Source organism: Struthio camelus, chromosome W, assembly GCF_040807025.1.
Source record: "Struthio camelus isolate bStrCam1 chromosome W, bStrCam1.hap1, whole genome shotgun sequence".
NCBI classification, from domain to species: Eukaryota; Metazoa; Chordata; class Aves; order Struthioniformes; family Struthionidae; genus Struthio; species Struthio camelus.
The window spans coordinates 24,806,399-25,094,756 of record NC_090981.1 but is presented as its reverse complement, the minus strand read 5'-3'; the positions used below and the strand labels follow the sequence as shown (position 1 = coordinate 25,094,756).

The 288,358-nt window shown below is 40.3% G+C and overlaps 1 protein-coding gene across 2 annotated transcripts; it reads left to right on the top strand.

Moving 5' to 3' along the window:
- Positions 1 to 71,915: 71,915 nt before the first annotated feature.
- Positions 71,916 to 280,480, top strand: LOC104150984 (small conductance calcium-activated potassium channel protein 2). 2 transcript variants are annotated; one of them, XM_068925582.1, is made up of 10 exons: positions 71,916 to 72,010; positions 204,488 to 204,683; positions 204,980 to 206,106; positions 206,339 to 206,434; positions 224,970 to 225,388; positions 255,848 to 255,989; positions 269,514 to 269,624; positions 272,487 to 272,614; positions 277,959 to 278,028; positions 279,846 to 280,480. In XM_068925582.1, the coding sequence occupies exons 2-10, from the start codon at positions 204,653 to 204,655 to the stop codon at positions 280,131 to 280,133; spliced, it is 2,412 nt and encodes an 803-aa protein (XP_068781683.1). In that variant the 5' UTR covers positions 71,916 to 72,010; positions 204,488 to 204,652; the 3' UTR covers positions 280,134 to 280,480. The 2 variants fall into 2 exon arrangements, with proteins under 2 accessions (XP_068781683.1, XP_068781684.1); XM_068925583.1 differs by lacking the exons at positions 71,916 to 72,010; positions 224,970 to 225,388; positions 255,848 to 255,989.
- Positions 280,481 to 288,358: the final 7,878 nt, after the last annotated feature.

Here is a 288,358-nt window from a genome sequence, read left to right as displayed (position 1 = left end):
TGACATAATTCAGAGCTCTGTTTAACAGTGACTTGATTTTTATTGGTCGTCTTTTAGTGATGTTTCATGGGGTTTAGCATGTCTGGAAAAAGGCCATAACTTTTTTTTTTTTTTTTTTTTTTTTACAATTTCCATAAATTTATACTTCATACTTTTGAAGATGGAATTCTTTGTTGGGACTGTTCATCTTTCCTTTCTAGTCTAGGATGACAGTGAATTTACTCTGTATTAATACATGTATGCATATTTGCAAGTGTCTAGAAATTGTAGTTTGAACCAAACTTTTCACAGGAGTCAACTTCAGAGATCAAAGCAAGATCAAGATTTGGATGTGCTTACAGTTTAGGGATGCATGAGGATTAGGATTTTTCGGAGCTGAAGCTTCATCTCTGGTTATAGTTGATTTGGAATTTCACTTGAGAAAAAAATGCAGAATGAAGGGATGTGTTAATTGAGTTTAAAAGCAGGCACAGTTTGAGTGTTCTTTGGAGAATCCACTGGGAAGAGAGCCAAGAGGAAGCAATGTGTTCTGTTTTAAAATACTGCATTTATTTGGTTTTTATGTAATAGAGATCTTGCCAAAAGGAGAATGACAACGGTACATTTTAAGGTCATCACCAAAGGACCTGCATTTGCTTCTGCGGTGTGCTGGAATAAAAGACTCGTGAAAAAGGGGAAAGAACTCAGTAAAGTATGAGTAAGCAATTGCAGGAAAGAGAACTTGTTCACCTATTTGTTTTGTCAGGGTCTAATAGCTGGCCATGGTCCCGTATACAAAATGCTTTAGAATATTCGTTTTTAAATGGTCTTACATTCTCAGTTCATAACATAGATGGCATGAGGTTGGATTTAACCCTTACCCTGAATGGCCCAACTCTCAGAAGACTGGGGCCTATGTGTAACAGAAGACAACCTAAAATGAAAGGAATGAATTATTTATACAAAATTTATTGCTGTGAGAATAATGTAATATGTACTAAAAGCTGTTGTCATGAAACAGTCATGGTGACCGCAAGATTGATGCTCTTCGGATGATGGGAACAATTATGAGCAGGTCAGAAGAGGGCAAAAAAGTCTGGAAATGGTTACTTCTGGAAGTTGGAAGGTGAATTCAGGAATAAGGCATTTTAGTGCACATGGGGTTGTGCTTCTTATAAAACGTAGAAGCTATACAACATTCTGTCTTCTCTTCCACTTGCTGCAGTGATGAAGATCTGCTGACTGTTCTTACCGTTAAATTGTAATTCTGTTTTATAGTGTGGACTTCTTATAACTGTAATAATAGAATACAAATTTTAGGAAGAGTGAAATTTGGATGCAGTCCGACTCCAGATGTGATCATACAGGCCTGTTTCTGGTAGCAAGGGAACTCTGATCCAAACCCAACTCCAGATGTGATCATACAGGCCTGTTTCTGGTAGTAAGGGAACTCTGATCCAAACCCAACTCCAGATGTGATCATACAGGCCTGTTTCTGGTAGTAAGGGAACTCTGATCCAAACCTCTCCATCATTCCAAAAAACCTGCTGAACTGATGTTTGGTTCTTTTCCACACACAGTAAGAAGCTCAGATTTCTCTTCTGGAAGCTTTCAAAACAGGGGACAGAATTCAGTTATAAATAGCATAGCACCTTAAAATGCTAACCCTTGTAACAACTTTCTGTCAGTCAGGACCTGAACTTCATTTAAAGTAAACTTAAACCTGGAAGGCTTTGCATGTTGTCACACTTCACAAGGCAGTCCTGCTTTCAGATGCAGTAGTGTACCGCAGTAAGAGTTTGAGTTCTTGATTTAGGGTAAGCTTTATGTCCAAATAATGACATTGTATATACTTTTTCATCAAAAGCAAGAAAAGACATTAATTTGCCTATGCTTGGAAGCATGAAATGTTCTTCAAGGTTAATTGTTTAGCCTATTAAAACCAACTTGCTTCCTGGTTTATATAGAAGTTATCCATTAGCGTGGTAAACGTTCTCACATATTCTGCTTTAAAGATTATCTACTGAGAAGGAAAAAAAATCATTATGATATATGAAGGTCACTTGATCTACTTTTTTCTTAGTTTGTCTTCTAGTTGATTTTAATGTTAGAACGTAAGGTCTTGTGTCCTTTTTTTTTTTTTTTTTAATTCCCCTTCTGTTGTATTTCCTTTTATTTTATTTGGAAGTGGAGAGAAAGCTATTAACCTTGGAGGGGATACAGTGTTTATTGCAGTGAAAGCAGGCAGTTGCCCAGGGTGGTAGATTGCCTGGAGTAGCCACGGGCCTGGTATCTGCTTTGTCAACGCTGGATGAGATGGGGAGGAGCAGTGTGTGCTGCCTGAAGAGGTGCCGGCAGAGATTTCTGCTCCTAAAGCTAGGGAAGGGGTTGATGAATACGTGTGCAACCCAAAGACACTGTCGTCCAGTTGGTGAATACCTGTGTGACCCAAGGCACTGTCATGCCTCTTTCTGTCCTGTTGCTGGCAGCAGAAGCCACTAGCTTTTAAATCAGGGCTGTCTCCAGGTTTTCTGACCTGGTCTGTTCTTTCCTGCTCCTGTTAGGAGGAGCCCTATTGTGGCCCAGGCTCTCTGCTGCTTTAGTGATGTACCATCACGCTAGGGAATGCAAGGAATAAGTAGTGTTTGTCCCAGAAATGAGAAGGCAGACATCTATTTATAGGAATATATAGGAAGAATGACTGTTGTTATGTGTGATTTCCACCTGAGTGACTTCTCAAATAGTCAGAAACTTCTTTAGAGTTCCTAAACATAATAGGGTGGTTTTTTTTTTTTTAAATTTGCTTAAACTTCTAGGTCAGATACAGGTCATTGTTAAATGCAGATGGTAAAATTACATAATAGGGGTGTGTGTGTGTGTGTTCTTTTTTTTTTTAAACGAGGCAAACAAATTAGCAGTTATTTCCATTTTGTGTTTGGAATGAAAGAAGAGATGTTTCCTTCACATGTGATGATCCTGATTGAAATGGAACTTTTGTTAGCTGTAACAAAAGAAAAGTGAGAAGATGTGTCTGCTAAAATTAGAGTTGTAAAATCCTAAGATAATTTAGGGTGGAAAGGTTCTCAGGAGGTTGTGTGGTCCAGCCCTCTGCTCAAAGCGGTACTCATGTGAAAGCTAGATTAGGTTGCTCAGGACCTGGGCCAGTGGAGTTTTGAAAATCTCCAAGGCTGAAGAATCCACAGGCTAAGTTCCAGTGCTTGTCATGGGGAAAGATTTTTTTTTTTTTTTTAATCTCCAATTGGAATTTCAGTTTTTGCAACTTGGGACTGTTGCTTCTTGTTTTTTTAGCGTGCCCCTCTGACTGGATTCTGGCTCTGTGTTCTCTGTGGCCCCATTTGGGTACCAGAAGACAGCAATTAACTTTCTCTTCTCCAGGCTAAAGAACTTCAGTTCCTTTAGCATCTCCTTGTATGCTGCATGCTTCAGCCCCCAAACAAATTAAATGTTTCCATATCAGCTGTTCTGGCCAATTTGGTTTCTCTGAAATTTCAGTAGATAAGGAGTTCTCTGAATCATTAATGTTGATAATCCCCTAACACTAGGGAGAGATTTCAGAGACTGTTTATAGAGTCTCTAGTTTTTTAAAAGAAGCAACAGCAATGACTAAAGAATTGCATGCAGGTTAGTCTGGTTATGCACTTGAAAAATATAATGGAACCACTTGTTTGGACCCTGTCAGAAAGATGTAGTGGCTTAAAATGTAACTGATGTCAGGGAGCTTGAATTCATAGCAGCTAACTTTTTTAAAAAACTTGATTATATAGGTCTGACTTTAAAAAAAAAAAAAAAAAAAAGGGCAGTTCTGTGTACATTGGAGTCATCAAAACCATTGATCTAATAGGAAAACATCCTGATTTTAAAATCTTTCAGTATTTGGAAACTAACACTTAATAGATTAGATGGATTAAAAACTGGCCAACTGATCAACCACAATATAATTGTTAATGGGTAGAGACAAATGAAATAGTTCATTTTTAGCAGAGTCCTCTAGGCATTAGGGGACTCGTAAGTCATTATTTTTATTGGACTGTTACTGTTGCTGGTAAAATATGCAGACAATATCAAGACTGATGGAACTGATGGGTAAACAGTTAGGGAGAGAGATCAAATATAGGTACTTGGGTAATCCAAGGTAGCTGGTTAATTAATTGCGGGCCAAGAAGATAAATTTTAATGCAAACAAGTACAAATCTGTGTGGATATGGAGAGTACAAGTTATATAAGTGAGGCAGAAGACATTTGGCCTAGAAAGTTCTAACTTAAGGCATATCTTAAAAAAGCTAAATTAAGCAGAAGTTGAGGAAGATTCTTGTCTTTAAGTACAACAACAGTGAGACGACTTTAAAAACACTTTGTCTGATTCTGGTGTCTGTACTTGCAGAAGAAGATAACAGTTATGCGAGGACTTCAGAAAAAAACACCAAAAATTCAGAGACTGGAAAAAAAAAATTGCAAGGTGAGGTTAACTCTTTGTCAAACTGTAGGTTTGTAGGCAGAAAGGTGAATTGTCCATTGCTTATAGTTCCTTTGTACGTTGCAGTATTTGATGACTGGCTTTTTCCGCCTTGCTGAGAATGGCCTAACAGTTTTGTCCGAACACTGGAAATTGAATTAGGAGTCGAGTTCAGCCTTCAGATAAGACGCAGCGAGAAAAGATGCAGCTGGAAGAACTCATCAATGGCTCATGGCAGCTTGGAGGCTTCTTAATCAGAGATGCTCTTAATCAGCCTCTTTAATTGGATGTGCTCTGGTTTGTGCATACGGGGCTGAGAAGGAAAGCAGCAGAGTGAAGAAAATGGTGATCCATGCTGGCTTTGGTATCTCTTGCTCTTAAATCAGTGAGTTCCATAGTCATTCCCTTACTGCAAGGTTTGCTAGAAGATCAGGATTGCATCCGTTGCTCCTGATAGCTTTTTCTTAGGACTGAAATCGAATCTCATGTTTCAGGATAGTTTCTGGAGTTCCTTTTTAACTCTCCCATGTGCAGCTGGGATAATGTGGTATAGTAAAGGTGGTAATGGTTACAAATAGGAATGCAAACACACTCTTGGAGACTGGACACCATCCAAGGTGAATGAATGCTCTGGAGCTGTAAGGTAAATCCTCTTTCAAGATGCTTAAGTGATGTGTCTTGCTACCAAGACAGGATCAAACTGAGCGATAGGAAGATCTGGGGTTGGGAAGTAATGTACCCTGTGACCGTGGGGGCAGAGAAAGGAGCAGGGAGTCGGTGGAAATGGCCTTCCTGCGTGGTGTTCGTGCAGAGAGTGAGTAGGCAATAGTGTGCTTTGTGGGAAACATCTGCTTCTTTAGGGCATGGCGTCTTGAGTGCTGTGGCTGGGACTGCGCATCCCCAGACCAGTCCTCAAGCAGGGCTGTGCCTACAAGGCATGATTCAGTCTAATCCGTGTTGAAACTCTGGTTTAGCTGGCAAGATTATTTTACTGAATATCTTTTTCCTTTCTTTTAGCTCTAAGGAACGTCTCTGCTGGTCCCAGAGCTGATTTAACTAAATGGTGGGCTGTGAATTGGCAGGAAAAGTTTGCTCTGAATTTATTCAGGATGGCAGAATGAGAAAGCACTGAAAAGTAAGTGATAGGTAAACAGGAGGTCATTTATACCTTTTGTGTATTCAAAGATGCATGTAAGTTTTTCTCACACATTTGTTTTAGAACAGTGCCTTCTTTAGAGTACGTTATTCATCCCTTCAGAGAGCCTCACTGGAGATAAAAGTTACGGTTATTACTTAGAGGCAGGGAAAATAATTTGCTCAAGACTGAAAGTGCTTTTCTGAAGTTTATTGTATTATATTTTGTTGTCTCACATTTTAAGGCTCAAGAAGCTTGGATCAATTCACGTTTTATAAGGTAAGATGTTTGTTAATATCTAGGTATTTCTGAATCTCAAAAGAGCATCATAGAGGCTTTTTTGTCGTTGAAATGCGCACTCGAAAAGGTTTGTTTACCACATGTTAGCCAATGCAGTAATGTGTGGAAGTGTTCTTAAAACTTCAGGTTTTAAGAAAGACTGCTCTATTATTTTTTCCCTTTTCTCTGATGCAGAGGATAGATGTTGCCCATAGCAGCAGAAGCCATGTCTTCTAATATTGATGGAGAGAAAAAATGTTCTGTGGGCAGTCCAACTTCTGACTCTCCTGTGAGGTTTCTTATCTTTATTTCTGGTTTTAAGGGTCAGATGAACTCAACTTTTTGTGTAACAATTTTAGGGCACCTGTTATCTAAAGAAAAAGGACTTTCTGTGTCAGCTACCTCCCTCTCTTCAGCTGCCAGCTTCAGGGCAGAACTGAGCTAGAGACAGAATGGTTCATTTCTCTTTCATGTCTATCCTTGGTAGGTGCCCACTGTTCAGGGACTGTCTGCTGTTTTTTCATCTGCATACAACGAATCTTAGAATAATTTAGGTTGGGAGGGACCCCTGGAGATCATCTAGTCCAACTCTCTGCTCAGAGCAGGTCTGATCAGATCAGGTTTCTCCAGGTCGCATCCAGTCAAGTCTTGAACGCCTCCAGGAATAGAGTCTCCGCAGCCTCTGTCAGACCCGATGCCAGCATTTCACCCTGACGGTGAAAAAGGTTTTCCTTCTATCTAATGAGAACTTCCCATGTCCCAGCTTGTGTCTGTTGCCTTACCTCTTACCGCTGCACACCTCTAAGAAGAGTTTGGCTCTGTCTTCTCTGTGCCCTCCAGGCAGGTAGCTATAAACAGCAATTAAGTCTCTGCCTTCTGTTCTCCAAGCTGAACAAACCCAGTTCCCTCAGGCTCTTCTTGTCAGCTGTGTGATCCAGCCCCCTGACCAGCTTTAGTGGCCCTTCACTGGACTCGCTCCACTATGTCCATGTCTTTCGTGTACTGGAGACCCCCAAAAGGAACACTGCACTCTGGATGCAGTCTTGCAAGTGCCAAACAGGGGGAGGACCGCTGTCCTGCACCTGTGGGCTGCACTTTTGCTAATACAGCCCAGGAGGAGGTTGACCACAAAGAATTGCTGCAAGGGTACACTGCTGGCTTATGTTCAAGTTCTTGTTCTCCTGGACTCCCAGATTTTTTTCCTGCACAGCTGCTTCCTAGCCAGTCAGCCTCCAGGCTGTCCTGTTGCATGAGGTTAGTCCATCCCAAGTGCAAGACTTGGCATGTGCTTTTTTTGAACTTCATGAGGTTCTTACCCACCCATTTCTCCACCCTGTCCAGGTTCCTCTGTGTATTGGCTGCTCCCCCCAATTTGGTGTTCTCCACACGTTTGCTGAGAGTGCAGTCTGTTCTGTCATCCAGGTTGTTAATGAAGACATTAAACAATATTGGTCCCAATTTTGATGCCACTAGTTAGTGGTCATCAGCTGGGCTTTGCGCTATTGATCTCAACTCTTTGAGCCTGGCAACACAGCCAGTTTTTCACCCACTTTGTCATCCACTTATCCAGCCTGTCTCGCTTATTTGGTGGTGAGGAGACTATGGGAGACTGTGGTGTAAAAGGCCTTGCTAAAGTAAAGATATACAACATACTAATTTCTCCTTCTTCCTTTCCGGCTTAGTGTTATTTAGCTGATTCCTACATACAACTCAAAGCAGATTCTTGAGGGAAAGAAAGACTACTTGCAATAGGGTTGAGTGTTATTGTGAGTTCTCCTGCAGGCATAACATGTCTGACTGCACACAAGTAGGTATTTTCAACCATTATTACTGTGCACAGCAATAGTAAGGGCATAAATAGTCTTAACTGAGAGATAGAAAACTTTATTTACAGATTAGATATAAGAAGATTACTTGAGTGAAATAATGCCTTCTCTTTCAATATACTTTCACTGCTGAGATATTGGAAGTCATAGGAAATACATTCTCAGACAGGGCCTTTTGGACTGAAAGTTCTAGCTGAAAACTAGGTCTTGAGGTGAAAAATATCCTCTTGTGCAATAGCAAAGTCCTTATTGCTGTGGTAGTTCCATAAGGGAAGAAATAGTTTTAAAAAAAAAAAAAAAAGAGAGAGAGAGGTTGCTAAGAAGCTATCCTAAAACGAGGAAGAGTAAATAGATAGTATGGAAGGAAGGAAAATATTTTTATATATTAAAAAAAAAAATTCCTGAATTTCCTGTCTCTAATGTAGAAATCTTACCTGAATTAATTTCTTTTCTTTTGATTTCCATGGTCTGCTTCCTTTTTTAGAACATTGATTTCTTTACTATGAAATAAATTTGCATTTTTCTTTACAGTGGTCTCTTTATTTAGGTTTGTATTGCACAGTGGCCTGTAATTGTTACGTTTAATCAATCAGGACAACACAGGTATAATTGCATGATAGAACGCAGGGTGTTATCAGTATTCAACAATAAGATCAAAGGGCCCAGTGAAAAATATGTTGTCAGGAAATAAAATTTACTTTTAATCTTTCCTTATCTATAGCAGAGCATTGGCATTTGACCCTGTCTTTCCTCAAGGTGAGTGCAACCTGCATTTATAAGATTCATGGTAATCAAAAATGTGAAATGGAAAGGCACTGTGAGATCTGATATGAAAGTTGGGCATGATAAGCCTGAAGTAACCTTAGAAAAAATAGTCTAACTTTGTATCAGGAATGCTAATTCCCCCATGCGAATGTTGGGGAGCATGTTAGCGTCTACTGCACGTGGACTGAATCTCATTCAGAAACATAATCCCACTGATTAGACTGCCATGTCCTAATTAGTTGTTTCTTGCCTGTTGGTTTCTAAATTTATATTTCTTGCTGCACTGAAAGAACATTATCGATGTTGCAAAGTCAGGTGCTCAAAGGTTAGGAAATAACTGGATCAAGGTTGCCTTTACGCTTTTTTTTCCTATGCCCTTTTTCTCATGGTCTTGAGTTATGAGGGTGTATTTAATTACAGGGTAGAATCCTGTCTTCCGTTTTTCTTCTTTTTCTCAGAGTTTTATTTGGTGAACAGGATACTCTCTTCATGAACAGCTATTCAGTATTTTTTCTCTCCTTTTTGCAGAGTGTGTAACTGTATGCTTTAATTACTGAACAATATTCAGATGCTGGATTGAAGACAGATGATGCACATCTTTGTAGTACTTGATTGCATCATAAACATTAATTAATCTTCTCAAAATCCCTAAAGATGAGAGGACGTTATCTTCCCCATTTACAGAGAGATGAGAGTTGGTCTTCAGTAACTGAGATACCCAGTATGCTTTTTAGAGTACTTAATGTTTTGTAACACTTAATATATGCAAAGTGCAATAAGTACTGCCTCAGTTGCAAGCTGCAGTACTTGGTGCTCCTTTAGATCAAGCCTCAAAGTAAAGACGCCTCTGCAAAATTAAAAGCTCACAATAAGTGATCAACTTTGCAATAAATGGCTTATGTACTTGCCTAACACCTTGTAAAAACCCCGTGACAGAGAGAGGAAGAGATTTTCTAATCTTCTGATTTCCTAATTAGAATCTCATTTTCTAATTTTAAATCTAATTTTCAAGGGTACTGTACTATTGTTCTTATGTTTTTCTTCCTGATACCATCTTTCTTGTTAATAGAATCATAGAAAAATGTAGGTAGGAAGAGACCTCTGGAAATCATGTAGTCCAGCCTCCAGCTCAGAGCAGGGCTAACATCAATCGTAGACCAGATTACTCAGGACCTTGTCCAGTTCGGTCTGGAAAATCTCCAAGAATGGAGATACCAGAACATCTCTGGACAATCTGTTGTAGTGCTTAGTCACTGTTATGGTGAAGAATTTTTCCTTATTTCTAGCTGGAATTTTATTTCTTGCAACTTGTCACCATTGCCTGTTTTTCTTTTACTGTGTCCCTATGAGAAGAATCTCTCTTTCTCTTTAACCCCAGTTTAGGTAGTGGAAGACAATAACTAGATCCTCCCTTAGCTATCTCTCCTCCAGGCTGGAGAAGCCCAGTTCTTCAGCCTCTCCTCACACATGATGTGCTCTAGCCCCCTGACCACCTAAGTGGCCCTCTGCTGTACTCTCTCATGTTTGCTGGATCTCTCTTGTGTACTGAGGGCTCCTAAACTGGGCACAGTACTCCAGATCTGGTCACGTGAGTGCCACAGAGAGAGGAATAATCTCTTCTGGCAACCTACTGGCCACACTCTTGTAACGCAGGGCTGCATGCAGTAGAACTTCACTGCTGCAAGGGCACACTACTGACACATTTAACTTCTTGTCTGCCAGGACTCCCAGCTTTTTCTCTGCAAAGTTTCACCCCAGACAGGGGTGCTGAGCCTGTAGCGATGCATGGAGCTCTGCATCTAAAGGCACAAGGTTTCCTATTTATCTTTGTTGAACTTTGTGGTATTCTTGTCGTGGCAACCTTGCCCTTCAGCTTATTAACTGCTGCCTCCCGTGTGGAGTGGTTCACACGCTTTGGGTGCCCCCTGTCCACTGTCCAGGTGGTATTGGCACCTTTATGAACTCCTGAGGAGCACTTCTTGTAGCTGTTGGACTTTAAGTTAGAGTAACGGTTATACTAATTGTTAAACAGGTAGACTTTGACCCTTTCACCCCAAGGTCCAGCCAGGGTTTCGCTTACTTTGTAGTCTGTCCATCCTTACTAGCTTTGGGGGCACAACAGGGGACCATGTCAAAAGCCTCAGTAAAGTCAGGACATCGCTTACATCCACAGTTCTCCCTTCATTGACAGAGCCAGTCATCTCATCGTAGGAGGTGCTGAGGTTGATCAGGCGTGATTTGCTCTTGGCAAATCCGGGATGGTTTATTCCCTGTAACCTTCTGGTCTTTCGTGGGCCTGGAAATGGCTCCATAAACCTACCAGGGAAGGTAATAATTCATAGTCTTTTGAGGGACTGAGACTAGGCTGACCAGCCATTAGCTCTCCCGATCCACCTTCCTGCCTCGCTGCTGCCTTCCCCTTCATGCTTTTTTTTTTTTCCCTCCATCTGAAGATGAGGGTGCTGTTTGCCTTTTTCCAGTCATTGGGGACCTCTTGCAACTGCCACAACCTTTCAGATGTGATGAAGAGCGGCCTTGTAATGACACCTGCAAGCTTGCTCCTCCCATGCTTTCCTGTGCAACTTCCAGTTTGTGTAAGAGAGAAAATGCGTTATAGACAGGAATCCCATCACCGTGCAACCCTGATTCATTTACACACAGCACTGGATCAGGGAGAGATTTAGTGCAGAAGTAAAATACTCATGCAACTAAGAAATTTTATGGTCTCTTTACAATTTTTCAGAGTATTTGGGGGAGAGAAGCATTAAGACAACCCAGATAAAGTGCAAATATAGATAGTATAACGCTTTTGTAAATCAGGCTGCAAGAACATACGCAGCGTGTTTGTAAGTTTAGAAAACTTGTAAATTGTTGCCAGTAGACAGCAGGGACAGCTTTGAAGAGCAGAAGGCAAAGTGGGGGTTATCTGAGAAGTTCGTGCTCTACATATAACCGTATTGCTGACACTGTGCCACAAACTGGATTGTGGGCACAAGGCCGAGTGATCAGTATACATCAGTGAATAACTGAATAATTGAGAGTTGCCTGGTTCATAATGCATGTGCACCAAGTGGACCATGAAAGCTCCTTGCTTATGATTGTAGGCAACTTGTGCAGAATTACACCTGAATGTCTAAAATACTATTTATGAAGAGCTGGTTATCTGTGACACATTAAACTATAAAAAGCTTTGTTAAAGCTAAGCACTCTGGTAGCCTTGCAGCATTCAGTTATCTACTCTGCACAGCTAACTGGCACTGTGGATACTGTGGTTGGGCTATTTTAGTTTTAAAAAGCAGTGAATGTGTGATACACTTCTTAAAATGCAAGTTAGCAACTTATTCCTGGATATATTGGGGCTAAATGCATTATATTTTCAAATGTTTGCATTTTGAAGGTGCAACTTGCTCGTTCCCTAAGCTTTCAAATTCACAGTATGCTCCTTTGCATGTAGGTCCAACCACTCAATATGCTTCAGATTTATGCTTTGAACATCTCTCTGTCCATATGTTCATGGCCTAAGTTGGTTGTAAAATCGGGTTAGCTGAATTTCAAAACTACCCCAAGCCTTCTGGATTCATCTCTGCTAGCTGGGTTTCTTTGTTTTATTTTGAAATTGCTTTAGATTTGCCAAATTCTCCTTTCTGGGGCTGCTACTCCCTCGCTGGGGCATAGCACAGACAAAGTAGTAGGATACAAATGAATGGTGAAAGAATCAAAAAGACAGTGAGTACCATGCAGAATTTGACTGCAATTTTAAACATCCAGAACCAATAAGTATGTCTATAAATAATACACAGTATTTATTTAGAGCAATATAAATATCAGTCCTCCTAGAATTGCTAGGAGGATAGCTGTACGACATTATGTTTGTTTTTATAGACGGAGAATCTTCTGCCCATGCTGTAGGATGCAAGGCAGAGCTGCCTTGACCACGGTTGTTCTGGAATCAAAAGTAGACCAGCAATGTTAGCCTAGAGCTGTCCCAAGTTAGTAAACCCTGTATCTCAGCCAAGCAAATTTACTTGGATGCAACTCCGTGCTCTCATAACTGTATTGCTTTCAGATTTCAGACTGCTAGTATCTCCGCCTGCCGCAGTGCCCGTTCATGTCAGACAGGCTTGAGAAAAATGAGTTCTCCCAGTGAGAGGTGCTCAGGCTGAGCACCAAGGAGTTCCCAACTCCTATCATTTTATTTGAACTCTGGCCCAGACCAAGCTGTTATCTTGAGCGGTTGTGCAGCTTTTTTAGGATGGACATGTTTTTTGCAGCATTTCAAAGTTTTTTTTTTTAAAGCTTTTTCTTTATTTTTTTCAAAACTTGAACAATGTAAATGATTTTTTCCTGCTCTTATTTTTTAATCCTCTCTAAACTGAATATTTAACCAGCGCTCAGGACTAATTCCTGTCTTTGGTATCCTGCTTATGTAACATAGCTGCAGACAGTTTATATCCTTGTACAAGAGGAGAAGTGTAAGACTTTGATCACCTGAGGAAATGTAGGTGAGTGGATTCCTGAATCTGTACATTGAATCTTGCAGAATTCAGTGAGCCAAGTTCCATGAGCGTATGGGTGTGCCTGGGTTTCGTCACTCGTGAAATCATTGTTTCTTCCTTTACTGTTTTCAGTGCTGTTTCTCCTTAATGAAGGCCTAGCTTTGATCATAAACACTAAGCTATTACTTGCCATTTGGGTCAAAAAAAAGCTGCTTGCTCACTACGCCTTAGTACTTGGCCTCAGCTTTACTCTTTTTCCTGTGAGAAAATTGCTTGCCTAAGCAAACTCCTGAAAGTGGAGATTTCCAAGAAATGAAAAGCACCTTGCCCCTTTTGAAAGTGTGTTCCTTTGTAGATCCCAGCCTTGACAATTCACCACCTCTCTTCTTCTAAATTTCTTTATTCAGAAACTAATTAATCCTGACTAATCATCTCACTTTTGTTAGTCAGATGTTTTGTTAGTAAGAACCAAAGCAAATACCCTGAAGCAAGCGTGAAGCTATTGGCCTTGTTTGAGTTGAAAAAATATGACACACCAAATATATTGTTGTATTATTGTTGTGGCTCTGATCTCATCTAATGTAAATAGGGAATAGTTCCACTGAGCTGGAAGTTGGAGATAAGAATCAGGCTTTATGTATTTATCCTGTCTGGAGTACTTGTTGCATCACAGTTAATGTATTTGAATCTTTACAAGTTTTTGTGAATAACAGTTGAATACTCCACCATAGTCTGATGGGCCTCTCTTAAACCTTTTGTAAAATGCGTTTCTGCACAAAATGATGCTGACCACTTGCTATTGTGCTTTGGTAATGTGTTGCCTCTCCCTATGTACGCCTGCTCCTGGGACAAAAGTACAGGGCACTGGAGAACCATCTCAGCGTTCATCTGTTTAGAAATTCCTCACTTTCTGTGGAGGATGCTCACTTTTATCTTATCGACTATTTCCTCTTGCGTTACTCAATTATTTAGGAAAATAAACCTTTTAGTGTGTAAATGGTAAGTACATAGTATCTGTTTATTCAACGATGCAGAAATTTTGGCAGTTGTGTTTTGTTTTCTGTCCGTGTTGCTGAGCTGTATATTTCTCTTTGCATTTGAGACATCCTTCTGCTGGTTCTGGACCTGCTTATCATTAATAAGAGACTTTTTCTTCAGACACGAAGAGTAAACTAAATAAAAACGTGCAGTAAAGTCCCTGTACTACAACTACTACCCTGACAAAACTCCTACTGAAATTAATGCAATTTTGAATTCAAGTGGTTGACTTGAGAACAAATGAGATCCTGCTATAGCTATTTAATCATTCTCTGACTTGTTTGAGGCGTTTATAATGGATCACCTAGTACCAAGAACTTTTCTTGATTTTGAGACTTGCATTGTGCTGCAGATGAGCAGATGCTACAAAACAGCTCTTTTTGAACAGCCCGACGTCTAAAGGTATTTTACCTTAGATGATAACTCATCCTGCAATTGAACCAGGACCATTCGTAAAATCAACTGGAATCATAGTGTTGATTCAGAATTTTGGGTTTAGTGTGGTGCTCTGACTCAGGCTGAGAAAGAGAAAAGCAGAAACAGAATGAAAAATTTAAGATGCAGTACTGACTGAAGTGTTTCATTTTTGTATGCTGAACAGCACATAAAACAAGGAGGCTTCTGCTAAAAGCGGAAACATGGAAGTGCTAAATGAGGAATGCACTTGATGTTAATTATATCGTGGATTAAGTGGTTCATTTACCTTAAACATACCATAATGACAAGTCCTTTAATTTTTAAGGCCCACAGCTGGAGATCTTGGCAGAGCATTATTGGGAGAGAAAGCCTGAATGAGACTGGAATACTTTTATCTACCAGTCTCAGGAAAAAAAAGGAAACTAAGGGCATCTTACCTTTAGGTAACTCTCAGTAGCTTTTCTTGATCCCAAAACATTCAGATAGCAACAAATGCTTAGGGCCTTATGTACACTGTAAAAATGAGAGGGCAGATTTGTAAGACTAATTGTTAGGGACCTGTTCTAGTGCAACAACTTAAGGCAACTGCTTTCCCCTTCATAGTATGTCTTACATAAGAAGACCGCTTTGTAGGCGGATAGAACCAGGCTACCTAAAAGCAGCTGCTTGGAGGATGCTGTCATGACGCCGAAGCCATGGTTCATGTCTCTCCACAGTGCCTGTGTTTACCCTGTGTTCTTGGGCAGTAAGAGAGGTTTTCCAGTGTGGGAAGTGTAACGGAAAAACTTGCCACCTCCTTGGTTGTTTACTGTCTGCTTTGGGCAAGCATAGTTCTGGCCATGTCTTTTCCCAGGTCTTTTATGCCTTTTCGACCCTTCCTGTTTGTTGGCATGCGACGGATGTTCCCGCAGGAAACCTTACAGGCCTGGGCCTGAGCGATCTCCTAGGAAAAATACAGTATACTAAGAAGTTGGATCACTACTTCAGAGAAATGGGAAGCGACGGAAATCTTTAAGTGCCTAAAAAGGGGTTGGAGCACGTTTCGTGTGTACGTAGACTGAGATTTTGATTTTGCTTCTACTGAGAGGAATCTAGTGTGTGTGCAACACAACTGCTTTCTGGTCTGAACTGGCGTGTGTTAAGTGGAGACAATGGGGGATTTGCTGTGAAACTGCACCCCTGCTCTGAACCAAAATACCAATGCAGATGCAGCCATAGTTCTTCAGGCTCTATGCCTTTGGGCAAGCAGTGGATGCTGAGAGAGGTAGGCCAGGTTTTATGTAGAACACCCCATTTCAAAGTCCAGTCTTGGAATGAATTGTATCATGTCTTAATTGTCCTGCCTTGGAATGAATTGTATCCTGTCTTAATTGCTCTCAGGGAAATTATATATCGATAGTTTGGGCAGATACTAGTTTTCATCGTGTCAATCCTGTCCTATTATAAGAGTTTATGCTTGTTAGATTGCAGCGTGGGTTAGCTACTCCCTGGGGGCCAGGGGCCGCTGGCGGTGGGGGCTGCCTACAGTGGCAGGGCCAGGCCCAGCAGCCTGGGCCCATCCCACCGCCCCATGAGGGAGCAGGGCGCTGGGGACAGCCAGGGCAGCCCCAGCGCCGGGCACCAGGCACTGCTGCAGGGATGGGCTGGGACTGGGCCGGGGTTGGCAGGGTCCATGGCCGGGCAGGGGAAGGGACAGAGAGTGATGGCTCCAGGCTGGGCTGAGATGGAGGCCTGGGGCTGGGCAAGGTGGGGAAGGCCTGGGGGGTGGGGACACTGAGTGGAACAGGAAGGCTTGTCGGTGGGTGCCCACTGGGGCCGAGACAATGCACTTCTCAACAGATCGTTTGGAATCAGATTTAACTGCAGGTTGGTCAAGTACTAGTCTTTGTTCCTTGTTTGTGGTATAGTAATGTTTGTGATCTGCTGCATGAAACCCCAGGAGAATTTCTCTCTGCACTGTGTAGCAGAATGATTAGGAAAGGAGCCAGTGCTACGTTTGATGTTACTGAGAAAAAGAAACGAGGACAATTTAACAAGCTTATATATTCAAGGTTAAAACTCTCCTGTTTTAAGAACAGTAGGAAACAAGACCATCACTGTGCTAGCATCATGTCCTGTAATATAGGATAGCATTTTTCCTTTCAGTTTACGTACTTTTTTTTAGGGACCTGTTCACCCTGTGGGTGCCAAAGCAAAATAGCTAACAGTCTTAATATGGGTCTGAAGGTGTGATTTTGCGCTTCTCTTCAGACTTGCATCAAACACTGCCTCCACTTAACCCAGTTGTAAAGGGATGCTGGCTTGCTTAGGCTGGAGTCTTGAAAGGGGTAAGATAGACTGTTAACTGTAGGTCGTCCTAGTGAACAGAGGAACTCTGAGGAGAGGAATGGAGGACTAGGGCCTGATGAGATGCATATTAATTGGTTACGCTAAAAAGTAGAGTACTTGTTTTTCGTATGGTTCTAAAGCAGTATTAAATTGTTGTATTTATTCTGCCCCATGCGGAGAGGTATAAATAGGCATGTCTGTAAAACCCTGTTGGGGGGTCACTGGGTCTCTGTGACTTTATAAAACTTTACGAGGTAAATTAGAGTACAAATTGTATACTAGTGTAATAAACTTTTGTTAAAATTAACTGGAGTCATTTTGTCACGTAGTAAAAATAAGAGTCTTTGTTGATTTCATGAGAACTGCTGCAGGAACACACTGGACATGCAGTTTTTGTGTACAGCAATGGTCACTAGCTTGTGGCGTCTCGTGCACTTGTTGCCTGAAAGACCCTCTGATACTGCTTGTGGTTGCAGGAAATTAAAAGTTGTAGCTGGGGTCAGCAGGGAAAGTAACCTACCTTATCATTTGTTCAGTGCAGTTGACCTGGAGCCAGCAAAACTTAGGTAGCTCTGAGCTCGTTTCTGAATAGATAAGGTACCAGTAGATGGCACTCAAGAATCTGTAACCTAGCACCTGACTTTTGTACAACCTATTGAACTTGTTTGTAGTGAAGACTTCTGCCTGCGCAGCACTTCAAATAATGGTAATTGGAATGATTCTGACAGTAGACAACATAAGTAAAGCCTGCTATGTGGAAAATATGTCAGACTAATTAACTCCCACCCATGTTTTTGTTATACAGTGTAATATCAGTAAGTAGGAATGAACTGATTAAATTTAAAACAAGGATGATTGGCTGGGGAAAGTGGGAATTAGATGACTTTTTGAATATGCTTTCATCCTTCCACCATTTTGGTATGTCAGTTGTTGTGAAATGTGTATATGAAAGTGTAAGATTTTTTTTTTAACACAAAGCACATGTGGTTACTCAGGTTGGTGGTAGTATCATGAAGACAGCTTTAGCATGTGGCCGCCAAGATGATGGAAACTGTCCTTAATTTCTGGATGGACTTACATACTTAAAGAAGAATGTTAGAAAAAGTGTGATTTTGCATACATCACTATCCCAGGGGCACTGTGCGGAAGATACGGGATTGCAGTCTCTTCAAATATGGAGAAGTTTGCTGTAGAGAGGAAGGGAATAATCTGTTCTCCTTGTGTGTGATGAGTAGGACAAAAACTGAGCTTAGAAGTTGTGCAAAGAGTTCAAGTTAGCCCTTAAGAAACGCTGTCTGACATTATGGATAATGGAGCACTACAGTAGATTTCTGTGAGGTTGGTGTTACGACCATCATCAGGAGCCTTTAAGAACTGCTTGAAAAAGCTCTGTCAGAAATGGCATATGGATAGCTAGCTGATCCTGCCTTGTTGCATGGTGAGGAGGAGACCCACAATTTCCTTTTTGGTCTTTTTTTCCCCTCTGTGGTTCTACAGCTGTGATCTCACTGTTGTGAGACACGCTAGGTGATAGTGTAAGCTTGGGGTATCACTGGAGCATCACAAGTCCCAATGTATTTCCTATGGCTCCGACAAAAAGAAACTGTATGCATCTTCCCCCTTGTTTTTCAAGAAGCTTTGAATGTATTTTTTAAATGTTGATGGATCTAAATATAAGCCAACACCTCCGATTTTTTCTGCTTGCATTTGCCTTATTCTTATGCTCAGTGAGAACTGTATTTCTGAATTGGATTTGTAAATATACATGTACCTTAGGTAAGTTTGGAGATACATTATTGTAGTAATCTAAGCATTTTCTTGTTCCTATAAAAGTAAGCTAGATGCAGAATGATACATACACCCATGTTGGTTGAGCGTTCTGTTGTTTTGGGGAATATTAGAACCTTGATGGAATTTTCTTTAGTTGGAGAACTGTTTGAGATAGGTCTATCCTGTGAGAATGCTAATGAACTGCTTGAGATTGTAATGCAGTGTTTTACATCATGTTTTCTCTGCGCCTCAATAACTTAGGGATGATAGGATCGTCAAGTTAATTCGTTTAAAAGCTACTTAACTTAAATATTCTGTGTCAATGTGGTGTGGAGGTATCGTGAGATCATACATCCAGAAAATCAGATATTAACCAAAATGACTAGACTGCTCTTCCTTCTGGGAAGGGGAGCTTTCAGCATATTTTTAAAGGAAAATGGATCCTTCCTGCAGGGTGGAATATTGACTTGCCTGACAGACCAGTGAGGTGGGCTGCTACTGAGGAGTTATAAACTGCAAATGCTGTAATGGGTTTGGGAAACCTGGACGGTACAGTATTGTTACTGATGTTATTTGGGATAGATATTGACCCCTGTGATCATTATGTAAAGTCATGTGCTACTCTGATTAAGGTGTTAAGACAGTCCTGATTGTAAATCAGCAAGGAACGTGAAGGGCAGATTGGGGTCAGCTTGTCTATCCTAGAAGAATTCTTTTCTTTCTAGAAGAAAAGCCCAGTCATCCTGTGTGCACACTTCTGTGTGTACAAGATCTTCACCTCCAGTAATACACTGATCAGGTTTGTCAGGATCACGTTTCTAAACCGTTCTGCTCAGGGCAGTTTGTTGTGGTATTGCTTCTCTTTTTGGTTATCATTAGGAGAACATCTTGTTTAAATAGAAAAATATTTGATTAAGTTAGGAACAGCTTCTGTCTCTTTTCTGTGGAAGCAAATGCCCTGTGCTACAGGCTGCTAATCGCAGGTGGAAGGATAAGGTTTTTGAGTGCTCCTTGTGAAAATAGTGGGAGGGAATTACTTGATTTGCTTACTTTAAAGTGAATCAGGCCACTTTTGCTTTCACTGTACAACATAGGCAAATCGGAAAGAACTGCTTCTCTTTTGATCAATACTTCTTTCTCTGTGACCTGCATGGAAGGTGTGCTGATTAGCCTTTGTGCTGCATTCGGTTCACAACAGAGAAAAAAGAAATATTGATTAAAAGAAAGATGATTAGTTCTGGTTTGCACTGTTACAAAGGTTGGGGCGAAGGTGTTTAATGTGGGATTAAGGGATTTACATTCTGTGGCACACTGTAAGAGAGTCCAAAGCACCAGTCGTTCTGGGGAAAAATCGTAACTGTCGTTAACAGTCTGTCCAGTATCAAATTGCAGTGAGTGTATAGTTATAAAACGTAGGCAAAAGCCACAAATTGGAATGATTTCGTGTAGAACTAGGTGACCTCTAGATGTCGGTTCCCAGCAACGTTTCCACGATGACTTTATACAGGGATTACTCGCAGTGAGCAGTTTTGAGACTGAGGCCTAAGGATAGGTGAGGCAAGGGTAAGAGAGAGGCAGCTGAGCACTCGGGCTGGCGTTGGGTTGTGAAGGGGCTCAGAAGTAACAGTGTGGAGTGATTCTTCAGTAGCGCAGAAGTAGAAATACAGTGTAAGGGCCTCAGAAATTAGGCTGGGTTCCCACCCAGTGGCTAGAAAGAGTCAGATATCTGAGTGTGTACAGGTACTCAGTATTTGTCTAATACTTACTGATTTGAAAGTGTATTTGGATAAGCTATCTTCCCTTTTGGTATACTCAGCACATCATTTAAAAAACATCTAAAATGCTCTTTTATGTGTTGTTACTGAGTTTGCTCCTAATCAAAATAGGGCTTGACAGAAATTATGTGTAAACAGAATGTCTAGATAAATATAAAGCCACCATTTTCTACTTTTTTTTTTTTTAAAAGAGGAAAGTCTTTGCAATAAATGCAGGGAATTTGTGATCATTATTTCTCAGTGCAGATCAGCTGTGCTAGCTAAAATGACAGATTCCTCTGTTCCTCCTAGATATTCTAGAATTTTTAGCTAAGAATTTTGCCTGTGCTCAGATCCCATTCTCCAAACTGCTAATTGTGATTAATCTGTATAAAAGAACAATGGAGGTTTTAGCTGGAAGGGACCTCTGGAGGTCACCTAGTCCTACCTCCTGTTTGAAGCAGGGCTGTTGCCAGCACTACGTGAAATCAGCCATGGCTTTGGCTAGCTGACTCCTGCTTTGCCGTACTGTGCTGAGCTGCTGCATAGCTATATTTGTTCATTCCTGTTGATGAGTTGGTTATTGTTTTTTCCTGTCATTTTGGAAATTGTATTGTAGCAATGAGGGGGGGGAAGAAAGACAAAACCCGATGGTACTGTCCAAAGTAGTGACAATCGATCAGTGGCTAATTTGTGCTGGTATTGCTGCCATTGCTGCTTGTGATGTGGGTGAATTAGAAGTGATTCCACTGTGAGAATTAGAAGTATTGCTGTGGACAGGACTTGCCTGATAATAGCTCAGATGTAATTTTTTTTTTCCCTAAATGAATTGCATGGTTGTGCAATGAACCTTTGCAACATGTCACTTGAAAGTGGGCTCTGTCAGGATAATCGCCACACTGGTAGGCTACTAACAAAGCTTTGCCAGGTCTGAAATGAAAGATAACTGTGTTCTATGTTGTTAAGGGAATCAGCCTGTTTCCAAGTACAAAATATAGTAGAAGGTGGCCAGTTGCACCTAGGGAATGGTTACAGGGGTGCAGAAACTGTAGAAAACAACAGTTAGGGAAAACCTTGTAAGGGCATGCTCCCAAGCCTTGGTATAAGAGGTAGGTGAGAAGCGAAGGCAGCAGATAAGATACTGCAGCCAGTATTTTGAATAATCAGTTGTTTTTCGAGGAGAAAGTGTAACTGAGTGGAAGAAACGTGCTCTGTGATTACTCTTATACCAGCAGCGTCTCCTAGGCTATTGTACATCTCTGTGTGTGCACTCTGCTGCAATGATTCCAATTTCTGCTATGTTTTCAGTGTAACATAACATATATAGCATCCTTTTATTTCAAGAATTTTCACTGATTTCCTCCACTGATTTCAGTGTTCAGCCTGTACTCTTTGCTTTCTATAGTTGTTCTTCAGGCATCCCCTTAGGAAGTGGATTTTTCACTGCAGTGTGGAAAATTATTTCTCAAAAGAATATCGTTCAGCTCTTCCACATGGCAAGAAGGGCCACTCATGTAAATATGGAGAAAGAAGGCAAAGGGATCCCCTTTCCCTTTATCCGACAATTGGGTAACTGGTCAAAAAAAATTCCCAGATAGTATGGTGAAAGAAGGGGCAAGCTGATGGATAAGGTAGCCTCAACCTGGTTTCCTCTGCTCCCTTTTCCTTGCCTTCTGTGAAGCAGTGCGCCTAGGAAGGAGCTGGCGGTTGCCCGACCTTGTGCTCTGAGGCAAATCTGGCAGATGAGTAGAGAGCTGATTTCTATTCTGCCAGGCAACAGCTAGGAGGAGGGTAGTCATTTTTAGCCCTGCAGTTAGAAGGTGAACAGGGAGCTGTTGGTGGTCGTGAATCAAAAAATGGTCTTCTAAAGGCCGCCCACTCCCACTATGCTTAGGTGTCCACAGACATAGGTTTTTACGGACCTCCAAGATAAAGCTCTGGAAATATCCACGGAACAGACTTTCCTTTTTCGGTTATTGTACTATGTCTGATGTTGGTTTGGTCATGGTATTTACTCTTCTTGAGATGTTTTATAATCGCTTCTTGATCATTGTCTGCTTGCTGCATTCTTGTCTACGCTGCCATTATTCTCAAACGTCTGTTTTGATAGCTCGCAAGTAGTGAGGTGTTATATTGCCGGGGTCGTCTTTCTCTATTTGAAGGCTAATGTGACAGCATAAAAAAAGTGTGCAAGTTTTGCAGAAGCATCCTCCTGCTGAAGCTGGACTCTTACAGCACTCTGTGTTGCTTTCAGGCCATATTGTCTCAGCGATATATTCCTAATGCAAAGGGTAATTATGACCACGCGTTAGAAAAGCCATGATGTCATTCAGCAAAGAGTTTTGTCTGTCTTGATGGAATTTTTTCTCTCTTGACTTCCTCTCCCAAGAGAGTCTGCTCACGGAATTCCTTGGAAATCAGTGTAATTTATTTTAGTATGTTTATGTCAGTATTGGTGACTTCTGTTAGCAGCATTGCCTGCGTTTTTGTAAATGAGTAACAGCATTTCATTTTTGAAGGTGGTGATTTCTTCCTAAACTGGTTGTGTACGTGAGTGATAATAGTGCGCGCACAGCTTGGCAGAGAGAAATAGTCTCAAGAGTAAGCTAATTGCTGTTTTGGTTGGTTCCATTTCATCAGTTCTTTCTCCACACCGGAACAGCTTAGGATTTATGAGTCATCATGTGCCTGAACTTCTAAATTACTTTGGTATAAATCAGGAATTACTCCACGGATGGTGGTGGTGGGTAAGTAGGGCTGTTGTGGTCATTGGATATGTTTTAGGCCCTTCTGTTGTATTCTTATGGGCCCTGTTTCCTACTTCTCATTTGGGATAGAATCAGGTAGTTTAATGATTTCTAGAATGGATTCTTGGGCAGCAACAGTCTATTTTGCAGCTGAGTCAGCATGACAGCCAACACACCTAACTTTGGTCTTTCCTGAGCCTATTGAAATGGACAGTGTCTTTCAAACAGAGATTAAAGAAGTATTACTTTTAATCCGAGGCGCCTACCATGAGGAGCAAGGGGTAAAATAGTATTCATATTTATTTCTCTTTACGTAGATTTTTATCTTTCATTTTATAAGTTCCTCTGAGTCGACTGTCAGGCAGAGGAGCTGCCTGTCTTGCTCACTACAGGCTTTCTCTGTGTTTTCTGGTTGTCAATCTGTACTGCAGATAACATGCCCTAGGTTGTACAGGCCAACATCTTTAAAATGTTGATATTCTTTTTGTTAATGGGTTTTCAAAGAGTGCACCTCATGGGTCTGAAGCTAGGCAATGGTTCTTCTTAAATTATTTCCAGAAGAGACCTGAAGATCCCATAACATCTTATCTATGCCATTATTTGGCTTGACATTGGTACCTATCTTACACCTTCCCCTGATTTAACTTTCTGACCTCAGTCACAGTAACGTTTTCTACAGACAATTTGAGAGGCATATGATATTTGTGAAAAAATATGAGTCTATGTTCTTCAGTCTGGAATATGTCAGATATTTCCAGTGTTTGAGCATCAGATGCCAAGTGGTTTGGGGGTAGCTTTAATTGGCTTAATCATCCTTTGTTTTAAAGGAGCGAACAGTTTGCTGGGATTTGATAGGGAGATACCAAGCAGGCAGACGCCCACCAACTTCTTCATAATTGTTCTGGCTTCTCTTGTACCACAGTATAGCAGCAATGTGTTACGCAGATATACAGGGAAGCAACACTGGAGCACCTTCAGGACTTTTCCTTCCCACAACAGAGATGATCAGGTGTCTATTACAGGGGAGAAGATTGTTTTAATGAATTAGTTAGTCTTCTAAGTATGTGGTAATTTTAAACACATGATTATTGGACACTTTAAAAAATATGATTTTCAGTTACCTGAGTTAATTCAGTTGTAGCTCCTGATTTGAGGAAATGTGATATGCATCGCAATATGCATTGTGTAGTCTTTTGGCATAATAAGACCTGAACTAAAAATATCAGGCCGTGATCTATCGTGCCAACACATGAATGTTTTCTTCTGTTCAGTAATTTGTGGTACAACAAAGTTTATCTTGCTGCCACCCACTCTGTACCCTTTGCTATATGCATGTAAAATGGCACCAGATGAGATTGCTGGCTTTACAGCCACACTGAGCAGTGATAAATGATTATATCTGCTACAAGGATTGAGGACCTCGGACCTAGATTTAAAAACCAAATAAAAAATCCAGGAAGATGTTAAGTCAGTTATGGCCTTGTTTTGCAGCTTAATTAGGGTTAAGATTCTGCGTATTAAAGCCAATAGCAAAACTCTCCTTGACTTCAGGAAGGCCGGGTTTTTACCCAGACTGCAGAGGGACTCGTGTCTTGTAGTAAAAGGTGTGCATTTCATTCAGTAATCCAGAACAAATGTTTGTATTTCTGTAGAGGTTCTTTCAAAGAAGGACATAGAGAAACAAAAATAGAAAGGCTTTCTATGATCTTTAAATACTGTTGACGCACTTTTGTTGTGGGGTGCTAACATATTCGAGCAGCAAGAAAAGGGCAGAGTAAACAGCAGGCTATGATGTGTAAGTGGAAAGTTAATACGCTGAAGAGATCCTGGAAGGTAGTCGTATGTAACAGTAGAGGGAATTTTAAATAAAACGATTTTAGAATGAATGCACTGTTTGAAAAGTAGCAGTTACATCCTTTCAGGATGAGCCATAATCCTATGAACTGAATTCTGAGAAAGTTGGTTAAAATTGAAACTCTGTGTTACTCCTTTTGGCTCTAACAGTTAGCTGGTGTCCAATCTGATAGCTTGTTGCTAGCTTATAGGAAATATTGGGAAGGGAGCTGAGTATTTTTGTGACCCAATATGAAGAGTATGCAAAAAATGCTGCTTCTCCAAGTGCTGTGGAACTTAACAACTGTTTAGTCATATTCTGGGGAATAGAGGTTTCCATTCTGGATATGTCAAACTTATTTTTCTCGGCTGTACTTTTTTAATTTTTTATCAGGGTCTTGCCACAAACGCTCTTGTCTTTCACTTTCTGCTGTTCTTGCACTGTTTCTCCCTTCTTTACTCATGTTTTCTGCCTGTGCATAAGCATACACGAGTGCATACAGATAGCCTGAGCTTATTGTGTCATTTCTGTGAGTTGATGCGCTGATCTGGGTGCGGAAGCCGCAAAGCTGCAGTAATGCATTGCCGGGCTTGAAGTACTTTGCCAGTCCCTCAGATGCTGAACATGGAGCTATTGGAAACAAAGTGACTGGGGAAAGGTTTTCTTCTTTGACTTTGTTAATCATAGCTGAATGCCCTTGTAAATCTACTTATGTCTCAGTTTTTTTGATCTTGTTAAATTGAAACGTTTTTTTTCAGTTCAGACAGAAAGTTCATTGCACCTAAAATTCATTTTATATTTTTGAAGGAATGCCCTTCTTTATTTTGTGTCATGTGGACTCGCATATGAATCTGTACATGGGACCCACAGGAATTCAATTATATATACAGCTGAGTATAACAGATTAGAATGGACAAATGGGGATGCTTTCCTGAACTAGGACGTGAGAGAACTCATCTTGGGACTCCTATGCAAGGAGTCTGGCAGATTCTCAGCAGGTTGGTTTATGGAGAAGAGTCTTCAGGTCCCTTTGCCTTTGGAAGGAGTTTGCATACAGCTAGAGCGCAAAGGTAGTTTCTTTACCTCTCCTTCTACTCTCTTGTCATACAGAGCTGCAGTGAGCATACCTCTCGGTACTTTTGTATGGAGGAGAGAGATTAATTAAATGGTATGTTGCAACTTCTGTTCTAATTACATTCTAGCACAAATTAGTGCTCTGAATAGCACATGGCTTTTTAACGTTTATGATTCCCTTCATATGCCACATACCAGAAGACTCTGTGATAGAACCTGAATATCTTAGACTCTGCCTCCCCCCCGCAATCAGTTAGACCGAAAGAAAAAGCGTAGCAGCTGGCCGAGAGCCTGTTGTTCCTGGTATTCTCTCAAGTTGTTAGAGGTCAGTATCTTATCTAATTTTTTGCTCTTTGGCAAACAATTGCAGGGCAAATGCTGTTTACGTGCCATATTTGAATTTTTGGAGAGGGAGTCTTGCACTGAATGATTTAGCTTGAAAAGAATGGAGTCTTTTTCCTCTAATCTGTGTCTGCAGCTTTAGAACATCATAACTGGTAAATGCTTATTTCCTTTCAGCAATGATTCTGAACAAAATTAGTGCATGATGCCAAGCTGAGAGGGGTTGCGAGGGCTTTGGACAGTAGCAGTAGAATTCGTAGTGCTCTTGGTTCATTGGAAAAATGTAAAATCAGTAAGATTAAATTAAGACCAGTGCAAAACATTATACCTAGGAGCGAAACATCGCATACGTGCAAACTGGGGAATATATTGTCAGACAGAATGGAGAAAAGCATCAGGATTTTTAGTAGACTATGCATGAAAATAAATTATGTCATGCAGTTCTGAAAAGAAACATACTGATTTGGGTAGTACTAACAGAAGAGTTGTCTGAAAACTGTGAGAGAAAATTCTTGGACTTTACTTGGTGCTTGTGAGGCTTCAGTTGAAGCTTTTTGTCCCATTTTGGGCACCACCCTTAGAAAGGAGACAGAGGAGTTACAGAATGCCCAGGAGAAGAGTCAAGAACCAAAACTGATAGCTTTAGAAAACCTGATGCAAAAGAAATGTTTCCATCCACAGAAGGGAAAACTGAGGGAGAACAGAAAAGGCTTCAAGGGTGTAGCAAGTTGTTATGGAGGATGACAGCAGTCAGCTGTTCTGGATATCAATTAGGAGCTGGACAGGAAGAAACTAATTGATTTGCTCTTTCAGAGTTTAAGGTTAGATATCAGGAAACGCTTTCTAACTGAACATAATCAAGTTCTGAATGTGGTTAGGTTATGAGATGATCATCATGCCAGGAAGTTTTTGAGAGAGGGTTAGCTAAACTCTACCAGCTTCATGAGATCATGCCTGAAATAAAAAGGTTGTTTCCTTGAGATCCCAGCCCACTCACTTTTCTCTAATTTCTCTGAATTTAGAAGAAGGAATGGTTTAAATACCATGCCCATACATGTGAGCTATGCGGAAGCTCCCTCTTCCCAGGTGTTTAAGTTTAGCATGAAACTTGGCACATTAGTTAGGAGTATTAGTTAATTAGTAAATTAGTTGATCTAAACAGAACATCACGATCCTTTCAACTTATCTTAGCACTTTGAGGCTGGAAAAGGTTCAGTGAGCTGTACTTGGCAAAGGCTTAATTTTCTGGCAAGATGATTGTTTGTCAAAATTCCACCTCCTAGTGCCAGTTGGGAACAGCAGTGCCAACCTGACTTTGGGTGGCCTCCTCTCATCAGAATTCTGCGTAAGTGAGGTATCCAGCTTTTGGAGTAGCTCATCTGAACTGCTACGTTTCTTTTGTTTTTAATGCCCTGAGCACATATCTAAATACATTAAGTTGAAGAGGGTTTTTTTTGTTTCATTTTTTTTAAAATGAGTATGTTTATATGACACTGGGTGATAAAGTCGTGCAAGGAGCTTCATGCAGAAGCTTCATACTTCCTCACTGAAATAAGAGGAGCTTAATGCAGAGGCAAAGGTCTAATTGTGCAGTGTTCATTGCTATATGGAGAGCTTAGATCGCAGCAATTTAAAAAGAAATTACTTAAGTACTTCAGATGCAAAAGTGTACTTTTGACCCTGCATGGACGTTCAGTCTAGGAGATGTTATATATGCTTCCTTTCGGGTTTTGTTTTTCCACTTTGCAACATGAAAGGAGAAGAAGGGCAAATAGACCTTGTGCACAACAGATGCCAACATTTATAAATACTTCCTTGAGACTATCATCAGTGGCACCTTGTTAGGATACGCTTGTTTTAATATTTTTTTTAACTGTGCAGAGCAGACAGCTTCTGCTTTTTTTGCCACTGATGTCAGTGTTCGTGACAGAAGTGCTCGCGCTGTCACTGTTGGAATGGCTACACGCTTTCTCATTCTCTCCACTTTGTCACAAGCAATTTCTGGTTTAGAATACATCGTTAATTGATATTGATGAATTTAGAAGAAGGGGAATGCAGAAGGGGAATTTGACTTCTTGACAAATTGTCTGTCCTTGTTTACAGAGCAAACTTCAAACTTCTCAGTCATAGCAAAATATATTACTACTCTGAAAGACCAATATACGGAGGTAAATAAAATGAATTTTGACTTCATTATTTGGCCTTTTGCCCCTTCCATCCTTGAAATGTTTTTGCAAACTGCTTTGCGAATATTAATTTAGAGCATGCACATGAAAGAGAAGGATTGGATAAGTATACGTACTATTGGTTATATAGTTGTCAGTCCTTTATGCCTGCCTGCCTGCCTGCCTGCCTGGATTTTTGCACTTACTGCATAAATTGATGTTAGTTATCGACATGTTGAGGAGGTATCGCTGAAACTTTTGGGTAATAAGTTTTTAGAAGGAATGATACAGACTTTTCTAACAGTTCTGGCTTGATTTGTGGAATGTCTCCAAAATTTGATAATCTCAAAATGGCCAATTAGGATTTTGATAATAAGAATTTGCTTATTAAAAGGGAGCATTGGCCAGGAAGTGGAGCTACTTACCACTTAGTATTATCAGGAAATTATAAGTGAAAGATATTATCCGTCAGAGAAGAAGGGCTTTTTGTCTGAGGGTCACCAATTATAAAACCTTTGAAATCAAAGTAGTAATGATAATTGTATTACTATTTTAAGAATTGAGTATTATTCCCAGGGCTAAAGAAAAGTTCAGTCATCAGCAGCCAATTAGCCACAGTACAGCTTCAGTATAGTACAGCTTCTTCACTTGCAAAAACTGCTTACTCCAGTTTCTCTTCCGAAGGGTTCCAAAAGGTGGATGTGGTAACAGGCCAAAGCCATTCAAAGCAAATATGTTATCCTATGAAAATGCAAATTATTCTTCATCTAGTTAACTCCCTGTCATGTTAATAAGGTCCTCTTATGTTTCTTCGGTGTAAATGGTGGGGAAAAAAAAATCTCTCTCTTCACTGAACACGGAGAGATGTTTGGGGCTGTTTCACACGCTGGCAAACGCAAATCCCTTCTCTTCCCTTTCTCCAGATGTAATAGCACAATATAGAAATGTGGGGAACTCCATCTCATTTTTTGCAGCACATACTTCATTAATGTGGTCATTGGACGTACTACATTTAAAAACCCTGATGATGCAAGTTTTTATTCCTGAATGAGTGGTTCCGTTTTTAAAAAAAACGCGATATTGTGGCCATCTATGCATGAGCAGGAAGGTTGCTGATTTCTAACGGCACTGAGCTATGGCTTGGGAGATGTGGGTTTGATTCTTAGCTGTGCTGCAGACTTCTTTGACCTGGCAAACGACTCTGCCCTGATTCCTGCCAGTTCTTGTGGAGGGGAAACTGCTGGTTTGAGCACGTCTCTCTGGGAACCTAGGAGATGGGCCACAGGGAAGAACTGGCGGGGGGGGAGTCTATGTCCTGCTGTACCTCACTTCACCATATGCAAAATGGAGATAATATTATTGCTTTTCTTGCTATATCCCATTTCTATCTTGGAACAGAACAAAATCTCTGGAGCAGCAGATGTATCATACTTCTTACTGTCTGGGACTTGCTCTGCAGAAGCAGAGTGCAAAGCAGCCATACCTGCTCTGGTGTTGGCCAGAATTGCTGAATGCTACTGTCATATAAACAATAACAATAATAATAAGAGGGGAAGGAACTAATAAGTTACGGACTTAGGGGTGAAAGAACACGCTAAAATTTAGAAGAACCAAACAAGAAAAAGCTGATTTGTCCATTTTTCTATAGAAATAGGTTCACCAATTAAATCCACGTGCAAGTGGAATACAAAGCACTCCTCTTTGGCAAATAGGAAATGAGAAGAAACATGACAGCTCTCCTGTGTCTTCCTGTTTTAATTTCCTTTATTTTTCAGTATGATCACATATGAGGGAACTGAACACTCATTTTGAAGTCCAGGGGAACAGTTAATTTTTGAGTAGTGTGTCAGCAGCAAATAGTTCCTATAAATAGTTGCTTATGATCTCTTTGATTTAATAGAGCCATTTCTTATTCAGACTTTCTGTCTAATTCTAAAGCTGACAAACAATCATTTGGCTGTCACGGTAATCTTTGTGCGAAGGTAATCTTGGTCTTGAAAGTAAAAAGAGCTGCCATAGTGCAGGTAGCAGAACTAGGACACTATTTCTAAGAGGAATCATTGGAGCATATTATTCAGTTCCTAGCCAGAAGGCTTAGCCTGCTGGTTCTGCTATCATTTACCACTGCATGATACCGCGTCTCTGGTAGTGGTTTTCAGCAAAGTTTAAAAAGAAAAGAACGTTTCCCCTCTTCTTCCCAGTTGTTGATTGCAATGTATGGGGGCACAAGTGAATCATCGTTATTTGTTCAGTTCCCTCGAACAGATGGATTATTTCCTGGTTAAGAAATAAACTATGAATTAACTTGGATTTTGTTGTTGTTTTTTAGTGAGAGGTGGTGAGATAGGAGCAGGATCCTTTATGCAAGAGATGTTCATTAAGAAAGGGGTTCAGTAAGAAGGTGCTCTAGGTTGAGGTTGTAGGGAACGTGGTAAGAGGTGAAGGATTTGTGGGAGAAAGATTTGGGCAGTAGAAAAATGGTGTCCTGACACCGAGGTTTTGAAAAGGACTTAGAGCCCATTAGCTAAATCTGGCTTGGGGCTTGTGGACACATTCCAGCTGATCGTGTTGGTCTCCTTGTAGGATAGCTCCATAAACCACAAGGAACTCGCTTTTGATTTACGTTTTTGTGGAAACATCAGAATCTAGTCCTCTGTGTTGCCTCCCTCAGGAAAGAGCACATCCTACGTGATCAAAATGTATGCTTGTTTAATCTTGTGGATGTTGGTGACATCTGACTGAATGTTGTTAGCTTTATATTGAACAGTTACTATTAATTAGAAGAGCTGTAGTCTCCGTTGCTACAGCTAAATGTAATGTAGCTGAAGACAGCTGTAGTTGGTGAAATAACTTTGCACCAAGACTTTAGTGCTGGAGCATTCCTCGAAGGTTAGAGATGACAAATGCTTCCAAGAAGCACTGGTATTTTTTAACTGGTACATTGCTTTGAAAACGTATCCAATGAGATGAATGAAAGCACCGCACTGTTCTTAAAATTAACTACATTTATTTTTCTGTTATTTCCTCTTGGCACTTTTCCTCTGCAGTCAGAATTATGGAGGATGAGAAGAGTTAAAAGCCACGGTGAAAGGAAACTGTGTAGTGGGAGATGAACAACTTCCTTTGGACCTCTTCAGTCATAGCTTTTATCAGAGACTCTCAGAGACTATGCTTGAGGTTAAGATAATCACAACGAGATTCCTGTAAGAGACTTTAATTCTCTGAGGCTGTGCACTGCTAGCGGTATATTTAGGGAGTCATAATGAAGAGTTTGGTAACTGCAGCAACCTCGTACAGGTCTAATACTTCCTGAGATGTGCTTTCTGATTGTAGATCACAGCCTTCAGCAAGGCAGTTGAAACAAAGCAATTCTCCTTTGTGTACCTTTGCGATCGCTATTTGTGTTGCAGCCATGAAACTGTGCTTCCAGTTGTCAAGGCAAACCTCTGGATCTCAGATTATTTGCTTCCTCGTGGGCAGAAGCAGTTAAATCCGTTCCTCTATACTTCTCAAGCCAACAAAGACACATGCAGATAATCTTATGAAAGTGGCTTTCTTTTTTCTTTTCTTTTTCTGGCTCTTGCTGAACGTGATTCTCCTTTCATCCTTTCTGGCAGGCCGCAGCACTCCACTCGGGGAAATTGATTTCTGAGCAGGTGTAAGAACATGTTTCTGAGGCTTGCTGCTGGAAAACTGCATTTTAAGGCAGAAAACTGAATAAAGTGGACCATTGTATATTAAGTAACTGAAAAAAGATCTGCCTTTTGCAGAGATACCAGTAACATAAGGATCATCTTTCTTCAAAGGAAGAATTTGAAGAATTTGGATTTGCTGTCATGGCAAAATTATTAGCCATTAAAAAGAGAATCAGTGAGGCTTAATGGCTTTTATTATGATTAACAGTGGTGTTAATTCACTCTTTTTCTACGTCCAGGAAAGATTAAAAGTGAACTTTCGTGTGACTTCCTGAGTTGTAGACTTTAAGAACCTACAAAGTTTTAAAATAGAAAACTACTATATTTTAGGCAGTTACTGAGCAATGTTTTTCCACAGCTAATTTTCTGGTAGCCACTATATGGTAGCTATTAAGCAGGCAAATGCGCGTTCATAGGAGAAGCTTTAAGGAGTTAAATGTTTTGATTTGAGCTGCATTACTGTTCTTATATGCCAGCTGTTTGCTCATAAATGTGTATCTCTATCTCTAGATTTGCACACACACCCTTATAGGTCAATCTGAGAAGCAGTTGTCAAGTTTCTTGGAAAAAGGTTATTATGTGACAAAAATATAAAGAGATGCTAATTTTGCCTGGATGTGTGAGGCATCTATCGGTTTCTTAAAAACTCTTCCACTGGGAAAAGGGATATACAGAAAGGATTGATTTGATCTTGTTTTCCTATAGCCTTAAGTATGGTGCTGAATATCATGGAAAAAGTCACTAGTGAGGCATCAGATGGTCTTTATCACTGAACTGAAGTGAATTTATCTAGTTGGAAAGTTAAATTCTTGTCCTTTTGAGAATTTAGCTGGTCAGTTTTGCAGTGCTCTTGAGTTAGTAAATAGCATGCTGCAAGTTATAGGGTACTTTTTCATATTCCTAGAGAAGCAAAAAGTCTCAAGGACTGGATCCTGGTCCTTTGGTTGGTTTTGTTTTTGAACAGGTGGAGGCTTGTTCCTGTGTGCTGTTCCAGTAATACACAGGGCCCGTGAGTCGATTGCTCTGGTTTCATGAGGATTTCTCAGTTTGGGAGGCTGGCCGACCTGTCAGGATAATTGTAGCAGCTTCAGCAATGCTTATCTTTCCAGCCCCTCGTACGTGTTTGTGATTTGATGTGCGTTAGCAAAGAGGGGGTCAGTGAGCTCTGGACAAGGATGTTTTTATGCTTGGGTGAACCCTGGCTGCTAAATTGGATCCTGAGAAGGCTCTTACGCTATTCAGTCTATTTCGCTGAGGAAAGCGGCTAGAGCCTTAAACCGCGTAAGCAGGGACCCTGTTGTATCCAGAACAACCTCTGATTGTGTTCTGTGCTGTTCTTCTAGTGTTCTTCTGCGTCGCTGTGGTACATGAATGTTCTCCACTGTGTTTGAGAAGGCAGCTCGGGATGTGACGCTGGGTTTTTGTGAGATGGATTCCCTCTAGACTTGAGCATCAGGCGCTGTAAGCGCTCTGTCGCTCTTTAAAGTGATACGGTTACAGATCTTGTACATAAGAGAAGTGTTTTCAAGCCAAAAAGAACAAACAGCTGAGAGAGCGATTGTAGTTGAGCTGTGCTGATTTTGCACGTGATGGAGCCTGACTAAGATATTTCAGGCTCAGTCCAGAGATGGCAGGCAGGTTGCTGTCACTAGTGTGTGTTTAAAGCAAGTTGGCCAACATGGTGAATTTAGCAGAAGTGATTTTTGGTCCTCTGAAGTGGTTTTGTTATTAGAGATAACCAAAATGTGCAACTTGGCTACGTTCCCAGCTGTTTTATATGATCTAGGAGAGCAGTGACCAGGAGGGATTTTAATTAAATTCATGGCTGGTAGACTTGCACCTTTTTTCTCTGTTGTATGTCTTGGTACCAAGGTGCCTTTGGCTCATCACAGTCAGGATATTGCTGGGGCTTGACAGAGGGCTAATGTTCTTGAATCTATTCCAATGAACTTGAATCTGTTAGGAAGTACCCATGAGGGCAGAGATGAGTTGCCTGTTACATGAGTGGACAATGGCCGTATCCGGCCATGATAAAGAGCCTCTCAGAAAAGGATAAATGTGAAGACATGCAAGTCAGTTTTCTATCAGAAAAACGAGTGAAGTCTACATGAGTTTTTTGTGACTTCACTGTTGTGCAGCTTGCTATGAATGCATAAAACTGTTATTTGTAGCCAAGTCTTTTGGCAGTTCTCAGGTCATTTTTGCTGCATGTTGAGGAATTACAAGCAGAGCCATATAAAATTATTTAATATGCTATTGATCTGCTATAAACAAACTGGTTGCATCTCAGGCTAGCGCATGACTGACTGGTCTTACTTGCACTACATAATTTATAGCCAACATAAATATTCGTCAAGAAGTCACATGTGTTTACTGAAAACTGAGAAGCTGTTACTTCTTTACACCTGAGTGACTTTGCGAAATCTGAGGTCCTTCCTGCTAGAAGGAGAAACTGGTGGCAAAATGTTTATTTTACGTGTAAGTGCAGCCTTATTTTTTTATGCAGTCTGTATATTTCCAGAGAATGTGGATGAAGCTTGTTGCTGTGATTACCTCAAAGGTGTTTCCTTCCTCATAACATCAGAGGTCCCTCAGCCTCTCACTAGACTTGAAACTCTTTCACTAGACATCTGTGTTTTGAAGGGCCTGTCTTTTCTGGCTGTGTTCTTCCCCTGTTGCACTTTTTCTTCTTCTTACATGCAAACCTCATTAATTTTAACTAATGCCACACTTTCTTTCTTCCCCTTCTCCTCCATTCTTGTCTTCCAGTTTAGACGACTAAAATTCCTGAGTCAGTCCGAAAGAAAGATGTCTGTAAACCGTAAGGTGGGCCAGTGCCCCAAGTCTGCATCTCTGCTTTTGCTCCTAAGAATCGTTCAAGAACAGTTGCCGTTAACGATATACATGTGATTCCGCAAGACTTCATCCAACCATTAACTGTATGTAATAAAAGATTGAGCTTAAATGTTCCACTGGAGCATGGTACAGAACACTTAAATGAACGAAACCCACCACCAACAGAAAAACGTTCTGGATCTAGTCCAGTCCCCTGCTTTTGAAGACAGCAGAGTCATGTGATCTTGCTCATAAAGTTATCAAATGCCTCTCAGAACCAGTTTGATCATTGGGTCCATTACTATTGGAAGGCTGATTAAGTCTTATTAAGGCTTTTCGTTCCTCTGATGGTCATATTAAGGCTTTTCGTTCCTCTGATGGTCATATTAAGGCTTTTCGTTCCTCTGATGGTCATAGAGGCTTTCTCTGTACCTGCTCAGGTAAGAGCACATTTCTTGAAGTATGAGGAAACCAGACTTCAGTGTTGTCTTTCAGTGCAATCTCAGTGTGGTTTATACAGAGATATTAATTCCTGTTTCATAAAGGAAATCCTTGGTTAATATGTTCTGGGACTGCATTTACTTTTTCCCTGCTCTATAACACCCGTGGTTCATAATCATCCTGTGGTTATACTGCTCTTTTTTCTCCCTCTGCAACTGCTGATAAACCCCTATCCTGTAACAGAAGTTTTTCTTCTAATTCTGCACAATGGGACAATTGCACATAATGTTCCACTATCCAGTGCTTCTTGTATGATATTGCATTGCAACTCTATTGAAGCTACATTACTGATTACTGTATTGAAAATGTCTCTCAGCTTTTTGACTGCAGCAAATTTCATTAGTACGCTCCTGCTATTTTGTGCTGAGACTGTTAATAAGAACACACAATTCTCATAATTCATCTGTCTCCAAACCACCTATTTTCTTTTGGGCTGTAGAGCTCCTTTCACAACGCAACATAACACAACAAAACACAGCACAGTGTCTTTTCTCCTGTAGTGAGTTCTTTACCTGCCTCATTTCTTTTACTGAGCTTCTCCAGGTAAATAGTTTGATTTCTGGTACTTTATGGGGGATTGTTTTATGAAATTCAGCTAGAGTAAATCTAGTTTGTCTTCCGGATTTTGTTTTCCTCTTTTAATCATTATTCCATGTTTGCTGTTCTCCAGTCAAGCAATCCTGTTGGCAAATGTGTGAAAGACCTTGGCAATTAGTTAGTTTGGTGCAGAGATGGGAATTACTTGGTTCCCCAGTTCTCCTTCATGACATGAAACTTCTCCAATTTTGCTTTCACCTAGCATGGGGTGAATCACCTTGCCTGAAAACTAGACCAAAATGTTTAGTTATCCTGACTACTTCATCTGCATTGTTGTCCCACTTTCTTGTTGTTTTTCTACTTTATATTGCCAAAGGATCTTTTATTGTTTGAGTTCTTACTAAGCCGCCTTGGCAATTTTCTTTTTCTCTGACCTCTAACATGTAGCTTTATGTGCTTATCGGTCCTTTATCCTCTGATTTGCAATCCCCAAAGTTTTTGTTTATCCAGGTTGATATGGATCTTCCTCCTACTTTTTCTGGTTAAAAAACGGAGGAAAAAAAAAAAAAAGACACCCTAAGCCGTTAAGAGAAAGGTGTTACCTGTACTTTGGACAGTTTATCACTACTTGGAACAAAGACGAGGTCATGAAATAAACAGAGGTGATTCTGAGTTCTATCTTTGGCTTTGTCTGTACAAATAAGTAGTTTTATATAACAATGTAGCAGTGGTAAGTTAACTGTACAATTTGACACTTATGGAGTTTTGATTTGCTGTTAGCATTTCCATTTGGCAATTACTACTCTCCATTTGGCAATTACTACTCAGCATAGCAATTCATTCACTTTATACTCTAATGACTAAGAATTCTATGTATTTGTATGAATTAAAAATTCAATAATGTTCCTACATCGTATCAGAGTGATGAATCCATCCTATTACTACCAGATTAATAATGCTTCCATTCTCTTTCTACAGTATGAAAACAAAATTGGTTAATTATTTTATTAGTAACTCATTCTGCAGTGGTCCCTGTTGAAGAACATCAAAAGAATTCTTCTCCATTTTGTGTTTAATAGCTGTAGGAAAATTATCTTGGGAATTATACTGATTATATTAAGACATTAAAAAGGCTAGTTATATTATTTTCAATTTGTGAAAAGGAGTTGCATACCAAAATGCCTTATCCTCTTTTTAAATCAAATTTCCTGAACCTTAACACTGGGATAGTAATACTCCTACCTCTGATGAGTGCTGTAGTTAGCTCAGTTTATAGTGTTTATAAATTTGATACATGCAGTTAAAATGGATTTGCAATAAAATGATCAATAAATATTAATTAGCTTAGATTATCATTAAGAATTTTCTTAATGATAGCTATTGATACCTTCTTTCCTGGATCGATACAAGAGAGACACTGACGAGATGATAGAGGAAACTTTTGATTTTTAAACGAACAAAAAGTTAAGATTTGAAGCACCGAGTCATTTCAGATGAACTTCAGAGAAGGTGGCTGTGATTGGGGGAGCGATGCAGACTTGTTCCATCTGCTGGAAATTAAATCCTGTAAATAGTCAAGTATTTTACACTGCCCTGAGGGAAATCCAGTCTGCTTTTGGTTAATTTATTTTTGTAGATAACTACTATGGCAAGTCTATGTCTGTGAAAAAATGTTTAAGTCCTCTTCAGTGTAACTGTGGGAGAGTCACAGACTTTAAGGCCAGACAGGACATGTGGCTCAGGTAGTCGGAGATGTACAGTCCACATCTGGCATGCAGGTCTGGTTTCTCCATTTGGTCCATTATCAAAGGAGAGCACTTAGGAAACTTGGATCTGATGAAGGTCTAGGTTTCAATACAGAGAGAATTCAGCTTTGTGTCTGATGAAAACAGAGCAGAACGGCGTAGTGAGCATCCATGGAAGGATAGGTGGTCAAGGAGGCCTTTGAAAATAATATGGAGAGGGTCGGTTCTTTGTGTCACACTATTTGTTGAATCTGTGCCATCTTAATCTATAATAACGGCCCAATTTGAATATGACAGGTAAGCACAAATGGAAATTAATGAGAAACAAATTTGGAACAGATGGGAGGAAACAGTTTTTCATGCAGAAAATGCTAAGCTTTTGTAATGACCTCAGAGGTGAGATTGTTGCTGAGGTGATTTAGAGGAAGGAATAATTGACTGTGTTACGACTTCAATGTGATAGTAATCTGAAATGACATTGTGTGGCCTTTTGTTAATATCTCAGGCCACGTTTTCTTCTTGGGTTGCTATCTTTGCATCTCTGAAGGCTCCTTTTATAGTGCTGTCCCTTATGGTTGAGGGTGGGAGCAGACTGCTTGTTGGAAGTTGGAAATGTATTTCAAATGCAGTTGAGACTTACTGATTGAGCCATACTGGAAGAGGGTGAGGTGTGATACACCTCAAGCAAGTTTCAGGCTCCACATAGCTATACCTTTAGACCATCCCAGACTATTGAATCACAGGTGAAACTGTGCAAAGTTTTTATAGAAACTGTGCCAGTTAATTTAAAATACTGCATTGTACATTACATTGCAGCAGTTTTCTAAAATATCTTTAGCTTAGTTCTTGGCACTACAGATAGACTGTATGGAAATATAGACTCACAGGATCTCATCATGGAGTCAGTTTCTTGTATTTCCAGGCAAATTATGAAATCAACTAGAAACCAAAAGGGAATCTGCAACACTGTAGATAAAGCAAACAGTAGCAGTAACATGTGGATTCTTTGCATTTCCAGTTTGCTCTTTCCACTAACACGTAATATATAAATTGGTGGAGAAGCAAAAACAATCCTGATAAATAACATAATTATAAACATAAACGGTTTATGAGGTAAAAGAACCACAGCTGCTATCTGCACTTATGGATAATATTTTTCTAGAAAATGCCGTTGTGATTTGACACAAAGGTGTTCCTGTGAACAAGACCCTATGCTTTCTTGCTTGTCTGCTTTTATATCTCTGTTGAAGCAAGGAATCGGAGACAGCAAATGGAGAAGATCCTTTTGTCATTGAAATGCACCCTCTAAGCAGGCAGCAATGTTAAGAATTAGATGTTCTGATTAGCAGCTGGGGACAGACAAAGAAACAGCTTGGCCAATCTGTTCCTGGGAACGTCCTGTTCACAAACTGGAATACAGCTGCTGGTTTGGGCACTGCATCATTAGTTACAGGTGAAAGTGTCATAACATCATTTCAATTATGAACTGGAAAAACTTCCATTTTTTTGTGACCATCGTTTGTAGTTGATTTCCTAAACGCTATCACTCCCATGCAGTGCTGCAACTCTGTAGAAGTATATAGCTCTCGGTTTGTTTAAAGTATTAGCAGAATTATTTATTTAGCCTAAAAGCCTGTTACATTGCATGCATCTATTTTTCACTTGCTTTCAAACTGTCATTTGTTAGGTATCTCTGTAGTTACAACATACGTTCCCATTTGGTCAGTGGCTTTCATAAGCAGTTGGGGTAAAATGGTAAGGATTTTTCGAGATTCACTGTGAAGCAGTTAACACTGTAGGAGCAGGGTTGGAAAAAAACGTTTTCCCCGTTTGAATTGAAGCTGGTTTTATTCCTGAGGGTCTAGATACTTGTGAAGTATAGTGGGCTGTCGTCTTCGGCTTCAGCAGGAGGGGAAGATGGTGGGTCTGGTTTTGGTGCAGGCCACCTCTTTTGACAAAGCAGTGTGCTGACTTGTTTTAAAGAAGCCGTTTTGTTCAGTGTTGCTCAACAAGGCGCATCGTCTGGCAATGACTCTTGTCATGGATCCCTGATTTTTGACAAAGATTATACAAGGATCATGGCAAAGTAATTACAACAATCCTTGGGGTTTTCAAAAATCCTCAATTTCTTGGCTGCATTTCAATTCATAGTATGATACTGAGATTGCCTCATGTTGCTGTCATTTTGGCAATACTCTCAGTTGTGCACCCATGCTGCTAATTTTAGATCTGTCGTCTACCTGTTGTGAACGCTGGCAGCTAGGTTAAATTGACCCTACAGCAGATCAGGACAGGAGTAGGGGCACTGTAGGAGGCTTAGAGGACATTGTGAGTATTTGGAGGGTAGTGTATGATGTGGTTGTTGAAGTGGTCTAGAGGGGAGGCATCAAGCAGGTGACACAGAGACCTGCTCTGCCAACCCTCCTGCTGACATCCCTCCAAAGGGTTTTGGAGCATTTTCCAGGAGGTAATGGGATTTTTTTTTTGTTATAGTACCTTTATTGTATTGATAGGGTCAGCTCTCAGAGATTACTTCACGCATACTGCTGATTGTTTTGACTAGGTGGCACATAAGATTATAATTTGAACGGTGGCAAACTGGCTGAAGCACAGCCCACGTAAGACAAAAGCAAATGCTTACTTATAGAGACCAATAGGAAGTAGTGGACTGAACATCAGCTCCCTCACTGCACAGCTGGTTGCCCTCTTTAGGCCTGCTTCCCTGAAAAAGGAAGGAATAAGTTCATCCACCCAGCTCTAATGTGATGAGGAGGGCTCTTTAGGTAAGGATGGAAGGCTGGCTGAAAAAGCCTGTATGTTGGCAAAAACAGGAGCTCCATGGACAAATACATAACAAGTAGAGAATTATGAGATATTGATAATTAGCTTTCTAGTGATATGGATGATGAAGCTTTGCAACATTTTGCAGAGCAGTGTGGAGTGTCTCTCACTGGATTTCTTTAAGAATAAGACAGACAAAACAGAACGAAACAGGCAGCTGCCTTGCGCTAGGAGAGCAGCTACACATCCTGCTGGGGGCTCTTTTGTGTGCTTGCTAGCATCCTAAATGACTGAGGAAGCGCCTTGGTTGCTACTGAATAGTTAGTCTTCCTGTTCTTCTGTACGATAGGTCACCTCAATTTCTGACAAATGCATTTTTTTCTGAGGTAGATTTTTGGTTATTACTATTTATAGAGTATTCAGGTATTAGTGAAGGTATACATGCACAAATTTTACAGCAAGCAAAGAGTAAGAAGGCTAATCGTTTACAGAGAGTCAGGTGTTTAGTAACTGATTATTATTATTTTTAAATAAATTTACAATTGTAACGTGTTTTGTAAAACTCAAAAGCAGAATTCTAAACAGACTGCTAGCTTCAACTATTAACAAAATTGAGAGAATTAAAAGAAACAGCAACAGCCACCATAAAAATTGGTAGTAAAGACATATTCCTTGTTTGCTGAAACTCACTGTATGTGTGAAATTGTCTGCCAGTTTGAAATCGGGATTAATGGTGTCCTGTATTGTCAAGCACGTCTGGGTGATAAAGATAAATTGTTGTAGATTAAGACCACACATTACAAACAAAAGAGTGGTTGTTTGCCATGTATACAGAAATGAGAAAACATCTTCACTGAAGATTTTCTTCCCTGCAGAAATTTGAAAATTTATCGAAGCATGAAACATGATTAATCTTTGCATGCTTGACAAATCAAGGACAGATCTATGAACCATTTTGAATAGAAGAAAGAAAATACTGGTTTTTGAAAATTGTTTCCATAAAGAAAATGCAGATGTTTTCATGCCACTATTAGTTATTCTTGTGAACTCTGAAAAACTAATTGGCAATTGTAGATTGATACAATGACCTAGATACCATATTCTAATAAGAATAGATTAAATATGGATGTTGATATTTGGTCAATACTGTCTCTGCATATTAAAGTCAAATAATTATTTTTAAATTGGCAGGCGACATCATTCTTCTTGCCTCAGGTTTAAGAATTCAGTTCGGAAAATGCTTATGTGCAAAAATGATTTAGCGTGCAGAAAAAACTATTCTTGTGAATAAAGTAATTGTATAAAGTAAAGTTTCAGGGAACGATAAATCATCTAGGAAAAGGTTGGTGTGACTTTTTGGAATATTAATAAAGGATATTTTTAGTGATTGTTAACCCCTTAAGTGCTGGGATAATAGAGTTTTTTTTCTAAGGAGTCAACAGAAAATTTAACATTACTGTCTTACTTGCCAGTGATAATTTCACCATTGATTTTAGCAGCATCAGAAATACACTGACACTGAATGCTTTAGCAAACTCTACTCTATTTACCTGCCTGTATCACTGAGTCATTTATTCTCTTTATTTTGATTTATTATTTTAGTGAAGCCTGGGAACTTATCGCTCTTTTACAGTCTGGTTGAATTAACCTCCATGTAAATTTGCCCAAACGTGATAAGAAAGCCCTTCAGTCTTTGCAATGGGAGCTGATACCTTGCTGGTAGAGCTGGCCTTCTAACGACTGTAGTAAATGCACTGTATTTAAATCCCCAGATTTGCTGCATTCTCGTTACTTGTTGTCCTGTGCAACACTGAGAAGCCAGTGCTGGATAAAGGGATTTTTACAGGTAAACTACGTAGCTTCTCTTCCTTGTTGCCAGCTAGCATTGCTGAAAACATCATTCACACCCATTGTTCAGGAGGTGGCATTGCCCCTTTTCCCTTGAATGTACCGGTATTAAATGACAGGAACTTGACTAGTGAAAAGATCTGTACTCACTACCAGTATTTCAACTGCAAAGGAAGATGCTGTTGTGTGCAGTACTGATGAAGTGACAGTTAACAGTGTAACCACAAGTTAAAGAAGGTTAATGCCAAGTTGCTGCAAAATTACGTGGTATCAAAGATGCAGTGAATTATTCTGTCTGTGCATAGTGCTTGTTATCTTGATCTTCCAAAACTGTTGTCACATGATTCAATTACCTGTCCATACAGTCATTTTTATTGTATTTCAAATTCAATCTCAAGTTTCATTTCAGTGTTGCTGTATGTGCACTTGAAATGTGCTCAGCATAATGCTTCTTTGAGGTGAAATTTCAAACGTATATTTTGAGAACATTTTCCCATAAAGTTTTTTTTTTTTTTAAAACTTTTAAAGCTGTTAAGGCCCATTTTCCATCGCACAGTGGGGCCTTGAACCTTCAAAGACCGGCCTGGCTTCTCAGAGCAACCTGCCTTCTGTGTCTTGCCTGTGTGTGACACCAGGCTTCAGCACTTGCTTCCAGGCTCAGGGCAGGCAAGGAAGGACAGGGAGCAGCAGTGGTGGTGAATTTGCAACTGTATTCTTGCTTTTCCTTCCTCTCCCTTCATGCCCTGCCTCAGGAGTATATGTCACAGGCAGGTCCGATATAGAAAGTAAGTGATCCTGCTTTCTGTGTGTCATTGCCAGAGTTGCCTGAAAAATCTGAAAAGGAGAGATGACCTGGGAAGGACAGCAGTCCTTTTATAGATTGCTGTTTAAGATCTTGTTCAGGGATCTTCTTTTTTCAAGCTGTCTGGCTCTGGGAGGGCAGTGCAAGCTGTATGTGATGCTCTAGCAACTGTTTCATTGTGCATGACAGTCTCCAAGACAGTCTGATAAAGCAGATGAGGAAAAAATCATTTCCAAATCCTTTTAATCTCCTTTTATTGGAGGCTGAATGCATTGCAGGACTTGAAAAGGGAAGTTCAATACTTTCCCAAGAAAAGCTGTTTAAGGTATGTTAAGGGCTCACTGGAAATAGCATAGACCTTGTGAGGAGGTGTGTAGGCCACAGCATTATTCTGAAGCAGCTAAACATTTTTAATCACAGAATCACAGAATCATATAGGTTGGATGGGACCTCTGGAGATCATCTAGTCCAACCTCCCTGTTCAAGCAGGGTCACCTAGAGCATATTGCCCAGGATCACATCCAGACGGCTTTTGAATATCTCCAGCGAAGGAGACTCCACCGCCTCTCTGGGCAACCTGTTGCAATGCTCTGTCACCCTCACAGTGAAGAAGTTGTTTCTCAGGTTCAGATGGAACTTCCTGTGGTTCAGTTTCTGCCCGTTGCCTCTTGTCCTGTTGCTGGGCACCACAGAGAAGAGGCTGGCCTCATCCTCTTGACACTCCCCCTTCAGATACTTGTACACGTTGATGAGATCCCCTCTCAATCTTCTCTTCTCCAGGCTGAACAGACCCAGCTCTTGCAGTCTTTCTTCCTAGGAGAGGTGCTCCAGCCCTCTAATCTTGGTAGCCCTCCGCTGGACTCTCTCCAGGAGTGCCACGTCTCTCTTGTCCTGGGGAGCCCAGAACTGGACACAGTACTCCAGGGGAGGCCTCACCAGGGCTGAGGAGAGGGGCAGGATCACCTCCCTCCACCTGCTGGCAACACTCTGCCTAATGCACCCCAGGAGACCATTGGCCTTCTTGGCCACAAGGGCACACTGCTGGCTCATGTTTAACTTGTTGTCCACCAGCACTCCCAGGTCCTTCTCTGCAGAGCTACTTTCCAGCAGGTCAACCCCCAGCCTCTGCTGGTGCATGGGATTATTCCTGCCTAGGTGCAGGACCTTGCACTTGCCTTTGTTGAACTTCATGAGGTTCCTCTCTGGCCACCTCTCCAGCCTGTCCAGGTCCCTCTGAATGGCAGCACAGTCTTCTGGTGTGTTAGCCTCTCCCCCCAGTTTAGTATCATCAGCGTATGTATAATCTTAATAATAATTTAGTATAATCTTACTGTCTGAGATTCATTCTTGTATGTAAAAGTGGACTAGGATTGTTTCTCATGATTAGTGGAACATGCCATGAAGATGTAAAACTAAGTGCAAAGTATACAAGCCTGGAGACAATGTGAAGAATTTATGCTGAAATTTCCTTTTTCTTTCTGAAAGTTATTATCTAAGAAAAATGAACAGTTTCTTCTCGGTAGATATGTAACCAAAGATATTTGTGAAACAGCTTTTATCTGCTTTGAGCTTTCTTTCACTTGAAGGAAGAATATTTATAAATCAATAGGGGTGAGGGAGATAAAGATGTGCATTAGGTATTTGCTGGCTCTTCTGGACCACATCTGTGGCATGTTTGTCTGTCACCATGGGGGACTCGACTCAAAGACCCTGCCAGTGTCTTCTGGGCCTATGTATGAGAGCAGATGTCCTTTTTGTTAATAAAATACTTAGCTGGAGCGATTGGATAGTATTGTGGCTATTCACATAAGGAGCTTCCTTTTCACATCTATGAAACAGAAGGAGAAACAACTTTCCTTTCCTGCCTTTTTTGTTCATTCTATTCATGAATCATCTATTCACCGTCTATTGTGTGATTTTTGGGGTGCATGCGCCGGTACAGGGACAAGTTTATGTTTGTCCCAATAACTTGCAAAAGGAGCCCTTGATTGGTCTTTTGATTCGCACATGGAAAATGGGAGTCAAGCATTTGGCATTCTAGTTTTGTCTGTGTCACATGCTGTCTGTATGATATTAAAAATAGCTTACAGTCCTTTTCCTGTCCCAGTTTCTTAAGAACTAAAAGGGGGTGAGCATCATAACTCTTATTGTTTAAAAAAGAACTGACCTTGATGAGAAAGGAACCGTTTTTGGTTAACGATACGACACACAGTGGGTTGGGAGAGCAATGTTTTCACCATTTGGGAAATGCTGACATTTCATCTCCCTTTCAAATTAGAATGGAAAGTCAGAATATCCAAATGCTTCAAGGGAATAAAAAATGTTTTGAACAAAGAATGTCTGAATGAGTAATTCAGACTTTTTTCCGAAAATATGCTGTATGAAAACAATTTGTTTAGAAACAGCTTTTTGAAATTGGAAGTTTTGTTTCCAAACAAAATTATTATTTTTTGCCATGGTTCTCTGGAGCTGGAGAAATCAGCAATTTTGTTAATATTGTCACCGTCCCTCGCCCCAAATACTGATTTTGGACAACGCAGTTTTCCAGGGAAGAAAGCTTTAAAGTGTAAAATTTCACCCAGCTGTTAGTGCTGAAAATTCTGGATGGGAACTGCAGTGTTGCCCTGAGCAGGTTTTTAGCTGAGATGCTGGCCTCAGGGGCCCCTTTGGTGACACAGAAGAATTGTAATCTGACAACTGGAGAATTCCTTGGTGAAGGAGAGCTCTTTCAGTAGCGTAACCATTTAAGGTTATGTGTTTTCAGTCCTTCTCTCCTGGCTTGGAGAGCACTGTCACAAATTCTTCCTATGTTGAAGTGTAGGTGGTGTTGAAGTTGCATAAAGTAATGCTTGGCCCTAGACTAGGGCCGCTGCGCTGTGGCCTGGAGAGCAAGGGAGCTGAAATGATCTCAAAGTGTTAACCTCTTGCAGGAGAGGTGCCGGAGAGTCTCCCCATGTAAGTTCTAGTTCCCATATTTGGTTGCTAAACCAGAAGGCTCTGAGTGGTGGCAGTACATATGAAGGTGTTTCCTAGCAGGCCTGAGTAATATGTTGTATTTTAAAGAGGTAATAGAGCCATATGTGCAGTCATAGGCATGAGGGCTGGAGTGACTCCAGAATTATGCTTCAGATATTATGCAGTGACCTTAATTTTGATTTCATTTGTCCTCTTGTAAATGGGGAGTAATTACCTTGGGCTCAGTAGAGCTTGTGTTTAGGTAGAGCTAGATTAGGAGAGGAGAATTAAGCTGATCAGGCTCTCGTGAGCTGATAGTTGTGCTCTCGTCTGCTCTTCATAAAGTATGTAATTGTTTCTAATTTGACTTTCTACCAGCTAGATGCTGCTTGTTTTACTCCTCATTCAAATAAGTCATAAACGGAGGCAGTGCTGCAATGTCTACTCTGTAACTTGCAGAACTTAATGGGTGCTGGCACCTCTTAGGGGTCTGCCGAGGCGTCGATAGGAAAGGAAGGTGGCACCTGGGCAACCAGACGTCCTAGAGCTCACATCGTTAGTTGCTGGGTGTGTAACTGAGGCCTCAGGAAGCAAGGTCAGGATTTCCGGCCACAATAACGACATCTGCCTTTCTTCCTGAGGCATTCTTGATGAGTTAGACCATAAGACAGACCATTGAAAGCTGGAGGTTCAGGAAGGGTACTTTGTCCACGATGTTGAAACTGCTAGTGTGCCAACAGCTGTAGAGTATAAAAATGTTTCTCAGCAGGTCAAATAGATTTTGGTTTAGAGAATGTAAGGGGTTTCTTAAAGATTGTCTGCATCAAAGATTCTCTGTGTTTAATGTTTTCAAAGGAAAAAATGGCATGAGGAAGAGTGGGAGGAAGGAAAAAAGAAAAAAAGCCTCTTTCTGAGCTCACTGATCTAAATTCATTCATGTCTGTAACCCTTTAGTGGAATCTGTATTCTGTTAATGCTATTGAGAGAGTTATCAAAGACTCCCATGAGGTCAGGATTGCACCTACAAGCCTTCTGTTAGAGAAGAGTGGAAATAATATGTCTGTTTCTGTTTTTGTTTAGGTTTGTCATGTAATTTTAAGTAAGCAGACCTCTGAACTTCTCAAAGCAATGAACCTACCTGGAGTATACAGCAGCATGTTGCTAGTCATTTTTGTCTTACCACATATTATGCTGATGCACCCACCTGGAGTGCTAAGTTGTAAATTGGATCACAAGTCCTTCAGGCCAGGAAGGTAGGTACGGAAGGATTGTGAAATCACTATATTAAGAAGCCACACTGGTTAGAAGATGATTGATCAAGCCGTCTTTCTTTGAACGTGAGGGTCTGTACTCAGTGCTTCATGTGTAGTTGGCTCCAAACAACCTCATTTGCAGCCTGAAGCAATTTAGCTGTTTTAAGGCAATGTTCCATTTGAGGCGGTTGATGCTAGGAGAGTGTCCTGGGCAGAGCACGGCAATGGCATGTTTTTTTCCTACTTCCAGAATCTCACGGTCTTAGCGTTTTGCTGCTGTGTGCTGCAGGGACGTACGGACTTGCACCTAATCTCTGCACCATGCTGCATTGCACAATGTAGACGCATCCTCAGCTATGAAAGAAGACTGAGAATAACCGGGTTATTTAGGGCAGCTTCTTTTAATGAGAGGAGGATTGTAATTCACTATATTTTCCCATTCTTTCCAGTTCAGACTAATTTGAAATAATTCAGATAAATGATGCTTTCATCATCTGAGAAACTCTCACAGATAGTAGACAGACTTTCATTTTTTTTTTCCAGAGAATATTTGAAGGAAAGCTGATAACCCAGCATGCTTTTAGCCAGTGATGAATTTGGTGGATATAGTGTAAGTTTCAATTTCTGTGTTTTTGGGAAAGATGATGAGAATTTCAGAGTTCCCCTTCACGTTAGAATGAGCAATAAGTTGTCTTTCCTTTTTGCATGAGTGTTGCACCTAGTGATGTATTCAGTCTTTTTTCTCTTATGGAAGGAACAGGTGTTGGTAGGTACCTTGGATAGCATACTTTGTTACTAAGATGAATGAGAACATAGTTCAGCAAAAACAATCTGCTTGCAGATTCATTAGCTACTACTTCAAGAAAGTGCAGATATCAAGAATTCAAAAGGATTCTATATCAGGCCTGAGGGTGGGAAAAATTTTCTTTTAAGGCAAACATCTTCAGTAAGTTACAATTAACGTTACAGCTGCTGGACTAATTTTCAAGTTTCTTTCCGTGTGGACATAGTCTGCCTATGTATTGGCAGTCATACTAGAACCAAAGTGACAAAATGAATCCAGATGAACTTAATGAGAATTGAGTCACCATTCAGATGTCTGTTAATTTTATCAGAGGTGAAAAGCAATGGCCAGTGCCTAAGCTATGTGGTAAATCATGCATTGTATAAGCAACATATTGCAACTTTCAGCATTGTTTTTTTTTTTTTTTTTTTTTGTAGAATATCCAGTGCCTTTGAAAGTTCCAGATTCTTTGGTAAAATATAACGGAAAATTTTAATTTCTATTTTTTTCTGAATGTTTAGGCTCTATTCTTGAGAGATATTCACAAACTGATTATTTGTTTGTATAATATAGAATGAACAAATAAACATGACGTTGTTGTTATTTGTTAAGTGGCAGCTTGTTTGTAGTCAATAATCTGACTAATCATTTGTTATGTATTTGCTGGATGGGTCAGCTAATCAGTATGTGCCGATGTGCTGCTGTCTGTGTCTGAGAAGCAGAACCTTTAAAAAGGTCTGAAACTGCAGGCTGGATAGATAAGGGTTAAACATGAGCCCCAGGGAAGCAAAAGAGCCTGTGGCTACTTGGGACACCAGAGGTAGTTTACAGCCAGTTCTTGGTATTGAAGAGCTCCGAGGCCTGACTAGAGAATTTATATTTCTTTTATGAAGATATTTTTACTGTATTTAGAGTATGAAGTTAGACACTTGTTTGCCAGCCTGTTCCAGGCTTTCATTAGAGACAAGTTTTGTAACTGGTACGTAAGGTTCACCTTGGAGCTGGGGGACGAAAATACTATTTTTGTAGAAGTCATAATGGCTCAAACTTCTTCACAAAAGCTGCTTGTCAAAAGTAAAGTAGGTTATATTCAGTAAGCACATGAATCTGGTTTCTTGTGATTGTGTGTCCCTTGCCCTGACATCCTTCCGAGACATTAACTCCATCCCTCCCCCAGTCTGATCTCTGTGTAATATCCCCAGTTTCTCTTGGTGTTCCTTAACCCTTCCACCTTCTCCTGCCCCTTTCCCAGAGAGGAGCTGCCTTGGATCCCTACCTTGTTCCCTAACTGTTGCACTAGATGCAACATATGCGGTGGCTGGGCAGAGCTCACCATGTGCCGGTTGACTAGTCAGCAGGTAGCACTCACGCTACAGCCTTTTCCTTAGCAGGGGTACTAGTTTTGAGTCTCTTCTCCCTCCCCTGTCATTGATTTTCACAAAATTTATAACAACTTCATATCTTTGGACCTCTTCCTTCCCCTCCCTCCTTCTAATTTGATGGAAATTGGTTAAGAGCTTTAGTAAGTTAATTTAAATAGCAATCCAAGATAAAGATGAGCATCAAGAGGATTTGTAATTTGTACGTGCCTAGTGACATGCTTAGGCCGTGGAGTAAAACACAGGCTCACTCCTTGTAAAAAAATTGCAAAGCAACATTTAGGTGATGAAGAAACAGCTTCAAGGTTCTGATCTAGCATTAAAGTCATGCCCAGGATTTTTTTTGACAAAATATGTTTTGCTAGGAAATGACAGCTCATTGAAATTCCTGCTTTCCAAGAAAGTGTACCCCTCTTGCAAAAATTTTACCGGGAAAGGATTTTTCAGCTCCAAAGATAATATTTCTCACCAAACAGTATTTTTGATGGTCTCCAGATAGGCAGACATTCAGGAGCATTCATGTAGTTTTTGAAATCGCGGAGTTGTGTGTGCTGTAAAACTCTTTGCTGTCCAGTACTACCCATATAATTTGTCAAAGACTGTCTTGAATTGTAATTTTTTACAGGTTCATATCTTGGTGGCTGAGCTGAGGCTCTCTACCAGGACATGGAAGTTGATTGACTCTGTGCATCAGTGCTAGCGCTTACCAGGATGAATGGTATTTCAATAAATCAAAGTTAAGGAAGATTAGAAATGGCGTTTTTGGTAGCCTTTGGGTAGAAGCCACACTTCATTATAAATTCACTTTCACTCCTGGTGTTTCAGGGCATCATGGATTTTGCAGCGCGAACAGTGTGGGGTTCATGCTGTTTGCAGTCACCTGGGTAATGATCACTTTGTCATTGCTAGGAGTTAAACTACTAGCTTCAGGAAGGATTTTGGAAATATTATCAGGGAGACCTTGAGAAATGCATTAGTTATACCTGTCCTTCTCACTCCCAAATACTGAGAGCAGTCAACAAATCACATTTGGGTCACGAGGCATATCAGGACCAACAGGATAAAGACATTTTTGTAACGTTTTTTTTTTCTTGCAGGGTAGCTGAGATTCGTTAACTCTTTTAATTATCATTTTCATAACTTGTTTTTTTGCAAGAAAAAAAGGAGGCCAACCCTTCCTCTTGGAAGAATGGCCAGAGTGAGACTGCAGAGCTACTGGCGTGGAATTTATATAGTTCTTCTTTTTTACATTATTCTCTGCTTTTTATAGCAGTGTCCCAGAATCTTGAAAGGAAGGAGGGAGAAGCAGAGAGGAAATACTGCTTTCCCTACTGGCTCTATTGCTGCTGCATTTCTTAAATGTTCTATCCTTCCTTTCTCCCTTCCTTCATACTGTTTCTTGAGAAATCAAAAGCCAAAATAATTCTTGGCCTCTGTCAGTGCTAGGGGCTTCCACACTTAGGATCCATATAGGTCTGCAAAAAGCATTTATTAAATGAGAGAGGAAGAAATACATAGTCTCATTCTCTGAACAGTGAGCTCCTGCCCCCTAATTCCATGTCTTTGGTGATCTTGCAGTAATTCCTTTTGGCAACTGAAGGTTGTTGGGCTCAGCCAACAGCAGCTGGATTCATCTGACCCTGTTTGTGCATCTGTGCTCGTATCCAAACAGGCTGTGCTTTCTTGTCAGTGGAGAGGAGATCAGTTTGGGGAGTGAAATTTATGTGCGATTCATCTCGTCCTAAAGTGGGTGCCTGCAGTGGTCAGGTGAACCTCACCCTAAGCTACATTGACAGGATTGTGACCACCTTGCTTGAGTGTACAGGGAAGACAGGCGATTCAGATGTGGACCTCTGCATGGTAAACACCTAAATCTGTGAGGCAAAGTTCCCTTCTGCAGGTTTCCTCTTTTTCTGTTTGTTTTTTCTGTGTCCGTTTTTTTAATTTCAGTGTTCTGTATATGTTGTTCCTTGTCACTTGATGTTTCTTTTTCTATTACGTTGCTTCCTTGGTGGTTCTTGGACCCCTTTGTCTGGTTCCAGTAGTGTTCAGAAGATGCCGTGCTTGTTTACTGATGTTGTTTCCGTTAGTGGTTCTGAACCAAATACCACTGGAACAAGGGAGCATTTGGCTCCTGTCTTACTTCATTATAGGCAAGTGGTTTCTGCGTTTAGGATGCAGTAGACCTGCTGAATGAACAGAGAGGTTCCTCAATAGTCAAATTCTGTCTGCTGTTCAAAAATGTAATTTTAGAAAATGAATATTTTCTTCATTGTGAGTGAGTTTTATACCTTTACAGATCAGGAGGGCTTTATATGTACGTGCAGAGAGAAGATTAAGTCATTTTTCTGTCCTTAATGTTACACGTAAGTATCGAGCAGGGATGGTGAAAGAAGAGTACCACATGTACTCCAGAAAAGCTGACTGTACAAATTAAAAATACCTCTCCATGTTCCTTTATATATCTTACAATGTTTGCTCCCTCCAGGTGTAGTCAATAATCACTAACCTAGGAAAATCTCATATGGAGAAGTCCCAACTTCATTAAGTGACCTCACAGCCTCATGGGAATGTGCTGTTTGTTAATTACATATAAAGAGAATGCTCTTGGCTCCTGACAGACTAAGAGAACTAGGCTTGATGACTTGTAGCCTCATAAATTGCATCTGTTTACCCTCCTCTTTCCTGAAAAACATTGTAGGACTGCTTCATTATAAAACACAGACCCATCTGGTCTTATGAGTTTGGCACAATATTGCAGTTTTGACATAGGAGAAAATGCAATTATCTGAAATGTTGTACTTCCTGCAAGCAGGAAAAATATTATGCTGATTTCCATGAGCTAGATTTATTAAACAAGGTTTGAAAATGATGTTCTGTTCCTTGCGAAGGGATGGTTATGGAATATCCATTAATCAACACTGCTGTCGGTAATTAGTGAGTTAACTTTACTAGGTACTTAAATGTTTGTTGATCCTCTCACTTGGTAGCTACGTTTGGCAGCATTAGGAGAACATACATGAACGTGTAGTGCCAGCGGTCAACTTTCCGACAACATAAAGGAAAAAGTGATTAAGTGATTAAGTTCCTCATGCTTGTGAGGAACAGTGGAAAGGTCAAAACCCATAGCCAAGACATTTCGAAGAGAAGCATCCTTCCGGCGGGGTTGTTATTTGGCCATGCCTGTGTAACATCTCCACAGCATCCGAGAGATGCATACTGGGAAATTGGTTCACAATGGTTTAATCAGCAGCGCATGCTGGCTTGCTTCTTGCTGTGCTTGGGCATGGTGTCACCCAGCAGCAGGCATAGCCCCCCCATCACTGGTCACACGCTCTCCTACTGGCGTTGGAGTTGTGCGGGAAGTGCTTGGGAATTGTGGGGGCTCGGTTGGTTGTTGGTGGCTGCAGGCTGGCTCTTCTCAAAAGCTGGAGCTGCAAGTCCAGCCGTGGTGCTACTGAGTCTTTTGGACAGTAGCTGCGATGCAAAGTGCAGTTAGGATACTGGAAGCAATCTGCTGCAGAGCTGTAATTTCTTACAAGCCTTTCCTCTCTGAGGAAGCAAAGTTGAGGATATTGGAAAATCTCCAAAGTACCAATGGTAATACACAAAGGCAGTCTCCCAAGCAAACAAATATTAGTGATATTTGCTGATATAACGGCTAGAGGTAGAGCTAAACAGGGTTTATTGATCATTGTGTGCTTAAGATGTATTTTTAAACTGGTTTCCTGCAGCTGCATATCTGAAGCATTTTCCATCTTGCTTTTTTAGGGCAGTGATGCCCGTTTTATCCGTAAAATGCTACTTTCAGTAATAGGTAAGCAATTATACCTAAAAATGGTGTTTGAAAATAGTATATTACTTTCCTAAAAGTTAGAAGATGTAGATATTAAGCCCTTGATTATGTGATTGTGTCGTATTTTTCCACAGAGTGCTTGTTTCTTTCTGTGCACAAGCTAGGCTGCTCTGAGGCTTAATGAGGAGTCTTTTGCAAAAAAGGCTGCTGTCTGTCAAACTGCTGTCTCATTTACTGCACAGTTTGGAAGATGTGTAGTGGACAAGACGGGGAATAGCAGGAAAAGAAAAGATGGTCTAGCAGTTAGGACAGTTCTGTGGTGCCTTGGAGGGTTCTATCTACCTTTCAGTGAAAATGGCTAACACTTGGTAAAGTTACAGGGAATTGGAGAAAGGGAACTATCTGAGAGCTTTAATAACAATTATGTTAACAACCCCACCGCTGGGGTAGCCAGAATATTTCTGTTTTATAAACCCCTATATTCCTCCTCATAAATAGAGTAATGCTTTATTCATTAAAAAACCTTCTGCAACGTCCCCTTCGTTGTGAGCTAAGTTTACTGGTGCTTACGTGAATGAGTGAGGTAAAGCCATTCTTTTGTACTTTCCATTTTCTTATCTGAGCTACCTTAGGTTCTTGGAGCCTTCAGCACTAGGCTGCAGAGTTAGAAGGGTTTCTTGCATTTGTTATGGTCAGAAACATAAGAAAGACTTCTCTAATTGTATTTTGGGACTTCCAAATTCTCCTCCATGGGAACCTCCATGTTTTGCAAATGGCTTAGTTTCCATAAAATTGAGTGAATATTTGACCAAATTTGCAGTTTCCCTGCACTTGCCTACTATCTAGAGTAAAATACCAGAATAAAGCAGCTAAGATAGTCAGAATATAGAACTGCGTACAGTGTTTTGCATGCTCTGGTATGGGGGAGGACCAGAATAGGTGGTACCAAAATAGGATGAGTGCATCTTTATAGCTGACTTTTGGAGAAAGTGACATTGGTTTTTATTTTTTATTTTTAAAGGATTTTGAGCTGTGATTTGGAAGGGTTATGGCAGTACCCACTGTGTGAAGCTAAATCTCCTGTCCCTGATGTACTGATCTCACAGAAGAGAGCCTCTTCCCGCAAGTATTTCCTGCAGAAGAAACAAATTGCAGTCTTATGGAGCAGTGTCTCTTCTGCGTGAAATTCATTCCTTTTCCACTGTAGGAAATGGAAGCATTACAAAAGCATTATAGAAGTTTTTATGGTGGACTTTTATAGGCTTCTTTATATTGGCTAGTTATGTACTTTTTAAATTAGCAGCACTGATTTTGCATTTTTGTTCCCCTCTGTGTCTATTAATCAAATGCTGCCCATCATTCATCATCCTGGCTTTGATTGATACTTTACATAATAATTCCAGACCTCCATCACTGTGTAATCACCCAGCATCTATGCCAGCTGGGCATTCAATAATTGTACAAGAGGTTTTGTTTATACATGAGGTAGTTTTCTTTCTGGACATCCAGCTGTATAGAACATAAGAATATGACAGATAATCTTTATTTAATATTTTAATTTGCAGTTGGCTGCTTTGCTGCAAGCTGAGCTCCTCTTAGTAATAGTCCTCCCACTCTGTGATTGTGCGGGTTTTATTCAAGTATAGATCTCTTAAAGTATCGCTCTGTTTATGCACTGAGGTTTGAATTCACCTCAAGGACAGGAGGCTTCCTGCTCTGGCTCAGTTCTTTGTGGACATTGTGTGTCCTTATTTTGCAAATGGATCAGCCGCATGAGCGTGCTGCCATGTCCCAGCATGTATTTCCTAGGTATGTTAGTGTACAGAGTGGGAAAAGGAGAGTATCTAATGGTCCGACTAGTCTTCCAGTCAGCACGAGGGAATGAGAGAAAGGGAGTATTTCTTCTGTTGAGACAGGTCTGGGTATCCCTGGATCTGGGCTGTAGGAGTGTGCTTCAGCAAGGTATCCATGTGGAGTCCGATTACTCCAGGCTTCCTGATGAGAGAGGGAATATCAAATCTGTGGAGCAAGTTACTTGTCCTACCTAACAATTTTTAGCCTTTTGGCTGGACTAGGAGGTACTCAGAAAACTTCACAAACGCCAGAAAAAAGAGAATCATAAAAATACTAAGAACGGATGGATTGTTTATTGAAAAAAAAAAAGTCATAAAGTGTAGGGGGAGAGCAGCTATTGGCTGTCTAGAGAATCAACATTCTGGGAAATGAGGTCTTCTGTAATGATACACTGGTTACTATAATCTTCAAAACAGTAGTTTCCCAGAGGCCTGTTGTACTTTTAAAAATTACTCTTGGAAAAATTTAATGGCTCTCAAGAGGTTTGTGAACAAAAATTGGAAGTATCTCTGACTTTCTGACTGCAGTTTCTGGAAAATTTTATTCAAGTGAAAATATTGATCAAGTGACTAAACCTTTTTTTTTGTTTTTTTAAGTTAAGGCCAAGAAGAATGTTAATTCCACTCAGGTCACCAAAAACACAGTGCAGCAAATAGATAAAAATAATTCATGTTGTCACTTCAGATGCTATTTTTTTCAGTCAGTGTATTGAATCTGGCCAATGTTTTTGTGCACAATGTATCCTCCCACTTTCCATATGGAAACGAGATCTCGCTGTTTTCTAGGGCAGCATAGACAAAGTAGAGTTAGAGTCACACTCATGAATTTCCTAGAGTCTTGCATTTAATTCTGATACGAATGCCCTGCAGAAGCTGGAGTGGCTTGAGAAGGGAAGGGGTTGGGATGGAAAATCATGGGGGAGCAAGGGTTACCAAAGTGATTTCTTGTTACTGCACTCTGTCTATTTATGGGAGTGGTGTTAGTCCAGATATATGCATCCGTGTGAGTGGAATTAGCTGTGAAGCAAGAGACAGTAAGAAATAGGTATTTCTGTAGCATAATTTGTGTCTTCCTGAAGTAGAAGTAGGAGAAGGTCAAGATGACCTGGATCTTAAAAGTTCCTGTTTCTCTCTGTTGACTGTAAAGGGGGCTGAGGGTAAATAGCTCAGTCGTGGACATCTGTGTTGTAGATACCTGAAATTAAGTGAGGTAAATCTATCCCATCCATTAACTCCTAAATAAGCCTCTCTCTTATTATTGGAGTGTGATTAAAGAACATTTTCCTAGCTGGGTGCTCACAGCTATGCTGTACTCTTTCTGAAAAAGACCTTTTGTTTTCCTTAGTCTGGCTTTCCTTTCAGTTTGGTGAAGGTTGTTTTTAGAATGTTGCTGGGCCCCTGAGCTGTGCCTGCCGGGTACGGCAGTAGTAGGGGCGGCACACCTTCCTACCTACTAGCGTTAGTATCATTATTATGTCTCTTCACACACACAGTAACAGTTCTTTGCAAAACTGCGAGTGAAAAAACAGATCATTGGTCATCGTCACCCAGGATGCATCAAACAAGTTTTCTTTCATATTGATCAGATTTTCAGTTTTGTCTGCCTGGGCACAAAGTAAATTAATTCCACAGAAGGACTATTGATTTGACATACAGTTGGAAAGAACAAAAGTTAAAGCTTTTTTAAAAGTTTTTGCCTGGCAATGCTGGCTAGCTTTGCGCTCCGCAGTAGGATATAGGAGCCTTTCAGATGTGAGGTTGCAGCCACCTGGCCTGTTGGACTATAAGCAGACCTCCTGAAATAGAGAAAGGGTATCTTTTTGGAAAATGGATTTCTTCCGCTGCATTTAAATTATTGATCTGCTGTACTAGTATGTGGGGGGATCAGAGTTACATACAAACGTCACTTAGGCATGCTCAGTTAAACCCTGTAGGCTTGAGTTAAGGAACCGAGATTACCTTGGAATCTCAGCACGTAGGGTGTGGTAAAATGCACAAACTTGTGTTTGTGCATTTAGATAACTCTGGGATGAATGCTAAAGGAAAGCTAGAATAGGTAGTAAGCTCAACAGCAGCTTCCCTGCAGGATGTTTTCCTGTTTGTGGGATAGCTCTCCCTTTCCTGCTAAGGAGTAGGGTTTTATTAGTTTGAGCTAACGGAGCCACAGAGCGCGTTCATAGCCTAGTGATCTGGCATTGGGAGGAGGTAGGCTGCCTCTCTCTACAAAGGGTTGTGACTTGCCTAATTTTTTGTACTGGTCTCTTCATGTGCAGAAGTTACTTTCAGATGTGCATTATAATCGTTTACACATACAAGAGCAGCTTTTGCCAGTAGCACTCAGGAGGCTACACAGAGCCATTTATTTGGTTTGCTTAATTAAGCTATTATAAAGATTTTAATGCCAGTCATTATCTAATTTGAGTTTGCCATTCTATCAGGTGATTTTTAGCAAGTGTATATGCATACTCTTGCACATGAGTATATAGAAATACAAAAAGTAAAACAGTTGGAAAACACTCTTGAAATATTCAAGTGTTTTGTTTGACAGGGAGTTGCACAGGGTTTGCTTGCCAAACCTAGATTCCAAAAATGTAATAGTCATAAAGAAAACTGTAAGTGAGACTAAAGTTATTTAGCCCTTGTTTGAGGGGGAAAAAAATAAAAATAAAAGTGAATTCAGAAGCTGTTTGAAGAAATGCCTCTCAAAAAAAAAGAAATTACCTCTCAAATTTAGCAGTGTTTAATGAATTTGTAAATGCAAGGACATACTTTTCTGCCTGAAAAATATTTCCTGTTGGAATTTGAAAATCATGATGCATCGGTGTTTCTTTTCGAGCTTGCTTGCTTACGCCTTTGAAAAATGAAATTAAAAGAACAAATGTGAGACTTTCTTCCTGGGTCTTATAAAAACAGGGATTGCATATTCACGTGCTCCATAGACAGTCCTCTCTGAAAGCGGTATATGAATAGGAAAGAATTACAGCTTGGCTTGATCCGTCTATAGACCTGTTTCTTCTCACTTCCTCTGCTTCCCTTTATCCTTTAGGGGATAAAGGCCCTTCAGGATCTTGCCAGGCAAAGATTTTAATTTAGAGATAGGCCAGGCAAGACCCAGGAAACGAGAAGAAGCTTGAGCTCTGATGAATTCGTCAGAGCACCTCATTACTTACATGCGGATGTTTTGGACTTGATACAGCCAAGTACTGAGTTCTCTCTGGTCTGACTTACCTGTCTTCACACTTGGTCTGACATCAGTAGTGACAGACAAACCAGCAGTGGTTATTTGTTGGGGAATCACTACTTTCTGACATCTTAAGCAGCTGCAGACTTACGTTGCATAGTCAGCATTAGATAACAGGAAAGGTTTTATTAGTCCTACTTTTAGAAAGATTAGGTCCGATTGTTAGCCAAAGTAAATAACCAGAACTTTATTGAAGGGAAGTTGTTGCCCAGACAGCTATTGCTCAGGGCTTGTGTGGAGGAAGAGGGCTGGATCCTGCACGCTCTTGAGGAGATGATGGTATAAACTACTATCTTAATACCACCTTTACTTTTCTTGTCTGCATTTCCAAATTTCTGTTTCTTATCTATCTTCTGTTCTCCTGGATCTTCTCTTTTGGTTTTCCTGGATCATCTCCATCACTTGAAAATAATTCCTGGACTCCAAGAGAAGTGTTTTGTTGCTGTGAGCCTTAAAATGGTCTGCCCTTCTGTCTCTCTAGATGCTGCAGGCCTGTTAACATGCTATTCTTCTGTTGGTTGTTCTCTATCTTAAGTACTGTTTTTACTGAGAAAAGCTTCAGAGTTAGGGTTTATGTGTCCTGAGACATTGGTAAACACGAGTCCAGTTCCAGCAGTGCTACAAAGCTCAGAAGCTGTAAGGTTACTGTGAAGAGACGAGCGGTTTCCATTACCATGTAATGCCTTCTGTACGACAGATTCTTCAGAATTATATTGGAGTAAAAAAATATTTACGAAGGTTTTAGTAAAGACACGCTGATTTCCGCAAATTAACCTCTCTAATCCACGTGATATCAGACCGTGCCAAAGCAGCTTTTGTCCAGGAGGCAGAAACAGCCAATGCTTATCTAGAAGTGATTTTGCAGGCTTTACTTATGATTCTCTCTGATTGCTGTTATTTAAAAGGCCAGAGACATGAGATAGTCTTAAATACAGTGTTACACTTTCCTCCAGCTCACAGAAATCAAATGAGAGATGCACTGTCTATGAAATTCTTTGAAAAATGATCCATTTTGCAAACCAAATTAAAGTGTAAAGTGCCACATGAACTCACTCGTGTGTAAAATTGCTTTGTATGCATTTGATTTTATCTGACACAGCTTTGGGTTGAGAGTTTTCTTTGCTTAGCAATTGTTTAAAATCTCTTAAGTAGAATTATGCTGGCATTGAATTACTGGTGGACTTGAACCAAACACAGCTAATTTAAATTACCAGAGTATCTAATTTAAATTTAAGCACGCGGTGATTATTAATTGAAGCACCAAGAGACCCTGGGTACCCTAGCATGCTCCTCTCTGCTGCTGACCCCTCAGAGCTTTCCTACCTTTTGTTTTTTCTGCCCGTTGCTGGTTTTTAGGCTTTTATTTTTTTAATATTATTATAGGACATTCTGCTTTATTCTACTGTTCCTTTAATGCTTCTCTCTTACTTCCGAAAGCTGATAAGGGGAAGGAATAGAAGGTGGTAACTGAATGTAAGGCTGCTGCTTTCTGAAAAGTGGAGGTAGATGCTTGATTAAGAATAAAGACTATGGTGTGTGTGGGGGGGAATGTTCCGAAGGTTCACTCAAAGAAAGAAAGGAGTCCTAGCATCTCTTTTTTATTCTACTTTTGGAACAGGAATTATTAAAGGTTTCTGAGCTGCTGACTCCAAATTCTCGGTATTGCACATTTGAACTGTATGTTAGTTTTTTGGCCTAACTTTTCTCTCTGTTCTCTGCCTGGATTAGTGGAATTGTTAACCATAGCTTTCTGATAGGATACTTGTCCTGTGCAAAATCAAAATCTGCATTCCACAAATACTACCTAACATCTTACAATAGGTTGTTTTCCAGTATTGCTTATGACAGTGGGCTTATCTCTTGCAGTACTTTCCTTAAGCTGAAATTCAGTCCTGTGTTGATCACCAGCATGAGATCTGGGCAATAGTTACGTTTTCTCCTAGCTGATTTCCTCCTCATCATTGCATATGAGCTGGAAAGCTAGTAAACTTTAGTTCAGCATTGGCAGACGTTGTTTCTTGCGTTTTATGCACCAGTTTAAATGTAAGTATCTTTCAGAGAACTTTTCCTGTACTCACATGACTTGAACACTCAAATCAAACCTGTGACAGTCTGCTCCAACAGGAGTTGTTTTTTGTTTTTGGTTTTTTAAAATTCTTGCAGTTGACTTCCGAACTCCATGGTAAAGCACCAAGTGAATTACATTGAGCAATCTGTCAATTTGCCAGTTTTAACACGACATAAATGTTTATGGGGAATTTTTGGCACCATTTGCAAATGTGCTTTATTCTCTAGAGTAGATGTCTATTTACATCGCACACCCTAAAGTCTAGCTCTGCTTACAGTAACATAGGAGAGCTGAAAGTAGATTTGCTATACATTCTTGGGCTTTTACGTAAATAGAAAAGTTCTCTCTGTGTTACAGATGGTTACACAGCAGTTTTTTGATATATGACTTGACATCTTGATCTCCTTGAGTCTAAATGAAGAAGCACAATTTGGAGACATACGTTTTGACAGAGTACCGTTAGTGTAAAAAACAAAAACAAAAAAAACCCCTATTCTCTCAGGTCACTTTGTCTGTACTATGTGTGCCTAATCACCTTAGAAAGAAACTTCTTTAGTGATGCTTCCAAAATATCTACATATGCCAGCCGTGCAGACCAATGGTTTGTTTGAATGGATTCGAGGGGAAGGTCACAAGTATTTAATGCAGCTGTAAATTGAAATACAAGTAGTGATCAAGGCTTGTTTTGCATACCAACTTAACATCTTCTGAACAGTGTTGTCAAGAAAGTGGAATCCACCGTAGTGGAATAGATGACTAGTATTTTCATCTGTTCCTAAATTTTTTCAAAATCCTTCAAAGGTTACTTGGTAATTTTTTTTTCCTTCATTCACATCAGTGTCATTTACTGCTCAGCCTATTTCCCTTCCTATTTTATTAGAAATGACTGTTCTTGCATTTTTGCTTGTCTGACCTTCACTGCAGAAACTGGAATGCTTAAAAAAAAATTATAGAAATCTTGAAAAAAGTTATCTTCAAAATCTCTCCTTAAACACTACCTTTCTCTTATGTCTCCATATCATCCCATGTAATATAGGCCGGGTGAAAGGTAGGCTAAGGCTTCTAATTTTTTAAAAATCTTCAATTCCTTTGTTTTTTATCCTCCCCATTCCATCAGCTTATGTATTTACATCATTCATTAGTCACTTGCTCTCTGATCTGTTGCTTGTAAGTTCTAGCTATTACTTGTTTAACATGTCCCTGAAATTATGTAATCTGATTCTTAGCTGAGATGTCTTATATGCTACTGTAATTGAATAATAATTATGATAACGGTGGTTAAGTGTCAAGTCTCTTGATAAGTCTGGAAGCTTAGAAAAAGCATTTGTTTCCTGCATTGTTCATGTAACTGTCAAGTAAATAGGATTATTTGAAGGGGTATTGTGCCATGATCTGTGGCTAGATACACCACATTATGCATATACGTGTGTTTGAGTGTATATACATTATACTATACCTTGACACCAATACCTTGAACGCTGGCTGTAGAGAGGTCCAGAAGGGTTCTCTGGTAATAATTTGAAGGGAAGACCCTTTCAAAGACCTTTTGTGGTGAGGAAAGTTAAGTTAGCTGGTAAGCATCAGAGCTTCTTTGGGACCTCTTTTGTGGGAATGACAGGAGCATCGACATCACTTCTTAGTTTTTGCTATTATGTTTTCTCTATTTCCGCAGTGATAGCAGGTTTGTGCTACAAAAACTGTGAATGCTACGGAAGGGGATAGTAAGCAAATTTAAAAGTTGTGCACTTTCTGGATCCTCATACTCACAATTCTTCACATAGAAAACTTTCCTTGGTATTTTCCCTTCTGAGTCTTGTGTTGATAATAATTGCACCTCAGTCAAAATAGGCTTTATTACAAAATGGTTTCTCTGGGATGAAGGCTCAAACTGTAGCACTCATGGAGCCGGGGATGCTTTTTTGCCTGCCTTACAAAGCACGATATGAAGACTCTTCATCAACAGAGTACAGCGAGTAGGGCAACAGCACTGACAGCGCCAGTGACTAGAGCACTGTATGAAGTTCTGGTTGCCCAACTCATCTTGTGAATGATTAGAGAAGGTATTTCCTTTGAAGGTTTGCTCTGTTCATAATCTTGCAAAGCAAATAAGGATAGTACTGAGCTGCAATGCCAACAAGGTAATCACAATTCTGAGTGCTGTTGAAGACAAAAGCCATCCATGACAGGGTCTGTATTATTATTATTTTTTTTAGCCGTGAAACAACTGACTTCAACAAAGCACCTCTATGCTGTATCAGTCATCTCTGATTATTTAGTCACTGCAGTTTTATATTCTGCTTCTAGTCATGTGTTTTTTAAAGCTTAAAGACCCAAATGAATCTTCACTGAAGTTGTAGTTTGCGTGTTTGAAGACTTCTTGCCACTGTTAAGTATTGAGAGACACAAGGAATAAGATGAAATTTTGACCGTAGATATCTGACAGGGAGAAGATGCACCTACTGGCTGGAGCAAAGGATCTGGGAGACTGGAATAGCTCTTTACCTATCTGACAGAAAATTTATTACTTTTAATTTATTCATGTGGATGCCTTCAGGGTAGGTAGCCTACCTTGATAAACTTAGGGTTCAACTTGGAGAAGAGCACTGAACATAAGGAGCCACTGTCAGAAGTTATCAAGTGAAAAAGTTATTGTAAAAGTCATAAAAGAGGACTTCAGAAAGTTATCTTCTACACATGATGGGCAGCTCCTGTGCTGAAGACAGGAAGCGCAGCATCCAGCAGTGACGAGACCACTGTCTTTGCGTGCTTGTGTCCTTCCAGAGCCGTCCCAGGACGGGTTCAGTTCTGGGCAGGGTTTGGAGGAGCCTCAAGGGTAGCCTCTCCTGGCTCCCAGTGTCTCCCTTCCACACCACTGTCGCAGAGCAGAGCACATACTGCTCTGCTGGCTCAGGCAGATGGGGGCTTCTGTGCTCTTGGGTTTCTGGGCCTGCCATTCACCCTTAAAATGAAAGGACGCAGTACGCTTTAAGGGTGGCATGGGGCTTAATCGATAGCTACAAAGCGTCAGAGATTCTTGGCTGAAAAATCTGCATAAATGGGAGCTGTTCTGGACAGGTGGAAACGCCAAAGGTATTTAGGCAGTTGGGACTTGCTGATTCATTTCCTCGTGCCTGGCAGGTGTTTGCCAGACCTGTGATCCCTAGGCAAAATGGTGTTACTGCAAAAGGAGGCTTGGGTCAAAAGCATGCCAGGGTCCTCAGGTACAACACACAGTCAGAGGCCTGTCTGATGGGCTTGTATACTAGAGAGTCATAGAAACTTCTGCAGTTTAATGATGCTTTCCAAGAATAAGCTACCTCCAAGTTTTAGGTTTGATGCATTAGAATTTCTTCCACAGAGTTTTCCAAATATGCAGTGCAGCTTTGCGAAACCCAGAGGATTTGCTTTGTGAATATGAAAAATGAGACTTCTCAAGATATCTTTCAAGGGAAACGATGACCGTTTCCTCAGGGTTCTGCTGGCTTTTTTCCAAGAACAAACTGACGGAGGGTTGACCAAATCAGTCTGTTTCTGGTCCTGCACTTCTTCAGAGTCCACACAGTCTGTGACTGGTGCCGTTCACGTGCTCTTGAGCTCTTGTTGTTTTGGGATCTGTCCTGTTTGACCAGCCACAGGCATAATTAGCTTAAAATAGGGAGCTGAAACTAATGTTATTACTTCTCTCTAACTGGAACTGAAGTGCTGGGGAGGAACCTGCCCTGGCTTTCTTAGCCCAGTGGAAATGAGTTGGAAGTGAGAATTTGAATTAAAGTGAACTTTCACCTTTTCTGCATGGCTTCTAGAGTTATGCATGAAATAAAGCGTCGGAGTTCTCTGAATGTTGCTGGGTTTTTGGTTTTTGTTTTATTGTATTTTAAAAGCTTTCTCATGAGGCACTTCTTTACAGGCAGTTTGCAGACTAACCTACTTCGTAGTATCAGCCTTTGTTTCTGGTAGGGACAAGGGCTGAAATAATCAACATGGGACATGTAAGAACGGTTTGTGTTTCTATGATTTGTGTTTCATCTCTGTTAAACTTCACATGCCTAGTCGTATTTAAAGGTAGGTGATTGCTTTCGTACGCTTTGAGCCATTTTTGTTACTTCTACCCTTCCTTTTATTTTGGATGACCTTTTGTTACAGTTAATTCCCTGCAAACCTTTAAGAAAGAACTGCCTTAGAAGCAGTTATTCTCAGTGATCTGTTTTAGTGCTTTTTCCATTGGCTCATGAGGAAAACCAAGTAAGCCTTGAAAAACAAACAAAAGCTGAATGTTCAGGGTGAAAATAGTTCTTTGAATTAGTTGTAAAAGTCAGGATTAAATTCTGGCTCCCTATAAGTCCAGGGAACTTCACTGTTGACCTTGTACTGAATTTCTAATAATGTTCCAGCAGCATATTATGCAAAAACAGGGGTTAATTATAGTGTTTTGATCAAAATCCTTGCCCATTTTGCCATAGCCATTCAGTTTGTAAGGGCTGAAATACTTGTTTTTAATTTCTTCCTGAGCAGATGTGCTGTATTTCATTGGTGTCAGATTCCAAATGAGAAATGACTTTTTTCAAAGCTCATAGGAAGTGATTTCCATAAATCCCCACCTCAGGGGAAGTATATACCTTCATTAGTTAATTAAAGGCAGTGATATGATTAGAGATCACCAGATAAGAAAGCACTAAACATGGTAAAGGCAATTGCTGAAACATGGTAAATGCAAATGCTGTCTAACATTTGAAAACCACCAGTTGTACTGGTACTGATACTGTATTGGTATTAAAGGGGCTGATAAGAAGCCGGGGATGCAATGCAAGCAATCCTCTCATGATATGCAAAAGTTCAGATTGGATATTCTAGTTTTGATCTATGTGATTAAAATCTGCCACAACCTCTTTTCTGTGTAGTATTGAAATCTGAGGAGAAGTAGAGAGAAAATGAGCAGAAAGATGAATACACTCAAAGCTTGGCTCATTCCCCTAAGTCTTTTGATTTCAGTTTATTTGGAGGGTGCTCAGCTTAACGTCAAAGAATGACTGCAGAAATTATACCCTCAAGAAAATATTGCTTTAATTATTGTTCTATAGATAGGTTTGTGGTCACCAGAAAATCTGCCAGCTTCAAATACTTACTTTTAAATTATTTGTTCTGTACAGAGGAGATTATTTAGTTTATTTTCCTTTCTCCATACAATACAGGTTGAAAGAACAAACTAAATTAATGAACGCATAAGCCAGACTGACTTTTCATGACTATTAGTGTTGCTCTGCTGTGTATAAATCAGGATGCATGTGCTTTCTATACCAAAGTTAATTTTCTTTGCACCATTGCACCGTCTCTTATTAAACCATAAGTCTGAAAACACTTTCTTTTGCTGGAGTCACACTCTTTAAAATAAGCCTTCATTTAAAAAGTGGCTGTTCATAGATTTTTTTCCTCTGTGAGAACTTAAATTTTATTTGCATCTTCTTTGAAATGTTACAAAAAATGCATTTAGTTCCGTGTTAAGATTGCTTTAGGACATATGCTGTTAGCAGTGCAGCCCATAAAAAGAAAGTGAGGAAAGAATCCATCCCAGATCTCTACCTTTCTTCCTTGCGTGGCACCCTCAGCCCATGTATTTTTGTTTTAACTCTGAAACTCATTAGCAGAGTTAAATATATGATGTACCCCCATCTGCAGATTTTTACTGCCATTGTTCCAATTTTAGACAACAAAAATTGCATAAATAACAATTCACATTTCTGTAATTTTTGAGAGAATTTATCTCATTTTACTTGTATTACCACCTGGCTCCAGGAGAGAAGCTGAGATGCCTTGTGAGGCTCTTTGTGCTTGAGAATATTCTGCACTTGCAGAAACATTTAGTAATTTCTTTAGTTATTGTAAACTGATTATTATAATTACACTGATAATTGGACAACTAATTGTCAGTTAACAGCATGTCCTCAATCTATTTCTGTCCAACTAAGCAAGCTCAGTTCATTGGATCTTTCCCAAGGGCCATATTTTATAGATTTATATCACTCTCATTGTTTTCTGGATTCTCTAGTAGCGTATAGCTTACCAACGGAGACCTTGCCAGTTCTGAGTGCGGCAAAAGGACTGCTTCTGGTATTGTGCAGATTTTAGACCATTTATACCTTCCCAAATGCTTTCTGACTCATATTCAGCTTGTTGGGGTTTTTTCTGCAGAGCTGAACTTATGTTTCCTGTAATTGTGTAACTGATTATTCCTACCTATGTTCAAAATTTTACATTTATCCTTTTGTATTCTGTCTCAAACTTTAAGACCGTTTCCCCAGTTGTCCAAGGTCATTTTGATTTTCAGTCTTGTCTTCCAGCAGATTCCAGCTTGGATGACTGATGCAGTCAGTCTTGATACAGTCTTTTGAGTACAGTTTTTCAATTGGTTTTGCATCTTTCCTACTGTACTTTTCTCTAGACCTTGTTTTCTAAGCTCACTTATGAGAAAGTCATTTATAATAGTATCAAAAGCCTTAGTAAAGTCAATATATATGATATTAAGTTAATATATACTGTTTTTCTTCTGCCCACAAGGTCTGCTTTTCTGTATTGGAAAAAAAATATGGCTCTTTGAATGTGATTTTTTTCTTGACAAATCCATGCAGAGTAACTCTTTTTACTGTCTAGATGGTTTCAGATATCTCAATTATTTCCTGTGGGGATTTTTTTGGAAATTGAAGCGAAGCTGACTGGTTTGTAAGTCTTTGGCTCATCTTCTGTCTCTTTTTTTTAAGCTAGCTTTGCTGGTGCAATCTTGAAATGTGGACTTAAATGTTTTCCTAAGGTACTTTCCTAGACTATTACAAAAACTCACTGAGTTGTTTGTAAATGCTCACTGGGGCAGAGTAGATAATGTGTGCTGTTTGGTACTCTTGATATATAGTAGCCCCGCGGTTTTGTCTTTCCTTCTTCTGCCCCTTTTTCTTAAGTGTTTGGAGCCCTATGGAGTTCCCTACACCCATGTATACCCAGGCCTTCCCTCCCCTATGTCATTTGGTTTTACAGGCTGAGTAATTTCCGTGACAGCGTTTTTACAAGCTAAATGAGCGTGCTGTGGGCATAGGCTACGGAGCGGTGTGGATTTTAAAGCTCTGTGCGTCATCCATAAGTAGCAGATGTGGGTGTGTGGGAGAATGTAAAAGCACTGGTGTACTGATGGACAAGCAGCTGAAGGAAGTTGAAAGCTACCTGCTTCCAATTTTGGCAACAGAACATTTACCCATTTCTTGTATACACTAAGCAGGTTAAGTTGCCCCTTTTTCTGTATACCGTTAGCCATCTGTATAAAAGACTTTGCTGTGTAGGTGAAGCATGGAGAATGACTCTCTGCTTGAGCCGAGAGGGGCTTCCTAGGAAGAGAAGGGAGTTGAAACGTATGATTCTATGATGGTGGCTTTGTTCATGGGATTATTTCAGTTAGCAGCATTTTTTAATATGAGGATTTGCAGAACCCATCACTAGCTTTAAAACTTCTCTCAAAACGTAGTACGAAGTTATCGTAAAGTTTGAGATTGTGCCCCTTCTTTGGGTGTGCACCAGGAGAGTGTGCCGCTCCGCCTTTGCCAGCCTTATGAGGCACAGGCTGAAACGGGAAACATGGAAATGGTCGAGTAGCGCCTGGCAGAGCAACTTCCTTCGCAGCGCTCTGCAGGGGGATGTTCTAATTACTACCTTCTCTCGCTCGTTTATATGCTTTCCTATACTGATGGCATGTGCAAGTTCTCAGTTAATGTCTCTTTCCACAGGATAACAGTGTTCTGGAATTTGATTTTGATGATTAAACTGTAAATTGACCAGCCAGGAAATTAATATTTAGCTTGTCAGAGTGATGTTATTAAATGTTACCTATGTTTTTCAGAAGTTGAATGTTGTAATAAGAGTCTTTCTGTGCATATGTTTTATGAAATTGTCGATTAAAGTGATTTCCTGATAAACAAGAATAATGGAGCATGGAAACAATATCATTTTATTTTAGAATAAAACAATACAATGCATAAACTTCTCCTAATATTGTTGACTGTTTCATACTTATCCTATATAAATACTACCATGAGCAAGTGTTCATTCAGGGGAATGTGCGTGGCAAGAGGAAGTACAATGAATATTTATGTAAGTGTATTAGGTGCAACGGAAGCAGAGTGTTCGAGGTGTTACCTTTCTGTGCTTTGGTGTTCTGGGCAGACTCTAGGGAAGGAGAAGCAGGCAGCTGGGGAGGGCAGCAGGTTGGATGGTAGCAGCAAAATTCTCATGATTCAATGCTTTCTTTGCCTTGAAAAGCTGGTCTGTTAGCTACCAGATGGTGATGGACGGAAGTATGTGTAGTTACGTGGCAGAAGCAACAGCCGCTGGCAGCATTTCTCCTCCCATTTTTCCAAGACATTGCAGCAGTAAGCCTGGCCCATCAGCACTATCTTCCCAGTTGTCCTGGCTCTAGCTCTTCTTCTGCTCTCTGTACCTCCGCTGTAACATCCTCCCTTCCTGAGGGTCTGGCTGTCTGTGCCCCAGGCATCCACGGACCAACTCTGCTACGGCCCAGTGGGCGTAGAGTTTGTAGAATGGAGCCACACAAGAGAGGAAATGAAAAATTACAGATGGGGTAGGACCGTTGAAAGAGGGACCATTAGTAGCTCAGAGGTTCAAGAGGAAACCAAAAAACTTGAAAGGCGTAAAATCCTCAAGGGAAAAGCAGGGGGGGCTGCTGGTTTGTTGGAAGAGGTGTGCTGAGGCTCTGCCCTGGAGAGCAGCGCAGGCTGACCTGTCTGCCCTGGCTGATGCTACCTTCCCAGCCAGCTCGCCGGCTGCCTTCTCGGGGTGCTGAGCATACACGTGCCTACCCTCCTACCTCATAAAATCCTATCATTTGTGTGTTTCAGCCCATAAATAATTACTTTATCCTTTCAAGCTGTTTTATATCCTGCTTACAGAGCCTTTTTGCACGTGGCTAAAGATGCCTGAACAAAATGACTTGAAAAGACAGTGGTAACCCTGAGGAAGGGGCGACAAGGCCCCAGCCACTCATCTCATACTACTTGGAAGCCTTGAGCTGGCTTTTTTGGTTGTGGCATGAGTGGGAAGCGAGTGACGAAAATTTATCAACATCAGTGCTTTAGGAGTTCAACCTCTGGATATAAATAAAAATTTCTGAATATCATAATCATAAACATGAGCAAAACTGTTATTTGGCCCAATTTTTGTCTGCCTTGATGAAATTGTTGCAAACTTTTAGTTGTTTTTTATGATTGTATATAATTTAATTATAACCATTCTAAACTACATTTGGCAATTAAAAATGGGAGCAGCTGGGAGAATGGCTGTCATTTGTCGTTCACTGAGCTCACATTGAACATTTTGATTTTCAGAGGCAAGAACTAGGTAAGATCAAGAAACAAACCTCAGGCCGTATTCTTCAGCCCTTGATCACCTGAAACACCTGTTGGCTGAAGTGCGATTCCTGAGGAAACCACAGAGTTTTGGGTGAATAAGGTGACAGAGGATTGTCAGAGATGCTTTAGATTACGTTCTCTTTTTACTCGAGTGTAAACCAGAAGTCAGTTTTTTGACTGCCAGTGGAACTGCACAGCTCTATGGAGTAGGCAGGGATAATGAAGGAGGATGAGTTCATTTTTCAAGTTACTTAATTTTGCTAAAATTGTCATGCTAGGACTATGCAAAGTTGTACAGAAGAAATGCCTATTGGTATATCGTGCTGCGTTATCTGTGTAGATGCCGCTGGCTAATATTTACATGGCAGTGTAGGTAATATTCTGTATGAATTAATACAAGCTCCTCAGTGTGTTTTTCAGTGCTCATCAATCATCATTAGTTTTGCAGGATAAATAGTTGACACTTGTTTCTATACTTTGCATAGATTCATTTCTTCTTTCTAGTTTTATGATACGAAAAAAGATATTTCTTCTGCTTCTTCTGGAAAAAAACTTGCTGTTTTTGGTTTTAGTTTTTTATCTTGACCTTGCACATAAATATAATATTGTTCAAATATTATTGAAATGCAATCATAGAATAATTTAGGATAGAAGGTGTTCACATAGTCTGACCCGCTGTTCAGAGCAGAGCTAACTTTAAAGCTATATTGGGTTGTACAAGATGTCGTTTGGTCAAGTTTTGAAAATCTCAAGGAAGACCATCGCCCTACTTCTCTGGGCAAACTTTTCCAGTGGTTAACCATGACTGATGTACTGCAGACAGTATGGTAGGTTTGTATTTGTTGCCTCAAGTTATATTAATTAGTATGTAATTATTTTTACAAATTAAGTGATATGCTTCCAGTTCCTAGTTGCGTATTAGCAGTATGGAATGCCTTCAATCTCAATAGATTTCTTAAAATCCCAAGCTTCCAGACAAATAATTGTCTGTCTTTCCTAATAGTCGGTGGACAGAACACTTATGTTCCCCGTTCCTCTGGGTGGATAGGGAAGGAAACATTTGAATATAGCGACAATAGCAAGAGAATGTATCCAAATGCATTTTAAAATGGAGCTAGGAGTGAGGATATTTGCAATGGCAAAATTGAGTGAGTAAGGTGCCACTGAGCTGTTATCTGCTGAAGACATTAGCCCATTTCCTCATGCTATTATGTGGAACACTGCAGGGCTGTAAATTGTTTTTCCTGAGACAGCATCAGCCTGAAGGCTTTCTCTAACAATGCGTTAAAATTATTTCCCTTCAAATATGGAAACTCTCAAGGGAGGAGATGCAGTATTTCCTTTGCATTTTCGCTCTTTTTCCATTTTCTTGGTGCTCCTCACTCCTTGCTGTGCCCCTGCCAGAACACAGCATTTCATCCTGCCTTCCAGGTCTGCCGCTGCTCCTTCTTGCACTGCGCCTCCTGAGCTCCTCTGGCAAGGCGCAGCAGTTTCCATCTCGGATACCCTGTGCTAGCGGTGTTTGCCTAGAAGTAGAAAGCCCACCTAGAGCCTTCGAGTAGTCACACTTTCCCTCTGACCTTCCTCGGTCTGTCTACCTGTAGTTAGTACCAAAGCAAGCACCTCGATCAGGAATGAACGCCCTCAGCTGCAGTGGTTGTAGATCTGGAGCAGCTCACTTGAGGCTAAGGCTGACTTTTCCGTGGACTGCGATACTGGCTCACACAGTTGTCAGGGGTCTCCAAGTTATCTCCTGCAGGCTTTGTCTCAGCCTCAACACAGGTAATCTGGCGATGGCAGCCAGAGAAGCCTGTTTCGCACTTAGGATAGAAGATGGTCCGTGCAATGGGCGCTATGGACAAACTGTGAATTTGGGTTCATAGCCAAGATAATGGACGATGTTATCAGAAAAAACTAAAGGCTCAGGGACATACTGGAAGTGTATCAGGGTAAGGACTTGGTCTCTCAAGTCTTTTGCTCTTGCTCTAATCATAGTACTGTGCTTCCTCTCAGGTCACGGGGACAATGGTTGACAGCATGCCATGACTCTTTGTGAAGCCAAATCCAAACTTCAGCATGGAGTGACAAGGAGAAGGATAACACTAGTGAACATGTAAGTGGATGTGTTTTTGCTGCTGGAGCTCCTGGTTAAATCCCATAAATTAGCGCTTATGCCTTGGCTTTCTCTTTCAAATTCAATTAAAACAAATGGAGTGCATGAAATTGAAAACTGCTCTGCCATTTATTGAATGTTTATGGACATAAAAGCCTCCGCTTGTGAAAAATCATGAATTAATCATAACACAGTGCTGGGATGTGATGACTTCATCACCTGTTGGTTTTGTACTCTGTATTTTTTGTGTCCTCTGTACGTAGATGTGTATTCTGTAGTTGTTCTGATACACCTAGCCAATGGCTTGGTCTACCCTGTCTCCAGGTAAACCATAATGATGTGATATCAAATAAAAAGGCTAAATCTTCCATTGAGTGCTGGCAGTTAAAAAGAATAGTTAGGTTTCATTTGCCTATAAAGAGTTCATAGAAGACACTGGATTACATGGTAACGACTCTTCATAGTAGACCATGGTGCCACTTGTGACTTCACTGCTGTTCCTTCTTTGGGAAATATTAGCTGCTTCATGGCTGAAATAGTTTTAAGACAGTTATTCCTATCCTTTTAGTATAGAAAGGGAAAAATAAGCAGTGGTAACGCTTATCATTTTTAGATCTTATAAAAATCTCACAGGATTTTTAGATGTATTATTTCTAAATAGGAGCCTTGTTTTATTTTTATGTAGTGAGCTTCATTCTACCCTCCAGTGCTTGTGTGTGAGAAGAGTCTGGCTCTGTCTTCTTTACACTCTCTCATCAGAGCCTTCTCTTCATGAAACTGAACAATTCCGGCTCTTTCAGCCTCTCCTCGTATGACAGATGCTCTAGTCCTTTAAATCATCTTAGTGGCCCCTTTGCTGGACGTACTCCAGTACGTCCACGTCCTCCTTGCACTGGGAAGCCCAGAACCGGACACAGTACTCCAGATATGTCTCACTAGGGCTGAGTAGAGGGGAATAACCCTTGAGCTTCTGGCAACGCTGCTCTTAATGCAGCCCAAAATGCCCTCAGCCTTCTTTGCCACAAGGGTGCATTGCTAGCTCATGTTTAACCTGGTGTCCGCTAGGACCCCCAGGTCCTTTTCTGACAAGCTGCTCTGCAGCTTGTACTGGTGCGTGGGGTTATTTCTTCCCAGGTGCAGGACTTGGCATTTCCCTTTGTTGAACTTAAGGAGGTCCCTATTTGGTCATTTCTCCAGCCTGTTGAGGTCCCTCCTAATGGCAGCACAGCCGTCTGGTCTGTCAGTCACTCCCAGTTTTGGATCATCTGCAGATTTGCTAAGGGTGCATATTGTCCCATCAGCAAGGTCATTAATGAAGATGTTAAACAGTCTTGGCCCCTGGGGAATACCACTAGCAACTGATGTCCAGCTGGACTTTGGGCCGCTGATCACAACCCTTTGAGGCAAGCATTTATGCCAGTTTTCAGTCCACCTCAGTGTCCACTTATCTAGTCCATACTTCATCAGCTTGTCAGTGAGGTTGTTATGGGAGATGGTGTCAAAGGCTTACTAAAGTCAAGTCATCCAGTAACATCCATGGCTCATCCCTCATCCACCAAGCCAGTGATCTCATAGCAGCAGGCTATCAGGTTGGTCAGGCTTGATTTTTCTCTTCATAAATCTATGCTGACTACTCCCAATCACCTTTTTGTCAGCTGAATATTTGGAAATGATTTCCGTGATTATTTGCTCTTGACCTTCCCAGAGATAAAGGTGAGGCTGGCGGGCTTTGGATCCTCCAGGGAATGCAGTCAGCAAAGGGACTAATAATTAAAACCCAAAGTGCTCACTACTGTGATGCAAATTTCGGTCTGCCAGGTGTTAGACCACAGATCAGGTGTTTTGATGCTGGCCAACATGTGGAGATACATCATGTGCAACTTGCAGCTTGGGGGAATCCAAACTGTAGCTTGTGGGGGCAGCTGTGTGCTAAGGTACATGGAATTTCAACAGAGAAAAGTATCTTCAGTCCGTGATGCTCTGTGTATTGGAATGAAGAGCTGAACTTGTCCCCTCACTAACAGGTGGAGATAGTGTGGAAGTGAGAGAATTCTCGCAACTACTTCCTCTGGTGCCTTTGGCAAGTTTTATCGTCAGCAGGGGGTTTCTCTCACTTCCCTGAGTCCACTTTACCTTGGGCTGTGCCTGCCCCACGGCCTTAGACTGGCACCCTGCAACCGCTGCTGCTGTCATCCACAAGAGCGGCCTGCGGGTCTAGTGCCCACACCTGGAGAAAAGGCAGAATAATGTGCATCCCACAAGAAGTGAGATAATTTGTAGGGACCCTCCGTCTGCCATTTGGAGGTATAATTTTGCGTTTTATTCACCACACTTAGGACCAATGGAGTCTCTTTTCTGCTACCTCTGTGAATGCAATTACCCAGCACTTAGTAGCCAGCCTCATTTGCTCTCTTCTTCTGTGATGCAGCATGTGGTGGGCAGAAAAGCCTGTGGAGGAGCAGAAGCAGCAAAGGGAATCGTGTTGCCACAGGAGGTGACACAAGGTGGAATCCAGAGCTCTGCATGGGAGTGGTTTCCACAGACCTGCCGGTGGGCTATTCTGCAGGCCCAGATCTCCATTTTTACAGGGACACTATGGAGGCATTCCCCTTGATCTTTTTAATAGCTGGCGTTTACCTCCCCTATGCTGGGTTTTGTGTGTTCTATTTATGGCTGCCTGAGCTGTGGCTCCTCTGAGTGAAGTCACCCTTGGCCTCTGGCTGTCTAGTTCAGTGCCCTCTGTGCTGCTGGAGTAATACAGGAACAGGGAGGAAAAAGAGGCAAATGAGAACTGAGTTTTTTCATTGTTAGTAGCACATTGTGTCTGGCGTTTACTGCAGTAGCATCAAATGAGCACCTGCATCCTAGAAATGATCTTACCATTTGTAACACAGATGAATCTACTTATCTTTCTCTGTATGGTGATGTTATGCCCCTATTCAAAGGGTGATGATATCATATCAAATGAGTCATCTCTTTTCTTGAATAAATTTAATATCTCATTCCTTAACCTGTGCCTGCCATGTTTCAGAGTAGTAGCAATAGTCCTGCAAGGCTGTAATAGGTAGTGCAATGAAAAAAAATGCATTAAAAAAACCTTCCACGGAAACAAGCAACTTTGCCTCCTGTGTACTTATATTATGAAATTAGTGAGGGTATTGTTTTAACTTAGAAAATGGCAATAGGAAAGGATTTTGTTTGCTAAATAGAAAGGCAGATGGAACGTTAGCAGCAACCCTGGTGCCATTCATAGAATTTATGAAAATGCTGCCTCCCCAGGAGGCTAGCTAGGCATAAAACGCTGAACAGCAAACAGTGAGTTCCCCACTGCAGTTGAAAGCAAATCTATAAATAGCGCAGCGAAGGAATAACCCTCTAGCTAGTGAACAAGAGAACAAGAAATTCCCTCCTTTGACTTGCTTTGCATACCAATGAAGACATAGGGTGGGGGTGAGAGAGGAGGAGGGAAGGAAGAAAAAAAGAAACATGGCTGCAGATTGCTCGTTTACCAGATTGTAGAGATGCCATGTGCTTGCTAGTTCATTTAAGTGTATTTTTCTCAGCACTGAAGGAGAGGGAAATAGTAGAATCTGTTTTTCAGAAGATGACTTATTTGTGGAACTGTGTGACAAAGAGAATGACTTGTGGCATTTTCCTCCCAAAGTATGCCTTTTATTGTGACTAATGCAAGCAGCCTGTAGGATATATAAAGCAGAAAAGGGTCTGTGAAAGAAGAATTTCATTATAGAGAAGCATGTTTGGTCTTTTGTGGTGAAATCAGATGCTTCCTGTCATTCTAGCACTGGAGGTTGTGAATAGCTCATTGTTCCTACTGTCTGTGCTACTGCAGTGATCCTTTGTCATCTTTTGTTCCCGTTCTGTCTGCTAACAATTATTTACCCAGCTGTCAAAGTAAAAACCTTTTCATTTGCTATCTAGCATGAATTATATCACAGCTACCAATACTTGTAGAGGATTGACAATAGATAGATGAAAGGACGCATGGTGTAGTTTATCATTTTGGTAGCTCAGTGTAAGGGAGGAATCAGTATGCAGAAAGGAGCCATGCGGTATTCTTCGCTATGAAATACACTTTTCTGTCTTTTTACCTAGCTATAAAAGCTTGTTATGTTACATGTTAAAGCATGTTCTTATGTAGACAGCAAAATTCAACTCTGTATCTAAGAGAAGACAGCAGAATTGAGGCAATAGTGTGTGTTTGTGTAAAAGAAATGAGCACCAGTAGCATTGCTCGCAGTATTCCACTGATCAAAATCTTACTCTTCAGTTTTTATTGTTTATTGTTTGTTCTTTATATATTGTGGCCCTATTTCTATAGCACGTATACTTTCTTGTTTGCATGCTTAGGTCATCTGCCTTCTGATAAACTGAAGTAAAGGGGTTAAATTAGGGTGAACAACGTTCCTCTTTTACAAATCCAGTACCGAAATCTCCGTGTGACTGAGAGTCTGTCTTAAAACAATAACTCTATACCTGTGAAAGCAAGGGAAAGCTGCAGGAATATAAGGATGAGTGATGACAGTATCTTCTCAAAGGTCCCACAGCTTGATCTTGAGGCGGGGTTAGCTGAGGCCTGCTGTTAGATTTTGAGGTATCTTTGCTGTATGAGCTTTAGCAGCTTTGGGAATTCAGATCACCCAGCTACCACCAAAGCCTTGCCCTTAGCCATATGATATAATCTCAGCACAGAGTCTCAGTTTAATGAGTAACTAATGAGCTAGAGGTTTTCATCTATAGCTTAAATGCAAAAATTGATGAAGAAAAGCCTGTAGGACAGACTTTACCTCTTCATTGCAGCCAAAACCTGCTGCACTGGGATCGCGGCGGACTGTAATCCCAACGCCGGGGAGAGCTTGGGGCTCCCTCAGATGAAGCAAGTACTCGTGGATGCACTGAGCAGCTCTTCCTCAGCCTGTTTCCTGGCAGATAATCCTTATTATCTGGAGAATATGTAATCTTTTTCCACGCACGTTCGTTCAGTATCCACTACCCACAGCTTCACAGTGCCTGTTGGGATTTTTGCTGCAGCAGGGGTTCTGGTCCCAGCTGGAAAATTTACCCTATCCAAACTTAGGATCCGACTTTGTGCAGTTGCAGTAACTGAGGATCTGTTATTGTTTTCTTGCAATGAGATGATTTAGTCTTGAAGATGTTCACTGATGTACACCGAGAGACCTATCCTAAGTTTGTGGTCAAATGCTAGAGGAAATGTCAGAGCATCCATATTTTCCAAGATGATTCCTTATTTCTATACCACTGGTCAGGAAGGGGGTTAATTCATCAGTATTGCTGATCCTAGAGAAAAAAATCTGGTTTAGTTAAGTTAAATGAAAAACTATTTTGAAAGAATGAAGCTTCCAATCTCCTGTGCCTGTGAGAATGTCTAATACAGTAAATAGAAATATTATTTTGCTTAATTTTGTGCATCACGATTTTTGTTGTGAAACAGATAAAACATTAAAGAAAGAACAAAGCAGGTATGAGTAGTAGTAAAAAACTTAAAGGCTTGGAGCTATAGCTTACTTTTGCTGCATACCTTGCCTACCTTGTACATTTGAGACATCCATTAGTATTCAGGGAAAGCAGGACTGAGCAGTTATACATGCTGAAGTCAAGCTATTTCTCAGATGGTCAGGTACTAATATTTTTAAGGTGAGTGTTTTTTAGTATTGGAAAAACAAATAGAACTACAGGCTACTTCATGTGATTTTTAGCTCTTTCTTTGGACCTTATCCTATAACCCATGTAAACTGAATAGACCTAAGAAATAAAGGAGATTTGCTTTTTGCCTGCCTGAGGTTTTGGGTATAGCTTTTGAGTACAGTGAAAATGAATACGAGGAGTACGAAATTTCACCACTTTAAAATAGAAACCTGCAGAAGACTACCAGTTAGGAGGTGGCTGTAACGTTAACAAGTGGTCTTTCCTCATTTAGTGGCTGAATTATTTCCTTTGTGCTCCTGAAGCCTGTGCTCTGATTCTTATTGACAGCTGTGACATCTTCTGAGGGACGCTGCGTCTGCCAACTGCACGCTGCTGTGCTCAGCAAGCAGATCACTCCCTAGTGCAGCTCATCTTTTTCCTGTTTTCCCCCAGGTTTTGAATACAGTTCCAGTATACACAATCAGCAGAACCTCTGGGCAAAATGTTTATTTGAAGTGGCTGGCTATACATGATCACAGCGCTCTTTGGTTATTAAACTGATTGAATTTTTACATTATAAATTATTCAGTCATCAAAAAGAAGTACTGTAGTGACGGAGGTGTATGCTACTGGATTAAAAAGTGAAAATAATAATATTAAGTGTATAAACAAGGAAAAGCTGTAGTAACTGGGCTTTTCTGATATTTATGTTCACCTTGTTTCAGTGGTGGTGGCAACTGGAAAATAGAGACAGCACTGGTCTGCAGGATCAGTGATGGTTCTGCTTTTCAAATGCCGGCTTCCGTCATTGCATATGTGTGCACGTGAATAGACACTTACTTAGGAGCGTCCCCAAAAGTGGCCAAAAAAGAAGCTATTTGTGAAGTCTGCAAGTGCTCAGGCATGAACTTGCATTTTATTCAGCTGCCCGCTCTGAAAAATACCTATCACCAGAATGTAGTTTAGACCCATCTCTTTTTCAGAGATTAAAAAAAAAAAAAAATCTACATTGTGTTGTTAAATTGTGATCCATGTTATTTTTCAGACTGCCATATCTGCTAAAACCTGATTATTCTGAACTCTTAAGAAATAGCTATAATTAGCACTCATAAAATCAAGATTTGTGTCATTGAATTCTTTTGGTCATTGTATATGGCATTAAAATAGAAGCAAAACTTCATCACTTTAATATACAGTGAAATTACTAATTGCTTACATTTTGCCCACTGAAGGTTAAGATAGGTATCAAAGATCAAGAAGGCTGCTATTTCTGTATAGAAATTAATAAAGATCTCCCTCGTTAACTGAGACAATAGCTGACTCTATACTGATAAGAGTGGAGAGAGTGTGTTGTAATGTGTTACAACAATACACTGTCAAATTCTCCATTGGAAAAATCAAAGTGGTACATTGACGAGGGACCCTGAGGCTGGGAATTCCTCATGCAGTCAAGTATTGCTGGAATATATTTTTTGAGTGAATGCATTCATCCTTATGGTGAAAGATTTTTACAAAGCTGGCTATAGTTATAGCCATAGTTGTGTTCCTCCAGTCTTTTTCTGTGCGTTGCCAGTGCACTACTTATCCTTCACTACGTACGAATACCTCGTCTGTGTGGGAGCACGGTCTAGAGAGAGAATCGAAAGCAAGCGAGCATGATTCAGAACGTAAGGTAGAAATAAGAAAGGTAGAAATAAGAAGTGGCTCAGCTGTCGTCTTCTGTTCTTCTTTTTTGATTCGTTGATTGATGTTTATTTCACTTGTCTTCTAATTTGTTGTTAAGTACACAAGACCAGTCTTAATTATTGGGAAGTGAAGGAAAGGGGGTAATGTATTGGGTGGGAAGACTGATGATTTCTACAGAAAATTTCCTGTGTGACTTAAGGATTTCCATGGCCTTTTCTGCCTCATCACTTGGGAGTCTTTTAAAATCCCACCACGCTTTTTCTCTCTGCTTTAGTATCCACAGTAGCGGAATAGTCCGTCTAAAGGAGGAGTTTGAGAGACTTAATGGATTGGCATTTGAGATCTTTGGGTAGGAGTTGCTAGATAATGGAAAACCGGCCTTTGTTTGTGCCATTAGGAGTGGAGAGAAGTAAGAGGGTTGAAGATTGCTGTTCTAGGTGGTGTCCTGCCCAGGAATATGATTTACTGCTCTTGCAGGTAGGAGGCTGGCGGTGGACCTTCCTGATGAGGGAGGGAGCTGATATTTGGGGACAAAGGGGAAGGGAGGAGAGAAGGTGCCAGTCTTTCATATTTGTTCAGTGATTGTAGAAAGACTTAATGACCTTGAACAAGAAAACGAGAGTTGAAACAAGCTGCTCCAGTGCTTCTATATTCCTGGCTGGCAAGCGTGCGAAATATTTTTGCCCTGTTCCCCATCTGTGCAATACTTAGGAAGCAATAAAGATGACTGCCAGCTTTCTCTGGGGCAGGCGCCTGTGGTAGTGCCTTAATTCCCCACTGCGGGAAAGTGGTAGCAGTGTGTCTGTGTTGATTTCTTCCTAAAATCTAAGGCCAGGGAATACAAGAGTATGCAGTGTATAAGTGAGCGTATGTGAGGGCTGCTGGGGTTATTGCCTGGAGAGGTCATGCCGAGGAATGAGGCACTGTGGTGACAGCAGGCCTAGTCCTCTCTTCATAAAGGCTCCTTGTCTGTCTTGGCTTGTCAGCTGGGTCCCTTTCAGTTTTGAAGACAGCAGAGAGGACCTGGCCCTTCTTCTCAGCTCCCCTGCTCAGACACAGTCACAGGGGAAGTGCTAATGGAGATTTTTGTTTAATTCAAACTGTAGGCAGCAGTATTTGGGAACAGCAAGCCCTGGGTTTTATTCCCAGTAATGATCCTGAAGTCGGTGCAGAACAGATGGTGGCTGTAAAGTCTTGCACAGTCACAGCATAATTAACTACTCTTTTAAGTTAATTATTTCTATATACTCAACAGGACAATACAGCATCCTTGTGTATATATCTAATCAAAGCTTTTCTTCCGTGTAGCAAAGTCTGTGTCTACTTGAAAGCTTTGAGTCCAAATGCATGCAATAGGTCTGATTCTTAAGTTTTGTTCTAGAGAACAGAATATTCAAGGGGGCTGAAACGGTCAAAGACTTGTTAGGTCCGCTGCATAACTTTGGAGGACAGTTTTATCAGCAGTGTAGTACAAAATGGCCTTAGCTTTGGCTGGAGAGTGGTCCCCCGTATCCTGTGTGCCTCATTCATTACTTTAAAGTCCTTCCCAAGCGTGATTTAGAAGAAAAATTCTTTAGTTTTTTCCTACCCTCAGCAGTGATCAGTGTTTTGTACCTCTTCTCCCAGGACAGACAAATCAGAGAACGATCAGAGGAATATCTGAGATTTTGGCAGAAGCAGTCTGACCGTCTCAGACTTGATTTAATTACCTGCTGAATGAATATGATGGTTGGGCAATTTGGGCATATTGTTTCAATTCTGAATGCCTCATACATTTTCAGAGTGCACAGTTGAACCTGTTAAAGGTTCCCTTTAGTTTTTTCCCTTCCCTCTTCATATTGATAATCTGCAATATAGCTTCTTCACAAGTCTCTTTTCCCTAAGATGAGATGTCTACAGTTCATTCTAAAAATAGCAATGCTTCCAGAAGTCAGTAAACCTGTGCAAATATAAAATAAAGGCCAGGGAAAACCTAATAGACAAACATGATCCATAGAGGGGCTTGTCAGGTTTTTTTTAGTTCTATCAGCTTAGTCTGACACAGATAAGACCTCTTTCTGCAAACCTTGACTTGTTTATATCCTTGTTTATATCCTTATCATAACTGCAACAGCATTACTACCATATTGATAAGTTTCCCTTAACAACTGATTTTCCTTGCCTTACCTATGGTAAGGAAGAATTGAGTGTGTGGGGTTTTTTTTTTTTTTCCCGCTTAAGACTACTAAAGTGTTTTCCCTCATTCAACTTGAATTATATGAGGAAAGCTGCCTTCCTTGTCAAAATAAGAATTAATTGGAGTATTTATAATGTATATCTTGACAATATCATAAAGGCAATGTAATTCTTTGTCTGTCCAAAAGTAATAATCATTGCAAAAATCAGACAAACAAAAACAATTAATAGGTATCTTAAAGTATTGCAGCTAGTAATAGGTATCTGAAAAGAAGACCCAAAATATATAATGTGTGCTGTTTAATTTGCATTTATGAAGACCTGGCTATGAATTAGGGTAAAAATTTTATCTATATTTCACCCTGATCATGTTACAGGACTATCTTTAGGTTAATTCTGAGCATCTTTTCTAGACAAAAATAGTGGAGCCTTTCTGCAGCATACTTAATATCTGCATCAATAATTGACATCAGTCAGCAACTGTTTCATTTATTGGATAAGGTATCTGTCAAATTTGAGCAGCTGGCAAAATGCTTAATGCCTGTGGTTATATGCTGTTTATTCTGACTCTATCTGGAAAACGGAAGGCAGAAAATGTAGTTTCCTGTTTTTCATTAAATTCATAGGACATGCTGTCTTCTGTGTTAATTTTTCTGAGTTAAGGGTTCACCCTAGTTACTCAATCTTTGCACTGTTTCTCAGGATATGAAAAATAAGGCATGTGGATATTGTTCCTAATATTGCTTTAAATTTACTAATGATCAATCTGTAATTTAGCTAGGTATTGATCTCCTGTATGTATACGTGAAAATATTTTGCTGTGTAGGACTCTGTGATGCTCAAATCATACTTCGTGACTTAGATTTTTTTGGTGAAAAAAATCTCATGAAAATTCATTTGCTGTAAAATTTCAAGAAGTAGAAATGATCTTGCAGTTGGGGCCTAACTTCTGTGGGAAGCTGTGGTTGTGTGTGAGAGAGAGTGGGAAAGAGAGTAAGAAAATGTGTTTCTATTTACACATTGCGTCTTGTTACAAGAAGGATGCAGGAGCGGTTTGCCATCCATCTGAGAGGAAGAGAGAATATCCCCATTTGGAGGTAATTTGCTTTAGGTTAGAGACACTGTGCCAAGTGTGCAGAGTGCAGGGAGGATCTTGCTTTTAGCTCTCAGCCTGCCAAAGGCAGTACTGGAAACTTTACAGGATTTTCAGATCCAGTGTTTTTCATCAGTAGTGATAGGTACACGCACGTACCTTTTCAGTGGCCCAAATGACCTGAGCTAGCGTTGGGAGTGCTGTCCTGTGAAGGGCTGGCCCAAAGGTTCTTGTAGATGAGAGCAAGAAGGCCCTGCCCTGCCGTGTCTCTGGTCCCAGACACAGCTGCACCAAGGAGTCTTTAAGGAGTTTCTTCCCTAATGGAAGCAGCTGCCTGCAACACCACAAATACAGGTGATGTTGTCCGTGTTCCTGTGTGGGAATTACATTCAGCATGGGAACAAAAGTACAGATTTCCTCTTGGTCAAAGCAAGTCAGCTGGACATCAGGAATTGATTTATTCTGCACTTCACTGGGTTGTAGTTTGTCATTCACACGGAAGTCAAGTAACGGTTTCTCCACTGATGAATCGCTGTACTGATTTTAGCAACCTGGAGTAATCTACTTAGAAATGAGTTGTATGTATGACCGGTAATGGGAAGGTCCTCCAGTTCTTTAGTCATTTCTGAGAAAACAATCTCTTTTAATAGCCTTTTTCATGCATCTAGAAACATCAAAGTGGAATTCAATTTAATGCTGAAGGCCTACGGCCTGCCCTTATGGTGTATTTGCTCTTCAGTTTGTTTGCCTTCCTCTTTGCTTTGAGCTGTATGTGCTGCTATTTCGTTAATAATTTCTAGTGATGACAAAGCAAATGGATGAGGTGGGAGCTCCTGAAAACAGTGTAGAAACCCCTGCACTGATGTTAATGGAAAGACTTGAGGCTGTGAAAATGCCTGCAATTAGGCTTAGACCAGCACTGGGGGTGAGTGGGATACTTGGATTTGCTGAGGACCCACAGCGATTCCTCTGTTATTCTTCCTCCCCGTAGGCACACTGTGGTAAGTGGCTGATGTAACTGTTAAATGCGGAGTGGCTTCAGATCTCAGACGGGTGCTAATTTATGCACCTTGTGTTTTTCTTCAGCAGAACGTGTTTGAGCCTTTGGATCTGGACCAAAACTGCTAGTTTTTAAGGAAGTCATCAGTAAAGTCAGCCTGGTGTGCTTGGTACTAACCCACTGTAGCCAGACAGGAGGGCAGAGAAATGCCTTTGCCTGGTTCTGGAGTTCGTATGTGTTTTGAGGGCAAAACACCCATTAGATGCTCTGCAGAAGCAGAGTTGTTAAAGCAAACAGCAGTGGAGCATGAGTAATCTTGGGATACACTGCTCCTTGGCTTTGTGCTGCTTCTTCTTAGGTGAACAGGGTAAATCTGGTGGGATACCTTCCCCTCTCTTCCTGCAGCTGTAAGGACAGCCAGAATAGTAAATACCTGAGTGAAGCTGGACTTCTTGTACCTAAGAAGTCTGGGAATTTCACGAGCAAACTTTGATGAAAGAATCTTTTGTGACAAAAAAAAACAGGATAAATTTGGGTATGGCAGTAGGTCCAGTTTTATTGTGAATTCCACTGTTCTCTGGAGGATTAAAGGAATAGGTGAGGCTCGTGCTGTGTCACAGTTGCAAAGTGCCTGTAGAGGCTGATGAACGATACATTTCAGCCTCTGAGAAAGTGTTGTCAGCTCAAGTGGATATCTGTTGAAGATACCAGAATTTTTTTTCTAAATAATTGTAAACTCTGCACATCCAGACTAGCTTTGCGCCAGGCAAACATAAACAAAAAGCTCCATGCAACAAAGTTAGAACTGAAAAAATTATTTTGCCTTTTTCTGTTTTTTTTTTTTTTTTTTTTCAATCAATGCAGGATACGTAAAGGAGAGTGAAGGAAGCCCAATCATTATGGTGTCTGTGAAGACCAATGGTTACATCAGTAGCTTGTCATTCAGTTAGAGCTCAACTTGCATGAGAGAGAATGACTTTTAAAAACACTACTGTCTCAAAATAGAAGAGTGCACTGATACCTGATACATTTTGAAATCTCATTAAATTTCATTGAAAGTTCATTTTTTATCATAGTAAATGAGCTGGAAGTTTCACTTTGATAAATAGGCTCCTTCCATTTGGCAGAAACAGGGAGATTAATTTAACAGCAGAGGTAGTTTGGATTGTGTCCTGTGTTTTATTTTTAGCTTTTTGTGTTGATCCAATATAATTAATCATGCTGTCTTGTAACTTACAGTCAGGCCTACAGCAAGTTGGGGTGGACGCTACTATCCTTGCTTTATTCCTTATCAGCCCTATCAAGGAAGTCCTATTCTTCAGCTATTGTGAACAAGCTGTGAGTGAAATATAAGCCATTAATTCATATACCAAAGACAGTAGAGAAAATAATGTCTCATTGATTTCTTTGTCATGTATTGAACACCCACTCTACCTTTTGCTCTGTACAAGGGAACCCAGCAATATGGCTACTAGCTGAAGCCATATTTTTGGCACTCCAAGTGAATAATCGTTTCCTGTTCCTGTGAATATACCCCAGGTTTCTCCTAATTCAGGCTGAATCTTTGCAGCCTGCCACATTTTTCTTGCTCCTTTTTCAGAGATACAGCGTAAACACCTTCTTTAACCCTCTTGATTCATGTGCTTCAATGAGTATTCATGTCCATATCTGCCGTCTGTTTGGCTTTGGAGGTGTGAAGGTGGACCAAAGTCTAGGCTGGGGCAAAAGTGTGAACGCCTCAGGGTTCCTAGCTGAAGTGGAGGGGAAATACAACTTGTGAAGGAGGCCAAAGAGGTGATGTGACCCATTAGAAAGCTGAAAAATGCAGAAATGCTTTCCCTTAATGGAACTGTTTTGGTTTTGCAGGCAGTTCCTGCAGCCTGAATTACATAGATTGATTTGTTTTCTAGCTGAGTGTTGATGTATATACTAGATGCATGGTGATGTTATATACATTAAAAACAACCGTGCCTTCCCATCTACTTTTTCCTAATCTAGATTTCTTGGGTTCATTCCAGTGCCAAAACACTTAAAAGTAGCCACCATCTTGGTTTAAAAAAGAAAAAAAAAAAACTCCGCCACAGAAAGATTTCCTCCTTACCCTCTGAGTGAAACTTTAAAACCACCTGGGACAGGCAGGAGAGGAGGCAGGAAGTAGTAAAAGAGACCTTCAATTTTCCAATTCAATTTCTTTCACTAAAAAGAGTATGAATTTAACTACGGTTGCCTGAAGTTCTAAAATTAGTGTAAAATTTAGCAATTATTTCAGTTGATCTGTGCCTTTCAGAAAGAAACTTTTTAAAGTTATAATTTGATTTTTTCATTTCAAAATATTCTTCAATTTTATTAGAGAATAAAATCTAAAGAAAAGGATTAATTTGGAGAAAATGTGTTTTTAAAAATCATTCTAACATTTTTCCTTATAGAAATCCATAAAAAATCCATCATCATAAAAGCTGAATGCTTTTAAACAGGTTATGTGAACAAAACAATAATTTTTTAAAAGGTCAGGTCCTGGGCCAGCATTACTTTTCTGTACCTCAGACTAAATTCTTTAAGAGATTTCACAGTAGGGCATAGTCTTCTGCATCACTACTGGCTTTCTTTCAGGTCAGCTGCTGATCTACAAAATTAAAAAATGGTCTATTTATAAAAATGATTTAAAAAATCTGCTTATGGGCACTTTCTCAAGCATGAGAGCTGTGATCCAAAAAAGTATTTTGACTTTCAGTTCCTAGTTAGGGTTCTAATTACTCTATTTTTAACGAAGCTGGGCTTTGAGCCATGAGGGAACTTCAGAGTCTTTCACAAAACCGGGGAGGAAGAGAAAGTGGTGCCAGCATCATTATAAGCTGGCAAGCAGAATATTTGCCTGGGTGCTGGAAAATTAAAGAGTCTGGTTTTGAATGAAACAGAGGAGTCTTGAACTGAGATTCATTATGCTGGAGACATATCAACCCATGGGCTAAAAGGATAACATTTGTTTTGTGTCTCCTTCTTCCATTTAATGAACGATATCTAAATCCCTTCTTAATTTAGCCTGAATTAGTTTACATTTCAAAAATGTTAAAACAAGGTGCTTTTATACTTTTCATTTTAACATCAGTTCTAAACTATTTTCTGACTTTGACTCGAAGCTAAGTGTCCAACCCCTTTTCCTTTGGACAGAACATAGCCCCTATGGGTGGTTTTATGTGTTCTGAGAACAGTCATCTTGCAAACAGATTTTATACTCCCTTTTGCGTTACGTGTCCCAGGTAATGGCACTAGGACCACAGGAACAACGCCCAGTGCCGTCAGTAGTTAGCCATAAAAGATGGAGTTACGGCTTTGGCCACGTTCTGGGGTAGACAAATTCCAGACTACAATATCCTGAAAGAGGTAAGTTCCTCGGGGTCTTCCAGCACATTGCTTGCAGTACCATGACTAGAAGTGAAGTCTGTTGAGCCTCCGTCCAGTGCTTTGTCTGGCTAGTCACACTGCCTTTTCTGGATAAAGAAAGGAAAAAGAGCAGTCTCTGTCCAGTACTTCCCACTCTATCATAGAGTAGTATCTTACTACAGCTTCTTACTTTCTTCTCTTCCATTTTCCTAATTTAAATCTCTTTGCATGTGCCGCTGTTTCATCTAGACATAAGGAAATTTTTATATGGCTCCATTGTACTTTTCATTAATGGCATATAGTTTTTGACAGTTGAACTCAACTCTAGCAGTAACAGAGGTGGAGCAGAACATAGCTGCAACAATTCTTGATTTTTATAAAAGGGCTTATTTTTCAAATTAGTAAGTGATTTTGGAGGTCTCAGTTCCTAGAGCTCAGTTTGAAATATTTAAGTGTCCTATTTTTTATAGAAATGTTGGTCATCTTTTTTAAGGAGTCTCTAACTTGGGGCATGTAATTTTGAGGAATACCATATTAGTTTCTTCTGAAAAAAAGGAAACAAATATCTAATCTCATTTTTTCAATCTAATTTTTTGTTTCTTTAATGTCTTGTGGCACTGAGTTCCAGATGTGAATTATGTACTGTAAACAGAAAATTACAGCTCCAGTTGTTCATCATGTTACAGTTTTGAGCTCATAACTCACATCTATTCATACCGTTGCACAGAAAGCAGGTCTTCTGTAGCCGCCCATGGCAAAGAAAAATGAAAATGTGACTCATCCTATTTCTGTTAAAATAATAATGCCACTTAGCATTTTTATGACTCCATGCTTAAAGCCTTTTACAGACATTAACCAATTAATCCTCAAAACAGCACTCTGCTATGTTTAGCCTACAATTAGGGGTTGTATTGAAAACTGTCTACTGTCCTCATTAATTACCTTCTGAAAGTGGAGCTATCAAGTGTCAGCTCTGGATTTTCTCATTTGCAGCGATGCACTGCAGCATTCCCCGGCCTCCCATCCTCTGCTAGGAAGCTTTCATAAACATTGCTGCTGCCTGTGTCTTGACCTGATAATTAGAAACACTACATCTTTGCGGTCACTTTGGAGAATAAGACACAAGTAAACAAATGCATAAGTCACACTGATACTCTGTTGTCCTTGCGTCTTTTAAGCTGGTTAAATTACTCATAAATAAGAAATGGTAAAGGCATTTGTCAAGCAAGCAGACTGGTAGCAAGTTTTTTTTGAACATGGAATTTCTGATTAGGTGCTTGTAAAATCTGAATATCTTCTTAATTTTTGCAATAAGGAGCATCAGGAAAAAAAAAAAGGGACAAATAATCCTTGTCTACAAACTCATCTGAGATTGCTAAAAGTTCTCAAATCATGAATGATTTTTTATTAGCAGTAGTATCAGTAAATAAATGAATCTTCATTACACATCTGAAAGATAAACCAGTGCTGTAAACTAGGTAAACTGAGGCATGAAAATGAAATGGTAATATCTCAAAATAGTTGTTAAAAGACTCTACAGCTTGTACCTCCCAGCTCTCTGCTTTAACCTTGTTTCATATTTGACATTCTGTGCTTAAGCCTTCTTAACCTTCTTCTCATGTCAAATGCCAAGAGCAGCCATAACATGCTGTCCTTAGAATTATAAATATCCCAGCCTTGATCTGTAAACTTCTAGATAGGCATTCCAATTACTTTGGCTTCTGCATCATTTATTTCAGTTCACATCACTGTCGGTGAAAAAGTCACCTGAAACTCGCACGTTAGCTTTTGGGATTCTTTGAGGTATTTCATTAGAAAGTGAAGAAAATCAAGGCTGAAATTTAAACCACAATAACTAGTGTGAAAATGTTTTATTTAACCCCACTTTTTCTATTTTAAGTGATATCTTTCCAACAAGATGAAGCTTTTTGACGTTACAAACGATCACATTTAGTAGTGAATCTGCTCCTTATTTGAAAGGAACAGCATTGGTGCACCTTAACGTCATCTAAAATAGATATAATCTCAAACTGCGTAAAAGTCAGGATACAGGTTTAGGTTAAATTCTCTATGTTGGAGCACACTTTGACATTTGTCACACGCAACAAGGACTCTTTCAAACCCAGGGGAGAGCTTAATCTTTAATCATTCTAATGCAGAGAGAGTTAATTTTGCTCAGGACTCAGATACATTGTCATGACATAATCAGGAGCCACTGCTATATTGCAGGAGTTGCTGGAAAAGATTATTATTCCTTTAGGTAAAATTAGTTTATAATTGGTTACACTTTACTCTGTTGCAAAAAACAGGCCTGCAGACTGCTTTAAATGACTTGCGTTTACAGCAGCAAACAGTTTCTGTTTTTACATCTCAAAACTGATCTGGTACAAGAACAAGAAGAGTAGGAAGCACAATTATATAGAAACCACAGAGACCGTAGAAACCGTATTTTGAACAGCAAATTCTTGCCTTAGTTTACCCACATGCAGAGAGCTTGCCAAGAGTGAGTGTGGAGTCCCTGCTGTAGCGCGCTGGGCGCTGTCGTGCAGCACGGTCTGCGCTGCTCTGGCTCTGCGTCCTGCACAACCAGCTACCGCAGCAGTGCTTGGGCCTCGGTTCCTCTCTGTGACAAAGAGGAAGAAATACAGTAACAGCTTTTCTTCTCTCGTATTTGCTGTAGGCAGTTCTGCCAGAATTTCTGCTGATCTTGAAGTCCTACGCTTCCAGGGATGCGGTACAGCAAATGGAAACTTACTGTTCTGAAATGTCAACAGAAAGCCTGATGTTACCCTATTTCCATTCTATATAATGGCAGCAGGTGTTGGAAAATAGGTAGATGTCTCTGCTACCCTTTATGGAACCGTAAGCAAACATGTGAGAAAAGAGGCCAGTATTTAAGAGGGAGATGCGTGGTAAATGACAGACTTGGAGAAAATAACCATACTTTAATTGAAGCAACAACTGGTGTAATTCCAGTTTTCTGCTTGGATGCAGAGGGCACTGTGCCTTTGATCGAGGGTTATTAAATAGTGCAAATGAAGAAATTAATATGAGGGGTATCTTACTCAACGAGGGTAGCCTTTTTTAATTAGCAGGGGATGCTCATTCCTATGCAACAGTGAGCAGCTTGAAAGTTTGTCTCCAGATTTGTGGGAATGAAACAGTAGATTGCTCATATGAATAGAGGCATAAAGTGAAGTGCAAATTAAGGTAGCCTGTGTTCCTTAATTGCAGGTGCATTTGGCATTGCACAACATCATTTTCTTTGGCAGGCTGTTGATCTATGTACTGTCTTCACAGTGTGTCCTTTCTGGTGCTGCAATCAGAAAAGGAGTCATGTGAAGTGTTGCAGTATCACCTGATTACCAAGCTGATGTGGGAAATATTCACGAGGTTCCATGTCAGAGATGAAGTGGTCATTAAAATCTCCTACAAGTTAACGTTTATTCATCACCGTCCTCCTCTTTATGAACAGACTGTGTAAGGCAAAAGGATATCCAACAGCAAAATAAAAGTCTATCACTTTAAGGCAGACCTTACTGAAAATTTTGCTACTGCAATTGCAAAGGCCTGACAATAAATTTCATAGATGCACTGTGGTTCCTTCTGCATGGACTGGGGCCATTCTTTGGAAGGACATTTGCCTTCCAGGCTTCTCTTGTGAAGGGAGAACTACAAAGCGATAATGTTGGAGCAGATTCTTGTTTTTCATTTATATTTGAGAAGTTTAGATTAGTTTAGGCTCCAGCCTAGCTGCCTGCGTGCGGGAATGAATGCTGGAGTAGAAAGCTTTCTCCTGGTGTTGCAGGAACAAAATATTGATAAGACCACGAAAACATCCTGCAAACTGTGATATGGAAGTATAAGCACTTTAATGTTGCTCTGCTTGCTTTTTGATACTGGCCATTTTAATCCAGTTTCTTATCTGATTGCCATGGTGGGAGAAAGCTCGTGGTGTTGAGACAGATCTTCCGCTGAGGTTAAGAGGCTTAGCCTTGGGATCCCATGGGATGACAAACTGCATGATACGTTAACCTCACCATTGCAGAGATTCAACAGTACCCGGCTAAAAAAATAGCTGTCTTGCTATTACTCTGGTGCATTGAAATGGAATAGATATTCCAAGATGAACAGAAATAGAAAATGAAGGAACTTGTAAGATGAGATCTTTGCTAGTGCTCATTTGCAGGGATCAGCCTTCCATGCCTGAATGCAGGTGGCTCACTGCTGAGGGCCTCTGCCTTTAGAGCTTGGTGTCTTTATATAGGATCAGACTTTTGTTTTCTTCTCAGTCTCTTTGTAGATTTTTTAAATTTAACTGTTGTTTCAAGCAATTGATAATCATCTACCATCAGCAGGACTGGGAAGATTGAAAATGGGCTTTTTTTTTTTTTTCCTAAATCATGTTTGAATAATGGAATGCTTGTTCTAACAGCATTATACTAGCAACAAGCACAAGGAGCTACATAATATTGTGCACAAATACATAAAATAAGAGTAGTGTTTGGTAGTTACCTGTAGTAAGGAAACAAAGGACTGTGGAAGAAAGGGGAAGGAAGGCGCATCACTCTAATTCACAAAACTATGTAGAGATTCAAGGTCACAGAGAGATTTTATTGGAGATTAGCTTTGCTACAGAAGAGGAAGGGACTATCTGGTTAAACTGTTAGGACAATGTCATGGTTTATGCTTCATTTCACTGTAACATTTGATTTTTTTTTTCTTTTCAACAACAAGTTTTGACAGTAAGAATAATTTTTAAAGTACCAAGGAGGATGAGATGCTGTCCAGTCATGATACAAGCAAGAAGGTCGCAGCTGTACAGAAGCAGCTGGTATGCCTGTCTTTGGGAGGGGACAGACCTGAAATCACTGAACACTTGAAATCCTATGATACTTCTGAAACAATTAAGGAGTTAGATTTGTAAATGGAAAACCATTGGAGCCTAATTGAGCAGTGACCTGCAAATGTGCAGTGACATTTAGAAGAATATGCAGTGAGTTCTAGGAGTCGAGACACTTAAATATCCGCTGACCAAGGGAAAATTATAAAAACATACAAAGACTGCCAGGAATTTAATTACAGAGGCCTGCCAGCTGCCTCTCTGCTTGAGATCAACACTTTCTGTTGCCTCTTTTGACTCTCTGTATATTCAACTACAGTGAAGCAGCTGCTGTTGCTGGAGCTGATTTGGCCCTGACAGATACGTAAAAGCCTCGGAGAGAGTGAGAAGTTTAAATGTCTTTTGACCTGCTACCTGGATCAGAGAAACAAAGTTTTTCTGTTATGGGAGAATTTAAAGAGTCATCAGCCTAACTCAGGAGTTATACTAGCAAAGCAAAGAGGAAAATTTGATTGAAATACTTCCAATGGACCTGGGAAGAAGACTATCAAGTTACTCTGTGTATTGTATGCAATAACGTTATCTTAAAAACCCAGGAAGAAGTAGAGAGCGCTAAATTCCACTGTCAAGTAGATCTGCAATCTTCTGCAAATCTGGAGTAATGGTTTGGATTTCATGGGTGTCACTGCTTGTATATGCCTGGTGTAAATAGCGGTTGGGCTGTATGAGTGAACGCTCTGTGGGCTGTGGCTGTTCTGCAGTCAGAAAATGGGCACATGGTATTTCATTTGCCTTAGGAGTCATTCCAAGAGATCTCTGAGGGCAGCATAAACACGGACATTACTGATTTACTTATCTCTTGGCTGCCACTGAGTGGCAGCATGAACACAGCTGTGTAGTGAAATAATTCCTGACAAATGGAGCCCTGGAAAAATCTGATGGAAGTAGTACTCTATAATAGAATAAATAAATCCTTTCAACGTCTATACTCAGAATTTGAAAGAAATGAAGTCTACAGCATTAGCAATGAAGGAGGAATTAGCTATTTTTTTCAAACAAAGAAAGGAAGCATTCAACAGTAAAGTTAAAATTACTCCTTAATTGTATAGCACAAAGAGACAGTGGAATACGAACGCTCACGAGCTAATGCCTGGATACCTCTGAAATGAGTAAGCTCGAAATGCCTCTGTACTTAGGAAAAGAGCATCATGGAGGCAGAAAGTGGTACATGTGGAAGGATCACTTGCAATCTTTTAATCAGTCAATTGATTTTCTGTTTGATCCTGTAAAATAACGCTCTCTCCTCCTACTTCACCCCCAAATATATGCGGTTTACATTTGTTACGTTTGATGAGCTGAGAGGAATTGAAATCATCTCAGTTCTGTGTGAATGAGGAGTGGGAAAATCTGCGTTGGACCTTCTGCACAGGAGTCCCTCATCTCCTGTCCCAGGCCACTTGTACAACACCAAAAAGGAAGGTAAAGCAGAAAATATCCATTGTGCTCACCATTCAAGTTCCTACTCTCCCAGTCTGACACAAGACGTGAATAGGCTGAGTCGGACTTCAGCAGAATAGACAGTATTTGCTTTAAAGACCACTAAAAAAATAGAAGGTTAATATGCTTGTTTTTCCCCCTGCCATGGCTATCCTAAAACAGGGAACAACGTAGTCATAGTGGAGGTGACTGTCTCTACTTGTTATTAACTGAAAATTAGGAAAGTAAACAAGATTTGAAAAAGTCAGGGAGGAATTATAGATAGTAGGGGATTGTGGGAGGAGTGGGGAAAGGCTCTTACTGAGCTCCCAAGGAAGTGCAGGACAGATTCCACGTGCCCAAAATGGAAAAATGACCCTAAGAACATGTGCTGCTGGACCTTGTCCAGTGACTGCGGGATATGCAGGGCAGTAGCTGGCATTACCTAAATTCTTCGAACCCTTGAGGATTATTTCAATTTGAGGATTAGGATTCAGTCCTGCGACTCTTGGGGAATTTCCTGAGAGGACAGTCCTTCTGGCAATACCTTGCATTGTACACACTGCATTTTTTCTGGGTATGTTTCCTTTCTAGATATTGAAGTGCTGATACCTTCTGAAAGGGCACTGTACGATTCAATGATTTTATCCTAAATTAGTGGTATAGCACTTGCTGAATTTATAATAAGAAAAAATGCTTTCTTTTCCCTTACCCTTAATGATTGGCTTTTCAGTCCCAGCCTGAACACTGAGCTCCTGCTGAGTTCCGTCTGGTTTCTGAACCTTCCTCACCATTGCAAATTTTCCCTGTGGCAAGTTCTGTTCGCACCTATATTTGTGCAGCCTAACTGTTGCTCCACAGGACAGAATAGGATCTAGCTCACTCTGCCCCGAACTATGCAGATGGTAGGGGAACAGCAAAGCTATGTGTATTTCTGCTACCTGTATGCATTTTCCAGCCCTGCAAATAAATGCAAGGTAGTTTGAATGATCTTAGCTATGCTGACGTTTTTGTAGGGTGAGGGCTTGCAGTAGGGCAGGCGTGTCAAACTTGCATCAGATTATGAAAAAGTGGTATGTGGTGTGATTGCTTCTGGATAGCTGGAGGCTGACTCAGCCACCCAGAAGGTCTCTTCTGGAACTATGTTCAAGTCAAACCCTTTAAAATACTTAAATGAGAATGGCGATGTTGTGTAGTTGTACAAGAAGCATAGGAGCATACATACTGAAAAGTTACTAGCCTGTGTAAAATGATATAATGTGCCTTTTCTATATTACTTTAAAATCATGCCATTATATACCCTCTTGAATAACTGTAAAATCTCTGCAGATATTGTGGTTTATTTTCAGTGCTACATTCTTTTAAATAGCTTTCTGCACATCGCTTTTTCAACTCTAGTCTGTCACAAGAATCATGAGTTAGCACTCTCATTTCCTATCTTGTGTATACGCTTTAAGGGAATTCTCTTTGCGTCAGATAGTTATTTCTGTAATTTCAAGGTTTTACTGCCTAGTAAATATGTTTAGAACCAGAGTTTTCAGCTGTGTGTGCTGAGAACAATGTACCTGTATCCGTGCATAGATATCTAAACAATACAAATTTTTACAAAGAAATTGTTTTAGGCAGTTTTCTTAGTGGCCAGTTTAGGTGCCTGTTGGTGTCCATTTATTATTCCTTCTATATGCCAATACGTAGGGAATTTAAGTATTTGTGGCTGAATTTCTCACCTCCTATCTCTGAGGAAGGCTTCAATGGAGACTTCCATATTCTGATCCTCTCTGCTGTGGTTCCCCACGTAGAAGGAGGAATCTCTAGCTGCCAAGAGCTAATCTGACCCCTTTTGCGGGAATGATCAGGGAATCTGGTTCACTCTTTTGGGGAACTTCTTCTGGTGAGTATCTTATTATTAGAGTTCGTTGTGCAGGGAGTTTCAGTTGTGCAGTACTGATGGTAACAGTATGGCAGTTAAAATTTTTTTTTTTTTTAGCTAAAGTACTTATTCTTAAAACATTTTTTTGTGTATGTAAGTAGATGGTCTGCAGGATAATGCAAGAGAGAGAAAAGGTTTTGTACTGAAGTTGAGTCAGTATAAGTCGTTTAGTAGTTGTCATATCATCCTATAGTACGTGGATGTTTGTTTTGAGAGCTGTTATTTAGGCGACAAGAGCTAGGAGAAGACTTTCCAGCACTTAGGTCTCAAGGCAGACGTTTACATACAGAAGTATCTTTGTAACCGGGTGAGTGTTGCTACTGAAGCAGTGATGGTACATTTACATCATTTGAAATAAATATGGAAGACCTCCTGAAATCCCCGTGTCACTTTAAAAATAAGCCAAAGAGCGTCTTAAAAATGTATCTCCCAGCACTTGGTTTACAGATTTACAGCTGACTAGAAGACAGTTCTTTTACTTTGAGCAGAATGGTTACTGATGGAACGGGAATATAGTAGGATTTTACTGTTGTTCTTCCTGCACAGCATGTGTGCTATCCAATATAGCACTATCCCTGCTGTTTTTAGGACTGTCTTGGCCGAAAAGAGCTAATGCACAAATCTAACTGGCTTGGTCTTGCTCCTGTGAGGCTCCAGGGCTGAACGTGTGCTTGAGAGCATTCAGTATTTTACAAGGTGGAGTACAGAGAATGTTATTTTATGGGAAAGAGTTATTTGTCAGCACACTAACAGGTGTTGTTTCAAACAGTGATAACGTCAGGCTAAATACGTTTTAGTCTTCATCTACATTAGTCTCTATGATTAGAACTTTGTTCTTCATGCTTCTAGGGTCTTTTTTATTGAAGAAGTGTAACTTGATGATAAGGCCATAGTGGAACAGTGAGAATCATCTAGCCTGACCTCTTAGATAACATAAGACATTGGACTTTCTTAAATTATCTGAGTTTTGATATCTTGTGTAGAAAAGAAAGCATCCAGTCTTAATTCAAAAACTTCCAACTCATCAAAATACTTGGTAAGATCTTGCACTTAATTTTTTTTATCCAAGTGTGTCTCACTTCAGTTTCCATCATTGGCTCTTGTTATATTTTTGTTCCTAAAGCTTGCCTAGTACCAGACTATCTGAGAATTTGACTGGGGAATTATATTGTGCTGGTGGCAACACTTCCTGGCGGCCTGTGCTTTTTGTGCTTGTGGGAACAATGTGAACTGAGTTACAGCTGACAGTAGTTATGCTTCACAAGTTTATGCATGGAGAGGGCAGAAGACGGCACACTCTTGAAACTTCCCTGGGGCGCAGACTTCAGGAGAGGGCCTGGCAAAGTGGTGTAGTAGGCAGGAGAGAGGCTGAGAATGGGAAACCTCGGGAAGGGGTGAGCTTGACTGCCGTAGACACTGCTGATAAGCACAAGGAACCAGCACAGACTCTTTAGGGAACCAGGGGGGTAGGACGGTGTCTGCAACAACCTTAAAAATCACTGCACTAGGCTGAAAGTAAATCTGAAAGAAAGGACCTTCTCTGTAAGACACTGGTGTGTGTGTGTGTACAGCATGAGGAAAGGGGAGAGCAGTTTTTTTTTGCAAATCCTTTTCGTTTTTGTTCTGCCTCATTTGAGTTGTTCCGTTAAAAAAAAAAGTTATATGTTCAAGCTTCTGTCTATATAAAACTTGGCTTTTCAGTTTAAAAAGCCGTTCTGGTCTCTTTGGGGTGTTCCTTATAAGCAAAGGTTTATGCAAATACATCCTGAAAGTCTCATATGGGATCTTGTTACGGTGAGTGTGATGGCGTTGAATGGTGCTGTCAGATAATGAAGGACAAGGCAGAGCGCTGCACAGAGGGCACCAAATTCTCCATAATTTCCTCTGCACTACAAAGAGCAAGTCTTTGGCTGCCAGGCAGAAGACAGGTCAGGCAGCAATGGCCAGCAGAAGACCAGAATAAATGTGCTTTTTAGGCCATCTTTAATGGCATGGTGAGGAAACCAAAGCTGGGCATGGCTTCATTCTGGATGTGCCTCTTGGTTATATGAGTTGTGAGGGAGCTGGTGCATGGCGTGCTGGGCGCTCTTCCCTCTTTCTGCACAGCCAGCCAGTGTGTTCAGGACTGGTATGAATTCAGTTTTCAGGATGTGTGTGCCACCACGTTTTTGTTTTAAATTCTAGGCAGTTGGATTCTTTTTTCAAGCACGTCATTTGCAATAAAAACATGTCAGTTTTAATGTATAGCTCTTAAGCTTTTCAGACAATTTGAAGACAATTTGCTAGAGCAGTAATGGCAGAAGAGAAATGGCATTCAATAAAACCAAAGCAACTAGGGGATATTATTCTGTAATATAACTTATTAGAAGCAATGATGGCTTCGCACAGAACATGGTATATATCTTGCGCATCCTTGGTTGTCCCTCAAATGAGTTTAGAAAATAATATTTCCTCAATATCTTCATACACCCTAAGTCTGTTTCTTACCCGTGCCTCATCACAGATATGTTCACAGCACCTAAACACTAGCTCTTTATTATTAGTGACAGAGGAGTTCTATTAACTTACCAGCAAAAGCATCACGGTTATTATTTTAGTTTATTTTTTTGTAGAGCTAAAAGCTACGATTCTTTAAGAGAGAGCAAAAGTGAATCCGACTTGTATGGAAAACCATCATATTGGACCTGCAAAAAAAGTTGCCTTTCTTAGAAAATAAATGAGAGTATCACAAAATGTGTCCTCTGAGAATGCAGCAGGGTTAAACACTAATACATCGGCATACCGGTTGGATTTAATAACTTTTTTCCTTGAAAGGGCTTACCCTCCTCTGCCTCCCTGACTATCTGTTCCCTGAGGCCTCAAGCACTGGTAGCTTCCTGATCTTGCCTGTTCTCTGCTTTTGTTATAAGAGCAAAGATTTTGCTGTGAGGGCTTGATAGAAGATGTTATGGTGAAACATATGTTCTCTCTGGTGACTTTACGCTCCAGAATGCTGCAAAGGACCATCAGAGGTTATGAACTCAGTTCCTTGGTCTGGCCCCAGTTGTAACTGGTTAGGAGTCTGGATGGGAAGGACAGGGAAGAGAGAGAGTTTTGTTGCCACTAAGTTGGCTGTGTGGTTTACAGTATAAATTAAAGTAGCCTAAAGACTATGTTGCCCAGAGATATCTGTCCATTCACCCCACTGGCCTCTTCTTCCTGAAGTGAGGAGCTGGGTATTTTAATTGCCAATAGCAACTTTGTAGCTGTGGATATTTCATTTCTCTGGCAGGTGAAAATCCCAGTTGCCCATTGACAACGCTCTCCCTTCCAGTACAGCTAAGAAGGTCTGGGGGCCAGTATTTTCATTCTCTTTAAATTAGTAGATAATCTATTTCATTTTTTGAAAGGTGAGACAAATGGCTTGTAAGCTGGATGTTCAAGGGCCATAATACAAAGAAAATAAAAAGGAGTGATACAAATAGAAACAATGTATGGCACTACATCTCTCTTCATGGAATTAGATATTCCTAATACAGTTTACTGAGAACATGCTAAAATGAATGCCACCTGCTTGTCAGTCTCGAAAGATGTACAATACTGTTAGAGTATCCGTGTTAATGCAATTCTGCAAGCATAACAGTTATCAAAAAGCTGTTCTCCATCACCTTGTTTCTTTGTTGTGGGTGCTTTCATCACTTTCTCCTAACCCTTACTGCTGCTGCTTTTTTGTTTTAAGTTTCTTCCTACTCCCTTTAGGCTAAGGTGTTCCCAGATTTTTGAGGAAAATAATTTATAGATAAAAACCTGCCTCCATTTAACTCTGAGCATGCTGTTAACTGTGATCCCAAATAGATGCTATTGTTTACTTTGATGCAGTTTTTTATTTTGTTCTTTTAAGTTTTATAAAGCAACATACCTAAGCAGCATTATTTTAATGCCCCTTAAATTTAGTAGAGGATCTGTTAAGCTTTTTTCTTTTATTTGTTTGAAGTGATTTTGTTACGTCTGTTACTCAGTGGTGGAATCGTTATGTCAATTCCTGAGAAATAGGAAAGGAAATAGTCATTTTCATTGTTGTACCAAAGACCACATTTTACCAAGGTCATCAAAGTGATTGGAGCAAGGACCACTGAACACGTTTATCAACACTAAACTTTTACAGAGCCCTGTTGGACCAGCCAAGAGCAGATGCTCAGTAGCAGATCTCAGCATCTGGTCTTCAGAGACCAAGAGAATGGTAAGAAATAGAGGACATCTTGTAAGGATGTGAGAGGTGTGACGTTTGGTAATTTCTGTGCAAAATCTATCTGTGATCTGCGTCTAGACCAAACACTGTCATTTAAGTAACTCGCATCTAGAGACTGCAAATATAAACAAACAGCAAAATGCTATTTCAGCACTCCAGCTTTTATTAATAATGTAACACAACACATAATACGTATGAAAATATAATAGGCTGGGTCACCCTTTCCTATGGTCGAATCCATAATGTGACAAGAGAAGCAATGAACCCGCAGGTCTCCTCTTAGACTTATTTTGAAACTTGTCCCCGGAAGGCGGTAGGCTTGAGAGTTGTAAGGCAGCAGATAACACCTGAGAGCTCATAGGCAGGAAAACTCAGCTCCACAGACAGGCAGCGCGTCCTTCAGGGAATGTTTCCTCCGGGTTGTTTTGTGCCCCTTCCTTGCACTTCTGAGGCACAGAAGTCTGAGTAGGTATCACAGTGTGTGTCCACCTATCTATTAAAAATCAGAGTTGAGCCTCTTTTACTCCTGTGGCTTTTAGTCTTCTTCAACATTATCTTTTTCCCACAGTTAGCTGGTGTATTACAGTGTTTATTTTCCAGCTTAGTGATCAGCTGAGAGACTGCTGAATAACAGCAGCACTATTTCTTTTCAGACTGCTATCTACTAGTTCTGCCTGGAGCACTAGGCAGCTGGGTAGCCCTTCATTTTCCCAGGAAGGGCTAAATTCTAGCTTCAAGTCACTGTTTTGATAAAGACAAACTCAGAAAGTAAGGACATTTGTCTCTCTTTTCCCTTAAGAAATTGCATTTAGTCTCTAGGTAATTGTTAGATTATTTCCCCTTCCCTTTCTTATTAAGTAAGACCGTGCTAAAAGTGGGAGCTGTGCCAGCTGAAATTTATAGAAGGCTTCCAAGCTTCAGAGATTTGAGACTGGTGTTTTAAATCTTCACTCACTACCTCTTAATGGCAAACTGTATGATGAACGTAACCTCCGTTCTTTGTTCGCGTGTTATCATTGAGCTTACTCTGAGTTTACTAATGTGTTTGCTCCTTGAAGTGTTAGTGTGAAAACATGTCTCCGCTTACGGATTGTTTGCTCTTTGCTGTTTGAGATCCCCCTTTGCCAAGGGCCAAAAAAAGATGTAAGTGGTATTCAACTCGCTCTTACAACAGCAATGACGACGTTTTTATTTATTATTTATAATGAGATTAACATCAAAGGGACCTGTTCGACTGGGTACTTCAGATTCACAGAAAACACATTCTCAGGTTTGTGTTTGAAGGGCTCAAGCAGATAAATGTAAATAATTTTGTGGAATTTTTTTACTTTTGGCATTTGGACAGAAATAGGAAGAAGGGGGGGAAGAGAAGGGGGAATGTCTTATATAATCAGGTATTTAGACCTTTCTTTATTCCTCTAAACAAGAGTAATATTGGCCCTGAACTATAATTTTGAATGTGTCTGGTCAGGAAACAATGCTTGCTCTTCATGTGAAATTTCAACCGGAATTTTAAAATCGGATCTATTGACTTAGTTGCTATTCTACACTCTGGTAAGTCATCTAGGGCGCATATGGCTATGTATTTAGAAGTGTTTAGGTGCCTGGCACAAACTAGCTTTTAGGAAACTTCTAAGAATCCCAGCCTTAGCATTTCTGTTTTTCTTGAGGGGGCAGAATACTACTGCTAGAGGAGTGTTCAAGTGGAGTCGAAAGATATTCCTGCCACAACTAACAATGTAAATATCTTTTATGGGACTTTTGCTTCCTGCTGACAAACTTTCCATGTTCAAACATTTTTCAGAGTACGGAATAAGGAATCTGAGAAAGCTAGCGATACCAAAATATTGTGAATACTTTGCCTAATTCCTTATTTCCAGTGTTATGCCTTGTTCACTGCGTTTGTTCTGAGCACTAAGGACACCTATCACTTTTGTGTAAATACTCAGGTATGTGTTGGAGAGCTTCCTCCTCCTCCTATTTATCCTGTCCTCCTGTGGAAAGAGGTTGGGAGGTCTATCAGCATAACTGCCATTATGCTTTCTGAATCGGTTTCTTAAGGTTAAAATTCTTCAGGGCATTAACTGAAAATCTGCTTCCCATTGGCCTTACTCAGTGATTTGATAAGGAGGGAAATAACTATTGAGGGACAATGTTGGATATTTTCAATGGCTTACAATTTTTACATAGTTCTATATAATGTACTCTTCCTGTTAGAAACTTCAAAACAAATTATTTTCTGCTGATTTTGACGTTAATGCTGACATGGTTTGTCAGGCAGAGTTTATCCTGTATAAAAGAAAGGTAAAATTAATGATTGATGAGTAATGGGATGAAAATGATCAGGCATTTATTTGATGTGTACAGTATTTTATTAGGTCAGAACATTTTTATTTATTTGTTAGTATAATTAATGATGACAGCACACAACTTGGAAAGTGTTAATTGAGAGGCAGAGATCACAAAGTATATTGTAGTGCATATTTCAGTCTGTTAATATCAGATACAAGTATTGCAACTCAGCTCTCAGATTCATTAATTGGGCGTCAAAATGAAACTCGCCCCTGTTGCTGTGAAAATACTAAATATAAACAAGATGTAGAAAAAAACAGTAATCCAGTTCAGCGTGTAAAATTACAGTTCTGAAGGTTATCTTCAGAGTAGACATGGTTGACAAATTACTCTCTCTGAGTAATTAGGGTACAACATATATGAGTCTTTGGGGCTCACTGACTCTTTCACTGTCTTCTGATAATAGCTTTTATGTTCCTACTGCCTCCCCACGCTCCTCATTGCACCCAAAGAATGGCTTGTTTTTCCCTAAAATCAGTGGTAAAAGACGGTCCAAAGAATAGGGAGGGAAAAAAAAATGGCACCAAGCTGTGAAAAAGTCAAGTGCAAAACAGAATAAATCATTGCGACACCGTAAAAACAGAGTGATGTATATTTTAACTTATTATTAGAGGGATGATAATAACTATTGTAGCTATTAAAGATTCTAACCATTAGCTTAAAATATCTAGGAGAATTTCTAAGGTAATATCTAGATAGATTTCTAAGATTCTAAAAAGATACAGCATGTGAAGGGTCCCTTAATTGGAATGATGGGAAAATAAGTTTAAAAGAAGGCCATAGTCAAGGTTTTGAGTTGCTTAATTTTGACAGCTTTTACAAAATTATGTAAAACTGATGCTTTTTCACGTTGTGCGTTCTTATTTTGAGTTTGAGAATGAATACAACCTCCGCTATACTCCTCCTTTCCCCTATACCGTGGCAATATTTCCTGCCTAATCTAAAACTTTAAATCCAGAGATGTAAGGAAGCATGACAGTGTTTCTGGCGGTAATGTCAAAGCAGGTACACAGGCTTCTGAAAGGAAATGTGTGTACTGTTGTCTAAGCGACACAGAGTACATGACTCAGACATTTGCATGTGTCTGATAATCCTTTGTGGAAAGCTCTTATAATAGTCCCTACTGCAAAGACCCGTGTTTCTGAAAAGGCGCTCCTGTTGAGCGAGAATCACTTACAGTCCACTTTGCAACGGCCGCGTATGCTTCGTTCGGCTCCAGCTTGAATCTTCTTCTCTAAAGCAAATGACACTGTGCAATGGTATCTGATTCCTGTTTTCCATGTGAAGTAAACACCAGGAAAAATTAACCTGCTCTCTAAACAGATGCGTGAGATGAATACAACATTTGATACATGTCAGAGCATAACTATTTCAGGTAATAGAGTCCTATAAACAATCCTCTGTGGGAGACAGAGACATTCTAAATGAATGCATTTGTCTGACTAACAAGGTTATACATTTAGCAGGATTCTACTATAGCACCAATGTAAATCTTCAGGTAATGAATACAAGCCTGGGCTGTGCAAGGAGGAGGTAAATTGTCACAGCAATTCATCACAGGCTGGTTTTGATTAGGTTCCAAGAGGCTCAAGAAGTTTTGAATGTCTATAGAAATAAATTGGCTTCTCCTAAACAGTTTTTTTTAAACACATATAGCCTCTGCTAAAATGGTATAATGATTTTGCTGTGCTCTACATGAGTTCATTTTTCTTCAGTGAACATGCCCCGGGAAGAGGCAAATGGATCAGAAATGGAAATTGGCTGTCAGAATGCGAATTGTTTCTGAAGCTGTCTGTTTCTGCTTAGCATGTTATGAGATTTTTCTGATTCACAGACAAACAAGAGCCTGTTGAGCAAAAATCAGCACAACAGCATTGGGGAAAGCCTTTGTCGTATCTTGTGTTTCATAGTGTGCTGAATACCTTTCTCCATAAAGACAGCCTTTAGAAGCGTCCTGCTGCCTCCCTTTCTGCGTGCAGGTCTTGAGCGTGCCCTTGGTTGGAAATGGAGCCAGTCCCCTCCTCATACCCTTCTCCCACAAAGAGGAAGCTCTGGGGAGCATACACTGAATTCAGCCTTCACAATGTGAGGAAGACAAGGCCAACAGTCTCTCAGTTCCAGCAGGTTATAATAGGGAAACTCTGAGACCCTTAAACACAGGATATCATTGTAAGTGCAAACAGTATTTAATTTATAACGACAGACGATTCTCAGATAGTCCTGGAAATGATTCTGCCGTTCTTGGTAAGAATTTGTTCGTATTGTCCCAGGCTATAAGAAGTATCTCATTTCTAATAAGTGACCTGCTAGGTGCTGGTTTAAGAGTGGCGCTGATAGACCCTTGATAGAAAGAAATATTTCTGTCTTGTTCAGTTTGCTGCAGCTGCAGTTTCATGAGCATCTGTCGTGTGTTAATATGAAGATTACTTTATTGAGGTAATGTTTTTAATATTAGAGAAGCATGATATTGGTAAATACATACAAAGAATCAAACTCATGTTAGCCTCAACCTGTCTGTTGAGGTTAATAAAGACAATGACCAGCAGTGACCCAAGTAAGTTAATTAAGAGGAATCGCTGGCATATCTTTAGCGTGCAATTATGCTAGTATAACTTTGACAGTGTAACTACTAATGTAGACATTTTTAATTTGGGGTGAGAGTTCACATGAATAGATAGCTGTGCCAGTATTCCTCTAGCAATATAGTTTTTCAGTTACAATTTTTCCAGTACATTTTCTTGTATAAGCAACTTCTTGATGTTTCTCCGGTAATGAATTGTAGTGCCACTGTAGATGGGAAAATGAGAATTATACAAAGAGTCTTACATTTGCTAGAGGTTGCTGGAGATGATAATAGGAGAAAGTAAATCGATAATTACTAAGCCAAATGTGTTCTTTTGATGGCAAAATAGTGGTCCTAGGAATGGAGGTCATGTGATTTTGGAAATTTCACAAAATTTAAAGGGAGATAGTATTTAGAGTAAGTAGTGGACAGAGGTCAAGAAGCTTAAATAGCAGAACTAAAACCTGACCACTAGAGAAGATACTTCAGAGCATTTTATAATGATTTGTACCAAAAATAAGCATTCTCGACAGAAATACCTTATCAAAATAAAAGAAATATACTGGTGAGTGTAGTCCCAGAATAAGTAATATCTGTCTGTTATTAGCGGAGAGGAGCCGCATCCTGAATCTTTGGCAATTGGATTTTGCATAGCCCTCAGGGATAGGCATTGTCCAATTCGACACTTAAGTGTGTGAGGAATCCTTCCAAGTCAAGGTGTTTCCTGACACTTTGTGAAAACTGTTAATCATTATCCTGTGGAAAATGCCCAGAGCTCCAATAATTATCCCCCTTTCATTTATTAAGGCAAAAAGTGAAGCATTGGCTAGAATCCCAGCAAAAAACTTGAATCTTTTTACCACAAGCATAAAATTATCCCAAAAAAGGGAATAGGGGTCCTAAATACTGCAGTTTCTCTTTTTGTAAGATAATGCTGTCTGTTGAATTACAAATTAATACAAATTAACTCAATCTGCTGTGCAAAACGCGATCACTTTTACAACAACCATTACTTAGAAGGAGATAAAAGCTTTTGATGGAAGTTTCTGCTTCAAACGTGAACGAATTCAGATTCCAAGAGAATTTTTCCCCGGAAGTTACCCTAAGTGCAGCATGCAACTGTTCATGTAGTAGAGTAAAATGTTTGCTTCTTGGTGTTCTCAGAAGGATTGGCTAGTATGCACAACTGAAACAGGTAGTCGATCCTGTTAGGGTAAAGCTGAAAAGGGAGCAGCAGTATTTCTAGTTTCCTGATGGCTTTTATGCCAATAGCATAAAATTGCTTGCAAAATGTATCACGGAGAATTTCCATCTGAAATTGCTGTGTGCCGCATTTGAAGCTGCAAGAAAGGTTTGAGTCTGGGGAGCTGAGTTTTGTCATGTGAGTCAACAGCATGTGCACAGAAAAGCTTAGCTGGGTTAGCTTATCATTCCTTCCTTCCTTTATCCTTTCTCAAGGAACTGAAAGACTTCAGTCTTTTGAGACTGAAAAGAGTTGGCTTTGAACCGTCCTTCCCCACACCAGTTTTCAAGTCTTTTGTGTTCTCACTGTGCGACTCCTTTTCCTCTTTATGTGTCACAACCAGTGGAAGACATTGCAGGAGATTCTTCTCTTGACTCTTCTCTTTCAGCAGTGTACATCAGCAGTAATATGCTTGAAATAGATGAAACTGACCACTGACATAAAACTGGTGCAAGCCAGAAGTCAGTGGAGACAGAAGAATAACGTCAACTTATGTCCTTATCTTCCAGAGGACAAGCGATGAGGTTGAAGTTGTGCTGCAGAGCGACCTGGTACCACCCCTATGCTCTATCAGTTTGTTACCAGCTTCATTTCTCTTGCTGATTTATGTAATCTGCGTTTGAATACTTCCAGCAGTGGAGGCAAGCCACAGTTCTAACTCAAACGCTTGTCTTTCCTGAATTCACATTGCTCCGGATATATTATTTTATGTGGAGAGAAAATAGAGACAGTACTAAATGATGTTACAGCCTGTCTAGCAAAAGATTTGAAAAACAGAATATTTGTTTAACCTAAGATTACTTTATCAGATGCAAGGTGTTAACCTGCCTGAGAGAGATTGCAGGTTTTTGATTTGCAAAATCTGAGCACATTTAGCATCCACGTTTTCTCCAATTTTTTCCTGTTATTCTTCATTCTGTCTCAATTTTTGCTAAGAGTCATTCACAAGTAATGAGTCTGGGATGCCTCAGAGCAAACAGATGGCTTTGTATGGCGTAATGCATGTAGAAAGAAATGTTCAGTTCTGTTGAGTCAAAATGGGGGGAGGCTATGAAACGGAGTTCAGGTCATCAGCATAAGGAGTGAAACCTGGAAGCACAACGTGCTTATATTTTGAGTAGAGATTGGGGATTTTGAGAATTCAGAGCATGATGAGAAAGTTTTGCAGAATGATGCCATATAACCTTTTACAACCATTTGAAAGAAAAATCAGGCAAATGACTTCCTTGGAAGGGTTAGGAAGAAGAGTCAGAGCTTAACACTAAGCAAACTAGATAATCATAGCTCTTCAAGGGTATGCTTTTGAAGTCCTGCATAAAAGCAAGGCTTCGCTGAGATACTCTAATTAGGGTGAGGAGCAAGTGCGTTTGTCCTGTGTACACTTTGGTACTGAGAACCTGACATGCATTCTCGAGTGTCATATAATGCACGTTCAGTGGTTTCCTGGCTTTGTGGCTCTGTAGATACATACAGGCAAGCTACTGAATTGGGAACTCTGATGTGATGAGCTTGTCATGCATTCAGGACATGTCCTTCCCCACTATTTCATTCCCTTGGTTTGTGAACAGCTTGAAGTGACTGTTTCATTGTGTTCCCTCCCTTTTCTTTTCCTCTGCCGCCTGCTGCCCTACTCCATGAGGAGACCTCAGGATTAGCAAAATGAACGGTCATTGAAAGTCCTGATCTTGAATGCTCATAAAGCTCTGGAATTCACAGGCTGAACTTTATTTCACTGGAGGCAGACAAAATAACCAGATGTGTCATATCATATGCAGACAGGGGGATTGAGAAGGAAACAAGTGGATGCTGCTTGCTCTTCTTCTGGGAGAAGTGAGCAGCACACTTCTGTTTGAGGGGTATCACAAATAATAAGGCTAAACCACCTCATTCATTTCAGTCAGTACTACTTCTGTTTCCTGCTAAAGAAAAATATGCCAAACTGCAGAGAGCTCTAAGCTTTATAGTGCCACTCTCTTAGAGGGTATTACTTGCTCTACAGGTTGAAAAACATGGCATGGTTTAAGGATGCGTCAGTAGGATGCTGCCTTCAAGTAGAAGAGGGCTGTTGAAACCTGTGATGAGGGAGAAAGAAAGGAATCCTCAGGCAGATTCACAAACAAAAACCTGTGCTGTGATTGATTCATGGATGGAGCAGATACAATTTCTGGTTTTCTTTCGTCACTTGGCAGGGTAGGGGCTTGCAGAGTGGAGACTGCAGAGGCCAAATTTACTTAGATCTCTCCCTGCCCCCAGCTCTGTGTGTTTGCCAATCTGCTCTAGCTTCTATCTTTAAGTTTATATTCATTTACATTTACAGTACTGATAGAGAGAACCTCAAGTAGTTCCTGAAGATGTTTGAAGATCAGGTGGAAAATGAAGTCTTGATTGTCCTGTATCTGTTGGGTACTCATAGGCGAGACATTCAGAAACATATCTTGTCCATAAGCACTTAGAGATAGTAATGCCAAAATGTTCTGCTTTACAGTGACGCTTGTAGTTTGTGGCACTTTTGATTCACCCTAATAATAAAGGAACGGTCAGCTCTATTTGTTTACTCAATTCGTAATTCCAGAGCTTCTTTGCAGTTTCTGAGTTCCACCCTCTGGCCTTTGAGAGGATCTTTTGTCATAGTGTGTGGGTTCAGCATCTCACTCTTCATGTTGTTCTCCTAAACATGTGCATAGAAAGTGTCCTTAAGTAAAAACAGTACTGCCCTGAATAAACGCAGATTTCTGTGAATCAGTCAGACTGCTGCTGGATCTGCTAGGACTTGGGAGACAACGGAAGTAGTAGAATTACTCACTGCTTTGCCTTTTTATCTGATTTACAGAAAGAAGATTAACTTTAGGGTGTTACTATTTGAACACAAATGTTTAGAACTCGCACAAGAGAGATCTATTTCAAATGCAGAACAAGAGTAATCCTGAAATTGTACCTGGCTGTAGTATTTTGCAAAGTATATCCCCCACATAGTCCTCAGGCCTCTTGCTATCTGTCCTGGGACACCTTTGTTCTACAGTATACATCTTTCCGCGACGGCCAGTGTAGGCAAAGCAGCTCCTTTCCTTCTTCTCCTGCTCACAGGCGGCCAGATTCTCATTTGGCATCTTTGGAAACCTGTTTCAAGTTGTCTCCCTTATGGTTCTCCATTTGACACTAATTGCGCTGACGTATAAGGCATCCAGCCCTTCCAGTTCAAGAAGTTTTTTATAGTTTATGGAAGTAAAGGTTATTCTACAGCGTCCAGATGACCAGCATCTGAATTTACATGTGCAGTGGGAAGCAGAGGACATGGATTACTCTCTCTCTGTGAATAAGTAAAAATTTGAATATTACCTCAGCAAATCTGGCATATATGCAGCATTGAGCGTCGTGCAACTGAACTGTGGAGTATGCATTGCTTTTCTTGGGGGGCACAGAGGTTGTACAAGGATGGTTTGGTAGCAGTAAATGTGGATGCTGGTGACCCAGCTTTGCCTTGTTTCTGATGGTGGTCAGAGCAGGATAGTTGAGAGAGCTGCATCCTCATAGCACTGCTAATGGGTTTGGGTTCGAAATGCTAGCTTGGTGTGCGCACACAAGGTCTCAGGCTCACAGCTCTCCTTGCGTAATTATTCCACAGTAAGCAGGGCTGATTCCAGCTCTAGGCAAAGTAGGCAGCTGCCAATTTCAACAAACTGTTGAGGACGATGAGAGATGAGTGGCCCCAAAGCCCAACTCCTGGAAGGCCTGGCCTGCGGCTCCTGCAGGATCAGATCAGGCTGCGCAGTGATGGTAACTGCTGGGGAGATCCCTCCAGCAGCAACGGTGCCTGCCCCAGCTCCTCCTTTCCTTTGGCAAGCTTTGCACTTGGAGCCCTTCTTTTAGCATCTTGAGCCTGGCCCTACAGGAGGAGAAGTTCAGTTCTGTTTCCGCTGTTAAGGAGACTGGAACTGGCTGTGAAAATAGGCTTTGTTATGTGGCACAATTTAAGATTCAGTACTCATTAATATCAACTTAAATCAGACAAACTAGAGTAGAGGGGGTCCGATAATTATTGTTGCCGTTAAAAATAGAAGTGTGTTTAACAAGAGGAAAAGATAACTTTGTAGTGTCCTAAATTTTTATATAGTATACATCTTTGTATAAAACATTCTAAATCAAATTAAGAAGATTAATTAAGTTTTCTTATTTAACTGCCCTAATAAATTTAATTATAGCATTAGAAAGAGAAGATCTTCAATCTTATCTACAGTCTACAGATTATCAGAAAAAAAAAAGATCAGGTGCCTTTTTCTGTATCCTGTGTATGTTGTCTGTGTATTAATATGGACAAAAAGTTCTTCTGTTTACCGCTCTTCTGCCCCATAAAAATGATCATGTTGACCCCAGACTGCTTTCAGACAGTTTCAGGCAAATTATGCATGAAACATTGTATTAGAGGAAAGTACACACATCAGACATGCTTAGAAATCCAGATATGCCCGTACCAAATTATTATCAGGAAAATATGTTTGGTAGCCAAAACCAAAGTGCCGTAATGCTCTTTCCTCAATCTTTTGTTCTTATTCCTTCATAGGCATTGCTGGTAAATCCTTTTAAAAGTGAATTCTCCTGCTCAGAATTTTCTTGTGATCAAAAGGAAGTTTTGAAGCAGCAGTGCTCTGATGGAGTGAAACCTTTCCATGTCTTCCCTTCTTTAGAGTAAACGGTTTTATGAAGCTTGTATTTTTTCTTGATGATACTGCAGGAGCCAGCCGTTTATATATCTGACCCTTATTTCCCTACATAAGCTTTAGGTGAATGAACATGTAAGGTATTTGTATTAAAAAATGATGTATTAGCAATTTCAGTCTGTATTATTCACTAAACGAAGAAGTTCGTAATACAGATTTTTTTCCTAACCAGTATGAATGTTAAATATACATTTAGATATTTGTCATACACAATTTTTTTTGATGATTTGATTACCTTATGACAACGTAACTTTCCCTCATTTGCTCATCATTTTCTCCACGATGTTTCCTACCTTGTTAATAAATGAATCTTCCTGGGTGTCTTCTAACCATTGAAAGTACTTGCCTATCTCTGGAGTATCTGCAAATCTTTTCTTGTAAATAGCGTTTATGTTTCACTTGTCAGCAAAGTAACATTCAAAGTGTGACAGGGGTTCCCAGAGATGAGCTTATTAGATGTCAAATATTTGAGAATGTGACAAAAATATTAGTAGTTCTAAAAGGAAATGTAAGACATCCTTTAGCATAACTTAGTTTAGTTGCTTTACAAAGGGATTTTGCTAATTTCCCTTCATCTAACTTATTTTTAGAATGATGCACAGAATTTAATCACAAAGATAAGGGCGAGAGCAGGTTTGCTAAATGCCAACTTTCTGCTGCATTTGTCAGAAACTTCCTGAATTTTGAAACCACTCTTTTTTGTTGATGGGGAGTCATGTATCGGTCATGTCCTGCCTCGAGTCCTCTCGAGTTTCCAGAGTTCTGTTAGGACTCGTATGACGTTTCCAAATGAACTTGCCATTCCTTGGGAGTCCTACCGTCAGGTATAGCAGCAGCCTTGAAGGAAGGCGATGGATGTTACGTTAGACAATTGAAGGAAGTTCAAGGTCGCTATAAAAAATGATAACCACTCAATAATAACCTAAAACACTTGGGTTACATGCTCATTCTACAGTCTTTACATGAGTAAATAATTCTACTGGGAGTGCACAAATTCTATTTAGGATAAATAAATGTATTTTTGTAATGAGGAAAGGATTTTTCCATGCCAAGATCAGTGCTTTTAATACTGCATGCCTTCTTGGCAAGTTGGTGCTGATACAGTCGCCTGCCTTCAGGAAGAGAGTTGCATTTATTATACTGATTCAAATCCTCAGGGATATGGGAGGAATAAATATTTTTGAATTCAGGTCTTAGCAGGTGAGTTAGACTTAACGGAACTTTCAGATATTTTTTTTTAACACACTACTTTGTAACATTTTAATTCTATCTGTTTATTCAGTCAATGAGTTCCAATTCTAGATTCAAACTGTGCAAGTGCTTACACATCCGCTGTACTTGTCTACTGTGAAATCAAGGAGGCCACTCACAGTTGATAAGTTAAATATGTGTATAAGCATTTGCAGTGTCTGTTTCTCCTTTGGTTTTTATTTCAAAATCACTTTAGTTCACAGTTAACTAAAACTGGTTTGATATCCCTATGATTACTTTGTGATTATAGCCCAAATCTTATAATCACTGTTTTGATGTGCTTGTGTTAAGGCATACAAGTAAGCTAAAGGAAGAAAATTGGGGCTGTTCCTGTGCTTACAGTTCAACAAGTGAGTTTCTCTGTGACGCATCTAACCTCCAAATTCGCTTATTTTACCCTGAAGTTTATCAGCAGTGGAGAACGAAACAGTGCTTAGCGTAGGAAGACAGATAAATGTTTTTCTCCAAGCCCTCTTCTGATGTGAAGTTTTCAGGACCTCTACAGATACTTCTAGAGCAATGAGGAATTTGAAAAATGAAAATTACTGCTGCAATATTTTAGTCAATTTTGTATGAGGAATCAAAGGTTAAAGGTAGAACGGATGGTATGTCAAAAACCTTTCTCCAGCAAAATTGGTTAGGGAAGGAAATAATAGAAGGGAATGAAAATAATTCATATTTGGACTCACAGAATTTTTATGGCCTTGACCTTGTAGTTTATCTAATAGGAGAAGATTAAATATCTGCAGTGATTAGTGGTGCATACAGATACTTTGGCTTTCTTGCCAACACAGGCCATGATCTTCTTAAAGTGATGCGTTTTTTAACAGAATCTTTCTTTGGTAAGGTCATTAATTTGTTTCCCCAAAAGCCAACAGTCTGGTTGCTGGATCAAATTGTACTGACATTCCCTTTTGAGTCTTCAGTTTGTATATTATGCAAACTTAATTAGATATCGACAGTAATAGACTTCTTGGGGATTATTTCTGCTGTATTTACTGGAGGGATTTTGCATCTGTTTGGAGTAATTAATCTCTTTTATTACTGTGGCTTGCTTGTGTATATCTGTGCAGGCAAGCTGTATATGCAGTCACATTTGATTGACTGATCATATTATGCAGTAGGTGGGACTTAACAAGTCTCTGCTAAAGCACTAGACAGTCTGATGAATTACTCTGCTCATTCCTATGTTCCTATATTTTTCGGAGCTCTGTGGAAAATCTTTTGCGACTGCTAGGATTGGAGGGAAAGATAGCCTGTCTTTCTCTTTCCCATCTGTGCTTGCATCTTGCTGTGTCTTCTGAATTTCTTTAATTGTTGCTGGATGTGTCACTGCTGTTTGGTGTTGAAAATAATGCTGCTGGCTCGTTGCCCTAGCTTGGCGTATCCTGCCTGTTTTAGAGGTTTCTGGATGGTATGTGTGTATGGATTTAACAGCTTCACTATTGCATAAACCTGTTAAGGCGTCATTATTTGTATACGTGCAAACACCACTGAGGGTTAGATTCTGCAAAGTTCTGGATGCTCTGGCCTCGATTCAGGAAAGAAGCTGATTTAATATTCTGGATTAGTTGGATTCAGATCTCAACATAACCTGTAAATATGTGGATCTATATAATGCTCAGACAGGGATTTACGCGGAAAGCAGAGCAAAGAGTTCCTCTGCTGCCCTGAAGTGGCTCGTACTTGATAGGAGCTAGAGCCGGTATAGGGTGAGGCAGCAGCGCTCCCTTGGAGTCAGTAGCACTTCCTTGGCTTTCAGTACTGTAACTCAGCAGGTGCTGAGTGTGGTCTCAGGTTAGTGAAAGCTGGAGCATGTCCAAACTAATCCTACGATACTCTTACATTTGTCCTGCTCCTGTATTTGTCCGTTTATCTTGGCAGATTACCCTCTGGTCCTCTGAAGGAAGGGGCAAGAGTATTCTTTTCCAGGCAATTGGTTGAGCTTTCTCTGTCCGTTGATTTGAACTGTGGGAAGTGTGTTGGAAGGATGTCAGCAGTGGAGTGAGCTCGCCAGTGTCCTTGCTTGCACAACGGCTGAGTTCTTTGCTAAGATAAAGCTCGGCTCAGGCTTTAACCCACAGTTGCAGTCTGCCAGCAAACAAGATGCTAGGGTGTACCAGAGTCTTGATTTTCTCTCGAAATGCACATATCTAGTCTAGGCATACTGATGTCAGTCTGACACTCTTGTTCAGTGAGAGGATTTTTCATTTTTCAGAAACAAATGAAAAGCTGATGTGCCTATAATATGCAAATGAAAAGGGTGAATCTCAGAAAATAAGTAATACTGCATTTTATTTTAGGTATAAAATATAAGAAATGATGCTATGAATGAAATGCTTATTTTGTTTTTATGATGCCAATTTGTACTCTGTCTAGTGTATGATGGGATAGGGAATATGGACACAAGGTTGTCCAGTAGTGGTCAGGATGTAAAATAGTACGGTTGTTAAATTTAGCCAGTGAAACAGCTGAGCCCCACTGCAGCACCCCTGGGGTTCACGTTCCTACAGCATGTTGCTTTGATGAGTGTGTGCTGCTCACTGAAAGGACTGAATGACAAATGACCTTAAGGAAGTAGTCCTATTTATTTATTTATTCATTTAGCTATCTATCTATCTAGTCAGTTAGTTATTGTGGTCTTAAATTTGCATCTTTGCCTTAGACAAGTATTGGCTTTTCTGTAGATATTTTAAATGAGTGCATTTTAAATGAGTGCAGTGATGCTCTTAAATAGGGAGCTATGCAGAAAAATGAGTGGATGTTTAGATTTTTGTTTGATTTTTGGTTCTAGATTGCATTTGTCTGGAATTTATTATATTTTATTTTTAAGAGGTGGAATACTCTTGTAAGAGCAGAAGATAAGTCTAGGAGATAAGATAGCGTTGTAGTAGATTTTGCTATTCTATTCTCTTGACAGTACTTAAGACCTGTATTTTCTGTTTTCTGGCCCTCATACTTTCATTCAGTGAAAGATACACCTTAAACTTCTAAACAGAAGTCAGAAAATTCTGGATAAGAACAGCTGATTACGCTGTTTGCTGAGACAAAACTGGAAGTGCTACCAGGAGGTACACAAATGTATGTGCAATTACATGCCTAATTTTAATTGTACAAGAGTTTATTAGTTTGACTAGTGCCTGTCCAGGACTAGCTTGTTACCCTCATATTTTTCAAATGAATGTGATTCCAGACGTCTGTCATAGCGCTCTCAGCTCGCCTTCTGCCGCTTTTCTAATATTTCTGCCTAGCTATCCTGAGGGCAGGGCTCCTAACAGAAAAATTAGTGTATTCCTAGAATTTATGAGAACCGTCATTGCTACACGTAAGAGGCCAATCTCTTGCTAAAATCATCTTTGCACCCTCCACTTTCTAATTATAATACCAGTCAGATATCTTGTAAGAGCTGAGATATATTTATTTGAAAGCATTATGTCAGCAGGAGGCTTTAGCTATAGCAACTTTAACCATGTTTAGGAGGGATAGGACCCTGTATTTCCCGAGCTGTTAACATGTTTGCTTAGGTTCCTGTTACGAACAAATGTCTCCAGTGATTGTGGTGACAGGTGAATAAGTTTGGTTTCAATATTGTGAGTCCTTCAGAATTCTTAAATCATAACTTTCTACACATGTATTTTAAACTAAAATATCTTTTAGCCATCCTGTGGTTTCTTTCTGAATCTATTGCAGATTCAGGTCTAGGTTAGAGAAAGCTGAGTAGCTCGACATAGAAGAGGCTTCCAAGGTGCTGACATAGACATTGTCAGTTAAGTACTGGTGACTGGAGCTTGCTGTCCTGGGAATGCTGGGGAGCTGGAGCCCAGGGAAGAAGGAGCAGAATAAGCAGTGCTATCCCTAGTAACCGTAGAAGTAATGTAGGCATATAACCCAGTGCTTCACAGTTACTGAATGTGAAGCTGATGATTAACAATGAATAATATATTAAAATAATACTGCTCTCTTCTTCTGTTTCCGTGTTCTTCTAAGGAATAGGTTTATAATGGTTATGTTCAGGTAAGGTTTTGTATTAAGAGTATCAGCAATGCATAAGAACATTTAACCTGAATGACTCAGATTTCTTCTGCAGTGTTTGGACTTTTGACTGTTTGTGATAGGTTTATTGCAAATATTTGCCAGTCACACTGTAACATTGAATTATCTCATTATCTCTTGAAATACTTTTTAAAATATACAGTTGCATATTTTAAGAAATACACTTTAAGTTTAATATTATGTTAACTCTTCCTATTAAAATAGCTCAAGTGTTCTAAACCGTGGGAAACAAATACAAAATTATCATGAGCAAGGCAGCTAAAATTTGCTTCTGCGTTAGAAGGAATAGGAGCAGAAAATATTCTCTTCTTCTGCACTGTAATCAAAGGTAAGAGGGACAGCAACAACCATTCTTGGACCTGTGGAGATACAGATTCAGCTACTTTGTTTATAAATCAATTAGAAGCTTAAAGCTTTTTTTTTTATTATTTTTTTAACTGAATTTTCATTTTCTTCTAGGCTTTGATTTAAGCCGTTTACTTATTGAATAGGTAAACTTAAGTTTTATTCATTATATTTTTTTAGTTTTATTTACAAGTTTCTCAGTAAGAAATTCAGAATGAATGAAAGTCCTAACGATTTCAAAAGGGATGAATTTAAGTTTTGATAGAAAAGTTCATTTTCGTATAGTGATTAATAAGAGTATGTAGCCCCTGTTTGACCTTTCCTTGTTTTTTCATTGGAAACGTGATGGAGAGAAAGGGAGAGGGCATGTAAGGATCTTGAGATTTCTTACTTCCCACAGCATGGACCAGAGTCCTGATCTGTGAGATACTTAAGCCTTTACTTTAGCTATGCAAAAGATGTGGATGGGATGACTCATGTGCTTCAAGTAAAGCCTGAGTTCAAGCATGGGCGTAGATTTAATTAGCTGCTTAAATGATTGTTTAAGTGCCGTAACTTCTCCCCTTGTCCATTGTCTCTCTCCAATCATATGTTTGCGTCAATTGTTTTTTGCCTTATACCTAGATTGAAAGCATTTTGAAGAAAAGGCTGTGCAAACACAGGAGTAAAAGGCTGTGGGGTTAGTAAAGTGGGGTCAAGGTCCCTCTAAGCATTGTAGTAATTTGAATAATGAGGCCTGACTTATTGCTGTGTAAAGAGATCCTCGAGGAAGACTCTCAAGCTCTCTCTTTACTGGTATTGTCCTTTAGTCTTATTCTTTTTAATTTTCCATGTCTTCAATAGGTGAACCCTGCCCTGAAGTTGTAATCCCATCGTTGTGTCAAAGGGCTGGAATTGTTCTTCTGTGTGTCAGTGGAGAGATGAAGGTCTATTCAAATATCATGTGTGATTTCTTTTTCTGGAACTGTTCCTGGGAGGTGTGTAGGAACAAACTTAATGTTCCTTGAAAGTCATACCGATACGATTGCACAGAAGCTGGAACATTTATCTCCCTCCCCCATCCTCTGTCCCTTCATGGACAAGAGGAGTCTCCTGAGGTGAATCAGCTAAGACTAATGTTTATACTAGCAATTGTTTGGCAAGATTTTGTATGTGATTAAAGATAGTAATAACGAAACAGATGAAACAGGTCCCTTTTGGCAAGGGACCCTGCAAAACAATCAATAAATTAACAAATTCACTTACAAGCAAAGTAATTTTTTTTTTGTTTGTTTTTAACCTAAACTGGCTGATGTTTTATAGTGCTGATTCCATACTAAAGCTTCTGTCAAGGTCTCTATTTCTCATGCCACTTTCTACCTAAGGCTATAATTATTTTTCCTTCAAAAAGTTTCAGAAAATAATAATCCAGTCAGTTTCCAGAGTTAAAATGGGCAGAAAATGTTCTATACTGCCTGTAGCAACCTTTTGTGCTTAGACCTCATTCCATTAAAATGTTCTTGCTTCTCAAGGTTTGAGCAGACCTTTCAAATGTGTGACTGGAGGGGTCCCAGTATCAGGACTTTAGAAAGTGCATCCTACCTATTCCCTTTAGTGTCTTTTATGGCACTGTTGTCCGTGAATTTGTCCAGTCCCTCTTTGAACCTGCTGATACTGTCTGCTTCTGCAGTCTCCCGTGGCAGCGTGCTTTCTGGAGAGTTTTGTTTAGTTTTTACATACGTGTGCAGCCGACACTCTGCTCTCTGGCAGCCTCCAGCCCTTCTCTATGGGGAGCTTTGGTGCTGGCTCAGCTGTCCCGTAAGCTTTACCCTTCTCCTCTTTGTTTGACCTGCAGCTCCAATTCAGTTCTCCTGTTAACCTGACGGGCTTTTCATTTAAGTCAATCTTCATGAAGCAGCGTTCTATTTCTGAACTATTACGCTGAGTCCTCCCGCTTTAACCAGAACTAGCTCTCTACTGGCATTGTGAGTTGAGGACCGTCACTGTGCCTGTCACATGGTCTTTCCAAGACTTCTAGACCAGCAGTCTTGGTACTTTCTCATCTCCTCTCAGCTCTCTGTATGCTGTCTTTTCTTCCATGAATATTCTTGCTGATTCTCTCTATTTCTTGCTCTGATTTATGTTTCGCGGTCTTTGTCCTCATCCCAAAAGTTCCACTCTGCCGAATTGCAGCCGTGGCTTCCCTCATGTATTTTGTTTCTGTGCAGCTATACCTGCTGTATTGTCAGCCTTGCAGTGTCGTCGGTTTGCTGCACCAGGCGTTTATTCTGCCATCTCCCAGTCTTCTGTCTTCCTTGCTAACTAGCTGTGTTTTTCCCTTTCTGCTTTGCCACTTTTGACTCACTCATCAAATTGTCACCTGCTTCTGCCCTCTTTACAGTGCATTGCTGAGATATCATGCTGATGAAGTACAACATAACTGCCCTCTTTTCAGCTCATCTTTTCTTCCTCTCTTTAGAGTTATCTTTCTTTTACCCTTCCTGAGGTTCTGACACCCAAGATCCAAGTCATGAAGATTTTTTCTGCAGAATATATTCTCCTGTCCAGCCACACAATCAAAATCCTTATCCAGGACATTGTTTCCTTGCCACTTGAGTACAGCAGTAGCCTTTTCTCTGGCCTTCAGAAATACTCTTCATAGCTGTGCCAAATGCACAAAGATCATTTTTGACCATATCAGCGTTCCCTCTTCATCAGCGTGGGGTACTTCTCTCTAATGTCAGTCATAAATAAGTTATCTTCACTTCCAGAAGCAGGGCTCAGTTTCTTCTCATATTCTTCTTGCTTACCTTTTGTTTATGATGCAGCGTTGAGAAACTGAGCCCTGCTTCTGAGTAGACCATGATATGAGTTCTCCTAATTTATGAGCTTGATTTCTAGGCAAGAACTGCACTTTCTCTCATATGTTTTCTTACATTTGGGAGGCGTTCTCTGCAAGTATCTGTGACTCTGTTTCATTGTCATCCTTCAGACATTCCTTTTCATTCAAGTGTTTCTGAATGTTGTGGCAACAGGCAGGTTGCTACTGTGTTCAAGCCACAGCCCATCTGCTGACTATGTGTTCTCATTTCTTAGTATTTTCTTGCCTGTTTCTCTGATTCTCTCTGTTGTCCTTTGCTTTAGATTGTGGAGTTTTTGAGGCAGGAACGGTCTTGACTGTGTTTTTGCATGGTGCTGAGAAGGTCTCTTCTTTGCACCTGATGTGGAGGCACTTAAATAATTTCAAACATTTCAAATAGCAAAGTGGTAAGTGCCATAGAAATCTCGAAGAGGAACTTACTCAGTGTAGAGTTTGGATGCTCGATGGATTAAATATCAGTTTTTCATCTCTGGGGCCATGAATGCCAGTTCACCCATGAACATCAACTTTGCAAATGCACCCAAAGGAATCTTACAAATAGAAGTTGCTTATTTTTCACAGCAGTGTTATATCGTGAAGTCGTTCAGTTATAACCGAAACCTTGTTAAATGACTTGCTCTTTCTGGTGCAAACAGGAGTTTAGAAGATCAGGCGTAAGTATGCCTACTTCTGTTTGACAGAAGTATTTAGCTTAACTGAAAGCACAGTTTCAACATACTTAAAAGGACATTCTCATTTTCAGAAATCACCTGTTCACAAATCTGGCTTTTCACTGAGAGACAGCAAACATGACAGCAGTAATTTGATATGAGAGCAGTTATATTCCTATTAGAATGCAGAACTGTTGGACATAAATGTGGGTGCCGTTCGCTGGACAGAAATTGTAGCTGCTTCTGTCTGCTTCAGTGAAAACAAAAGCTCCAAGGAGCCATTTTTGGAAGGGAGTGAAGGTGGGTAGGAATTTTTTTGATTATTTCTTTTCTCTTCATTACGTGCATAAGATGGAATGGGAGTCATAGTGAGAAAAAGCTGAGCTGGATTTCCTGTGCTTTCTTCCATACGCAAAAGCATTATGTGTCTTTCCATTGTGAATGCCTGTAGAGAAGAGAAATGACAAAACAAATAAATGAAAACAACAACCATACTGATCTATTATGTGGTGAGCAAGATCTTGGGCAATTTTCTGTATTTTCTTAAAAGAGATACACATCCTAGTTCAGGTCTAGCTTTTATTTTAATTCTGATTTACCGAAGACTCCCCAAAATGATGACTTGTTGAGCAAAACAAAGATAGGGAGGATAAAAAGGAAGAGTAGGGTTCTTACCATCCATGGCATGTAAAAGGCATGTAAAAGCATGGGTTCAAAACTCCTTTTGTGGTCAGTGGAGTACAATATGTACTTACTGAGGAGGAGTCAGGTTGTGGAATAGGATAAGACGATGAATCTTATCCGTAGCCTCTAACCAGCCAGTCATTTGCTCTAACGCACATTTTATGGTCACAGTTGTCCCGGCTGCATATGCAAGTGCTGAAGTGAAAAGAGAGACTATTTTAAAGAAGGCTTACAGCTGTTCTTCTGAGATGCATCATTAGGCTAGAAGCAGTTTCGTTTGCAGTTTTTCTGAGAAAAGGGAAGCAGTGGAATCATCACTGGATTGCGGTTCTGCTGTGTGTTTGACACGTAGGTGGCTTCGGATGGAAGGAGCTGGCTGCTTCAAATCTTTTTTTTTTTTTTTTTTTTTGTGGTGATAGCAGGACTTGGTTTCAAAGTGTTCCATGGTAAAGAGCAGTTTGCATGCTATTTAAAAAAAAAAAAAACAGAAGCAGGTGAGGAATCCAGACAAGCTAATTTTTAGAAGTGCTTCACAAAAACTGATATAAAAACAGAGAGAAGTACAGAGGCCTTGTAATTAGTAGAAATTAACTTTTAACAAGATTATTCATGTAGAAGTAGTTCTGGATAGGAAATGCTTTCCAGTCTAAAAAAATATTTTAAGAGTGATGCAGTGCTCTTGTTCTGCAGTGAATGAGAGAGGTGCAGGGTAGAGAAGGGCCCAGTCTGCTGTTTTCACTCAGCCCAGACAAACGAGTTATTTGGGAAGAAACATACTGAACTCTTCCTCTGCCTGAGGAACCTGCCTACTTATTTGGGTCTGACACCTCCAAGGTAATCCTCTTCACTGCCTGGTTGTGGCGGCTCCGGGATTCATCTTGTGCACCATCATTTTAATCAGAAATTCTGTCACACAGTTGTTACATGTTTCTCAACAAATAATTTAATTGAAAGAAAACGGTCGTCTTCTGAGAAGTGTCAGGTTTAATGAGGAATTCCTCCCCGCTTCTTCATATCAAACTGATTTGCTAGGAATTCTTAAAAAGGTTGACGGCATATTTTCAAGTGTCTTAATTATTAACGGTCTCTTCTAAAATGTAGCAACCTGCTGGGCAGTCTGTGCCATAGGCCCAAGTTTTTTTTATGTAATTTGATGATTAATGTATTTTCCCTTTTAAGCTACTTCTCCTTCCTGTGACTTGCTATCTTCTTTCAAGTTTTGACTTCAAAGCAATGGTAAAGACGTCGTTCTTCAACTTATCACATCTTCCTGTGTTGGACAGAGATTAGTTGAGTCAACCAGATGCTATTGTTGAAAAGTGACTTTGAGAAAACCTGTCCAGATTTGCCCTACCAAGAGTCCTCATTTTCACAGTAACACCGTTTGTTAAAAAATGAAATCCCTTTTGGGGACTGATTGCTGACCCATATGGGTGCTGGAAACTGGCAAATATACTTCAATAGAAAGACCACCTGAGTCAGGTTCTTTTGGTTGTGGTTGATAATGCTGACTACAATTTCTAGTGAGTGATTTGTGTTTTTATTGGGAGTATTTTTTGACTTCTAGCAGATTTTGTGTATATATACGAACATATACGTACACATAAGGGTATGTATTCCACACACATATATTTTATATGTAAGCTCAGGAAGCTATAAGCCGTTTGTGAGAGAAAGCAATTTAAACAATCACTTGCCTAATGCTATTATATGAAATACAAGAAAAATTAACAATATCTAACATGAAAATATGGTGAAGTGCAGCTCTTTAAATTTAGTCAGGCACTGTTACATGGGTGTTTTTCAAAAACAAAGCATCTAATGCTTGCTGTAATAAGTGAGAATAATGTCCTGTATTGTCTGAATACCTTTTCACTTCTGCCAGGAAGAAATATTTTTCCTAACCAGATTACTGAATAATGTTGAGCTTGTATATTTTTTAAAGAGGTTCCAAATGATGATGAATTTTCCATTATTCAAGAGAAGATACTCTAATGATTAATCAACAAGATTATTAATGTTGAATATTATGTCTAATTTGAGTTATCCCTGTTTTAACCATAAATTCAGCCCAAATAATACAAGATTGCTCAAACTAGGAGTCATTTCTAGCAGTAGTCCCAATTACAACTTTCTCTTCCAGTAAAAAAACAAAATAAAAAGGAAGACAAACAATCCCTCACAGATTAAATTCACAGGTTAGTCTGGGTTGAGACAAAAATTGAAATATTAAATTTTAAATTCAGGTGCACTGAATGAAGTGCCACTGCTTAGGCGTAAGAATATGCATGCTCAATATAATTTTTGCCCTTCTGAAATAAATCAACATCTTTTCCCAACACTCGACTAATCTCATCTTCTGCCTTTTTCTTGGTCTTGAGGAACGGACGTCCATAGATCTCCATAATGACTGTAAAATTTCAGAAGTAATGGCAGTAGCTGTATTAAAATTGCTTGCATAGTCTGTTATAGTGCTCCTATTTCCTCTCAAAGCTTTATTATGTCATTTTCAATTATGCTTTAAAGTGCACTTTGATACACCTGGATGCAGGATTGTGACACTGCATATTTAAAAATGGGCTGGCATAATAAGTCATATTTCTTCCCCTTGCACCAAGCGTTAAATAAGAACAGAAATATAACTTGCTCACTTAACATTTCCGCTCTCAAACAATCTTAGAATCTTTCACTGGAAAGCAATTCTTGTCCACCCCTGCCATAACAAAAGGAAAAATCTTCCACTTCAAATAGGCAGATGATTATTAGTCTAGTCGCAAGGGAGTACTCGAATGGCTCCACTATCCAATCACAGTCTTTTTTTTTTTTTTTTTTTTACTTTTTGATGCTACCTTTTATAAATGGGACAAATAAGTTGAAAAATGTAGCACTTTTTTTAGAAATACATCTTGACCATCTTAAGATTCCCTTCTTCTTTAATGCCTCTAAATAACAAAAAATCACGTCTTTCCAGACAGCCATGGAAAGTCAAGTGAAAAGCCAAGAAGTTTGCATCAATTATGTCTTATGAGAATGTTACAGTGTAAAACATTTGCTGTAGAAATTGCCTTCTGTTGTCATTTTCACACCCTGCCTGGCAGGATAGTGGCTCCAAAGAGTTTTTTTAGCTGCTACAATAACCTCATTTTACAATAACCTAATATTGTAAAAATAGGCATGTGCTCTACCACCTTCACGCACAGATCTTTAGTCTCTTAATTACGAACTTAAACTGCAGTCAACTTGGCATGGACTAGAAAGGACAGGTATGGAACATGGACATTCCTGTACTGAACTGCCAGTCCTCTGCCAAGAACAGGATAGACTAGCTAGGAATCAACTCTGATTGAAAGTGAGGAGGATACATTTGAGGATACAATTGTGCCAGCCTATAGGTTGCCTAATATGATGGATTTCTGTTTAGACTAGAGAGCTATCAATCATTTTTACTTAAAAAAAAATCAAATTCAAGGTCATTAAAAATGGTGGCTTACATGGGCTCAATTATTTGAGAGCTTTTAAAGTTATTAAATGCTTTAGGTGAGTGCATTTTTGTGTGTATTCAAATAGACACTATGCATGGCAATTGGCTATATAACCCTGGCTGCTGCTGCGGCGACAACGGAGGGTTTTTCGAGCATTCGTAACCGTAATTGTACCAGAGTGTATTTAGAGACCTAAAACAGATACTTTTAGGAGGAAGCACTTAGAGTATGTACTGTGAAGAAGGATTCTTTTCATTTCTCTCAGGGCCCATTATGTGTGGCAGTATGTTCCTACTACTGCTGATTTGGAATATTTCATCAGCATTCTTACGAGTGGTTTTGTGATTCTCACACTGGGTATCACGCAATGCGCAGATATAAGCATTATGCATGGAGACTAGCTTGTACAGCAGGTGACACTGAATTTCTTTCTGCATAGGGATGTTATGCCTAATTTTTCTGAAAGTCCCGTAGGCTGTTATTGGACTTTGCTATGGTCATTTTCTTCCTCTGCTTTTCCCTAACTTTGACAGAATAGATGTGTCCAAAGTGATTCCCTGGAAATAAGCTTGCGTTTCTGAGAAGTCCACTGGTGGTGTTGTATGGCTGCAGATTTATCTAGGTGTGCGTTTTGGATGGAAGACAGATGATATGGGCTCTAGTTCTATCTAGAGGCTCATCAAGGAAAAGAATGGATGGCCACCAGCAGAAACATACTGGGTTAAATCTGGGTCTCAAGATGCTTCAGACTAATATAATCCAAATTCTCAGTACAGCACCTACCTCTGCAGTAAAATTCCTCCTAGAGGTTAAAACAAGACGACAGAAGATCTAAATCTAGTTTTCCTTTCTAATTTCTACAAAAGGCTGTTCTTTCAAGTTTTCATTCATGTGTGTTTTGTAAAAGCCTGCTGATTTTCTTTTCATTCCATACACTGGAAGGCTGGAAGTGTCTTGCCATGTCCACTTAGGGGTCTGTGCAGTGTTTTAGGGGCAAATGGGACTTTCCTGCTTCCTCAGAGCGCACGACACTTGCCATAAGCTCAAGTGCCAGAGTCCTTCCAGTTCTGAGAAGGTTGCTAATTCCCGCGGGGCAGTGCCTGGGACTGTAACTAGGGAGAACTGGCTTTGTCTGCCCAGGGCGGAAGGATGGGATTGGGGCGTCTTTCTGCTGATCTTCGTGAACGCTGACTACGCGCAAGGTATGGACCTTCCTCTCCTTGTGCCACTCAGCATGTGTGCTCCTTGTCATGTAGTGCCCTCATGGCATGGGAGTGCCAAACCCCCAGTCCGCATGATGGGACCCAGCAGCCTTGGTGCAGGACTAGGACAGGGGAGTCTAGGGGTGCTGATGAAGGTATTTGACTAGACAGGAGGTCTGACTTCATTAGTTCTGCGTTACAATTTGTGTGTGCAAGGTCTTCTCAGGTTATGTATGTTGTGTGTGAAGGACACAACAGCTTGTGTCTTGAGCAGTGTGAATAACTGCCTTATATTTTTGATATCCTGAAAGTTCCAAAACATTGGGAGAAAGAAGAGAAAAAAAGATCTGCCTTTTGTAATATTGCATTTTTAAAATAATATTGAAGTGAATTTCACAATGAAGTTTAATAAATTTCTACTTTGAAATTTTTTCCAGGCTTATTTCCAAAGCTGACTAATTTGGTGCAACTGGCATAAATCCACTAATTATCTTATTGGACCTGACTCTGTTTTTTTTCCACAGGGGTTGGCTGAAAACCCAGCCCTATTTCTATCCTACCTGAGCTGGTCCTTTGCTATTGAAAATTAGTGGGCCTTTACATGGCATGGTAGGACAGAGTGTTTTAGGTCTGTTTAAAGAAGCCAATTAGTATACTAAAAAGTTATATATGGTAGCAGGAGCGTATATTGAATTTGAGAGTTTATCAATGCTGGTAATAAAAGCCATGATTTTATAAATTATTGTATGTATCCACATTACCGAAAGAGAGAATTCAGATACTTGGAGGCTCTTTATTATTCATGACTATGTTCCAGCAGTCGTGTATTGTTCAGCCATTGCTATTACCAGGGTGACTTTTTGATAATATTAGTTAGATATAGTGGAAAACTGCTGACATAAAAACTTAGGCAGATAATTTATTGCCCAGAGCTCTACTTTTGAAAGGACTTACCACGTCATGATGTCTATGGGACACGCAAGAAATTTCCAAATGGTAAGCATCCTATTCAGAAAAATGTCTGCTCTCAGTGAATGTCTCTCCATCAAAGTCTTTTTATTTGCTCCTCTGGGAAGCTGCAACATTTTCTTGACAGGGCCTACAAATAAAATGTTTGGACAATTATGAGGCTTCTCTTTTTAATGGCATTCTGCACAAAAGGGATTTGTGGGCCAGAGAAAATCCCAGTAGAAGATTTTATTGGAGGTTATTAGGAAGACAGCTGCGCTATGTTGGCATTTCTCCCTTTTAAACCTCGCCTATTTGCCTGTGGATCTGTTCTAAGCTACAAAATACAACCTGTGTAATACAAAGAAAAACCCAACTTTTTTTTCAGCCTGTAAGCAACTGTGAAACAGTAAGAGGTTCAAAAGCTGCTGATTGTAGGAGCACAAGGATGAGGGTTATGTATTTATACTGGAGAGTCCCAAGGAGAGGCAGTGGAAGCCAGAGGAGGGTGCTCAGGCTGGGTCTCCTCTGACCATCTGTCTCCTGAGGACAGATGTTGTGAGGGTTTTGTCTGTGCATCGCAAATCGGGAATAGCAAAAGCAATACAAAGATTGTCATGTTTTAGTTCCACATGAGGAACTAATGGTTCCACGTGGGGTGAACCTCTGTTTAACTTCCTCTTTTATCTCAAGAGCTTTTAGGGATGTCTTTTCTTGGGGAAAAGGGTGGTATTTCTGTTGTCGTGGGAACCACTGCTAGAGCTCTTCATCATGCTCCAGCAAATATCTCAAAGATTTAAGTAGCTGGACTGAAAGGTCTATGGGACAGGGGCTGTCGTCTTCTTTCAGTGGCTGCCTGGTCAGTGACTAGGACTTCGTCACGCTACTGCTAGTATGTGGAGCCAAATGTTCAGAAACTTCTGAATTTCCTATGTTGGTTATGTGGTAGCAAGCCATGGGAGGTTACTAACTGTTACACTGACGTGTAACTGGTTTGTTTAGATTTCTGTTTTTGTTGTTATGGTGGCCAGAGCTAAATAACTCTTAACAGTTATCAAAAAAAATTTTAGTTGCTTTGAAATATAACAGTGCTCTTTGAAGAAATCATTTCCTTGATAATAATATTCCTTGATAGTGTTATGCATTTGCTTGTAACCAATTCTTCCTAGACCTATAGGTTATTTTAGAGTTTACTACGTAAAACTATCCCTTTACTTTTCTTTTATATGGGTGATGGCTGAGGTTGAAGAAATTTGCGAAGAGTTAATTCTTTTTATTATAGCATATTTATGCCGTAATGGTTGGCATACTGTAGTAGTTATTAAATTTATGTAATGGTTGCCATCCTATAGTAGTATAGTACGGCAAATTTATGTAATGGATTCCCAAAGTCTAAATGAGAACCTAATGTTTTTATTAAAATAAATGCATGCATGAAAAATATTCTACTTGAGAACCGGATTTTACTACTTCTAGGCATGCTGAATAATATTTTACTTAATAAAAGGTGCACTTGCAACATGCAGATAGCTTGTTGAGTAGGAAATCATTCAACTGAGAAGGTTATACGAGTTTGGTTCATTAAACTGTGTGTTCATTATGAGCGTGTTTGTCTTGCTTCATGGTACATTTGGCTATGCATTAAACATAACTTTGATGAATTGATAAATTGTCCTTGTTTTGCCGCTATTTAAAAACGCAGTTAGCTGACTGGAGCACTGAATAAATATTATTTATATTACTACCATGATAAAGTTCAGAGGCTTCAGTTTGATATTAGTCCTAGGTGCTACACAGATTGCCGTGGTTGTCTTTGTTGAATCTTGTATTTATGACAAATGAAAAGGAGCTGCGAAAGGCAAGGATAACATGGCAGCTGATAGTGAAAATTGTGCCGTAGCTTAGCCGTGGACTTGAAGCCTGTTGATGTGCCTGGGCCCTTCCACAGCCATTGTCAGGGCAGTGTGATAATATTCATGTGATAAGTACATTGACCGCAACCTGCCACTTGCTTTGTGCATGTAAAATGGCAATTTTCTCTATGTATTCTGGACTGTGAGGAAAGTGTGAGAGGCGATCTAGTACAGAGTGAGGTAGCGGCTCAGCAATATCTATGTTCTCGTTTATCAAGTTTATTCACTGGGAGCAATACAGAAGAAAATGCAGAGGTGCTCTCCTGCATCTCCCCAGAATTAGAAGTGCAGTTGAGTACTGTTGTGAGCCGATATAGGTTGTTTGGATGGGGCTTCCTGTGGGCACATCTAAATATCGCGAATTCTGAACTGCAGCACTGATGGGTGATGTTTTTAACAAAGACTGTATCTGCTTTGTTTTGAAGTAAAACTGAAATAGCTGTGCCATATGCAGATTTTTTTCCAATTGTGTTAATGTACCCCCTCTTCTCATCTCCCAGATGACATTGCTTTCGCGGGCGCTCCCTAGCCCTGCTGTTGTACTGCCGTTGCAGATGTGCTGCTCTTGCTGTAAGAGGCCTGCTTGACTTGTGTAAGAGCATTTCTGTTGGCCCCTGTGCTATTTGAACTCTGCTCATATGTCTTGGGGACTTAGCCACCTGATATACCACCTCTCTGGAGAAAGTCCTCCCTCCTACTCCTGGGAGACTATGCTGAGTTTGGGAGATAGAATATAGAATAGGCCATAAATTAAGATAATTGCAGATATAAATTATTCAGCTTTTTGAATATGCATTTCTAACTATTTAAGCTTAAGTCATGTTTTTAAACTAATACTTCTGTAGCTGTCAAAAGAAAAACTTGATAATTTAGCAGGCTCCACTGGAAACAGAGAAGTTCCCTTTCTTCCATTAGGTTAAGTCATACATCAGACCTAATACGAACTAAAGCAACCCCACAATGTTTATTAGGCTCTGGCTTCCTCTTTATATCCAGTCACTAGAGGGAAGCAGGTTATCTGCAAGCATTTCATCTCAATGCAGCACGCCTTATAGCAGCCATAGAATTCAAAGCTTTGTATTGTCAGCTCCCAAAGGTTTTGCATCCATCCTGGGCCCATAGGGAAACACTGTTAGCCCAAGTAGGTATAGATGTCAAGCAGCTGATCACAAGTAACTAAACCTAATGGCGTCCGAGAAAACTGTTCAGGTGCAGGAGCAAGGTCTATGTTCCAAGAGATTGACATTTGAATGGCAGATTAAAAAACTCCAGGCTTTAAAAGAAGTTGCCTATCGTCTCTTCATGTCCTGTTACTTTGACATTGATAAGAAATCAATGCATCTTTGAACACTGCAGAATAAGAATGTGCTTCATTTAGTTTTCCTCAAATTAGTTTGTATCGAGTAGACTATACTTTTGTTTCTTGCCAGGGCTTGTGATGGTTCTCTGGTGATGAAGATACTACTTACAGCAAAATATGGTTTCTTGCTTCAGTAAGACTTATTCTGTATTCGTATTTGTAATGAATGTCCTGGCTGCTGAAATATTTTATGGAAGCTTACATATTTCATATAAATAGTTGTACGCCATAATAAGGAAATTACTCTTCAAGCTTGTTGGATTTATAAGGATAGGCCACAAGCATCAGTCTACGTGAGCATAATAATATGTGTTAGAGTCAGCTGTATCTGCATTTGGAAAGGAATCCTTTTGTAAGGAAAAGAAAATCATATCCCGCTGGCCTCTTGTTGATAGGATATTCTTGGAATATTTTGAAATACAGAATAAAATCAGGTTGGCAAAAATACATTTCTAAATTATAATATTTTAATTTCCAGTCCGTGAAAGCCATCAGTTCTCCTGTCTTTATCATTGATCTCTGAAATTTGTAAAGTTAAAGGATATTGCAAAATCTGCTCAGACCAATCAATTTACTTCCCTACAAAGGCAATTCAGGTCCTTTTTGGGCTTAGTTAAGAGCAATTGTAGATGGAAGGGGATGATTTTACTTTGAAGGCTGATATTTGAAGAACATAAGTGAAAGAGCATCTTTTGCTTTTAGTACACAATCAATAATCAGGCTGCAGTCAACATTCTTAATGCTTTACTTTGGGATGAATTAGTGTGACTGTCACCTGAAGAAGTTTCAGTTTTATATGGATGGAAAGGATATGGTGGAAGGTCCTGCTTGCTGGCATGGGCCATGGTGCTTCTGCAAGGCTGGGGAAGAAATCACAACAGCCTTTGCTTGCACCTGTTATAACGTGAGTGACTCTTACGCTGCTGCTAGCAGTCGTCCTGGCCCACATCATATCTCTATCCATCTTCTATAGAGGCAATATATAAGGAACAAGTGGTGTTAAGAGTAGGCTTTCTGAATGTACATGACTTTTGCCCTTTCAGAAATGCTTGGCTTACGAAGGGGTTGCCTGGCAAAACAGAAGTGGTAGTGAAAATCTTAGGAGACAGCTGGTGTTATGCAGTTGTCATATGCATACGTAAACCAAAGATATTTGGCTAAGGTGAAGATAAACATTGGAAAAATTCAAAGATTTGTCAAAACAGCTGTCAAACCTTCTGATTTTCCCTGATGATTCCTTCTGATTTTGCCCTGTGAGGCAGTGGATCTCTTGCGATCTGATACTTTTTGGCTTACAACGGAGATACTGTTTTGCATGACTGAAACTTTTAGGCTAAACTGGAAAAGAATCAGGATCTAGCCAAATTCAGGAGAAAGGAGAGGAGGAATCAGAGATGTCCAAACAAAATAAAGTCTTGAAGGAAGAGTTATGAATGAGTATAACTTATTTGTAAGTGGAAAAATGCTTCGTTGCTGCTATAGTGTAAAACTGAAGATAAAATGAGATGAAGGATTGGTGTACGGCAGCAATCAAGTGTTCTTCATTCAGCGGCAGAGCAAGAAAAATACACCTTCTGCATGCAGGAGTTAGTTGTACGGTTGCTTTGTTTTTCACTAATTTTGTGTATTGCTACAGAAACAACACTTTACAGTCGGAGGTAGTAGAGAAAGCTGATGTTTTTTTTTTTTACTTCAATCTACACTTTCAGAAAAAAAATAAAAATGATAGGCATCAAAGAGGACTAATAACAAGAAACTATGGCCCTCTTTCAGCTGAATTTTGGAAACATAAGAAGGTCTTTCCTCAGCTAGTCCAGACAGTCTTTAAATGATATTGGATTTCATACTTAATTGTAATGTTACACACATCCTTCCTGCTTTCTCCTGGGGAGGTATGCAATGAATATCCTGCTAATTTCAGTGCCCAAATTCTGAGGAGGGCAATGAACAAAAAGTATAAAGCCTGAAATAAAAATGAAGGTAATTTTCTTTGGGAGGAATGTTCAACTGGTAACAGAGTCATCAGCTTCTCCAGGCACCTGAATTCTCTCCCTTGAAGTAATGTGTATACATGAGAAGAATAATTTACAACAGTGTAGCTTTTATTACTGGTATTGATAAATTCTCAAATTCAATATATGTTCCTGCTGCGTTATAGCTTTCTGATAACCTAACTGCCTTCTTTAAACAGACTTAGAACACTCTTCCATCATTCCATGCAAAGGCCCAGTAATTTTTAAGAAGCAAGGACCAGCTCATCTGCAGATGGTGGGGAAAAAACATCACACTGCTGGGTTGAAGCTTCCTGTGAAGCAGATTTGATAGTATGTATTGACTGTATGTGTTCCCATCAAATGATGGTTTCTTCATGATTTTTCTTTGACTGTATAAGAAAATCTTGACCTAATTAGGGATCGCATATAACAAATTTCTTGAAAAATAGGAGTTCCACAAATTGCAGGTTTGATTCTCTTGCTTATCTACTAATACGTAATAAAGTTATGCAAAAGAATAAGGACCTCTGAAAGTAGTAAAGTTGAGCAAGTCCGTGTCATAGCAGAATTGAGCTTGGCTGTTGTTTATAGTGTGTTGACAAATGCTCATGAATGTTGTATTCTATTCTTCTGACTCTGCTTATGAGGAGACTACCAGGGGTCAGAGTATAAGTCCTTTACCTGTGTTTAATAGTAGTTCTTCACATAAGTAGTCCCACTGAAATCCTAATAAAGATTGAGCTGATAAACCAAGACTCGTTTTATGCATGGGCCTTAGTTTGAAACGATCTATATGTGCACGAACAAATGACTGGGAGTCTCGTCTTAAGACAACGTAGTTATGTGATGTTGATGCAGATTGGTTTGCACTGGGCATTTTGCAAACTGCCCTCTGTTGTCCCTCTCTGCTGCACCATGGGATGGTGACAGGGGTGCGCTGTGGGGCTTGAAAAAGGCTGTTACCACAAAGGATGCTACTTACCTTCTTGCTACTTCCCTTCCTCACCCAGGGTTTACAAAAGTTTTGTGGCTGTTGTCATTTCTGACATCCTCCATCTCCTTGATTACAGTTCTGAGTAATAGCACTCTCATATTTTCTGTCCATTAATTTATACTGTTCTGAGGATAGCATTCTCTGTAATGTGTAAATGAAAAAAATGAAGGCCCTTGGGATCTCTCTTAATATTTATTATTATTTCATGCACACCCTGCTAAGAATTTGCTCTGTTGCATGAATGCAAAATATTGGCTAAAATTCCTATGTGGATAATGCCTAACTTCACCAAATCTTTCATGATGTCAGCACAAATACTGCTGCAATTCCACATTCTCGTATACAAATCAGTCACTTTTATTTTCTTGGACTATTTTTCTGAAAAAAGACATTGTGTTCGGCATTGAAGTGAACTAGAAATGTTATTTCTCTTATCAAAATGGACCTGTGCTCACAGCATGGGCAGCCAGGCAAAAGTATTGTCTGAAGATATTTGCCTTGTTTGCTGCAGGGATAGAACCCCCGGCATGTGAATAGTTACTTTGCAAAGCGTGTTTGCGTTTCAAAGATGACCTGTATGCCTCCTGCTAGCCAGAGGCAGCAGTTAGATCTTACCTCGCAACAGAAGCTCTAGTAAAAGGGTCAGTGCTCATGGGTGCTTCCTGTGGGATAACTAAGAGAAGGTAAACACAAGATCCAACAATAGTTGAAATCTTTCTGTGGTAAATGTGTAGTTTATCTGTAGTATCTAAAAGACAAAAGCACAGCTATCAAAATTGCAGACTTTTCTTATGGCGATGCCAACAAGAAACTGAACTGATAAACTGAAATTAAAGTAACATCATTTGATGCAATGCTAAGAAGTGATGCGTTAGGAGAAAATAGCTCAGTAAGCACGTTATAAAGCTAACTGATAAAACAACACTATTATTCTCTTTCTCTGCATGTTTATAAAAACAATGTAAATGAGTGGTTTATAAATAATGCTCTTTATTCTTGTCATTTCATAAAATATCACACAGCACAAAAAAGGCATACTTGATTATATTGTGAAAGTTAAAAAATTATTTCATTTTAGAATTTATTTTTAATGGCAGCAAAACATGAGAACAAAAGTGTAAAAAAAAAAAATCCATAATTGCCATAACAGAGGGCTGAACAGAGGAGAGCTATTGCTGCAAACTAGATATATTTACAAACGGGGAATATATTTTTTTATTTTTACGAAGCACAGTACAAAGAGCAGTTGGGTCAGAGTTGTTTTTTTTTTTTGCTCACCAAGACCTCCCACAGCTTTGTTAACACGGTCACTTGGACAGGAAGTAGTGGAGGAAGCAGATTTGCTAACTTGCGGATGTTTTCTTTGTAATTAGTTAAATCTTCTATACTTGGTCTGTTTGCTAACAATTTGTGTGTGTTCATATGTGCTTCTCTAATGTAGCAAATTTTCACGTCAAATTTCCATTTAATATATACTAATATTTCCCGTATGGGCATAGTGCTCAGAATTTGCGCAAATGAAAGCTGGATGCACAAACAGTTTTGTACTAACCTGATACTGGCTTACAGTGAGCCATGCACTGGGCCACAGAATGAATTAAATTCATGAAATTTCATAAAAAATGAATTTAATTCATGAAAATCTAATTTTAGATTTCTCTACACAGTCGAAGATGATGTCAGGTTTGTCATAGGTTTCCTAGGAACTTGTACAAATGCACCGCAGTTCTTTTTTGTGCTGTGTCAGACTCATTTGTGGTCTTGCACCAAAACCCAAGAAATTAATAATTTGAACTTCTGTAGTTTAAGGGAGGGAGAGATCTGAGATTTGATTATTTTAACTTTTCTGTGCTACTTCAACAGTAGCTCAAATTGAGTGCAAAATTCAGCAGTGAAAACACTGGATGAAACCCAGGGGAAAGCTATTACTATTATTCCTACTTATTTGCAAGAAAGTATGTGCCCCAGTATCACAAAATCAGAGTGTTCTCATAATGTTGTGTTTTAATTCTCTTATATTCCTCAGACAGAGATGAAAACTTAGTGAAGTGCATATGAAATCCTAAATCTTGTTAATCGTTCATATTGGAAACTTTCCAGAAATATTGCAATTTCTCTTTCTGTTATCCCATAATTCTCACCGATTTTTACCGTTTCATTAAACAGAGCAGCAGAAGTAATGTCATTTACACAACTGAGTTACAATAGAGATACACATAAGCGTGCATGTAAAGGACAAGGCAACTCAGACATTATTCCGAGAGATCCAAAGTGCTTATACGCTCTTAAATACCCTTAAATATTTGATCTCAGAGCCTCAATTGAGTGAAAGATGCAAATGTGTTCTGTAGGTGCCTGATTATCTATCTCATTTAAAACTTATATGCTTAAAATTACAAGGCCCCAAGGCATGCTGTTGCATTATGTATAGGCTTTTGCGTATAAAAGTGTCCCAGAGTTTCAAAACAAGCAGTTGTCCAGAGGGTTTCTTTTCAATACAAAGCTAAGGAGTAGGAAACCCTAAAATGGTGGGAATTGGAGAAGAAAGCACAATTGCTTTTTAGCAGTCTAGGTTTCATGATACCTTTGTACAAGGAGAGTTTTTCAATCAACATGCTTAAAAGAGTTAAGGAGAGGATGCAAAGTATTTCTTGAGTTGACTTCACAGATGTTCTTTAAGTATGGGGTTAAACTCTGTAGAAATTTTATGCAGTGGATAGGATAGGATGGAACTGAAGATATTTGTGGTTTTGTTGTAGGAAATGATCATTTCCTTTAGTAGCAACCCTTATTTTTCATTAAAGTTTAAACTCTTCAAAAAGCATCCCCAGGAGTTCATGCACAGCAATGTGTATGCAAGTATCTTCTACAATACATAATTCATGAGAAGTTGCAAAAGTTATTCTTCCGCAAGTTTTCTAAAAATGGATGCCCTTTCAGTGTTGCTTTTCGTTCCTCCCCAATCAAGACTGGATAGCAGCAGTGAATGAATGATTTTCTGAATTTACAATCTAAGACAGAATTTGGACCTTGTACGGTTGATAGGCACTACAAATGTAAATGATTGTTTTTAATGATTAAGAATGTTTTGTTATGAAAATATAACATGGTAACTAACTTGCAACTTATGAGATTCTTAGAAGCTACTAATCTGTCAGTAAGATACTTAAGAAACATTGCAATCTATCAGATGGTACATTAATTTACAGCATCTTCAGCCTTTGCTATTTCTTTTTACAGGTCAAGATTCAAAGGACTTACAAGTGAAAAAAGACAGGGAAGAAGAGAGGGTTTTTTGATACTCTGGAACAAGGCAATGAAAACAGAAGGTATAAACAACCTCTTTTAAAGGGTTGTTTGATGTCTTACTAATTAGGTCAGGATTTTCTGATCAGAGTTCTTCGGTACCCACTGAATTCATTATTACTTAAATTTGAATAGCACAGGACAAATACTGATGAGGTGGCTTGGGTTCAGGGTGTCCGGGACCCTTTATGCAGGCAAAATATTGCTGACATTGGGGATGTAAGATTTGGCTCATTGTTTTTATTATGAATTAGAAGTTCATTTATTTCAGCAGTGAAAGTAGTAAGCTCAAATGTTCAACTGTGCAGATTGTGCATACAGTAAAGAAAGAGCTACAGTTTCTTCTGTTCTATTTTTGTTCTAAGCAGTTCAGTATATTCCTATTTATTTCTATTTTAGAAATCACTGGTTAATTTGAATACCTTTCTTGGAGAACGACCCATTTGGTTGCCTTGCTTGTGAAGCAGGAATGGAAAATTGCAATTACTTTTATCTGCCAGTTCAGTTCTTTGTCCTTGATTTGCAGCAATAGATGTGAATCAGTCATGCAGCAGCTTCTGTAAGGTTATTGATATGCTGCAGCTGCAAAACTCCTTGAGGCAAATGTACAGAGAAGGGGCATAAAAGAGCAAAGAATAATACTGTCATGAGGGAGGAGAGGTGGGAAATAAATACTGGTCAGAGTGAAAGCCTATATTAAGAAATAGTGCTGCAGCAGCAGGACAAAATACATTTAAGATCCTATCCCCAGATACTATTTGTGGATTAAATAGTGAGGATAATACATGAAAAACATAAGTGAGGCTTTGGGTGGTAGTGGGGCACTTGTGTCAATGCCTAATTCTTCATTCCTTGGCCATGGCCAAGAGCCCGGACTTGTCTGTCCTAAAGCTATCTGAGGATATGCAGCACGCACAAAAATCCCTCTGGTGTGCAGCTCTGGCATCGCTTCCCTACTGTGCTCAAGGTACAGGAGACATCTCCTGTCACCTTTTATAGGAGACAGCGTTTGCCTGGCTCCTCTGGATTGGCTGCTAATTGTGGCAGCTGTTCTTAGGGAGCTGTAGGAAAGAGGTAGTTCTCTGAACATACTGTGGGGCTGTAGGTTGTGGTGCCGTTTGTGGCAATATGATAGGTGCTGTGGTCCCCCCTCTGCTGCTTTCCTGCTCGCTGAACAGTGAGGCTAGGCAGCTGGAGGAGGGCACTGCTTTTCCCTGCCAGGGGACTGTGCTGGGGTAGTGTTACTCAGCCACAGAAAGGGCAGTGAGTGAAACCTCATGCCCGGCGCTGCTGTTGCGATTGGTGGTGTAAAGTGAAAAGCCCATTTACAGCCTGCTCTTTCATTTCATGCATATGATAGATTTTTTAAAATGTAAACCTATTAACATAAAATGTCATGTCAATACATTGTTATATGTGTTTAAGTGTTTGCAATATTGGATGCTTAGCTTATAACCATGCCAGAGGATGGATGAATAAATATGATTGATTGTGCAGATAATGTAGTATAATACATCTCTGGATGGAATACCACAGCCAAATGGCCCTTAATAATTGCCTTCAGTCATACTAAAGGTACCACACTTCACTGCTATTCTAATTCTGCTCCCTGAAGCTCTGCTCTCTTGGTCATATTTCAAAGCTTTTAAAACTGGGCAGCCGCTAAAATAATTTAGCAGAAGAAGTTATTAAAATCTTCTGAACAAGGAAAATTTATGGTAGTAGAAAACAAATACAAATTCTAATCAACAAAATACTGTTATTTCAAATATCTGCATTTAAACTGAAGGTAGGTACTCTATACTCTCAAGAAAACACACACAATGGAATAATGTCTATTCCATATTATCAATCTTCTTGAAGAGTCCCCAGCAAATTGCTTAAAAAAGAATGGATGCTGGTCATTAACGGTCCATTCCATATAAATCTCAGAGCCTTAAATAGCACATGTGTAATGCTTGATGAGTATGAATATATATTTTAGGGGCTTTCTGAGCTCTCATTGTAACAATGATGTGATTCTTTATTAAATTTTGTAACGTGATTCAGATTCTGCTATCCTCTACTCAATTGTATGCATATGTAACACAATATTTCATGAAGGTTCTGGAGAAATTACTGAGAAGCTTACTGTTTCATTTCTATTTCCAGAATGCCAAAAGCCTAGAAGGCCAGAACTTTTGAACTTCTGTGTTTCAAATTTGGATAGTCATTACAGACCGTCTTCCAGCTTGCTAGTAAAAGGCTAGTAGGACTGGTTCTGGGTCCCACTGAGAAAGACGGAACCTAAATATCGCTGCTACTGTTGTCTGTTATTGAGATGTCAAATCAAGGTCACAAATGCTAACGAAATATATGGAGCAGTAATATTGGCTGCGTTTTCAAATTAAATTGAGAAGCGATGTCTGTGTTACGCTCGGTCAAATTCTATGGGGATTTTGTTTACACCAGGAAACTGATTGATGGAGGTGTTTAAAATAACTTTGGTGTCTTGGGTTGTCAAAGTGTTTTTTCAGTTTCAGAGCACAAGGCTCACAGAAAGGCATTACACGTGGATATCAGCATCTCGCTAGTTACTCCAGAATGGCTTTGCCATTCATTTTTCCTGTGCAGACAAATTCTTTAGGGCTGCTGACTCTCAGAGCTGCTTTAGCTTGTCGCTGTGCAAACTGTACCAGTCTAGAAGTCTAAGGCATTGCCGGGAGAAGAATATTAATGTTTGAGGCCCTCTTTCTCACCGTATTCTCCTTTTTATCCATTCTAACCACTGTTACTTATTTTTCCTTAAATTGTAACTCTTTGAGTCAGCCATTGTGTTTTCCCACAAATAAAGTATTGGTAACACTGAGACTCTCAAGAGGTGAAGAGAAGCTATGGAGAATGAGCGTCTCACTTGGCTGAATCTCAAGGACATTTCTTTTAAGGGCATTTAAATTGTTGTAGATATAACCTATCCAGCACTTCTAGCATTTGTTTTGTGAAGTCAGAGAAACCTTGAAGGAGTCATGCGGTGTAGCATGTGCACTGAGAAGACCAAAAGGAAGAGCAGAGGACTCGGTCCAAAATTCTGCCCAGACTGGTGCTTTTCAGTGTTCTTCAACGTGCGGATCACCAGATTGTTTTCACTGAAGGTGCAGACTCTACGTATGAATTCAAGCTTGCGAATAATCAGCTTATTTTCAAAATTTTCCTGCACAGACCTTTCAAAAGTAGTTCTAGCACCTTCTTCACCCTGTGTTTCCATGACCATGGTGTCAGGGGCCTGAGGGCCTCAGTAACTTCTGTCCTGCTCTCGGGCGTTTGGCTGGGCAGAGGGCTGGCTTTGACCGGGCGACCATGCAGCCAGGTGTCAGGGAGCCTGAGAAGCCCTAGCTGGGGAGCTCGTCCCGCTTTCCTCAGCAGCGGCTTTTGAGCTGGGCTCTTGCCCTCAGCCTCTGCCTGAGCTGCGTTGCAGGGACGCCTCTGCCTGGTCCTGCACTGCCCTGACCCAGACTCGCAGGCTTGGCCCCTCGGCACGACCTCGGCGCACTTCAGCGCCAGGGCTGGCGTGGCGGCCGCAGCCCCCTCGGCCAACGCTGGTCACCATCAGTGTGCTGTCCTTGTCCGGGGATGGTGGGCCTGCGCCCTCATCGGTGGGGCTGCTGCCTCCGCCTGCGTGCGCCCGGCTCCCAGCTCACCTGCCCTCGCCGCTTCCCGACGCACGGGTAGGACGCTGCCAGTGAGGGCGGTCCAAAGCGGTGAGCAAGGTCTGAGAGAAGCAGAAGTGCTAGTTCATACATTCAGCCCCAGCGTGCAGTCGGAGACAACCAAGGGGCGGAAGAAGGGTATATATTCTGTTGTTTTTCTGACAGTTCTCAGAAGCACCTGGCAAGCGAAACATGCCGGTTTTGAAAGATTTTAGTTTTATTTCTAATATTTTTGTCGTGTAGTTTGTTTTGCCTCTAGGAAGATGATTTGGAGACTTTAGTTCCTGTATAACAAACTGCAGTGCGCTTTTTTTGTGTGTTTGGACTTTTTCTTTAAATATTGTGTTTCTCTGCCACTGAAGAGTCTGGAAGGTAGAGAAGAACCATTATTCAGGGAATAGGCAGACTGAAATGTCATCCTTCATTTGAATTTAATCTTTGACATTTCCCTTTGAAAGAGACTGTGATTGGGTATTAACACGTGTTGGCAGAGGTCTGCAGTAATTAATATGTACGAGAGAAAATGCTAACAAAACAAAAAAGGGAATGGCTTGCAAATATTAAACTCAAAAGGGTCTTTGATGTAACTCTGGATGACAACACCTGCTTACAGGCAGGAAAACTGCATAACCACTGCAGAAGGAAAGAGGAGAACTAGATTTATCTTAACATGTTAATTCAGATGCTCTTAAAATGTAAGGAGCCTTGAGTTCCACCCGTGCTAAATTCTGATTTTACTAACCAAAATTGATGCCTAGAGATACTAAGCCAGAGGGTAAAGGACGCTAACTGCTATCCAATGTTCTAACGGTCCCTTGGCTTTCAGCGTTACTGCTGTTTTGGTGAGATGGCACAGAGGGGTTATTACATGTCCTTGCCTCAACATGTGCCTGCAGCATCAGCTTACCAGGCTGCTGGGATGCCAGCAGAAGGGCAGCCTGCTGCACCCATCAGTACTGCACGGTGTACGCTTTTGGTAGGGGAAATCTGCTGGCAGGGTGGTGGGGGGGGGGGTGAAACAGTGCTGCATGTTCATACATACATGCATGGTATTAGAAACGCTCTTTTTCTGGTCGTTATTAAAATGCATGCCAGAGTGTTCTCCAAGTCTGCTTTGCACAGATACTAAGGCTCACAGGGCCCTTTCGTAAAGTCTTTTCATGCCCACCTCTCTATTTTTCCAACTCATATTGTATGCACACGCACACATACTGCTTTGAAAATCTGATGGAAGGAAGATATTCCTGTATCTGAGTTTGTCGGCAGATCACATGGCTAAAGTTTCACTTAGCCTCAATGCAATGTTGGCTTTTCTGCATCCTTCTAAACTTCGGAATGCTGATGTTAGGTGAGAATCACAGGAACAAATTAGCGCAGACTATATAGACACAAAGTCCAGTAAACTTTTGAGTTTTTTCTTGATTTTCAGTGGCTCTGGATTTGAAAAATTATTTTCCACTTTACATCTAAGGAACAAACTGAAAAACCCAGCCAAAATGCAGAACCATTGTGACAGGGTCTTTGCTGCAGAACTACGTATGGCAGCTGAGGTTGCTGTGGCTGAAGAGCTGAAGAGGTCTGCAGTCCCTGTGAGTCCTTGGCAAAGCAATGGCGCGGGGCAAAGGCTGATCCTCCTCTCAACCCACCTTTGCTCCTTCCCCTTCCACGTAGCCTCCTTGTGGTTAGCTTTGCTTTACGTACGTAGCCCCTCCGTAACCCTTATGTCTGACTCTGACCTTCCTCAGAGTTACCTAAGACGAGGTGAGATTCACATCTACAGATAGCCGCAGTGGAATGAGTGGAAATAAGACAATATTTTTTTGCCTGTTCATTGGATAACGTTAGCCATTAGAACTATCTGGGAATAAAATGAATGTCTGATTTTAGGCTGGGACTGCAACGGTGCACAGTGACAGCAAATGTTTAATTGTCTGAATATATCTTTAGTTTAGATAGAGAGTAACTTTTTGGCAGCCCCAAAGTGATCTCAAAAGCACATTGTTTTCTGACCTTCAAGCAAATTATACGATACTAATAAAACTATGTATAATCTATAATAAGTGCTCTTGTTATCAAAAGTAATTTAAAGTTCATTTCTAAGCTCTTTATCCATTTTGGAATTTGTAATTATTATGCATGCTCTAAGTTGATAAGGGATCTATATTTCTCTGTTTTAAAACTGTTTTGTACTTGGTAAATTTCTGTAATGTACAACCCCATCCCTGTGGAAATAGAAATATAGCAAGCAAATACTGTGTATAGATTAAAGTTCTACTGATCAGCTTATCCAGTCTGGTGAGAATAAGGGGAATCACATATGTAAACTGAGCAACAAAACACAGAGGTGTCCTGACCTGTTCTGAAATGACTGATGCTATGTTGATGAGGCTATTTGAAATATTTAGATCTGCAGTCTTCACTAGGGAATATGAGTAATGATGACTCGCTTTAAGAGGAGTCCAGGTACTTACGATTTTAAAACTCATCACAGCTCAATATAAAATGTGCACGTTCTGTACTGAGCACTGAAGCACACCTTTTGCTTCAGATATGTTTCATTAATTTAGGTCTGTAATCTTTTGACTTAAGGTTGAATTTTATTAGTTACAATATATGTTGCTATTGACCTAAAGGAAGAGGGTTTTCAGATTATACTAGCTATTTTATAGGATGATCTTGTTATATTGAAAATCTGTTTATTATTATTCTATCCTTTGCCACTTCTTTTCTGTTGAAATCTGTGAAGAATCACAGGCAGATTAGAGATAACCATTGCATCAAGTGATTTAGACTCCCTCTGTGTCTTTACAGGCTTTGTAATAGTACTCCACAAGGTCAGAGTGTAGGCATGGGAATGTGCTCTTGTGTGTCATTCCTCCAGGGAAATAACTGCTCAGTGGGACAAGAACTATATCTGCTAAGTAACGATGTTGTAAGGAGCAGAGCAAAACAAGTGCACGTTTTGCAAATAGACTGCAGTGGAATTACCTCCTTTTTTCATTTTTTGTTGCCTGTTCAAAGACTGTTTCCTTTTCCTTTTCTCAGAGTATGAGCCTCACCTTTATTTTACTTTCCACTTCTGACTCAGCTAAAGTAGGATTATGTGGAGTAAGTAAAACAATGAACAATGCAGACTGGATCAGTGCAGGAATAATTTTCTTTTTTAAATACAAAGCAAATTTTTAATTATTATTTTTAGGTCAGATATTTGGCAATACGAACACTTGCAGAACGCAATCTGCTAGGCTGAGGCGCTGCTAGGGAGGGGTAGGTGAAGAAGAGATCTCTGTGTGCATATACTATACAGCTTGTAGTTTTTTAATTCTTCCTTTCTTTTCATGAGTGCAAATTTACCCCTTCCCAGGCAGTTAGAAGAGGTTAAAAGTTAGAGACATCAATCCAGAACAGAAGCCTCATACTTAGAATTTTAGAAGAAGAAAAAAATCCTCACGAAGCTAAAGGACTAAATTAAACTGTTAGGAGAAGTGAAAAATTCATAGTGGAGTGAAGACTGAGCTGTCCCTGCTTAGTCTTAGCCTCCAACATAAATTATAACCCTTTAATATAGATTATAAGGAAACCTGTTACATTCCTGGCTGACATTTGGTTGGTCCCAAGTAGTATCTGGTTATCCCAAATTTGTGGTGGAGTCTTAATGGGCATGTCCTTAACTTTCTGAATGGTGCAGAAAACTCAGAGCTCAGTCCATCTAAGTGTTTAAGTAAGCGATTGGCTTAAATAATAGCTTAGATTGAGTGCATGCATAGATCCTTTGCTGGACTGGCGGTAACAGTGTTATGCAAACCACAAAAAGTGCTATTTGAAGGTGCTAACGATTCAGTGAAACCTAAGTTGTAACGCTGGCAGCCAGCAAAGGGCTGGAACTGGGAAGTGGTGATGGAGGGAGGACAGCTGCTGCTGAGTGAAGCAGCTGGTGCAATCTGGGTGTTTTTCCCTGGTTGTTGCTATTGCAGTTTCAAGTGCCTTATTGATGATCACTTCCGTGGCATGTAACTAAAGCCATATGGGAGTGTTTCATCATTTAAAAAAGTTCATTGACGTAATGTCTTAGAGCCTCATTGAAAATTCATTCGTTGTTTTTCTTATCCTCCTACTGAGAAGAAAGCAGAGAGAAGGTATAAATAAGACGTGTTTATTTTCGGATTCCTTTCTTGGCTTCAGGGTTTGAGCAGAGGCTCATACCAGGTGCAAAGCATTGGCTGATATCACAGGCACTTTTCTTGTACCGCTTTTTGTCTTGAAGATAGGCGTTTGTTCAACAGCTGGCGGATATAGTGGGGATTTCCATCTGATGCCACAGGTCACTTCCACTTGATGTGCTGGGATTTGTGCTCCTGTCTGCCCACCCTTCATTTCTCAATTAGCCCCTGGGCAGCAGACAGTACAGGTGGCCCAGAATATAGTTGTTAAATGAACGTGAAAAAATCCTGCCAGGTTGATGGCTTTCTTGGCACTGTGCCTCATGGTAGCAGCACCTCAGGAGGGCAGGGCCAGAGCACGGCTGCGTCCTGCTGGGCCACGTTCTGGGTCAGTGCAGTACTTGCAGGAGTGCCCTGGGGGTCTGTACGGCCGTCAAGACGTTTCAGACTCTTTCTCGCTTCCATCTCTTCACGCTCTGCTAGTTGGCCCTGATGGTTGCTTTCAGACAAATTACCTCGGTCACTGCTTTGTTCTCATACTTTTTATTTCCTACCAGTAAAGTTCAGAGATCAGGATCTGACCACAAGTTTTTCCTCTTCGCTTTTGCCGCCTTAGCTGCAGTGCAGGGGGGTTAGTCTAGGAAAAAATGATTAATGGGACACAAATCCTGTAGGACCCTTCTGCCGCATAGGTCCCTTAAGGTGATGGAGAAACTGCACTAGGATGCGCAATAAGTCCTGGTACCATGGAACCCTGGAAAGGCATCCCTGTCACTGCTATGTCCTGTTTTAGGTACTGTACTTCAAAAAAGGTGTTGATGGTTTGGAACGGACATAGGAAGACGAGATCCAGACTGGAAGAGGGCAGTAAGAATGACCTCCTGTCCAGTGAACATGAGCTCCAGGGAGCAGCTAGATGAACTGCAGGAGCTGAGAGGATACACACAGTCTTTCAGTATGTACAGACTGCTGCAAAAGCAGGGGGGCTAATCTGTTCTCCGTGCTAGAGTAAGATATAACGGGCTAAAATTTGTGGCAAGGAGGATTCAGATTATGTGGTAAGAAAAGTTGTCTAGTAGCAAAATAGGGGAGCACCAGACTAGGTTGGCTAGGTTGGCCAGGGAGCCTCTTTTCAGGAACCTCTCAGAAGAGATGAGTAAGTGTCTATAAAGACTGATGTAGTGATAATCTTGGAGGAGAGCAACAGAGGGGACCTCAGGAGGTCACCCTATTCCAGCCTATGGTTCCCTGATAAGGCACAAGAGAAAGTGCTTTGGTAGGTAAATTGTGACAGTAGCTCCTTTTCACAAGGTACTGGCTGGAAGCCAGTTGAATAAATAATTAGTTATGGGATATGAAGGCATACATTCATGTTTTATGCTCACAGTTGGAGACTACCTGATTCTTCTATGTATTTTTGAATTTGAAAGAGAGTGTCTGAGACCAGCTTTTTCTTTAACCCTGGTTCAGGCATACCTCAGGGATACTGAAGACTTCCCGTCTTGAGCTACTGTGCAAATGGAATATTTACTTACAGAGAGGAAGTGCCTCAATAAGCAATGTCAAGAGTGACCTAACCCCCAACAGCTCTAGCAGAGAAAGTGTTTCTGTGGGAGCTGTGTGGATGACAGCGCCCTGAGCTGAATGCACACGAAGCAACGTCATGGGTAAGTGTTGTAACTAACCAGCAATTAGCTATGCTGATCTCGTTTACTCTCTGTTGTTATTGTTGTTCTTGTTTGCATGTTTGCTTTGGGTATTCGTCTTTTTTTTTTTCCCAAAAAACATTGACATCTTGCTAATGCAGAATAGAGAATGTTTTAGGTTTTCTGGGACCAAAAAGCATCTTTCCCACTCATCTGCTGTCACAGTCTATGACTTGTATATAGAGTATTTTTTCAATTGTGTCTATGCTGTCCTTTCTTTTTTTTCCTTTTTTTTTTTAATTGCTGACTTTAGTACATTTCAACTTTGAAGACATTCAATGGACAGAGATGCTGCAACACCTTTGGCTTTGTTACGTCACTGCGTGTTTGTGGATACTGCTTTTTTGAACTTAGAACACCATTTACCAGCTGTTGTCTCTTTTCAAAGTACCTCGAGACACCAAAACTAATAAAAATAAGGTGGCAATAGAAGAAACAGCTGTGACTTGTGAGTTCCAGAAACACGCCAGAGTAGCATGCAGGGAACGGTAGGTCATAAGTAAGATTATAGTCACAACAGAATACGTGAACAGCAATTGCCATTCTAGATTATATGAATAATTCATCCAATCTGGTACTGTCGTTGATACCAGCTACTGTGACTGTTTCGGGGAATAGTGCCAGAAATTAGCCAGTGGGCAGTTACTGGAATAACCAACCTGTTGTCCTGAAACATAGGGCTTCAAATCTGCTCCATTTTGTTTATAAATAGCCCATATGGATGTTCTCATTAGCTACATTTTAATGGTTTATTGAATCTTACTAACTTTGGCTTTTGCTGTCTTTTGGCTTGTAGTTCCAAAGATTGGCTAAGTTATAGGAAAAAGTTCCTTTTTTTATCTGTTTTGAAATTGTCTTTCAGATTCACTATGTATACTTTTATCTTTTCCCAGCCATTCACTGTTTTTCCACCCTTTCTTTTCCCTTCTTTAATTAAACAATTCCAACTTATTCCAGTCTGTTCAGTTATACGTCTGCCCATGCCTCCAAGTGGAAGAAGCCTAGTAGTGCCTCCTGGCGTCTGTGGCTTATCTGTATTTTCCTGTCTCTTTGTTTGTCCTTTTGAAAGATGTTTTGCTAATTTTGGACAGTCACATTAAATTGCTTTTTATCAGACTATCCCTAGTAATATTTTCAGTATTTTACCTCTCTTTGTTTAGTCGAATGTTTTGTCTGCTTTTTTTCATTTCTGTTTATCACTGAACAGAGATGTTTTCACTCATTGGTCCACAGTCCTTTACTGTATTCCTTGATAGGCTAATTTAGGACACAGCAATATGTATAGGTCTTACCTCTTCCTATATTACTTTTCTCTGAAATAAATTTCTTTCTGCATTCTGACAGCTACTTGCCTGGATTTATAACATTCATCAGTATTTTCTCAAAGCCTTCTTGAATCCTGAACAATACTTTAAATTGAGAGTGTTATCCTCTCACTGGCTGTGTCATACTCTCTCGTTATGCCACTGCCAGCAGTTGCCCTGCTAAGGCTACCCAGCCTGGAGTACCATTTTGTGTCGATAACCATGGGACCACCTCCAGCCCGGATGCTCCTCAGCAAGGGGCTGCTGCTCTCAGGTCTGTTGTAGCTGCTGCTGGTCCTTTTCCAGGACCTGACCTCTGCATGCTGTGATGACACCATGCTCTCTGCTGTGTGGTCTCACGCCGGAGGGGCTGTGGGAGTTGTTGAGGTTTTCTAGTTGAATATAATCTGACTCTTGCTCTTCACGTGAGCGTTTTTTGATCATACTAAATTCCAGCCTCCAGTGGGTGACCGAGAAAAGTTTGCCAATGTGCAGCCTAAGGAGACTCCCGCAATAGGAATTGCTGTGGAGGCAGGATGCTGTTGAGAGCCAGGTCCTTCCCCCTCTGCACTGGAACAGAGATTGGTGGCTAGAGGCAGATGTTTATCAAAACACCCATTACCAAAAGAAAACTGGCTCTTAGTCTGCATGTGTTTCTAGCTAATGAGGAACTACGTGCTTGTATCTTTTCCCCAGGTATTGCCAGGTTGATTTATTTTCCCCAATTAACACACATTTTTTGGATTAAAAGCAGGCTACTCTGTATACTACCTCTGCCAAGTACTTAAAATCCTAATTAACTAGGCCTCTTAGGATTTGATTCCTTTCTATCTACAGTGTTGTTCTGCTAAAATGTGTAGTGTGGTGGAGAATAGCCCATGCTCTTGGCTCCAGACTTCCAGGAACACTTTGTTCATGGAACAAGATTCATTTTTGCCAGCTTTATCTTGAGCATTTATTCGCATAATTTGACTAGCTGATGGCCCTTTCAACTTATCCACTTTGGTCCATCAGTAGTCTGTTATCTGCATATTCCCCAGCTGGCCCATCCCAACACTGATGCATTTCAGGTGTTGTCAGAATTGCAGCTCTGTGCGTACTCTAACCACATGCAGACGAGGGAATGATGCTTCACTCTGCACAGCTGACATGAATTACTGCAATAGCAAGTTGTCTGTTATCAAAGAGAAGCTGTGCTAGGGCAGGGGGTGGGGAGAGGAGGGGATGGTTAGAATAAAACCCTAAAGAAATCAAGTACAGCAGGAGAGGGTGGTGATGTGGGCTATGCAGGATGATGTTTTGGCCTGTGTTCCAAGGTAGCGTTGGAGGGGCTCTGGGAATGCAGGTTAGCCAGCTTGCTGCTTTGAGGTGGTTGTGTGGGGGGAATAACTGGGGGTACTGCAGGGATGGGATGCCTTCCTGAGTTTCGTTCCTCAGGGATTGACAGGGCTTCCTGGAAGGCACTCCAGCAGCTTGACAGTGTGGGCCAGCAGGGTCTTTGGCAAGGAACAGGACAAATTAATTGCCTGTCAGTTGAGTGGTGTGATGAACCAACCTTTTCCATAAAGCAAGGTTTCATAAAGAAAGCTTTCAATTTCTATCGCTAAGTTTCATTAAAACACAAATGAGAACAAAGTGGCTTTTGAAATAAAAGAAATTCAGGTGTGCTGGATGAGACGTAAGAGTTTTGAGACAAATCTCCTCTCTCTCTCCCAGCAGTGTCTTTGCAGGGTAGGTGCTTTCCACTTCCTGCTCAGCAAGTTTCAGCGGACAAACTGTGCGTAAGCCCCAGCGAGTCCCTAGGGACCATGGCCCTGCCCTGATGCTGATTGCCCAACTGCAGGGCAGCTGTGGCTCGTCCCCGGGGCCCCAGGGGAGCTGCTGGTGGTGCTTGCCCTCCGCACCTGCCTGCCTGGTGCCCCGTTGCTGCCGGGGTGCTCCCCGCTCCCCATCCTCCTGGTGCCCAAGAGGGCTGGTCTTGCCTGCCGTGCCACCGCTGCCGGGACAGGGTGAACACTGCAGCAGCGAGCGTATTAAATGCTGCAGATTTGGGTAAGGAGCTTTCCTGACACAGGGAGCTAGCAGCAACGTAGCTCAAAACCTGACCCGTTCCCCTTCTTTTGGCTTGTTGTCTTAAATATTTGCTGATGCTTTGCAGTTTTAAAAGCTTAGTTTTTCGAACAGCTGCTTGTGGAAGGCTTTGTCAGCAGATTTTGGGAACTGCTTTCTCAGGGCAAGGGCTGTCTTTTCACTTGTATTGTTGTGCGTACTGAAGCCCTGAGTTCTGCTGCTGTTAACTGCCATTAACCTAAGCTCAGCCAATCTGTTTTTGTCTCATTCTGTATTGCTATGTTTTGTTGGTTTTTCATGATGCTTAGCCTTCATGGAGTGTGGCTTTCTCTGTTGCGTTGAATTTTCTTGGTGAAGTGCTTCCTTTTCACCCTTTGCTGCTTTGCATTTGGCTTTCCGTTTATTTGCATTTATTTGTTTTGCTTCTAAAAAGGCTGCTCTGTTGTTGTTCAGTTGTTTGCATTTTGGTTGACAGCCAGAAATGGCTTTTTTTTTTTTTTTTTTTTTTTTTTACTTAATTCAGGGATATCTTTGTGTTACTAAAAATTTACCAAGGAACTGTTTGACTTGTCATTTCTATGAAACCATGTGCAGCTGGAAACTGTAAATTAATTAATAATGCATTTGACCAATATTTTGGAGATATATTAGCTAAGTAAAGCTATATAAAAGTTGCCAAATACATGAAGGAAAAAGGAAGCTTATGAAAATATGCTTTGTACTGAAACTCATTGATTAACAGTGGAAATAATATCTGTAGTTAATGAATGAAACTGGCTGTTCTTAGGCACAGCATTTCCTAATAGAGCTAGGAGAACTTCTCATGAACTGGCTAAATAACCTGAAATGAAAAAATTGCTCTTCTTGCACCTGTTGAAGAGATTATACTTAAAAAGGTGGCATAGTGCTCTAACAAACTGTTCTTTGCACTTAACCTTTGAGGTTGATCAGTTCTTTCCTTTAATGTTCAGCAAACGTGTTGTGCTTGAATAATATTGAAATCAAATGAGGGTAGTTGTAAATCTTGCCAAAAAGCTGTACTTTAAACTTCTACATCTTTAAAAGTTTTCTCAAGAAGTAAATAAAAATAAATCACCTTGCTTTTCAGCTAACCTGCCAGTGCAAAGCTATCTCTTCATTCTGGCCTATTGATTAGGCTTATCAAGGAAAGAAACAGAAAAGGTTGCACAAATAGTACATGTTTAGTAAGCTCCATGGTAGGAGTACATGATTGACTGCATTGAAAATCAAAGTAATGTGCTCCTCAGTCCTCTTATTAATACAGTTTGGGGTTTTTTTTCCTGACAAAATAATTATGGTATAGTGCATCCCCCCCCCCCCCCCCTTCATGCTCCCTAGGGAATTGCCAGGAGCCCATACGGAAGCTGCTTTTAGTGTCTAAGAGAATATTGACTTGGGTTTGTGAAGGAGTTCCCGTTTATTCATTCACCTGTCTGTGGCAGGAGTAGGGTTATGGGCAAGGGTGAATGAACTAACCTGGGCCTCAGTGTAGCTTTGTTTCCGCTCTAGCCAAAAGTCTGCCTTACGATTTAAGGGGGAGAGCGTTTTCCTGTTGGCGTACGTGGTGTTAATCGTCACCAAAGTGAGTGCTGGCGTCCTACAGGTTGGCATAAAAAATTCTTTGCGATGAAAGGCACAATGAATAGAGGAAAAAGAATTAGAGTGAAATGGATTTTTTTGATGCAAGGGTGTGAGGCAGGACCGATTGCCCTGTCTGGTACGAAGTGTTCTTTATCTGATGGAAAGAAAACCGTAGTTCATCAGCTTGGTATCTTCTGTTTAGCTATCCTCTGTGTGTGTATATTTATATAGAGATGATGATGAGCTTATTTCTTGTTTTAGGAGTTAGTATACTTTCTTAAAGTATAATAGCTTGTGATAGGCCAGGTGCACGAGTGGTCCACTATATTAACTATCTAGTGCCAAGAACCAGGCACCCATAAGAGTTGTGAACCTGCAGCTTGCTTTTCTTTTTGCCCCCGCTGCTCACTGAAGGTAATGTAAACTCACTGACCTGCCTATTGTATTGTTTTCTTTCACTGGTTAGGTAACTGGATGCATTAGGTACTCAGGTTACCTAATAATTTCTAGGACAATGATGGTGAAATATATATATATATATATATATATATATATATATTTATTTATTTATTTATTTTTAAAGGAAGGGCACTTGGAGAAGTATTGATTGGTCAGCCTGATCCTTGGAAAGTTTCTAGGCAGAAAGTGGACGTGGCTGTTCAGGGGCGCCCCAGCCGTGGGTGGAGCGGGATGTCCAGCGCAGGGCAGCGCTCCTGTCTGCAGAGCCGGGTGGAGGGGGTGGAACATAAAGCAACTAACATAATCTAGAAGAAAAGAGACTTATTTTGTAAAGGGAGCTGCTTTCTAGCTCTGGCCGTTGTTGACTTTGTAGCAACGGGCAGGTCGGACAAACCGCTCTCCGCAGCAGTCAGCCTGCGAGCGTGCGGTTTGGGTAGAAGCCCAGACAGTCCTTGGAGCCTTCGGTTCCTTTCTCTGACCGTTTCTTTCCCTTATCTTGATCAAATTCTCTGTTGTGCAGTGGCTGTTCCTGTGGGCCTGCCGCTTGAGTTTCCATTCTTTTGCTTTATCTTCTGTGCACCGCTCATCAGGTAAAATGGAAAAAGCAGAATGTACTTGAGAATCTTTTTAAAATTAAGCTATTTGCCTAGAAAGAATTGTGAAGTCAAAAGCATTTGAAATAAATAGCAAGCTATGGAAAATAAGCATGCGTTATTTGGCAGTGTGGTTCTGAGGGAGTTAACACATGTACCGTATTATCTCTAAAATAATTTGGCCACCTTCTTTAGGTATGAAGTTCATGAGCTTGCTTTGGTCTTGCATGTTTCTGTGAGTAACCAGCGCGTCTGTTAAGTCGCAGGTAATAAGTGATTTTTGGAACTTACAAAGAGTATCCTCTCATTAACGTTTTCTCTTGTAATCCTCTCAGTCCTGTTGTAGTAGAGGTTTTGGACTACAGTGCCAAGCTGTTCTTTGCCGATGTTTGTACCTGGAGAATTACATATGCCTAATGTCTGCCCCAAACTATACTTGCATTACAAAATTTAACTCTTTAAATTGCGTCATGAGATACAAAAACAATTATTTGTTCCTTGTTATTTGCACTTTCAACTTCTATTCCCCACCTATGGTGTCCACTCCCCTCCTCCAAAATTATGTAAAGCTATTAATTCTTTAACAGCAGCAGGCCGTTATCCCACTAGATATTAAAAGCTGTGTGCAGAGACATGAAATTGAGCATGTTTTGGATGTCCAGTACTCTTTCGGAAAGCAGTAATTGGATGCAATTAAGAAAAAAGCAATGAAATATGTTATGTTATATGAACCGAATATGAAATGTTAAGGCAATGCTGATCTTACAACATCCGTGATTGATTCTTATACTGGAAAGGCTGTACCCATAGAGGTTAAACACAATTTGTTGCTCTCAAAAAGGTAGAGAAAGTTGAGTGGGTCAAGGAGAAATGACTCTATCAATTAGTCTGCAAAATAAAACCTATGATCATTAAAAATAAAAAAGCCTATGCAACCTATTGAAATAGTCTGGTAAGAGTTGTTTCCACCGGGAAACGGGTCAGCGTCCCATCTGAGAGGTAAAGGCAGCCTTGGTATCATGTCTACCTCACGCCATACTGTCAGGATTTGGCAGAAAGGACTTCATCCAAAGCACTTGAGAGGGAATGGAGGCATTGTCTAGGGTTTCAGTGATTTTTGTCATCTGTCTTGTTAACTTGATGAGGAAGTCAAGAACTAACTGATTCTTTTTTTTTTTAAGAGAAAAAACTAATTTGTTTTTCATGTCCGTTCTGCCTAGTTCTTATAGCTGATGAACGCTGCTTGTTCTGCCGAATTTTAGGTAGATGACAGACTGGTCTCCCGAACTGTCAAGCTGACGTTTCCTCTTTAGCTTTACATCAGGACTTAGGGCCAGATGCTGCTACCACACTGCTCACTCACTGACAATTTCCATTGAGTAAGCATCCCTACTAAAATCAGTGAGGAGAAGAGGGACAAAGAATGGTAAAATCTGGCCCTTAATAAACAGTACTGACATTCAGGGTCACTGGGCCTTTCTAGGTGACTTTCCTTCAATTAAAGGGACAGAAATGCAGGGCTACCCAAGTTTTGAGTATTTAAATGATCCGTTCTTTTGGAGAAGTGAAACCATTTAAAAACTCAGGGTATTTTACGGCACGTGCAATAAAAGAGCAATCCTTAAATACAAAAGCAGGGAGCATAGCAAAACTATACATAGTAATGCGTATTTGTTGGAGATGGGTTAAAAAACAAACAGCCCTCGTTTTGTGAGGGTAGGAGAACAACTAGCGCTGTGTTGTTTTTGTATCCACGTGTGCCTCTGTGCAGGAGAAAGAAAAGCAAACAAAAGGAAGATGGTGCTCTAGGCTGTCAGTCATGCAAATATTTCTATAGCTTGTCCCCTCCTCTTCAGTAAGCTGCTTTCCTGTCAGAGAGCTCTCCGGTAAGCATTTTTCCCCCCCTTTTCCTCCCAGCAAGAGAAGTTGACTGACCCTGAAACAGGTTGTTTTTGGGCTTGGAAGGTTTTATTAGTACTTCTTTTTGAACTTTAAGCCTTGTTTACAAATGGTCACTTTCTTCTTCACCTGCAGTGGTCTAGCTGTTTTATCTGCCGTACGGGTGTGCAATTCAAAATGGTAAGATAATGCTTCAGGTGGAAATGGGGAGTGACTGAAATAAACCTATCGGTTTTGCCCCTCTTTTACTCACTCCTCAAGGAGCCCTTGAATTGACACATACGCAGAGGCAAGCAAGAAGACTGTGCGTGGTAGAAGAGATTGCAGCCCACGGTTAGGCGCCACATCCTAGGAAAAACAGCCTGTAGGGGGACAGTCTGGCTGATCCCAAAAGCTGAAAGGCAAAGCTGTCAGAGCAGGACACCTCTGAGCTGATAGTGAGACGCAGCAGGTAAGCTGAGAGATGGTTTCGTGCGTGGGTGATCACAGCGCTTGCCACTCAGGTATCTTTTAACAGCTGGGAAGTCTTTTGAGGTGAACACTTTAAACAAGGGAGAACTGCATTGTATAATTCTTACTCATCTCTTTCTTTACCCTTTTTTACTGTTTTGTCATCTGTTTTTCTTTAAACTTCTCCAGCGCCTCAGTTGACTGATAGCTGTTTGATTTGAATGTGCTTTACTTGAGAATACGAGTTTTTCCTTTTCCAGATTTGTATTTCTGCTGCGCATTAAGGTTAGCACCCCATAATCTAGGTAGCCCCGCTCAGCAATATAAGTAAAACAGCTGGTTTAGAGCCTTACTGGATCAACAGCACCTCTCAAGTGTCAGAGATTCATTGCTTACGTTTCAAATAATGAACAGAGTACATTTATACTGTAACACTCTACTTGGGAACAATGTCACCTTTGAATGCATGGTATAATTTGGTCATAAGGAAATACAAGGGGAAGATGGGCAATGTTTCCTTTAGCTTCTATTCCTCTATGTAGTTTGTTTTACTCAAATGAGCAAAGATAGGGTTTTTGGAAGCCCCCTCCCCCCCCCCCACCCACTTTTACATCTGAAGAGGAAGAATGAAATAATGACCTGGAACTGTTAGGCGTAAAAAACAGTAACTTGCAGTCTCTTCCCAGAGATATTCAGGCAATTAATAATTTTATTTTAAACTCGGAAGCACATATGATTGTCATCACTGGATTACTTACAAAATGCAGTGTCAATGTACCTTTTATTAAATTTTTACAGTGCTCATCATTCATCCATAAAACCTTTATCACTGTTGATCTTAGATCTTTTCCAAGTCCTTAGCATATACTCCAGTTTTATTCTCTTCTCTAATCCTTGGCTATGCACTCTATCTTGTAGACTCAGCACAAACTTATCATGACCAAATTCATATTTTCATTGTTATCACTTTTCTATGACCTCTTCTAGTTCACGGCTATTGTACACTTCAGTATAAAATCAAAGACATTTTGTTGCCTGAGGAGTCAAACAAGATCAAAACTTTCACGTTATATTTATGTTTATCAGTCTGCTGAAAATACATCTTAGACTATTTAATTTAAAAGAGATCATCTCTCTGATTACATGTCCCAGGGTGCATATCCATAGAAATACATTAATGTAATCTAATTTTCACTGGTGTAGTACAGTGTGGTAAAAAGCTCGGCATACTTCTAGGATACTAACATGATCAAGAGTATTGTTAATAACCCTGCTTTATGGGTGATTCTATTATGTAAGTACCTCTGTGGAAAGTTAATTATCCGGGGGGGGAAGGAAAGTTTTGCGAAATTCGTTTTATATATTACAAACGTTGTAACACTTTGTATTATTTCAGTTGGCACACTAGAAAACACTGAAATACATCCACAGATGCACGAGATGAAAGTACTGACATAATAAATTGTTTCAGTTTTGTCTCATGAATGAGCAATTTTGTTCCAAGAAAATGTTTTTTTTAACCTCTTCTTATGCTGTGGGGTAAGTTGCTGCCACTTGTGCAACTTGAGAAAATGTTCAAGCATTTGTGCCCTACTAATAGGACACAACACAAGTACTAAACCAAGCAGAACCTGAGATTTTGGGACATTCGGAATAAGCACCTGGCAAGGTGCTTAGCAGAAACCTGGCTTTGTCCCTATTTGCAGGAAAATGTAAAAACAATGAAACAATATTGTAATAACATCCTATACAAATATGAGGGCTTCTACCACAAAAGCATGTAGCTAATGCAAATATATTAGTGAACTTCCACCCTGGTGAACATTCCTTTAAATTGCATTACTTTAAATATGCTTATTATTTTGTAAGATTTATATTCTTATTCTGGTCCAGGTAGATACTGTTCTTCAGTTGCACATCATAAAAGTTAAAAATTATAGTATCTTACCTTAGATATAGTTGCATGTTGGTGATTTAGAAGGTATGTAGAATTTTATTAGAACATAATTTTGTCCCTCCCACTCTCCTTACTGTCTTGTGTAAGGTTTGCACCTTGACTTCTACAACAATTAGGTCTTTAGTGTGGACTGCAGCTAAATCTGAGTGTAAAAATAATGTAATGATATTCTGAAATGCCTTCTCAAGACTGTGCTCATGCTGTTTGTATGAGATGTTCCTGAAGTCCTAGCACGCCAAAAACGCATCCTGACGTCAACTGTAAGGACTCTTGAGCCCTAGCCCTGAGGTGCTGATGCAGGGCTTCCTGTGATGCTTGCTGGGCTGTCCAGGGTCCTTGGTTAGATGCAACGACTGGACTCTTTTGGCTGCTTTTCCCACTTTGTACCTCGTTGCTGATTACTGGGCAAGTCTGTATGAATTGTTGGTCTTCCTCCTGCAGCTATATCTAGCAGGAGTTTAGAGAGTTGGACAGTGGTGAGATCCGTTGGACCAGGAAGCAGGGGAGCTGTTTTCTTCTCTTGACTTTGCTACAGGGAATTGTTACGTGACCTTCAGTAAGTCACGTACTTTCTTTTGCTTTGCCTCATCCAGTTATTCTTCCATTGCTTAGTGAAGTGTTTGGAAAGCAGGTGATGGGAAGCCCTGTGTCAATGGTTAGTGTTGTTTTATTCTGACTGTAAATACAATCGAAAGCTTTTTTTTTTTTTTTTTTTTTTTTTGGAGAGCCAAGGGTACTTGATCTAAAGCAGAAATCTTCTAATTTTAGACAGAAGCTGTTGAAAGTTACAAACTCCCCTTTCAGTCAGAATGGAAAGTCAGGAAGACAGGTAGATGATTTTTAAAAACAATGTTGGATGTGCTATGCAATAGAGTTTGTCAGACAATACTTGAAGCTACAGCTTCATGTTGAGCAGAGCCAACAAGAATGTAGTATCTTGAGTTGCTTTTTTTCCAGTTTTAATAAATACCTAAATTGCTGTGAATTATAAAGTAACGTCCAAAGGAGATTTGGCTTCAACACCCAGTTCTGGCTAAGTGTCCTAGAACAAATTGCTTGAAGTCATAGGAAAATTCTTTGGACTTTGATGTAGGATGATGACCTTGAGGAGTGTGGCCGCTTACTTCAGTGGAGCTAGGATTTTGCCATCTCTGGTTCAGCTTTGTGTCTGTAAAACAGAGCAATGTTTTCTTTTCCCCCCATGCGCTGTCCCTTTTTGTTGCCTCCCAGAGCACGGGCAATCTCTGAGCATGTGCGACTCTACTGAGGTGCAGTTGATCGGGTCTTTAGGCCCAAATGAGGCTTCTGGATACCCCCGGTATGTGCAAAATGTGCATGTGTGTGTGCATGTGTGAGCATAGGCCTATTTACTCTCCTGCATCCCTGCTTGTTGGCTGGAAACAGTGTTGGTCTTTGGGCTCCTAACCCATGTTACCCCTATAGGAAGGTATTGAACGTGAGCAGTTGAAACCTGACTGCCTCAAGCTGCAAAACTAGTTTAGCATGGGAAACACTATTATGTATAACGTTATGGCCAAGTGTGTGGCTCTGCTGAGTCTTTCTCTTCTGGTTCACAGTACAGCCAGTGGGTTCAAATTGTACTTGTGTCTTGCTCTGTTCAAACCTTATGCCCTGTGATAATGCCCTGATAGTAAAGCTGTAGCAGATCTGCCATGCTGCAGTTGCCCACGTCATTTACAGGTTGTCTTGTGGCAAATGTTGAAGAACTCTATCACTGCAGATAGATAGGAAAGTTTCTGTATTGACTACACAGAGAAATGAGGAATAAGAAAATATTTCGAAAGATTTTTTTGCTCTTCTTAAAGCAAATGCCTGAGAGCGCTCTCTGCGTAATTAGATGTGTCTGCAATCAGTTTGTTGGCATCCTGTGTAATAGGCATCTCATCAAAATACAACTTGTTTTAAAATCTTGCAGCTTTTAGTATGTGTTTGGGACTTTTACACTGAAATTGTGCTGCTGCTTGAGTTTGAGTCAGTGAGAGTCTAACTTCTTATCTTGACAGAGATCCTTAAAACTGGAAAGAGCTGAGACAGTAAAAGCCTTTAGGTACTATAGATTTGCTTGGCATTGTTAAAAATCATCTAGAATTTGAAAACTATTATTCATTACAGCAACAGCTTGATGGGTGTTTCTCCCAGTGGAGAGATGAGGACTTCTCCCAGGCCTGCTGAGTAAAGGTGGGCTGGAAACTAATGTTCTTCCTCCTATTCCAATCCTTGGCAATTTTTTAAAACCTTTAAAATGTGCTTTAGAATGATGTGTTGGCTCACTGAGGGACATAAATGACCATTAAGTGTTAGAGCTGATGTAAACTAAAGTTAGAGTGGAATTGTAAGAATAAACACCTGCCGCCTCAAAATACTTCCAACATATTTTTTATTTCTGATACACTAATGTAGTATTTCGCTTTCTCCAGAGACATGCTTGCTGCTGCTGGCGCAGATAAATGCAAGAGTCCAATCTTTGCTCTGACAAGGAGATACCCACACTGTAAAAATAGCCGCTTTTGAAAGGAATACTGAGCCTCTAGGCATGAAACTTCAGATCACACTGATCTCAGTGGCCAAACTGTCACTGACCGGGAATCCCGAGTGTCCTTGTTGGAAGCCATTGAGTTTACTACAGTTCTCTTTTCGGAGGAATTATTCCCTGTGCTTCTTGTCCACTGAGTGACCCTCGTGTTCTCTTTATATATAGTTTCCTAGCTTTCATGTCTGTCCTCTGAATTTTGAATCCCTCACTCCTTGTACCTCTTTTTTCTAACTCACTCAGTTACTTACTCAGTTTCCAGATCTCCTTCTGTCAGAACATCCTGCTTCTGTAGTAAGCATGATTCCTCTGTTTCTTATGCTTAGCAATGCCTAAAGCTTTCACATAGGCTCAGAATGCTGTTTTAGGAGCATATTGGCTGAATGGAGCATCAGATTTGGCAGAACTGTTGAAAAGATGCCTATGGTATTTAATGTTGAGGTAAGAAACAGGCGCAGTTGGAAGGGAAACAATCTGAAGGACTCGATGAGAAGCACGACGTTGGGGGAAGGAATAACTTGAAACTTCTCTGAGACACCTGGCCAGTCTTTTGACTTGAGGGCTTAGGATGTAGAGGGCACTAATGTCACAGAGTAAAAACCTCAGATCTGATGACTTTAACATTTCTTTACTGTATCAGCTCTAAAAAACAAAACAAACAGAAAACCAAAAAACCCTTACCCAAACAAACAAAAAACCCCCCAATATTTCTTGTCATACTGGTGAGCATTGCATAAAACAATCATCATCAGGGTTGACAGATGCTTTACAGAATGCAGTATCACCACTAATTTTTCTGACCTGTCTCTGTACTTGCAGAATGTTTTTAATCTCAGTTTTTAAAAATTCATTAGGGCGCTAGGCTGTTGATTTCAATTAATCTTCTGCAGCAGCTTGCAGAATTCCAATGCCGCATGTGCGGTGTAAAGTATCCAACTGCAGAAAAGGAGGAAGGTTGACAGCTCTGTCCCTGTCCTCAAGCACGCAAAGCTTTATTTGAGGGAACGCTATCAGAGAGCCAGGTTTCTAATAACTGATTTCTGAAAGGTTAAGTAAAAGGTAAATCTGGAACTATATTTGATAGGGTCGTCTTGATAATGAGAGACTTGAATAAAAATGGGAAGTTTTATTCACTCTTTAGAGCTATGTTCCTAAAACACTTCACATCTAAAAGAAATAAAGTGATTATTTGCATCCTTTTTAGTATTCACTTGCTTTCCCTGGAAAGAGAGAGGACTGGTTCTGTGGCAGTCCTAGACCGTGTGAACATGGCATAGTAGAATCCAAGGCCATCCTGAAACCAAAATGACTTGTTATTCTTCTGGAGTTATACTGACAGATAAAAAAGATGAAATTTTGTTTTGAGTTTTATTTTTGCAGCTTATCTTCGCTGCTTACTTCCAGGTATAAATGATGAATATGGTGCCAGGGTATCCAGTCTGTAAACTAGCTTCAACTAAATGAATGGTGTCAATAGCAGAAGCTAGCGTTGGTTAGAATCGCTCTTATTTATTTAAGTTAGAAGAGAAGATGTTGTCTGGTGGTGGTGGTTGTTTTGTGTGTGTGTGTGTGCGTGCATGTGCACGATGGCCAGGTATGTTTGTCAGTAAGAGGTTCTTTTCCAAAGTGCCTGCAGTCTGAATACGAAATGTGGTCAGCATTTATACAATTGAGTTGGCTTCTTGTCACCTTCATGGAGTGTTAATATAAACTTATTCTTTTACTTTAAGAACACCCTCCTGCATGAAAAAGGAGAGATGTCCTTGAGGAAATTAAAAGTAAGAGAAACTGATACTTCAGGATGAACCTAAGTTGGTTTCATATCACTAGAGCCTGCAGAACAAAGATGATAGCAGGGTACAAGTTGATCTTAAATGCATCTCGTTCAGGAGTCTCTGTGCTGCTGCATCCAACTTTTCTCTCCTAGTGATCATAAGCCTGAAGCCTTTTGGTTTTTGTTACGCTTAGCAATAGTGCAGCTGTGCTACATGTCCTCCTTAATAGCACAGGGAGCTATTTCCTGTGGAGTGCTAGCTGAACTGAGTGTCAGACATTGCTAAAGGAAAACCTGTGATAAAGACTTGATGGCAAGTAATAAGAGATGTACTAAAAAGGAAGCAAATACAGGGAAGCAGAAAGCGTGTGGAAAGCTGTCCTGCTTGAGGATAGCAATGAGAGGTTCCTGACTTCACCAGTTTGTTTGGTGACTTTGGGCAGGTCAGAGTTGGGGCCCTCTGTACCCCAGTAGAATAATACTGCTGTGTGCAGAGTAAGATTCCACTAGTTCTTAGTAACTAGAATAAATAACTTAAGAATTAATTAAGGGTGGGTGAGCACGCTCCTCATATTTGTTTCTACGTTTGTAACATGGAAATAGTGTAGGCTTTCCTTTCTGTGAAGCATTTTCAGCTCTCTCAATAAAATGGAAGTAATGAATTGCAAAACAACTTTGTCCGTCTTTGTAATCCTGCAGACGCGCACATCTGTACCTGTGTGTACAGCAGCATTGCTTTGCTCCTTGCCATGTTTACTAGCCATTGCTATTAGCTAAAAGATAGAATCTCTTATCGGGTCAATATCTGTACAATCTTCTTTATATACGTGATTTTAGAATAACATGATTTGGGTTGAAATTCTTTCATAAAAACTAGAGGAGCTTTGAAGATGAAGGTGTTAATATTTCTTGGGGAAAGGATGACCATGGCATGCTGTCATTTTGCTTAGGCTGTCTTGTCCTACCTCGCTTCCAGACTTTAAACTCGTGTTTGAAGAAAAGGAATGACCGTGCTGGTCCTCATCTGTTAAGACAAGGCAGAGGTAGCATAGGATCTATGCGCTAATAAGTACTTATCGCTGCTCATGCTCTCGCTTACTCTTGCCCACAGTATATCTCTGTCTGGGGATCTTAGGAGAAAATAAGGGTGAAAGAGATTTACTGGGTCACAGAGACTAATTTACTGCATGCACAGCCAGATATGTCATATAATACTTTTCAAAATGTCATCAGGCTGCATCTTTAAAGTAGCTAGGCGTAATGATAACAGAAAGCTCAGGGATGCTTTCAGCTTCTGGCTCCTTTATTGGTTTCAAGCTTTTTTCTAATCTCTAGTCTTAACTGCAGCTGTGGTTACCTCCTCCTGCCTCACCTTGTGGTTCAGGCAAAACAGTGGTCTGAAATGTTTTAGAGATTAACGTTAGCTTCTTGTGACCTCTCCGTCCTTCAGTGCTATTGCTAACTGGCTAGCTGCAAAGCCTACTTTTCACTCTGTTAGGAAACTCTGCTAATGAGGCAGTTCTAAAATTTTCTGAGTACTTTTGAGAGGAATGGATGATTGTCTGAGGTCAAGGAACGGGTTCATGATGTGATGTGGTTACAGCCTCAGAGTTGCAGTTGTGTTGTGTCACGTTGCACCAGCCGCGTCTGTGCAGGTAAGCGGTGTGGCCTACAAGGAGCCGCTCTGTAGAGCGGCAAGGTCGGTGCCACGGGCCTACTGTCAGCACCCTGCCATTTTTCGGAGGTGAGGTGGGGTTGTTTTGAACAAGTGCTAATCTGGTCCTGTGGCTTAAATGCCCGTTATCGGTTGGAGCGCGTTAGGGAAGTTTTTGAGAGTACTTGCCTGTTCAGTTTCATCCAAAAGAAATTCAGCTGTTATGGTCTGAGATTGCTCCATGACATGATGCGATGGCATGTGGAGGTGACTGGGAAATTCTCTTCAAAAGCACATTCCCAGTCTGGCTAAAAATACTGATGTGTCTACGTCCTTGTTCCTCCTTACTGTGGAAAATTGGCAGGGATGTTCCTAACATTGGCACTTCTCCACAGCAGACTTGCAGTGCTGCCCCGGACTACTTGAGATAGATGGCCAGTATTACTGCAGGTGAAACCCCCAGACTTAAGAGGTTTAAATTTGATCAGTTTGGGGATGTGTAATTATTTCTTCCAGTATAAAAAGACACAGTACAACCATGTTCACTGATTGCCCTCTCTGCCCAAAGTTTGTACTTGATATTTTTAATGGGACTATTGATAGGTTTGGTTTTCTGTGGGTTTTTGCTTTCTTTTTTTCTTTTCCCTTCCCCCCACCTCCCCAGGCTGTGCTGTGACCTACTGAGTTTATAATTGGAGACAAACTGAAATAGCACCACTGGAGACTGCAGCAATGATCTCATTACAAAGTCAACATTTGCTAATAGAGAAAAACTGGTGTTGTAAATGCCTTTAGGCAGAAATTCCTAACAAATCAGGACTTCTCTGTAATGATCATTTATATACCTGTTAGGACTGCATTTCCTTTTAGAATTCATTGGTTTATTGTAGAAATAATGAATGAAAATGTCATTTCTTTTTTGACATGTCACTTAGAAGTGGACTAAGATGCCATTATTTGCCATGGAAAGAGAAGAATTAAAGACTCCTGGAGTCTTGCACTTTTTACATACCTCAGTTGTTGTTGCTGCAATTTAACTGCCCAATATCTACTTTATGTTGTTTAATTTGAAGTCTACTTTGGTTTAATGAAAAAAAAATTATTGAAAGCAAGGAAATATAAACACCTGGCAAGCTGGAGGGCTTAATGAAGACTGATTATATTTCAGATATTGGCAAAAACAGGAGGAAAGAAGTCTTTTTTAGCTTCATTTAGAACTGCAGATTTGAAAGCACTTGAAAGTGTCTAGGTGATGGTTATTAACTCTAGTGACTAGCTTACTCAGGCAGTTGGTTGGAAGGGTTGTTCTTAGCTGCTAGTCCGTAATGCCCTAAATGGTTGATGAAATAACTTTAAAACCAGCTCGGAGTTTCTTGTTAGATTAATGCAGAGTGGAAAAACTCCACCAAGCCGTTTGTGGTTTCAGTGAAAGAGGGGCATAAGTCTCGCTGGAACTGGTTGTGCTTGTCAGACCCGGCAAGGCATTGCACTTTGGGCATGTGAGCAATGTATAAGTCCATATAAACTGAACTGCATTGGATTTTTCGTGCCCCAAGCCAGACATGTTAGTTCAGAGCTTTGTGGGACTGAGATTTAATGGAACATGGAGGAGGTATCGCAAGTGGCCAGGCTTACCGGGGGGAAAAGCTGTGAAGTCAGGCCTGGAATGAAAGACCAGTAGAAGGTTGGGGTTGCAGAGAATAAATGACATTTGGCAGAGCCTTGGAAGAGAACGTCTTTGGAGACAGCGGAGAAGGAATGGAAATAGGGGAGAGGAGGTTTGGGATCAGGGAGCAGAAGAATCTGGAATGAGATGCGCAAAGCTGGCTGTTACTGCTTTGCCTCTTCATGCAGTGTTGTCTGTGTAGGAAAACAATATCCATTTGTATAAATTAAATCTGTTAGTGAGAAGTCATAATGAAAGATAATGCATTGGAATCGTCTTTCTTGGTTCGAACATGCACTTTCCTGTTATTGGCTTCCGTATCGGAATATGACTAAACAAATAGATTGCGTGAGATGTTAGGGGGAAGAGGGGCCATCACTGACAAAGGCAAACTGCTTGAGATAAGTAGTGTTTCTTGCAGGTAGGTAAATGAATCTCCGAAAATACATTTCCAAAATAGATTAAAAGAAAAATATTGACTGTGAGCAAAAAAGCAGCAATGAAACAGCATTCAAGTGGGGTAGTATTTAGCTTTTGGAATTATTTTGCAAAGGTGGAATTTGATTTTGGTAACAGCAAAAACATTTAAGACCTTGTAGCAGTAGTTTGGCTGGGTATTCAAATGTGAATTGCTGAATGATGGTGTATGAAAACCTCTCTGCACTGTTGTACCTGCCAAAATCCTCACTTGCTTCAGTAGGTCCTGGATATGTCTCCTGGTTAGTTTGCTTCTGTGCTCCCTTTTGGGCATTCAGCTGGAAATAAACAAGGGAATAACTTCAGCCTTTCTTCCTGTGTGTGAAAGTGAAAGTCTCAAGTGCTTTCTCACATGCGAATGGATTTTTCTGTTCTGTGTGGCGCCCGTGGCAGTTTCAGAAGAAGCTAAATATAGTCATTAATAGTCCATTTTAAATCTGCTAAACTGATGTTCCCAAGAGATCAAGGGTGAGGCCAGACTTCCCATGTGGGAAAGAGAAGACGAAAACCTTCAGTTACTCTTCCGTTGCTCCTGAGTGAATGGAACAAAGCAAGGTGAAGTTATGGGCGTTTAAAAACAAACGGAAAACTTTCTGTAACAGAAATGCTATGAAGGTGTCTGTCATAAGGTAGTAGAAGAAAGCAAGTGAAAAGCTCAGGTAAAGCTGTTGTGTATGCAAACGGGATCATTCATTGCATATGTTGAAGAATAGCCTCTATAATTCATTTAATGCAAATAAAAGGAATTTTAGGCTTTTCTTTTTAATTAACGAAGTGCTCATGGCACAGTGGATAAATGACTCAAACAGCTGGGAAGATGATCTTGAAAATACAGAGGGAGAGAATGAGATGAGAGAAAAAGTGACAGTGACGTTGAATCAAATATCTTCTGGTAGCTTATCCAAAGCCCACTGGTTTCTATAGGTTTTTATATTTAGCCTTTTAGAGGATTAAATATTTTGACTTTTGGAAAAATGATGATCTGGATTATAAAAGCCAGCTCTCTCCTGTTGTAGATAGCCCCAGTTTCATAAAATGTAGTAGCTGCCTCTCGAAATCAGTTAAATTTCTTGTCATCACAATTGCTATTGTAGGGCTTCTCTAGAAAATTATTCCTGAAGTACTTTGAAAATATACCCCCCACACCCTCTCTTCTACCTGTTTCCTAACTGAGAATACTATTTGTATTAAATACAAAAGAAACTAATGTGCCGAAATGTGTGACTCCTCCATTGAATTATTCTAACTAAAATCTTCAGGTGAAACTTTCGCAAATTCTGAAGTCCAATTTGAATGCAAGCTGATCACCTCTCTGTTAGTCAAATATATAACGAACACAGAGTTGTAATTGGGTTTAGAAAAACTAAATGTTTGTTTAAGCTGTCGTTACACTTTACGCAGACATATGAGTTATTTGAAGTGTCAAGTATACGTGGTACCTATCCAAAAAAGTCATTGTTTTTTTCTTTTCTTTTTTCTGTTTTGTTTTCTTTTGTGTGTAACATGAGGAGTTGGGGTTTTCTGGGCTACCTGCATAAACTGCTGATAAGATTTGAAATAACAGTGGGTAATTGGTGGCCCTAGAAGCTAGCATTTTCTCTGGGTTAGCCACAGATGGGACCCCTCTAGCGGGCTAACCAGGAGGTTACACATTTCTTTGGGTTAAGGATTCCCTGACCCGAGCGTGTGATGTGCACCGTAGCTCTTTCAGCTTCACGTTAAAAAGGAGCTCTTTCAGTTGCCTCCTCAGAAGCTGCATTGTGGGGTTCGGTACAAACTGCTGCAGCTAGCACTAAGGAGCTAAGGCTTTCATAGGAGGGGACTGGTGTAAATGCGGATTGCTGTGTATCAACTGCATATTTCCGTTCGAGCTGAAAAAGTGAGCCAGCTGGGGTTCATATATCATATGGGGATCCTGTTCTCCCTTCTTCTGCAGGTGGGTAACGGCGATAACTGGTGTCGACTTTAACGTCTCTGTCAAGGCCACGCTTGCTGAGTCTCGGTACCGCAAACCCTTGCGGTTGATGTGTGCTCTCGAGGCGCAGAAGGGTTGCAAGCCTGGAATCTGCAGTCGAGGGCAGCTCTATTTCCACTTGCTTCATAGTCCCCTCTTTCTCTTGTGCCTGGCCCATCCCTGCAGCGGTACCAGGGGCCAGGGCTGCCCTGCCGGCAGTCCCTGACGCTGGGAGCCGATGGCCACGTAGTGCCCTGGCACTTCTAATTGGTCTCATCCAGACTTCATTTTGCTCTGTCGCAATTAGAGAGGCAGCACACTGGTGTAATTGGAAGCACAAATTAAACTAGTCTAGGCAAACATGGAAAGGAGCGTAATCCCGAAGACGTAACTAATGTGCATGACTGGGCAATACAGGTGGGTAAGATAAATTCCAAACGCATAAAACGTTTAATAAACTAGAAACCTAAACTGCCTTTCTGTTGCTAAGATTTCTTCTCCTGTACTTTTCCTTGACAGGCACTTTCTTAATAAAAATGTTACATTGGTAACATTCAAATAGGAATAAGACTGTAGTGGTCTGACAAACAAAGTCTGACAGTGATCAGAAATGAAAACAATTACTTCCAACCCCCCTCTCTGTTTTTTTTTTCCCCACTTAATCCTTTTTTCTACAGTTTGTGATTGATCTGTAGGCATCTGAAACCTTAAAGTCCCAGAATAACTGGATACCTGCAAAATTTTATAGGCATTTTAGAGATCTTGTTTTGCTGCTTAAAATTTTTCCTCATCAAAGTCCAGAGACTGATAGCAGCAGCTTCTTCTGTTTTCTGCAGAAGTCATGCCTGCCGCATCACTGTGTTCTTTCAAAAACATGAGTTTTTCTTGAATACACCAAGCAGTTGCCAACTTTAGCGTGCGTACACATACTTGAAAAGTACAGCAAGTGAACACAAGATTTTTCTGACATGCCATAGAAAATCTACTTTAGAGGTTTGTGTGCATCAGCATTTCAAAAGCCATTTCCTTGATGTATTATCGCTTTCTACAAATCCTCTCTTATCACTGATAGTCTTTTGTTAGGTGATTTCCATTTCAAAGAGTTGGTGTTAATTTTACAGCTTCTCCTTATCCCACCCTTGTATTCTTCTTAGAAAAAAGTTTAAGGATATTTATTTTGATACAAAAGATCAAGTGATCTAGTGCTGCCTTTAATAATGCACTTTTGTATATGAGAATCAAGTAGAGTGAAAATTTATTCAGCGTAATTGTTAAAAATCACAACTTCATCTCTTTTAAAAGTAATCTTATTTTCATTTCTGTTTAAAACTCTTCAAGCAAGTGAATATTTTACTGCAATATGTTGCATAACACCTCAAAGAACACCCAATCTTTACAGGCATCGCTGGTCGTGGGGCAAGTTTTTATCTCGTTTAACAATTTGTACCCCAGTACATTCCACTTTTCTCAGTGGCATTACTTCAGACTTAAATTTTGTATCACAGATCAGAAGGAAACGCTCAAAGAATCCTCACGGCATCCTATAGAGGCACCTTTCCTCAAAAAGTGGGCTACATTTACAAAACGATTTATGTATTTAGCTTTCTTTGCAAGTGTCTAAATCCAAAATTTAGATCTTCAAAGCCCTCCGCTCAGTTACCTCCTAGCCTGCAGGTAAAAAAAAAAAAAAAAAAAAAAAGCCTGAAGCTTTTAACATGCTTCAGCAACCAAAACCTCCATGTGGATACCGTTCAGCAGTGTGGGTCCTACCTTTGCTTTAAGCTATTGTGGTCATTTCTTGCATCAGCCTCTGCAAAAAAAAAAAAAAAAAAAAAAAAAAAACACCAAAGAGAAGCCAGTGGGCTGCTCTCCTTTATCAAGTAGCTCAGTGTGGACAGTCTTGTCTTTTCCTGCAGAAGTGATACAACCCCACATTTCCTGCTATATTGTTTTAACTGCTGAGTTATAATATACTCTCTGATGGAAATACTCTTGTTCAGTCCTATTGAAACTGTTCCTTGCAGTCCTCACCCTGTACCAGTAATTCCCTTCACTCTGGAATCTCTCTTGAGTAGCTCTTGGGTCAGCAATGTAATATATGTGAATGCACAAGCGCAGATGCATAGGTCTTGGAGTTCTCTGAGGTTCTTATTTAAAGGGTATGTTCAAATATCCTGTAATCATTCAGAAACCTGCTTTTCCTTTAGCTGATATTCCTTCTGGTTAGAGGACTGTAATTTCTGCCCCTCATACTAAGGTAGCATCAGTGACTCATTCTGTACAACCTATGCTAGCTTTCACCTAGATGAGATATTTGGCAATGAAGTTCTTTGTTTTTCCTGTTGCTGTTAGTCATGTCTGTGGGCACCTGAGAATGAGGCTTTGTTATGCTGAGCAATAAGCAATCTAAATATCCAAATCCCACGAAAGGTGGGGGAAGAGAGAGAGCTCACAAGCAGAGCCTGTCTGTGGTGTGGTCACAGCATGGGTAGCTTTTGCAGTGGTTTCTCTTGGCTGGATTTGCCATCTGGCATCTCTCTCCATGTTTTTTTTTTTCCCTGAGGCACTGTGGGTGTTTGTGCATTCGCGCAAGAAGGTACCATCTCATCTTGGCTCTGACTGGATGGGAGACCCATGCAGACAAGCACTCTGGCTTACCGTAATGACCCTTATCTGTGATGCTTCCAGGGCAGCAGTTGCTGCTGTGGCTGCTTCTGTCATTTTCTTACCTGCTGGACTGCATGGTGCCACCTGGCAATGGGATGCGTGTTTCTCCTTGAACAATACTGGCGTGTTGTGAAGAGGCTGGGTAACAACCTGCTGCCAGGGCAGCAGTGCTGGAGAACCGAATTATTTCCTAGTCTAATCATAGAATAGTGATGCAACAGAAAGTACCTAGACAGATACAGGACAAAAAACACTTATTTATTCAGCAATTTAAGGAGAGTTTACATTTGAAATGACAGCCCAGAAATAGAACTTTTCTTTAAGGAGAAGGTCCAAATGGAACAATTGATCCCTAGAACTGCCATTCACCATGATGGTGTTGTGTAGGTGCATTCACTGGACAGAAGGAAACAAGGATCTACAGATTGAGGGGTCCATTTGACTATGATCAGCATAGTGCAAATGCTGATCAAAGTCAATTTTTTTTCTTAGCAAATGGATTGAATTAAGCCTAATCAAAAGGGAGTAGTTGTTGTTCCTCCATATACTAATTCTAAAAGGGTGTTGAAAAATAGCAGTAAAACAGGGACATTCTTAAAAGTCTTAGCTTGTTTTTTCAGGAATAATTTGCTTAGAAGAAAAGTGTTTAAAAAAATAGATGTTCTTGTTTATGCTGGCTAGAAATTAAACTGCAGTGTTATTATCTTGTCTCTTGTGGGTGGGTCACTTTAAATCAAAATATTCCTTGCAGCCAAAGATTTGTGTTGCCTCCAGTTAGCTGACTGAAGTGAGTTTCTCAGTTCATTTGAGTCGACTTTTAGAGTAAGTCAGAGTATTATCATTAGAACAAGAGACATGAGGATTAACGGGTATCTGTGGATATGTATGGATATATATGGATTTGTAGAGACTCGAATGCTGAAAAGCGCATGCATGGTTCCTCAGTATCGCTTACTGCTGCTTGTAGCACTGATAGGACTGTGAGCAATTTTCCTTACTTTGCCCTTGTCTTTTCACATTTTTTTCCCCTGAGGAAAGCTGAGTGGACCATCTTTCAGACTATTCCTGCTGCTTCTTAGACACCTTCTCTTCCCTGCAATCCACCAAGTGAAGTGTGCTTTTTTGTCTACCACATCTCTTAATTAGGCAAAAATTACAATGGTGAAAATATTGAAGTGTAATGCCTTAAGTGACTCGAGGTAGCACAGGGCACCAGAAGATTGTTTAGTGCCTAACTTTTGCCCTCAGAGGCCTGCATTAGGGGCAAGGCCATCCTGCATTAGGTACTGTCCACTCAAACATCACAGAAACGGCCCTTGCTCCAGGAGAATTACTCAAGCCTGAAGATGTGAGCAGGTGCAATAAATGGAGGAAGGATAAGCAACAACAGTGGAATAAAAATTGCTTGGTAAAATAAGCAGTGGTCAAAGCACACCATCTGCTTTTCTGCAGAGCCTACAAATCACTGAACAATGGCTGAAGTGAGTTTGAAAGCACTGGAGGAAAAGTAATTACTGTTGCTGTGGTTTCTGAGCATTTAGGAAAGAATGGCTTCCAATTGTGTCCACATCCTTTTCAATAACTCACAGGCTATTATAGTCCAAGGCTATTTTGTTCAAAAGTGTTTATATTTTTGAGCTGGATTTCTGACGGCCCAAGCAGCAGCTATGTTTATAGTTCAGCGGCGCACAGCTCTGCTGTCAGAACTCCAGAAAAAGCAGCTGTGTTGGAAAACTTTCTATGAGCCAATGGTAATTTCTTTCTCTTCTGAAGAAGCATTACTCAAAACTGCAGTGACTTGTGGTTTTGCTTTTCTTCCTCAAAGCACATGGAAAAATTACTGCCTTCAAGCAGGTGGTCATGTGTCAAGTGAAAATAATTTTCAATGAGATGCCCCTCAGTGGAGATTTACCTCCATGAGAATAACGTGCTTGTGCTTCTTCTGGCGGTTTCAGTGCGAGTTGGATTTAGATCAGATAAAGAACAGTGTTGCCCTTCACTTGTGGAAAATAGTTGCTTCGATAGCTAGAGGTACGATAACATGACAGGCACTGTGAAGTGCTCCTTCCTTCCCAAATTTGTTAGTGGCCCAGAACCTGGATGAAAAATAATTCTTGAATTCTGTCAGATACTTCTATGAAATTTTCACCATGGTTATCGAGATCTGCCACAACATTAATAGGATGATGCCACAATCTGCTGTATAATGTACCTATTTGTTGTAATCCGTTCTCTGTCAGCTGTGCAGCTAGTGCCAGATACATTTTTTTTTCCCCACTAGATTTTATACTATGCACATTAGAGGAATTTGCAATTCTGCCAATCTATTGTTGTCATGGAGGGCAGGCTACTTCTGCTGGTCTCAGATTCTTAAAATAGTATTGCTTTTAACTAGTAAACTGCCTTAGCTGCGGTATGATTTTAAAGTCATAAACAGTAGAAATCAGAACTAGAAGTAAAATTATGATTTCCTGCTGTTTCCCTCCTGACACTGCATGTTCAGGTATTGCCACGCTTTAATGGTCCTATGCTTTATCTGCCTCCCTTCCCTCTAGCCCTCTTGTAGGTACAGTTCTTCAGTTAACTGGAAATAAAAGCTTACTTATTTTCTTTTTTTTAATGGAAGATTCTTAAAATATTAGAAAGCTGAATTTTTTTTTTTCTCAGAAAGCATTACTCAAAACTGCTGCAACTTGTGATTTTGCTTTTCTTCCTCAAAGCACGTGGAAAAATTGCTACCTTCAAGCAGGTGGTCATATGTCAAGTGAAAACAATCTTCACTGAGAGGCATCTCATCGAAAATTGCATATATATTATACAAAAATCTGTGTGTGTATATATATCCCACAGAGAGAACTGCAGTGGAGGAAAGTGAGAGCGTGAGAAGCACCCAGGATTTAGGGCTCTCAGCCCTGGAAACTTTTTTCTGTAACCCCTGTCAAGCTGTACATCTTCAAGCCAGATTATGGTAGGTATTGCAGTTAATCATCAGGAGACCAGTTTAAATTCTGCCCACCTGCTTTCGCAGTGTACAAACAAATATTTTGAGGCTTCAGCAGTCTTCTCTGGGTTTCCTTGTTGTTAGTTTGGTCGTTGAATTAGATCCCAAGGGATCGTTTGCTTATTAGCTCCTAGTAGCTAGCAGGTATGGTATGTGGATGATCTGCTGTTATGCCATTAGCTCTGTAAGAACCTCATATTTTGTCTCCCACAATGTAGCCTAATGAGATACAAGACTCTTGCTTTTCTGTTACAAGAATTTATCACTGTCTTCAAAGAGTGTGCTGTTGAAACAAAAACTTTGGTTTTTTACTCACACGTGCACACCTCACAAGAGCCACATTCCCACCCTTTACTTGCATCTTTTATTGCAGTACATTCAGATGATATTTCAACATTTGTAGAGCTCGCTACAAAAGATAATTTGTATGGAGGGTGTTATCGCTATTATATTTCATAACAATTTAAAAGCAGTAAGAATTGAATAGAATTTCCAGAGAGTTTTTTTTCTAGGTTGCCTAAAATCTTTAGCATATGTGAAGTTTAAACATAGTAAGTATTGTTCATAGTTCTCATATAGGCAGTCTGAATCACTGATTTATGTGTATTTATTCTAATTTTTAGAGTTAGACAAAAGTGTTTGAGGAGGGGGGAGGGGTAGCTTCTGCAAAAATATTGGACTTTGGCAATCTCTTACTGAATTGGAAAAGTACACAAATGTTGCCTAGTCCTGGCTCATTTTTTGCCTTGGATCCACAAACGTTTAACCTAGTTAGTTATAAAAGAAGAATACAGCAGTGTCCTAAGTGAGCACTTTCTTGGTTTATACTTCTACCCCAGCTGTGTGGCCTAACTGAGGAGGGTGCCTAAGGTGAGAGGAGAAACAGGCAGAGAGAAAGAGAAACCCCAACTGCTTGGAGCGCTCCCTGGGAGTATAAGCAGCTCTTGTTCAAGTGCACAGCCCCCACCAAGTACAACAGTGACCTGCACGCACCTCAGTTTCCCATGTTGCAGGCAAAAGCCGTAACTTCTTGAGATGAACAGATATGTTTTTTGTTGTGAAATTCATCCTGGACCTAAGGGACTTTTCATTATTATTGTTTAAAATCATTTTAATGTGAAATGATATCGATATACCCTAGCTATGCAGTTTATTCCCAGCAGATATTGGCATGGATTTGATTTAATGTAACTCTGGGGCCAAAGTTGTTTATTGCTCAGTTATAGAAAGGAAACTGAAAATGCAATTGAATGGGAATTCCTGGTAAGCAGAGAAAAAATTGGTCCTTTCTATAGGAAATGATGTCCCGTGTGGAATTTTGCAGAAAGGTTGGTTAGTTGGGCATGAGTCCAGCCACTACAGTTGCTGCAGCCTTGCAAGGGCTGCCCCAATTTGGAAGCTTAATTGCTCTATCCTTCCTTAAAGCTGTTGGAATCACGAGCGCATCCGACTTTCATCAGAAAATATTGCAGCCTCATTGAATTTAATGTGTTACTATAGGAAAAGCATTTTATTTACTGCAGTGGATTTATTTCTAACAAACCGAACGCTTCCTTCCATGCAGCTCTCAGGTAGCCCTAGAACAAAATCACGAACAGTTTTTGTGTGAAGTGTAGAGATAAGTACATTGAATGTGTGACTAACCAAGAAGCCAGTTCCCATAGTAACACGAATGGCTTGCCAGTCCTTAAACTTAGCATCCTGCAGGATCTGTACAAAATATCAGAATTACTGAGGTTTTGGTGGTGGTGTTGCGCTGAACTGTCCTAGCTCGAGATAGGAGCTCTACTGTGCTAACAATGTAGAAACACATGTGAAAATATATGTGGTTCTTTGGGGCCTGTTAGCTGAAGAGAGGAAAAGGCAGTAGCGAGTATGATAAGCAACAGGAGGGCAGTTACAGTGTGGGGGTGTTTTCACAGCTAAGAACATGCACAATGTGATGAGCATTAATCATAGCTCAGGTTTCTTTCTCCTCTCTGTCAAATCATAACACCCTGGCCGCTCTTAGCATTTCTTTCGACTCCCACTGTGGCTGCAAGGGAGCCAGGTACCCCACCTATAAATTGTGAGTCTCTCTCTTCTCACTTCTTCTCCTACTTAAGTTCGAGGATCCTTTAAAGCAGACAAAAATCCAAGAACTTGTCCTGACAATTCCCTTGGAAAAGGACTTTATTTTCAAAAGGGTTTTCTCAGGCACCCTTGTGTTCATGGCAGCTGAGAAATCAGTGTGGCAAAACATGTCAGGCTTTGGGCTTCGCCATATCCTTACTGCTCTAGAAATAAAACTCTAACTAATGAAAGCACTCTGTATTTAAAAAAAGAAAAAAAAAGCCTTTTTACATAAGCTAGACTTAAATTTGTATGTCTCCTGTATATTAATATCCCTGGTTTGGAGTTGTGCAGGTCTGTCTTTGGACCTACTTCTTCTGCTCTTACCCATGGATTGCTTCCCAAAAGATCTGTAAACGAATTCAGAGCCAACTTTAAACAACCCTAGGTCCGGTCTTCAATCAAACCAAGACAGATGTCAAATCAGCTTGAACGCTTCTTCTGTTTGCAGGTGAAAATCAGATTAAATTCAACAGCTTCACAGCTTTTACTGGTTAGTGGGATGTACACATTTACTTATTATTTTTAATTGACTAATCATTACTGGAAGGATCTTTTTGAATCACTTAAACCTCACAGGTAAATAAGTCTATGTTTTAAGACCCTACTGTATTTAAAACCATAATGCAAATAAGCACAGAAGGTGGCTAAATGGCTTATTAACTAAGCTGGCAAAGACTGCTGTTGCTTGATTAGTTTTCAAGTCCTGATCTTTGGCTAGTTTAAATTCCCTGTTTCATGTTTAGTAAATAATGGACTTTGCGTGCTAGAAAATTTGGTCCATTAAGTCATATTAATGCAACTCCTTTCAGTGTTAGTGAGCCCATAAGTTAAGTTTCAGCTGGGTTCCCAAAACTAAAGGGAGCCCACAACCTGTGTGCAAATGTATGGTTTTGCAACAGTCTGTGGAGAGCAGGAGACGGCTCATGAAATAAAAAGCGTTTGTATCAGTCCACAGCACGTTTCAATGGCGTGCTGCTGAGCCTTCCTTTAACTGGTTGCGTTTTCATCATTTGGCAAGTAGAGTTAAAACACTGTTGAAAATGTATCAAGCCACAGCTAGAGGTCCCCTCTATAAAAGGGGTGGGTTGAAAAGCTATTTTCCTGGGATTGTTTGCTGCTATCTCTTTGCCAGAACTTAAAGGAAATGAGTGGAAAGGATCTTTTGAGTATTCATCCTCAGTTTTGGGATAAAGAAAGCAGCATTAGTCTAACCAAGTTGCTAACTTCACACTAAAAGGAAGAGCATGATTTGTCCCACTGGCTCTGGCGTAGAAAGTGAGCTCTGACATGAGGCAGTAACATCTTAAACCGCTGCAGCCATTTCTTCAGTGAACAACTGTCTCTAGCTCCCAGCCTGTCTTGGTGGAAGTATATGAGGAAAAGCTGAAAGAGGTTGTTTTCACGCTGTTGTTCTGATACTGGCTTTGAAAACTGGGAAATGATTTTTGAAGTCTACATGCTTAATTTTGACTACAGTTGCAATAACAGCAGAAAAAATTTCTGTGCATTTTGTTTGCACTACAAAGATGTGAGCAGTCATTAATATTTGAAATATTTTGGGTATTTCCCCTCTGAAATTTTTATGGGAGCTTTCCACTCTGTGGGAAACATCACCGTTTTATCATCCAATTTGGAACAAAAATTAATTTTGAAATGTCATTTTCCTGTGAAGTAGGTTGGGTTCCAGCTAGCTCTGCTGAAAGTGTGGGTTTCATGAAAGGCAGCATATATTAATAACTAAAGCTTTGAACTCTAGGCTCAAAATGCTATACATTTTCCCACTCATCGTAGCGGAGGTATAGCTAGGTTATTTCTCACGAGTCGTGTTCAAATTGAACAAAATTTACATTTATCTTGTGATTTTAATGTCCCTATACATACTAAAATTAACGCTTTCATTGTCCTGTTAGTAGAGAGAGGTCTTTTGGGTTTGTCTTTTGGTCACACTATCATTTTTCCCTTTCTTCCAACTTTTTTGAATTAGGTGCAGTTATTTGTCAGTGCAGATTTTGAACACAAATACCTATGATACATAAGTAGATCTTTGCTCATAAGATTCAGATTTTGTTCTTTGTTTTTGATGCACGAAGAGAACTTTCCTATTTTAAAAAGCCATAAAAGGGGGGAAAAAACCAAAACACAAAATCTCTAAATACATTCTTTCTCCCTAGCCTCTAAAAATACTAACCTACTCTTTTGACTTTTTTTCCTGCTCCCATTTCTTTTTCATCATGCCTCATTTAGTCACTACTGTGACTCTCTCCATTTTGCAGGAGGCATTTACCTTATTTTAGATGCTTACAGTGCACTGTGCTTTGATCGCCTGGTGACCATGATACTATATAATGTTCACATTTTACATTAAAATGTAAAGTGATGGAAAAGTACCATCTGACTATTTCCAACAAGCAAGATACACTGTTTTATAGGCTTTGGGATCAAAGGCTACCTGGCCCAAACTTTGAGTTGGATCTGCTTAGATCTTTGTCTGTAGTGAACTCCCCCCTGAAGACCAAAAGACTTTTAAATGTGGAAAAATCCTATTTTTTATTGAGCAAAACACTAGAAGCTTACCTCTTTTGAAGTAAAGAAAACACAAAACAACATGTTAAGACAGAACAGAAATAAAAAGGAGGTTGAGTAAGGCTCCTTGTTCTGCCATTCTCTTGCTAACCCCTGTTGTTACTGTGACCTAAGGTGGCTTGTCTGCTTTGAGAGATGGGTGCGCTGAGGAGGCTGTGAAGGGAGATGATTCTTCACCACGCAGTAAAAGGTGAAGCAAGTAGCTCTCGTGCAGCAAAGCTACAACTTTTAATTGTTTTATATTTTCATTCCATAAGATATGAAGATATATTAGCATTTTAATTTTTACTTTGGTTGCTGGCTGACTGCGTACAAATAATTAATTAAAATATCTTACTGACTGAAATGAAAATATGGTCAAAAAACGGGAAGAGAAGCGTTTTGATCCCAAAGCAACAGTGCCTCCTGCTCGTCACAAAGAGGACATGTTTTCAAGGCAGCGGAAACATCAGTTGGGGGTGTAGGAAATAAATGAAGAAGACAACTTTGTGCAGAGTGATTTCAATTCTTGCTTTTAACTGTTCAGATGAGACATCAGTATACAGAAACCCCAACTGCGAGCAAAATTAATGCTTTGCAGCTATACAAATTTTAAACATGCATAGAAGAATAATAACACGATAACTTAAAGTAGTTACCGTGCATTGAAATGTTGCCAGAGACTGCTGGATCAAAGAAAATGTAAAAATTTGATGGTGTGCATCCTGTAGTGATAATGAATCTATTAACTAGTGCACACTTCTGTGTGCCAACGTATTTGTAGATTATGCAGCTTGCAGTAGAGTTGCAAGAGGCCTCGAACGCTGATGCCTGCTCAGGGTTTGGTTCAGAATTACTGAATAAATGTTTGCCCAGAGCATCAATTTGTGTTAGGAAATGTCTAAAGCAACTGTCACCTAGGCAATACCTTAACAAGCTGGATTTTCAAGGCAAGAATGAGTGGTGGTTTGCAAGGAGCTTTGTTCTTCCATTCTTGTACAGAACAATGTACATGAGGGAGATCTGCACAGAGCATGTCTCTCTTTCTTGTCCCCTTCCCTCGTTATAGTGAGGAAAACTTCTACAGAGAAAATTTTGCAATGTGGCAAGAACAAACCGAGCTCTTCTAGGAATTCAATCCATAAGGACCTCAGAAAGAAATGTATTTCCCTCTGATTGTCACTTGCTTTTGCCTTTTCTCAAAAGAATGAAGTGGTCTCGGAAGACTTAAGGAGAGGACGTTTCTCTGGAGTAACAGTGTCTTTGAAAATTTGCAGTGAAAATAAACTATGAATCTTTGAGCTTCACATTGACAAACTTAGCTGAATTTTAGCAGGTTACAAAATAACCAAACTGTTTCTCCATTTCTATTAACTTCTACCTGTATGTATTTTTCATAAACAAGGCTTACGCCTCCCCAGGATGGGGGTGATGCATAGTAAGATCACTGCAGCATGCTCTCCTCTTTGAGGATTAGTACTTTCTGTTTAGTTGGAGATATAAAATGGCAGCTGTACCATTAGTATCACCCCATCATCTAGATTTAGTGATCCATAAAGTTTCATGCCTCTTTGGCAAGCAGAGACAATTTGGGATGCATAGGAAGGATAATGTTACAGTTAGGGTTTTGAGGTAATCTGTCCTCTGACATGGATTACTCTGGGCCCGCCTGGCATCTCCATGCTGAAGGTTAATTTCAAATGTTTGAATTTAGCTTTCATTACTTTTCTCAGTGTTTTTTCTGAAGAAGTGAGGGTGAGGATGGTGTGACGATGGGACAGTAACTGGAGAATTTTCTGTAGTCACTATTGCTATGAAAATTGGAGAGGATGGCAAGCTTGAGACTTGAAAGAAGTTTATTGGAGTGGGCACCATTCATCCCCGACTTCCAGCCAAGGTAGGGATCATTCTTGTAAATTAGGAATAGGACCTGTTCTCAGCAGTGTTGCCCAATTTCCGGTGAAAAAAGGTTTAGTGGAGATAATTCTGTGGTGATTTGAAAGAGAGAGCGGGGAGAGAGGAGAAGTTAAATATGTTTTTTCATCAAGTGACAGATTATCCGCACCCTAGTTAAAGTAGCCGTGTCTTATAGCTGTTTTTTCTGCAGCAATATCAGGGAGGAAAGGGTGAACACACACTTTGTTTTCTATGGATATCAGTCCAACTTTATTACCGGAGCTATAGTTGAAAGAAAACAAAAACCATTTGTCACTCTAAATTAGCAATAGAAAAAAAAATCTGTTGCTGTTCTGATACCTTTGACTCGAGGGGTTATTGCCATCAGCCTGTAGTAGACAAAAGCTGACACATGGCATTGCACAGCATAGCATATTGTACTCCAAGAGACTTGCTAATTCAGTGTTGCTCACATTTGCATCACGTGGCATCGGCACAGCAGCAGTGACCCAAAATGATGAATAAGGAGAGTTCTTCGTATGCTGATAAGATGGAACTTTATATAGTGCCACTATATAGTGGTGGAACTGCTGATGAAAAAATCATGGCTGGAGCATAACCAGAAGTTTTTAAAAGAAAACTTAGTGAATAGCAAAACAATGACAGGTTTGGAACGGGAATCTGCCCTCCAGCAATGTGTCATGGAGACAAACGCAAGATAGGTCAGGAAACATAGGCTTTCAGTGGTGGTGCTGGAGAGGTCAGTAAAAGACTGCGGTACTGACTATGGTAAGAGTGGCATGCACTGTGCGGGTGAAGTCTGCTGCCAGAAATTAATGATCCGAGCTGGTGAGCTGTTACATATGTTGTGCCAAGAATGTGTCATGAGCTTTTATAAAGCTAGGTGAGAGAACAGGAGCTAGATGCTCAGCTCTTACAGACAGAACAACAGAGAATACTGCTAGAAGATACCTTTTTAGATTATCTAGTTCATCCCCAACCACAGGAACTCTACCTGAAAGTTTCCTAACAACAGATTTTCCAGCTTGTTTTTAAAAATTGTATGCTAGGAAGGAGATGTTGTAATCTTTCGTACATAATCAACTCTTGTCCTTCACCATCCACGTAATCAAAAAGATCTGATCTATATGTGATTTAGACCTGTTGCTTCTCATCCTACATCCAGGGGGGCACAAGGAAATATTTATTAATTTTTCTCATTGTAATGTAGTCCCTAGACTAAATAAATTTCATTGTGAACTTCTTTTTTCTTTGGGTTTCCATTTGTTGTTGATGTTCTCTTCTGGAAGCTTTGCACTAAAACGATATTTTCTAAACTATGGTGCTTAGAACAGAGTACTCCATTAGCAAGGCTGTTTAGTCATGTGGATTCCTTAGTGTGTCTTGAGTTTTGACGTTCCTATTAGCACCTTATAGAGTACCTTTTTGCAAAAGAATGAATTCTGAAGCTTCTTTGGTTTGTGGTTAATTCCATCCCCAGCTCCTTTCCTGCAAAGCTGCTGCATAGATGTTCTTCATGTTGAATTCCTATAATTGATTATCCCCACAGAAACATAATATTGTGCAATTTGTCAAGATCATTTTAAATGCTATCTGTCTGCCAAAGTGAGTGCAATCTTTTCTACTTCATGCACATACACAAACTTAATAAGTGCACTGTCTACTCAAAGATCTGAATCATTACTGTGGAACCCCATTTGAAATATTTTTACGGTTTGATGGTGTACCATCGTGAGCTACTCTGAGTATGGTTTTCCTTAAGCACTTTTATATCTGCTTCATTGTAGCTCCCTCCTAGGCTATATTTCTCCAGCATACTTACAGAAAGGTCATCAGAGACAGTCACAGCCTTCATTTAAAAAAAAAAAAAAAAAAAAAAGACATGTTGCGTATCCTGTCTTTTCTCCATCTATAATGCTTGTTACCCCGTCATAGAAGCAAATTAGCTTGATGTGATATTATTTGTCTCAACGAATCCTTGCTGACTGTTGTTTATTTCATGGCATATCTGCACTGGCTTTAACAGAGCTAAGTTATACCAGCGGAGACCTGTAGCATGCGTTTTATGGGAATTTTGAGTCAATTTTATCCCTGCCTACTTTTCTTTCTTTGAAATCCATATTCAAGACTCTTTTCGAGTAGGTGATAAATAGAAGTTAGAAGTTCTAAAAATGGCTTCTGGGCACCTACTTGCGTTTCCCAGACTGCATCTTAGCATCCAAAACATGTTTGTCTCCCTATTATGTACACGTTTGTTGCTCCTTAACCACATATGTCTTGGTGCATATGGGAAAGGGATTCAAAAGCTAAGAAGCATATGTCATGTTTATACAGAGCCAGAAGTTTATGGGAGAAGGATATCTGTAAGATGCACAAAGCATCAGATTTCATTACTGATACGGTCTCAAGTGGAAAACTGCATGTCTGGTTTGGGTCACTGCACTTGAAGAAATACATGGACCAATGAATGAAAGTCCGGAAGAAAACGGCGAAAGCAGTCACAAGTTTAAAAAATTTTATCTATGAGGAAATGATGAGAGGATTGGGTTGTTTAGAGTAGACTGAAGGGAATTCTTCAAATACATAAGAAGTAGCTACAAAGAAATAGCTACAGAAATTGCTTTCCAAGCACACTGAAGCAGTACAAGAAGCAATGGGCTAAAACTGCAGCAGGAAACGTCTGTGTTGTGTAAGGAAACACTTTCTAATAGTACAAATTCTTTGGCCTTGGAGAAGATTGTCTTGGAGGGCAATGGATTTTCTCACTTGTGATTTTTAGGTTAGACAAACTTGTGTTAGGAATGCCAGAAGGGAATTGGTGAAGGGAATTGGCTGGATGACATCTTGAGGCCTATTGCATCCCTGCCTTCTGTGATACAAAGCCAATGCTGGCTAGATTGCTTTTTGGCACTCTGCTAATTTTATGTGAGCCCGATGAATCCAGCCTACAGAGATTTGTTCCATAAAACTCAGTTATAAGCGCTCCAGGAAAGAGCTGGAACAAGGAGACATACTGGGGTATTAGTGAAAAGAATCTTTTGGAAATGGAAAGAGGTTATTTCAGGAACATCTCTCATGCTTAAGCAAAGATTGATCCTGTAGTGAAATCTTCGTGGAGTCTCTGCTTTCACATGTTCTTAGTTGGAGATTTTATGCTCCAGAAAGGGGTGTAACTTGTCAGTTTTTACTGGATGCTCTGAGTTCCCTTCTACTCTTCTGTCCTTTTATATCTGCAAATTCACCAACAAGTTTCAGGTGATTTGACGCTGGAGTTCTGAACCCCATGTGCATTAAACTGGAGTCCGTGGAGTTGCAGGAGTTCACTTGCACGTCCTTGATTCAGCCTGGGGCTTGATTCAAGGGTTTATGTCCAGCTCTGTGTTTGCAGAGTTGAGGTGTGACACAATTCTGTGTATAATTTCAGAACATATGGTGGGCTGAAAGGGTGGTCTGTGAACCATGTTTTAAACAGATGCCTTGAGATGTGTTGAATAGAGATGTAATAGCTGTTCCTGCTCCCTGCTGTCAGAGTAGGGAGCTGGGGGGAAAGGAGCACAGGGGGGATGTACAGCTTTTAGCTTCTGTTGCACCTGCATATGATAACTTTCTGCTGATGTCAGAGTTGCCTGCAGCCTAAGCCAGTGTTTGTGCCCATCTAGCCCCGTGGTGATTACTGTTCCGGCAATAGAAGAGCTTAGTATTGTTTAGTAAATGCAGTTTAGAAGTTGGACTTAGGTCTCTACCAAAATTCAGCTTTTCATTAAGCAGTAGTTACATAACAATGCATTTTTCAATCTGGCCTTTTCTTAATGTCTTTTTTTATAGTTGGTATTTAAAATATAATAGTAGAGGCAGTAATGCCTAACACTTTGTTTCTATGTTTCCTATTGCATGAACACATTAAACAGTTGCATATAAAAACCATATGATGGTTATTTTAATATTTCTGTAAGACCTGAGCTAGCAAGACTGAATTGCAGAGGGTGAGCAGAGACAGAAGCCTGGATATGCCAGTTCTGGAAGCTGACTGTTCTCTTAAGCGTGTATGCGTCAGCCCTGTTTTCTTCTCTTTCAGTGAGAAACGTAAGTTACCTCTCTCTTTTATGGGGAGAATGTCAATTCTTATGTTTCAGTAATTGTGAACTGTAGAATTTGCTATGCTATTTCTTGTTGTAATCATCAGCCAAATAACCTGTTCTGTTTTGACTGCATGAATATTCTAGAATAATCTTAAGAAGTTGCCTTTTTGTGATTCTCTTGTTTCTTTGTTGTCCACGTGGTCTGCTAAGTTTGCCTAACTGCCTCAAAAACTTTGATCTTGCCTAGGTAAAGCTATTCTGGTTTCTGTCCAGAATATTAAAATAGACTGACATTTGTTGTGTAAAACTATTTGTTTTGTAAGCTCTCATCCTTTATTCTGTAGAGGTGAATGCATGTATGGAAGTTGTTCCTTAGCCTGAATCTTTTCCATCTTTGACCTCAGTCAAATCACAGTACATTAAGAAGTGGTTAAGTCCAGAGCTCCTGCTCACTGAAATATTTCTGCTATGTTCCATACCTGAGCTTACATATTAAGAGGCACAGTCTATTTTCTAGTCTTTTGCTCGTTTTAACTAGGATGACATATCTCTTAGAGGAATGCTACAGCTTTCTATGTGCCTTTTGTTCACTGAGTTACAGGTGTTACAGGTAGCACAACTCCTTGTGTACGTAAAGCATAGCTGTGCTCTGAGTTGCCATCTGTGGAACGATTGCATTGTCTGAATGCAACAACACTGCTTTAACAAAGACCAGAACCTGCCCCAGGCTTTTATTTGCTTTCTAAAATATTTCTTAGCCATTGCAAAATTTTCAAAACTGAGTAACTGTGTTTTGGAATCTTTTTCTCTTCTTCAGTTTGTATTAAATGTTTCTGCATCTTCTATGAAATTAGCTCACATGTGAATCAATGCATTGTGGTAGGCTCTTTAGCTTGTAGTTGCATGAATGCAAGACTACTCAAGGAATATGTCAGATCTCCTGTAGAACATAAGGCAAAACTAATAGCGTCAGAAGCAAGCTTCAAGTGTCAAGTGCAGCACAAACTGGGACTAGCTTCTTTAAAAGAGGTGGAGGAGAAAGAGCGGTAAGTGTGTGTGGGCAGACACGAAGATCCAGCCTGGCCCAATATTCAATGCAAATCCCAATCTGCTTTCATAGTCACGTGGCGGGGCAGGTGGTTGCTTCTCAGAACATGACAGTGGCAAGTGTGCAGTATGCTCTTCTGTCCAGATCAGGGCATCCAGTATTGACATGTCAAGTTTGACTTTGATGTATGACAGTTGTTGTGAGATTTTTTTTTTTTTTTAATGAAAGGGATCAAGTTCAATACCTGTATGTTGTACTAGACTTTGTTTTAGTCTTCAGCTGCTGGAGAAATTTCTCGGAATAGCATTGAAGGGCAGTGAATATATAATAAATTACAGCTTCCTGCTAGCATCGCTACCATGCTGTTGTATAGCGAGGCTGTGGATTATGTTAATACTTCCATCATATGTTAATACTTGCATCACTTATTTATCAACGCATATGAAGATTTCCCTAGGTTCAACTATGCCAGCATTCACTGCTTTGTGTGGCTACATATGAGGTTACAAGGTGAATGACAACAGGAGTAATAAATAAGGAAAGACAGGGACCCTGTGCTATGTAAGTTCAGGATCATTGCCACAGAAGTCTTGAATGTTCCTGAGAAAATGGAAAGCTGCCTCTTAAAAATAAACTTTTTAATAGTAAAAAAAAACAAAAAAAAAACCACGCATCATGAACGTTCTGGACCCTTGGTAAACTACTTGCAGAATAGACTTTTTTATGTGAAAGGATTGCTGGGTTTTTTGCTTCTCAGTGGATACAGATCGATTATGTTGAATAGAAAACGAATGGCAGTCGTTGAGCACCGTGTTGTTTATTCGGAAATATTTATTCTTTTCACTTTGTTATCCAATGAATTCCAAACCACTTTAATTTCCCTTGTAGAGAAGGACGCCAAAAAGCCACTGAGGGGCAAGAGTGTTCTGTTCTCATCACTTCAAAATGGTTTAGGGGGATGATAGACCGCAATTACAGATCACATCTTTAAACGTTTATCTGTCTTGGGGAACTATAGCTTGGATGATGCTGAGCTTAATCTGTTTACAATTGATTTTATTTTTAGAGGCAAACATTTAGGGTCAAATCCCACCTTAGTCATGAAATGTTCAGAATTCAATAGCTTAAATCAATGAGAACTATGAATACTTATTATATCAAGATGTTATGAATGATGCTTGCAGGTGTTTAGCCCTTCTAAAAGTGTATCTCATAATGTGATTAATCACATAGGTATGACAGGAAGGATTTCAACCATAGCATTCTGGCTGGCATGTCTAAGTATCTGCAGGTGGTGATGAGAGGAGTAACAGGATCTTTTCAGGCTGCTCAGTGGCTTCATGCCCTGCAATAACTTTGTTATTCCAGTGTCTGTACTGCGGATGGAGAAGAGGGAGCGGACTTTCTGCATACCAGCGCAGCCAAGCTCTGCTTTCCAATATGCTAAGACTCACTATTGTGCTAGAAACAAGTCTCTCAAATCTTGAGACCTGAGCAACATGACTGCACTGCTTTCACCGCTTACAGACTTACCATGTTACTGGAATGTGAGTTAGGAGCTGGCCCACGTGTGGAAAGATCCCTGGCTATGCTAAGGTAGCAAAGAGAAAATGGAAATTAGAGTACACTTAAAGCGTGATGTAAAAACACTTCAGTTTTCATAAAGGTAGGGGAAACATAGCTGAGAATAAAGGAGCATTTCAGTGTGAATACCAAGTGAAGATCCCCGGTCAAGGCACGCACGACGCGCATCTCGGTTGTTCTGGCTGTGTGCTGGGACAAGAGTTTGACTAAGAGGCTCTGGGAGCAGAGGGTAGCTCTGACTAATCATAGGGTAAGGAAGCACAGCAGCGCATAAAGGAAGAATGACAGTTAATGTTCTGAATAAATGCAGTTCTTCCCTTTGAGCTTTAATATGCTTTTTTGAAAATATTTTTAAAAAAAACCTCATAAAACGGTTACTTTGTAGCTTCCTTATTACACAGTCAACACTCAAGTCTCAAATGCTAGCCAATTAACCTTTGAAGATAGGAATATTTGGTATGGCTTTTATGCCTTCCTCTAGGGCATGCCAGCAAATGCAAAAGGTATAAACAGAAAGATATGAAATGTCCCTTACTCAGTCAAAGAGATATACAGGAAAGAGAAATTTCACCTCATCGATGCCTGTTCTAATGTCCAGCAAAATTTCTTTTGCTGAATCATTCCACAGCCTTGCAGAAGTTTCTGTTGTAACAGCTGTCACACAAACATCTTGCATGCGTTGTAAATGCCTGCATTTCTAGCCCTTGGTATGCAGCTGTATTTGCCTGCATCATCCTTGTTTCTTGCAAAGAACTGCACAAACAAAAGACTCAGCTGATGCTCTAACTTTTTACATACTTCTGTCTGTTTGTTAAACTTTATCCAAGTAAATAGTTTCTGTGCCTTCCATGCAGTTCTATTTACAAATACCTGCTTGTGGTAGTGGCACCCCTGTGACTACACAGTAGAAGTCATGAAAACTGTACAGAAAAGAAAACTGGAAATGTACTTTCTTTCTAATGAGTTTGGTAGTAATGATTGGGTTAAATTTTTGTATCAAAGGAAAGTCATCAGTGATTTCTACAGCTGATAACATATGGTATGTGTACAGTCAGCTAGTTTTAGTAACTGCTAGTATGTGTATCAGAGCTGATACCCTTCAGTTATTGAAAACTTCAAATGCATTTGTTGTAATTACTTGTAAAAGAAACAGATACAGATTTAAAAAAGCAAAGCTCATTCTTGTCCAGTGAATCTTGCTTTCTTTGTACATAGCCTAGCTTCAGCAGGAAAGCCTGCGGGTGCCATCTGTCCCCAAGCTAAGCATAAGTGCAGGGTGACAGGCTCTCCCTGATGTGTGTTTGAATTGCCTCAAGCAGCAGAGGCATTGAGTCCAAGCCCTGGAAAAATGTTCTTAACTGCATTTTAAAGACTGTTCTAGTCAGCCTTTTTTTTAAAAAAAAATAAAAAATAAAAAAAAAAAAGGAGAGAGAGGCTCCTACCTCAGAAAGGCAGTTCCAGACCATGAATCGTAAGTGAATGGAAGAGGCTGCTTGATTAAAGCCGCTTGGGAGAGAAAGGAGTCTTTAGGACGTTTCTACGCTAATGTGGTCAGACTTGAGCTTGCTTTCTTATATTGCTCACCTTGAGATGGTGAGTGCAGGGAACAAGGATGTGGGACTTACCTAAGCTGGCTGGGTAAGCAATTTGTGCTTCCTAGCTCAAGGTAATGTGCTTTGAACAATTTGGTTTATTCGGTTTCTGTCTGTTGCCTTAGCAGGTCTAGAACTCATGTAGAGGGGGGAAAAAGTAGTTACTGAATGCAGTTTGAAGGATGAATATAGTCAAACATACATAATTCTTTAACATTTAGCTCTGTGGAGATATTACATCATCAAAGACAGAATCATTGTTGCTGTTTGCCATCTCAGCTGAGTTCAGAAAATGTTTTTACAAAACCCTGAAGCTTTTGCTGATGAATCATAAATAAGAGAACTCAAATGAACCACTGGTATTTTATCTTTTCTTTCTTATTAAGGACCAGTCATGTGGGAGATGTGGGCACTCTGAATTACTGGAGCAATCTAGGCACTCCAAGAAACTGTAACACAAGGGAGCACAAGACTGCAGCTGTTCTTTGCTGCTGTGTAGATAGATATGCAAGATGGGATGGCTTTTTGTACCCACCCTTCTCCTTGGCCGCCTGGAAGCAACTAGCAAAATAGAGACGTATTCACAAAGGCTAACTTTCACCTGGGAGCTTTTCTGGGGGACGGTTCAGAGCAGAAGCTTCGGTTTCTCTTTCTGCATTGATGGCACACGGAATTTAGTCCTGCTGCTGCCCCATCCTTCCTAAGGCTAATCATAACGTTGTGTCCATCAAAAGAGGACTGAAGTGTATAAAATGGGGGAGGCAGGCACGTAAAGACTCTCTAGTAAGTGAGGTTGTGCAGCCTCTGTCTAATCTTTGTGGGATGTACTCCACAGTCACCTGAGCTTTTGTCTCCAAAGGTCTCATAAACCTGGGAACGTTGTCTTGTCGTTGCTGAAGAATTAACACAAAATCTCACTTGGATAGAGAAACTAGATGTTACTCCATCAGTCTCTCTGAGGCAGCGGTCTGGTAGGCTTTTGTACAGCACACGTTATGCAAAATCTAGAGGGACTGGGCTTTTCATCAAATGTAGGTGCAGCCGTTGCTTTCTTCGAAACACAGCTGGGAAAGGAGATGGAGGAGATGCTTCTGGACTTGTACAGGATAAATATCAGAGCCTTAAACATCAGGAAGCTCTGTCTCACTGAATGTTATATAGAGCCATTTGGCTGAACAGTCACGCTCCCTCCCTCCTCCTCTCCTTCCTCAGAAACTTTTTTGAACGCTGTGGCAGAGGAGAGACAGACAGTAAAATTTGGGAGGTTTTCCAAAAAGTAGATGAACTTCTAATCCCAAGACTATGATGTAGAAGGGAAGACGCCATTCCTGTTTCTGGCTCTCTTTTACACATACGTGTGTCTGTGTTCAAGAGAGGTTTCAGGCTTTGAATCCAAAGTGGAGAGAGATGCAGCCTCTGATGCTTACTAATATTGGGGATAAGCCGCATATAAGGTACCTTCGTATGCTTGTGTTTCCCTATCAGCTAGTTCTTGTGGATCCTCTTTGGAAATATCTTTCTTTCTCCTGCACAGGGAGCCTAGATGCCTAGGGCTGGATTCTACTACGTGCAAGCTAGATTTTTGCAACGCTCACCACTGTGGCACCAAGTTGTTTTATGATGTAGTGTGCTATATGTAGCAGTTACAGAGAAGGTAGAGCAGCTAATATTACTGTAAATAGAGGTTTGATTCGACATCCATTGAAATTAATATCTTTTCATTTACTCCAGTAGGCACTTGATCCTACTGAATATTTGATGTTGAGGTGAGGAATTTGACTTGTATTCTTCAGAAAACAGAAGGCTAAAAGGTAGGCTCAAACACAATTCTGATAGGGATTGTTGATAACAGAAAGGCACTAGAACTGCTATTTCAGCTTGCAACAACTGCAGTTTTATGGGACAGGAAGTAAGACAAGGTTTTCATAAGCCTGCAAAGATTTTGGAAGCCCTGCTTTTAGAGTGTTCAACCTCAGTATTTAAAGGGCCTAATATTTGGGTCTGAATTCTCAGCACTTTCTGAAGTTCAGGCCTTCCTAAGAGGCGAGTATATCTATCAGAAAATAAGGCAGCCAAATTTAAAGCCATTTCTGAAAAACCTTGCTTAAAAGATTTAGAAAGATTAGGTTCTTGAAGCAAATTTTCTTCATATATGAGATCTGCACATGTCAAGATGCAGACTGATGAATTAAGAATGAACGTAAGGTATGGTTAGACATATAATTGAATAGAAAACATACTGTCATGCAGCTCTTGACTCAACATATGAAGAAGAGATCTAGAAGAATTATGTAGTTCTCTCATGCCTCAGTAATTTCCAATTCCTCTCCCTCAAATTAAAATCAAAGCTTTTGTACAGAATTCATCTGCAAAGCACAAATATTATGCGAAGTAGTACTAAAGTTGAAAGCTGTCTTTTCAGCAATACTGAGTGCTGCAAAAGCTGTAACTAAAACTAAAATAGCTCCTTTTTTGTCTTTGGCTTAGCCATGTGAGGGAGTACAATAAAACAAAGGGAGTATGAACCAATGTCCTATATATTTATAGACTGGATATAAATAGTCCAGCTGCAAATGTTGGTGAAGTTCAGCTTCTTCATTTCTTCCTTATTTTCCTTAGACTCGCATGGTTACAAGGTAAGCACAATTATTTTTGTGTAGATTGCTACTGCCACTCCTGTTAGATGAAAGAGAGAGAATTCAAAGGAGAAATGAATATATAAAGTCGATTTGGCTTATCTTTCATTAATGGAATATCTCCACTACAGAGGTGCTTCTCTTTTGGTATGATCAGCATTTCTCAACGCTGTTCCTTTTTTTTTTTTTTTTGTTCTTTCTCTTTCAATAATCCTTCATATCTTCCCTGTTCATATGATTGAAATCAATACTATGGCCTAAAACTACCTCCCAAATCCACTTTACTGAGGGAGTAAAGGAGTACAGTGGAAAAGGAAAAAAATCCTAAAATCTGAAACTTCTTTTTTTTTCCTCAACAGAAGAAAATGATAGGGTAAGAGTCCTTTTTGAAAGGTGAAGGAAGATGTTGCATGACAAATACTGACCAGCTGTCAATTGAAAAGTGACTCAAGGACCATATTTCCTTTTTTTTTTTTAATTCAGTCAGCTCACAATTGCATATAGTTAAATAAGCATAAAATTCAAGCTATTGCTGCCATATGCACATAGGATGACAGGGAAACTATTCCTTTTGAAAAGAGCCTATTTATTTTTCACCTTCACATCTGGTTGCTCTGGTTATTCAGCCAGCTTAGTCATGTGAATAGTCTTTCTCTAAAATCAGAGCAAAGAAAGCTCTTTCAGGATTGATTGAAGTCTCCTGAGTAGTTTACTGGAGGAGTCTCTCTGTTTGTCCCCTGACTGTAGTCACTGAACTGAGTTGCTGTGACTGTGCAGCTGCTTAGCCACCTTCAAACCAGCACTCCTGCTACGGGAGTATCTGCATTTGGCAGAATAAAGGTACACTACTTTTTATTGCAAAGTTTGTTCATATTCAGCTACCATTGTCCTTTATTTCATTTACTGACAGTAAGGCCTTGCTAGAAGAGCAGATAACATTACCCAGGCTGCTGTGCGTTATCTTAGGACTTACAAATATAATCTTAAAGCCCATATGGAAAGAGAAGAAAATTAAATATTCTATTAAAAAATAAGGAGTTTGAAATGTTTTGATAAAGTAACTCTCTCATTCTGTATCAGTGAACAAAATGTTGTAGTATATTTTAGTGCCTTGGCCCTGCCACATAATAATCTATTTTTGTCCTTAAGAAAAATTATACAGGAGAAAAAGAAAAGTAATGATTCCTTACTGCAAAGAGAAGTTGATTTCAGGGTCCTAGTTAAATGTCTTTTTAAAATCCAAGTAAAGTGTATCAAATGATTCTCCCTTGTTAACATGCTTGTGTTGATTCCTTCAAGGAGATCCATCAGATTTTTAAAGATGGCCCCTCTGTAAGGGGAAGAAAAAAGATGTTGATTCTTCCCCAAAATCATGTTCATTCATGTGTGTATTCTTTTTTTATTACAGTTTTTACTCATTTTCACAGTCCAGAGATCAGGTTTACTGGTCTGTAGTATCACATATCTTCCCAGGAACCTCAGCCACTTTCCAGTTGTCTGGTGTTGATGCAGTTTTAAGCAAGAGGTTATATATTCTGCAATTAGTAATTCAGCTATTTCATCTTGAATCACCAAATGCCTGGGTAAATCCTGACCTATTTTCCCCCCCTTTAGCTGTTTGTCCCATATCCCCTTTTACTGAGAAATCGATATGAGATAAGTATTCAAAATGTCAGTCTGGATCCCTTCTTTATAGTGGACTTGTTAGAAAATATAAGGTCGGGATTTGAGGCTTCAAGGCCTCCATCACATCTGCTACTTGATCATGCAGATGCTCTCTCTCCTATCAGTTCAGTCCTTGAGGCACTTCATTTTGGGGGTGCCTAGGACTGAAATCTTGCATGTGGTGAGCAGTTAGGCACCGCGTTTGTGTCTGCTCAGAACGAAGCAATGGATCCTGACTGTTTCTTTTACAGAATAATTAAATAGCCGTTGCAAAGCTCTGCAGACTAATGGCTGAGGGAGTGATTTGGGACTTGGAAACCTGGTTTCCAGCCCCTGTGCCAGTGAGTATTTAAAGTATGGTCTGTTAAGAGTCCGCTAGGTGAGTGGCTTGAGCATTGCGCTAAAAGTCGTGCATTAAAGCTCCTCAAGCAGAGGAAGATATTCAGCCTGTTTGTTCTGCATCTTGGATGTGTGCGTTGACCTGGCAAAGCTTGCCACAGGCCTCTCTGCATCCTTGTCCTCCTTTTCCCATCCCGACCCTGTTTGGTGAGGAGTGAGGGTGCCTGCTGTGCCTCAAGCAGAGGTGTGGAGCTGGGTGTCCGCCTTGTGTACTGGCTGGTGGCATTTTCTTTCATGAATGCCTCAGTCCCTCCGATGGCAGTTGTCTATTGGCTAGGTCAGGTCCCCATGCAGTGGCGTTGCTTCTGCAATTTCATGGTTAGATAACTAACTCTTCCCATGTATTGTATGAAGTCTCTAGTTGTAACCCCTAACTGAAGGTTACGGATCACATTAGGTGGCTAGATAGCCGAAAACTGTTACAGTGCTGAGCAATAGAGCATTTAATTCTATTGCTGATGTGGTGCAGAGTTGTTAACCTCTGTGGAAAGAACTAGAGATTTAAGTGATGCTCTGTGGAGCCAAGCGGGTACTTAACAGGGAGAAATTTCACTGGATAAACATTTTAGATTTAAAACATTTATGTTCTAGTGTAATAGACTTTATCGTTTTACACAATTACTGTATAGATGTACTCAGCTGAAAGATAATTAATGTAAATCATGATTAAGAAATCGTTCTACTAGTAGGAAATAGTCTGAGACCTTTAATTTATTCTGTACAAGCTACTGAGCAGCTATTCAAAACAGACGAATCTTGAAATGAGAGAGGGTATTCTGGGATACATAGCATGTATTTTCCTACCCTAAGTGAGCATCTTTTCAAATTCATTTCTAAACCTGGGTAAATACAGATCCAAAGATAAGATTGTGAGGTATTGTCGAGGCCCTAATCTGGACTGTCTTCTAGCAGTTTCTTTTGCCAGTGGTGCTCAGCGCTTCACTTGTCATTGCACAAGTACCAGGACTCTGACACCTCTTCAGCCTAGCTCAGACATGTACCTTGTGTTAAACTGGCTCACTGGAAGAAGCTGGCTGGAGACTGGCAATTTGGTGGCCAAAAATGACCCCTAACGGGTTCACTCTTGAGAGAGGCAGAGAGACAGCCTTCAGAGGAAATGAGAACAGTGAAGAGGGATGCTGTGACAGAAGTTATACTGATATACTCCTTGCCAATGGAGAATAGCTTTACCTAGTTGATTGTAAAAAGCAGAAGTTTAGAACCATGATGGACTGGAAATGGTGTTGCCGTCAATATAATGTCGGTATGCAGGAGCCGTGGAAAAGAGAAGTAAGCAGTCGATTTGTGATTTGAGTTTACTTATACTTATGCAGAGTTAAATGATGAATCTTAAAATCCATCCGTGACCTTATTCTTTCATTGTGCTTCAGTTAAGTAAAATGAGAGGGGTTCTCTCTAGTGAAATAGATGCACGGGGATAACTGCTTAGCATGGATAATTTTTGGAATTGCACAAAATTTGTTATCAAATAATTCTTCTGTTTCTGGAGAGCCTAAGATGCTACGCTGTGCCAATCAGCTATATAAACCTAAATTAAGGAGGTGCTTTCTGTGAGGAGTATAGGAGTCTTTTTCTGCTTTGAATCGCCTTGCCTGTTTCATTCCTGAAAAGAACATGCATTCATGTATAATTAAGAGCACGCTCAGGAACGTGCTCATGCAATAAGCACATGTTCATGCAATCCCTTTATGCAGCAATTCAAGTGGGGTGTCACAGTTGGACAAAACTAATACCATTGGGCATGGTTCTTTCACTTTTAGATGCAAATCTCTTGGGCTTCTCCTTAAAAGTTCTTCTCGTTCTCATGTCTTATTTGTGTCCACCCTCGTAATGTGATTGAGAAAGTACTTTCCAGCTCTCTAATAGCTCTGCCTTCAGGCACTTACAAAGTCTTTTCATATATTCATCGCTCTTCCCTGAATTAGCATAATTCCAGTAATCTATTTTTAATATGATGCTTATATTCATTTAATACTCTTACGTACTTTAATGCTACAAGAGAACAAATACCAGCATGAGAAACAGCAGTTCTAAACCAAAACTACTGATCAAAGCTACTAAGACTTCTCAGATTTTTCACTGAACACGTGTTCAGTATCCGTTTTCTCCATAATCGTATGAAAGATACTGTCATATCTATACTGTTTTTAGGAAAAGGCTTTACATCCAGGGAAGTAACCTGTGTTAGCCTGCGCTGTCACTGTTCCACTACTTCCTTCAGATCTGGAATACTTGCACCCTTCTGCCTAGTACCGAAAGATAAAACCTTGGTCTTGAACTAAGGAACAGTTCTGAATCTTTGTGTTGCTATCATAGCAATTCTCTTAATTTTCAGAGCTGCTGAGCACCTGCACATCTGTCTGTCCGTTTGACAGAATGGATCAACTAAGCAGTTCCAAAAGATTTGGCTCACAGCCTTTACGGGTTTGATGTAACTTGCTGAGTGCTTGAGCCATGTTCTTCAGAGATGAGAGAAATAAATCCCTCCCCTTGACTGCACCGCTCTGTTACGCATACATTAAGAAAAACCTGAACATTCAAAAGCCTCCTGAAAAGTACACTGGGTTAATCTTCCGCACGTGCCTTAACAGGATAAACTATGTTACCCTGAGCTGTTACCTACTTATTAGGAGTTCTTTGCTTGGACATTCTAGATAAGCTTGGCTTAAACAAATGATTATGGAGAAGAGTTAGGAATCATGGGGAAACTACTGCTGTAATATAGCAGGAAATGAATAATTTTTAACCTGAGACAGAAATATTACCTGCCACTGCAGGTAGCTCAGTGAAAAACCTCAGGATGTGGTTAAAGCCAAAGATGCGTAAATAATAGGATAAATACTAAAAAGGGGGATATTTTTATACGTTTTAATTAAAGACAATGCTGTACCTTCTTTGAAGTGTTGCACTGGACATTTCATTTCAAGAAGGGTATTTCAGTGCTAAAGGAGGCTGAGAAAGGAATAATTTGCATCGGCAAGACATAGAAAAAACTTGCGGAAAACATACTGCATGACCTCCTAACTTCTTAGCTTTTTTGAGTAAACTTCTATATATTTGCACCTCCTAACGTTATAAGAATAGTGGTTTAAATAAAAGGGACTGAAAAATAAAAGACATGATATAGAAAAAACAGAACAGAACCTGTGTCCTTTCTCTTGCCAGAAAAGTTAGTGGCAAATAAATGAAACTTTAGAAATGGGAACATTCAAAATTTATAACGGGATTCTTTTCCATAAAGTTGAGAACCTTTGCAAATTATTGTCTTTATAAGCCTGAGCTTTTAGCTCGAAGAGATTAAAAGGCAGCTCAGGTATCAACTTAGTTTTATAGCTGGCGTTTCAAATAAGAAACTTTAGAAGGGAGATCAAACCTCATATCCTCTGCTCTCAAAGCTGTGAGGAGCTGAGCTGAGCTGGGTGCGTCCTCGCTGATGGGCTGTTGCACAGTGGAGAAGTGCTTTCGAGGGGCCTCCCACCAGCAGCAGAGCTCTGCTCCTCGCAGCTCCACATCAACTCGTCTTTCTTAACTGATTACCGGGCTACTGTTATCCTAGTCACTTAAAGCCAAGCTTGAATGTGTCCGCGTTATCCTGCTGTCACCATGTAAACACCAAAGGGGACAGGCTGTCCCCGCATCTGTCACCAAGCCCTTGCACAATCCCTGCTTAGCCCCTGTAGAAGGCAGGGGACCAGGGTTAAAAGTGAGCCTGGGCGCTGTCTCGCCCCAGAGGTTTCAAAGAGGGGCAGGACTGGTGCTCAGCGGGCCGTATCTGATTTTCTAGCACAGAGCACCAGAGTAGGCACTTTGCAGACACGGATCAAGTTTGTAACAATAAAAAAAAAAAAAAAAAAAAAAAGACAAGCTTGCTGGTAGGATTGTTCTTGAAAAGAGCAAGCGCCTTGCATCAGCAGGTCAACTTTTGCTGTTCAGGACTTATGCCAGAAATGATATTTGTATTCTGCATGGATAACAGCTGTTCCCCGAGTTTCTCATTGGCATTTAATAAGTGACATTCTTGCTTTTTAAGAAATTCAGTGCTGGTGGCACATCGAATTCAGACAAATCCTTTTGTATGCATATTATATTTCTGGCCAAAACATCACCTCTCATTCTTGTAATTACACTTTTCAATTCCCCTGTCTCCAATTTTTTTAAACATCTGCTGTCACATCTATTTTGGAATTGTGGCTTTTTTTATCCCTCATTATCATTCTTTCCACCTCACATAGTTCATCTCTGTAGTTCCAGTATTCTTTCATAGTGACTGCAGTCTTATTTTCCTTTCTAGCTCTACTGTCATATATTACTTTCATATCGCAAGTCAGAGACCAGCGAGCATACCAATCCACTTGAGTGGCTTTTATCCGGTTAAAGAGATTGTTTATGAGTATACGAGGGGGCATTTTCATATAAAGTCAGGCTTTGCCTCGTAGTAGGCGTGAGTCCCCTCCACACCCCTCTGCCAGTGTAAGACATGCGTATTCATTTTTAGTGCTTTGGTACCTCTAACTTCCCAGGCCGCTTGCAGTCCTGAAGCTTCAGGTGCAAAGGTAGTCAGAAATATATTGGCAGAGCTCGTGCCTACCATACAGCAGCCACCTTTCTGCAAATATAAGCCGCTATGTTTCATCAGAAAATGACCCTGAGAATTGTTAAGCCTTTTTACTATTGCTTCACATATTTCACTTGCTGTAGATTTATGAACCTGAGCTAGATTCTGCATTTACATCTGCCACTGTCTTTCAGGTCAGTTTTCGAAAGCAAACATTCAAACTGCGTCTACCAAATAGACGTTCACATCTGCAAAGAGATGCTTGCGTAGAAAGACATGAATGGTTGTCCCCCGAGACGTGCATTTGGTCTGTGTAAATAGCTGCCTGTAGAAATGAAAGCTTTGCACTTGAAATAGAGTCAAGCAAAGTTGGAAGGAGTAACACTGTGTGAATAATTTATTTTTCAGCAGGAGAATTAGGAAGTTTAGGTTCAGATCAAACCAGATTTAAGCGCCCTTTTTCATGTATGATTAAACTAGAAGCTCTCAACATGTAATGTTATTCAATTAAAAAAAAAAAAGCTTTTAGGTGTTGTAAGAAAAGGAAAAGATATGAGCAAATAATTTGAAGGTAGATGGCATTATTCTCGCCCTTATGCAGTAGTCCTGTTGTTAAACTAGTCACCGAGGGCGCTGCAAAGCCCGAATCCCTGTGCTGCTCTGCCTGGGGGATCCTGCCCAACAGCGCATCACAAAACGGTCCGAGCAGCGGCATTCTTGCGCCACCCTTCCGGTACCGTTCTGTAGAGGCTCGACAGTTATTCACTGGTGCAGGAGTGGAAATTATAGTGTTCACCTTCAAATCCGAGCTGCCAGATTGCAGAGGCATGACCACTCTTGGAGCCTTTTTTTTTGTTTAACGCTAAACGTTACAGCCTCAGAAGGAGAAACTGAAAAACTTCTGTTCTAATCTGCTCGTGCCCGGAAGGGAACCTGTGTCTCCTATAGCCTGAAAACTGTTGGAACGGGGATCACTGAATGAATAAGCTGGTTATTTGAAAAAACGGTGCTGGGCTTTATTTATTTAGTTTTACCAACGTGATTTGAGAAAAATTATCTCAGTCATGAAATGGCTTGGGAGCAGTCACTGATTCTTTGAAAAATGTAGTATCTGTCAGGGAAAAAATGTCCTACGTGGTTGTCCCGCTTTGGAGGAATTGCAGTTTTAACCAGGTATTTGAAAAAGTGACTTTCCTCTAACTTGCATTGCGAACATATTTGGCAATGTTACTTTTACTCCTCCTCATAGCTATTTGCAAGCTTTATGAAATTGCCGCAACACATACCTTTCCAGTCTTGCCTATTTTGGTTGATAGGGCTTTTGTTTATGCAATAGCACTGATTAATCTAATAGGCAATGAAGTGTAGTTTCTGCAAAGTCATACTGTTTAATAGTAAATTAGCTGTCCTGTTTGTGGCTATCAAAAAATAAAGTAGAACCAAATAGCTAACTTCTGTAGAACAGCCTCTGGGTAGAGAAAATAAGAAAATTTAACCCGGACAATTGTGATATTTCCTTCTTGTCACTATGGAATACTGCTTTGGGAATTTTGTGCAGGAGTTTAAGTAGTAAATTTCTGGTAAATCAGAGAAAAAATAGTCTAGGCATTGAGTCTAGGCACTTTTCATGAAAAAACATAGCCAAACCTCTTATAATATGGCATTTACTTTTTTCTGAATCACTGCCACACTTTATACATTATAAATAAAATTATGTACATATTTTATTTCAAATAGCATTTTTGTTTGTCTGTTATGCAAAAACATTGTCATAAAGCACAAATCATAAAAAAAAAAAAAAAAAAGCTTGATGAAGTTGAAAAAGAACTTGCTGAGTGGTACTGAGCATCATTCTCGCAGAGGGTCTGTGACTGGGTCTCTTCATTTCCTAAGAGAGGATTCCAGTTCCTATTCCGAAGAGAGCGGCAGGTTCTTGGCTAGGTTTGTGTTGTGTCTGGCGTACTTTTTTTCTGTCTGACTCAGCAAATCATCACATATTTCACGGCTAAACAACAGTAAGGGGAGGGATTGGCTGTCCCTTCCCCCAGCTAGATTGCAGCTTGATTTTTTTAGGTCCTGCTCTCCGCGATGGAGTGAGTGTCTAAGCCTGTGCAAGCTGGCGGAAAGGAAAAATCACATTTTCTTACCTGCTGTGTTTAGGTGGAGCAGAAATACTGATACCTTTATACCCAAACACGTTACGTTTTAAGAGGAGAACACAACTGTTGATAATGCTTAAAAGAAAATGCTTACGCACCTACCCTATCAGGAGGTAGTTCAAGGCTCTGAAAGCTGAATAGGAGAATCATCAGTTAAATGTTGGTCTTGAGGAAGCATCCCTATCCTCAGTTCATACTCTTGAATAGCTCAAGCTTTGCATACTAGCTTTTGTAACCCCGCTAATTCATGGTCTTGAATTCTGCAGTAGAGGTCAGGTGCCCAGAAGCGAGGTGTGCAGAGGTACGTGTAGATGTTACAACATCTTCATCCTTCTGAGAGTACCGAGTGTAATTATTTGTGAATACCGGTGTGGACAACTGTGTGCATCACTGAGTGGTATGTGACATTTTGACAACTTGTCACTCTCAACATTGCTGACATCCATATAATTTCCCCAGATGGTACAGGGAGGTATCTTACCTATTTACCGTATTTCTTCTGTGATAACAATCATGAAAGAGAAAATGGTTTCCTACCATGCCTATGGGTGGCTTTCTTAACCAGAGGATATCTAATTCAGTTTCTGTGAGACAGACAAACTAGTTTTATTCAGACCAGCCTGATCACTGTTACATTTTTAATACTAGGAAAATTAGTCTGAGAAGGAACTTCTAGGACATATTTTATAATAGTTACAGCAGAGACTTCATAATTAAAGCTAGAAGACCTTTTCCATTTTAAACTTGATTTTGACCTTCCAAAAAGATACAGAAGCCAAAATGCTTGTCAGAAGTGAAGAAACCACGCTTTCCTTATATTTCCTGTTTCTGCATCAGGCTTCTCTAATGTAGTCCCTCTAGCAGAGTATGTATTTTGAATGTGTAAAGTTGTAGACAGAATGAAAAAAGCGGTAGTTTTTCCTTTGAGGAATGGTCTGGTCGTCCTACCTTTTTAAAAGCAGCCTACAGCGTTACGTGTATTTTAAAATGTCACTCTGTTAATACAAGAGCTACTTAGTCTAACGTATTGTGTTTCAGAGATGATTTTTGCCCAGCTGGAATGCAGGAGATTTAGCTCTATGGCAGTGTTTTTTGAATGGGTTAAGATTTTATAGGCTATGTGAAGAATGTTAATCCCCTTCTCCTTAAACTTAGTTTTTGTTAAAACCATCTAGTCTTTTTCTCAATAGCACAGTTAATTTTTGCTTGGGTAATATGGAAGTATAGGCTATACAGGAGAGAAGCAAGAAGAATTATACTTCAGGGAACACAAATTTCCATAAAGCCTTCTGGCACGTACAGTTCCTCCTGCTGGATCTCTCAAGTGCAATTAAAACCTACAGGAGTCAGTAGGTACTTCAGAAGGGACTGGATGAGATCCTTTGCCCTGATCTGGTAGATGATCTAGCAGGGAAGACGGGCAGCTTGGTCCCGTTTCCTCAGTAGTCTTTCTTACACAGAGGCTAGCAAGAGATCATCTATAGCCTTCTGAGACTTTCCTCTCTTCCATATATAAGTGGAAGTCTAGCCAAATCACTTGTGGGGAAATACCTCATTTTTTCCCCCTTACTTGCCCACCTTTTGTATCCATTAGTTACATAAGAAAGGACTATCCCCCTGAAGAGTTGTTAGGTTGCTGGGCTTTTCAAACCAGAGCCAGCTTGTAGCACAGATTGCTTTTATAATAGCCTACAACAGCTGAAGAGCAGCATAAGTCTTCCCTGTCTTCCATCATTTGAACTGGAGGTGCTGTCAGTCACCATAAAAATAAATGCCCTATCACCTCTGCAGTAGGGAGGATGGTAAAGAAGACCCTGTTATGTGCAGGACAACAAGTCGAAAGAGATAAGGTGGAGGGCAGTGGAAAGAACGAGGTGATGCAGACCTGCCTAACTAGGAAGGCAGAAGTGAGATGCTCTTCTGTCAGTCGTAGCCCCATTCCGCTGCCCCAAACTCATTCCCCGAGTCAGCCATATCAGAAATTAAAAATCCAACCACACAAATACAATTAAGTCTCTATCAAATAGAATGTGGTACCACAGATGACACAAAACTGGACACTGGCTTTCATCTCTTCCTCTGCTTCCATTTATTCTGCAAGCGTATATTAACTTTGCAAACTTGTTGAAGGTAAAATTTCTACAAATGGGGCCACAACATATAATGACATTTGTGTATAATATGAATATATTCAAAAGGCTGTAGGTATGATTTAGCCATGAGGGTAATAATAACAAGCTGATGGACTCTTGTGACCTGGATTTTAATATTCTGTAGAAGTTGTAGAGTCTTTCAGGGCATCAGAACTGTAGGAACAAATAAAACAGCCCCCAGTAAATACAACCAAGGAAGCAACTTACTCTTCATACATATTTTGATTTGTGATGGCTACTGACTGTAGAGATAAGAACCTTTTATATAGTGCATTTAAGATTTGCAATCAACCATACACACCATATACTTATCATCTGATAAAAGCAAAGTCTGTTATTCATGTTTTACAGCTTAATAAGGTATCATATTATTAAGTATACTAGGATGAATTTTCCAACTACAATGCTGGTACAAATCCATGATAACTATGTTTTGATGGTAAAATGAAAGCACTGATGATAAAGTATCAACGGAAAAAATATTTATTTTCCAAATACGGGCAAATGACACTTAATTACTTGGAATCAATTGCTACGTGATTCAGAAGTATGACATATTTTATGGGGATGAGTGCTGCTAAGAGCTTCAACTTGTGCACTGCCAACTTTACAAGGTATGGTATTATATTTAGATGTAAACCCTGTCTCACTGGACCTAACGGGTCAAAATTCTTCAAATGCTGCATTCTGTAATGCCAAGAGTAGGGTCACGCACTTGATAACCCTCTCCCTCACCCCAAGTCTCTCTTTGCTTTTGCACAGGCTGAAATAGAAATATTACATGATATTATTATACCAGTGATTGCACCGTGTTAAAGTTCTGTTACAAAACTGCACCAAACTGTGAGATAATAATAGTCAAAGGGTAGTTAAATTAAAAATAACGTAGTAATCACCTGCTGAGCACCTGCAATGGCTGTGCACAATAGTATTGAAGCTGATGCAATTAACTAGATAAGAAATTCCTCCTGGGTGACAGGATAATACCCCCCTGATAATAAGACAAAAAAACCAAAAGCAAAATTTTGTCTGCCTGATCTCCAAATGCTGTAAAGACCTCTAGAAAGGGTGGATAAGTGAATTAAGGGAAGAAATGCTTTTCCTAGCTGTTTTGCAGATCCCATCCAATATTTTAACTTTGCTTAATTAGTAATAAAAAGTTTTATCAGCAAAAAAACTAAACCCCCCTGCCCCATCCCTTTCAGAGGGCCTGTTTACCGCAAGAAAGGTGTGCGGCATTTCTGATTTTTGTTCTTATTTTTTAAGCTGCACCCCCTTTAAAAAAAAAAAAAAAAGCACCCTCACATTTGAAAATCTGGATCAGAATTTTAAAACTGCCAATGCGGTGCCCTTATTTTTTGCTTGTCCTAAATGCCCCTTTTTAACACGTGCTGGGTTTGTTCTAAAAGGAATTTGCTTTTTCACTGGTGATACGCTGGAGGAGCAGAGGAACGTGCAGTTTGGTGGAAGAGCATGAAATCTAAAGCAGAAACTGTAAAGCATGCCTCCTCCTAATACCTTGTTGTATTATCTGCATGGAGTCAGGGTTATCTGGTGTTTCCTCTCCTTCCCCCCCCCCCCAACTGTGGAACCGTATGAAAAGTCCTGGAAGTCAGCAGAGGGCCAGCAGGGATGGGATTCCAGCTAGAGCGCATAAATAAGTGGCAGAAGTTGCCGGGGTGAATGTCAGAGCCATCTGGTGGGTGAAGCCCTGCCAGATGGTATGCAAAAAGGTAACTTGCGCGTGTGGCTCACGTGGTTAGTTTTCATCTCATCGTCTTGGCAGCCGTACTGCAATCGTTTTGGCGTTGTCTCACAAAGCATTTTTATTGCTGCCTGGATACCCCTGAATGGTCTTGTGATACCCTATTGCAGTCTGTGTTAGCTCTGTTTTTCTTAACGTGACTCTGCTTTCACTGAGTGGCATCTTTCTGGGTACATGCTCAGCTACACGCTTGCTTGCTTGCTTTTTTTGAAGTGGACAAGACTGCTTTTCTTTCAGTGCTTTCCAGAAACTCCTAGGTCTTGTGCAGGATATGCTTCTGAGGCCAAAATGCTGTTATAGAATAGAATTTCCTATTCTATTCTGTTTTATTTTTTTGTATTTCCTTATTTCCGTTTTCTATCTATCTTTTCCTATATCTGTGGACATTTTTACAAGTGCAAAACTCTCAGTGACTGTAACGGGAGTCTGGCATGAGTAAGGGCAATAGGATAAGAGCCAAATAGCTTTCTAATAGCTTTTATCGTAGCCTGTAGGTGTTGTATCTTCTTTGGATGTTGTTATGTGAGACTTTAAAATGACTAGCCATTAGCTGTCACTTCAGATATAGTGGATTTTTTTGTTCTCAGAAATCTAATTTTTCCTATGTCTGTTGAGCTTTCTGTCCCACTACTGGTATAGCTTTGTTCAACGCAATCTATCTTGTTCTTGCAATTAGTGGGTTTGGAGAAAAAGAAAATCTTTTCCAACCATCTCCCCTAATAATCATTATCAAATGAAATCTGCAGTAATTGTCTCTGTCCTTCTCTCACAGACTTCTTCTACAAATGAACGCAAGTATATATGTGTAAAGTTTCTTTGGCAAAGCAGCAGCAGGAACTAAGATAATCAGTAAGAGTAGTTCCACCCAGTGTATAATGAAAAGGTACTAAAAATAAAAAGCCCCCAAACCCAAAGAGATAATATTTGTTCCATAGGGGTTTCCTCTTATTCCCATCTTAGTAAGTGTTAGCAGTTCTAAGCTGCCCATGCTAATTGCTTGGTGATATGAAAGAATATAACAATTCAGTTCACATCGATACTTTATTTCTGAAATTAAATACACTCATTTGTAAAAGTGAACTTTAAAAATACAGGAAGGATGTTTGTTAGATTAAATAGCATCTTTGTATTCCAGCTCACTTATTACTGTCGTAGAGAGGGAGGTTTGCCTCTTTAGCTATGAAGAAGCAAACTGTCACCAGTTCTTACTTTAGACCTTGAAGCTGTGATAAGATACCCCAAATTGTACAACGGAACTGAAATAAAACCTCTAACTGATTGGTTTTATAACATGCTGTGTGATTAGTATGACCTCTTGTGTTAAACACAGGAACATTCATTTGTTTATTGGCATAATGAAACTATCAAGCAGGTAGATGAAATATCCAAAAGCTAGTAACAGCAATGTCCTTGCCCAGTTCTGCAAATCAATAGGCTATCAGCAGTAGATACATTAAAGCTGGAATTTGTAGCTGTTACATATGCATTAGAAGTAGACATGCAGTCATTTCCCCATATAAAACAACAGCAATCTTGTATTCATATTGTAGTCTACTAGGATTTTTAAAAGATGAATTTTTTTTCACAATTCTAATGAAAACCTTGCATGGTCAGAGTAGATGAAATTCCAGGACGAATCCTTGTTGACTTCCAAATAATACATGCAGATTTACAGATTTCTTAGTCCTTCATGCTGAACTAGATCCTGAGGACTTTATCTTGTGTTAAAAAGAACACTTAAAAGAAAGTATATTTAAGTAAACATTAAGGACGTGACATGTACAGAGAAGGAAGGATGAAAGCTAAGCATATCTGAATCTTTAATTAACTTTGTAAAGCATATATTCTGACAGGACATTTGTGCAGAACTTTTATATACACCGTGATCGAAACATATTTTCTGTAAGATTTTCTGATTCGTATGTGTTTGAAAACACAGGCAAAAGAGGACCACTGAGACAGAATTATAGCACCGTGTTTTTTACAAACAGATAATGGAAGGTCTGAAACTGTGTTAAACGGCATGTTCATTCTTAAAACTAAAAGCTTCCTTTTGTTTTTGGTCCTGGATGCTTGGGAGAACTGACTGCAAAGGAGAGCATCCAGATGCACTTTAGTATAATTTAAAAGTGCAGACTGATGTATTTAGAAAGTGCTTTATCATTCAGGAAAGAATGTGTAAGTGAATTTTTATTCAGAACTTTATTGTTAATACAGTTGTGGCATATCAGAAGGCATTATGATGCTATATATTATATACACCCCTATGTATGCGTGTTTTTTCCGAATAGCCTACGTTGTGTAAGCGTACTCAGAGATTCTAATTGCTGGTCACTTTGAGAATAATCTACCTATATTTCTGAATCCTAACGTTTACTGCGTTAGTGAGGGTTGATTGTGCATACGCAATACATGCTTGCTTTAAAAGGTACGTTTTGGCTAAGAATTAAGTAACTGAAATCTTATAGCAGAGCATTTTTAAAAACTTAGTCAGTCATAGTACCTCACCCAAATAACTGAAAATGCGAGCCCCTCAAGCCTGCAGAGTGTCAAGGAAACTGAATGCTGTGCGAGATACAGAACTTACACAGGTGTAGGCTTTTATCCTAGAAAGGCTCGGTGAATTTTGTCTTTAATATCAGAGAGAACCTGAAGATGTAAAGAGACCTATGCTATTAGAGTGCAATTTTACAGCTGATTTTTCAGTCTGCAGAGACAGTGATGCCTGACTGGAGGGGAAAAAAAAGGCCATGTCTTATAATCTCAGCTAGGCAACAGGAATGGCATAGCTATAATAAAGTCAATCACTTACCTTTTTCATGATTCTTTTCTTAAATAAATGCAGTATAAGAGCCTCTCCCGTTCAGACACTGCTCTGTCTGAAGGAGCTGCCAGAACGAATTATTCAGTGAGAGTTTGGGGAGGAAGAGGAAGGGGAAGGGGGGCCCCAAGGCAGCAGGTGAGCAGTTCAAAGACTGCTGTGGACCGGAGTTTCAGGAAGCCGGATCCAGGCAGAAGCTCAGTGACTTAGAGCAAGCGCTCCCGTCTCTCTGGCAAGCATCTGGTAACCCACTAGACTAAGTCTCTAACCTCCAGGCCGCCCTGTAGAGCCAGCCGCGGGTCTGAGCCCCCGTGGAGCTGCCCGGGACTAGTTTCTGTCCGTCGGGGAAAAGCGCGGCCGACAGAAACCCTCCCCTGTGTTACAGGTCTGAGAAACATCGGCACCAACTGCGTGTGAGCGGACGGCGCAGGGCGGCCCCGCGCTGACGCACCTCGGCAGCCTCCCGCCGCGGCCGGGCCCTTACGGCGCCGCGGTGTCTTGCAGGTCGGCGGGGCGGCGCTGGACAGCTCCGGAGCGCGGCGCGGCGCCCATGTTCCGGCGGCGGCGGCGGCAGCGCAGATGTGAGCGGCGGCCGGGCCGGGCCGGGCCGGGCCGGGGAGCGGAGCGGAGCGGAGCGGCCACGCGGGGCGCCCCGCCGCGGCAGCCCCTGCCCGGGGAGGGCGATGCCGGGAGCGGGCGGGCGCGGCCTCCCCGCCCCCGGGGAGCCCCCGGCAGCCCCCGGGTTTCCGCGGGGCGGCGGGCGGGAAAGCCGCGGCGGCGGCGGGATCCCCGGCGGGCGGGCGGGCGGACCCCTCGGCCGAGCTCCGCCCCGCCCCGCCCCCGCCGCCTCACGCTGCGGCTTGTCCCCCCCCTCCAGGTGACGTGATGCCCGTTGTTTTGGTCCGCCCGACCAATCGGACGCGGCGGTTGGATTCTACGGGAGCCGGGATGGGCCCTCGGTGGCGGCAGCAGGACGCTCCCCTGCCGACCATAACGCATTGCGCAGGGCGCAGCACCGCCTGGTCCTCCTGCGGCTTTAACGGCGCGGGCATGGAAACCCCGCTGCAGTTCCCGCCGGGCTTCTGCGCCGAGCAGCAGCAGCAGCAGCAGCAGCAGCGCCCGCCGCCGCCGCCGCAGTGCCAGCCGCCGCCGCCGCTCGGCCAGGACAAGCAGAGTCTCCTCCAGCAGCAGCAGCAGCAGCAGCACAGCCCATGCCTCCAGTGCAACAACTGCGCCTACTACGGGGCTGCTGCGGCAGCAGCGGGGGATAACCTGCCCCTGCTGCTCCGCACCTCTTCGCCCCTCTCGGGCGCCTTCCGGACGCACTCGTCGCCGCTCTCCTCCGCCGCCTCCTCCCGGCAGGGCAGCCAGCTGAACGTCAGCGAGCTGACCCCTTCCAGCCATGCCGGCTCGGCCAGGCAGCCCCACCAGTATCCCCAGTACCACCAGTGCCATAGCCTGCAGCAGCAGCAGCAGGCAGCCAGCCCTAGCAGCAGTGTCAGCAGCGGCAGCGCTCACCACCACCATCACCACCACCATCACCACCAGCAGCAGCAGCGCCGGGAGAGCAACCCCTTCACCGAAATAGCCATGAGCAGCTGCAGGTACAACGGCGGCGTCATGCGGCCGCTCAGCAACCTGAGCTCGTCCCGCAGGAACCTCCACGAGCTGGACTCCGAGGCGCAGCCCCTCCAGCCACCGCTCGCCAGCCCCAGCCCCGCCGCTGCCGCCCCAGAGATCGTGGTGTCCAAGCCCGAGCACAACAACTCCAACAACCTGGCGCTCTACGGCCCCGCCGGCCCCGGCCCGGGCCCCGGCGCCCCCAACAACGGCGGCAGCAAGTCCAGCAAGAAGAAGAACCAGAACATCGGCTACAAGCTGGGGCACCGCCGGGCGCTCTTCGAGAAGCGCAAGCGCCTCAGCGACTACGCGCTCATCTTCGGCATGTTCGGCATCGTGGTCATGGTCATCGAGACTGAGCTGTCCTGGGGCGCCTACACCAAGGTACCACCCGCCTCCCGCTGCTGCTTAGGGCCTTTCGGCACCGGGCGAGGCGACTCCCCTTCCCCTTCCCCTTCCCCAGCTAGCCATAGCCGGGGCGACCCCCCTCTCCCGGCTGCTGTTAGGCAAGGCGACCCCCTGTCCCTGGCCTGGGCTGCTACCGTGAGGTGTCCCCGGCATGGGGCAGCCCGGTACTCGCGGGTCTCTGAGGGACACCCGTGTCTTCCCGTTGCAGGAGTCGCTGTATTCCCTCGCTCTGAAATGCCTTATTAGCCTCTCCACGATTATCCTGCTCGGCCTCATTATCGTGTACCACGCAAGGGAAATCCAGGTAATGCTTTGCTTTGTGAATTACTGGGGGTTGCCGTAGCAGCGATTGCAGAGTCAGTTTTTCTGAAGCTGTTGCTGTCGTAAGTACTTTGTGCTTCCCGCGGGTTCAGAAAACGAAAACAAAAACAGTCACTTAGTGTTTCCCAAAGTTCAGTGAACGTATTTCAGCCCTGGGGAGAAATATGATAGGCTACATGACATATGCGTGCCAGGAAGCTTTGCCTGCCAGGAGCTGTTACCTGCAATTATGCTGTAGGATCAGTTTGTCCCGAGGTTATAACACGCTTTGTCTCTAACATACCTTTTGTTTTCTGTAGCAGTTATAGAGCAACGGTCTTTTATTTCCCAATAGCTAAATCTTATGTTGTGTGTTTCCTGTGGATGACAGGCTTAATTGTCAGGGAAAAGACTTCGCTAACTTCTGGGTATGTAATCTTCGTTATGCTTTCTCAGAAACTAGCATGCTCTAGGAAAATATTTGAAGAGATGGGGAACACTTATGTTGACCTTGTTTTATTTAGTGCAACAGAAACTGCAACCACAGTGGAAACCTCCAGAGGAGGTGACAGAGGAAAACTGTCAAGATGGGTAGGGCTAAAGGTAGGGGGCACGTAATGATCAAAGCCATAGAACAAGTCTAACAGATATTACCTATCCTGCATTCAGCTTTCCTGACTTCTGATTGTCTTTGATCAAGAGATGGAAATTTGTGATTTTAGCTAAATTGAACCGTGTAACAGTTTTCAAAGTTTTGGAGTGAAAAATATCTTATCCATAGATATGTTGGTGCTTTTGCTATTTCTCTTTGGAGAGACCTTGGGATGCTGGCTGGAATGACAGTTTTCAAGGGCAAAGACGACTTTTTCAGTTGTACCGATTAAGAAAAAAGAGAAATTAAGAATTGTACACTTCCCTCCTTCTATGCAAATCAGTACCATAGCAGTTCTTATGTGAAAAGGTACCCTAGTATTCTACCTAGACTAATGTTAAAGTATTATGTTACTGAACTGTTTGCCAAATTGGATCTTGCCCTGCGGTCTTTACACATGCAAAACTTCTATTTCTGGCACAGAACCCAGTTTCTTTGCATTAGTATCAAAGATGGACAACTGCTTGACCTTATTGTACTCAATAAATAAGTATTACTGTAAAAGAATATCACTAGAAACTAGTGGAATACTGATGAAGAGGTTTCTGTATTTGTGGAAAAATAAATAAAGGTAGCTGCTGCAGTGTGGGAGCTGCCTTCTCCAGTGTAGCTTACTGTAAGTGGTGCTTGAGGAGCTAAGAACAAAGCTGAAAAAACAAGCTCTGTAAGAATTTGGATTATTTTATGCATTTTCCAGAGACTTTAAATATGAAATCATATACAAGGTAACTAAGCAGTTATGGGTCTCTGTACACATCAGCTTACAGTAAGTTACTCCAGCATTTATATTCAGAGTATATTATAGTCTTTCAGAGATTTGTTATGGATCAGAAAAGACAATCTTTTTAAAAAAACTCAGTTGCATTTCTTTGATTTTTTTTTTTTGTATTGATCATATTAAAGAACTTCCTCATGCATGAGACTTCATGGAGAAGTTATTCAATTGCATGACTTAATCAAGGTTAATGTAGTTTTCAAAACTGCAGGTTATAGCAACATACAACAAGCATACCTGTTTGTAAAACAGTCATACCCTATGTTTTTGTCTGAAAGACACTGTGGACTGCAATGATCGTGGCAGGGGCCAGAGTAAGCTGGAACTCCAAGGGGCTCTTATTCATTTTGAAAATGAAAGGGAAGTTCTCTTTTCAAGGAGACTATTGGAAGGAAAGAGCATTGTACCACCTCTAGCTATTAGGTATCTGATAACTTTTTAATTTAGGCACAATATGTTTGTACGCATCCACTTCTTAAAAAATAAGATGAAAAACATGCAGAGCAACATTTACATCTGTCTTTGGTGATGAACTTATGCTACAGCTGAAATCTGCAGAAAAGAGGTACCTCCAAAATGCTTTAGCTTAGAAATGTGCAGAACTTCCTCCAGGTTTAAAAGAAAAAAAAAAGTGTATAAGCCCCATAATGTTTTTTTAAATAATCTTAAAAGCTGCCTTTTTTCTGAAGGGATTCTTCTAGGGTCAATTTCTCTAGTCTTTAATTCAGACAAATTGCCCTCTAAGTGCAGTGGAGTCTTCCGTGAAGGAAGTCTGTAGAATCATGCCCGCAGATGGTTGGTTGTGTCCTGGAGGACTGTGTACCAGCTATTTGTTAATCCTGTTCAAATCTGGTCATTCCTTTTGATTTTTCTCTGGAAGGTACTTAGACTTAAGCAGTAAGTATAGTGTAAATTAGCAGGAATTCACTGAGAGAGCACATTGTGTTGTATGGAACAGGAGAGCATCAGCACGCTCTGCTTGCAGTGTCGTATGTTTTACAGTCTGATAGAAGCAAACTTGCCAAAAGAAAAAAACAATTTCTTCTATGAAACATGAACCAAAATATGTTGGGGAGTAAGACGAAAGTGTAGCAATTACTACCACTTGCAGATTTAATATTTAGAAGCACCTGGCAACCTAAAATACCCGCTAACCGAAATCAGCTTCTTCATTTTTTTCAGTAGTCTGTTCCATTGATTTCTTGGTAGGAAGGCTGAAGAGCCATGCTGCAAGCGAGCCTATGGCAGTGCCTAATGGCATAGAAGGTGACTGTAATCTTTCTGTTTAAATGACCTTGCCTGTGCGTTCTGCTTTGACAGCAAATGGTCAGTTAAACCGGACTAGGAGTTAGCCTGTCCCAGAGGTGCCCAACGTCCTGTTTTGGAAAGGAGGTTTCGTCAGACTTACAGAGCTTCTTCGCAAGAGCGTTACATGGATGCGAGACAAATGGGCTTGCGGTGTTTTTATTTTTATCTTTATTTATTTATTTATTTACTGGTTAGACTGTAGTTGCTAAGCAGTGGAGGAGCGGCGGCCCCTTGCGCCTGCCGGGTGCGCGGGGTCTTGCCCGCCGCCTCCCCGTTCAGCACCGCAGACAGCTCCGCGTGCCGTGCGGCGGCGGGGCCCGGCCCCGGGGGCTCCCCCAGCTCCCCGCCAGCTCCCCCGCCACGCAGCCGGGCAGTGCTCCCGCCGCCGCCTCCTCGCGCCTGCAGCCTTTCCGGCATGGTCTTCTATGCGTTCTTAACCGGTTAGCAAAACAGATTTCATTTATTTATTTAATTAGTTATTTTAAATCTTCCGAAGAAACCTGCCCAGCGTTTGACAGGTCAAAGTCTCCAGAATGGTGTGGCTACAGTATTTAGACCAGAATCACTGTTTGGATGCTGCCTGGTCCTGTGAAATATCTGAAATGTGAAAATGTGTGGGTGTTTTTTTTTTTTTTTCAAATTGTTTTTCAGTGATTGCAGTGGATTCGTTGTTCTGTTTAACTCTCAGAGTTAAGCAGGAATTGCTATTATATTTATTAATGTGAGTTATGTTAAGACCACAATAAAATCAGATGGAAACCAGGTAGTTTTAAATGATGACTCTTAGCTTACATTATCATTTACAGAAAAGAGGAAAAAATCTACAAGCCATACTGCCTTCACCTCCCTCCCCCCGAACAAAATCAAGTAAGCAACAATAATGATGTTGGACTTAAGTATGGTGACAACTCCAAATCTGTGTAATCTCCTTTTGGTTTATTGTTGTCATGCTTGTAATATTGTTAAAAACGTCACATTTGAGGGATTACGAAGTACTCATTACTCTTTCTCTAGGCTTGTGTGGTTGTTGATTCAGTTCTTCAAATAGTGTCCTTTGTTTGGAAGGCCAGTAGGAAAAATATAACTCGTCATTATCCCAGCCTAGATCAGGTATTTCTCTGACTATTGCTCCAGTTGAGGAATACACGTTTGAAGAGGTGGAAGAGGAAAGAGCTAAGAAGACAACATCATCCAATTATCATTATAATGTATAAATTACCCACTTCATGCATAAACAGTTTGTTACTTCATGGTATTTTACATAATTAAAACAGCACAATACAACATGATTAGAACTGTTGTTTCTAGATAACTGATTATTCCATTCCACCCTTCTCTAATGGAATTCATTGTTAAATTAATAATCAGGTGGAAGTTAAGAAACTTTTGGATAACAGTTTGCATGGTAAAGCTTAAGTTGTATTACCTTTACTGGGAAGTAGACATTGCTGTCTCTCTCTCTCGTACTGCTGGGGATGGAAATGCTTTCTAAATGTGCATTCCGAAGTTTTACTGGCACTTTCTTATATCACTCAGAACAAAGAATTAAAGCCCAAATTCTCTAAGGTTTCTCGTAAAATGCCCTTAATCCCTTCTCTTGGGTATTCTGTCACAGCCTGGTATTTCTTCAGAGATGATTCTTACTGGGTAGGAGGAATGTGTCCACTGGGAAGTTTGTGCTTTGGTGCTGGAAAACTTAAGAGTGTCCCTTCTGTAAATAAACGTTGCCCTTCTATTGCCCTTTCTGAATAATGGTAACCTGTGTTTTCCTGGACTGAATCTGAACCTCTTCTCCTCCTTTTTCACTGATACAGATGTTCTTACTCATAGAAAAAAATGAAAATTGTTGATATTTAGCAGAAATGAGTAGAAACTTTCAATTTCTTGTATGTGTATTGAGGTAGAACTTAGGTAGAACTCCTATGGACAGTCATGCAGACTTAAGGTTAAGCCACTGCTGTCACAGCAGAGTTCATTTTTAGAATTCAATCCATCACTTTCCAGGCCTCCAGGGAGAAAGTACCTTTAGTCCCTCGAGCGTTCTGAAGTGGTGGGAAAATCACGTGGTACTGATTTGCAGTGAAACACTTTGAGTCTTCCTTAACTTTATGGAAAATTGCCACTGATGTGAGCCCAGACATCTTGCTGAAGAGTCAAGAATCTTTTCACCTTTTCTCTCTCTCCCCTGAAAATGAAGAGGAGGAACAGGCCGTACTAGGAAACAGCAGTGAATATTAATAAATACATTTCCTGACTTATTAGTTAAATAAAGTCCATAATGCATGATTATAATCAACACTGTTTATGGAACTTTAATTATCTTACTGGCATCAACGGAAAGTTCTTCAGTGAAAATCCTGCACTCAATAACAAATATGAAGCTAAACTCTCTTACGGTTTCCTATCACAAGTAATAATGAATATTCCACAGGCCAGATTATTTATTTGTTTATATCTGCATAATCCTTTTGCATTCACCATGGTGATACATGTTTACCTCATGGTGTGTCGTGTTGGAAGTCTGTTGACTCTGTGCCGAAAGACACAGAATCTAGCTTGTCTTTGCTTGAATCATCAGGACTAACAAATACAGACAGTAAAACCTGTTGCTGCTGTGAACACAAATGAGGTAGATTAAGAGTTAGCACAGAAAGCACATCTGTTGAATAACACCTGACAATCAAGAAATAAACTTTGAGTGGTGATTTTATTCTGATCTAAATGCTGTTGAGAATTACTGAAATTTTTCTGTATATTTTAATAGGCCTCAGATCAGATGATAGCAGAACTTACTATGTGGCAGTTTTGGTCCAAGGTACAGGAGCTTCTTGCGTAAGGAATCTAGAGAGACCATATCCTGTCAAATTAACACTTCAGAGTAGTTGCATGGTAAGTCTTTACTTTTAGTTCCGTTCAGGACATTTTTGAATAGACCTAGGAGAAGTTACAGATGCCCAGCATCTCTGAAAATCAGCACTCTAACGCGTAAGGCAGAGAAGGCAGCGTGGAGAATCCTTTTGCATTGGTCAGGCATCTAATGAAAAGCAACTGAAAGCATTTGAGGCCTTTTGCGTTTAGGATAAATGTAGAAGATGCTCATTTCCAACAGCCTCCGTTAGGATACAGGACGAGGTTGTCTCCCCTGGTCAGGCTGTTGAATGGTTGGCCCGACAATAACTAGCATTGGTCGTTCAAATGCACCGTTGTTCTGAACGTTTTTTAATGAGGCCATTCAAAGTTCGTCCAGACATAGTAGTACATAATCAAGTGTGTGTAAACGTATTCTGGCTTTGAGTTTGTTTTGAGATATGTTTTTTTGAGCAGAGATCAGCACAGCAATAGCTGCTGTGTAGGACTTGGGAGTATTTATGAAGCTGTGTGGAAGTTTTTGTACAACTTAAATCAGCTTTTTTTCACCCTTGATTTTGATGATAAAAATCTTTGTCACGCTCCCTCACTGTAGGATGAATTGCTGCTTTGAGCCTCTGTAGCTCCTTTTAAGACATAAATTACCCTGAAGAGAGGAGGCTATAATTGATCTTTTAATAAGCTTTCAGGTAAGCTAGATATATTGGTCATTGTGTGTTTCTTTTATTAACGGGGAATAAACTCTAAAGCAAGCAGGAAAACAAGTAATTTTGTGAGGAAGTAAATTACAGCTCTGCTCTGTTGAAAAGGGAGAAGTTGCACAACGTGAGAACATAAAGAAAAACAGTATTTAATATCACCTTTTTGCTTTTTTTCCTAATAGTATTAGCTACATTACACTGAAAAGGTGGATGGAAAAGCTTCCATTCAAAAGATGTGACACATGAAATATTCAGCAATTTTACTTCTAGTGGGCAGTGTATTTTTAATGAGGCAAAACAAAAAAAAAACGGTTTTGTTCAATTATTTTAACTTTGAAAGGTGCATTAAGCAATTTCTTATGGCTGTCACGAGCTAAGAAGAGATTGTCATGGCAGCATGTTCTACAGCCTTGTCTAAACCCTTGTCTAAGCTCAGTAATAAAACATAAACATTTTCACTTTAAACCAATGTACCTAAACCTAGACTTTTGCAACCAAAAATGTTCACTTTATATAATACATCTATGCTTTATAGAATACTGTGTAAATATAGTTACTGGAAATCACATATTTGTAGCTTATTGGTTCATTGAATCTCTTCCCTTGAGCAGTCCCTGCAATTGCTCTCATTCATCTTTCATCTGTGTGAAAATAGCTCTTAATAAAAATAGTTCTATACCAACATTTTAAAAGCAAAAAAAAGGTGTGGAAGTTCCGTATTCCTTTAAGGTTGGATTCTGAAGAGGGATATGTGCATCTTTTAAGAGGCCTCCTTATCTCATTGATTTGGTGGGGAGTGTAGGACCTTTCAGAATTAAATCCTCTTTGGAGAAGTAGTAAACCTTTTCATGATAAGAAATACACCTGTGAGTTCTGTATAAACTTAAACTGGTGGCTAGGCCTTAAATACCTTGCATTTGTATTTTAATGTTGCTACACTTAGTCTTTTTAAGATTAATTCACTCTGGTTTTTTTCTCTAAATTGGCATATTTACTTAAAGAAAACCCTCTCTGCCACAGTAGTAGCAGTAGTACCTTCAAAGCTTTTGTTCCTGTTAATGCTGTAGAGCCATCCTGATGAAAAGGGGAGAGTTAGGTTCTGTGTTACGTGCTTGACCAACAGAATTGTTTGTTGAATTCTAACTGAACACGTATGACAAAATTATTTAAGGCAATAGGTGCTGTGAGGGTCATAATCAGGGAATTAAAAGGCTGTACACATGTAACTCAAAATATAGTTTGTCCTGTAAAATCTCTAGTACTGGTAAAGACCTACTGATAAGGACCAAGATGCCCGAGGACCTAGCTTGATACTGAATCTGGGTATTTAGAAGGGGGTATCAGAGGCAAAGGAAGACTTTTTACTTGTAAGAGAGCATATTTGAAATAAAAATGATTGAGAAATAAATGTACATGGCCTCATATTCATAGATTGTATTGTCACCTGTGGGAATAGAACTTCCTGAGCTTTCTCACCTGTAATCTGCAATAAGTATAGTTCCTTTCCTTGTAGTATTTTAAGTGTAGTGGTGTATCTTTCAAGAACAGTTATACATCAGTTATGTGCTTTGATGGGTAGATGCAAGTTAGCCTGTAGAAAAAGAAAGGCATATATAACAAGCATTTATATTGCATTTATCATTGTCAAAGGGAATTACTTGAAAGAATCCTCACATTTTTTCTGCCATGAAGCTAAAATGATAGCTTTACAAAGGGAAGGCTGAGGCTAGGAGTTCAAGTGCTTTGGAAGTAATCTTGGAATGGCTTCAGCTCTACATTTGAAGCTCAGGCTTGCCTAGCTCGTAGTCTTATCCTGAGACCAGTCTTTTTTCACATAAATAAGATGCTGCCGTTGTCAACCAGCTATGGCTATAATTTCCAAGAACAGCCGGCTGTAGATGATGTTCCCAGGCGATGCAATGTAAAATGAATGCTGTGCTCCACAACATATCCTAATCAGATACTGTTGGGGATCTTTATGAGGTATTTTGCTCCTATTACCATTGTTTGTTCCAGCTTTCGTAGCACTGCAACTTCTGTCATGTAATATTATTGCAGGTATATGCAGTCATTCACATCTGCCCATACCCCTGACTGTAAGGCCTTTCATGAGAATAAGGCATCGTGAACCAGTACTTCAACTTCAGTCTCTTCACAGACGTGAAGATTCATCCCAGGCTGTGAATGTTATTTTTTGTTTTGAGACAAATCATTATGCTTTTAAGACTAAGATCTGCTGCAGCCAGGGAATGAGGCATGTCTTAGTTTAAAAACAACAACAATTGCATAGTAGCTTTGATTCAGCGTGTAGCATGACACCCATAAAACCTGCATGCACAGAACTCTGCTTTCAGTCTGGGAAACTAGAGGCAGACTGAGATGTTCATAGGTGCCTAGACACCCCATGGTAAGTTGTTTCCCAGCTGAAACAAATAATGTGATTAAGAATAGCCATCACTGAGCATTTACTGATAGTACCTGAAGTTCGTGTCAAAAGTATTGTCAGTGAATTTCTACACACCATTAGTTTTTGGGTTTTTTTACACCAGCCATGCTCACCTAGGTGTGTTTCAACAAAATACGACTTCAGAGAAGAATTCGTATTTGTGAAAGTGTCTAAATTAGTGGGATTTTGGGAGCATTTTAATTTAGAGCATCTTCATGATATGCTAGGGGTTTGATCCTTCGAGCCCTCTCACATCAAAACTATATTAGTAACAAAAACTCTTTTCAAAGAGACTTGGGAATTCTTGGCCCGACATGGATTCATGGAAAAGCTAAGGAGGTTCTCTTCCTATTCTTTCTTTCCCCAGGGAGCTTCTTGCTGGGGTAGCTCTAAATTGTGTTTTGGCTGTGCAACAGCCAGATTGTGGCCGCATCTATTCCTTTGATTGTAGGATACTGCTCAAGTGTTGTTCTTGGGCTGTGCCTAAGGAATGGGCTGGTACAGGAGAAGTTCTCATCCATCCAAATTTCAGTCTGTCTGAAAATGTACTCCGTGACTACTGCTACAAAATATGATCCTCATCTGAACGGTATCATGGGGTAAAGTGGCTTTACAATAAGTGCTTTTGTTCTCATTCAGTTTGGGGCTGTATGGCACAAGACAATAATTTCCATTCTCTTATGACTTCTGCAGTGCGACGGCTTAAAGTGGTAACACCCTTACACAGCAGCACAGATCTGTGCTTGGCCTGAGGTATTTCCAGTTCAGTTTTCAAATATTTATAAGATAATCTAATGGCAAGATGTGGAAAAAAAAATAATATGAAAGATACGGCCAGTCTGCATTCCAGATTTGGTTGTCAGATAGGAGTATGTTTGATTATCCATCTTTATTTGCAGCCATGTATGAATAGACATTTATCTGCCTCCCAGCAACAGAATAGGGTGCAGCGGAGCCAGATGAGAAATTCAGCAGTGTGCTCAGGAGCTGGCAGACCATTCTTTTCTCCTGCCATTTGGCACTTAGAAGGAAAATAAAAAAGGATGAACAGTTGTTACATCCGGCCCCTGATCAGAGGTGTCAGTAAGCTCATCCAAAATTAATAATTCTTATGTTTCACCTGTGACTTTCGTATATGTGCTGTGGCTTGCGTTGTCCTATGTTCACTGCTGGACATCAGGCTTTTGCTGACCTACATAGTTGTTAAAATAAAGCTTTCTAAAACATTTTTGAAAAGCATTTTTATCTTTAAGTCACGGAAGAGGACGGGATTGTCAGCGTTCAGTGCAAATTTGTTTCATTTATTTGGTTTGTGGACTTAAAAAAACCAAGAAAACCAAAAGAATAACTTTGACGGTGGACAGAGCATCTTGTACTTGAGAGAGTTCCTGTAAACCAGACAGATTTCATGAAGCTGTAACGCTCAGATAGTAACAGGGCAGCCTCAAGAAGGATGTATGCCATGGGAGGTGTTTGATAGCATATGCTGGGATTTTTCTTTGTTATGCATGAGAATTCCTCGGTGAACCCAGGTAGCTCAGTTAAGCTACTTGTGCTGATGGAGCAGCTTCAGTCGTAATTGGTAGTCATCAAGTGAAGCTCTGTTACCTGTAAAGAAATAAATCACTTGTGTCCGTGTTTATTCAACGTGATGTTGAAAATTAGCGCTCCTAAAGATACTTTAACTTAATCTTTGAGGAAGTATGAGGACTCTCTTATCTGCTGTGTGATTTAGCCAGAAGCCCACTTTAGGCCTTTAGGAGATAACAGGTAATAAAATGGTTGCTTTGCTGCTGTTCCCTCTGCAGTGTTGCCTGCCAGCATGAACTGTAGAGGCAGTACTTGCAGGACTGTCGCTATACAGTCAGGATCAATGCATGATGGTGTTTATGTAGATACTCAAATATACAAGTGGGTCTAACTCCACTCTACTTCTCTTGCTGCCCAAGACATTTACCTTGTTTAAATGGTGCTGCTTTAGGACAACACTTAAGTGCTTAGGTTTTGCGTTTCTGTATGTGGAGTAATTTTAAGTATAACCTTAAACTAAGTTTCCAGTTTAAGTGTGTTTATGAGATGGTAAAACATTGCAGGGACCTAATAATTCCTATGGTACTGATCTGTATTCACCTGTTACCAGTTAAATAAAATCCAGCTTAAAAGCAAACACACAGAAATCCCCAAGTAAGTCATACATAGACACTGAAGGAGGAACTTAGAAGGAAGATTCTTATGTATATGATGTGTTGGAATCAATCTTTTTTTTTTTTTTTTTTTAAATAAGTTCCTAGATTTAGAGTCGCGGGGTGTTATACTTTGGCAAAATGAATGAATGAACTCATTTTATCTAGCTTCAGATTCAGAAGATTGTTTCTTCCTGTAACTTCTGTTTCATCTATTCCCTAGCAAAAATATTGCCAATTTCTTCAGTAAATACAACCTTTTTTTTTTTAATTGGTTCCGGTTTTCCCAGTAGTAATGAAGCTGATCTTCCCCGAAGAGTGTGAGGCTTCTTTCACATTAGGAACAGTGGCAGATGGCAGCCGTTTTGGGAGATGGCAGTTTTTCGTGCAGTGATCTGTAGAACAAATTATTTTTAGTACTGAATGAAGAAAATCAAATCCAAATGAAAAACTGTGCAATGATCATTTAAAATTAGCACATAAAAATACTGAAGTGTAGATTGTTCTCAGTGACTTTTGCTTCTACGAGAAGGTTGTAGAATCAGAGTTATTTTATGTCTGAGATACTTGAAACAGAGAAGAAATATGAGAGAAGGCACTAGGTTTCTTACAGGATCCATTCTAAAAATCAGTTCTGTAAAATAGTACTGTTATTTTGTGGGAAGATGTGCTTCATCCTCCATACACAACGTTTTGGAATTGCTGCTTCAGTGCAAAACTAAATTCATCCCTAATCTGACCAGTGTTTCCATGCCAGTACTGCCAAGATTAGTGTCGTAGGTATAGAAGACCACCTAAAAGACCAGCAAATGTTTTTAAAGAAATATTTTGTTTTGGAATTATTTTATTGGTTTAGTAATTTGTTCAGTGCAGTCATTTGTTGCTTATATTTGTGAAAGTGCAAATTCAGTTTTTATTTGCAACTTTTGCTTTAAAGTGTAATAAAGCTAGCATAGCTAATGTTCTTCTACGCTCGCTTCCCTTGGTGATGGCAGTGAGCCAGAACAGGCCAGGTAGAAGTAGGGGGAAGCGGAGTGGCAGCAGATGGGAACTGGATTCTGAACAAGTTGTATTTAAGCAGCTTGGTTGGTGAAATGTTTCCTAAAGGTTTGCTATAGGCAAATAACCTGCTCTGTCCTTAAATTCCTTGGAACAGAAGTATGGTTTTTAAAGCCATGTATGTTTTTCACTCCACCTCTCTCAGGTGTATGGAGCAGCTACTCTGGATTGCTCTGGGTCACCCAGTGTATTTGCTAGTAAACATATCTGTTTTGCAATGATATACACTTCTTCTTTTTTCTATTTCTTCCTTACATTTTGAATAACAGAACAATACCTAGTATAAAACTAGTAACACACTTTTTTTAGTTCACTAGTCCCCTTTCCCTGTTTTGCGTCTTTGTGCAAAGGAAAAGGAGCCCTACCTAAACTGCTCTTTCTGTATTATTCTTCCTGCGCTTACGCTAGATAGCCTGCAGAGCTTTAAGTCATGCTCCTTCTGCATCAGCTTGCAGGTCATTATTGACTGTCAACCCCAGTCACAGGAGCTTTTAGGCACTGTTTGTCCTAAATGGAAACTTTCCAAATGTTGTGACTTCAGGAACTCATTCTCATTGTGTTTTATCCAGCTGGAGAGAGTGGAGTGTGAATCTACTGAAGAATAGTGTAACTGTTACGTGAAGAACATTATTAAAATGAAAAAATACCTATAGCAGATGCTGACTTTGAAAGAACGCATTATTCGGTATTTTTACTTTAATCACTTACTGATGAGTCTACTAAATATCTCAAATGAATATGGTAACCCTGAGTAGTGGACTTTTATTTCTGGAACTCTGATTTGGTTCAGAGGTTCATAGAAGTTCATATAGCTAAATATCGCCCATGGTTACAGCAATGAAGAGGCTCAAGTGTGATTGTTCCAGCAAGAGTCTGAACTAAATTAAATTATGAAATACCTTTTTAATAATGAGAATGTAAAGATCTTTTGTTTTGGGCTTAATCATTATCTTTTGGGTCAAAACCAGTCCTTTCTATTAATAATAATAAGCTCATTATCTCATTCTTTTGATCATGTTATAAATTTATAAGCTTATGAGGATTTCTTAGTCCATTACATAATTATGCTTTCCTCAGGGGGTTGTTCTTCTCCATTGTACTGGGGAAGAAATGTGAGTATCTAAGAAGATCCTTTTTTCCCTTGGAGTCATTGAATTTCAGTTCTTGATGCTATCTCTTTGCACAGAGGGTTACTGAGTAGAAAGCATGACAGTTTTAGGAACCTCTTACGCTCTTTGGTCCCTGAAGCACGTATGTATTAGGAGAACTACACGCATGGAAAATCTATGTCCCAGCAATTGCCGAGTGCAATTCCTTCTCATTGTAGGCTGTCAGGGTTAAGACACTTCATAGTTGTCTGAGACAAATGATAAAGCTCAAAGTCTGGCCTGTAGCATTGAAAAATACTGAGCAATGCCCTAGAATATCTTTAGAGAGAGAAAGCAAAAAAGAATACTATCCGTATCTTAAAACAGAAGGAAAATATGTGTAGGCAGAATTTAACTGTATGGTTGCATGATCATGAATGTCTTTTCTTTGTTTAAAAACAAAACAAAACAAAACTCATTCTCATAGAAAATTTGAGCTAGTTATTCCGTAATGACCTGAGGGACAAGGATTAAAAGAGACGTGGACAAACCTGATACGTGTGTTGAATAACATACATTTTTATTAAAATGATTGTCGTTATGTTCCTCTGTGTACGTGTACACAAAGACCCTAAGTGGTCAGAGCCTCAATTGCATATGCCTTCCCCGTGGTAATGGTCAGGTTTAATGCTGTCCCCATATATTGTGAGTTTACTTAGTTAATAGCACACATTGTGAAGTTTTCTTTATGTGTAGTGACATGTGCAGCCATAGCACACGTAGCAAGATATCAGTAACCACGAAAAACTTGTTTTGCATAGAAATAGCAAATTTATGTAAAAAGTATTATACAAAAAATCATTTTTACGCTGAAACTAAATATCAGACTTCTACAATTATCCTTTAAGTTGGCTTTTTATAGTTAGGGATGTGAGCAAGTGGGTGCCTTATCTATACGTATGTGCATATAGCTTCCCCATGTAAGCAAACTAAGAGTGTTCCATTCACGTAGACAGGTATATCCATAAGATTCTGCGGATCAATTTCTAATGACTGACTGGAAGGTTGGATCTTAACTCCAGATGTGAGAAACAGTCCAGAAAATACAAGCTTACATGTAGTTTTGTGAAATACAGTATTCTTTGCCTTCTGTGCTTGCATGCAAAAGGTGTTTGATGCCTCAGGACTTAAAGTCACTAACTTCTCTGCTCTTTGGGATTGTATTCAGGATTCGGAGTCCAGCAACCTTCACAAATTCCTGCAGGCACTCCAAGGTCCGGGACAGGCCTTTGAATAACTTGCAGGCCATGTGATAACAATGGAAAAAGGTCTTTTTCATCTCTTGTTTTGGGGAAATGGTGTTAAGATGAGATGTCTGTTTCCAACTACCATATAGTTTTCAATCATTTGTACTTAACGGAAAGACGTGGGGAGATGACTTGACTGTAGTAGTGAGATAAGAGCAATACCTTCTTCCTCTCTGAGTAGTATAATGCTTTTTTTGATTGAATAAGCGACATTTTGGGGACTACAAACTATAGAAAAAAGTTTGGTCAAAAAGTCCTGTAGATCAACAGCCACAGATGCTGTTTTTTGCTTGTTTCTCTAATAGTTCTGTCGGCTCTTTTAGAAGGTTAAAGTAACTCCAATACTTAACCACTTGAAAACTGGAAATTTAAATTAACCGATTGCCACACTACCTTTGCGAGTGCAGTTGATTGTCCTTCTGCAAGGAATGACTCTAGCAGTGCAGCCGATGCTACTTTATCATTGTTTATTGCTTCCTTTATATCTCTGTGTTAACATGCCCTCGCAGTCTTAGAGCAGAGTAGTGATATTGTTTTCACTTTTTTTTTTTTTTTTAAGGATTGTAAAGGCCTTCTTAGAAACTGGCCAGTTTCTTTGTACTCTGCATTCACCAACATCCTCTGATAGCCTGGTATGAATTTGTTTTGATCCACCAATGATTTACAAAATTAACCTCTCTGCTTCTATTTTAAATAACTTCAGGGAGTCTGTGATCTAAGTTGTCACTGTGTGCAATCTATCTATTCTGAATTCATTTTTCTTTTTTAATCTGGTGTTATGTGAATTTAGCACAAAGTGTTGTTATGTAAATATATACACACCTATACAAATATCTATGGTATGCTATTTATTTTTACATTTATACTGGGTGGCAATAGAAACATCAGGTTCATTTGTTGCTTAAGATTGATGCACATCTCACTTCTACCTGTTTTTCCACATATTGGGAATGCATTATATAATTTCAGATGAAAATAACTTCTTAATTTGTCTTGTAGAGTGCAGATTTAGTAAAGGTCTACGATAGTTCTATAGGAGAAGAAGCTTTGAAGAACGCTGACACAAAACGCTAAATTTTTAGTCTAACATTGAACTTTAACGTGAGAAATTGGAAAGCTGTGAACAGGCGTAACGTCTTTGACCTTGAACGGCGTTTGGCCTTCTGTGTAGACCGTGGCATTCAGTTCTATAGGAAAAGTGTCTTCTCTCTTTATTGCTACCATCCTTCACCACTGAAACAGGGGATAGCATCTTAAAATTAATACATGGTTATTATAACAGAGGGTATATATGTGTATATACAGCAGCAAAGGGTATGTATGTGTAGCCTTAATATTTTGCTCTTCAGCTTTATTTGTCTCCTCCTCTCATTCTCCTTCCTTGCTTTCTCAATAGTAAATATACATAGTCAAGCAAGCAGGCACGCACAAATGTCATCGCGTTTTCAAAACTAAAAATGAACAATTACGTTTTTTTAGGTTACAAAATTGCAAGTATATAAAATATACATGCAATCCTGTACTAATTCCTATGTGTTTTCCGTACATTCCAGGTTAATTGTTATTCGCAGCCTAATTTACAGGCCCAAATTTGTTCCAGAATGTTTGATATTCACATATTACATTGTTTGATTCTAGAGACACAGCTTTGTATGGAAATTCACCTCATAAATATGATTTTGAAATGTTTAAAAGTTTTAGGAAACACAAATGTTTGTACTGGATCTGTGATCCTCTGTGGCTTCTGATGCGTTCTACCTTCCATGTTTTCACCTCCTAAATCTCATTATGGGATAGCTGAAGGTATTATCGCTTTCAAATATTATTTTTCTTGGACGCACTTGGCATTGCTGAGGTCCAGGGAAGTTGACAGGGATTTTCTGCGTCAGCAAACATAACACATTCCACTTAACACTACCGAGAAACTTCTTTCTTTGCAGCGTATTAGGATTTCTTCTGCTGACAAGTGAATGCGTTCTCAAGTATATCTTCCATAATGACATCTTGAAGTTTAAAAGAAACCAAAGTGATTAAATAACATTTTCTTCTATGAAAATTGTAAGATCAAATTTTAATGTCTAAGTTTAACTCAACATTCTTCCATTCTCACTTTTTAAATTGATTCAGTACTTAAAGCATCGTTTTTCTTCAGTTGCCTTTCTGCATGCAGTATTCTTATTGAAACCTGTGAAGATGGTAGGTAAAAAGAGGGGACAAAAGACTATTGCTTTTTCAGCAGTTGCACAACTTGAAAAGAAATTTTAAAACACTGCTGGCTTAACGTGCGTCGGGAACGTGCCTGAAGACCGAAGTGCTTAGCTGTGTTGTTCACTTAGTCTTTTCTTCAGAAAAACACACAGCAATTGAGGGATTTGATATTACGTGTCTCTTCCTTTGTATCAAGTAGTACATTTACTAAGTGCAAACCCAACTCTTTTTTTGGTAATAAACAACTGACTGAAGAGATAAATTGGCCTTTCTACCGCTATCAGTTTCATTTTTGTATCTAGCATACAAAGTCTTCAGAAAGCCCGTGGGTAAAAGAGAGTGGATGTGCTCACGTTGCATACGTTGAATCCACTGAGTGTGTTTCTTTTTCTTAATTCAACTCTCTTTGTGTTTCTTTGACTTTAATAGCATTGAAGTGGAGGTAAGAGCTATACCCGAAGTAGAGAAAAAACAGGAAGGAGTGAAAAACAGGTCCGCAAACACAAGAATTTATTTTGATTTCCTTTTGTTTCGTACTGTGGTTAACTTCTTTCCTTCTTTTAGGTTATAGCGCCAGTTAGTTTATGGTCATCGCTCTCTTAAACAAAAGACTGGAGCATTTTTCTGAGAAACAGTGAATTGGCAGGAAGATGCAGAGTGTGATTTCTGTTTCTGAAGGGCATATACAGAGAGTTCGGGCTTTTATTTGAAAACTCTCAGAAGATGGAAAGGGGCAAAGAGCAATGCAGAAGAGGAATTGTTTGGCCCTTTATATGGTGTGCAGCATGCTGGAAATACTTTTCTTAAGTTGAGGAGGGCATTCTTTGGGTATTTCTCCTTTTCAGCCCTGGAATTGCTCTTGAATTGTGAACAATCTACTGCTGTCTGTTGAACAGCCTCACCTAGATTCAGACTGCAGCTGAAGTAGGGGGTTGGTCTGCCCCGGCTCCCGAGTTTGTGTTCTTTGTATTATGGATTATTTTCCTTTTCTTTTCTTTTCTTTTTTTCCCCCAAAGTAGCTTATTTGCAGCTTTATGCGTACCCCTGCTCTCTACTAGTGACAAATATTATTTGATTATTTATTTTGTAAACCTTCAGGAACATCATTTTCTAAACAGCGTGAAATGTTTGGTTACTTTTGTTCCTGGGTGGTAAACTGAAGCCCTTGATCGTGCAAAGACTTACAAGTGCATTTAATTTTCAGCAAGTAGTAGACATCAGCAGGCTGCCTGGGACTACTCTGGTGTTGAAGGTGTGACTACCATTCCTTTAAACATGCTCAGGCTAGCTTTGTAACAGCTAGTTCAAGTACTGCCAGCAGTAGAGCTACAGTTGAACTACTATTTCATGAGTTTCCCTTTTAGGTAATTTCTTGAATGGTTTTGTAGCCTGCATTGATCTGTATCGGTACCTGAAGTTTCAGGTTGGAAGAAAGCTTGGAGATGTCTACGGAAACTATAGTCTTGTCCTGGCTGGAGCATGGGTATGCTCTAAATAAATCTAAACATTGTACCTTAAAAAGTAGTTTCAATTTGTAATTTAAATCTCCATCCTAAAAACACTTTCTTAATTTTTCCTCAACTTCATGAACTTTGAAGAACTAATCGATCTTGGAGGGAAAAGGCTTAATTGGTGGAGAGTTCTCTCTTTTTTTTTTTTAATAATAAATCACAATTACAGAAGAATGTGAGAAATTCTTGGCAAATAACATGTGGAAAATCAGTTTCATGTGCAGTAAAAAAAAAAAAAAAAGTGAAAAAATTCTTTCTGGCTTTGCCAAAATTAGGTTTCACTTTGTGGTGGCTCGGTAATGTCCTTTGCTGAAATTTCTTTTATTTTTAGTGGTCATTAGCAGCTCTGAAAGCTATGTTTTTTTTGAAAATGGAATTATAACAAGGTTTGTTAATGACGTACTAAAGTTAACTTTATATTTTATTATTTCAGTTGTTCATGGTGGACAATGGAGCAGATGACTGGAGAATAGCCATGACTTATGAGCGTATTTTCTTTATCTGCTTGGAAATACTGGTGTGTGCTATACATCCCATACCTGGGAACTATACATTCACATGGACAGCCCGGCTCGCCTTTTCTTACGCTCCATCCACAACAACAGCTGATGTGGATATTATTTTATCTATACCAATGTTCTTAAGACTATATCTTATTGCCAGAGTTATGCTGTTGCATAGCAAACTTTTCACTGATGCCTCATCTAGAAGCATTGGAGCATTAAATAAGATAAACTTCAATACCCGTTTTGTTATGAAGACTTTAATGACAATATGTCCAGGAACTGTACTGTTGGTTTTTAGTATCTCATTATGGATAATTGCTGCATGGACTGTCCGAGCTTGTGAAAGGTAAGGTTGTTTTGTTTGTTTGTTTGTTTGTTTGTTGGTTCGATCTTTCTTTCTGTTTTTATCTCTTGTTTTGATTCTTTGGTTTTATATTCAGGGGACCTAAATATTTAATGCAATGGAGCTTGCGGGTCCTTGATGTGTTGGGTGCTGGGTGGCTTGCACTGTGTTGTGGTGATGGTCAGGAGTGCTTCGCCTTTTAATCTGAAGAATTTTTGTAGGAAAGTTTGTGCCACAGCGTTTGCTGTGGCATTGCAATTTCATTTTGATGTTTTGATCAGACTTCACACATGTTTGCTGAAACAGGGGCCAAATGCCATAAAAGGTCTTTACCGACAGCTGTTGATGTTCTGCAATGATATCGGCTTTCATTTATTTTGTTTGTGAGCTAAATTAATGGAGAGTAATGCAGATGAAATAGCCATGGAAAATTTCAATGGAAAATGCGGTTTTATTGTCCCTTATAAAAATTGGAAGCGCAAAAATGTTGTTGGGGGGTAGGCAAGATCAAGAAAGGGGAAGAAGCAGAAGTTACAGTGAGGTTAACTATTTTATTTTCTTTCCCTAAAGATCAGAAAAGGTGCATTTGAGAGAGAGATTTTCATTCACTTTGCCTAGTTTTCAAACTTTCCCCTCCCCCAAACTTCGGCATAGGTACAGAACAAATGGCTACCGGGGCTGACACCTTGAGATTTGAGTTTCTCGAACGTAACTTTAACAAAAAAGAAGGTAACTTTGGGTTGGACAGGACTGCTGGGGAACGTTCCCTGGGTGAAACAGGCTAAACCTGAAGGAAATAATTAGGCTGATTCTTTGTGAAAGATTTAATGCCTGGGGCAGCTCTCAGATCCTCTGATGAATTTCTACATACTTAAGCTAGAAGACCTTCTTCAGCATACCTAAGGGATTTCCCCTGTTGCTTGTTACCATTATGGTTTTCCTCTTCCTTTCTTTGTCTTGCTCATTTTCAAAACAGTTTAGAGGAGTTACTTGTGACAGCTGATTTAGGTCAGCAGTTAAAATGCAAGCCAACTGTTATGGTCGGGTTACTTTGGGAAATCTTTCATGGCCTTACTTCTCCATTTGCTACAAAGAAAAATAGCTGATCTTATACACTGAATATAGAGATCTTCTTGACATTGCTTCTTTTATGTTAATATCCCCTGAATTGTGGAATACAGTGTGTTACAGTAGATGCCTGGTGTCAATGTAGTTCCATCACGTTAGGGCAAGACTGATCATTTGAGTATGTTCTGAAAATGCCAAGTTAACAGTAACATCTTTTAGTTTCAAAATATTCCCCGTTGTTGGGCCAGTTGGGACATTCCAGATATCCAATCAGTCTATAATAGTTGTATTTTAATAACATGTTCTTGTAATAGAGATTTGAACAGGCTTCAGCTGAGCAAGCTTCTGCTAAACCCCTTCTCTTTGTCTTTTCACTTCTGTTCCCACCAGTTTTCTTTCAACAAAACGTGCCCACTCAGGAGTTTCCCAAATCTTTTGTTAAGTAGTTCTGAGCAGCTTCAGCATCCATTGCCGTCACTATTTTATGTATCACTAGTTAATAATTTGTAGTATTTTATTCTTATGAAATAATCTCTTCATTACAGAGCCATTGCATTGCTAACTTTTTATTAGATGCGTGTTCAAAACAAACATATAAAGCTTTGTCTCTCACAGTGAAAATTACTGAACAAGAACTGAAGCACTTCTGCATCAGTGCGATGCTGGGAGGAAGCTTATTTGTGCAGTCAGGTGCGCTCAGCTAAGGGTTGTGATCAGGACTGACTTTTTCAACTCTGTGCTGCGCTAGTGGCAGGCGTTGCGCATTTGAAATCGCGGTTGCTGTTCCTGACGTGACTGTAGTGCTTGGGATGGTAAGCTGCATAACCGCTGACACTTTAAAAACAAAACAAAGCATATCTAAAAGCAAGTTAAATATAGACCTGAGTGTTGGATTAATATGTCCCTAGTGTAATTGCATTCTGTCAGTGGAGACCAGTCAAAGGTCAGGTGCCTTAACATTTAACCATACTAATTTTGCATTTCAAAAACACTAAAAGGGCTAGGTTTTGCCTTTGAGAGTTAGATACTCCTATCATTCCTGCTAGCTGCACACCCAATTTTATGCATATTTTGCTTCAGCTTTTCCCTAGAGGGAACGTATAAGTATTCTGGTGAGTGAATGATACTGGTTCTAGCTCCCAGTTACTAATTAGGCCACTGGAAACGTGCAGGCCCTTGCCCCGTAGAGAAGTACATTTAACACCCGCACGCACCCCCAGAAATCCCCAAGCCCCTCACAATGGAAGGCTTTTGGCACTTTGCCCTCTGAAGCGCTCTAAATAAATATCCTGTCTGGTATAGCTGTAGATAGATAAAATAGCCATTTTTCACGGAAAAGGCCACTAAATCCATTCTGTGCTGTGTAGGTTATAGTCCTCAGAGGACGTCTCCTGGAATCTCAACGGGTTTGATTTGCTCCGTAGTTAAAGTTTAGTTTACAGAGACTAAATGCATTTTTTTCTTCTGTGCTTAAGTCGATTTTCTTTTTAGTTGTAACTAGAGAGAGTCTTTATTTGATGGAACCGACTATTTTATATATCCAAACGATCCAAAAAATAAATGTTGCCTTTAGAAAGAGTTCCACGTAGCAGTACATATACATGGAACCCTGATGTATTGTGTTACATTTAGCAGAAATTAGGACTTAGTCAGCGGTTTGGTGGCTTTTTTTTTTTTTTGAGGAGGGGGAATTTACATGAATGAAACTCAATGGTCGTAACTATAAAACAGTTCTCAGAATCACTCTAGCTCCAAGCTCATTAAGCCGAATTACATAGGGGTTTTACATAAAGCTTTGCATTAGTGGCTGTAGTATTGCTGCCTCTTATTAAAGCAGTTTGTTGGCCATCCAAATTAGAACGAAATGATGGAGATAAGATTTAATAGTCAAATTAAAATGTTAAAAATATGGAGCGCAATTAACAGTCTCATCCTGTTCCAGCTGTTTTTGAAGACTGGGATTAGTCGTGGTAGGTAGCGTCCTTACTGGGGGGGGTTGTGGGTTTTCGGCAGAAGCCATCGCTGCTGAATCTGTCATTTGAAACTGCTTTGAAACTGTTGGGCTATTTGCCATCAGGAGATTTTCCACCCCCCAAAAAACGGCTCTGCTGTGAATGGGGGGAGAGTCGGAAGCCGTGCCTCTCCTAGTGAGGAAGGTGATGGCGAAGGAGCGTCCTTGTCCGCCTCTCCCCAGAGAGCTGTGCAGAGACGGGCTGTGGGTCCTCAGCAGACCAGGTCGCCCTCCTGCGCTGCGCTCACCGCAGGCTTCCCTGCTGCACTGGTCTGTCGCTTGACGTACGCTCAACTAAGGCAGGGCACGTGTCTTTCCCAGTGCCTTAATGGCTTTGTTGTTAGCTCCCAGAAAGCTAATTATAGCGCGTGATGCTTTGTGTCGGCGAGCAGGGTGTTTTCCGGGACGGCAGCGTAAGGTCGTCGGTGAGGGCAGCCTGTGGCGCGGGTGACGACGGTGGGCAGGCAGCGTACGCTGAGCGCTGAGGCTCCCGGGTCGCCTGGCCAAGGCAGTGCGCGAGGCAAAGGTGGGGAAAGCACTGAAGGGTGGCTTCAGTGCCAGAAAGTCTGGCTTTTTTATTATTCAGGTTATTCTTGTCTATTCTGAGGGGAAGATTACATTACATAGGTTTGAATAGCAGCCTTTTAACTGCCAGCACCGGTATATTGCTGTCAATCATATGCGGGCTTCATAATGAAACTCTAAATTTTTTATTAGGTCTAACTCAGTAGATGTTTGCGTTCATAACCTCTCTGAGGCACATGGTCTAGTACGCTTGTGAATGCGTTACTTGGGTCCGTGAATCACGAGCCCTGTAAGCACGTTACTTACCGCGGTCTCGTGATGATCTTGTTACTGAGATAGCTCTGTGCACGGCAATTAGTTGGTTTTAGCAGACGAAAGAGAAACGTGTCTCCAAACAAGTTAAAAGTTTATGCAGCCTGCGTAGTTGTTGTGCCGCTGCAAAGCCTGACCGATTTGCTTTGCTCTTTTGAAGAAGACGTGCCGCTGCTGTGAGGAGTAGCCGCGTGCCTTTCCAGATTGCGTAGCGGGGAGCTGCCGCTGCTGTTCTCTTACTTTTTCTAAGCAAAGAGAAGAAGAGCGTGGCGCCATGTTCTGGGTGCAAACGTGGCTCTAACGCACGCTGTGTGTCGGGGCAACAACGTGAGCCGTGTTTGCCCGCGCTGCGCTGCGGTGCGTCCGGAGCGGCGCGTATCACGTGCCTGGAGTTACTGTGGGTTTACAGTAGCACAACTGAGAGCAGAACTGGATTTTCCGCTTCCCCAGAGAGCATGTTTTTGGCACCGTTTTTGGTTCTGTTTGTACCTCTGTCTAACATTTGGCGATGAAGTCGGTTCAGATTAAGCAGTTTGTTTAGTCAGCGTTTTTCCTCCTTTCAGTTTTTGCTCTGTACTCTTTCCTTGATTTAGCAAACGAACAGAAGACGTCCCTCTGCGTGTGAAGGTGAAATCCTTTTCTGCTCAGCGTTCACTTGTGTTTTATACAAATAAAATTGTCTTAACGGTTAGTAGTACGATGCCATCTCTAAGCTTTCAATAAGCAGCTCACAGATGACAACGGCTGGGCAAACGCTAAGGATTCATTTGATACAAGCAGATGGATGCAGCTAGAGTCTCAGTTGTAATTTGTGCCGAAAAGCTTTCCCTGGCTATCTGATTTCCTCATGTTGTGTGTTTGGCTTCTTTGGTTGGGTCGAGGGCCTTTTCTGAGATTTTTACACGGCATGTATGATCGCACACTGAAAACTGTCTTCAACGGTCTCTGCAACGCCAGTGCGGAGATTCATAGTAGCGTTTTTTAAGAGGCCAAATTTAGGTATTTAGTTTTAAATCTCTTTTTAGCTCAAAAAGCTCAGAAGCAATGAGCTATCATTTTTTCCTTTTTCTAGCTAATATTTCTGATCCTTGTCAACAGATAAAATGATGTTTGTGTGTTGACAATGCTGTCCATTTATTTATCATAGTTGTTTAACTTTGCTTAGTTTGACTGAAACCAAAACCTGCTGCTTGTAGTCAGGTTTCTGCAGTGGTTGTAAAGGTAACTGTTAAATGTTCTATGCAACAGTGATCAAATATGCCTTAACATCACCTTGACTTGGCTGAACCTGGGCTACGAATGATCAAACGACTCTTTGCTCTCCAGTTTCCTGATAGTTCCTGTTTTTGCAGAGGCAGCGTAGAATGACTGTAAATGTTACTTCATTCTTTTATAATAGTTACACCTCAAAGCAATTCAAAAATAAAACCAGATCTAACTGTTTATTCCTTCTGACTGAAAATTTACCAACAGACATCAGATATTTTATCAAATAATAAAGGCAGCAAGGGAGTCCATCACCGAAGTACGTCAGTATATGTCTGATACACATAACCCAGATTCAGAAGAGGGTAGTGGATCCAAATAAAAATTTGGCGTCCTTGGTAGACCTAGAAGGAAAACATCATCATTCTAAAGCAGAAGTCAGTTTTTTTATCAACTCAAAATGTAATTTGTTGCTCCAGTTGCTTAATGTATTTGAAAAATACAAACTGGAAGGAGGATTTAGACTTTACCATTTGTTTTAATGTGCTTCCTATCTAGATGTTGGGCCACAGTGAGTAGTTTGTATCGTGATAGTCAGTTCACTGCTAACAAACTGAAGATATGCCAACCAAACTGACCTACAGCATTTCTGTTATTGGGAATGTACAATTCAGCCATAAAAAAATCAGGTCTATAAGGTCAGTTGCAGCAGATAACTTGTATGGGAGGAACTGTATAATTTAAAGAAACTGATGGTTATATGGAGGGAAGCATCAGAAGGGGCTGTTCAAATAGTTGACGTGTTCTTTGGTTTCCTTGTCTGCGTTCTTCTGCCCTTTTATTTGTTCTTTCAGTACATTCAGTGTTTTTGTTTGTTTGGGTTGTGATTTTCACCTTGAAAAGTTCAAAATCAGCTATAGGCTTTGTTAAACTTTTTATACCTGTTCTTAAGCTTAATTTGAGATTAACTGAGATTAATTTGTAGCCAATTTGTAATTTGCAGTGCAAAGACATCACTCTAAGGTTGCACTTCATAGCTGTGAGAGGGCGCTATATGAAAAAGCCCTATACTCTTCATGTGGGTGGGTAGAATAGCTCTCCAGACAAATCTATACCTCAGAGAAGGCCTACAGCGTTATATTTTCACAAGTTACTTCACTTTACCAGGTAGTATGGTTCTGGTACTGTCTTGCTTACATGCAGCAGTATTAAGACTGCTTGTTCAAAGGATCCCCAACCCCATTTACTTCACTACGACTCTGGTATCAACTCTTTAGCAGGCTCTAAATCCCTATGGAGACGTTTGATATTTAACCGTAACTTTGCCGTAGCAAAGTTTAACGGCAATTACAGAGAGCAGCTTTTGCATCCAGGCTAATGCAGCAGACAGTTGCGCTGCGAGCGGGGAGGTCCCACCCCTAGCCCCAGTGGAAGGTTAGTGAGAAGTCCGCGCTCCTGTCAGAAGATAGCTTAAAAAGGGTAGTTTTCTTCTCTTAGTGGCAGCGGTAAAGGGCACAGCTTTGCCTGCGTGGCTTGATCTGCATTACTGAATATAGGGAATTAATGTTGCGGGAAGTAGGCTCTGTCAAATGGGAACGATGGGTGCAGCAGCTACTGGTCCCTCGACATGACACCCACTGGTCAGCCTGCGAGACTGGGGCGGCCGCTGCAGGCAGGTCTCCCTGCGAGACAGCCAGAAATGTCATCAGTTCCCTTGCCGTCTGCTTCTGAGGAACTTACCTTAGTGAACAGAGCAGTGGAAGGAAGAACGTTTTGCCTTATAAATCCCGTTACAGGTGACCAAGCTCTTTATCATTTTGGCCCGAAACACAGGAATTGCCATATCCTAATACTAGTATTTCCGGAAAGCTTCAATTGTATTTCTGCACTGAAATCCAGACATCTTTTTGAACTTGATTTATACTGAGTTATTTTTCTTTTTACAAAATGCCCTATAATCTGACAAGTGTAGCATGTTTTACACGTTTGCGTTTGGGTAATGGAGTAAGAAGGAATGCGTTATGTTTTGTTTTAAAAAGTGGGTTTTTTTTCCGTTGCACCTCCATTATTACCATTGGGGCTTGTGTACATCCCCAGAATCTCAGTATTCTCAGGTGCCCGGTGCTCGCTAATGCTGAATGAGGAGGTCGGGCTATGGTACAAGATTTTCTTTTTTCTTGTCCTTTTTTCCTTTTTTTTTTTTTAATCTTTTCTCTGTGCAAGTGTCGGTGTGCATTATCACCTACGCTTACATTTTAGATTCCAAAAACAGTGATGTTAAACCAGTTGTAGGCTGATCAGTCAAAACCATTCCCAAGTTAGAAAATAGAACGTGAATCTACTCACAGTTACTTCTCTGCAAAACGCGGCGTTTATCTCGGGATACACAGCGTATGTTTTTAAGCCTTGTTGCGTGTTAAATGAAATCCACTGGCAAAATTTTGATGGGTTTCCACAAGAGCAGTTCACTGAATCGAAGTACGTTAAAGGAAATCTGAAGCTATTTGTGCAACATACACTGGACAAGTATCTTGGATTATTTAAGTTGCGAGCTTTTGGGTCAGGGGCTGCCTTCGTTGTATATGTTTGTGCGCTGCTCAGCACAGTGGTGCCCGAGAAAAACACTTCCGTATATGCTACTGCAGTACTAATAAACGTAGTAAATTTTAGTGAGGAAGAAAGAGCCAGATGCTTCTGAAAGCTGCTGATGTTCAGGTGCAGGTGGATGCCTGCATTTGTTGATACAGCGGTTTGAGACAAACTGTTGAGTTTCGACTGCTGCCAACTGTGCTGCCAGCTTGTGCCGCGCGCGCTGCCCTGGCAGGAGTGATGCTGGGCTAGTCGGCTCCGTTTCCTCTCGGAGCCGTGCTGCCCGAAGTGCCGAAAGCTGAGGCGAGGGTCTCGGTAGCCTTAATTCCCTCGCAGAGGGGAAGTTGTGTTCGTGTCAGCCTGGGAGGGGGCAGGAGAGGCGCCGTTCAGTCAGTTGGGGGTGCTCCTTGTGGACCGTGCCCAGCGCTGTGCCGCAGACGTGTATCATCAGGTAGAGCTGGAACGGGCCGGCGCTAGGCAGGTGTCTCGGCGCTGTGCTCCTAGCGATGGATTGCGTGCGCGATGCAGTGCGTAATCCAGTCTTCTGAGGGCGAGCTAAAGAGACCAGCCCGCAACCACCCGAGAGGTGGAATGAGGCTATGAAGATTTCTTAAGCCCCAGAGTGTCAGCTTCCTGAGGGGAGGGTAAGGACAGAAACAGGAGCAGGTCGTAGCCCAGCTGCAGCACGGCTCGGGACCCGAGGCAAAACCTGTGGAAGCCCGTGGGCTCTCGCTGGCTTCAGGCCTTTGGGGATGGGTGCAAAAACGAACGTATTCAGTGTGTAATCACGCAAAGTGATCGGGCTGAACCTTGGATACAAGCTTAGGTGTCAGTTGTAGGGAGTTTTGTGTGCGTCTGAAAATATGCTTTGTGGCGCTAGGAAGTTGGCTCTGGCGTGAATGAAAAGACATGTTATAATCACCTGGTATATGTGCGTGTGTGTCTGAGAGAGAGAAGGAAAAAGAAGGCTGTCTGGCAATTACTATGAAATAACTTTTTTTTTTTTTTTTTGAAGAGGCTAAATATTTACAAGTAACTTTGACTTGCAAAAGACTATTTACAAAGTGAATATACCCGGAAAATATATAGTTTATGTTGTCTTTGAAGCAATACAACATACTGTAGTGCACAAAGAAGACATGATGGAATGATTAAAGGTAAAACAGTAAGACAGAAGATAATGAGCTAATGCTGATGTAGTCTCCCCTGATGATCACCCAAGAGTGTAAAGCAATGATTTTTTAGTATAAATTAAATAAAATGTGTATTAGTAAGTATTGTGGGTGTGCCAGGACTGCAAGATTATGCCCCAGTTTGTGGAGTGCAATAGATGTATTGTTCACCAGTTCCTTCGAGTTTTGTTAGGATAAGGTAGTAAAGCAGCTGGTGATCATGTTACAAAGTATTCTTAATAATCCTAAACTTGAGAATAAATGTTTAGATATGAGCGTAGTCATAGTCACATAACGTTTTGTCTCATCTGACAAACTCCGTTAAAAATATTTTGAGTTGTATGTAAGTTTGGAGTACAAAGCAAGAAGGTTTTGAAAACCTAGGAACTGAGAGTTGTATGGGCCAAACACACAAACATATTCTTTCAAAGATCAGGATTTTGTATAAGAAGATTAGGATTTAGATTACTGTAAGCCAGATTTGCCAAAGTCGTCTTTGCAATCCAGGGATTAACTAATGATGTTAACTACACCTGCGCTTTAATTTCCTTACCTGTGATGCCCTGCTCCGACCCTCTTTTGGGTCAGAGTGTTTGGTACCCTTCAGCCGGGTAAAAGGGGCTCTGCGAGCAGAGCATGCATGACTTAGAAGTGCAAAGCAATTTGCTTGCTGACACACCCAGGAGCTATAGCTAGGATCTCCTGCGCTATTCAGCTAAGTGTTGGTATGCTCAGCACCCCGGTAAGGCCCCCGCGAGGCTTGGGTGAGCCCGCGGGGAAGGGCGGCCTCGGTGGCTCCCAAGGACGGGTCCTCAGTGCTGCTGCAGTGCCATCCAGCACCTCGACGCTGACGGCCGGCTGATGCCTCAACAGCTCCGGCGAGGCGAGCCATCCTGACTGGCCTCCCTGTTTGTTTCCTTTAAGATTTTACACCTTTCCATGCTGGTGCCTTTCCCTCTTGGATCCTTGAGCTAGTAACCATCCCGTCCCAACAGTCTTGTCTCTTATGTGTAATTTTGACCTTTTTTTTTATCTCTGTACAGACATGCTCACAGCTTGTTGCAGGAGTTGGTGCCGAGGTGGCTGATGTGGGGCCGTATCGAGGAGAGAAGTCTACAGCAGGGGTTGCAGAGAGGGAGGGTTGCAATAAAAAGGGGATAGTAATCTTTTGTCTCTTCAAACTCCTTAATGTTTGTAAGGCACTACGAGGGTTTTCAGCTGAATAATCTTATGGCAGTGAAAGTGTTTTAAATTCTCTGTTGAGAGACTGCCTTGTTAAACTTGATGGGAAGAGTGAAAGACTCCTTTACAAAACACGATTAATTTAAGCAAGAAAAATTCCAAAATGGCAGCAGCCACCACTTGTGCCAACTGTTTAGTTTTAACAAAGTACGATGTTATAGGCGGTGTGTACTTTCTGGTGCTTATATGTTGGGATTTTGATGATCCTATGTTGCTAGGTCCTCTGAGAGACAAGAATCTGTGTGTAAATGAAACTCAGCCCTGTTTGATTTATCTTACTTAAATGATGTCGCAAATGTGTTTTTGTGGGAAGCGCTCTTTTGTTTACCCAGAATATGACTTGTGTTAACTCACGGAAGTGTCTTATGCTAACATCTGTAATCAAATAGGTGATAACATTTTTAATTGCTGTTAACATGAGTGGGCAGCAGAATTTGTAGTTCCTTCTACTTAGAGGAAAATTTAATGATTGTGACCCCAGGCAGTGCTAGCTTATGCATATTCATTTTCAAACGTGTTCTTAATTGTAGAATATTAAACATTTGCATCTTGCTGTTTGAGCGGAGTAGCTAGACGTCCCTTTTTGATTCATCCTTGTAACTGAGTGCTTCATTTCTGAACATAAATAGCAGACCAGCAAAGCGGTAAAGGATGCAATTTCAAGGTAATCTGCTTCAGATAGTCACACAACAGAGCAAACACCCGAGTAGAGATCTGACTGAAAATCTTCAGAAATTTCGGGGCCCAGCTGGCAAAACCTGTGCGAGTTCAAGCTGTGACCTCATGCTCTCATAAGCTAAGGCAGGCTGAGCCGTGAAACTCCAGGTTCAGGAAAGGGTCTGATTCAATAGCTGGTGCTCAGACACCTCGGAATTAAAAATTTTGCAGTATGGAAGTGCCGTTTGTGAATAAGACTTACACCGATGCCTGATTGTTGTCTTTAAAAGCTATAATCTTTTTCACAAACACAGATATTAATATTAAAAAATCCAATTCAAGCACCTTGTCTTTACTTGCAAGAAGCACTCCAAATCAGTAGTGCATTTCAGTCCTCAGTTTACTGCATATTAGCTGTTTCATGCTGTCAGGGTGTTTTTGAAACAAAACAAAATAGAGTCAAACGAGATTATTTCCTTTGTGGACTATGCGAATGTTAAACAGAAGGATTTTATCTCAAAGAGAGATGAAAAATGCTAGTCCCATTGCAGCGGGATGCTGCAGGAGGGGAGAGGAGGATGTTGACTGAACACTCGTTTTCCTTTTTTCGGCTTGTTTTCTACTGCTCTGCTACCTCTCCAGTTGGATGGATATCAGACATGAGACCCGGAACAGAGAAGCTGCTCCCTCTGTCCAGCTCTGGAGAGAGCGTGGCAGAGCATGGAAAGTATCTCAGTTAATAATCAGTCATGTCAGAAAGTTTGATAGCTTCTTCCAGAATTTAATATTTGGCTGCGGTGCATCTTGCAGGGGCTAAACGTGTTTATAAAACATTACATGCTGGCTGCTGTGTTTGCAGTGGGGTCGCGGTAGGAGAACGTAGAGCCAACGCTGCTGGAGGCGCTGTTTGGCAAGCGCACCGTCTGCTTGCTGCTTCAGCCTTGCATCTTGTAGGTATTGAGGGACAACCTTAATCTCTGTGTCTTGTCTCCTTCAGTCAGACCTGTTCTCTGTTGTTACTGAATAGCGTAAATGTATCACTTATGTAGTCACTTAGTTTAATTGTGTTCCCCTGAGAATTATGCAGAATATTTTCCTTTGGGACCTAAGTGTTGACCAGGGCCTGGATTTCATATTTCGGAGTCTTTGGTAGTGTATGTGAGAAATGACCTTGCAAATGATCTGCGTTAAGTACTGATCTTCAAAGGAAAACAATGCATCTCTTACCTCTGTTTCAGAAAAAAGATACCTGCTGTTCCAAAGGTGATCCCTTATGTTAAGCTCTATTTTGAAGAATGCAGTAGATACTAGCCTGAAATTTTTCCCATAATCCAAAATGGTAGAGATGCAACGTTATCTGAAATTGAACAGTGAGATTTCAGATCAAGTATTCATGCCCAAGTGTCTTTTTCTTTTGACTCTGTTTTTCAGAAAATCATCATCTTTTCAGAAGATCATCATACACCTTCAGACTAATGAGCTTCTAAAATTGTATCCCTGCCTGTTTAAACTTTGGTGTAAAAGTGGAATCTTTTGCAGTAGATTCTTTCCAAGGCATTCAAAAGCAAATTATATGTTACATTTAGTTAATTTAGCATTAAAGAGCCTTGTCAGCTCTCAGTAATACTTGCAGCATTAATTTTCCTCCTTTTCCAAGCATACCAACATTTGACGAAAGTTGTGCTTGATAATTCTTGATAACGCTGCATTTAGAGTGGTACTTGCTCTAACAGTTGCATCTCCTTGCAAGCAGATCACATTAGTTGCCTTCCCTGTTCATTGTGTGCTGGTAGGTAGAAGACCTGCTGACACAATCAGAGTACCACAGCAGGACACTGTTGTCCTTCAGTGATTGTATTTCTGACGGCAAGGAACATGATTTTTCTTGATTTTGGAAAATGAGGTCTGGTACAAACAATCAATCAGGAAGCAGATGCTGCAGCCTGGTGTTCAGTGTCCACTGGAGACACTGCGGTCTGCACCAGGAATTACACAGCGGATCAGTTCATTTTCATTTTCTTCAGAAGGAAAATAAAAATTCAGGCTCAAAGAATGTTAGTATGGTTCTAATAGGATCGATCCTAATACTTTGCTGTCAATCAAGTAGCAGGGTATAGTTCTGTAGACAGTAGAGAATATTGAAGTGAAGGTTTTAGTATGCCAACAAAAGTATGCTAAATGTATACAAATAAGTTATAAATTCTTAAGAATATAGGAAAATAAAAAGTGGAATGGTTTAGTGGAAAATGCGGTTATCTAATTATATAGACAATATTCTCTTTGTTAAAGCATGAGGTGGAGAATCCATCCTATAGATCTGTTGCAGCCTTGGGCAAAGTCACTTTATCTCTATGTGTTTGTTCCATGCAGGTAATAATATTTATCTTTACTGTTTGGCATGGTATCCTTATACTGAATAACAAAATGGTTTGAACTTACCCAGCAGAAAGTCCTATTAAAGTATAATTGTGGTGATGATGCTTTTGTGTCACTTAAAATCATTGTACAGGTAGAGAGATGCAATCTGGCGGTACATATTCTGAGTAGGAAGAGGGAAAGTGCAGGAAAAGTGGTTATTCTGTAAGGTTATGTTATGCTTTCTCGCTTTCTGGGGACAGGTTTTCAGGAAACATGGGCCATCCTCTGCAGAAGCCTTTGTGACTATCCTTCAGCTCGGTTTCTACTTCTATTTGATCACAGCTTCTGAACCTAAAGGAGAAATTACCTGGAGCTAGGTGGAGTGGCAAAAGTAAGACTGTGGATCTAATACGTTTTTCAGGGATTTTTGCTCAGTGTAGTTGGAGGTCTTTGTCCTCTTTCCCCTTGAAGAACTCATGACTCCATTCCTTGAACACAAAAGTTGCAGTCTAGAGAAGCCTAAGATTATTTTCTCAGTAATTTGACCGTTACTCATATCTTTTTTTTTTTGAGTTCTATAGAAAGTACCATTCAAATGTAGTTGAACAGTCGCAGGAAAAAATTTCACTCTATTAGATTTGGTGAACAAAGGAATGTTTGAAAGAATGTTTTGTAGCTCCAGAAATACTACTTATGTATAAAGTGGTTCCAGCTCTGGTAGAGTGACACACCTCTTCAGTTTTGCGTCTAGTCCTTTTCTTCCTCTCTCAAACCGAACTTATTCTGCAGTGTATCTCTGATTTGTTTTTTCTTTAATGTGACGGATTTTTGCTAATGAAATAAGGCATCTTTGACCTGTAAGCTAATGGTTGTTATTCATTTAAAATGAGAGGCAAAGAACAAAAATCAGGTTCTTTTTGCTATCCTTTGTGATGCTTTCAAATGGTAATCTCGGGGACTTTTATGAAGCAAGACCCCTGAAACAGTCAAGATACCAGAACAAGCTGTAGTTTCGCAGTCACGTTTGTATAAGGGAGCTCTACAAGTGCTTTTCCTTTTCTTTTCTTTTCTTTTCTTCTTAAAATTGAATTCAGTTTCTGTTAACATCTTGCAGAGGGCCAGTTCTGCCAAGTGAAAGGTGAAGGGTTAGTAGCTCTCTAAGGGCAGCGTTCTTCAGTCTAGAACTAGACCAGCTTGTGCATGCACGCTTCCCCATGTTTGCCCCATCAGTGAGATCGCCTCATTTCCAGGGCCAAGAGAGCACCGTAAATGAGATTTCAGGCTCATTCATTCATTTTCAAGCTCATTCATCTTCCCGCTCATGCTCTCTTCAATGCAATTTAATACTAATTATGTTGACAGCTTTTTGTGAACCGTTCCACACTCTGAAAAAACGAATAATTAGCAACAGTTGACATTCAGTCTGGTATTCGTATCAAATCAGTAAAGCTGTAGGTAGCATCCCAAAAGTCCAGGATTCCTCTCCTGTAAATACTGAGTTCACCATGACCCCAATTATGTGCTTGCCTGCCCGAATAATGGCCCAAGAATTGCGTTTAAATATGAAACAGCCACATAGATACCTCACGCGTGTACAGTATGATTTGCATAGAAATTACCAACAGAGCAATCAAGAGACTTTAGACAAAAATCTCTGTATTATTTTTAAAGGCTTTTTCCAACACGTTCAAGTTGTAGACTGCAAAACAGATGATACAGGTGTAGACAGCGCAAAAAGTAAGTTCATTTGCCGCTCAAGCTACTTCCCTCCGCTAGAACATGGAGTGGCTACATGTAACTGCTGTGTCTTGCTAAAAGAGTCGCCTCCCTGAGTTCCTTCAGAGTACAGAATTTCAGTGCTTTCCCCAGTTCTTCAATGAAATCACTAGAGGTGAACGATGAGAAAGTCTTGAACGAAGGCCAAGAGATCAGGCAACAAAATGTTCCTGGTTTAAAAAAAAAAAAATTGGCAGTAGAAAGAGCTCTCGTGTGCATAGTGTTCAGAGAAAATACTGCAAGATGTTTACTTTTTTGATAAATTACTGCCATTAAAATGAGAACGATGCCTATATGGTTAATGATCCTTAGTGTTATGCTGTCCTTGAAAGCAAGTAAGCAAATAAACTGGAAAGTGCAAAATTAGCAAAACCGAAAAGTTCTATTTTAGCTTTATTTTTTTTAATGAGAAAGTGTAGGAAGAGAGTAGAAGATTCAGGCTTCATATAATCTCATACTTGCAGTACTACTGAGTTCACTGATGACATTCCATCTCTTAGGCATTTTCTTTCAGATGTATTTGGTTAAGCAATACTTCTGTCTTCAAATCTGACACTGCAGAGGTCCGTTATAAACAAATGAGGATGGTATTCTTTAATTACCAACACCTTCGTTAAGTATTATTTTGTTTCTGATAGCCTGATGGAAACTATGATACTTCTTTTAACATGTACTAGCCGTAAGAGACTTGGGACGGAAATGCTGTCCCATCGTTTATCTGTATATCCATTCACTCCGACGTAAGGCATACGGCAATATGTTGGTTGTACCAGAGAGAAAGAAAAATTTATCTTCTACACGGATAACTGTTTTTGATTTCTAGCAAATGAATGTCTCTTTATTTAGTTAAGGATGTCTGTGAAGGGTTAAATCCCTGAAATCTGGGCGCTTGCAATGCCAAAATCTCCCATATGAACTCATGAAATACGATTGTCACCTGCTGTCCTTCATGCGTAGCTCCCAAATGTATTGGCAGGCACGTTGGTGCTACGAGGAAAGCAAAACCAGCCATTTTTGCTTTGTTTCTCACTATCGACCAGCAGAAGAGATGAGTAGTTTGCCTATTTCAGCCATTTACTGAACTAAAGTCTTCTCTGGTATAAGTCAGGTAATTGTACCACATACTGTACTTTGAGAAGATTCTGTATTATTTGAATGTGGCTGTAAAATGACTAATACTACTACTGATTTTTTTAGAGTCATATCATCACAGGAATTCACCTTGAAGTATTTTTCTAGCTGCCTTATTTATCAGTGTGATGAAAAGAATAACATTGAAAAAGGGAGAACCCTTTTTTTTTTTAACGATTGACAGCCTCATGCTGAAGTTTCGTACATAAAAATAGTGGAAAGGTGTTTGTCTTACGAGTGCGTTCTTTGCTTCATTTGCTGTATAACAATATATAAATATGTCTTTATACTTCCTTGTATTTCATGAAGTTAAATGTACTAATTGTCCCCAGTACATCAGTGACAGACTGTTAGTGAAATCTGGCACAACTTTCAGACGACTCTCAAGTACACAGACTTCATGTTTGGAGTTGTCTTTATAAATATTCAGTAAAATCTGTCTAGTTCTAAGCAGTGTGACATGTGGAAGCGTTAAACTAAATGCAACCTTTCCTTTTCATAAAAGACATTAAAATATATTCAAGGAACAAATATACTTTGTATTCATTGAAGTTAAATACATGATGCTAGCGTTGCCAATGATATGAGTGTGAGCCTAGCCCAAAATGTGAGGCAGTCAATGGAATTGTTTCCACTGGCCACAGGCTTTGTCTCAGACCCAGAGTTAGCTACAGCAATTCTGCCTTGTTTTTATAAAATAGTTATTTCCACGATTCTGTCCTACATAGCAGAGTTTTATTCTCCAGTCTATCCAGAACATACATTTGGATGAATCTGTTGATTATATGTAGTTTTTTAATTCTAGGGGAGAGGAAATTGGCTTGGAGTTTTTTTTGCCATCTGTTTCCAATGTGCATTTCATTAGAAAACATGCTTGTGTTGGGAAAATAGTTTGTATTTTCAAGAAATTTTGACATTAAATTGAAATTGTATGACTGTGAGCTTGTACTCCACTGCTTTTTATGGAAGGCATCAGGTTCTGCTGTAGGAAAGCAAGGAATTAAAAGACAATAATTTGCATGATGAGAAATGAAACTAGTTCCATGAGTGAAAAATACCTGTGGACTGCTCAGATTGCCACTCAGTCTTCTCTGAGAATTCAGCACTATCTTTGCTGGCTAATTTTGCCCTCCTCCTCTTTTCCCCCATCCTTTTCCCCACGTACACATACAGGAGAAAACAACGGTAACCTTTACCTCATTCGGGTACTGGGCTTAGTTTTAAGTGCGTAACGATTAGTTCTGTCTCTAGACTCTAATTTCTAAAACTTCTGTGTCTGAAGTTTTCCCTCGGCAAATTCCTTCCGATTCTTTAGCTGTCAATTGATTCTGTTTGATGATCTCAACTTAAAAAACAAAGCAAAAAACAACAGAACAAAACACAAGCCAAACTCTTTCTGAGAGGTACAAAATAATAGCACAGTATCTCCAGAGAAAACGTAAAATGCAAGATAAAGGAAAACTTTAGGAGTGAATTAGTTGCTAGTGAACATACCAAATGATTCACAGTGGAGCTTATTAAGGAACTTTCTTTGATTTTTGAATGATTGATATTCCAATAATAATACAGCTGTAACTACTGCTCTTATACTGTGAAGAATTAAAGATGATCTTGTGGAAAGAAGATTCATTCTTACTGTATCAACAAATTGCAAACATTATACCGTGTGACAAAAGTGTGGCCACAGAAAGAAACTGTGCGTGCATATATATATTTTTAAAATAAGTATACAAACGAAAACACTCCAAAATAAAAATATTGCTTTAAAGTTGCTTTTGTCACTTCCGTTTGGTCCATGCATTAGAATATTTCTTTTACGTGAGTGTGTGTTTACAGGAGCTTCTTTTAATGAACCTCGTTTGGTAATGGTGAGGTGCAGAGCTACAAATAGAGCAGCTCTGGACTGTTTTGTTTTTTACTTCTGTTAGTCAATGTGTGTGGTCTCTATACTTTTCACAAAAATTTGCTGAACGTTGCTTTGAAAGCAGAACTACTGTTTACTCGATGATTTGTCAGGGATAGGAATCGACGTGTCCCTTTCGCTGAGTCCTGCGCTGGTCTTTTCAGGCAGTATTTCTCTCCGTTAGATCACAGAGGCAGGCTCTCTCCGTTTTGAACTCAATCTAAGGTTGAAATAGCTTCAAGAAAGTCTGAGATGATTTCACAACCTGTCTCGTAGGACAGGGAGACGATGATGTTGATTTGAATCAGCTTGGGCTTGAGAAGAAACTTAAAAGCGCTTTTTTCCTGTGCCTTGTGGAAAGCCCATGGGAAGTCGTACTCCAAGAATTTTTCCATCCATTTTGCTTGGCTTATAGGTACTGAGGCATTTGAAGGGTTATTTTGGTGCTTTGGGACATTTTTGGGGCCCAGTAAAAAAGTTCTGCTGTTACACGACGTTTGGATGTCTAATTTAAGAAACATAGATTCTTGATTTTAGACATACTTGTCATTATAGAGCACTTCGAGTTCATTGTTTAGTTGCAGCTTTGAGCATCCGTGACTTCGGCAAACCAAACTTTGAGGTATGGAGCTGAAAGCTCAGAATGTGAAGACCACCAGAATAAGGGTGAGCTGTGACAAACATGGTTAACCTCATGCACAAAGCCTGTCACAAAGCTATGAAAAGTTAAAACCTGAATTTTCATTTCAGAAAAATGAGGCAGAAAGACATATGAAAATAAAATATTCTGTGCTACTGTTGTTCATCCCTGGTGCAGAGCTGTGCTCTAGGACCGGACTAGGTAGCAGCGCATTTTTGTGAAGGCTAAAAAGTAGTATGTGGAAATGGAGTTGGAGTGCGCTGTAATACATGAGCCCAAAGAGCATGAATTATGATTGTTCATTTCAGCCTATTTGCTACTCTTGCTCAGTCAGCTAAAAATGCCTATTGGAGTCTCAGGTTGCCTCTGAGAGCCAGAGCTGTACAGAGCACGTTCAGTTCCTCTGTGCAATGTGGACATGTGCCTAGAAGCTGCGGAAGAGAGTTGAGTCTCTAAACTCTAGGGCAATTCTGAACATATGAGATCTGTTTTTGTTTTTCTCAGAGACCCAGAATGACACCAAATGTAAGTGAATTTTAACAACGCTGGCAAAAGCTGAATCCCTGAGCCCGCTCCGTAGCATAGGGAAGTTCGATCTATCTGGGAGAAAAAAAAAATCTGAATGGAATGAAGTGTATTAGTACAAATAATTAACATTTGGCAAAATTCTGCACAATGGAGAATAAATACAAATTTTCTGAAATGGAAAGAATCAGTCACGTAACCTTAACGATAGCGATCGCTCTGAGTCCCAGCTGTAGTCTCGGAGAGAAAAAGGGGTGTTCTTACTCGCTTTGCTTTGTTTGCTTTCTCCTGTGTGTTTCTAATTAAAATGAGTCATGTTTAGAAAGAGGGAAACAGATTCTTTTCCTCTGTTGCTGATTTCCATCCCTGTAATGAAGGAACAATTTTAACATTTGGGTTCAGTCTGATACCTCCTGTGAGACCAATGGCGCACAGACACGCGAGTGACCCACCGCGGGTGGGAGCGGGTTCCTGTGGCGATTTGAACAATGGCTGCAAAGATTATATTGAGATTTTTTTTCTGAGTTTGGGGTTTTTTCTGGGTTTCATTATTTTTTTCCTCTTTGAGACAGTTCATATAAAATTCCCAGATGTTACTTTAAGGAAAAAGAAATCTAGGGTAAATAAGCTGCATGAGGAACGTAATTATTCTGAAGCTCTGTGTGATAGGCAGCCCTCGGGTCTTACAACAGGGGCCAGAAAAGCTTTTTGAACTTGCTTCTCCCTTCTTCCTCACTCGGCCATCCCACTAGGAAAGAGATCTTTGGGGCCTGGCAAGTTCTGAAAATGGAAATTTCTCCTCTTAAACCAAGTTCCCTGATTTCCAAAGCTATTTCCGTGCAGGGCTGTGCCGGAGCCCGTGTGAGGCCCTGCAGGTCCCTGACCGCCCGCCAGGGTTTCCCTTCGCCCATGGCGTCGGCAGCGCCGGCCAGGCTCGTGCTCTCCCGTGGGGTGGGGATGTGTCGTACGGGCTTAAACCGATGGGCCCACGCTCGTTATTCCTGCTTGCTTATTGCACCCTCCTGTGTCGCGGCTTTGAGGGGTTCATGCCTTTCAGGCTCTCGGAGTGCAGCGCTGGATTTTAACGATGAGGCTTGGCGTGCTGCTGCCCTGCCGCGAGGTATCACTTCGAAACTAACTCCTCCTGCTTCTGAAGATACAGGTTCATATCGTTCATTTTTCTGCTTTCAATCAGACACGAATCACAAAGAGATTAACAGATCTGTCATAGCTGCCTATAGGCAAAACTTCTTCCTAATCCCTGACATTTAATATTTGCCTTATGCTATGAAACGTCAAGATTAATATCTTTATATATTTTTATCTTGCTTCTGTATCCTTGGTTGTTCTTGTTATAACACAGCTCAGTTTTGAATCCTCCTAAAATCCAGTTCTCCCGTGATACCTAGTGTCAAGAAATACGGCATGTTTAATAATGGTACCTCCTTTTATGTAATTACCTCCTTTATATTTAACTTGTTTCTTTTTCATTGGATCAGTCATATCAAATGCAACGTGTATGAATTCTGTACAAAGTTTTTTTTGTGAAAAAGGTCTTTTTAATAGCTTGGATGAAAGACAAAAATGTTTGACAGCTTTGAAATCTCAAAGTTGATTTTAGTCCTATGTAATAGTTTTATTGTTACCAAAGTAGTTTATCTTTAAACAATGCTTTCTTCTCCTTTCCCCCAGGATTGCTAATTGTGAGATAAATTGGGTAGCAGAGCATGCAGTAATATATGGCCTGTATATACTGTTACAGAGCTGTGCTCTAAGTGTTCTCCTTTGTGACTTGCAGCAGAAGAGCTGAAGAAATACAAATTTGGGTTTTTTTGACTTGTTCTTCTGTTTTAGTGAACTAGATGCGCTGTGGTATCTTCCTTCATTGCAGGACGAGCCATTTAGGCTATAGAAAATGTATTTTGCAATGATACCATTTGCAACCAGATTTTATTTTTCTTCCACTGTTTTCTAAAAATCCCTTTTATGAAATTGCCTCTGAAGAGATCAGCCAAGTCTTACTCTTAGGCAAATGTTTAACCAATAGGATATTGGTTGTTCTGGGACTACATTTCAGCAAGAACGTTGGAGAGAGACGCTGATCTGCTGCCTAGTGCACTTTTCTGAGGGACTGGAACCCCGATTTTTCCTTGGTTATAGGAAAAAAAGTACCAGCTTAGTCCATTTAGTTCAGGAGAGAGTTTAGGACTGGGCCTCCCAAGGGGAAGCTGTCAGACTATCTCACAATTAGAGATTAACCCTCTCAGAGATGGTGTCATGTGAGGCAGGACCTCAGTGCCGGTATTTCCAGCTGCGTAATTTTGGCAGGTAGATGCTAACTCTTATTGAATCTAGACCTACATAATATTTATTTATTGTTTTACCAGCTCTTTTGGCAAGTTTCTATAATCCTATAGAATTTCTTTACAGTCTTATAATTTCTTACACTGACCAAAATCTCGCAGTTCTGACACAGGCAAGACTTCCCGTTAAAAAGGAACAGGAACAAGCATGGTATCACATTATGTGCTTTTTAATATCTTCAAGTCTAATATATTGTACTGGATCATATTATATTATTATACTGTAATCATGCTAGGCTGTGTGCCAAATTGAGTATGTTTATAACTATCATTAGCAGTTTTTTTTTTTTTTTTTACTAGTAAGCAAAGTATGCTGTTCTTTCAAATACAAATGGAGTTATTGCTGCTGCATTAAAGTGGTAAGCAGAAATGGACAGGCAGACTGGGAGTATGAAAAATAAATTAATGACAGACGCTGGCTGGGTGGAGATCATAACTTTTATGTGGCCAACGATGGAGCCTAAGAAAAAGAGGCTGCGATTGTATTTTCCAAGACGAAGAATGCTAAAGCTTCAGAAAAATATTCAGTAACATGGACAAAAAAAAACTTTCTGAAGATGAGTTTTGCTTCTCGTTAACGTCCCTCAAAGAGTCAGCAGTATCCGACGCAGAAGAGCTAATGCGCGCGGTGGGGAAAGGGAAGGGGAAGCTCTTAATATGTTGCGGGCGGTATGGCGGGAGCAGACTCGACGGGGAGAAACGGCGCTGCTCTTACTGTCAGAAGGGGCACGGCTGCCTGACTCCAGACGGTGTTTCTCGGGTCCGTTTCCCCATGCTGTTGCCTCGTTCTTGTAGGACAGGTGATTAGGGGAATGCGGAAATTGCTATAACGGAGCAGGGACAAGGTCTACCAAAATCAGTCATGGCAGATATTTAAAAGAACGTGCTGTAGGCAGATGGAAGGTAGTGTCGCCCAGCAGAGCCTGGTGTGGTCTCCAAGAGGTAGCGGTTGGTTTAAGACTTAGGGTACAGCTTTCCAAGATCTTTAGTGTTATTCGTTATGATACTGGATCACAACAAACATACTGGAAATAAACACCAGTAGTAGTCAAATTTAAATCCCTAGATGAGTGTTTTGTTTCATTATTGCATCTCTAAATGTTGACAAGGAGAAGTATATTTTTATATTTTCTTTTCAATTTAATTAGCTCAGCTATTTTATTAGAAAGTTTCTTGACATACGGAATTGCATTCAACAATGAAACGTTACTGGCTTCTAAAGTGTAAGAAGGCGGCAAAGACAAAGTAAGAATACTGGAATATATGAAGGTGGAAGCACAGTGGGATAAGCGTATGATTATACCTGGGAATAAGCCCAAAAGGTGGGGTTTCGGAGGGGTGTGTGTGTGTCGGGGAGGGGGAGGTGTTAAGCAAGGCCAGAACAAATCTTCTTTGCACGGAACAATTTTAAAGCTTTAATAAGACCTTAGAATTTTCATATAACCTGAGGCTTTTTGAGACTACAGCATTGTTCGTATTCCTTGGGAAAATATGAGGAAAAGGATGTTTTTCCTTAGGGAAACTAGGACACACACGAGAGAATCGTGAGCGTTCATGGCAAAGGGTCACAGGAAAAGCATCTCCTGTTCATGCCTCTCTGTGCGTGGAGACTGTTTCCCAAGAAGTCTGGCCATGCTTCTTGCCCGTCCTAGAGAAAAGTCCTTAGAGAGGAGTGAACGTAGTAGAGAGAAATTAAAGACATCTTCAGTTTGGCGATACATAAAGAATACTGAGGAATGGTTTTACTAGGTGGAGCCTTTTGATGTGATTTATGTCAGGGTAACTTGTTAGAATAAATGTTATCTGTTTATTCAAAATCAATGCACAGGTCAGCAGTGGCAAGTAACCTAGTATTTACTTCACTAAAAAACAAATACGAAATAATTCCTAGATTATTTTCCTTGAGGAATGAGTTCCTCTAACGTATGGGCTCTTTGGATAAGTTGAACACATTGTAATAAAACAATGAAGAGCAGTTCATGCATATCTGAAATATGTTCCAGCTATTACGCTGCTGTGAAAAAACAATGCGTTCATGTGCTGTTTGTTGTTCAGGTCCAAGTCCTCTGAGTTTAGAACTTCTTTGTTGCTTCTGCAAATACAAGGGTTTTACATTTCAGAAAATTGGAAATATTGGGAGTAAGAAGTGGCTATTTTAAAAGGTCTGAAAAAAAAAGATGACTTTTAAAAATATTGTTTGTTGTGTCATGTATTGAACATCTAGGCATCGCTTTCTGGGAGAAGCCTGTGTAAGACCTTAACTTTTGACTTTGACTTTAATATAACGCAGCTACATTTGGTTACTGATGTCCATGGTCCAGCTTTTTAATGACTCTGCTCTTCAAAGAGAGCTTTGAAGTAGAGGGTAAACTTCTTCAGACAAAATGTTTATTACGTGGAAAATTTTGTTTGGGTTGCCCCCAAATGCAGTGTTTGTTTCAATATTTTATTTTAATCTCCTCTGTACTTTTTGCTTAGAAATTCAATTTTATTTCATTTTTAAGCCAGTAAAATATATATAATTGGAACATAGTATTCTAAACTAATTTAAAAGAAGAGAAGTATTTCAAACTTTATCCAGTTATAACGGTTTATTCAAATCCACAGTAGGAGGAAATCCCTGCCATCACATCTGTGAAGATTTAGTATTAGCCATTTTAACAATAGTTAAAGTGGAAATCAGAAATAGGAAAGATACCTAATTCAATCTCAGCCATTGCTGGTATAGTTAAGCCCTAAAAAACATGTAAGGAAGATCTTAACTTGTTCTAAATTGTCACAGCTCTACTTCATCCTAGGAACTATGTCGTCCAGCCTCAGGTGTGCTCTATTCTGTGTTTGTATTTACTGGAAAAACATATTGGTTTCGGTGCATTAGAACTGATGTATTTGTTGAAATTACTTTGCGGGAGAAGTTGATAAATACGGTTAACTCGCCACTATATCATATCCTTTCAAGGGGCGACACCATACGATCACAGACAATTTGTATTCCTCCAGAAAAGAAAGTTAAATGGAATCTGAGTGGATTGCTGCCTGTTACAATATTAAAAGTTTCCCAATTATTCTTCATGTAAAATTGATCCAAGAGAGTCCCCTTAAAACACTTTCAGATTTTTTCAGTGCAGGTAAAACTGTTTTCAGTCAATCGCAGAACTGAGAGTGTCCACATGATTTGGAAGGGGATGTGTGTGGCTTTCGTTTCAGGCAACGCTAGGAACTTCCATCCCAGCACTGAGAATTACACCCAGCCTTCTGAGCACCTGCAGCATCTTTGGTATATCCAGCTTATGCTTGTGACCAAACGTCGTCTTCTGGGGTGACGGGAACTCTTTCCATCCCCCAAGGCTGCACACAGGTATACCAATTTAGGTATACTAATTTAGTGGAGTATCAGCTCTCTACAGCTCCAAGAAAACAAGGCAAGACCTTGGCCAGTTGAGGCTGAATAGAAGTTTGGTGCCCTTTGGAAAAAAAACCAGTGATTAGTCTTTATTTCTCTACTAGCAGGTTACCCATTGCCCAGGGTAGATCTCATTGTCAGATAGATCTCTGAAAGCAGCTAGAGGTTTAAACTGTCTGTCTGCTTGCTTATGTTTAAACTGCAACTTATATTCAAGTATAATGATGTTTCTTAAAACATGCCGTCTCACCCTTCTATTTCTGTGTTGAATTCTCTGTCTCCTCTGTCATTCTTTTTCTTTTAGACTGTTCTTTCTATCCATCTTAGTTAACATAACATAAATGCTAGTTATGTAATTGTATTTAACATTCCTCTTGTGGATTTGTTAGTTTTCCATTACCACACAAATAGTCTTAATTTAAGAGAAAAATAATTAACATTTTAACCCCTGTAGAAGCGATCCGGACTGTTTGCTTACACCTGCTCTCTTGGGTTGGGTTTAGAATTGTTAACTGTTGTGAATCTCTCTATAATCCAGGCGTTTGCCTTAGCATCTTGCACTTCCATGAAGCCTTTTTTGTGATAAGAACATTTTTGCTGCTGTTGGTAAATATTTGGGGGATGTCAGGAGGTGTGTTAGAAAAAAAGAGGAGTGACATCCACTTCTCAGACCACTAAGGTAGGCAGAACTTCTTTCATTGACTTCATTAGTCTCAGAGTCGGGGCCTTTTTTTCCTTCTTTCTTTCTTCCTTTCTTTTAAACAGGAGGAAATGAGAAGGGAATAAAAGGACTCGTCTGTGATTGTCACTGTATTAAAAGAAAAAATATGCCAATATCTACTATCTAACTAAAAAGGCACTTAGTGACAGAAAGGCTTAATGCTGTGGGAGAGCTCTAATAGCTAGTTAGATCAATCAGTGTCTCAACTGAGTCTTGACGAGAATCTGATTTAATGGGCTGAGTCTGTTTTCAGCCGTTATTAGGCTAAAAGTTTTTAAGGTCTAACAAGACCAAACTCAGCCTAGACTGGCATTGCATTGCTAGCTGGGAATTGCTGTATGATTACTATGCAAGCAATCCATTTTCTTCCCTTACAGAAAGGGTGATCTTTTCAACTTATCTTTTAGGTCTTTCCTTGAGTTGTCCAGGAAAGCAAAACCAAAGAGTGCAGAGTTACCAGAGGCTGTCCAGGCAGGCAAAAATAAACTGCACTGAAACTGCTAAGTCTGAATAAATGCATCTGTGGTTAAGTTAATGCTATATTTTATTTCTTCTTACTCATCGCTTTTTAAGATGAATGTGAATTAGATGTCATGATTAAATCAATGGGCGATTGCTGTGTGCAACTAAACAGTAGGTGTCTCATCAGTTAACTGAAACATCATCAAATTATGAGCATAATTCTGAAGGAAAACAATACTGAAAATCATGATACTGAGAGCGAATGCAGAAGAAAAGGACTGCTGTTTGGTGAGGAATCTGGAATATCGCTTTGACAACCCAAGCCACTGCAGTACTGTCAGTTGAAGAATATATTTATGGCTTCTTGAGATGAATGGTAAAACTCCCACGCAGTTTGGCTTGGGGAGAAATCAAGTCATTCTATTTTTGCACAGATCTAATCATTCAGCTGTTTTTTGGCTTAAATTAGAGTAGTCTCAGGACGGATATGTGCTGGTTTCTGAGAACTGAATAATGGCTTCTCACAGGATGAGGATGAGGATTGTCTGGAGAGTAGCATGTTCTAGCTCTAGTGCCACCTGCCTGCTAGCACGTTCCTTATTAGAGCAGGAGAGAAAAGGTGATAAATAGGACTTGGGCCTGTGTGGCTTCAGCCAAGGATTTTCCTACCTCAGGGGAATACACTGCTCTTCTGAATGGCCCTTTATTCTGTTGCTGTGTGAGGCTGGATGTGATCCAGAAAACCAGCCTGTTTGTAGCTGCAGTTTTAACACAATAAATATTAGCTCTTATCTTCTATTTTAAGTGACTCGCTGTGTTTCTAGCGCTGGTTTTTATTGACTGAGAATAGTAGGCTTTAAGTAGTTAAATAAATACTTTTTTCCCAGTGAATCTAATTTAAAAAACCAACATCTTTATCAAAAATAAAAATCTTAAACTAAAAATTAATGCCGGGAAGCTTTAATTTTACAGTCTGGTTGGTAATGACTGGTTTTTATTTTGTGCTGAACTTGTTTTCTGGGGAGGGAAAAAATTATTTCTTTTTCTTTTTGTTCCCCTAAAGCTTTCGGTTTGTTTTTCCAAGCTTTTCATAGTGTCTATGTCAATTGCCTGTATTTTCTTATCAAGGTTGAGAGCTCTCAACTATAGAGTGAATGGATAATTTAGGAACATTGCAGTTGTGTTCTGGTGTTAGTTACATTGAAGTTGACTTCCAAAATCCAGCCAGAGGGAGGAAATGTCTGTAGCAGTTGATGGCTGCTTAATGGCAGTGAACAAGATAGCTTTGTTCTGGCTAGTAGTGCGGATGGGCTTTGTGCTTACTGCAACCTCCATTACAGTTGGCTCTGTTGAAGACGGTGTCAATACTGAACTGAAAAATACAGTGGTGGGAAAGACTTTTTTTCTCAAGCCTTCTGGTGACTTGAGTGCAACACGTTTAGAGCTGGATTGGTGGAGAAACTCGGGGAAGTTTAATTGCCGCTTTGTGTGTTTTACCGTTGCCGGGAAAAATGGAAGAGTTCAGTCATAGGGTTGTGACGGTAAAAACAAGTCAGAGAGGTAATGAGGGAAAGCCTCCCTTTCAGGTTGTCTTTTTTTTTCTGATGGATTTTTAACATGAGAAGGTACTCTTTCAACTTTCCCCATGCAGTTGTGATGGAAAGGATTTTTTGATGTTGTTGAAAGATGAAATTATGTTTTAATTGCCGTGCCTGAGGAGTTGAGCCCACAGAGAGGATATACAGTATTCTTTGCACTTTGGTCACAATAAAATCATAAGTATTGATGATGATTTAAAAATTAAGTGTGCATATCATTTACCTGCTGAACAATAATCTTAAAATCATAACCAGATGAAATACGCAGAGTAGGAAATCCAAAAGAGCTGAGCTAACAAGATAAAAACATTTGAATAGGTCCTTGAAGTGCACTACTAAATACGGATGCAGATGGATTTAATGAATATTTCATCTAAGGGACCTTACTAATTAAGATCCGCATCTCCAATGAAACCTGAAAAACTACTGTTGATAGTTGCACTTTTTTAATGTAACCCCATGTCACCTTTGCTAAATAATCTATATATAGATTCAGTTCTGTACGTTCCGGAATGGATAAAAGGGGATCCGTAGAGACTGTATCACACTGTATTGCTCAAGGTGTAAGAGAGAGATTTTGACGGTCTTTATCTGAAACAGGTATTTATTTCAGGAGCACAGTAATTTGTGTTCAAAGGTTCTATTTTCAGTCCTATCAACATTTCTAAAGCTTTCTTCCCATAGGGCTGAAATTTTGTCAGGATGTAACAATTTGGACATTAACGTAAGAAAAAAACCAAAAGCATCGCTTCCTATTTTCATCTTTGTAGGTAAATTGTTTTCTGTCTGAAGTTCAGAAATGGCCAGGTTCAAAACTGAAACATGGGCATTATAGAAATCTCTCTTAAGTATTTGTGTAAGCATTTATTTGTATTCAATTGAGTTGTCAGCTTCAGAGTATCTGTTGTGATTTTAGCTCATTTCTGTGAAGCTTATCCAAAGCCTATGGGTTATGGCACTTACGTGATATTTTTAAGGGACCTGCATGATACATGCGCTTTCTTCTGGCCTCGCAAATGAGATGAATATATCTCTCTGTGTGCTTCTATGTATTTCATACTCCTTATTAGCCGAATTCATTAAATGAAGACTAAAACCCATAACATTTAGTGCAGACTGAAAAAAAAAGCAATGCCAGATCTCTTTGTGATTGTGCAATGAGTTAAATTGAGCTTGCATCAGTTACTCTTGTCGCTGATGTGGTTATCGTTATTCGTGCCACCGTCATCCTTAGGAGCTCCAACTGTGGACTGTTATGGCATTGTTCTAGATGCTGCAATAACAGAACAAAAAAACATTCAAAAGTTTGTATAAAGTATGTGAGAGAGACAGCATTATCACCAACAGAGAAAGGGTAGAGGCGAACAGTGGAACAGCTTTGATCGCCATGATTACTGTAGACTCTGGCAGTTGAAGAGTTTGTAGGTCCTTGTAACCATCAGGGCATCGGTGAGACTTGGAAGAACAGAATGAAGCTATTTGGCAGATGCACGCAAGGAATATCTTGCAAATGAGAGAACAGGGAATTTCCTGAGGCTGTTTTTGTGTTCACTCTGCATTCCTGCTCCATCTTTGAGACCGAGGTCCAGAAAAGAAGAAAACTGAAGCAATTATTTCAGCGGTGGAAAGTGGGTTGCTTATGGATTTGTGAGCTAATCCCCCGTGGCACCCTGTGACCCACTGTGAGACGCTGATTTGGGGATTAGCTAAAATAATACCCTTGAGGATCCAACAGCATAGATAACTAACCGGAGGCTTCACAGCAGCTGCAGGGGTTATTACAACCTTGAGATTGTCTCTGTTGCAGAGCTACTCTGTGTCTGGGAAGCAAAACTGCATCTACATTAATCCGTTAGGCCTTTCTTCCTGCAGAGAGAGTGGTAACAGCAGGTTTTATCCCTAAAACATGTCCTAATGGCTTCTCAGTTGATTAGGTCTATATGTAATGTAAAGACTCGATTATTCATTTGAGCTTGTTTTCTTTAAAGGAGAAAATGAACATATTCCATTAGAATATGAAAACTAAGACACCAAATGGCACATCAGAAAATTACATTTAATAGCTGACATTAACACAAAAGGGACGCTTTCTTATTTTTAAGGTGAAGATCTTGTGGTGACGAGGAATACAATAGCATACAGTTCTATTTATCTTGAACATGCTGAAGGAGAGTGAGGATCCTAGGTTGTTTAATTCAGCATTCACATGACAGTCCATTATTAGATTTCTGATTACAGAGTTACATTTAGGCTGAGGAGATGGAAATCTGCTCTGCTCTCTACTTGCCCACACATCCATCTCTGACTTCCATGTATGCCTGAGACAGCAGCATCTATAATACACGGATGTCTTATGCAACTGCAGAGGGTCAACAGGACTTGTATCCCCCCATGAAGAGACTCTATCAAAACCCAGGATTTCTGCTATTTTAATAACAAGAGAATACTGAAGTATAAAATGTTGTCTGGATGTGATCCTGGGCAATATGCTCTAGGTGACCCTGCTTGAGCAGGGAGGTTGGACTAGATGATCTCCAGAGGTCCCTTCCAACCTAAATGATTCTGTGATTCTGTGATATGAGTATCCCTGCTACTTGTGCTTTTGTTGTGTCTTCTGTTTCTTTACTGGTAATGTCATTGTATTTGAGTTTTATATTATCCCTTATAATTGCTTTTAAAGAAGAAATAATTGCAGAATACAAGAACAGCTGGATCACCAGTTAGTGAGATCCCTTTCTGACAGCACAAAAATTTACTAGAGGTTTTTGTGATAAAGAAGTTGTTTTCTTTTTCTTTTCAGGTACCATGATCAACAGGATGTTACTAGCAACTTTCTTGGGGCAATGTGGCTGATCTCAATAACTTTTCTATCCATTGGATATGGTGACATGGTACCTAATACGTACTGTGGGAAAGGTGTCTGTTTACTCACTGGAATCATGGTGAGTGTTTCTGAATTTATTCGCCGGATATGAGATTAAGTTTGCTGGAATTAGTCCCAGAACTCTTGGCTGTCGTAACAAAAAGCTTGTAGAGTGTATAGGCTTACTTTCGCCACCCCCTTGGTCTCTCGTTCCACCTTACAGAACAGAGGGCTTTCATCCTCCAGAGGTAAAATGAAGAGCTCTGTAATGAAAACAGAGAAACAAATTCTCTACCCTGATGTAATTTGCAGCTTCAAAATCTCAATAGAGTCTTTCATTAAGTGTTACGAAGTCGTATTTTCTTGATTATCTTTGGACATGTATGAACGGACCACTAATAATAATGAACCTACAGATCTGACATTTGCTACTTAAAATCGAGTTACTTACAGGTACAGAGCAGTGGTGGTGACTAGTGTCCTCGTTGCTTGTGCATATTTTTCGACATTATTTCTTGTAAGTCTAATACCATACAGTCCATAGGCTTCCATTGCTCTGAGGGGTTTTACCTAGTGCAGTTTTCATTATGAGTTTTTGCCTGCCATTGATAAAATGCAGCAATTATAAGTCCATGCATATTCAGTACATATTTGTTAGATGTACCTCTTGGGCAATTTCAGTTTTTGTGAATTGCACCATGTGGCCAAAGGTGCAATTTGGGAGGGAGCAGGACAATAAACTACAATGTCTGGGAAACTTCTGCATATCTACAGTAAATTAGAAGTAATAAAGCTCCTGAGCCTGCCACTTCTATTTGGGTAAAGCTCCTGTGTAAATTTCCCTGTGAATGAGAAAAACAGGATGGGCATCATAATATAATATATCTGACAGTAAAATATATATATATATATATATATATATATATATCTACACCCACACATATTTATCTTTCTTATCTATTGATCATGAAAGTAATGCAGCTCAAATATTTACCTGCTGTTGAACAGGTATATTAGGATTACGGCTGAAAAAAATGGTGGCAAAAAGTTTCTTCCTTCTAATAGGTGTTTTGGTAATCTGTTATTTATAAAAATTTGTATTTTATGTCCAAAGAGTAAAGTAAGATCAATGCATTCTGTTATTGTTGAAAATTTATTTCCAAATGCTTCCTTTTTTTTTTTTTTTAAAAAAAAACATCTGACAGATTTCAGGTCCTTGACCTTTACTGAGAAGGACTTTTAGGACATTTTGGTGGTGACAGCACATGCATGTCTCTTTAAATACAGAGTTCCTAATTTAGTTGGAAAATACAGGCTGAAGAGGAATGACTCAGAAGGCTTTTCTAAAGGCTGTTGACTAAGCTCAAATCTGCCATCTTCTGGGGTATTTGCCTTTGTTCCTCATTCTCAGAAGGATTTTGATGCCAAAGAGGGTAAAAAGTGCCCTAAGTTCCTTAGGAAAAGAGGAGAACAAGTAGCGCATGTTGCCACAGGCGTGTGCAGAACGGGACAATGCTGTTACAGTGCTTTTCTTCTTCCCAGAAACTGCTTGGAAATAAGAAGCAAATGCTTCAGGATGCAGGTATCAGATCATTATCCCTTCCCATTACTATCTCTGGCTAGGTTTTTCTGAACAAAAAACAACCAAATTTGGGTTAACTCGCCTTGAGTATACACTCGCAACAAATTGTTCAGCACTCTTGCCGTTTTCAATATGAAAAAACTTACAGTGACAGAAGTCTTAGGAGCTTCAAATCCCTGCAGAAGTGCAGTAAGAATATTAGTATTGCTACAGAACAAAAAAGGGGTCAGGTAGGTAGTGATGTTAGTTAAAACAATATGGGAAGTCTGACCCTTAACTGAATTTTAAAGGGCGTCAGCAATTTGGCCTTGGTAAACTGTCATCTTTGAGAGGAAAATTGTGGAGCAATGGGACAAATTCAGGTGTTGAATTAATGATTTCTTTTGGTAACACATCTGAAAGTTGTGCAGTGTGAAACAGTGAATATATTAATGGAGTTTAGGCTGGAAGATCTGATGCAAGACTGACCGTTTTAGATATAATTCTTTAAAAAAAGCTACTCTTTTGAAACCTGTACAGTGACTAAATCAAGTTTATTGTGGAAAAGATAAGATCCTAAAAGACCAGACTTAAAAATTTCCATTTCCAGAGGAATGATTGATAGTCTAATTAAAAGATACACCGGAATAACTGTGGAATGAATGTTAACAAGCAAAATCAAACCATTTGTGTGATTTTTAGAGAAAAATGTAGTTCCCTTGCACCTGAAGTAGCAAGTGCATTGCTAGACTAGTGTGATCTTTAGTGTGAGACTAGCCCCCACAGGGCTCCTTTTGTGTCCTGACCCCGTTCCCGGGAGAGCCCAGGTGTGCGCTGGCTCTCCTCCCTCTTCTGCCTCAGGAATTGCTTTCCATGGGCTGGAAATTGGGCAGGCTGAACCCTGCCTTGGGCTCCAGCCAAGGGAAGTCAACTTTATGCGATCTGCTCACGGCACCAAGTTGTGCCAGTTGTTAAAACTGACAGCTATTGCTCTCTTGAGGCCTTGGTTCAAGTGACATGTTTTAAATTCTACAAATACGTAGCACTGGAAAACAGGATAAACTGTAAACATATTCTGATGACACTAAAAGAGAAGAAAGCACTTGAGGATCATTAAGGTAGGCCAGAAAAGAAAGAACTCTAACTAATATATCAAAACGATTAAACAAGCAAAAGGAAAGCCATGAACCATTTGGCTTTTGAAAAAGGAGGGGGAAATACAGAAAGAGTGTGTTCTGCCATACTGAACAATTTAATTGTCGATCTTGCAGAGCACGTAAGCATGTGAATCTTTAATGAAAGTATTGAAACAGGGCAATACCGAGTGAATACGGATGCTGTTTATATACTGGCAAGAGAAACTAAACTGGGTAACCCCTTCTAAATTACCGATCACCGTTTTTTCTGATGTAACTTCACTTGGCAGCAATCGCAGACTATGGACCAGGTAGGCCATAAATCTAACAGTGAACGTGCCTGCTGCCCTCTCTACGCATCAGGTAGGCGCACAGACAGTGATGGATGGATGGAAATATGAGTGCCATCTTCTGAAGCAGAACAGGATACGGAAGAGATGGGGAGAGCCACGAAGTCTTCACCATGCCATGCAACGGCGTCTGAATTTTGCCTGTCCACCAAACATGCAGTGGTTGTCAGTGCGCGCCCCAGCACCCCTCACGGGCCCTGGGCAGCAGGCCGAGCTCTGCTGCAGGTGCAGCACTTTGCTCATGCCACTACTAATGTCAGTGGCACTGCTTACCCGTGGACAGTGTTTTCACCTGCTGAACTGTTTTATAGCGTCAGAATGTCAGAGAGGTTTGCCAAATTTTCCTTGCTGTATGAGGAGTATATTGAAGGGAGCAAAAATGTAAATTAAGGAAGGTAGAAACTGGTAGAAGTAAAAGGAAAAGCAAGCATGAGAAGCTACGGGAAGGTGCATCACTATTGACTGTGGGATGGGAAGAATCAGAATGGATGAATGAAATACTCAATATATGAAGAATATGAGGGATATCGAATAGTTCCTTGCCCAATAAGAGAACAGGGGATCTGTTTGTCTCCATTATCAGCCATTACATTTGGAACAAATAAGTAGAAGTGTGTCTTCCTGCAACATATAGTCCTTCCATGCAATTCATGTTGCAATTACTGAGCAAATCTGTATTTCTGGATATTTCTTACAGCTCTTTATGAGCTTTTTGTAGTTATGCAAGATAAAATAATAGTAATACGTTCTTATGGCTTCAAACACAAGATCTTCTGTAAGGTTTGAGAAGGACTCTTTTGCTCTTACGTGCAGCATTATAGGGGGAGCTAGTGCATGATTGTGTGCTGCAGAGTTAAGGATTGCCTTCCAGAAGAGCACTGCCAACAACAAGAAGCTGACTTGACAGAACTAGTAGGTCAAACCTATGTTCCTAGGATGAAATGGGTGAGTTGCAACTGTTACAACCGTTCTATCAGAGGCTGCACAGAGTGGCTGGCTGAAGTCTGAATGAAGATTGTTTCAGATCAAATAAATATCCTGTAGGATTTTCATGTTGGCATCGTTGCTGAAACTGCAGCTCAGATGCTCTTCTTATTAAAACGAACACCAGAGAGATTATTAAGCTTATGAATGAAGCAAACAAATGTTGAAGGTACTCCTAAAGTTGCATCATCGAGGTGGGTAAGGAGGGGATTAGGTGTTTCTTCTGGAAGATTTTTAAGTAAAACTCCTGGATCTGAACTCCTCTCATGTGGGTGAGTAATTCTGTAACTGCAGAGTTAACATTGGCTGCAGATCTCCTGGGAAGATTTCTGAATAAAAGAAAAAGGAGGTAAACATCAGGTTTGAGTGGTGATGTTTGAAAACTCTTTTATTTTATAGAACTTTCAGTGGCTAATGCACCAAAAGGTCATAAATTATTTTGCGTTGTAATGCCTAAAACATTGTGGGATTCTTAAGAAAACTTTTCTTGACATTGTTTAATTCTGTAATTAGGTGCAGAAACAGAAAATTGTTTATGAAATGCAGAAATGTATTTTGAGTTATGCTCAAAATGCTGAAAAGGTATTATTAAGACTAATATGCTGCCTCGTGAGTATGGTTGAACTGTAGAAGTGACTCAATTTTCTGTAATAGCAGTAAGAGGATAATAGATTGTATTGCCATTTAAAGCTTTACCTAGAACATTCTGCACATTTTTCAAGAATCTATAATATTTTTATCATTTTTCATGTCTGATGGTAAAAGGTTAGAGCAACGAGGTGAACAGTTTTGTCGGTGAGAAGCCTACTGGAGGAATTTCAAAAATCTAGAACACAGCTTGGTTTTTACTTCCGTGACAGTACAGGAAAATGTGAAAAGCCTCCCATGCAGATTGGTAGCATTTCAGGTCCACTTCTCAGCTACATGCTGGAATATAATTCATTTGATTGTGAGAATTCAGTAATAAATAGAAGTGACCTCAGGGTTCAGAACAGTTTGTGTTTGTTCCTTCTAACATAATTCAATGTAAATGGATGATGTGTCAAGCACAAACATACAATGGAGAAGACGGTTAATGATGCTTGAATTTTAGGGTTGAAACTAGCAGTAGTTGGGCTGGTCAGAATTTTTTCAGCTCCCTTATCATTGTTGTTGCAGCACACCAATCTGCCAGAATGGAAACTTTTCTCAGGAATGCAGTTACTTCTTCTGGGTTGTTTTATGACTATGGCTTTTTGGGATGAAATATCTAGCTGAAGTAAAGAAAAATAAAGAAAAGAAGGAACAAAAAATTACAGAAGTGAAGCTGAACAGTTCCTGAGACAGAGGGGGAGAGAGTGTGTGCGTGAGTGATCCTTGGGGCAGTAGTGGCTCGGGCAGCAAGTTGGACTGTGAAAGAAGAGCAGAGGCGGTCTTGTATCTCCATTTGAATAAAGAAAATCTTCTGGAAGGTGTAACCATCTTTTAGAATTGGGGGGAAAAAAGAAAAAAAAACACCTCTCTCGGAAGGTCTTCATTTCCTCCCAGAAGAATAGGGAAGTTTTTGAAGTGTCAGAGGACAGAGAAACTTAGATCTAATTAGGAACTGTGGTTGCGTTTCAGCAAGTTCAAAGGCAGTCAGTTACTGCCTGCAATGAACAGCACTTCTCCCAAGATATCTTTGTTTACATAAATACGACTGGAGCTGAATGTTGTTGTAGGAGAACTTTTGCTTTGTTTTGAAAAAATGTCATGTGATTTGATTTCATCTGCAATACCTTTGGATTTTAATACAGCAATTGCTTTGTACCTTTACAAGTATTCTCATGAAAGTTTTGTGTTTACGCTCTTGGGGTTGCCTGATTTCCTGTGACAGATGTTGGACAAGCGCATCATTAGTAGCCTCCTCCTGAATTATTAAACTAATGCTTCCTATCAGCTCTATAGGCTGTTCAGCCTGCCAGTTAAGGGAAATCAGGTTTCACCTCCTTGCTCAGCAAAGAGGTTTTGCATGCCAGGCAGAACAATTTCACCATGACTGTCAGGATCTCCGGTGGGCCGTTCAGCTGTTATGATGATTGAAGGTTCCCCAGGAAGCCCAGCCACTGGGGGTGTTCACTTCTTGGACTTGTCCGAGTTAGCACTGCCATCATTTACACTTTTGCCTAGTGGAAGAGAGATTGGCTTTGTTTTACAAACGGTTACTTCGCGTGCTGTCCCAGGAGCCTTTCCCGGTAGTCCGCCTGCATTACTAAGGAAAAAGAGTTTACTTCATAGCTATCACTCACCTGCTGGTACCCTTACTGCTCACCTGCTGTATTCCAGAATAGAAGTTGAAAGGTTGCAACCAAATTCTAGCTGTGGTGCAGACTGACACAAACTCCACTGAAGACATTAGTAGCCAGGCAAAGTACTGAATATATGAAAGTATAAATAATGCAAAACTATTTTAGGTCACATTTTTGGCTGAGACAATATAGTTGCTGTCCTTTTACTCATCCTCCTTTGTTTCAGTGTTGCGAGATTGCATCTCTCTCCCAGTAGACAACAATGACAAATGCAAAACCGCATTATATGACGCCATTTCCATAGCCTCTGTCTGTCTTGTGGATGGATTCCTCCCTCAACTTTTTCATTGCTTGTTTTGGAGAGGTTTTTTTGTTTTTGGTTTTTGTTTTTACTTCAAGCAAGACTTTTTTTTCTCCCCGAGTGGTCCAATAAGTCCACCTTCTAGAGAGCCAAATGAGCAGAGTATCTGTTTAAATTCTTACAGGCTTTTCATTTTATGCAGAGCAGCAGGAGGAATGTTGTGCCTTTTCTGGTGCAGAGCTAAATTTCCCACCAGAGCCATTTGTCTGCAAAGCGGACCTTCTCTCTCCCTCAGTGGATCCCAAGGGATATGAGCAAGAAATGTGGCAGCTGCCTTCTTTCAGCTACAGGCAAGTATAGCAGGACATTTTTGTGACAACTACAGCACTAAAGACTGCACTTCACTTCCAGTCCAGCTAAACCAAAGCTGCCAGGAGACTTTCAGCAGAGCCACTGATACACTGCATTGCTTCCTTTCTCACCAATAGCACCCTCCAGGCGTATATATATGACCCCAGGCAATCAAAGTAGTTACAGAAATTGCCCAATTCATTGCTGTCATGTAAATGCATTTTGGAACCTTACCAAAGAAAGAACCAAGTGGAAATGCCAGAGGCATTTACTTAAAGGAGTGTAGGATGTTTTTAAGTCCCAGGTTTTTAAGCTGCTGACCAAATCCTGTTTTCAGTGCAGCTTCTCAGACAGTACTAGCCATTCTTTTTCTCAGCTTTTAAGCAAGACAACAAAAAGAATTCCAAAACATAACCTTTAAGTGAAGACTTGCAAGCACCTCTCTTTGGTTATCACTACAATTTGACCCTTACTGGAACGCTACACCCAAACACTAAACATTGCTGACATCCGAGTCTGAACAGCACAGGCTTGCACTCGCAGTGTACAGCATCAGTATGACCCCCTCATTGCGAACTGTAGGAAAGGCATGATCCTGATCCACACTTCATAGCCTCATCCTCGTCAGATATGATTTCTGTAATTTTAGGCACTCTGGGCAACAGGAGCTTTTCCCCCTGTAGAGCAGCTGTTGCATTTGAGCAGGGCTATGTCTCCTGCAGTGTACCATAATCTAAATTCTCTGTGATTGATAGCTTTAAATTAGTTAGCTCAAGACTGGCAGCCCTGATGATGACAGCAGAAAGCTCAGGGTGGGCTACATCAGCAAAGAGCAGGATAGAGGGCTGTGATAAGACTGCTACAGGTACCTCAGCTGATACATAATATGCATCTTGATAGGTGTCTCAGCAGAGCACAGTGGGAGCTGAAGAAGAAATAAAGACAAAACGAAGTCTAGCGTTGTGATGTGTACAGTACAGACCTACCATCTTCATTCATTGTTATTTATATTATTGTAGAACTTCTGGACTCTTATCGGATGCCATTGAGTCAGGTATTGTATAAAGACAGGAGAAATATGTAGTCCTAGTTCCCAAATGGCTTACCATATAGGAAAGCGAGAGGGGACCAAGGAGGCCTTATGCTACAGTATTACAGCAAGTGATCGTGGCACACCAGGAATCTAAGTATCATTACTGGTTGTGGTAAGTTTTGTAATAAGTAAATAATATACTAAAAAAGGGGGATTTTGAAAGAAAACAATATATTAGATTTGTGTGTGTTTTCTAAGTCAAGAGATGTAGCGCAGGGCTTTGTATGAAAGCCTTTAGTAGTGGGGAATGAATGCTTATTAGAGCCAGGATCCAATGTGTCCCTTTTGATGGGATGGAGGAACCTAAGGGCATAAAATAAGCAACATGAGGGCAAATGTTCTTTATCTGATGCCACAGAGAAGGGAGTAGGGGGACACAGAGCAGAGTAACAGTAAACAAATGACTGGCAAAGAAAATAACCATTGCAGCAACTCCTTGATTATGGATATGAAGGAGATTAATTGCTTTGTCTAAGCAGATGAAAGGGTATTTGCAACAATTCAGAAGACAATGCCAAGATGTGAGTTTTAGCTGTGTGGACAGATAGGAAAAGCTGCCGTTCATGGGGCCTAAGGGCAAAGTGAATGGTAACGCGAAGTAATAGTTCTTTCATTTGGGGAATGGGGAGGTGCAGTTTAGCATTTTCTTTTTCAGTTGCTAAATTCAAAGTACAACCTGAACTACAATTAATTTCACCTTTCCTGTCTTGCTGGTTTTGAAACAGTGTAGGCTTGCTCTCAGAAAGCCTGCACCTGTTGATAGATTGTGGTGGTTTTTCCCCCTCATCCTACCTATTCTTCCATGTTCATTTTTCTGAGGAACATCCGTCATCATTTAGGCTTGTGTAACTGAAAAAAATGTTTAACAATTACTTAAAAGTACATATGAGAATCAAATACCCACACAGATTTGTTTTCTATTTGTGCTATTTACTTTGGACTGTAGGCATCAAAGAGCTCACCTAGGGATAGCTTTCGTGGGTTATCGCTTACCTGGCCAAGCATTTGAACCTAAGTCTCATCCTTCCTTCTTATGAGCAGGAGCGGCATCTTTAGAACTGGAGCTGTGAAGAATGTTCTTAAGTTGTTTGCAGACATATCAGAATGTTTTCATACAGGCTAGCAGCTAAGTGGAGCGATGATCAAGGAACGCTCTGTGCAGTGTAAATGGCTGTAGACCTTCTGCTTCAGGGACGTATTGCTCACAAATGCAAGTTTTGCATCACCGTCATCAAAGATTTGATGCCACTTTGCAGGAAAATCCAGTCCAGTGTTTGTTGCTCTGCCTGACTGAAAGGCCAAGGATGATGTGTCGTCTGTCATATGTTTGTTTTCAGGCTTTTTACCAAGGACTGATACACATCATTCCATATGAAGCAACAAATACTGTGCGTTCAGGATGAGGTTCAGCTGCTTCAGTTTCAGCTCACTGCAAACAGAATCCAGGCACTGCTCAGCTCGTGGGTGGTGTGCTCGTCTGAACCGTTTCTGAGAAGCCCATTTTCAACTCTCTCTTCTTTTGGGGCTTCTGCTGGCTGAGTAGGAAGTTTTGTTTGGTCAGTGCATGCTTTCTGGAGAACAGAAGAATCCGGAGAGATCGGCTTTTAAACCTGGTGGTTCCTGGCAAACTCTTGATCATGTAGTACTTGAAGGAGAGCAGGTGCTGGACAGTTAGTTCTGTTACTAGCTTCCTACATTAAATGGAGCAGTTGAGCAATACAGGCAAACTTCAACTTTGGTGTGCCTAGGATACTTACGGCTGTATGCATTATGATAGTTTGTGTCCAGGTTTTTTAACAGATGTGTCTGAATTTGTCAACACAGTTTGTAAATGTTTAATGCTTCACGCAAAAGCTTTTCTGCACAGAAAAAGGAGAAATTTGCAGTTTTGAAAAACTGCGAAAGCTGAAACATCTGTCTTTCAAATTTGCCTCCAGTCATTGAAAATCTGAAGAGTGACAAGGACTGGATTTTTCTCTGTCATTTTGGCTCTTCTTTTCTGAAATAGTCTCAGGACAGAAAGTTTAGGTCTGATATACACAGCTGTGAACAGCATTTACTAATTAGGACAAACCACTGCTTTTTACTTCTCTGAAATCTGCCACCTGTCTTTGCATCTTTTATTTTAGCTGCCCCTTGAATAGGCAGTTCAGTGGGGTGGAGGGCTTGGGCGGCTTTCAGCTGTATAGCTGTAGCTAAAGTTTCAGAGGGCTGATGATGAACGTTATGAATATTCTTTCAGTCTTTTTTCTCTCCTGTTTTGACGTACTGGAAGCCCCAACTGCCCTTAAGGTCATGCTGTTTACCAACACAAAATACACAATTTAAACTATCGCTGTAATGGAAGAGGCTGACAGGGGACTGACTGAAGAGGGCAGATTCCAAACAGAATGAATTACTGCCTTGATACCTGAAAATTTGTACAGTATTCCTTTTTTCCTTTGCTTTTAATGATACATGATTCCCTTCAAAGTTAAGCAGGCGCTTGAAGCAGTCGTTTAGTTTATTATTTACTTGAAAACAGGACAAAAAGAATGATGCTGGAAATGATAAAATACAGTAATTCAAAAGATCACCTTTTTTGAAATTTTTTTTTTTAAATTATTCTCAAAAGAGACTTTCTTGCAGTTGAAGCGCGGGCTTTTACTTAGCCCAAGTCATTTTAATAAGAAGCCAAGAGCTTCTGCTTTGTTTAGTATTGATAAATGAAAAAGACTTGGGTATATGAGCATGAACTCATTGAATTCACGTTACTAATTTTAACGTGATCAGGGATGTTCCAAAATACAGCAAGTGTGATGCTGCCATTTTAAAATAACAGTATTGCTTGTGTTTCGTTGCTGCAGTTCGGGATAATTCTCACTTTATTATTATTTTTAAGGATGCTGAGCTCTTTGGGGGAAACTGTATAAAAGTGCAGAGCAGTAACATAAAATATTAATTAGAATCACATACTTTAAGTAGGATTTCAGTGTGTTGTTCTGTAAGCTGTTAGTTGTTTAAAGAATATTTTTTCCTCTTCAAAGTATTGCAAAAAAAAAAAAAAAGAACAAGAAGCCAGTGTTTTACTGCTCTCATTTGCAGAAATGTTAAAAGAGCCTGTTTTCATATCCTGAGATCATGTCATAGCCCATGAAGCCAAGGGCGGTGCTCTGAATGGAGAATACCTTGCAACTGCAGTTTGGTGGTGAGGAAGCTAGCAGGCCATGCAAACCACGGCGGTGGTTTCTGTAGCATGCTGGTGACTATATGCTTGTTATTGCTGCAGGCACCATCTTTCATGTGAGAGGTAAAGCTACCATCCTTTAAGAGCTTTGGCTATTGTGACCGCTGTGACACTTTAAACAAGTATAAGAGTTAATCATCTCAAACGCCTGGAATGATTGTAGGACTCAAACTGAATTCCTTTTGTCTGTCACTGTTCCTCTTCATCCTCCCCCCCCCTTTTTTAATATATAATATTTCTCTTCCATAGGAGCGCGGCCAAAACAGCTGTTTTGCACCACTTTTTGCCAGCGGCGAGCAAGCTGCTCCATATTAATAATCTCCTACCAGCTTGGCCGTCAGTGAGTGCAAGCGCGTTCTTGTTGTAAGCAGGCCTAGTGCTGAGTTATGTCACGGAAGCAACGTTTGCCCCACTGAGCGCTGGCCTCACTTATGGGCCGAAAGACTTCTGTTCTTCTCTTCGTGTTCTTGCTATTGTGCGGGGTAGTTTATTTTGCCCGCAGAGAAGGATATTAGCTATTCCCTCCAGCCCTCCTTCACAGGAAGGGCCACCGGAGAAGCGTTGGCTGTTTCCTGGGGAATTTCTTTCAGTCGTGTCTCACAGGGTTGCCTTGTCCTCACCTCAGAAGGCTGGGTGCATTGCAGGAGTGCTCAGCCTTAAGCTGCATTAGCTCTCTTCTGCCTCATTATGTGCGATGTAGGGAAGCAAAGAACCTATTATATTCCCATTTTGCCTTCATCTCATGATTAGAGAGTGAGCCTCCAACTACCTTTACTGCATGGGCAACTACAGCAAAATGATAAGGGACTTCCTTATTTGAGGGCTCCCTGAGGGTTACTGGGGGATGGAAACGCTGATAGATCAGAACTAATTGAAGATGATGGGCCCTTGTGAGGGAGCAGATGAATTTACTGAAATGCTCTACCAGCGGAGTGAAATTGCGGACTGGAGGCTTTCACACAATTCAGTGGATACCTCAGTAAGTGCGTGCAGAGGGCAAACGATGCAGTTTTTGAGGACAGTGCGGGAGTGAGGGTTTCCAGTGATTTGGGGGTTTTTTGGCATCTCTGCGTGTTTAGTAGTGGAATTTGTGCCCGGGAAGCTGGATTCATCAATGTTCTTCTGTATTTTCTGGAGAGAGTAAAGCAGCTGTAGAGGAGGAACGCAGCAAGAGTACATTAATGGGGGAAATATGGAAAGAGTGGAAGAAAGCTGTGTGTCTGAAAACGTAGTAAGCTCCAACCAGAGACTGTTTTTCACTAGAAGAGTAACTGATACAGATGCACTAAACAGCTAGAGTCGAGTGGACCTGCAAGTTAAACACAGCTTATTTAATGTGATTTTATATATTTTTTAAAAACAATCTGTGAAGCATGTTTTAAAAAAAAAACCCACGAAAGCCCACAGAATTCAGGAATGGTAAATGATACCTGGAGCTGCGTGTAATACCTGCTGTTTCTGGTTACCTTACTCATTCTAGCTTCCTTTCCCTTCCCTTAAAAAATTTAAACTCGCAGTGCTGATAAAGGTACTGTTTTTCCAAAGGAAACTGGCACCTGCTGGCTTTGGCCTGTTACCAACATGCATGTCCATGCATATATACAGATACACATACATATAGACAGCACAAATTAGAAACTTGCCACTTTCTCCGTTCAAGTTTTGAGGTAATGGTGTTGTGGTTGTGTGCTATTTTAAATGGGAATAAGAGCTGCAGAAATACTATGGGGAAAAGATCATTGTAGGCCTCAGAAAACAGCAGGGAAGTATACTGAAGTGGTTAAATACTAGATTTATGACAACTTCACCTTTAGGCCTTAAAGAAAATCCTAAGAAAGCTTTCTTTTTTGTGTGCTAAGTACTAATCTAATCTAATTTCTTCTTTAGCAATTGCCATACACTCTAGACAATTGTAAAGTAATCTAATTTCTTCTTTAGCAATTACCGTACACCCTAGACAATTGTTAAGGCCAGGGTATTCTGCATTTATTTTTCTAATATTCTGAGTTTTACAATTTGTTCTGATAACCCCCTTTGTTTACGCACTACAAAGGGGATGTGTTTGAAGTTTTCAACCCCTGCAGGAAAAAAAGCAGAACTTTCAAATGATGCTGCTCACTAATTATTTTGATGCCTTGACAGTTTACTAGCCTGCAATTGCTGACGCTTCCTATCGCTCTGAACTGAAATAGCTGTAGCGTGTTCACTATATTTACCAGGGATGGTGAATCACTTGATGCCTGGCCATATCTCTACAGCAAAGGAGAAAAATCCATTTAAAACTCTGAAAAAATGCAGTAATAACCTCTTGGGGGTCTGTTTTATTGTTTTCAGGGTGCTGGGTGCACTGCACTGGTGGTAGCTGTGGTCGCAAGGAAGTTAGAACTTACCAAAGCTGAAAAACATGTGCATAATTTCATGATGGACACCCAGCTAACTAAAAGAGTAAGTCACACTTTATATTCACAACTGAAAAGGAAATGTGTGTTAAATCTGTTTCTGCATTTGTTTTAAATGATCTCATGCTCCATTCTCGTATTGAACTTTGTCATGAGTGTGATTTTGCAAGATGCATGAGGGAAGTAAATGCCCTGAGCTCTCTGCAGTCAAGGGCAACAGCAGGTTACCGGCAGATTTTGAGGGTTTGTCTATCCTTTTATAGAGGGTCCTTGCTGCTGGAAGACAACTCATGTAGCCAACGGTTAAAAGCTATGAAACTAGAGACTAATACATTAAACTGACAAACTGTCATACAGCCTATGAGAAGAATACATAGAATTCTTGTGGCTAAAATAGATGAAATGACTGATTGTATTTCAGAATTTCAAGCTATGAAGGACTGTCCCTTAGAAAAAGATATGCCTTCTTATACTTAAGAATAAATTTCAAGTATTCATAGTTTGTGAGTGAGGTAGTCTTTGCAATTGCTTTGTGTGAACTGAACACATGGCTCACACAGCTGCACACAGTAATGCAGCAGCCTGAAAGATGTTTTGTAGATAATTAAAATATTTGAAAGAGGTATCAAGAAAAAAAAAAAACTTTAGAAATCACTGACGTTCACACCAAATATTTTAAAATTTTCCTTAAGAGATATAGCTTGAATTTGTGTTGACAAATAACATGTTGGAAAATGAAAGAACACAGCAAAGGAGGCAGTAGAAATCCTGTGTCCAGGAAAAACAGGTCAGTACTGAGGAAACGAGAAAATGAGTGAGAGCTACAAAATCCTCTCCACTTGGTTTATCTTAGTTATTGAAGCGAACCAATGCTGAGAGGAAAGCCTTCGTGCTCAGAATGGGAACTCACCGGAGCTTGTCCTTACTGATGGATGGAGAGCCCTGAGGCAGAAAGTGGGCCCCGCTCCGGATCGGGAAGGTCGGCTGTGTCAGCAGAGCTCTCGCAGCAGTGCTCGCGGCGCTGCCTCAGCTCCTCTGCTGAGGAGACCCAGGAAATGTCTCTGGCTGGGGCAGGCGCTCCTCTCAGGCATGTCAACGCGTTCCTCTAGTTGTCTTAGCTTCCACGTCTCTGTGGCAGTCTCCAGGGAAAAGCGCACATCTCCCCTAAGCAGTTAGAGTGGGGAAAACCAAAGACGAGTAGGAAGGCAGTTCTTATATAGGCGTAAAGGGTGGGATTCGTGTAACCTACCTTAAAGAGTCCAGTTGAGCTTGCTGCTTTACGTCCCCATTATAGTCAGTTAAGGTCCCGTTGATACCAGGCCCCAGAGAACAGTTTGTCCCTTCCTAGCAGAGACATATGCTTTTGGAAATCTACACTGGTGATACCAAAAATGAGGTGACTCTTACCTGAGTCGGTTCATTTGATTAGAGTAGGAATCTACTGTAAATTTAGGTATTTGGCCAAGTGAATCCCACCACAGGAAACTAAAATCTGAAGAGTATGGAGAAGCAGGTAGCTAAAATAGTCTCTCTCACAGATGGTGATTTAGTGGCAGATTTCAAATGCAGCACACTGCTTTGATGCTTGTCCATGATGAGGTAAGAAGTTGCCATTCAGGGAGCTGACAAGAAAACTCTTCAAGTGTAATCTGACAGCTGAGCTGAAAATTTCTTTCAGGGGTAAAAAAGGTTTTGTGAAGATTGGCCAGATTTTGAGAGTCTGGTGCTCATCTGTGCCTTTTAAAGTTTATTCTATTCATCTATCCTTCATATAAATCTAAATATCAGTTCAGTAGGGCATCCACGTGGTGCTTTGGTAGCTTCAGTACTCCCAAAACTCAAAGCGAATGAAAAGCAAACCAATCCTTTAATTCTGAGATGCACGTCAGATCACAAATCAGCTCCACAGATACTGGAGAGGTTTCCTCGGAGCCTGAAGACAGCCAGACCTTACAGAAATGCAAGGACTGGCGATCTGGAGGAGGGCTCTAAAACCTGATCCCGCTTCTACTGAAGTTGGGGCCAAAGTTCTCCAGAGCTTTGACAGGTGCAAGGTGGGCGCTCCTGCCCGGGGGGAGCGACTGCACGGCATTCCCACAGGGTCTAAACTGATACATCGGCTTAGCTCTGACGCTGCAGTGACTGGCATGATAGAAAGTTGGAGGGAGAGAAAATAGAGATGAATAATAAGGACTGTTTGCCTTTATAAGTAACCTAGTAATTGTGGCATTAATCAACATTGCATTTAAATTGTCTATTGTTTTCAAGTATTCCTCAGAATATTGGAGGGCCAGGAAGGAACTGCGGGTACTCTAACATTTTATAGACCCATTAAAAAAATAATGAAAGAATTCATGAAATAGAACACTAGCTACATTCATTAACAAGTTATTTTTCTTCTCCTGTGAAAACGGTAAGAAAAAGAACAGAATAAGGAAACAAATGCAGAAAAATAACATCTGTGTGAACAGCTCTGGAAATTTAAGACTGTTAAATTGCTAAGAAAAATAGGAGGTAATAATCATACAACAAGAAGAGAGGAACTTTACAGTCCTATAAAATACATCTAGTTAATTACCACACAGATAATGCGTGAATATTCCCTCACTGTAATTTATGTTGTCATAAACACCAAATGGTCCTAACTCCTTTCAAGAGGGACAAGTAATTCCCACATGTAAAGAAAGCTGGTCCCGATATCACTCTTACAAGCAACCCAGAAATTGCTCAGCTGTCTCTCTGGTCAGACCATTTCTTTCTGGCCTCCCTGCTGCAGCTTCCTGATATACCCACTTCCCACAGGCAGTGTCTTAAGGTGCTTTAGAAAGGGTTTACACTGGAATGGATTAAAAAAAAAAGACATACAATACTATTTTCATCAGCCTAGTATTTTTCTTTTATTTAACAGGTGAAAAATGCAGCGGCCAATGTACTCAGGGAAACATGGTTAATTTATAAAAACACAAAGCTGGTTAAAAAGATAGACCATGCGAAAGTAAGGAAACATCAACGCAAATTCTTGCAAGCTATTCATCAGTAAGTATTATTTTGCTTTGGTTTTCCATTTTTGTTCTTTCTTTCTCTCTCCCTACTGAGACCTTTGCTCTTGAGTTTCCATTTTCTCTTTCTTTCAGAGTAAGACAGAAAGGAGGTTTTTATTGCAGTGTCTGTTTAAAAAAAGAAAGTATGCTGGCTGTGTATGCCCGACAGAAGATAAATCAAAATTGTTCACAGTTTTTTCCTGGGTGTTCATAATGGTTCATGAATTAGCTGAGACTTGGCATGCATGTGTTTTGCCACTGAGACTATCCTTTGTTGCATCTATTTGCCCTACAGGTAAAAACGCTACAAAATACAGTAGATGATAAGAGAGGAAAAAAAAAAAGGTTTCATTTGTAGCAAATGGTTTAAAAATTTCACATCAGAACGATGCCATAGAACAGGTGCTAGGCTGTGTTTAATGAAAAGCAAATGCAATCAAGTTTTCGGCTTACTTTGTGCAGCTCGACAGCAAGTAGCTGCCTCTCTCTCCATATTTCCTTGGTGGTTACAATCGCTTAGTGGTTCCAGTCAGCTATTACCCGACATCAGGTGTAGAGAATGGGAGTATATGCCAGCAACTGTTGCGTGGCTGTTGGATGCCCCTGGCGAAGTTCAGCTCAGCTCTTCCCCTCTGCTTAACACCTAAAAGGACTGAAAAGACGCCTGAGAGTTGTGACCAACCGAAGGATTAAGCTGAATTATGGTATGCCAGTCTATAAATATTTAGCTAAAATTTATCATATGTCTTTTTCATAAAGCTATCTCACTGCTAGAACTGTACAATGGTTCAGTTACTATTCCTTAAATTACATGGAAAAAAAAAAAAAAGGCCTTTTGTTCTCAGGAACCGCAGATTCATTGTAACGAACGGCCAGGACCCATGCCACTATTTGTGTGCACTATTTGACATAGCCATCCAGCCTGGGGCAGCCGTTTGTACAGCCTACTGAATATGTTTTCATGACATACATATAGTGGAAATGTGGCTAAATTAATTAAGGGTCAGTTTTAACCGCTTCTTCTTTTGGGATAATGCCTAAGAGCGGTCTGTGTGTGTGTGAGCGAAGCTGCGAGGAGGGATGCATACCACTGACCCTCCTACAGTCATGCAGCCGCTCCTGTTTGTTTGGCATCGTTTTGTGTGGAAGCGAGGCCAGGGAAGGCCAGCTTATCATAATTGAGGCTAACAGTCACTGCTTCTCTGGCTCATAGCGTCGTTTTAAGGACTAGCGAGCTAAGCTTTAAAGTACGAAATAGTCTACAAACCTTAATTACTGGCTCATATTTAGCAAACTTTCAAGGTTAACTGTGACTGTGCTCTTGTAGATCTAGTTGAGGCACTAGCAAACAAGGCCACAAAAGTGGAGGCATATATATATATATATATATTTTTTTTTTTTAGGTAGGGAAAAAAAACTATATTGGCTTAATTCTGACATGCTGCTCAGCTTAAATGACCCGGGGGGGGGGTGAGGGGGGCAGGGGGCAGGGGCTCTGGGATAGAGGATGGCACATTCTGTACATCGTTTGCAAGACTTATTTGAATCCCTGACTGCAAAAGTTATACCTTAACATTTTAACCTTATTATTTTGTGAGAGTGAGTGAGTGAGCGTGCGTGCATGTGCGCAAGGAGGGCTCTAAAATAAGCACAGCAGGCTTGAGCTACAGCTTTGCATCTTTGCATCACCATTCAAGCCCAGAAGAGCTCCACAGGTTATAACGTGGTGCTGTGCAGCTGCCTTAAAAAAATTCATTAATCAATCAGGGGTTTTTTTTGGGGGGAGGGAAGGGGGGGGTTGGAGAAGGTGGCAGCGTTCATTTTTTTTCCTGGCTGTACCAACCAAACTCTGAACAGCTGTATTAATAACACATTTCCCTCTGTCCTTTAGCACTTTGCTTCCCATTCTAGAACCTGTTTTATTTAAGCAAAAAAAAAAAAAAAAAAAAAAGGGATAACTTTCTCAGTATGCTGAGGACTCTGCCATGGAGGGAACCATTGCTCTAGTGGTCTGCTTTCTTCCAGCGGTAGCAGGGTAGCTGGGTGCAGTTTGTTTGCTCTCCCCTTGTGTCTCTGAACTTTTCTCAAGGGACTCACAGCAGCATCTGCCGCTCATCCATCTTTCTGGAATCTCACTTTTTCTTTTTGGTCCTTCTTCCTCAACCACTGGGCTGGAGCCAGGGATGAAAGGCGTGAGGTTTTTGGGCCAGTTGTTTTATACAAGAAATCAGAGTAGGTTACAGTAACAAACTCAAACTCACACTCACAGCCCTAAAAGGGCTGAAGATATGGCCTGTGACTGTTCTACCTTCAGCTGGTCTGGGTCTTTTTTTTTTTTTCCCTCCTCATACACGCTAAGTAAGGTGAAGATGAAATCGGCACTCTAAACAAGAATATTGCATTTTTTAATGTATCATATGAGTAAGAAAAGCTACAAATGATAGCTGATGGGAAGGTTTCAGTGTACTGCAAGCTCCCTTGTCATAAATGCAAGCAAATTAGACTGAGTGAGGCAGTCACGGAGTAGAAGCAATAGCAACTCTCTAGGACGTCGCACCTGCTGAATCGAGCCCACTGTGCTCATTTGGTTGTTTTAGTATATTTTACAGTTTGTTTTCTTTTGTTTTGTCTTTTTATTTCAACAAAATGAAAATAGAGCTCGGAAGTAAGTTGTATGAGCTGTTCCTTTCTAAATTTGCAGAATTTACCACTGTCTGCATGCAAAAAATAGAGTCTTTATTTGTGAACTTCGATGGTCTGATTGCTGCCATGGAAACGCGATCCAGAATCATGATCTTTTGCTGTGATAAGTGAAGTTCATAATATCAGGATGTTTCATATTTCCTCTTAATGAACTTACTTAAGAACAAAAGTCTCTCACTTTTCTTGTAATCTGACTGCTGCAGCTAAAGACTTGCCATTACCTAGAGATGCATTTTTTACAATCTGTGCGGATTCGGGGCTGGTTTCCATTAGGCACTATCATCACACTGATGTCAGCTAGTACTTCTTTTGATAATAGATTGCTCAAAAATTTTAGAAGGCAACATGCAAACTAGCAAATAGGTGATTGAAAGAATCTTAAGAAAGACAAGCAGAAAGTATATATATCCTGCAAATTGTTTGAGAGAGAGCGCTCACCAAAACACTAGGAGTATCATTCTGTAGTCAAATCAGTACATACTTCTTTCCAAGTAAATACTCTGTTCTGGGGCTGTAATGATATAACTCATAACACTGGAGGGGCCTCCTTACTTTTTCCTTTAAAATAGCTCCAGCTTGTAGCCTCTGAAAGCACCATGCCTACAAACCACATCATAGACATCGTGCGCTGAAGGAAGCCTGAGGAGGAAAAAGGTGTGTATGACATTCAGCAACAAGCTGCTGGAACGTCACCTTTATGTGAACAACTGATTTCTACCTTAACAAACAGAGTTATGTCTACATATTAAGAAAGATAGCTAGTCACTGTTCACAACTTAGTTTCCTCGTGGAGGTTAGCCTAGATGTGAAAGGCAAATGTTTGGTAACGCAAGATCTGAACACAAGCTTCCTGATTTTGGAGCATCTCCCAGAAGGCTTTTATTTAGCTAGATGGACAGGCAGACGCACAGGCAGCTAGAGGTACAGATATGTGTATCTACATGTGTATGTATACAAACAAAAACAAAACAGCAACAAACAGTAACACTGTGGAAGCTCTCAGCCTTCGCCTGCTTCTCAGAATTTAAGCGGTAATTTGTATCCATTTTCTCCAATTTAGTTTAGAAAAATAAACATCACTGAAGAGGACTCTCCCAATTCTGCCTCCAGTTTTTAAACACATTTATAGCCATCTTGGAAATGTCAAGCTGTTGGAGATGAACAGATTGGTTGGCTTTCAGGAGTCTAAGGCTATAATTCTGATCCCTCTGAAAGCCTTGGCAGTTTTCTCGTCAATTTGAATGGCCGGGGGGGGGGGGGTGTCAGAATTTCATCCCCTGTTTGTTCAAAACGCAGAGACGGCAAAAGGAGTCTCCACATCTGGGTTGAGGTTGGAGCACTTTGAGGCCTACAAAGCCTTGCAACTGCCATGAGCGTGCCACACAAGTTGGGAGTGCCATGGCGCTCTTTCGTGCCACTGCCAGAGTTTCAGTTTTTGTTTTAGAGGAACACTTGTATATGCTTTTATGAAGTAATGTTTGCTTTGTAAGATATACATAACTTTCTAAGAAGTAACACAATCACTGAGAAACAGGCAGAGCGTGTTAGCAACCCACAGGCCATAAAAGGCTGCCAACCTTATTTTCATTTGAGAGCTAACCACTTGGTTGCCCCTTGAGATAGTAGTTGACTACATGGCATTTGTCAATCACCCATGTGTTATAAAGTGATGTGTTGGTTTTTGGGGGAAAAAAAAAAAAGCTATTTATTGCTCAGACCGTCTACTAGAAAAGTCATTTAAAGCCCAAGTAAGTCTCTGCTGGGAAACGTCTAACAAGCCACTCACTCATAAGCTCGTCATTGCTTAAGTGTATTTTTGAAAATTTCATATCTATAAATATATATAAACCACTCCTGTAGAAGTTAATCTGAAGACCAGAGTTTAATTCAGAAAACATGTAGGGAAGGTCATGCATATATCTTTCAGTATGTGCATACCGTAATACAGTTAGGTAAGCATCAAAGATAAAATTACACTCAACTTTTTTTTTTTTTGACTAGTGCATTGAAAAGGTATGTCTGTGTAATCATATTTAGCTTTGCAAGCTGCATACAGAAAGGTAAGGATATAAATGTATTGGCAAGTATATTGGTTATTTAGCTGCTGGTCAGATGAAAGTTCTGTTTAAAATATAGTGGGAAACTCACTTATCACTGTATTTCCATCAGGTTCAAACAAACACCTGCTAACCCAATCCATTTCCGACTGAACAGGGCTAATACCTGTATCTAGTCATGTAGGCATGGGAAGATTCTCGACTGCTACAACATTAATGACAAAAATCGCTTGTTTCATGTTTCTTCCTATATCTACTTGTCACGATACTGAGGCTTTGAGGAATGTTTTGGCTTTCTTTCATGTAGCCTGGATAAACTGTTATCTCCCTTTTTGAATTCAACTTTAACCATGGCAAACAGTAGTCTCAAGGACATCACATTTCCTTGCTCTTTCTTTTTTGCGGTGTTGAAGAAGCATGCTTCTCATTGTACCAGACACATGACCAATTCTGACTTTACACAAAGTACTCGAGGCATTATCCATGCAGTTATTTGTTCTTGTAAGTTTTATGCATGCTTGCTAGAAAACTTAAGATGACTACACACCCAATCATCTGACTTAAAATTCCACTTTTTAGATTAAGAAGTGTAAAAATGGAACAAAGGAAACTGAACGATCAAGCCAACACTTTGGTGGACCTGGCAAAGGTTAGTAGGCACTTACTGTTGTTTTGCAGTAACATTCAGCCTTTCAAAATGAAGAGCTTGTAAGTGAAAACGTTAGGCATTACCCATGCAAATACTGTTAACAACTTTGTTATTTGTAGAAAAACAAAATGGTATCTATTATGGGTTAACATTTTAGTAAATGAAACATTGCATTTACAGCACCGGTCAAGGTTTGAATGCACCAGGTTTGTGGGGAGGGGGAAGATATTTGAAAAAAAGATTTCACAACTGAGGGCTGATCCTAAGAGCTGCTGAACTGACTGCAATAATCATGCTTAGCCTGAACTGCGATAGGGCAGCATTTGCTTAGAGCTGTATTGGAAAGGATTCTGCTTTCCAGTTAGGGGCGACTGTGCCATGAGGGACCACAGTTTCCAGGCTCTCACACGGACTGAGATGAGGGGTGCTGGGTTTCCAACTCCAGCTCTTTTGGGACTTTAGACTTTAAATGCCTACGTCTCTATTCGTTCCAAGAATAACAAGTGACCGCTTTGCTGATCTATTATAAGGCTTGCTTAGGCTATTCAAGCACAAACTACTTGCCTGTTGTTTTTTAAATATAAAACAATAACTAGACAGAGGCAGCTGAGCGCATTTTGGGTTTCACATTAGACTAATATGTATGCATATACATAAAGTGCATCATCAAGGCAAGGATTAGACAGACAGTGCAGTGTTTGTTCCCCTTTTGCTGTAGGGAACCACCTGCCTTAGCATCAGTTGCTGAAAATACATCTCACTCTGGGGGGCTCACTCTGGCAACTGATAAGGACTTTTCAGCTACTATTTCATGTAGACTAATTTACTTTCAAGGATTATGCTAGCATCTTGGGGGGGGGGCAGGGAAAATGGATTATAGACACTCATCTGATACCTCAGTGCTTTGCACTTCAGGTAGTCAGTTATTCAATTAATTTTTCATTCCTGTGTAATGGATTATAAACTCCAGCCAGCGTGTCTACCAAATTACATCCAATTATTTCAGCTTCAGTGTAAGTCTAATCTGAAGTCTTAGTCTACAAGAGGGAGAAAAATCAGTCATTATTTTTAACCACTTCTGTGCATCAATTGCCAGAAAAACAAATGGAAATGAAAGAATAAAAAGTGACAGACTGAAATAACACACTTCTTTAGTTTACATTTGTACTGACCATTATGACATTTTAAAGTTTACCTGCATACTTTCCATTAGGAAACACTGTCTTGTAGAGGACAGATAGATGGGGGAAGGGTAGAAGCAGAGAAGTGTACGCGTGAGGCTTTACTCCTTGCTCTACATTTCAAAAAGCAGTCTCCCTTACTACTCTTATTTACAACCAGTTCAAAAAAACCTGCTCAGCTTAAGGAGAAAACAAGCAAAACTGTTCTGCTTAGAAGTATCTAGGTGTTTAAAAATCAGAGGAGAGTCGAGAGTGTATCACTGCGCTTTGCAACTTTTGGTCTCCTCAAGGCTTACACAATTAATTCTGGTCACAAACCTTAGGATGTTGCTTTTCTAAGCACCAAACTTCTAAAAAGGTCTGGCGTTTTATCTAATTCATTAAGAGCTAGACGTTTAAAACGCTACGGAAAATATCAGTGGTGTTTCATTTACGTTCAACAGATTTAGCATCAGTAGAAAGTTTGATGAGAATCTAGAGGTAAAATGATTTCGTAAGACTAGATCTTGCTCTGATATTCTTCTCCTCTTTCGTGAGGCGCAGAACCACTTAGGAACCCTTGTTAAGCTGTGCTGCGTGTTGCCATGATTGTGAGATCGCTCTAAACTTACTTTGCTTACATCCTTCTACTTTCAGACTCAAAACATCATGTACGACATGATCTCTGACTTAAATGAAAGAAGCGAAGATTTTGAGAAGAGAATTGTTACTCTGGAAACTAAACTGGAAACTTTAATTGGTAGCATTCAAGCTCTCCCGGGACTGATTAGCCAGACAATCAGCCAGCAACAGAGGGATTTCCTCGAGGCTCAGATACAAAACTATGATAAGCATGTTGCCTACAGTGCTGAGCGATCACGGTCTTTGTCAAGAAGAAGGAGATCCTCCTCCACAGCACCACCAACTTCATCAGAGAGTAGCTAGAAGAGAATAAGTTAACCACAAAATAAAGACTTTTTTGCCATCATATGGTCAATATTTTAGCTTTTATTGTAAAGCCCTACGGTTCTAATCAGCGTTATCTGGGTTCTGATGTCAGAATCCTGGAAACCTGAACACAAATGTTTTAGGCCAAAATGAGTGAAAAACTCTCTTTTTTTTTTTTTTTCTTTGCCCCCCCCCCCCCTTCCTCCTCTCAGATGCACAGTGAATGCACCTATTATTGCTATATTAGATTGTTCCTCCTGTACTTTCACTAACTTTTTATTCATGCACTTCAAACAAACTTTACTACTACAGTATATAATATAATAAAAAGGTTAATTTCTGCACTTACTTGCTTGGTTGCTTGGACTTTTAACAGTTTAAAAAAAAAAACATTATGATCAAAAGGCCTAATTCTAAACCTTTAAGAAACAAGATTCAGGCTTAATTATCCCTCAGTATGAAAACTCATTCTTTAAACTTTGCTGGCAGTGGAAGGGAAAAAAACAAAAACCCCAGTGTTCCTCTAACAGTGTGCTGTGCATGTATAGTCTTTTAAAAAGGTCACTGATGGCTTCAGTTACTCAAGTGATTAGTTAAAAATATAATTCATCCTAGAAAATCAGTTAGGAGGTATGCCATGAGTTTTTAGAAATTTCTTAGGGCTTTTGTTTAGCATTTTTCTCCAATAATGCATTTGTACACTCACACAGCCACACACACACACACATATACATATATATAAAAATTATTTATGCAATGCCCATGGCAAAGACTTTTTAAACTGACTACTTGTGCAAAAAAAAAAGCACAGCTGAATTCCCATTAGTTTATTCAGGTATTGGCGTTTCATAACTGTACCCAATAAGTATATCCAGACAGAAGTATCACTTTGAAGCTGGTAGCCTCCCGTTAAAACTCTTTGGCTTGGAAAGTCTTAGGTTGGTCCTTTCTCCACTCCCAGCTGTGGGCTTCAGGTTTCTGGAGCGACTGAAGACACAGCGGTACAGCACACACGACTGTGTTATGGCCACACAAGAGTCTGTGTCCATCACATGTTGGCAGTCCCCAGGGCCTCTGCTATGCAGCCAAGCTTAGTAAGACACTTTTAACAATAATTTTTAAAAATGTTGGAAACAAACCTGGCATAGACTGAGTTACACCAGTGGGGTATCTGTGGTACTTGCCTTTCATGCATTAAATAAAAAGGTCTCCTACTTTCCTTAGGAAGCATATGGTACATGTTTGTGAAACAGCTTCAGCTCACTTTTCTTTTGGTTTCTAGTCCAGAGCAGCAACCCTGGGTAATCTTAAATGCACAGCACATACAATTTGCACTCACAATTTCTATTTATAAATAGGAAATTAGTTTACATTACAAAATATTTTATATAATTTGCTCTTTTATAAATAGCAAATTACATTAGCTGCCATTAATTTACAGACAAAGGGGCCAACTATAGGTAAGTGTAGCCACTAAGTATAGGCAACCGTTTCCTAGGAATACTCAGCCTGTCTCGATGTAACTAACATGCATGGTGAAGGAAACGAGGACTGCCTTATGGAAAGATTACGAGTTCTCGTCAGTCATGACAGCCAGGGAGGCTGGTAACACAGAAAGTCAGGCACGCCAGAAGAGCTATTCTCAACACCCCACATTCCCCAAACCAAACACAAGGCCTTTCATCATCTGAAAACCGGCACACGTTTTAGGCCTATTTATAAAAGAGGGCTTGCCTTTTAAGTTCAAAGACGTGTGTAATTGATGAGTGTGAGTTCTGTCCAGAGGCCTTGTTTGGTTATAAAAAGCTCAAGAGATTCTCCAGTACCTTCTGATCCTTTGAAAAGGTGATGGCTTTTTGCGTTACCAGAGGAAAAAGATGGATAAGAGTATATAACGCTACTACTGAGCCAGCTCAGTCACAGTAAATCCTAAACTAGATGCTATTTGGAAGGCAATGAAGCCAGCTGCTTTACATGGTTGGCAAGGTTAGAAGCATTGATTAGTAAAACTGGGATTGAACAGTTAGGCATCAGGCTCTTTTTCTGAAAGATTTTCATTTTGCCATTCTCCCATTTTTTCGTGTATGTTTCAGAATATTTTTGCTGTCACTGAACGCAAAATACCCTTTCTGTAGCTTAAACCATTGCTTTTTCCTCTTGTCAGCGTGAACTAGCTCTTTTCTTGCTTACAACATCTTTTTGTATTTGTAAGATCTTTTTTATTAGTATTTTTTCCCCCTCTAGATTGTACAACTGGGTTTTTAAAGATCTGTACTTCCACATTAAAAATTCTCGCTGCTCTCTCAGAGTTGAGGTTGAGTCAAGATCTGGCTACACGTGTTGAGCTGGCTTCTCCTGCTGTGAAAGAGTAACTGTCACCTTAACCCCTCCAACCTCTGTTACACGGTAGGACTCAAGAGCCTGAGCCTACTAACTTCTTGCAAGCAGTCCTGTTAGGTGTAATGGGACTAATCATATCAACAGGACTTTGTAATAGTCTGCCAAATTATCTTGCACTCCTACAAGTGACAACCCCATGGAATACTCCAGAATAAACTAAGAAATCGAACCAAAGCTCACTGCAGATTTTATCTGAATTTTTGACACTGATAATTCTTTCCTTCTAATATCTGGCTTAGAAAAGCACTACATGTGAATCTAGTCCAAGAAAATACAGATACAGACTTACATTCAGGAGAGCACAAAGTACTAGAGCTTTAGCTTTCTTATTCCTAATACAAAATTCCTTTTCATTTTTCCTTGTTTGACCCTTGTACCACAAATTCCATTACTAATTTTTTTTTTAATTTCTGAAACATAAGCTCCTTCACAATGTTCACCATACCAGCTCACCAAAAGAAGAAAGCATTATGGCAGATCTCTGAAACTGCTTCTATAGTTACATTTAGATTTTTCTTTGAATGTTTACAAATAACAAGGAATCTCTCACAAAAAGCACATGGCCTATTTACTGTATTACAAGTTGAAGAGCCTCACGCATGCTTTAGTTTAGTCTCATGGATTGGAAAATTCAGCTTTCATTTGCTGCTGAATCTCTCCATTTCATTGCATTCCACTTACCGGTTATTTTGGAGCCTTATTGCTAATCCCTGCATTTTTAGTGATTCTTATCAAAGATATCTTGCCAGTAAAGACGAGCGCAAACAGGCATCTTCACCATGTTTAGGTGCATTCATTTAAATGGTGCATGTTATATTTCAGTCTCTGCAGGATCAGAATAATTTGCTCACAGCACAATATACTTGCAAAACACTCTGCAGAGCTTAATTCTGCAAATCAGTATCCATCGTAAGCCTGGAGATGTTCCCAGATGGACCTGCACAATTGAGATTTCCTTTACCTTCCGCATCTCCATAGCATTGGCTCTGATGCGGAAGGAGCTTCACTACCTCAAAGTTAAAGCATCCATCTTAGGAGCTCTGAACACCTTCTGGAACCCCAAACCTTTCCTCATGATTTAAAAACTTTGGGTCCCTAGACTCGGGGCTCTCAATCACTGTCGTCATCAGACGTCAAAGAGAGGCAACAGGCATATTGTTTTACTGCGCTTCCGTTTGTAAGACTCTTCCCATGTCAGCTCATACATGGGCCTTCAAAGCGATGCAAAGGACAATAAAAGCATTTTTCAATATAAAAGAAGAATAAACGGGTTAAATATGAGTGCCTAACTATCCAGAATAGAACCTATTACCCATGTCAGTTCTCCAGATGGAAATTGTCCCAAAGCTCTTTTCCCCTAATTAAGGGTTACAAAAAAAAAAATTCAGTAAGTTCTGTCTTCAGAGGAAAGATTTTCTAATTAGCAAGTCTGTTCCTTCCATTTATCAAAAATTTTGTTGCTCATATCATTTTTTCCTTTCTCAAAAGGGAGAAAAGGAAAAGCTAGCACCTCCTTTGCCTTTCTTCCCACCCATCTCAGAATAATTAAGCAGTATGAAACAGCCAAACAAAGAGGAAAAGGGAGGAAAGAGCTAACGCTGTCTAACTTTTCGGAACCTAGTCCCTACCAGTAAGTATATCTGCCTGCGCAGGTAGAAACAGTCACAGACTTCCTCCACCAATGCTCCTGGCTACTTAGATACAAGCCAGCTGAGGCCCAGGTAAAGCACTGGCATATTGGTACAGTCCAGAGGTGGAGCTTATCCACATTTAGAGCCAAGCATTTATGTATGTTGTACTTTATGCATGCTTATTAATAAAATTATTCTACATCTGTCAGTCAAGGCTTAGGAATCTGATTCTATACCTGGGCAATTAAATAGAGATGTTTAGGAAATGTCTTTGCAGTCGGCTGTGCACCAGTATACCTCCAACCTGCCTGAGCTCCACATCATCTGCGCATCAGTGCTGGTCCAGAGACATGATAGTGAGTTAACAGCGCTGAGCAAATAACCGCCCATCTCGCAGCAATAGGCGAATGCACAGGATTATCGGGAGAGTTCTGTTAATTTTTGCAACTGTCCTCAAGACATGAGGCTTAGCACTGCACCAAGCCTAGTGCAGACACTTGACTTTTAGCCAAGAATTTGCTTGCAGCCAGGCAGTTCAGCACATGGATGGAGCAGGTGCAGTATCGTCTGGCCAGGGTGTGTAGACATGCTCTAAGAAAGCTAAAATGGAGTCCGTTGCCAGAATTAGCGTGATCATGTTGCCCTGTATTAGACTTTATCACAGTGATATAGTTCAAGTTCCATTAAGTCCATAATTTTCAGGCTTATATTTAAAGAAGTTTCTCCTGTGGAAAACTGCAAGCCTTTCCACATAAAGGAGGAGATGCAATATAGGCGCAGTGCAAATAAAACCGTAAGCCAAATATGAACCTGTTGCAGTGTAACATGGCAAGTGACCAAACTGGCTGTAGAGGTGAAGCATTTATGTTGACTTCCCTTGCATTCAGATTCACTTAACCCCATTAACATCCTTAACTATTTAAGGAAATCTAGATTGTTTTCAATTATACATGAAGAAAGCAACATTTTTTTAGTTAGAGGTTCCACTTTAAAATGATGCTTATTCTAACCTCTCATTGTCTTCCAAACCTGCCTTTCCAAATATCCTAAGACGAGTCTAAAAAGAGACTGCATGTTCTGTTACACTGCAATGAAGCCAGTCCCTAAGCAGAAAAGCATCTCCAGTCCAGATGGACCAGTCAGTCAGTCACACGGTACAAAGGAACAATAAAGAAGATGGAGAAAATGCTGGCATAGGCGAATCGGCCAGTCACAAGCTTCAGAGCTTAGAAGAGATTTAAGTGAAGCTTCTGAAAGTCACGGGCAGCAACGAAGAGACAATCGTGTTGCCTGACAAGGAGCCATAGAGATGCACTGTCTGTGTTTAATAGCATTCATCACTTTATGCAGATAAAGTTGTCAAGCGATTACAGAAATACGAAGGCTGTTCCTCACACAAAATGAAACAAGATTTAAAAAACAAACAAACCAACCAACCACTCCAAAACTCTATAATAGAAAGCAGAAGAAAACATGAAAGAGTTTGTGATAAATTAGTGTCTGAAGAGCCAATCTTGCCAGGCAGCTAACATCCGGGGGGGGGGAAAGGAAGAAGTGAGGTTACAAGTAATCTCTAAACAAAAACAAAAAACTACCTAAGGAGCAGTTTTGGACATTCAGATTTACCCTTTAAGAAAAAACAACAACAACTTTACAATGTGCTGAGCAGCAAAAGCCTGCCTATCCAAAATGAAGTGTGGCAGAGCTCTGCTGTACCAAAGAGACCGGGAATCCACATTTCTACAGGAGAAGTTACAAAGGTCCACGGAGATAAACCTGGCCAGTACATGAGCTTCGCACACATGTATGACAACAAGAAATCTGTCTTAAGAACCACCCTTAAATTTACCCTGCATTTTCAAACACTTGTGGCATAAAGGGTAATGTTACAGCAATGATCAAAGCCCCAACACCTGAATTTCATAAACATCACTCAGCCAAAGAAACCATTTTAAAGACCAGTCACTGAAAGAGTCATTGCCTTACACGTGCACACAAACACGTAGGCTTTAGTTACAAGGTCTTTCAATACGCCTGGCAGCTCCGCTCCCTCCATTGCTCTCACCCACCCTCAACCTTCTGCAGTGTTTTCCTTCAACTTCTGAGCCACGGGATCCACAATTACTGTGTCCTCGTCCCTGGGACAGCCTGATCTGAAAGGCCAGATGGCCCCAGACACCCATGGCTCACCACCCGGCTCACACGCCTAGCGGGAGGCGGCAGATAGCAAGGTCCCTCCTGAGAGCAGGCATGGACCCAGAACATCACCTCGACAAGGCAGCCATGCTGGTAACCAGGGAATTATAATTCCATCCATTCTCCCACCCAAAGGTATCACTATGCTTCTCAAATGATATCATGGACCGAAAAGAAACTGTTTTTCCTATCATCTCTCAAGCACAATAAGACAACACTCATTTTGACAGGTCTGTGCCGCTGCTGCAAGGAGTGGACAGTGTCTGCTGCTCCACTGCACACACAGGGCAAAGCTGTGCTGCTCTGCAGCACCTTCTCAAGACAAGCACCCTGCTCTGTCAGCAGCAGTTACCTGACTCAAGGGAAACAAAACAAACAAACAAAACGGAAAAAAAAAAGAAAAAGTTTTAAGCCTAGTGTCAAGATAGACATCGATTTTTGTCTGATGCTTTTTAGCACTTATTGATATCTTTGCTCGCTGGAGCTCAGACTCCGACTCGCGCTACACGGCGGTGAGACAAGAAGCTGAGGGATTCGCTCCCCAGCACACGAGTTCAGAGTACGGTCCCCAGACGGAAACGTGCCAGTAAGCCATCCAGCTTCATTAGCTTCCTTTGAGACAGAGCTTTCAATACATCTGACTAATAACTGTGACTCAAACTTACTGTATTATCAGTGGTTTCAAGAGGTTTCTAAAGCACTTCCTGCTGCTGGGCTCAGGATCCCTCGAGCAGGGCATCGACTTTAGGTAGCTCAGCCCGCACTACTGCAGGTTCACTTCCACAGAAGGGCCGAGAAACGTCTATGCCCACCGAAATCACTTGCTCAGCAGGTACTTAACACCTTCTGGGTGCTCAGTTACATCCCAAATCAGCTCCTTAGAGAAGCAGCTTTCCCATGAATTCCCAAGCTACTTCGGAAGACAATGCATGAGTAGCTGGAAGGGTTTCTTTGCTCTTTTAGCTGCTGTAGTTACAATCTACACACAGAGAAAGCCGCTCAGGTATCAAAAGTGCAGTGGTAGGAAATCAGGCCATACTTTACTTATTTCAGTTATCAAGTGTATGAAAAGAAATTTAAAAATTGTACTTAAGAAACAGACCGCTTTTCCAGTGCTACAAGATTCAGGGTCATATTTCCTGCCATGCTACCCTGTTTTCCCCAGCCTATAAAATATATGTAGTGATTCTGCTATATTTATTTTCAGTTTGAAGCAATTACTGTAATACAGCAGCATGAAATAAGTGCACTTTCAGAACTGCAGATATTCTTCTCAGCAGAATGGAAACAGAAGATGAGCAACTAGCGAGTAGGATTTCCAAATGAGTTTTGCAACAAATTTCAGAGAGGTCGAAATAGGACAGAGTTAGATCCTCAACTGTCACAGCTGGGAGCCTGCCTATTAACGGTCAATGGATAGGTCTAAATTGTCTTTTGAAGGCCAGGCCCAGCTCTGCCATGCAGAAGAAATGGACCACCTCTACAGGCAATGCTGACATGGTCTGGTATCTGATGGCAGTGCAAGAGTCTGTTCTCAGCCCAGGTTTCATCAGTCTGAACGTCCACTTCACCTGCCAGGGTAGTCAGCTTCCTGCTCGAGGATCTCCAGCTGTAGCATATAATATTCAAAGATGACTAGACAGTAAACTGCAGACAGCTAGACTGCTACCATAGAAAATATTTGCTTTTAACTGTTTAACATTTGCCTTCTTTTTCCCTTGCATTAAAAAGATTAAGAAGGAAGAAGTATGAAGCACAGTATTGGTTTTATTCGAAGGAACAGCTTGTTTCCATGACATTTATACATTAAGCTTTCTCTAAATGACAAGCAGATTGGTAAAGTCTCTCTCCCCCCACAAGCTGTCTTCACGCTCCCTCCCTGTGATCTTTGCTCAGCCGCTCTAAGAAAGACATTGTCAGATAAAGAAGCCTTTTGCAACCTTCTAGGTTGGTGAAGAAAACGCCAGTTATTGGCGTACAAAGCAGCCAGGTACT

Bases quoted from the DNA above. Each gene is read 5' to 3' on its own strand.
- LOC104150984 (XM_068925582.1), top strand. From the start codon at position 204,653: ATGTTCCGGCGGCGGCGGCGGCAGCGCAGAT. The intron at 225,389-255,847 runs GTAAGGTTGTTT...TTTTCTTTTCAG, and splicing joins ACTGTCCGAGCTTGTGAAAG to GTACCATGATCAACAGGATG. The intron at 278,029-279,845 runs GTTAGTAGGCAC...TTCTACTTTCAG, and splicing joins CTTTGGTGGACCTGGCAAAG to ACTCAAAACATCATGTACGA.